Source organism: Zootoca vivipara, chromosome 6, assembly GCF_963506605.1.
Source record: "Zootoca vivipara chromosome 6, rZooViv1.1, whole genome shotgun sequence".
NCBI lineage: Eukaryota > Metazoa > Chordata > Lepidosauria > Squamata > Lacertidae > Zootoca > Zootoca vivipara.
Genome location: NC_083281.1, coordinates 17217571 through 17505928, shown reverse-complemented (window position 1 = coordinate 17505928; position 288358 = coordinate 17217571). Strand labels below are relative to the sequence as shown.

The window sequence follows — 288358 nt, the reverse complement described above, 5'->3', positions numbered from 1 at the left end:
TTCAACTGCTTGGTCTTCAGCATGCTACGTGCTGAAAGAAACACAGGAACAGGATGGCGGGCAGCAGGGGGGAGAGATGGCAACCCCTAGATGCAAGGAGCAGCCGCACAGAGACTCTGAGGTCTCTTCTTCTCTGTGCGGTCTCTGCTTGCCACACACATAAATGCACTTCCACTATCACTCCCCCCACCCCAAGCCTCTTGTCAGGCCACTGGGCTCCACAAAGGCTGTTCCTGTATTCCTGGCAAGCCTCCGCTGCAGTCTTTGATATTCTCTTCACACGGCACTGTGGGCTCTTTCCATTCCTGGCCTCCAGACCCCAGAGAGGGTTTTTCCTTGACTCAGCTGCTCTGCCAGCATCAAGGAAATAAGCCCTGCCTGAGAGAATTACATCTTTCTCCAGCTCTATTGGCTGCAGGACTTTCCAGCTGCTGGGTTTCTTTCCTTTTTTTGGAATGCAATAAGGACTTGTCCGCATGTACCTTTGCTCTGCATTTCTAGGCAGAGGTCTGGGCGCTCTCTCTTGCGCACGCGCTCTCTCTCTCTCTGCCTCGGTGCTTTCCCTGCACAAAAAAAGTTATTTGCTGCTGAATCGGAGCAAAGGCTATCTGCGGTAAACCCAAAACACCATTTGTTTTGACTCAGGGCTTATCCACCTCTCCTCTTGGGGGAAACTGCTCTTTAGAGCTCAATCGGAGCAAACAGCCATTCGGGTTTCCTCTGGATCGCTACCATTTAGAGGTAAAGAGCAGGTTTTCCCTGGGGAAAGAGTGAGGCAAGGGGGGGGGAACCACTCGGACCTGAGCCTAGAAAGTGCGGATCAAGCAGGAAACAACTTGGACACTTGCTTTCTAGGGATAAGTGGAAGCGTGGGCAATTCCCAAGTGTTAAAGAGTGGGGTGTTAAAGAGTGGGCTTTCCTGGGGAACTCAGCTGGGGGAGAAGGAGATGGACACAGACCGGGAAAGTGCGGCCCTGTGCCTAGAAGATATGGGGCAAAAGGTACAATGAGCTCTTATTACAAGCAGCCTGCAGCATTTTCTGCCCTGCCTTTCTATGGGGCCTCTGTGGGCATCAGAGTCAAGAGGATCTGGTGCCCTCCAGAAGTTTATCTGATCCAGCTCCCAGCAGCCCCAGCGAATATGGCCAACACTCAGAGCTGGCAATAGGTGTGGTCCAGAAACATCTTGAAAATCCACAGTTTCCCTGCCTGAATCTGGGTGAACCTAGAAGCCCAGGTTTGATTTAGCAGTGCTGGTCGTCATCTTCAAATATCTGAAGGGCTGTCATATAGCATCATAGAATTGTAGAGTGGGAAGGGGCCAATCCTCTGCAATGCAGGAATCTTTTGGCCAACGTGGGGCTTGAACCCACAACCCTGAGATTAAGAGTCTCCTGCTCTGCCAACTGAGCTATCCCATCAGTCATGGAAGGTGGGGCAAGTTTGTTTTCTGATGCTCCAGAGAAGAGGACCCAAACAGAGGGATCCAAGTTATAAGGAAGGTGATTCCGACTAAAGAACAGGAAGAAGCTTCTGACAGCAAGAGCCTGTTTTTGCATGCAGGGCAGACGTTCCTAACTCACCGAAGGTTTGAGATCCATTGGCTACCCTCACCTGGTTTAGCCGGCTAGTCAAAGCCTTTCCCAGGCTGCTGTTGCTTGCTGGCACCTTCTAGGAGTCACAGCTGGGAACCAGCAGTGGTGGAGCAAGGGCTATCCATCAAATGAGCTGTGTTTTTAATATGCAATCTTTCTCCCACCCACACCTTCTCCAAATCCTTGCAGGCATCTTCCTGATACCTTGGAAGGGTGCACGTAAAGATTTCTGGCTGGGAAGACAGGATTTTCCTGTGATCCGATGAGTGAAAGCTCCAGGAGTTGGTGAAGCCAGGTCTTTGCCGGGACCCAGTGGCGTAGCAAGGGGGGCGATGGGGGCGGGTCACCCGGGTGCCACCCTGGAGGGCGGTGACACTCGGCGCCCCCCACTGGGGAACTTTTCTTTTCTTTTCTTTTCTTTTCTGTTGCATGAGATTTTTCAACTGTTCTTATATGTTCATTCAATGCTGATTTCATATCTGAAGTCAGTTTTGTTCTGTAAGCTCTAGGGTTTTTTTTGCAATTCATGTTTTTCACTTTTCGCCAGAGCCACGTGTGGGGGGATGACAAAAAAAATTCTGCACCGGGTACCACCTGGGCTTGCTACGCCTCTGCCGGGACCTCAAGACTGCCCACAACACGAATAGGACCCCCAACACCATTCTCACTTTGCACAGGGCCTTTCACCCTTTGTGAGGAGCTGTATCAGCACCTCCCCCCCCCCAAAAAAAACCCACACATTTTACTGCAATGTTGTTGACATCCATCTGTCTCAATAGACAATGGAGTGTGCCTCTGGGGGTGAAGTCAAACCACTGTGTTAGCAGCACCGAAGTGACCTCCCCAGGGTGAAAGCTTGGGCAGAGTGTATGGAGGTCCTCAGGTGCTGGTCTGGATTGGACAATTGGGGAATGCAATTGCAGGGAGAACAGCTCCTAACAGAAGATGAGGGGGAATATTCTCCCCTGCCCCCCAAATCCAGCATTTCCAGAAGCAGAGAGACAGGCAGACACAGAAGCTACACAGCTGAGAGAGGAGCTACCCAGCTATGAGATAGTAACAAAGCAACCAGAAGGGAGGGAGCAGCTGGTGATACATAAATCGAGAGTGGGGGGAACCCCCTCCCTCCTCACGAACTCGGAGGTCTGAGCATGTCAGAGAACAAAGGAGACACAGAGGGGAGGGACTTCCCGTTGGCGCGCTTCTTCCTGCGGAAGTGGGGAGGAGTTAGAGTCGGCAACTGATATCCTCGTGGAGGGTTGCCCGTTTGTGCTTGTAACATAATGCTGAAATAAAAGGACTATAAATCTACCAAATGCTTGTTAATTCTGATCGGTGAGCCACCAGAAGGGATAGGAGAACTCCCATACTTGACACCGTGTTAAGGAGATGACAACCTTTAGAAGAAGTTTTTAAATGTTTATAATGCATTTGTATGTGTCAGAAGCTGCCCAGTGTGGCTGGGGCAACCCAGTCAGATGGGCAGGGTATAAATGATAAAACTGTTGTTGTAGAATAGGATGTCCCGATTTTCATCGAAGAAATGGTGGAGGGTATGAGACTGAGACTGTTGGGGCTGTGCCCTATTTACACCTCTGGATGAAAGTCTCCTAGCAGGGCCATCTTACCCATAGGTGCTAGGGATGCGGGGCACCCAGGCGCCAGGCTCTCAGTGGCGCCAGGCTGAGAGTCCAGGGCCCAAGAGTTGAGTCTAGGGAAGAGCCCGCCCATTGGTCGGAGTGCCGCAGCGGGCTCTTCTGCTGCGGGGGGCTCTGTGCCGCGAGTTCGGGGGCAACTGAGCCAGTGAGATGCTGAGACGGCCAGCCAGCTCTGCCCTCCTGCACGTCTGGGACTGCGCAACCTGGGGGGGGGGAACGCCGGGCGGATCTTTGCACCCCGGCGCCGCATATGCTTAAGACAGCCCTGTCTCCTAGAAGCAACATCCAGGGCTGGTGTGGAGACAGCTGGCTTCACTTCCTAAGCAACATTTCCTTCCTTCCTTCTTTCTGTGACCTCGAGGGAATTGAGAGAGGGTTTTGGACCTCATCCAGGAACACACTTGGGTCAGATGGAGCAACCCTCAGCAGGCAAAGCACCCATGTTTGGAGAAGATCATTTTTCTGCTGACCCCCTATCTAAATGAACTACGGCGTTACCTAAAGAGGTTGTTGCAGCCACAGGGGAAAGTTCTTAAATAGTGAGAGCCAGGAAATCTTGCGGCTGGGTAAATGCAAACACGTACCATGCACTTTCGGCTGATGGGCAAGATGGGATTAGTGGTGAGGAGCTTTGGGTCTAGCCGGGGTGGCCGTCTGGAACAGGCTGAGAGGTGGGGCAGGGCAGTGGGAAGCAAAGACTCTTAACTGTGATTGTTGTCCTATATAATAGCCGGGATGTTAGCTAAGCTGCTTACACAGTGCCACCGGTGGAGCAATTAGAAAGGTTTCAATTTGTGGGAATGCTCTCATTAGGCTCCCCCAAGACAAAGCGAGTGACATGAGGATGGTTTGAAGGAGGGGGGCTCCCCCCTTCACATTCTCACGATGGGCTCTATCACACCAGGAAAATAACCAGGGCATGGAAGCATCCTTGGCTTCGAGTCCTGGAAGACCTGCTCCCTGCCTTGGAGGCCTTTTCCCACCCAGCCTGGGAGGGCGGGACCCGGACTGACTCCAGCTACAAAAGTTCTTCCTACGGTACTGTTTAATTGGAATGTCCTTTCTTGTCATTTAAATCCATTGGTTCAGGTCCTACCCTCCAGAGCAGCAGGAAACAAGCTTGCTCCATCTTCCATGTGACAGCCCTTGAGATATTTGAAGATGGCTCTCCTATCTCCTCTCAGTAACTCCTCTTCTCCAGGCTAAGCATACCCAACTCCTTCAACAGTTCCTCATATAGCTGATTTCCAGATCCTTGATCGTCTCGGTTCCCCTCCTCCGCAAACCTCCTTCCACCTTGTCAACATCCTTCTTAAACCAAAGTGCATAGGACTGGACACAGGACTCCAGGTGGGGCCTGGCCAAGGCAGAATAGAATAGGACCAAGATTTCCCTTGATATGAACACTATACTTCTGTTGATGCAGCCTAGAATTGCATTAGCATTTTTTGACGCTGCATCACACTGTTGCACGCTTAAATGCTGATGAGCACACACGCACCCCAAAGGAAAATCTCAAACCAACGGAGAAACTCGATGAACTGAACTTCAGGCTGGGAAAATGAAAAAACAGAGAGAAAGAAATGAAACGGAAAGTCGCGCCCATCCCTGCACCTCACCCAGCATCCTATTTTAACCAGATGCCACAAGCATGTGAGAGCCGAACAGCCCCCTCCTCAATTCTGCTCCCCAGCTTTCCCCATACATTCAGGTCTTTCATTCTGTTTTATGACATCGATTGATCACTGTGGTTTAATGTTGCCTGCCATGTTGCAAAGTCTAAGCAATCTGAACATCTCGAGAAATAAGACCACGGACAGTAGCTGAGTGGCAAAGCATTTTGCATGCAGAAGGTCCCAGCTTCAATACCGGGCATCTCCGGGTAGAGACTCCCTGCCAGTCAGTGTAGAGAAGGCTGAGCTGGACAGAATAACAACAACAACAACAACAACAACAACAACAACAACAACAATAATAATACTTTTATTTATACCCCTCCCTTCCCGGTTTAAAAACCAGGCTCAGGGCAGCTAACAGCAAATATAAAACATTGATTAAAATATGACTTTAAAACAGCATAAAGGTAAAGGGACCCCTGACCATTAGGTCCAGTCGTGACCGACTCTGGGGTTGCGGCGCTCATCTCGCTTTATTGGCCGAGGGAGCGGGCGTACAGCTTCCAGGTCATGTGGCCAACATGACTAAGCCGCTTCTGGCGAACCAGAGCAGCGCACGGAAATGCCGTTTACCTTCCCGCTGGAGTGGTATCTACCTATTTATCTACTTGCACTTTGATGTGCTTTTGAACTGCTAGGTTGGCAGGAGCAGGGACCTAGCAATGGGAGCTCATGCCATCGCGGGGATTCAAACCACCGACCTTCTGGTCAGCAAGCCCTAGGCTCTGTGGTTTAACTCACAGCGCCACCTGGGTCCCATCACAGCATAAAATACAATAAAATAAATAAATAAATAAAATACATAAAATAAAAACAGCATAGAATACAACATAAAATGCAGCATCAATATCAATAAAATCCAAAAATTCAGGGGTCATTTTTCGGAAGGGGGAAAAAAAAACCCAGTCAGTAGACATCGAATGATCACCAGGGCTAACTGGCCAAGTTGGTCCTACTAGGGTCAGCGAAGAATTGAAATGTGGGGTCCGGGAAAGGGGAAAGGGAATAGAGGATCAGGCTAATTCAAATTAAAGGCTAGGCAGAATAGCTCTGTCTTACAGGCCCTGTGGAAGGAGATCAAGTCCTGCAAGGCCCTAGTCTTGTGGGACAGAGTATTCAGAGGACATCTGAAGGCAGCCCTGTTTAGGGAAGCTTATAATGTTTAATAAATTATTGTATTTTAATACTTCTGTTGGAAGCCGCCCAGAGTGGCTGGGGAAACCCAGCCAGATGGGCGGGGTATAAATAATAAATTATTATTATTATTATTATTATTATTACTATTATTAATATCCCACCACCAGGTCACAGCCATCACTGAAAAAGTTCTGGCCCTGGTGGAGGATAGTCTGGCTTCCTTAGGGCCTGGGACCCCTAAGCTATTATTATTCACGGACCTTAGGGTCCTCTGCAGGACATACCAGGAGAGGCGGTGTCGTAAGTATGAGGCAGGGTCTGGTATGGTGTTAAGGCAGCTTCTGATGCTGCCTTCTAAACAGAATCTACCACCTGCACTTTGTCCAGCTGCCGCCACTGCCTCCCTGTTACCCTCCAGTCCTGAATCCCCCTTTCCTCTCCAGATTGGCGAGAAGTTTGCACTTAGCTCAGCATCTGCAGGCCTGGTGGTTTCCCCGCTGCTCGAAAGAGCTGACTAAGGGCCTCATTAAATCCGGAGGCCTCATTACTGCAGGCAGGAGGGGAAATCCCTCCGAAGGAAAAGAGGCAAAGCGGGTGGGAAAGAAGCAGGTTTCCTGGCTCTTCCTCGGGAGCCGGCTGAGATCAGCACCTCACTCAGCTGGGAAGCCAGTCTGGGTTTGCAGGAGGGCCCAGGGGACAGGCTGTCAACAAACACCAAAGTGAGCAAAGGAGGGTGCTGAGCGCAGGGGTTGAGCGCAAGTCTTGCATGCATCAGGTCCCCAAGATCAATCCGCCACTGAAGTCTCCAGTCCGAAGTGTCTCAACTCTCAAGTCAGCAGATGGAGGGACCCACTACCAGTCTAGGCTGGGGGGGAGGGCTTTTTCTGGGGGTATTCGGGGGTACGCAGTACCAGCACCTTTTTTCCCTGAAAGGAAAGCACTGGTTTAAAGTGTGGCACTTACGGTAACAGCTTTGTTGTTTAGTCGTTTAGTTCTGTCCTACTCTTCATGACCCCATGGACCAGAGCACGCCAGGCACTCCTGTCTTCCACTGCCTCCCGCAAACTATGACAAACTTAGTTGGTTTCTAAGGTGCTACTGGAAGGGATTTTTTATTTTTTTGTTTTGACTACATCAGACCAACACGATACCTACCTGCCTCCCGCAGTTTGGTCAAACTCATGTTGGTAGCTTCAAGAACACTGTCCAACCATCTCGTCCTCTGTCGTCCTTCTCTTTCCCAACATCAGGATCTTTTCCAGGGAGTCTTCACTTCTCATGAGGTGGCCAAAGTATTGGAGCCTCAGCTTCAGGATCTGTCTTTCCAGTGAGCACTCGGGGCTGATTTCCTTCAGAATGGATAGGTTTGAACTTCTTGCAGTCCATGGGACTCTCAAGAGTCTCCTCCAGCACCATAATTCAAAAGCATCCATTCTTCGGCGATCAGCCTTCTTCATGGTCCAGCTCTCACTTCCATACATCACTACTGGGAAAACCATAGCTTTAACTATTTGGACCTTTGTCGGCAATGTGATGTCTCTGCTTTTTAAGATGCTGTCTAGGTTTGTCAATGCTTTTCTCCCGAGAAGCAGGCGTCTTTTAATTTCGTGACTGCTGTCACCATCTGCAGTGATCATGGAGCCCAAGAAAGTAAAATCTCTCACTGCCTCCATTTCTTCCCCTTCTATTTGCCAGGAAGTGATGGGACCAGTGGCCATGATCTCAGTTTTTTTGATGTTGAGCTTCAGACCATATTTTACGCTCTCCTCTTTCACCCTCATTAAAAGGTTCTTTAATTCCTCCTCACTTTCTGCCATCAAGGTTGTGTCATCAGCATATCTGAGGTTGTTGCTATTTCTTCCGGCAATCTTAATTCCAGTTTGCGATTCATCCAGTCCAGCCTTTCGCATGATGAATTCTGCATATAAATTAAATAAGCAGGGAGACAATATACAGCCTTGTCGTACTTCTTTCCCAATTTTGAAGCAATCAGTTATTCCATGTCCAGTACTACCTGTAGCTTCTTGTCCCACATAGAGATTTCTCAGGAGACCGATGAGATGATCAGGCACTCCCATTTCTTTAAGAACTTGCCATAGTTTGCTGTGGTCAACACAGTCAAATGCTTTTGCGTAGTCAATGAAGCCGAAGTAGATGTTTTTCTGGCACTCCCTAGCTTTCTCCATATCCAGTGCATGTTTGCAATTTGGTCTCTGGTTCCTCTGCCCTTTCGAAATCCAGCTTGCACTTCTGGGAGTTCTCGGTCCACATACTGCCTAAGCCTGCCTTGTAGAATTTTAAGCATAACCGTACTAGCATGTGAAATGAGCGCAATTGTGCGGTAGTTGGAGCATTCTTTGGCACTGCCCTTCTTTGGGATTGGGATGTAGACTGCTCTTCCCCAATCCTCTGGCCATTGCTGAGTTTTCCAAACTTGCTGGCATATTGAGTGTAGCACCTTAACAGCATCATCTTTTAAAATTTTAAATAGTTCAGCTGGAATATCATCACTTCTACTGGCCTAGTTATTAGCAGTGCTTTCTAAGGCCTATTTGACTTCACTCTCCAGGATGTCTGGCTCAGCTTTATGGTGAAACAAAAAAAAATTCCTTCCAGTAGCACCTTAGAGACAGTCAACTAAGTTTGTCATTGGTATGAGCTTTCATGTGCATGCACACTTCTTCAGATACACTGAAACAGAAGTCAGCAGACCCTTATATAGAGTGAGAGGGTGGGGAGGGATGTTACTCAGAAGGGTGGTGGGAATGGGTGATTGGCTGATAGGTGTGGTAAACCTGTTGACTGTTAATGAGTGCAGGAAAAAGCAAGGGGTGAGATGATTATCATGTTTCCTGCTTTCCTTGCACATTGATATCTTCCGAAGAATCCCAGGAACTGTAGTTTCCCCTGTACCCACCCTTTCCAGTACCCTTAACAAACTACAGTTCCCAGGACGCTTTGCAGTCATGTGCTTTAAACGTGCACCGAATACGCTTTAAATGTATATTGCGGATCTGCCTGGAACAGACTTCCTGACAAGATAGTTGGTTACCCCTTTTAAACCATGGGTAGGCAAACTAAGGCCCGGGGGCCGGATCCAGCCCAATTGCCTTTTAAATCCAGCCCATGGACAATCCGGGAATCATTGTGTTTCTACATGAGTGGAATTTTGTTTAAAATGCATCTCTGGGTTATTTGTGGTGTTTTTACATTAGAATGTGTGCTTTTATTTAAAATGCATCTCTGGGTTATTTGTGGGGCACACGAATTCATTCATTATTTCCCCCCAAAATATAGTCCAGCCCACCACAAGATCTGAGGGACAGAGGACAGGCCCCCTGCTGAAAAAGTTTGCTGAGCCCTGTTTTAAACCATTCAATTTGGTGCCCATCGCTGTGTGGGAAAAGCAGAGAGTTCGGTCAAACAAGCAGAGATCTGAATGCCAGTTTCTCCCATCCAGCTGGCACTCTTTCCTCGAGTCAAACCACCACCACCACCAGCAGCAGCAGCACCCCCGCTTTGCTCCTGTGCCCTGACAACAGCCACCATTTCCCATGGCCCTGGTAATGTACGGCAGGGGGGCGGGAGGCACACCATCGAAGTGTCTGGCTGCCAATTGTGCAGCCATGAAGATGCCCCCAGCTCGGAGGCAGGCAAAGCAGCCGATCTCAGCAGCAACACCCCTTACCCACCCACTGCCCCCCCCCAAAGCCACCCGCTGAAAAAGCCATTGGACCAGAGAACCCAATTTTGTACGAAGTCGAAGTGGCAAAGCGCAGCCTATCAGCCACCTTCCAAGCACAGATGCTGTTTGGGAAACAATCTCAGGAGGTGGGCAGCTGATCTCCTTCCCCCTCTCTCTCCCCCCCACCCAACAATCCCTCCTGCTTCATTAGCAGCTGAGGCACCCGTTCAGCAAGAACAGATTTCCAAAGAGCAATTTCCACCTCTTCCAGCCAGAGAAGAGGCTGCTTGCCTTGCAGTAACAGAGAAGGCTGGCAGGACATTGCTCCCCTCTCTGCAGCAATTTCCCCCCCCCCCACAGGAGCCATGTTTGGGGAACACAGTGGAGGCCAGGGAGCCACTTTGCGCTTTGCACAATGAGGGGGCCCCAAAAGAGTAGTATGGGGCTATTTTTTCACGGAGGTCTTCTTCTTCATGGAGAGCCAGTGTGGTGTAGTGGTTAAGAGTGGTGGACTCGTAATCTGGTGAACCAGGTTCGATTCCCCGCTCCTCCACATGCAGCTGCTGGGTGACCTTGGGCTAGTCACACTTCTCTGAATTCTCTCAGCCCCACCCACCTCACAGAGTGTTTGTTGTGGGGGAGGAAGGGAAAAGAGAATGTTAGCTGCTTTGAGACTCCTTAGGGTAGTGATAAAGTGGGATATCAAATCCAAACTCTTCTTCTTCCATGAGCCGCTGATGCAATAATCGAGCATCTGGGGGGCATCTGCACATTAAATTTAAAAACAACTTCCACGGTGACCAAAACTAAAACAACCCACATACGAGGGCAGGGGGACTGCATTGAAGCAGCCCACCTGCTCTAAAAGGCCATACACATGGAGCAGAAAATGTATGCAACAACAGCCACACCGATGCTACTAGCGCAGAGATGGAAAGAAGATAAAGTCCCAACCAGAGACGAATGGCAAATTAAGCAGTTGGACTACGCCGAAATAGCAGAACTGACCAGAAAGAATGGGGGGGGGGTGAATTATTTAAGAGACCAGTGTAAGCAGATAAAAACATTAGCAGGATTTTAATAACACTTGTAATGTAACAAATACTACGGACAATATGGAGAGATACAAAATATGGATTATGAAATAATATGCAGTTGAAAATGTTGAAAATAGGGAAAGTCTGGAGATACAGAGAAATCTCAAAATATACGTATTTGTTATTTTTAACAAATAACAAACCCAGTCATATGAGTGGGGTAAAATAAAGTTGTTGTTGTTGTTGTTGTTGTTGTTGTTGTTGTTGTTGTTGTTATTAAGCAGATTCCATAATTTCACTGGGGGAAATCTTCCAACATTTGGCTTCAGTGAATGGCCTCATTGGGTTCTGGAATCATAGCAGGGAGAAGACAGTTCTCTAGATCCACTTTCTTTGTTTTTATTTATTTAAGGGGGGCAATTATATGCTGCTTACCAGTGCTATTTTTCTAGGAAAAAGAGGTGCCAGAACTCACGATGAACACTCCTCCCTTGTTCTCTTATAATGGCAATGCCGACCACCTGAGAGGTGCCAGAACTGAGTTTTGGTGAGTTCCAGCTGTGGGGAAAAGCTCTAAGCCATCTTCACAAACTTGGAGTGAGCGGCTTAGGTTAGTGGGTGGCTGGCACTGTGGGTTAAACCACTGAGCCTAGGGTTTGCAGATCAGGTCGGCAGTTCGAATCCCCACAATGGGGTGAGCTCCCGTTGCTCGGTCCCAGCTCCTGCCAACCTAGCAGTTCGAAAGCATGACAAATTGCAAGTAGATAAATAGGTACCGCTTCTGCGGGAAGGTAAACGGCGTTTCCGTGTGCTGCTCTGGTTCACCAGAAGCGGCTTAGTCATGCTGGCCACATGACCCAGAAGCTGTACGCCAGCTCCCTCGGCCAATAAAGTGAGATGAGCGCCGCAAAACCAGAGTCATCCGTGACTGGACCCTTTACCTTCACCTTTACTTCAGTATCATCCACACTGAATTTTCCAGGATTTTAGATCAGATCCCTCTCCTGAGACATCCTGCCTGCCAGGCAGGTGCTGTACTTGAGCTAAGCGAATGGCACTTGTAATGCCTTGTTGACAAATTTTCCAACATGGCAGTGTTTTCGTGCAATAAAATGCAACTCTGTTATGGGAGTCATGATGAATACACAGGAGGATGCTTTGGCAGCGGAGGGAGAGAGTGTCCCCTAGAGTCTCTCAGTCACACCATGGCTGAGTAGGGATTTGAACCTGCCTCTTTTAGGACCAAGTCCGACTCCAACCCCCTCGGATTGCCGAAGAAATCTTGCTCGCTCTTGCTTTCCAATTGCCACGTTTTCTTTCAAGATTTGCGCAACCATCTATGAATCGACCGTGGAATTAATTAACAAGGCGCTGATTGGTTGCGTGTATAAAAAGGAGAAGGGGGAGAAAGATTGATTCCAGCCACACACCCCTTCCACTGTTACCTGCTGCTTCGGTTGCTAGTCACGCAAAGCCTCTCAGTCTTTTGGAAGCTATTTTAATTTCATCTCCAATGCCCCCCACTCAAGGAGTCTTATTTCAGAGTTTAATGGGGGAGGGGGAGAGATCTCAGGGCGGAGGCTTGCAAGGTTGTTAAGCAAGGTTTAAACGCCTGTGGTTCGATTTATTTAAGAGTAAATCCCCAACACCATCACCGCCCAAAAGCAGCGTATTTTCAGAGTATTTGTTGTAGTTACTTTTTGTAGGCTTTGCAACAGCTGCGACGAGGCAGTCCACCTCGACAATCTGCCCATTGTTTGGAAGCAAAGAGACTCCAGCCTGTGGCACAGACAGCTTGACATATTCATTGATTGATTGATTGATTGATTGACAGGCCGCCTTCCTTCCACAATGGAGCGCAAGATGATCCGGGGCGCCTCCGGACCATCAGTATTTCACCGGAGGGAGCCAAGCACTTGCCAGAACTTTTGCTTTGTGCATGTCACAGATTGGCAGAGTCCGGAGGGACACCAGGGGCCATCTAGTCTAGCCCCATTGCATTGCGGGGTGGGGAGGTTTTAAAGTGGAATGAAGGGCTCTGTCAACCTCCTGCAGCAAAGGTAAAGATAAAGGGATCCCTGACCATTAGGTCCAGTCGCGGACGACTCTGGGGTTGCGGCGCTCATCTCGCGTTATTGGCTGAGGGAGCCGGCATACAGCTTCCGGGTCATGTGGCCAGCATGACAAAGCCGCTTCTGACGAACCAGAGCAGCACACAAAAATGCCGTTTACCTTCCTGCTGGAGCTATACCTATTTATGTACTTGCACTTTGACATGCTTTCAAGCTGCTAGGTTGGCAGGAGCTGGGATTCGAACCGCCGACCTTCTGATCGGCAAGCCCTAGCTAGGCTCAGTGGTTTAACCCGCAGTGCCACCCGCATCAAAGCCACTTGAAAAAGCCCCTTCTAGCCAGGCAGAAGTAGCCAAAAGGGGGTGGAGCAATGCCAGTAATGGGCGTCGCCTGCAGAGAATCCCAAGGGCCAGATAGGGAGCAATGGAGGGCCACCAATATTCTGACTCACTGTCAGGCAGCTCCCTATGTTCTACATTAAAAGGGAGGGAAGGGGGGGAGAACCAGGGTTGTCCTTGGCAACAGTTCTGATGGGGCAATTAACAATGATCCATTTGCTGATAAATTCAATGAGGAGGAAATTGAGCCACAAGAGGCAATTACGCCTGAAGAAGCTCTCTCTCTCTCTCTCTCCATGTCTGTGTGTGTGCCCGATCTATAAAGTTAGCACAGGGAGAGAGCGGGAGGGAGAGCTGGGAAGTGGAACTAGACACACACCTGCTTCCAAAGGCTGGCTCTTGCGAGTGTTGTTGCCACGCTCCTCCGCCCATAGCAACCTCACTGTTCCCGTAGCAACCGGGCTATAAAAAGGATGCTAAACTCGGGGATACAGAACGGAGAAGCTGCGGGGACTGTCTGGCTCTGGAGGATGAGATTGCTGGGAATGGTTTTAGAACTGAGCGGCCAGTCGCTGCTTCCAGGTGAAAGTTTTTGGCTGCTCCTGGTAGCTTTTCCCTTAGCACCATGTTTCCCAAACTTTCTCTCTCTGGGCCACAGTTTCAGAATAAAGATTTTTCTCGCACCGCACCAAAAAATGTTATCATATAGCATCTAGATCAAGGGAAGTAATAGTACCACTGTATTCTGCTCTGGTCAGACCTCACCTGGAGTACTGTGTCCAGTTCTGGGCACCACAGTTCAAGAAGGATACTGACAAGCTGGAACATGTCCAGAGGAGGGCAACCGAAATGGTCAAAGGCCTGGAAACAATGCCTTATGAGGAACGGCTTAGGGAGCTGGGCATGTTTAGCCTGGAGAAGAGAAGGTTAAGGGGTGATATGATAGCCATGTTCAAATATATTAAAGGATGCCATATAGAGGAGGGAGAAAGGTTGTTTTCTGCTGCTCCAGAGAAGCGGACACGGAGCAATGGATTCAAACTACAAGAAAGAAGATTCCACCTAAACATTAGGAAGAACTTCCTGACAGTAAGAGCTAAACAATTTGCTAAAAGGCAAAATGTAAAGGACCCCTGGACAGTTAAGTCCATTCAAAGGTGACTATGGGGTTGCGGCGCTCATCTCGCTTTCAGGCCGAGGGAGCCGATGTTTGTCCACCAACAGTTTTCTGGGTCATGTGGCTAGCAGGACTAAACCACTTTCGGTGGAACGGCACACCATAACGGAAACAAGAGTACACAGAAATGACGTTTACCTTCCCGCCGCAGCGGTACCTATTTATCTACTTGCACTGGTGTGCTTTCAAACTGCTAGGTTGGCAGGAGCTGGGACCAAGCAATGGGAGCTCACCCCGTCATGGGGATTCTAACCGCAGACCTTCTGATCAGCAAGCCCAAGAGGCTCAGTGGTTTAGACCACAGCGCCACCCAGGTCCAAGCACTTTAAAATGTATAAAAACTTCAAAAATGGACAGGAGGGTCGGGATATATGCAAACCAACATCACGCCATCTAGTTTTAAGTTGGTGGAGTTTTTCTTTCTTTTTCTTTCTCCTTTTTTCCCTGGAGTTTGGAATTTTGGGGAGGTAGAATTGAAGGCAAGAGGCAAGCCAGAGAGGACTGAGATGGCGTAGGAGCAGCTTGCAGACAGGAACTGCAGGAGGAAAGAGGCAGGTGACCTGTGTCATCCCCTGTACAAAAAAAAGCCTTTCTCAGCAGCAATAAGGACTAGAAGCTTGAAAAAGAAAATCTCACAATGAGCCCAGGAAACAAGCAGACAGGAAATAAGGGATTTGCCCTGCAAGGCAGGTTACAATAGATATTTTAAATTAACAGAAGTGAGATGGGCCTTCCCTACAAAGACTTTTTCTGAAAGTCTCCACAGTGAAATGTTGCTGGACCTGGATCTAATATCACCTGTTATTGCACCATGAGCATATGACTTACAACTAGAGCTGCGCATGGTGTTTTTTGCCACCTTGATATTCCACATAGACTTCCATTGAGAGATATGCTCTGGTATTCCCCGCCTGAGAATCTCTTCCCCTTTGTAATGTGGGCCCCACATTCGGCTGAAATATCCTGCCTCCACCTCCCTCATTGTTTTGCATCCAGGAAGAAGTTTTAAACAATCCTTTTTCCCAGGGCATTTAGTGGCTGGGAAAGGCTATCTGTGCCCAGCAACCCTGGCATTAGCTGCGGGGATATGCTTTTAAATATGCATTCATAGAATCATAGAATTGTAGGGTGGGGAGGGTTCCCCCAAGGGTCATCTAGTCCAACCCCCAGCAATGCAGGAATATTTTGCCCAACATGGGGCTCGAACCCACAGCCCTGAGATTAAGAGTCTCACGCTCTACCATCTGAGCTAACCCAGCTTAGTTTTATTTGTTAATTGTATCATCTTAATGCTTCGTTCTTTGCTGTCCTGGGCTCGTTTGCAAAGGTGGGATGAAGATTTAATTAATAAATCGGCAAAGTGGGCAAGGCAGACCTGAATGAGCTTCAGGATTCCTGCCTGATTCATAGCTACGAATCGCCCCAGAAATGACTTGCATTCTACAACTCCAGGAGGGCTTCTGGAGCTGTCCAGCCTTCCAGGACCAAGAAAGAAAAGCAAGCAGGCAGCTAGGATGGCTCAGTTGGCACAGCATGAGATTCTTAATCTCAAAATCATGGGTTACAAGCCCCACGTTGGGCAAAAGATTCCTGCCTTCCAGGGGGTTGGACTAGATGCCCCTTGTGGTCCTTTCCAAATCTACAATTCTGTGATTCTGTGATCTCCAGTGCTGACATGCTCCCAAGAAGAGGGAAACCAGGGCTCTACTTCCAAGGCAAACATTCCTGTAATTAACGTAATAGCCTCATTAACTGTATCTGGGCGAAACACCAATTATTGTATCCGGGAGGCTCATTCTAGCAGAGGACAACAATGGGGCTCTATTAACATCTCTCCCCCTTTTCCGATTGAGGGTTTGGTGCTCCTTAATAGCTGCTTTAAGCTGCCTTTGTGACTAACACACACACACACACACACACACACACACACACACACACATACACACAAAAGCATGGTTTGTTCAGCAGCAGGAGCCCAGATGGTTGCGTTGCGATGTTTTTGCTCCAGCAGAGGCCGACTTGGAGAAAGGGCTCGGGGAAGGTCCCTGGGCAACCCGCCAGACGCCTTTCCGTGCCACTAAAGTGGAAGCAGGACAATCGGATGTGGGAAGGGGAGAGCAGCCCGGCCTCCTGCTTCCTCTGAAGGAAAACAAATTGCTCACACTGAGCAGCTGTGCTAAAGTCGGAGGCTTTATAGAGACAGGCAGAATCCGATTGGCCCCCCTCTGTCACCTGACAGCTTTGCACTCAAAGGTGCAGTACCACCCACTGGCCAGCTCCACTGGTGGTGCTGTAGTTCAGCAGTGAGCAGGACAGCATCTGCTTCTTCTGGTGGGGGCAGGGAGGAGGGCCACTGCCCAACGACAGGACACCTGCTTGGCATGCAGAAGCTCCAATGTTACCTCTAGGCAGGGTTGGGAGAGCAACTCGCCTGGTGTTGATCCAGCGTGCAGCTGCTCTGGAAAAAAAGGCAAATTCCATCCTATGAATCATTGGGAAAGGAACTGGAAACAAAACGTCTGATACCATAATGCCATTATATAGACCTGTGGTGCGGCCACATTTGGAACACAGTTCTGGTTGCCTCGCCTCAAAAGGGGTACCGAAGAGTTGGAAAAGGGCAACAGAAATGATCAAAGGCAGGGGTCAGCAAACTTTTTCAGCAGGGGGGCGGTCCACTGTCCCTCAGACCTTGTGGGGGGGGGCAGACTATATTTTGAAAACAATAATGAACGAATTCCTATGCCCCACAAATAACCCAGAGATGCATTTTAAATAAAAGCACACATTCTACTCATGTAAAAACAAGCTGATTCCCAGACCGTCCGCGGGCTAGATTTAGAAGGCGATTGGGCCAGATCCAGAGCCTGGGCCTTAATTTGCCTACCCATGATCAAAGGGATGGAGAAACTCCCTTACAAGGAAAAGTTACAACATTTGGTCCTTTTTAGGTGCCTCGTTTGATACCTCTGGCCTGTACCTTCAAGCAGTTCTGGGGGACCAAGCACTCTCCACTTCCTGCCCTAAGCAAACTCCCCTGGCATGCATGAGATTCAGCATCTAGTCACTGTGGGAAATTCCCAAACAGTTCTAATATTATTATTTTTTAATGGGCTCCTCCTCTTGTCCATCTGCTGCAGCTACCACACACTACCTTTCTTCATTTTGGCTCTTGCGTTTCGCCGTGTGAGCGAAACAACTTCTGATTTCAGGGGGGGGGGAGCGAAACACGAGCGCACAGCAAGGCCATCTTTTAATATTTTTGATGCTCATTACAGTAACACACCAGAAGCGAAGTAGCGTTTTGTCCCCAGTGTGCCCTAGGTTTAAGTCCCACTTAAGGACAACTGGCCCTCACAAACTAATCCACAGTTACGAAACAGTCAGCTGGGAAATCTACTGCTGGAAGCTTTGTGTCTTTCCCCAAGTAAAGCCTGCAGATCTAAGGCGATATGCAGTGATACTCAGACCACTGAAGTAAGTCAAGTCTATTGGCCTCACTGGGTCTTCTCTGAGTATGGCTTAGCTGGATATCACACATTGTTTTAAGCCCAATGCTTTTAATGTATTATTCTGGGGCTTCACGGTTCAATCAATTAATCTGGGCAACTCAACTGCTTTATTCCAATGAACCTAAGGGATTCCAGCATTGCTGGATTAACATCCCAAACAGTTTTATAGTCTGCTGGTTTATGGCTGGATCTTATTTTCCATTTTTAACATTCATTTTACTTTTTTAACACGTTCGGTTATAAGATGCTTTGGGGGTGACTATATGCAAGAAAAAGGCACCGTATCGTTTTAAATGAATTAATAGGAAGTGTCCAGTTAGTTGTCCCTGGCAAAGCTGTAGCTCAGTGACAGAACACTGGCTTTACATGTAACAGGTCCCAGGTTCATGGGGATATTGGGGTGGGGGGGCGGGTGTTATGGCATCTTATCAACAGAGATACCAATGGTCTAATTTAGTATAAGGCAACTTCCCATGTACTTGTTGTTGTTGTTGTTTAGTCGTTTAGTTGTGTCCAACTCTTCGTGACCCCATGGACCAGAGCACGCCAGGCTCTCCTGTCTTCCACTGCCTCCCGCAGTTTGGCCAGACTCAAGTTGGTAGCTTCAAGAACACTGTCCAACCATCTCATCCTCTGTGGTCCCCTTCTCCTTGTGCCCTCCATCTTTCCCAACATCAGGGTCTTTTCCAGGGAGTCTTCTCTTCTCATGATGTGGCCAAAGTATTGGAGCCTCAGCTTCAAGATCTGTCCTTCCAGTGAGCACTCAGGGCTGATTACCTTCAGAATGGATAGGTTTGATTTTCTTGCAGTTCATGGGACTCTCAAGAGTCTCCTCCAGCACCAAAATTCAAAAGCATCCATTCTTCGGCGATCAGCCTTCTTTATGGTCCAGCCCTCACTTCCATACATCACTACTGGGAAAACCATAGCTTTAACTATATGGACCTTTGTTGGCAAGGTGTACACTTAAGGGGAAAAGAAAATATTTGTCCACACTTAGAAAATTCCAATTTCCCCAGCCCCTAGATGTTTTCAAGCCATCTAAAAAATACTTAATAGATGATATAGCCCTAAGACAAGCTCTTCGCCGTCCCCTCCAGGAGCTGCAAGGAGACATCTTCATTGATGTTTCCCATCATGGACACTTATTTAATTTTAATAATTGATCAATTAAAAGCCAGACAGTTAATCTATTAAGAGAAAACCCATGGTTGACAGCCCTAGTTAATTTGTTTTACGCATTGTTTCCCAGCGGAGGCCACCCATCACGCAGTCAGCTCTCAGCTAAGCAGACTCCTGCCTCAGGAAATATGGATTGCCTTAAAGGCGCCACTGAGCTAAACTGGCCCTAACAGGAGGCAGAATGAGGCAGCGGCCTCAGGCGGCAGATGCCGTTGGGTGGTGGTAGTGTGTTGCTGCATGGACAGAACTTGGAGTGCTGCATGGCCTGTCCTGAGCCCCCTAAATTAGCTTGCCGACCTCAGGTGTGGTACAGAATGAGGTCCCATCACCAGCACTCAAGAGAGATTCAGCTGCTACTCAGGTAAGATTCTGTAGGTGAAAATGGGATGCCATTTTGTCTTTCACCTCAGGCAGCAAAATATCTTGGGTCAGCCCTGTGCTAGAAAGTAAGAAGAGACCTGATAAGCTCAACAGCATTCTCACCACCTATGATACACAGGCATACACCGTCCAAAGGTGGAATAAGAATAATAATAATAATAATAATAATAATAATAATAATAATAATAATACCCCACTTATCTGACTGGGTTGCCCCAGCCATTCTGGGTGGCTTCCAACAAAAACAAGAATTTAAAAAAAAACAGTAAGAAATAGCCATCCTGATAGCTTCCTCCATGACTTTGTCTAATCCTCTTTTAAAACCATTCAAGTTGGCAGCCCTCATGAACTCTTGCAGGAGCAAAGTCCATAGAAAGCTGCCTTAGATGGAGTCAGGCCACTGGTTGATTGAGCTCAGTACTGTCTAGGCTGACTGGCCAGTGCACCCATACACTTTATGTGACCAATCTTGGGTATAAGCAACATTGCATGCCGACCCCCAAAGAATGCATGCTCTGGTTATCTCTCGCTTGGACTACTGCAATGCACTCTATGTGGGGCTACCTTTGAAGGTGACCGGGAAACTACAACTATTCCAGAATGAGGCAGCTAGATTGGAGCGGCCGCCGAGACCACATAACACCGGTCCTGAGAGATCTACATTGGCTCCCAGTACGTTTCTGAGCACAATTCAAAGTGTTGGTGCTGACCTTGAAAGCCCTAAACGGCCTCGGTCCAGTATACCTGAAGGAGTGTCTCCACCTCCATCGTTCTGTCCAGACACTGAGGTCCAGTGCCAAGGGCCTTCTGGTGGTTCCCTCGCTGCAAGAAGCCAAGTTACATGGAACCAGGCAGAGGGCCTTCTTGATAGTGGCACCCACCCTGTGGAACGTCCTCCCACCAGATGTCAAAGAGAACAACAACTACCAGTCTTTTAGAAGACATCTGAAGGCAGCCCTGTTTAGGGAAGCTTTTAATGTTTGATGGATTACTGTATTTTAATATTTTGCTGGAAGCTGCCCAGAGTGGCTGGGGAAGCCCAGCCAGATGGGCGGGGTATAAATAATAAATTACTACTGCTACTACTACTACTACTACTACTATTATTATTATTATTATTATTATTATTATTAAGTTTGTTAAAGGTGCTGAGAGTTACTGTATTAAGAGACCCTCTGCTTCACTCACAGAGCTATAGTTCCCAGAGTTCCCTGGGGAGAAGGATAGCTTGTTAAAAGCACCTGAGGAACTGTAGCTCTCTAAGGGGGTCTCCAAACAACCCTCAGCACCCTTAACCAACTTCAGTTCCCAGAATGTTTTGGGAGAAGCCGTGACTGTTTAAAGAGGCGTGATACTGCTTTAAATGCTTAGTGCATTATTCTGGGCAACAACCATACGAGAAATATGTAAAATAACCGAACAAGTAATGGAAATTACCCCAGAATTGGCCCTACTAAACATCTTCCAAGATAATAATGCCCATTTAGACCACAAAGACCTCATAACCCACCTACTTTCAGCAACCAGAAACGTCATAACCAGACATTGGAGAGACCTGTCAGGAGTAAGCATGGACCAATGGTACCAAATAGTATGGGAAACAGCCTTACTAGAAAAACTAACCAACAAGCTGAAACTGACACGGGGACAAATAGAAGAGGATGCCTTCACCCCGGTATGGTTCCCCTTTATCACACACACAGCCCAACAAAAATTTACCGCCAGCATACAAATCAGTATGGCTAACCTGACCCAAAAATACCCACCCACTCCACTCACACATGAAAACAAAGACCATCATAGCCAATCACAAGTGAACAACCACACCCTTGGCCAACCCCAATCTCTCTCACCATCAAAAGAACACAAGCGAATAAAGGAGTACCAACACAAACAAAGCTGACATCAAGCCCTATGTATATTAAGCAATACAGAAACATTGTCACTTACTCCCACCCCCATCCACCCTCCCACCCCCTGTCTACCTCGTTTTCCCTCTTTCTTCTTAGTGTCTTAACAAATGAAGCTGATTTGCAAAAATGATACAAAAATGAGAGACACTGCACACACCTTTGTAATTCAAGAAATCTTTAGTAAAAAATATTTAATTAAAAAATGCAGAGTGCAGTTCTCTGGTTTGCAAATGTACCCAAAGCATCCGCTGTACTGCATATTCTCCCTAGTACACAACAGATATATATATATATTGCCACCAGGTGCTCTCCAGCTAAGGGATTTTCATATTAGCACAAAGAAACGATGCAGAATCTTCTGAAGTCATGTTTTAATTTTCCACGAAGAGGGCTTTCCCAGGGGTATACTCTGCTGGTTCCTAAGAAGAGCACAGTTTCAGCCGCAGATGGCCAGATTCCCTCTTCAGTGAAGGGAGGAAGGAAACTCTACTCGCCTGCATCCACAATTTAAAAGTATACTGCCTCGGGACATGGAAGCTTCTCCTTTAGCTACCAAGGCTATTCTCCATCGATTTGCCTGTTGTTGTTTTACAAAAAAAACTTTAAGATAGATATACCTATACGTTTAATTCAATTTTTCTAAAAAGATGCTGATAGGGCTAAAATAAAAAGCGAGAATTTGCAAAGGGATTGTGCCAGGGCAAAGGAAAGATCCTGCCTTTATGGTACTAGTCATCTTTATTGGAGCTGTGCATTTTTCCATGGCAGAGTGGGATACGCTCCAACATTTCTCCGATGAAAATAGGGATATTCCATTCTACATCAGGAAGCTTCTCCACATCTGATCTTGTTGCACACATAGACATCATATACAAATATATACACCTGCCACCTTGAGCCAATCGCAACCTCTCTGCCAAACCTACCTCGCAGGGTTGTTGTAAAGGAAATGTGTGCGAGGGAAGGCATCATGTGCAACACCTTCAACAGATAAATGGAATGGCATAAGATTTTAGAGGTAAGCTGCCTTGAGTCCCTGTCAGGAGAAAAGGCAGGATGTAATAATAATAATAATAATAATAATAATAATAATAATAATAATAATAATGGAAACTGTGAGAATGATCAGGTACATACCAGAGAGTAAATCCTATTAAACTCAGTGGGACTCACTTCTGAGTAAAAATGCTTTGGATTGCAGTGTAAGGCTGCAAGTCTTTACCCAGTTACCTGGGAGTAAGCTCCACTGAATACACACACAGACACAGAAACCTCTTTTAATTGTTCTCCGAGACGAGGAAGGGACGGAAAGCAGGACATTCCAGGTTCAGTTCAGAGACCAGGATGGCTTCTGCAATTCTGGGACTGTCTCTGGAAAATAGGGACACTTGGAAGGTATTAAGTGGTCCTGTGGTTTACTAGAACAAGATGTCAAATTTGTCCCTCTAAGTCAGGGGTTCCCAACAAAATTTTCTCGAGGACCCCTCATCGAGCCGCTATTGTGACAAGGACCCCCATTAATTCCTAATCCTAAAATTAAAAAGTGAGAGCCAAATTAAGAGTCTTTTTATATTTTATATTTATACGTTTTTTACAGTTACAACAGAGTACTCCATCAGTATACAGTAAGTTTTAATTTTCAGTTCTTAATGAGATGAGTTAAATCTGTCCTTTGAGTCCATTATTTCTGAAATATTAGGTTCCAAACTTGAAACTTTCACTCTGAAATCCGACCGCATGTCGAGCCGATTCCTATATTTGTTTTTCATGAAACACATGGAAGAAAATGCTTGCTTTGTTTACAAACACTACTGTTTTGCAAAGAGGCAGCGCGCGCCAGGGAGGAGGGAGGGGAATGGAGAAGACGGGGTACCTGCGCAGTAGCGCACAAATGAAGCCGACAGGTGCAAAGCATCTTGGGGAGGTGAGCGTTAGTAGAATGCTACTGCTCTTTGCAAAACAGTAGTGTTTGTAAAGCGCCACCTAACGGCATACAGGAGAACTACTGCCTCTATCTAATTCTAGTTTTGCGCTAGACTCTGCTCATGCAGGAAGCGGCCAAAACAAAAATATGTTATCATACGAAATATATTTAATATATTTTTTATTCTAATAGCATCTTGCGGACCCCTCTGGCATAGCTCGCAGACCCCTGGGGGTCCCCGGACCACCTGTTGGGAACCACTACTCTAAGTCTAAGTCATGGGTAGGCTGGATCCGGCCCAATTGCCTTCTCGATTCAGCCCACAGACGGTCCGGGAATCAGCATGTGTTTACATGAGTACAATGTGTCCTTTTATTTAAAATGTATCTCTGGGTTGTTTGTGGGGCATAGGAATTCATTCATCACCCCTCCAAAAAATATACCGTAGTCCAGCCCCCCACAAGGTCTGAGGGACAGTGGACCAGCCCCCTGCTGAAAAAGTTTGCTGACCCCTGCTCTAAGTCCTTGCCAGTTCATAGCACTGTGTGTGTGTGTGTGTGTGTGTGTGTGTGCGCGCGCGCGTTGGTAGCAAATGCAACATATCTAAAAGTCTTACATAAATAAACAGTAAGTTCTTTAGGGAAATACTCCTTGCAGAGCAAGTTTGTGCCAAGCACCATGTGGAGAGTATGTGATCTGCATGCAGAAGGTCCCATGTTTGATCCCCGGCAGGTAAGACTGGGAGACAACCCTCTCTTTTTTTAAAAAAAAAGATTTTTATTGATTTTCAAACAAGACAGACACAAACAAAACATATAATATAACACTGTCCCTTCTTTTTCCCTCCACACACCGGTCCCCTTCTGCCACCAGTGGGACCCATGTGCTTTAAGAATCAAAGGGGTCCAATTATGAATTGAGTTCTGCTTCCCCCCTCCCTCCTCCCTCCATATCCCCCCCCCCTGCCACTGAGAGAACAGGGAGGAAGGAGTTATGGGGATTTGCATCCCCCAACTCTTTCATAATCATACTTACAAACCTACAACACATAGAAAAAAAAGGAAAAAAAAAACAAAAAGAAAATTGGGGAAAGTTAAAACTTCCCAGTTCTTATTATTTTAACATCTTAATTGTGACTCCCTCGATAGTCTTCCTCATGGTTTTCCTAACATGTTCTAATTACTTGTGGCGAATTTTCCAACTCAGTTTCGAATCTTAATCTTATAATATTAACTCAATCCTCCTCCTTTTTCATGCTGCCCTCCCACAGGTCCCCTCCTGCCACAAGAGGAACCTGCAGGGCACAGCACTTCCAAGGTTCCATTTCCTCCTCACCCATCTGGGCACCCCCTGCCACTGAGTGCCTCAGAGTAAGGAGAGGGGGGTAGGCAGCTTTCTGCCTAAAACATCTCACTTAACTTACAAACATTTACAGTAACTTAAAAATTCTTTCCCAAACCGTTCTTAAACTCCCTTAAGGAAACATAACTTTTTTTCCCCTTTCTTTTTTACATTCCATCTCCTCTCCCTAAGTCTTTTTCCCCCAATTGGTTCAGCATTTCCATTGTCATGCCAAGATTTCGAAAACCGTCTTTCAGAAACCAAAACAATACCTTTTAACTAGAGTTTTTACCCCACACCCATTCTTTCCCAAATCCATCTCCAGACCTTTGCCCCCCCCCTGCCCCTGTCCTTCCCATCCCTCAAAAACACCACTCCACATTTTAACCCCTCCAGGATCTTCAATTCCTATAGTCTTTAAGTCCCTTTGTCTCTCATCTTCTTGTTCTGCTTGTTTTTCTTCCTTTTGGAAACCATATTTTGCTTCATCCCAAACAAGTTTGTCATAGTCCAAGTCCTCTTCAGTACTTTCATCCAGTTGTTTCTCCTCACACGCAGTCTCAGAATCTGCAGTCTCCAAATTTAAGTTATCCTCTAAGTCCTGGACTTGGACTTCAATCTCGACTGGTGGTAAGTTGGGATGTTGCCGTTCCTTGTAAAAGTCTTCCCATGACAGCAAGTAGTTCAGCACAGTCTCCTGGAAGGCTCGAGAAAGCTTTGTTTTCATACTTCTCGTAACCGCAGATAAACAGGGGGTAGGGAACAATGGGTACTGGAAAATTCCTTTCTCAGACGATCGACTCCATTTTGGCTGTTCTTTTCCTTAGTTCTTAACTCAGTCCCAAATCCATTCTTACTTCCAATTTAAATAGTTCTATCACGTTTTCAAACAATTTTTACTGTTCACAGCAATGCAATCGATCCACCCGGTCTTTTGACAGTTTGACAGCTTTTGACAGCTGTCAAAGCGCTCTTCCCCTTAATGCCGCTGTACCTCAAGGGGTGCCGGACTCAGGGGCTGAGATGGTTCCAAACAAGTCTTTTTTCCCTCTCGGGTCCACAATTTCAAATTCTTTCGTTGTTCGGCTTGGGTTTTTTTTTTTTTCAAATGCCTCCCAGTTTCCCATTAGGAAGAGACCGACTCCCGTTTCTTTAAAGTCTCTCCTATTTTCCAATCGGCAAATTTAGAGTCCAGATCAAAATTCCACTTACTTCTTTAGAAATCTTTAGTTCAAATCGGAAGAATCCGCCGCTTGCCGGGTCAGGACTCGGAGCTTCGCTTCCCGGAGGTAAGATGTGGCCCAAAATGGCTCCCGCGGTTCAACCCCGCCGGCTCACGATCGCTCTATTGAGCTCTCGGGCGGCGGGGGATCCGCCAAACGGAGCAGCCGCTGGACGCCTGAGTCATCGGAACTCTCGATCCGATGCTTTTACGGGGAGTCCGCTCGCTCTGCGGACTTCCCCCCCCTCCGAGAAGCCAGGGACTTCGGCACGCGAAGTCCCTGCGTCCTTCTCACCGCCGCGACGAACCGGAAGTCCCTCTCTGCGATCTCTCTGAAGATCCACTGCCAGCCAGTGTGGCAAATACTGGAGCTATTTTCTATTCTAAATGGGATCCACTATCAGGGCAGCCACATCCCCCTCTTCTTCTACTTCCAGCTCCCTATGTTCCTCTCTCGCCACTTGCTTTCGTCTTCCTAATACATAAACCCACCCCCGCAACATTTCTCCAATGAAAATAGAGATGTCCTATTCCATATTGATAATGGTGTCACTGTTTATACCCCGCCCATCTGGGCAGTTCCCAACATATATAAAAATATAATAATAAAACATTTGAAAAAAATACTTCCCTGGACAGGGTTGCCTTCAGATGGCTTGGGGGTCAGAAAACTCCATACCCTCCAATGTCCTGCCATATACCCTCCAATATTTCTGCGATGAAATAGGGAATGTCCTAAGGAAAAGCGGGACATTCCGGGATCGGATCAGAAACCAGGATGCCTTCTGTAAATCTGGAGCTGTCCCTGGAAGAAAGGGACACTTGGGAGGGTCTGCTAATGCTCCAAATATATGCTAGGCAGTATTATTATTATTATTATTATTATTATTATTATAGTGGCAGTGATAGTACTAGAAGCAGAGTGCCCAATTTGCAATTCAGTCCGAAGTGCTCTGCTCTCGCCACCACAAGCTTGTCGCCTGGTGGGCTCCCTTGTTTGCAGACAGGCGGCTCTCCCAAACCCCTGCCTTTGATAGTGGGATTCCCTGCATCTTCTATTTCTTCTCCATCTTCTGCTGCTGCATGGCCAGCAGGGTGAATCCTCCCCTAATGAACCTGCTCGTCACGTATGTAGAAAGAAGCATCGATCTGACAAGAGAATCGCCGCTGGCACTGCCAAAGGAGAAGAGCGAGGAACCTGGAAAATCCATCACGATTAGCATCTGAAGGGGAGAAACAGCTCCACGGCGGCCAAGCCCTGCCTGACCAAGGAATCCTGGCTCAGTTAGGGGGACCCGTTCTGGGGGACTCCACAGCAGCCTCTGCTTTTCTTTCTCTCTTTCTCTCTGCGGCTGCATATATGCCAAGCATTTAAAGCACGCCTTTCCCCCCCATCCCAAAGGAATCCTGGGAACTGTAGTTTGTTGAGGGTGCTGGGAATCATAGCTCTGTGTAAGATAAACTACGGTTCCCAGGATTATTTGTATGTGCTTTAAATGTGTAGATGACAGGCTCCCTTCCATCCGTACAATTCTATGATTCTATGCAGCCTTTCTTTCATTTCTAAACACAGAAGGATCAGGGTGGCCTTTTGGACAGGATATATCCAGGGGAAGCGAGATCCATCGAGCACCTGCGCCAGCCGTGAAATTTTTATATATTTCCTTGCTACTCCCATTTTATTAGTCACCCAATAAATAAATAAAAGATATATATTCTAGGCGACAGGCAATGATAGCGTGGAACAAAATTAAACACACAATGAAGTCGGCAACTCAAACAAGAAAACCAATAAAATCCAACCCAGCAAGAATTCAGCAATAAAATATCTAGCCCAACATGCAACAAACGCCTGGGACTCTCAGCCCATCAGCAACCGATTCTGCGAACCCATCAACAGAGCACAGCCCGCACACACCCCAGAGTAGCTGAAAACCGACCGATCGCCATCAATGTGCAGAGAACAAAACAACACCATGCTAAATAAATAACTAAACCGGGTGTTCAAAGATGTTAAAAGGCCTGGGCTAATTTATTTCACCATGTATTCGCTTGGCACTGAAAATGTGTTAAAATAGGCACCAGGAAAGCCTTTCTGGGCAGAGCATTTGTCAGGTGGTGGTGGCAATACTCAGAAGAGGGCCTCTGTAGATTATGGGGTGGGGAACCTGTGGCCAACCAGATGCTGTTAGACTACAACTCCCATCATTCCTCTCTCCAACAGCCATGCTGGTGTTCTTTAAGTCAGCCTTTCGCCACTTGAGCCCAGTTCTGGACTACAGTTCCCATGAGGCCCCAGCCAGCAGCACGGCTGTAGACCAACAGGGACGGTAACCCTTTTCAACAGGGGGCCACATTCTATTCTGGGGAAAATTCCAGGGGCCACGTGCCAGGTCAGAGGTCAAAGTGGGTGGAGAAAACTGATGCAAAGTTTACCTAGTTTGCACACAGTGAGAAACACTTAACTGTGAAAAAAAAAATATGAAGAGGCATTCTCAGAGGTCATGGACAAATTCCAGCCAGGCAAAACCAATCAAGGTGGGTGCAGAGCAGGGCTGGTGGGGCTGTGGTTAGGGAAGGGGCCAGATAAGAGTTTGCAGCCACAATCAGCCTACAGTTCTAAAGCTCCTCACCCCTGCCACACACTTTTCTTCTTGATGTTTTGGGGAGTGGTTGCAAGTTGCCAGGGCGGCAGCTTCTATCGAGATTTGCTCCTGCAGCCCAGAAGATCCAGCTCCAGGGGCTTTTGGATAAAGGAGAATTACCAAGCCCTACAGCGTTGTCCAGTGGAAAGAGGATGGCTTACCCAGCGAACCACGTTCAATTTCAGAAAAGGAGGCCGGGAGAGATTAACGCACATTTGACTCACAACAAAGGGGTGGGGAGGCGAGGGAGGGGATAAATTAGGCAAAATTAAATGGATCTTTTTCTCGCTAATTCGCAGACTGGCGTCCAAAGGGGATTGCGAATCAGCAAAGCCTCATTAGAGAGGTGCGCAGTGTAATACCTTCTAACTCAGCAGGGTGTTGTTCCGCGTTGGGAGAAACAGGCGCATTTTCACGGCCAAGGACAGACCCAGGTGCTTTGCCACACTGTGCCCGCCCTGCAAACCCCGGAGGTGTGTCCCAGGATCGCTTTCAAAATGGCACAGAGGATGTCAGATTCCAAGGCGCAGGACATTAGGCTGCTGGAGTCAGCCTCCCTGCAATCCCAAGCAGCTCCCAGCAAAGGCAGGTGGCTTGGGGTCAATTGCTTCGATTTTTGCACTCTTGTATGCAAGCCCACATTCAAAGTTTATCTGCATTCACTCAAGGCTGGCTTTTCATAGAGTCGTGGAATTGTGGGGTTGGGACAACCCAACCTCTGTTTAGCAACCTCCAATGAAGGAGAGTCCACCACCTTCTGAAAAGTAATCTGATCCACTCTCAAAACAGCTCTTATGCTCAAAAGGTTCTTCCCAAAGTTTAGTCGGAATCTATTTTCTTGTCCTTTGAAGCCATTGGTTCGGGTATACTACTGTTATGTACTGAGCTGAATCCTAGAACAATAGGATTCAGAATCAGCGGGAGCTACCCAATCCAACTCCAGGTGGAAGTGAATCCTCAACCTGATTGGCCTGCTGGAGCAGCCAATCAGGCGGCTGGCAGAAGTGAATCTGCTACCTGATTGGCCTGTAGGAGCAGCCAATCAGGCTGCAGGCAGAAGTCAATCCACAATATAATTGGCCCACAGGTGTAGCCCTGAAGTAGCCAATCACGCAAGGCCCATTGTGTAAATAATGTATATAAGCAGATGGTTTGGGGAAAAGAGCCATTCGTCTTCTCTTCTCCTCCTTGATGACTATGAGCTGAATAAAGAGCATGAAATTCACTCTTGACTCCGAGTATATTTCACTGGCGACGAAGGTGGGATCCTGCTGAGCTGACCGCCACCACGCACTGCACCGCAGCACCGCCACCTGCTGCACCGCTGCATCGCACCGTGCATCCAGGCTTCAGCTCCAGGACCCAAGGAACCCAGAATGGCAACCGACAGCAGCTTCTCGCCATTCAAACCAGCATCAGGAGACTGGGAAGGGTACGCCGCCCGTTTCAACTTCCTCCTGCAAGCGAAAGAAGTCACCAACGATGCCATGAAGAGGGCAACATTCTTCAGCGTCTGTGGAGAGGAGACGTTTGAAATCGCCCGGGCTCTCCTTGCACCTAGAGATGTTGCTACCGTCTCTTACAAAACAATAATGGAACGGCTGAAGGAGCACTTCTCACCACAGCCCTCGGTGGTAGCTTGCCGAAATGCCTTCTACGCAAAGCGGCAAGCCCCGGGGGAAACCATAACTGGGTTTGTGACCTCCCTCCGCCAAGCCGCCCGGTTATGCAACTTCTCAGAATTGGAGAACATGCTTCGTGACCGCCTCGTCGGTGGCCTGAGGGACGAGATGTTGCAACGACGCCTCTACGCCAAAAAAGACCTCACGTTCCAGATTGCTCTGGAGGAAGCCCTGGCAACCGAAGCCGCCGAGAGGTCAACGCAAGAGGCACGACCGGCCCCGCCATCCCAACCGAGGGTCTACCACGAAGACCTCACCGACGAATCCGAATCTGACAGGGAGGAAGTACACCGAGTACAGCGGCGCACTCAAGCAGCACACACATCACAGCAGCCTCGACGAGAAGGAGGGAACTGTGCAAGCTGCGGGGAGAACCACGAGAGGAGGACCTGTCGTTTCCGCAACGCAGAGTGCAGGCAGTGCAGAAAATTGGGACACATCGCCCGGGTGTGTCGGGCTCGACTCACCCGTCGACAAGCATCAGATGACCGACCCAGGAGCCCCAGGTCACACGGCACCATGCACCAAGGCAACTCGACGGAGATCACGGACTACCAGGTATTCCAGTTGCCCCATCCCAGCACAGAGAAAATTTATATAGAGGTACAGATAGAGGGAGCCCCATGCCGCATGGAGCTGGACACGGGTTCAACTCTATCCATAATCTCGGCCCGAACATTAAGGGAACTGTGCCCTAATGGGGGTCCCAAACTAAGGCCGGCCCCATTCACCCTCCGGGACTTCCAGAAACGTAAGGTCCCTACTATGGGGGTGGGGACCTTCAGGGTGCAATATCGAGGGCGAAAGCAACAATTGGACTTGCTGGTAGTTAAGGGCCCCTACGTTAGCTTACTGGGACTGGCATGGTTTGGACCTCTGGGGCTAGCCGTTACCGGGGTGAACCGCACTAGCTTACAAGTGGACGTGGACGCCATATGCAAAGAGTTTCCAGGGGTTTTCGATGGGGCATTGGGACGATATACAGGACCCCCCATTGCCCTACAGCTAGACCCCGCTGTACGACCCATCAGGCACAAGGCCCGCCGGGTCCCGTTCGCCCTGAAACCCCGCATAGACGAGGAATTGGACCGGCTCGTGGAGCAAGGAGTGCTGGAGCCGGTGCCCAACGCCCCCTGGGAAACTCCAATTGTCACACCCGTCAAGCCTAACGGTTCGGTCCGCATCTGTGCAGACTACAAATGCACCATAAACAAGGCTCTCACGGCCCATGCATACCCAGTGCCAGTGGTCAGCCATGTCCTCGCCACCCTGGCTGGGTCAAAAATCTTTGGCAAACTGGACTTGGCCCAAGCGTATCAACAGTTGCCTGTGGACGAAGCCACAGCAGAGGCTCAGACGATTGTGACGCACAGAGGGGCATTCAGAGTTAAGCGGCTGCAATTTGGCGTTAGCGTGGCACCAGGCATATTCCAGAATCTAATGGACTCTCTCCTTAAAGGGATTCCTGGCGTCACCCCCTTCTTCGATGATGTACTGATCGCCGGGCCCACACCAGAGGAATTTGAGGACCGCCTCCGCTCCGTCCTGCACCGTTTCCAGACGGCGGGCCTCAAGGTGAAGCGGGAAAAGTGTTTACTGGGAGTGCCGCAGGTGGACTTTCTGGGATTTAAGGTGGACGCAGAAGGGGTCCATCCAACCGGTGACAAGGTACGGGCCATTTGTGAGGCCCCAGCGCCCAAGAGCAAGCCCGAACTTCAGTCATTCTTGGGACTATTGAACTTTTACCATGCCTTCCTTCCCCATAAGGCAGCGGTAGCGGAGCCCCTACACAGACTCCTAGATAAAAGGGCCCCTTGGGTGTGGGGCCAGCGACAAAGGGCCGCATTCCAGGCAGTCAAGGACTTGCTCGTCTCGAACTCGGTCTTAGCACACTTCGACGAGAGGCTGCCAGTGGTGCTGGCATGCGACGCCTCTCCCTATGGCATCGGCGCTGTCCTGGGACACCAACTCCCGGATGGAAGAGAGGTGCCGGTGGCATACTTCTCCCAGACGCTTGCTGCAGCCGAACGAAACTACTCACAGATTGACAAGGAGGGTCTGGCAATCGTGAAGGGCGTAAAAAAATTCCATGATTTCTTGTACGGGCGGCCCTTTACCATAGTGACTGACCACAAGCCGTTGCTTGGCCTGTTTGCCCCTGAGAAGCAGACCCCCCAAGTGTTGTCTCCACGTGTCCTCAGGTGGTCAATTTTCCTTGCCGGCTACCAGTATGCACTAATCCACCGCCCTGGGAAGGCGATGGGCCACGCAGACGCCCTCAGCAGGCTACCACTACCAGAAACAGGCCCCGACCCAGCGCCTGCGCAAGAGGTTATGACCCTGGAGCTGCTTCCCGACCGACCCATTCAGGCACAAGAAGTTGCGCACCATTCCACAAAAGATAGGGTCATCTCCCGGGTCCTGGACTGGGTGTGGCGAGGATGGCCCAGCAGCAGCCCCGGGCCAGAATTCGCTGGCTACACAAACCGCAAACATGAACTGTCGGCCCACAAGGGGTGCCTGTTATGGGGAAGCAGGGTTGTTGTTCCCCAGCCCCTCCGCAAAAGGGTCCTCACAGCCCTACACGAGACACACCCAGGGGTAGTGAGGATGAAGGCCCTTGCCAGGAGTTATGTGTGGTGGCCGGGGATTGACAGAGAGATAGAGGCCTGGGTCCAACACTGCCAGACCTGCCAAGAATCCCGCCCGGATCCCCCAAGGGCCCCAGTCCAGCCCTGGGAGTCCGCCCGACATCCATGGTCACGCTTGCACGTGGACTTCGCTGGCCCCTTCCAGGGAAAAACATTCTTCATAGTGGTGGATTCCTACACCAAATGGCTGGAGGTCGCACTGGTACCATCCACTTCTACGGCGGCAGCCATCCGGGTACTACGTAAGCTGTTTGCGACCCACGGGCTCCCTGACACCCTCGTCTCGGACAATGGAACCGCATTCACGTCAGAGGAGTTCCAGACCTTCACAGCGCAGAACGCCATCCGCCACATCCGCTCAGCACCATTCCACCCTGCCACCAATGGCCAAGCGGAGCGCATGGTGCGGACCACCAAGGACAGCCTCCGCCGCATGACACAAGGGGACTGGGAATACCGCCTTGCCGCATTTCTTCTAGCACAGCACAGCACCCCAAGCACAATGACGGGCCGGAGCCCAGCTGAATTACTAATGGGCCGGCGCCTTGCAACTAGACTGGACCGACTTCACCCCGACAGAGCTCAGGATGAGGTAGTGGTGGGGAAAGGCAGGAACCCCCGGACATTTGTGGCCCAGGACCCAGTGTATGCAAAGAATTTTGGGGCAGGCCCAGCATGGGTACCCGCCACAGTCACCAAGGTGACCGGTCCCGTGTCGTACGAGGTACTAACGGAAGGGGGGCAATGTTGGCGCCGCCACTGCGACCAGCTACGGCGACGATTCCCAGGAGGAACCCGGGAGGAGAGCGGGACAGAGGGGTCCCAAGGGGACAGCAGGGCAGTGAGGCCTGTAGAGCGAGAGGGGTGGGCAGGGGAAGCAGAAGCAGTAGGCACAGAGGGGCGCCCCGAGGCTGGAAGGACACCGGAACCAGAGCTACAACCTAGTGGTTCAGTGGCGCCAGACCAGACAGCCCTGGCACAGCCAGCAGCCTCGGAACACGAGCCAGAACCAGAACCCCTGACCAAGGAACACCCCAGGCCACAACGCACACGGAGGCGACCAGCAGACCTTGGGGACTACGAATGCAACTTCCCGGGCAGGACTGGAACTTAGAGGGGAGGGGTGTTATGTACTGAGCTGAATCCTAGAACAATAGGATTCAGAATCAGCGGGAGCTACCCAATCCAACTCCAGGTGGAAGTGAATCCTGGAGCAGCCAATCAGGCGGCTGGCAGAAGTGAATCTGCTACCTGATTGGCCTGTAGGAGCAGCCAATCAGGCTGCAGGCAGAAGTCAATCCACAATATAATTGGCCCACAGGTGTAGCCCTGAAGTAGCCAATCACGCAAGGCCCATTGTGTAAATAATGTATATAAGCAGATGGTTTGGGGAAAAGAGCCATTCGTCTTCTCTTCTCCTCCTTGATGACTATGAGCTGAATAAAGAGCATGAAATTCACTCTTGACTCCGAGTATATTTCAACTACCTTCTAGATACCTTCCACCTTCAGGTACAAGTTTGCCCCATCTTCCATGTGGCTGGGGAGCCACAGCATCACTGTCATAGCTTACCCTTCATGAATTTGCTGAATCCAAGTTGGTGGCCATCACTAATGACTCGGCGTAAGGCAGATTCTTGTGTTCATGAGAACCCACTGTTCTGCCTGCTTTTATGCCCTCCCTCTACCTTTGCCTTCACTTGTCTCCTCCTCTTTTGAACTTTGGATTGCAAGTTCCTCGGGGCAGGGAGCTGCTCTGCTTCTCTTCCACTTACAATCTTACATCCTGCTTTTTTTATTGTCATGGAGCTCAAGGTGGCATAGATGTGGCTCCCAGGCTCATCTAGGCACTGACCAGACCCCAACCTGCAGGGCTCCAACCAGGTGGGGAGTCTTCCCAGTAAGGAAGAGAGATTCAATTCAGTTCACATTTTCAGGCACGTTTCCTAAGCAGCACCTTCCGTAAACAAGATGCAAACTGAAACACAGTTGTCCTTTGAAATTTACATGCCTCCGATTTTTGCGGCGCCGCTCTCCATCCAAGTAACAGCTACAGAAATGTGTGGACAAGTTGTGTGTGTGTGCAAAATGCCTTGCAAAAATATGTGCGTTAGGAGAAATTCACACTAGAATGCCGATGACATTTCACAAGGACTTTTTTTTTTTAAGTCATGAAAATGGAGACAATGGGAGAAACCAAAACTAAATGATCCACCCACCCATAACCTACAGACCACACCCTTTCGGTCCATGCAAGTTTCAAAGAGGCACATCCATTGATGATGGCTCATAAACAAACATACTTGGGGTGGGGTGTCAGTTTGGAAGACACTCGTAGGTCTCTTCCAAACCTGGGATCCTATGTAAGCAACTGTAGAATCAGTAAGAGGATACCAACTCAACCAGTTTCTTTGTTAAGGTAGTGGACTTAGCTAGCCAAGTACACCCTTTTACATATCCAAAGAGGTTGCCCTGTTGCCATAGACAAGCAAGGGAAACTTCCCTTATCCACTTGGAAGCGACATCACCTTGTAAAGTAGAAGAACCATAGCCAGAGCTTTATGTTTTAGTTTTGGCGGTGGCTGGAAGCTGAGGGCACAGAGTTGTGTTTTGCTGGACCCAAAGTGGTAGCTTGGGACTTCCCTGGCAACTGAGTAGGGAGGCAAGATCTGTTGGGGTGTAAATGCTGTGAGCCCCTCCCAACCTATGCTCAGGTTGTATACCTGTGTAAGTAAAACCCTATATCCTAAAGAGACCACAGTGTCCATTGACCTTCGTTCCAAGTTAGCTGAACCCTAGGTAAGTGCAGGCAATTCTAGAGTCTCTCACCACTCTGAGATTAGGGTGCACACAACATTGGTGTCAGAAGTGGGAGGTTGCATTTCCTGGAGGAGGAACTGGCAGTAAGGTGTGCCTGAGTTAAGACGGAGAGACAGAGATATGTGCTGCTCTCTGCCAGACTCAAAGCTGCAGCTTGGGACTAGAAATAATAATAATATTTATTTATTTATTTATTTATTTATTTATTTATTTATTTATATATACATACCCCATCCATCTGGCTGGGTTTCCCCAGCCACTCTGAGTGGCTTCCACCAGAAAAATGAAATAAAATAATCTATTAAACATTAAAAGCCTCCCTAAACAGGGCTGCCTTCAGGTGTCTTCTAAAAATCTGGTAGCTGTTTTTCTCTTTGACATCTGATGGGAGGGCGTTCCACAGGGCGGGCGCCACCCCCGAGAAGGCCCTCTGCCTGGTTCCCTGCAACTTGGCTTCTTGCAACGAGGGAACCACCAGAAGGCCCTCGGTACTGGACCTCAGTGTCCGGGCAGAACGATGGGGGTGGAGACACTCCTTCAGGTATACTGGACCGAGGACATTTAGGGCTTTAAAGGTCAGCACCAACACTTTGAACTGTGCTCGGAAACATACTGGGAGCCAATGTAGATCTTTCAAGACCGGTTTTATGTGGTCTCGGCAGCATACTTAATGGGGAAGCAAGAACTGTTGGAAGGTTGATGCTGTGATCCTCTTCATCCTATGTAAGCGCTGGAACCCCCGGAATCTCTCAACGCTCAGAAACTGGGGTTCACACAACAATATAAAATGAGGGGACTTCAGAGCCAAGGAACAAGAAGCGTTCCATATTCCACTTCTCTAGCATTGCCAGAGGGAGGGAGGGAGTCCAGATTTCCAAGAGGGAAACTTCCCTTCTTTTTCGCCTGAGCGTCCTATTGTGTTTCCACTGAGGAAGGTGGCAAATTGGATCAGAGACTGCAAGGCAACGGTGGCCATAAACCTTTCTCAGGTTGCGACTGACCCTGCCAGTTCCAAGGTACAGTACTTCATTAGCAGCAGCAGGAAAGAAACTGGGGGGGGATCGCAAAATCATGATTAAGGAAGCCTCAGGCATTGACGCAGGAGGGGAGATTAAGAGAGCGCAGTATTTATAGCTTAGGGGAGTGGGTGAGAGCCAGATGGGCCTTGGTGTGGCAGCACAAAATATTGCACGGGTGCAAGGTGGATAGAGGATCACCTCTCTCTCTCTCCCTCTCCCCCCCCCCCTTTCTGGGCTGCAGGAGAGGGAGGCATGAAAGAGATTTATTTCACACTGCCTCTGAGGCAACTCTCACACATACGCATCTGCTGTTCAGTAGCAGATTGCGACTTGTTACTAGGACATGCGGTGTATCAGATTTGGGTTTTGGCAGAAAAAATCTCACACGCAGCCTGGGTCTCTCTTCGGCGTTTGGCATGTGCCTGCCATGCAGAGCCAAATGTGCTAGGTGCCTGCCTGCATGTGCATTAGCAACTGCTCTTATCTCTGAGCATGGACAGAGATGCACACAATTCCCATTAGAATTCCCACCCCCCCAAATCCCAAACCCAATTCATTGCACACTTATTCCAAGAGTCTCCTGGGAACATTTAAGAAAAGCCATGTGCTGGGATCCAGCCCGTTTGCAGCAGCCATCCATCGAGGTGCTCACAACCTGGTCAACCTGGTATACTGCTCTTGAATGTGGAGGGTCCATTTCTCTTCCATAGCTGGCAGCTGCTTAAACAAATTTGTCCTATTGTTTTTCAGAGTCACTGCAGCCGATGGTCATAAACATGCCTTGTGAAGTGTGCTCCATAAACTGACAAGGCATTTTCCTGCTGATATGACTGGTACTCTTGTCAAAGCCCTTGCTGATCTCTGGACCATCTCATTGGCTAGAGCCGTTGCCCCTGAGTGCCCTCTCCTTCGTGGTGCCAGTTTGGCTTCTGATATACTAGAACTTACGGTCAGGAAACAAGCTGGGAGAGGGAAGCTCTGGTGAAATGCAATTGCACAGTGTTGAGGCCTCATCATCGAGCCTACCTAGTGGCAGTGAAGGCAGCAAAGAAGGCAAAGAGTGTGTCCTCGATGCGCTGTCCGGCAGAGCTTTTCCGGGTAGTGGTGTCTCTTACAGTCTGGCCCAAAGGAGGTGGCAGAACCAAGAGCAGTTCACTGTGACTCGTTTGCAAAGCATTTTGAGGACAAAATCTTCAACATTTTGCAAGAGGGGGTGGTTCCTGCCTGCTTGAAGGAGGCCATGGCAGAATCACTCCTCAAGAAACCCTCCCTGGATTTGGAAAATCAAAGTTGACAATCCTCCCTCCTTGGGCAAGGTTCTTGACCAGATCCAGGCACTCTTGGAGGAAACGGATTTTCTAGGTGCATTTCAATCGGGGGTACAGGCCCGGTTTGGGCATGGAAACTGCTTTGTTATGATGATCTCTGTCAGGAGAGAGAGAAGTGGAGTGTGTTGCTGTTAATTCTCCCTGACCTCTCAGCGGCTTTCAATACCATCGACCATGGTCTCCTTCTGGAGTGGCTGTCCGAGTTGGGGGTGGCAGCGCTTTGCAGTGGTTCTGGTCCTATTTGGATGGTCGTTTCCAGAGGGCGATGCTTTGGCTCCATGGATCCTTCAATGTGGGGCTCCTCATGGTTCAATTTTATCTCCTACGCTGTTTAACATCTACATGAAACCACTGAGTGGGGTTATCTAGAGGTCTGGAGTCCGTTGTCGGTAATAAGCTGATGACACACAGCTCTAGTTTTTCTTTACATCTGCAGGTTTGGCAGTGGATATGCTGGACCATTGTCTTGCCTTGATAATGGCCTGGATAAGAGCCAAAAAATTGAAGCTCAATCTAGATACGGCTGAGGCTCTGTTAGTGGGCAGTTCCATAGAGCGGATTGCTGGGAGGTTGCCTGCTCTTGAAGGCCCTGGTAGCTTGAAGGACCTGGTAGCTTGGGGGATACTTCTGAATTTTTCGCTGTCGCTTGAGTCTGAAGTGGTCTCAGTGGCACAGAGTACCATCCATCAGCTTCGGCTGGTGGCCCAACTGTGCCCCTATCTGGACAGGGATAGTTTCCCTTCTGCCATCTATGCTCTGGTAACTTCTAGGTTATATTACTGCAACACGTTATACATGGGGCTGCCTCTGAAGACAGTTCCAAAACTTTGTTGTTTAGTCGTGTCCGACTCTTCGTGACCCCATGGACCATAGCACGCCAGGCACTCCTGTCTTGCACTGCCTCCCGCAGTTTGGTCAAACTCATGTTCGTAGCTTCGAGAACACTGTCCAACCATCTCGTCCTCTGTCGTCCCCTTCTCCTTGTGCCCTCAATCTTTCCCAACATCAGGGTCTTTCCCAAGGATTCTTCTCTTCTCATGATGTGGCCAAAGTATTGGAGCCTCAGCTTCACGACCTGTCCTTCCAGTGAGCACTCAGGGCTGATTTCCTTCAGAATGGATAGGTTTGATCTTCTTGCAGTCCATGGGACTGTGGGACTATGAAGTATAATTTTAATTTTATTTCTTGGGGGGGCACTTTAAAAAAAGGGATCTAGTGCACATGGTTGCATTGTTTTGTGCTATATGGTTTCATGACAGCCATATTTTCATAGAGGGGATGGAGAGAGCAAAATGATTTGGTGAAGTCAACATTTTACTCTAGAGCTTACTGAACTTTTTGCCCCATCAATTATTTCGAATAGTGGAACACAAGTCTGGCTCATGCAGAATTAGAATTACAGAGATTGTCCAGAAGCCCATGTCCCCTGCACTTCAAATCTGCACAGTTGCTAGCCCCGTTTGTTTGCCCTCCCCATCATTGCTGCTGCCTCGAAGGTAGTTTGGTTTTCTCCCAGTTGTGGAATAAAAATGGCACTGCAAGGAACGATGGCAGTTTGACACCTGTCATGGCTGCAAGAGTGAATTGCAGCCCAAATGAATGTTTGCACGGATGATTGGCAGCTAGAATTAGCAGTGGCCCTCTGATTCATAGTCTATTTCTGACATGGCCCTCAGTGATGAATAAGAGTCATTCCTCTCTCCCCCACCCCAATAAAACATACACCCTGTCACACGTATGCACCCACAAATGTCTCCTAGGCTTTGAGCAGCATCCCAAGACCCAATGCTCCCACCAGTACAGTGATGTGTTTTAGTTTAGAAAGACAAGCAACAAGTAACTGCCTGCTGTTTAAGAGGGGTGTGGAATGTTGAACAGAAATCCCAGTTAAAGCAGATGCTTCTCCTCCCTGCGGCTGCCGCTGCCACCAAAATTATTCCTTTGCCTCCACCAGCAGCGTTATGGGTGCAAATTCAACAGGTGTAGCTTTCCCCCCTCGGCTGATGAAATGCAGGAGCTCTACCTGGTGGATTTTTTGTTCATGCGCTGCTATAACCTGCCTGGTATGTGCAACACACATACACACATATCTCCAGTCAATGCACAGGTTTGAATAAAATATTAACAGATACCTTAAAAGATGAAAAGCAGGCTGACATGTTCTGCCTGCCATCAACGGCTTCTTAGGGAGAGAGATAAAATAGCCTCGCTGCACCTCCAGGAGATGTTTTAATAAATTATTTTCACTGATATCCTGTCCTTCCTCAAGACATACCTTCACAGCAACCCTGTGAGGGAGCTCTGTACCATCACCCACATATTAGATCTTGCAAGCTGATCTGACTCCTGGTGAGTTTCACAGCAGAGCTAAGATTTGAACTGGGATCAGATGCCCACAGCTCTCATCATTCTCTTGCGTTTAACCTGGAGGAGGGAACTTACACCCAAGCTTTTCTGAACCAGCCGTCTCAACATCTAGATTCTAGACACAGAGCAAGAAACAAGCAGGATCGACCAAAAGAGGGGGGGGGGATCCTCTCCCTATTGTGCCCATTGTGCAGATGGGGAAACTGAGCAAGGCAAGCAGCAGAACATCATGGGGCTGGGCATAACAACACACACACACACACACACACACACACACACACACACACACACACAACTGCACGGAGCCCCTCAGAAGGCTAGAGGCCGTGGGAATGAGTCATCCAGCCAGCCACCTTCTCTGACTCTCTCAGATTAGTGCAAGCCCCTCACTCAGCCATCCCAGATCTTACATCCGGCAACTGAAACCGTGGCACCACCAGACACAATTGTTGCAAGCACTATAATAAGAACAAGTTTGCCTCCAGTTCCTTTCAGCCACCACCCTCTCCCCCAGTGCTCAGTGTATCCTACAAAACAACTCATGAGGCTGGCAAAATGGGTGTGGGGCTGGAATTGGGATGCCATGAGACAAGCCAAGAGATGTGCATTTTTATTATCATTTTATATCATCCTCTCCATCTCAAACAAATATCTCCTAGGGAAACAGTCCTTGCTAGGAGGCATCCCAGGGTGATGGACTCTGCCTCCAACAAGTTGCCTCCAAGTTGGGGATGGGGAAAGGTGGGGAATGGAGCAGGCAAAAAACTATGTTACATCGGGAGGTGCACAGCACAGGAGAGCATCAAATCCATACCCGCTTTAAGGCACCTACACATCCCACTTCCATCATTAACATCCCCTTAATGACCTAATGGTCAGGGGTCCCTTTACCTTTAATGTGGGGAGGGAGTTGAGGAGGAAAAGTCCCCCTGATTTTGGGGTGCAGTGGGCAGATGCTTATTTGATGTGAATTGTTTTCTGGGGAGGCGAAATCTCCTCTCGTCTCCCAGGTTTGGAAGCTGAAACATAGAAACATCTGATGGTTTAGGGTGTGTTGAGACACTTATGGCTCAATATGGTTGCTGAACCAGGGAGGGGGGGAAGGGGCTTGCTCCCCTCGGACCTGTGGGGCTTCAGGTCCCATGAACTACTTTTAGCCAGGCGAAAATTCAGTTTGTTTATGTGCAGGATCCAGCCTCCTGTCCCAACCCGGCGCTGGTTTCTCTTAGTGCAGGATGTGGCCATTTCACTGGAAAGAGAGGAGTGGACCCCAGATCACTCAGCCTGAACTAGACTGAACCGCGGAGTGGGGACTCACACGCGCCTGTTCCTCTCTGTCAGAGTATATTGAAGGGCAACCAGAAATAATTCTTATTTATCATAATTAATAAAATGAAATTAAATAAAAATGTTTGGGGTGGAGGAGCGGGTAAAGCATGCATGTCTCTGCAAAAGCGAGGTGGTGGCGGCGGCGAATTATCTTCTGAGATCCTTCAAAACTGAAGGTGGTGTCTATAGCAACTGTCCTAGCTAGAAATATATGTGAGACGGGGGACGTAAAGAAGGATGACGGGGGAAAGTGTGGGATGGATTTAAAAAACTAAAATTAAAAAATCTTAATATTATTGAGAATTCAATTGCAGAAAGGAATCTTGGGACAAGATTTTTATTTTATTTTTTTAAGGTGGGTCGGGATCTTGGCACCATGGTACCAGATTTTTATTTTTAAAAGTGAGTAGGAATTTTGGGGCTGGATTTCTATTTCTTTCCATATATATTTTTCATAGCGACTGCGAGTGGAGGAATTAATCACACCTAGACGCCGTATTTTAGCTAAGCACGGCTGAAACGGCACACATTTCCTAGGCGAGGCAAAGAGGTCTCTCGCTCCATCTCTCTTTTACCCCAATGGTGTCAACACAACACATTACAACCGGATCTACAATCGGTAGGTGGTGGGGGATGCCCTCAGGAGGACAGAGCCTCGCGGCCCCCACCCGCCCCCGAGGGTGCTATCGTGTGGCGTCGCTCCGCTGGAGTGATCGCTGACCGACACCAGGTTGTGGCTCAAATTGGCAGGTGTCTGGCGCGCGGTGCCCGGAAAGGAGGGAACGGGAACGGATCCGAGAGTCAGCGGCGACGAAGAACGACAGAGAGAGTAAGAAGTAAACGGGAGCAGGGAGGGAGGGAGGGAGGGACGGCTCAAGACAGCCCGTGGTCCCGATCCTGGTCGACAGCGGATCACCCAGAGACCCAGAAGCTCCCCAACACACACTTCTCCCCCGCCATCGGATCAATCCAAGCAGGAAAAGGGGATTTGGGTTGGTGGGTGGCGGGGAGGAGATGAAGGAACAGGCAGCCCACTCTCTGTTACCCCGACACACGCACACGCACACACGATCCTCTGCCCCGCGAGCGGAAAAGGACCCCCCACGTCGCCCCAGCACCTACCTTCCTCTGCGCCTCCTCTCAGAGAGACCCTTTCCCACAGCTGTGGCTGAGCCAAGCCGGTCAGTTCCTCGCCATGGTCTCTTTCTCTCTCTCTCTGCCCGCCCCCTCCTCTCCACGTTGTTCTTCAGCAGGGCTGGGCGCCGTGTGCGAGCGGTGCCTAACACGAGGGGGTGGCGGTGAAAGCCCGAGAGCCCCCAGATCCTGGCCGTGTCTGAAGGGAAGCTGCCCCCACCAGCCAGAGAGTGTCCCTTCCTCGGAGCCAGAGAGAGAGAGAGATGGAGAGCGAGCCCGCCTCTGGTGAAAGGAGGAGGAGAGAAGAGGAGGGGCAGCGGTGGTGCGGGGTGGGGGGAGGTTGTGGGAAGAGAGAAATGAGCTCTCAGGACCCACAGAAAGTAGCTATGGGGCGGGAGGGGGGTGCAAGGAAACCCCCGCCACCACCGGGAAAGGGAAGCAGAGATGCAACTCTACTCAAGCTGGGTGGTGGTTAGCAGAGCCCACATTGCCAGTGGGTCCACGTTTCTGCTCAAGGCAGCCCCAGCCACCCACTCAAGCAGCCGGACAGCTCCCTTCGCCCCGAGCAAATCAGTACCACGGTGAGTCTGGACAGAGAATAGGCATTTCAGCACCAGGAAACGGTGGACAGCTCCCGCAGACCGGACAGCGCATCCAATGTACTGTATTTGGGGAGGCGGGTGAGGGGCGTTGGAGAGAGAGCACGATTGGCATCTTACAGTGCAAAATGTAGAGTGTTGGTATCTCCACAATATTGCTTCTAAAGTTGTGTTTAGAAATGAAGGAACACCGAGAGTCGCATACACTTAAAAATAAAAATAAAAAGATGGTTTGACCGTTGTGGGAAGCTGGATATGAAGGCTGAAAACCTTTGGTGTAAGCCCCAGCTCAGGCCCATGAACTAGCTAGCCTTGGGCACCTATCTGCACAGGCACAAATGCACACACTTCTTATTCAGCCTCAGTTCTTCTATCTGTAAAATGGGAATAAGGTTCATTGGCCAAGGCTTTTGCAAAGGCAAGAAAGAGGGTTGGGCAACAGAACAATCAGACAGAATTTGTTGGTCCCTGCAGAAAAGGTAAAGTAAGGACTGAGGATTACTCCTACTGTCTCATTGTTTCCAGCAGCACCTTAAAGACCAACTAAGTTTTTTATTTTGGTATGAGCTTTCCTGTGCATGCACACTTCTTCAGATACACTGAAATAGAAGTCCCCAGACGCTTATATGTAGAGAAAGGGTGGTGGAAATGGGTGATTGACTGACTGATAGCTGTGGCGCTGTGGGTTAAACCCATATAGTCTGGGGACTATTTCAGTGTATCTGAAGAAGTGTGCATGCACACGAAAGCTCATACCAAAATAAAAAACTTAGTAGGTCTTTAAGGTGCTGCTGGAAGGAATTTTTTTTATTTTGTTTCGACTACATCAGACCAACACGGCTACCTACCTGTAACTATCTCATTGTTTGTAAATGCGCAGTACCTTTCTTATAAACTAGCTGCAATGTAAGACTTAAAGCCTTGCAAAGGCAGTGCCTGTTTTATTTTGCAGTTCATGTTAATGCACAGTGGGTTTTTTTAATTGACTCGAGACATCTCGTACTGAAAATCTGAAATCAATAAAAAATATTCAAAAATGGGGAGGGCATGCAACTGGAGAAAATAATAATAATAATTTATTATTTATACCTTGCCCATCTGGCTGGGTTTCCCCAGCCACTCTGGGCGGCTTCCTACAAAATATTAAAATACAGTAGTGCGTCAAAAATTAAAAGCTTCCCTAAACAGGGCTGTCTTCAAATGTTTCTAAAAGTCTGGTAGCTATTGTTCTCCTTGACATATGGTCGGATGCCACTACTGAGAAGTCCCTCTGCCTGGTTCCCTGTAACTTTGCTTCTTGCAGCGAGGGAACCGCCAGAAGGCCCTCGGCACTGGACCTCAGTGTCCGGGAAGAACGATGGGGGTGGAGACGCTCCTTCATGCATACTGAACTGAGGCCATCCCCAAACTGCGGCCCTCCAGATGTTTGGGCCTACAACTCCCATGATCCCTAGCTAACAGGAGCAGTGGTCGGGGAAGATGGGAATTGTAGTCCAAAACATCTGGAGGGGCGAAGTTTGGGGGTGCCTGATTTAGGGCTTCAATGGTCAGCACGAACATTTGGAATTGTGCTCGGAAACATGCTGGGAGCTAATGTAGGTCTTTCAAGACCGGTGTTATGTGGTCTCGGCAACCGCGCCCAGTCACCAGTCTAGCTGCTGAAATCAAATGCAAGGCCATTTCCACAGATAGCGTTGCTTCTTCACTTCAAATATGCCCATTCATCCTGTAAGATCACAAGAAGGAGGCATTGCTCAGAGCCCCACATCTGTGCAGCTAGGGCCTATTCTAGGTCCACCAAACACCTTAATCAGCTCTAGTCTCTGGCTTCTGGCTTGGGAGCAGGGGGCAGGTGGACAGCAAAAACGAAGGAGGAGAGGAGTTGTCCCCATTTATTTCATTTGGGTGTTCCTGATGCTCAGAATCCACATCCAAAGAACTGGTTTAACATATTTATGCCTCCTCCCCAACAAGAAAACTGTGCAAACTGGCTAAGACTGTTGAGAACTGCTGTCCAAAACATCTGGAGGTTGCCTTGTTAGGGAACGGCTGGCACATCTGAAAGTTACTTAAAAGACATTCCTAAAGATCTGCACCATTTCTTGGGTTGGAGAAAAAAGCATTTCATGCGTACCTTGTGCATGATATTTAATTGTCTTTAATCAAGATTGTGAGCACTCTCTGCTATATATATCAATAATGGTACTGTATATATGTTCACACGCAAACACACGCTACATATATAGATATAGAACAGGTAAATTGTCCATGGCAATCACAATACGGTGCCCTGAAAAATAAGTTTTTGTTACCTGGTATAGTTTATGCACATCGGAGCAAGTTTGCATAATTCATCTGCTTGCTCTCTTGAGATTTTATTCAGCCATGCTCCCGGGCTTCTGAGCTGTCAGCCAGCTGTGTCCGCATACATTCAGGCACAACTTCATTGGCATGTGGACTAGAAACTTTGTTTTTTTTAAAAGAAAGAAAGAAAAGAAACAAGACAAAAAACAAAACAAAATGCATACACCTGCTTTTATTTATTTTACCAAAACATTAATATTCTGCCATTTCCTCAAGCCATCTCTCCTCCTCAAGAGGGCTTACAATACAATTTTTGAAAACAATAGTGTTAAAAAACTAAAAATGGCCACAAAAGGGGGGGGGGTTTAAGCAGCCAAAAGAAAATTCACAACAGCAACAAATAAAATTTAGTTGTGGGCCAAAAGATATATTAGAAAGCTATGTCTTAGCAGCCATTTGTTGGATTTTAGTTTAAATATTTAAATATACTTTTGTATTGCTTCAGTAATTTAAAATTCTCATACTCTTACCTGTAAGTTTGAAACTGATACCTTGTTGGTCAGATGTAGAGGAGTATTTAACAGAACGCAAAAGGCATTATGTATGATGACCCTATAGTATATATCTCGTATCATACAGTGGTTGACATTTAATTACTTTTCATAAAATGTTTTCAGGGTTTATTGTACTGCTACTCTCCCAACAGGAAGAAAAATCCCATCATAAAATGAGGGGTCTTTAGTGCCCATTTATATATAGTCTTTATTGGTTGAAAAAGTATGAAAATATATTTATCTTGGAAATTTCATTCCAGAAGGCCTAGAGTATTTTTTGGTTCTCTGTGGTGCAAATAAAGAACCAGCCAATAGGGTTACCAAAAGAACCCCCACACACAACCCAGTCAAAACTGCAAGATCAAACTTTTATTAAAATGCCTGGATTTTTTTTTTAAAAAAATGTATTCAGAGTAGTGTAACCCACTTAACAGGTTTAGTCTTAAGCAGCATATAAATAGAATACCTAAATAAGAAAACTTAACAAGGCTATAGCTGCACTGACAGAAAATGTTTCTAACATTGGTTGTTCAGAGGTATGCACTGTGGTATGACTTGACAGAAGGTTCTCCACAGCCATAGGGTGGGATAACCAGCCTCATATAGCCAACATGCTTACAGTACAGTAAGTCTAATTAAAGCATGAAGGGGTTAAAACCATAAAGTAAGCTGTCCTGCCTCGATTTGCTCAGCTTGGGAGGGACTAGGTAATCAGTCCTATTGTTCTCCATCAGTCTATCTGAGAAGCCTTTCTTCCATAGAACCTCCCATCCAGAAATGGATGGGAGGAGGTCTGAGCTGATTGCTGCAGCTCCGACCTCATGGATCTTACAAGCCTTTCTTGAGTTTCTGTACCAAAAAAATTTGGGAACTTTCACCACTGCAACTAAGCCAAGTTTTCTGTCTGTGCAACTTTTTCTGAATGCTGTATGGAAAAGTACATGAATCTGACCTTTGGATAGTTTGTAAGTACAGTGGTTGCCTTGGTTTACGAGCTTAATTTGTTCCGGAAGTCCGTTCTTAAACCAAAGTGTTCTTAAACCAAGGCATGCTTTCCCATAACAGTGGGGGACTCAGTTCACACTCAACAGGAAGTGGAACATGTTCTGCTTCCAAGGCAAAGTTCACAAACCAAAACACCTACTTCCGGGTTTGCAGCGTTCTTAATCCAAGTTGTTCATAAACTAAGCTGTTCTTAAACCAAGGTTCCACTGTAAACTATTTTTAACTTACCAAACGTGTGGTCTTTTTCTACGCTGGGGAAACTTTGGGAGGAACTTGGAAGGGCACATTCCTTCCAAACATCCTGTATTTCCCCGCTTTACTGCTGCACATTCTCTGATTTTAAATCTCTATTGGGGTTCTCTCACCTGCCCCAAACTTGGATCTTGGCTTCCAAGAATTCTTCTTTCCATATTATTATTATTTTCTTCTCCTGCATCAACACACAGATCACCTGATTCTCCCATATGCATGCAAAGAATTGGTCAGAAGGCACATTGATTGATTGATTGATTGAATGCATTTACATTCTGCCCTTTTCTCCAAGGAACTCATGGTTCTTCCCCCTCCTCATTTAATCTCCACACAACAACCCTGTGAGGTAGGTTAGGCTGAGAGAAAGAGTGACTGGCTCAGGGTCAAGGCTTCATGGCCTAGTGGGGATTCGAACCCTGGTCTCCCAGGTCCCCGTCCAACGTTCTAACCCAGGCATCCCCAAACTGCAGCCCTCCAGATGTTTTGGCCTACAGCTCCCATGATCCCTAGCTAACAGGAGCAGTGGTCGGGGAAGATGGGAATTGTAGTCCAAAACATCTGGAGGGCCGAAGTTTGGGGATGCCTGTTCTAACCATGATGCCACACTGGCTCTCACCATGGCTCAGCAGCCTTGCTGAAGCTAAGCAAGTGTGGGTCTGATCCATTTCTGGATGGGAGGTACTATGGAAGAAAGGCGGTGCATTTTTTATTTTATTTTAATTTTTTTCAGCAGCAGAAGGGAAAAGGGAAGCCATGCAAGGTAAATGGCTGGCTGAAGTAGGAACTCGTGGATTAAAAGGTTTCCCGTCCTGTTGAAACCATCAACACTTTAATAATTCTTTCAGTCCTCAGTCAGGGGTATAGTCAGGCTGTCTGCTGGTTATCCTTAACTGCTTATTTTAAAGCAAAAAAAAATTCCAGCCATGCTGCAACCAAAGACAGCACAGGGATAAATCCTTAAAATGGCTACTAAGGCAGAAAAGGCAAAAAAAGACTGGGGGGGGGGGGACCTGGTGTCCCATATTCAAGAAAGCAAGCCATACACAACTTCTGGAAGAGAGGGGACTTGTCTGAGGGATGAGCACAGGGCCTGAGAAATAGACTTGTGTAAAACTACCGTATTGGAAAGGGACCCAGGTGGCGCTGTGGGTTAAACCCCAGAGTCTAGGGCTTGCTGATCAGAAGGTTGGCGGTTCGAATCCCTGCAATGGGGTGAGCTCCCGTTGCTCGGTCCCAGCTCCTGCCCACCTAGCAGTTCGAAAGCACGTCCAAGTGCAAGGAGATAAATAGGGACCGCTCCGGCGGGAAGGTAAACGGCGTTTCCGTGCGCTGCTCTGGTTCGCCAGAAGCAGCTTTGTCAATGCTGGCCACATGACCCGGAAGCTGTCTGCGGACAAACGCCGGCTCCCTCGGCCTATAGAGCGATGTGAGCGCCGCAACCCCAGAGTCGGACCCTTACCGTATTGGAAGCACTAGACTTAGGGATCCAGCAACCACTGTTGAAAATGCCCACCCTTGATTTGCAAGACAAATGAATGGACATGGAAGAAAGACCATGTCAGAGGAATCTCCACTTATGAGGGATCCTTGAACAATCAGAGAGGGGCAGCGCTTCCGTGGTGCTCTGATCACACACACACACACACACACACACACACACACCCGGCCAAAAACAATTGCTATAGTTGTATTGTTTCCAATGCCCCAAGTAGACCCTGTGAAGTTCGTAGACACACCTAATCGGGGCTCATGAATTTCAGTGGACTGCATCCAATGTTTGCAATTCACCTAGCAAGGGCTCTTGCATTAAAGGAAGGGCGAACGTTAATGTTGCGCTTGTGAGAATCTGTTGGACCATGGATGGAGCAATCTATTGCACAATGAAGTTACCAGCAGTCTGCTTACCTGTACTCTTGCACAATTCTGCTTGTGCAAAATATTTTACAGGGGGCTAAGTAATTTTAACTTAGCACTATACTGGCTACAACACAGCGGGTCTACTCTGAATGAAACCATTATGTCCATGTATACAACGCACTTACCTCTTATATAGGTACTTACCATATATATATATGTTCATAGGGATGAAAGTTTTTTTAAAAGGTTATCGGAAGGATGCAGGAGAGAAGAAAACAGGGGCTTGGTCTACACAAGCCCTGAAGGCAGTCCCAGCTGAGAACAGATGGAACAAGCCCTCCCTCTTCCCTACAAGAGGAACTTCAAAGAGAAACCTTTCTTTCCTCACAACAGAAAACCCAGCAAATATCTGTTCCTCTTCTGGGAAATGAACAAAAAAAACCCAGTTCTTCTCTGAGCAATATGGCGTCCTCTTGATTCCTGAATTCCGGCTTCCAAACATAAAATGCCGGGTTTGGAAACACCTGAGAAAGCATAATCTGAATGTCAGTTTATTTTTAAGCATGTACTTCTCACTCAGCCGTAGACCTTGGGAGAGTCAGAAAAAGAACTTAAAAGGAAATGGGAAATTAACCTGCTTTGGACAATGAAGCGGGATATGCTTTTCTCTTCCCTCCTTCTGATTACTGAGCAGAACAGTCAGCGAGAGAACAAGTACCAACGAAATGATGAGCACCGTCTACAAAAGAATCTTCTGAGCACATTTCAGAGGCTATATATATATATCTGCACAAAAGCAGTGCCGAAGAACCTCCTGTTGGTTTGAGGAAATGGTGCCCAGAGCCTCTCTGCTTCGAGCTAGAAGGCTTTGTATTTTATTAAACCTCAGTTAGCAGGAAAATTGGGGGAGGGGGAGGCAGATCAAAGGCCCACACTCCACACCCTTCGAAACAGCCTACCACCAAGCCCACCCACCCCTGTTGTCCTGGAGTGAACATCCCGCTTGGATGGCCAGAAGATCATTCCTGGCGGGGAGTGTGGTGTTGTTGTTTACCGTGTCTGAATCTGTTTTTATTTTGTTTTCTTCCACTGGAGGGAATTGTGTTTCTTTCTTTTACTTTATTCTACCAGCAGGAATCTCCTTCTGTTTCCCAACCACTTCCGCCTTTGAGCTCCCACCCACATTGGAATGTGGTTGGAGGAAGGTTGGCCATCTTTGAATTGGACCATTGGACCAACAAGAGGTTGCCCGTCCCTGTCGGAGAAAACCCCACAGGGAACGGCATGCCACATCGCTTCCCGAACCGAGAGAGAGGCTGCTGCTGCTGCTTCGCCAGCTGTGCTAAGATGCTGCAAAACACTTCCTAATTATTGCAATTCAAGCTTAATCCGTGCCCTCTCTCCTGGGCCATCTGTTCGTGCTCACTAACAGAACCTAGTCCCAGGAAAGATACAACACCCGACGTTTTTCTACATGCCGAGAAGCACATTTCTCTGCTCAAGATGATGAGAAATTTGCCGGAATGTATAGGAAGCTTCTGTATACAGAACAGGGCTGGAGGGTTAAGACATTTTAGAGGCCCCAAGCACTGAGAAAATGGTTGTGCCTCCGTAAGCGATTCAAAGTTTTTAAAAAATACTAACCTGCAAAATAATTTTTTTAAAATAAATTTAAAAAACACCCTAGATTTATAGCAACAAATGACAGGATCCTATTTCCTCGAGTTATTTTGATACATGTTAGCAGGGCGCCCCCCTTGGTTTCGGTAGGGGATTAAGTAATAAAGAGAGAACAGGAAAATGGGTTGTGCGTAGTAGCGTGTAACAATCATCTGATTTTTCCCATGATAACTGATTTTTCCCAGAGAACCATAGAAGGAACGAGAGCCTTGTCCAAACTCCTGCAATGCAGGAATCTTTTTGCTCAACACAGGACTTGAACCCACAACCCGGAGATGTAGAGTCTCATGCTGTACCAGCTTAGCTCTCTCTCAATGACGACTTACTTTTTGAAATATTAACAAAACCTCGATTCACTTGGGCTTTTGTTTAAGTCTGTCTACTGGGTAATCTGGCACTAATACGGAGTCAGACCACTGGGTCCACCTCGTTCAGTCTTGTCAGCATTGACTGCCAGCAGCTTGCCAGGATTTTAAGAAGAGCTTTTTTTCTAACCATAACTGGAAATGCCAGAGGTGGAGACTGGAAACTTCTGCATGCAAAGCAGATGCTCTACCCCTTCACGTCCACCTCGCCTGGAGGAAGGGCAAGAGGCACAGCTTTCTTCTCCTCCAGCTGACTGCTTAAGGCAGAACTCTTCAGGCAGTGTGGGCTAGTGGTTGGAATTCATAAGCTGTGCGGCTTCTGGGATTCCAGCCCCAGCTCTAGGCTGCATGGCCAAGTCACAACCCAGAGATATTGCGTTGCCCTTCAGGAGTGCCGAAGACACAGGGCCCAAGCCAAATTACAAGAAAGGAGATTCCGACCGAACTTTAGGAGGAACTTTCTGACAGTAAGAGCCGTTCAGCAGTGGGACAATTCTATTCTTCTTTGAATTAGAAACCTTCACCACAAACACAGAGAGCATGTCCTGCTTAAGTGTACAAAATTTATTTCCTATTTATAGAGTTCTTGGTCAGGCCAGCCTCTTTGGGGAGTGGCAGGGAAGAGATGGAATGGCAACAGTTCACAAGGAGCCTCGTGCAAGAGGTTTCTTTCCTGAGGCCAAGAGGCCAAGACACATCCAAGAAACGTTGCTTGGGGGGGTCCTGGGCGGACCCAGCATCTCCTTACTCCCTCACCATAACCAGTGATTTGGTCCTCATTTCCTTCTGCAGTGGCATGGCAGAGCCTGGCAGGTCCTGTCCCTCCCTGGTTTCTGGGCAAAGCGAACAGGCAAGAGGGCGCAGCTGCTCCCATCACTCCTTTGGTCCTCTCCCATCACCATCCTCAGGCTTGGCATCTTGGTGCTGTGCAGGAAGTGCCACCTGGGCCGCCTGGCCAGCCACTTTCAACCGGAGCCGCTCTAAGAGGCACTCGGCCGTCTGCATCAGGCTATGCTATTGGAGGCAAGGAATATGGGGGTGGGGGAAGAAGCAAGAAGACAGGTTTTATTCTGAAGGAATTTGCTCTGTGCTCATCCCTAAGTTCATCAGGCGCCTCAATAATGGTCCCTCGCAGCGAAGGCTCAGGACTTCAATACCTCAAGGACCGCCTCTTCCCATATGAACCTACCCAGACCCCGAGATCATCTTCTGAGGCCCTCCTTCGTGTGCCCCCTCCTTGAGAGGTCCGGAGGGTGGCAACATGAGAACGGGGCCTTCTCTGCAGTGGCTCCCTGTCTGTGGAATGCTCTCCCCAGGGAAGTTTGCCTGGTGCCTTCATTATACACCTTTAGGCGTCAGGCAAAAACGTTCCTTTTTAACCAGGCGTTTGGTTGATCCGATTTACATCCTATGCCCTGTTAAAATGTATTTTGTGGTTTTATATCTTGATTTTATTCTGTGAACCGCCCTGAGACTGCCAGGTATAGGGCAGTATATAAATTCAATCAATTATTATTATTATTTCATAACGTTTCAGGGGACACCAAAGGCAATAAATATGAATAGAGAAGGGAATCGTCATTGCACAATGCAATATGTGGGAAGGAGGTGAGGAAAGCTTGAAAGGGCTCCCTGCAATTTGCCAGCCACTCAGCAACAAAAAGGAGAAAGCTCCCAGAAGGAATCAGTGTGGTATAGTGCTTAGAGTGCTGGACTAGGAGCTGGGTTCGAATCTACACTCCAGCCATGAAGCTCACTGGCTGGCCTTGGAGTCAGTCACTGCTTCTGAGCCAAACTTTCCACACAGGGGTGTTGTAAGGATAAAATGGGGAGCAGGAGAAGAACCGTCTATATCACCTTGAGCTCCTTGGAGAAGTGGGATATAAATGTAAAAAATGAACAAACAGGAATGATGGGCTGTGACACTTTGAGTCAGACAGTCCTACCCAGTATTCTAGAACTGGGAATAAAAAAAAGTTTTGTAATGTTAAGCTTTGCTGAATTAGGGGGGGGAGAATATGTCAGCACACGAAGCTAAATTTTAAAATGGAAGGTTGAGGGGGGTGATTCCCCACCCAAAAAATGTGTCAGAAGCAAAAGTTGGCAGCTCTAAGCAGATTTGACACCTGTGGATCTGGGCTTTCTGCCAACTCATTGCAGTTAAAGAATGCAAATCTGGCTGGAAGTTATTTGGGATAACTTGTCTTTAATTTATTAGGCACTCTCAGATGGTATTAATTCTCTCTGCTTAGTGGGCAAGGCAGAAGTCATTGCCAGTCCTCAGCGATATTGCAGGCCTCTTCACTGAACGTTGCCCTTTAAAATATTTGAAGTACCTAACCCTCTTGCTTCCAGGAATACAAAGAAGGGGGAAACTGTGCAGTCCTTATTCTGCCACAGGGGTAGTGAAAACCAGCCCTGGGTGCTTCTTGCAGCAATATGTGAAAGCAGCAAAGTGTTTTGGAGAAAAAGGAAATGAAATAAAGCTGAAAACCTGAAATGGATGCGCTACGGCAGCCTCTCTTAAACTTGGGTCACCATGCGCTGTTGGGACTACAACTCCCATCATTCCTAGGTAGCAGGACCCATGGTCAGGGATTGTGGGAGCTGCAGTTCAAGAACATCTGGGGACCCAAGATTGAGAAAGGCAGTGCTAGGGCCTCTCGGGCTTGGGCTTGGTGAAAGTGCCTTGCAACAACCCCTACCCCACCTGCAATACACACACCTGAAGGATATGCAGCCCTTTCAGACACACCACAGCCAGTTCACAGAGGCCGTCACAGGTGAGGTCGACATACTCCATGGACAGGAGGGGGCTGGGGAAAGTGCGCTGCCAGAGCAGGTAGAACTCGCCATCAGACGGGCTGGAGGGCTGGACTCCTGCTGTAGCATTCGGGGCCTGGTACTTGTAGCACAAAAGCTCCTAGAAGAAGAAGAGGAAGAGTTTGGATTTGATATCCTGCTTTATCACTACACGAAGGAGTCTGGCTAACATTCTCCTTTCCCTTCCTCCCCCACAACAAACACTCTGTAAGGTGAGTGGGGCTGAGAGACTTCAAGGAAGTATGACTAGCCCAAGGTCACCCAGCAACTGCATGTGGAGGAACGGAGACATGAACCCGGTTCCCCAGATTACGAGTCTACCGCTCTTAACCACTACACCACACTGGCTCTAGAAGACCAGAGAATTCTAGTTATGTTGCCTGAGATCAACCAATGAGCATTGAAGGATACTGACAAACTGCTGTGTCCAGTTCTGGGCACCACAATTTTAAGGAGGATGTTGACAAGCTGGAGTGTGTGCAGAGGAAGGTGACCAAGATGATCAAGGGTCTGGAAACCAAGTCTGATGAGGAACAGTTAAAAGAGCTGGGTATGTTTAGCCTGGAAAAGAGGAGACTGAGAGGAGATAGGAGAGCCATCTTCAAATATCTGAAGGGCTGTCACATGGAAGACAGAGCAAGCTTGATTTCTCCAGCTCTGGAGGGTAGGACTCGAATCAATGGCTTCAAGTTACAAGAAAGGAGATTCCGACTAAACGCCCGGAATAATTTTCTGCTGTTTGACAGTGAAACAGACTCCTTCAGAAGGTGGTGGAATCTCCTTCACTAGAGGCTTTTTAACTGAGGCTGGAAGGCCATCAGTCGGGGATTCTTTAGTGGAGATTCCTGCACTGCCCGGGGTTGGACTAGATGACACTTGGGGTCCCTTCCAACTTTACATTTTTATGATTCTATGTACAGGGTTTTTAAGGCTGTTAAAGTCTGGCCTGCAGGAGGCAGCCTTAGCTATCATTTGCTAGTTTCATTTTTATTTTGTTTCGTGGGTTGCTTTGTTATAACAGCCCCTGGCGAGGAACACTGGGGCACAGTTTAGGTTTAAAATACATAAATAAATATAAACAGAAACTTATGGAGCATGCCAGACCGGAGAAGGCTGCCCAGTAAGAGCACCCTACGACCCTAAACCCATCCAAGCCAACATGGTGGGTGAAGGCAGATCTCTCACTCCCTGCTGACCTGCCCATAGGTGCCAAGCAGGATCTCTGGTTCACGGTCAAAGTTGACATCGGTCACAAGGGCACACAGGACACTGTCGTACTGGTCACTCAAGGGAAGGACCAGCTGGTCGTCCAGGCCTCTCTGCAGCACATTCCTGGAAGGGGGGAAGGAATAAACAACAACACTGGGTGGTATTCAACCAAGTTCTACTTAGAGCAGCCATGCTGAAATTCAAGTCCATTAACTTCAATATGCCTATGCTGAGTAAAACATAGCTGAATACCAGACACTGCCATATAAGAATAAGGAGGCAGCAGATGCCGATGACGCGATCAAGAGTGGTAAGAGTACCACTCTATTCTGCCTCGGTCAGCCTACTTCTGGAGTACCGCTTCCAGTTCTGGGTACCAGAGTTTAAGAAGGATATTGACAAGCAGGAACGTGTGCAGAGGAGAGTGACCGAGATGATCGAGGCTCTGGAGACCAGGCCTTATGAGGAACGGTTGAGGGAGTTGGAAAAGAAAAGACTGAGAGGAGATAGGGTAGCCATCTTCAAAGATCTAATAATAATAATAATAATAATAAACAACTTTTATTTATATCCCGCACTCCCCTGCCAAAGTCGGACTCAGGGCGGCTAACATCAAATATATAACATTAGTATAAAATCAAACAATAATTAAATTACCTCCTAAAAACAGGTCAAAATAAATGGCTTTCTGCAGGGTTAGGGTTGGGAACAGTAAGTGCTCAGGGTTAGAGGGTTAGGAACAGTACTTGGAACAAGCTTGTTTTCTCCTGCTCTGGAGGGTAGGAACTGAAACAATGGCTTCAAGTTACAAGAAAGGAGATACCAGCTAAACATGAGGAAGAACTTTCTGACGGCAATAGCTGTTAGTAGAATGGACTCCTTCGTTGGGAGGTTTTTAAGCAGAGGCTGGATGGCCGTCTATCATGGATGATTAGCTGAGATTCCTGTGTTTCGGGGGGTTGGACTGGATGACCCTCAGGGTCCCTTCCTACTCTACGATTATATTATTCTATGCATGTCAGAAGAGCCTGCTAGATCAGGCCAATGGCCCGTCTAATCCAGCATCCAATTGTCACAGTGGGCAACCGGATCCCTGTGGGAAGCCCAAAGGCAGGGGCCGGGCACAACTGCAGTTTCCAGCAAGTGGCATTTAGTTCCGATCACGGAAGCAGAGTACAGCCATCGTGCCTAGTATTTCATTTGGTTTTTGTTTATTTATCAAGTTTGTACACCGCCATTCATTCGAAGATCTCGGGGCAGTTCACAACATAAAAATACAGAAGAAAAACACGAAAGCACCAAAAGCCTTATCCTCCATGGGGCAAAGGGTGGACCGTGTGACTTGATAAGCCGCCTGCTCTCCCGTCTCCACTCACCTGTAGACAACAGACAGTTCAAGAGTGCTGGTGACTAGAACACTGTAGCTCTGAGTCTGGGAGCCAGCATTACCTGCAAGAGAAGATACAAAGGTTTTTATAAAAAAAACACGGAAGAAACCCACACCAGAGAAAGAGCGGAACTGCCTGCACGGTTCCCAAATGCTGTTGAGCCTCAAGCGAAACAGCCTCTCATCCTACACATCAGCCATGTCATGGGCTGGCTACATGCGGAAGAATGCTGGGAGTTACCAGCTGGGGAACCCCCAGGGGAAGAAGACTCAGAGCCTGGGGAGCATTGGTGGGACGGCAACGAGTGGTCAGAGGGAGAAGACTGGGAGGAGGTGGTGGTGTCGGAAGCTGAAGAGGTAACAGGGTTTAGTGAGCAGGAAGAGGCTGTGGCAGACAGCAGTTCAGAGGCGGGAGAGAAGGAGGGCCGGGAGACAGAGATGAGGCAGGCTGTCGAAGAAACCAGGGGGCCTCCCGCTGTGACCAGATCCCCTCTCTGCAGGGCTCCCAGAACCAGAAGAGGTATGAAGAGGGCGAAACAGAGACAGCCACACCGACAGAGTCTCAGGTTGCTTGGGAAGAACCCGAGCAAGGAAGAAGCCTAGGCAACTGTGGGAAGACAGGGAACTTCATGTCGAAAAGGCTCCCGGGGCTAACGCCAGACTGCCCCAGACTCCAAGAGCCTTCCTGTGGCCAGTCCCTGGCTGCCGCTACCGAAGCAGTCCAGAGGGCCAACAAATATGCGATCCTCCTCCTCTGAGAAGAACACACACGATCCATGCATATTCCAGCAGGAATGAAGAAGACAAAAGTAGTACTAAAGCTACTTTATTGTAAGCCCATTCTCTGTTTCTCTGCTCGTAAAACTCCAACAGAACAGAGCTAGGCATCTTGCTTCTTACTCCACTGAGAAGCAGAAACAAAAGGTACAGAAAGAAAACATCACATGGTCAGGAAGAGATAACACAAGACTTCCTCTCTCATGCTGTAACTCAGACTCACTGTGTGAAAACCAACAGACACATATGCTGCTGGAGCAGCAGAGGTTATATAAAAATCATAACACTTCAGTTCTCCCAACTGCCTCAATTGGACAAGATCTGATGGGAAGAGTTGCTGTGCTCCCTAGGCCTGGCTTCCTGAGCTGCTTGTTTGTTTAAATAGAGTTAACTTCACCTGCTCCTGGCACCCGCTCCTGACAGCCATCCACAAGCTGGTGCCCTCCAGATGTTGGCAGACTTCAACTCCGATCCAGCAGAGGAAATGATCAGGGTGATGGGAGTTGGGACTCCACCATTTGCCCAGAGGGCACCAGCTTGGGAAAGGCTTCCTTCTCTCCACCTGAGGTTGCAGAGAGGCCCATGGCCCCCTCTTGTTTCTTACCATTTGAAGCCACGGTTCCTGAGGGGTCGCCTGGACAGCAGGACGTTGGCAGAGCAAACACCAGGACTTTGGAGATGGGACCGTCTTGCTGGATGTTCCAGCTCTGCAGCACCACTTGGGCAGAGGGGAAGAAGGGGCAGAGGGGACAGTCAGCCAACACCACAATGGCTGAGGCTTCAAGAAAGGTGCTGCTAGGAAGATTTATATACCACTTATTTACCCCCCAAGATGGTGACTAAGCAGTTTACAAGTATAAAATCAATTATAAGATATATACATTTTATTTTTAAAGTTCCATATAAACAGCTATAATTTAAATTTGCAATAAAAAACCAGTGACAAAGCACAGCAATTGCCATATATATTTGAGTATAAGCCGAACCGAGGCACCTAATTTTACCACAAAAAACTGGAGAAACTTATTGACTCGAGTATAAGCCTAGGGTGGGAAACACTGGGTCCAGATAGGGGTTAATAAGAAAATAAAAAATAAAAGGATCCTCTGCTCATGGCTACACCCCCCGCTGCCGCCTCTTCACCCCCACAGCAAGGACGGAGGGGCGGCAGGAGGAGCAGCAGCAGCTGCAAAAGCCACCACCTCCCCGAGGCACACCATCCCTGCCCGCGTCTGCTCTAACCGCCACCGCCTCAGAGTCACCGCCGCTGTCTCAGGCAGAGTGGGGTGGGCTGGGGGAGGCGCGTGTGGTAAAGAGAAAGAGACCTGCCTGGCTCTCCCTCTCTCGCACACCCGATGCCTGTCTCTTCGGATGGAGCGGGGCAAAGGGCTGGGCGCGTGAGGCAGAGGGAGCGAGCAGAGCCAAGCAGATGTTTGCAGCGCCGTCAGCAAACCGCCCGTACGGGCGGTGGCGGCTGCAGCCACGAGCAGGCGATCCTGCCGCCGTACGGACGGTGCACGCATGCATCGTACCTAGCGGCGCTGTGCATGCACCGTATGGTCGGTTTGCCCCACCTCCCACCCCGGGTACCGTTCATGCTTCGTTCGCCCCTGCCTCACTCGAGTATAAGCCGAGGGGGGCTTTTTCAGCATTAAAAATGTGCTGAAAACCTCGGCTTATACATGAGTATATACGGTAAATAGATCAGGAAAGTTCACATTCAAGGGAATGCCTGCTTAAACAGAGCCGGTGGAATGCCAATAGTGATAGGGGCTTCTCATACAGGGCCTTTTGATTTCACCCTTTGCCAACCTGGAGCCCTCCAGCTGTTTCGGTCTACAACTCCCATCAGTTCCTGCATGCTGGCTGTCAAAGGCTGGTGTACCAAGTGCTGAAGCCTGGGACATTTGCACAGCCAGATCCCTCCCTCCAAAAAGATTCCACAATGAGCAGAGAAACTTGTCAACCTCCTTTTAAAACATCACAAATAAAGAAAACTTACCTCGACTGGCTGGTTCAACCTGGGCAACTCGGATGTAGCCGCTCTGGCAACCAAAGGCCGTGATCCGTTGCCCTGAGTTTGGAATGTTGTACACATCTAGCCAGAGGACGCTGCAAGGGAGAGAGGAGGGCAATGATCAATGAAGTGGGTGGTTTCCTGGGCCAAACAGAGGTCAGAGAGAATGAATGAGGGATGCAGAGTCCGCCCCTTGAGGCAAGGAGTGCAACTGATCTCTACTCACGAGTAGCCCCACTGAAACTTATGTGCTTAAGTTAGTCGTGCCCATTAATTTCAAAGTGTCTTCTCCAAGTATGACCAAGGTTGGATGCAAGCCTTGGCACCTAAAGCCTAGAACACGGTTTTGCTTTTCCCCTCCTCCCTCCCCATCCCTTCTCCTTTTGTGCTGTGTTTTTTAGGTTACAAGGAGAGGCTGGGCCTTACGTCTCAGAGCTTCTGTAAGCCTCCTTCCTGCGCGCGCACACACACACAGTAGTACCAAAACTTCCTCTCCCCCTCTTGTTTTTAATAGCAAACCAGTCTTCCTACTTGCTTGGCAGCTCCTTGAGTTCAGGAAAGAGGTTCTCCACCGGCTGCTCCTCAAACTGGTGCAGCTCTTCATTCTACAGAGGAGAGGAGCAATGCTGTCACATCAGGGCGCCTCCAGCACAACGGGGAAACCAAATCTTGCCTTCATCTGGTGGCCTCACCTCTTTGTATAAGTGGATAGCAGGGTCATTGCCACTCAGAAGGAAGACCGTCTCCGGCTGGTCAGCAACCTGGACCCTGCAACGAGAGAAGTAGCATTTTCTTTTCTTTTTTAAAGAGCTTTGTATGAATGTCCCCGAAATATTTTTTACAATTTTAATTTATTTAGAGTATTTGTATCCAGCTCTTCAGCCAAAAGGGCTCCCAGAGTGATTTGCACACAAACAAAAAGGGACAAGCAGGGAAGTGGGTTTTTGTTTTACCAGGCCTTTACAGAGAGATGAGAAAGGGCGAGTGGCATACTTACTCTGCATGGTACAGTTGGAATGGAGTAAACTGCAGTTCCAGGTTCAAGCAGCTCTCTGGATAGAAAGAAAAATACTCCCTGAAAACAAGAAAATAAGCCCAGTTTCCATAGCTGAGGGGGGGGGGGAGATAATATAAATCAACCTTCTCTGGATCATGAACATGCCCCAGGGGAAGTGCAGTCGTACCTTGGAAGCCGAACGCCTTGGCTCCCAAACAAATCGGCTCCCAAACGATCAAAATCCGGAAGTGAGTGTTCTGGTTTTCAAATGATTTTCAGAAGCCAAACGTCTGCCGCAGCTTCCAATTGGCTGCAGGACACTCCTGCAGCCAATCGGAAGCCGTGCTTTGGTTTTCAAACAGTTCCGGGAGTCAAATGGACTCCCAGAACACATTCTGTTTGAAAACCAAGGTACCACCGTATCATCACCAAAATCAAAAGGAAGTTGTAGCTCTCAAAGGTCTGGTATTACCCAATTTGGAATTCTGAGCAATTGCGTTTTTAAGAGCTTAAGGTGCTAGTCCACTGGGAGGTGGCTTCAGAAGTCTTCTCTGTTGAAAATGCAAACATGCCATGTATGCTGGGCTTCATATCTTGGCATAACTAACTAGAATACCTAATGGCTTTTAACTTCCAACTCCCACCCCTTGCTTTGCTAGAAAATCCATGTTTCGCGCCAAATTCTGCACTTTGACTCCTACATCTGTGAAGGTCTTCTAAGCAGTTTTGATATATTTTGCTTCCAGGACATGGGTTTTCAAAGACTAACAGGGAGATAACAGAAGAGATTGGAGGGAACTTGGGGCACCGATTTCAGGGTTAGGTGGCAAAAACAGATACTGAAGGCTCACGTGCGATAGAATCTAAGTTGTATTCAGATCCTGGTTCATAGTCGCAGTAAATGTTAAGGAAGGGGCTGGCTTTGTCGCCGGAATCCTGTGGAGATGGGAAGAGAAACAGGCAAAGCTGCAAGTTCATTTCACATCAAGAAGACTTTGCAGTACACATAATCACTTAAAGATGAGTTCTACTGCATCAAACCAAAGTTCTATCTAGTCTTCCTTTTCCAAGCCAAGGAAGGCTGTCATGGGGCTTAATCCAGTAATAATCTATGTTATGTTCTCATTTACCTACATACTGCTTTTTGGCCCAGATGCCCCAAATGCAGTAAGCAAATGTTTATACAAATATATATATATATAAAATGAAAGTACAACAAATACAGCTATTCAAAACAATATGAATTAGCAAAATCACTAATTACACACCAATCACACCAGTAGTGCTGTAAAGTGGTTGTCCCGAGGACAAGAATTCTAAACCATTGTGTTAATTTAAGTTACAACCTGACCCAAGGCATGTTTTCTCCGAAGCAGGAGCAGCCAAAATGGAATGGCACATCCTCTGAGGCCCCAATACCTAAAGGATTACCTTTACTTGTGAGGACCTACCCTGTATACCTGAAGGAGTGTCTCCATCCCCATAGCTCAGCCCAGACACTGAGGTCCAGCTCCAAGGGCCTTCTGGCATTTCTCTCATTGAGAGAAGTGAAGCTACAGGGAACCAGGCAGAGGACCTTCTCAGCAGTGGCGCCTTCCATGTGGAACGCGCTCCCATCAAATACCAAAGAAATAATCAATTTTATGACTTTCCATAGACATCTGTTTCAGGAAGCTTTTAATGTCTGATGCTTCGTTGTTTTCCTTTATATTTTGTTGGAAGCAGCCCAGAGTGGCTGGGGCAACCCATTCAGATGAGTAGCTTACTAGAAATTTATTATTATTATTATTATTATTATTATTATTATTATTATTATTATTCCCTGATGTCAACGTCTAAGGTCTCTTCCCTGCATGCCACCTCCGTATACAGTATTAGGTTTCCACCTTTCAAAAGCACTGCTTGTGAAGAACATGCAAGCGACGCATCATTTCACAAAGGGATGAAAGCCACACATACCTTAATGAAGGTGATCCCCACCACCAAACCCCTTTTAGGAGGTGATTTGTTGAAAGTGTCAATGGAGACGATCTCGGCATCAACTGAGAAGCAAAGAGACACACAAGGAGACCATGGGCTAAGGGAGATCAGCTGCCAGCAGTCAGCGTCCAACAAAGATCACGCAAGGAGAGAGGGAAATGAATGAAAGGCTGAACTGAGAGATTTCCTCGGGTACGTAGGTGGGTGAGTGTTTTTTTTGGGTGGGGGGCAGAGAAAGAGCAGGAACCTGGGTCACCCGGTCCCTCATTCCAACCCACAGACTGCCCCCCCCCACTGAGCACACCTGCCCCATTACCTGGGATATAGGTGAACTGCAGCTCCCTGGCCACGGGGCGCAGCTTCTGCCTCAGGTCTTGATAGCGGAAATAAATCACTTTCCCCTTCAGGGTGGCGGCCAGGAGCCCCCCGGGGCCGTCCCCGCACCCCCCGGGGGCAGTGGGCACGGAGACCCCCAGACCCGCCCCAGGCCCAGTTTCGGAGCGCCAATGAGCTTTGGATGCCCCCAGGGTCTGCCCTGGACCCTCGGAGACCCCCACCTCCTCCTGCCCCAGCCCCGCCCCCGAGAAATCCTCCTGCCCCTGGCCCCGCCCGCCTCCGCGGGCCGCCCCGGGCAGCGCGGCCAGCCCGTAGATGTTGCTCTGGGAGGAGAAGCGACTGAAGCTGTCCTCCGAAAACGGGCATTCCCGGGAAGGATCCATTCCGGTTCAGGCACCGCTACGGGCAGCCCGGTCCTCCCTTCCCCACCATTATTTGAGAGCTAGGGGTAGGGGGCCTTCCGAAGGTGACGTCGCCGGGCCGGGAGGCGTCGCGGGCCTGTGACGCTCGCCCGATTCCAAGATGGCCTCTTTAGGCTCCTTCCCGTTGCTCGGCGCCATCATCATCATCATTATTATTATTATCACCATCACAGGGCAGTTTGCAACATAAAAACACAAACGTCGCAGTCTGCAACTTGCGCGGACGACGTTTAAGGGTGGCATTTTAAAATAATAATATACAACTTTTAAAAATTAAATCAAAAGCAACGAAGAGGAACCTGTCGAAGAGAGTCACCAAGACTCCACCAAGCATAGCTTTAACAGGTTAAAAAGAATTTGAGGAACCTGTCTAAGAGAGTCACCACGCCCCATGTGAGAGAAGAAAAAAATATGTGATAACCAATAAATATATTTAAAATAAAATGGGTTGCAGATGGTTAGATTAGATGACCCTGCCATAAGAATAAAAAAAATATTCATTTCAACCCTTTGGGAATTTACACAGACTGACATCTTCATGGGGTTATTGCTAGGGCTGTAATCTGCAAATGTTTAATTAGCATAATCGCTTCATGCTTTTATTGAAGATTAAATTATTATTTATTGAATTTATGTACCTGGAGGTCTCAGGGCGGTTCACACAACAAAAGGTGCCCTCTAATAGTTAAATAGTGGGGCCAAAGTGGGAATGCCCAGGTCCAGAGGGCACCAGAAAACACCAGAGATTGGAAATTACATCTCTCTTAATGATTCGCTCCAAATGCTGATCTATGGTAGTTTTTGAACAGGTGACAAAGACACAGCAGGAAAGTAATGCACTTCAATGTGCACCAGGCCTTGACTGTAAGCACTAGGAAAAGGAGACCCTTTTTATGAGCAAATGCAAAGCCATCACCAATTGTATATTGATCCATACCAGGCATCCCCAAACTCGCCCCTAGATGTTTTGAGACTACAACTCCCATCATCCCTAGCTAACAGGACCAGTCGTCAGGGATGATGGGAATTGTAGTCCCAAAACATCTGGAGAGCCTAGTTTGGGGGTGCCTGATCCATACTCTTAACACAATATCCTCTTCGTTTTTCTTCTCATTGTCCATTAGAAGGCAGTTTTCTTCCTCTGAAGCACCACCTCCACTATACATTTAAAGCAGTATTGTGCCACTGTCACCACTTCCTGGAAACTGTCGTGGGGGAATAGGGTTGCCAGACTCAATAGAGGACAGGACTTCTGTGCCTTTAATTGCCAGACTCAAAAGAGAGCAGGGCAATTAAAGGCACAGAAGTCCTGTCCTCTTTTGAGTCTGGCAACCCTATTGGTGAAGCGTGCTGAGAGTTGGCATGAGACCGCTATTGCCTTCCCAGAGCTACAATTCCCTGAGAGATTGTTAAACCACTCTTGGAATTGTAGGCGCCTGAGAGGAATAGGAGGCTCATAGCCACTCTAGGCACAAACAACAGTGCCTAGGATCCTTTTGGAGGAAAGCCACAACTGTTTATGATACTGCTTTAAATGTATAGAGATGGGGTTCAATATTTTTGTAGCTTTTCTTCCAAAATATAAAATCCACAGACAATGCAAGTCAGCTGAAATGCATGTCCTTTAAACCTACAGCACTGCCAGGTCTGGGGCTTGTTTCTTTCTTTCTTTCTTTCCTCTCCCCACCCCCATGCTTTTATATTGTGATGTGTTTCAAGTGCTCCTTGTTGCAATATTCCCCATTCCCAGAAATATCCCCAATATTTAAAGAGATAGTCCATTACTTCTAATAATTAGTCAAATTTATTAAAGACTGAACACTGAAGAACTGCATTCTTTCGTCAGGCTACTGAAAACGGCACCTTGGATATTTACAATGCATTATGTTTGCATTGTTTCCCCCTCAAAAGCCAGTTAAGCAAGTCGTACTATGTATAGTTTAAGCCAGGCAGACAAACTCGGCCCTCCAGATGTTTTGGTACTACAACTCCCATGATCCCTAGCTAACAGGACCAGTGGTCAGGGATGATGGGAATTGTACTCCCAAAACATCTGGAGGGCCGAGTACTTAGCTATGAGTGATCGCCAAAGAAGAAAGAAATGCCTGGTTTAAGCTCATTGACACAGCCCTAGAAAATATGGGGCTTTATCAAATTTTACACACACACACACACACACACACACAGGCTTCCAGTCACGTGTTACCCAGCTGGTATTGTACTCAAGTGGGAGGGCAGCATAACAGCAGTAACATGAAAATATAACTTGGCTCCAGCCCAAGTGATCATGGAGAGATTGAGATGATCATTTGCTGCAATCTACAGCACAAGTAGAGGCTTCACCATCTCCAGTGGAAAGCAGATCACATCAACTCCCTAAGCGAGGGCTTGGGTACCTGTGCTTGCACTCCAGGTCTTACTACAGTAAGTTCCAACTCCCCTAAGTCCCAGCCAGCATGGTCAATGATCAGGGATGTTGGTGAGGGTTCGTTCGCAGCCAAATCACAAATGCATGTTTTGCTAAACAAGCACAGGGCTGGCACACAAGAGTTCTTAAACTTCCTAGTAACTTTGCTGTATTTGCTGTCAGCGCTGAAATGTAAGTAAACCTTTTTGTTTGTTTCTCTAACTAAAAAAAGGGTGGTTCATTCTCTGCAACGGGGGTGAAGAGGCGGAGGTCAGCAGGCCATAAATAAAAAGCACAACTGCCTAATTCCTAAGCTTTCGTAAACTGCAGGTAAAGCATTTAAGTTACCTTAGTTACTGTACATGGGATAGGTGGTTAAAATTTAATCTACAGATTTAATACTCAATCCCATCTCCCACATAGTCCAGTATCATCTGGAGGGCCAATGTTCCCCAACCCTGCCATAAGCAAATGTGCTTCATGTGCAGCTGTCTACCAGCTCTATCTGGTACATTGGCTAAGACCCTACCTGCCTGCGCACTGTCTTGCCAGTGATACATGCACTGGTTATCTCCCGCTTCGACTATTGCAATGCGCTCTACGTGGGGCTACCTTTGAATGTGACTCGAAAACTACAATTAATCGAGAATGTGGCAGCTAGACTGGTGCCTGGAAGCAGCCGCCGAGACCATAGAACACCAGTCCTGAAAGACCTACACTGGCTCCTGGTACATTTCCAAGCACCATTCAAATTGATGGTGCTGACCTTTAAAACCCAAAACGGCCTCAGCCCTGTATACCTGAAGGAGCATCTCCACTCCCCATCGTTCAGCCCAGATACTGAGGTCCAGCACCGAGGCCTTCTGGTGGTTCCCACACCGTGAGAAGTGAAGCTACAGAGAACCAGACAGAAGGCCCCCCCATCAGATGTTAAGGAGATGAGTAATTATGTAACATTTGGGAAACATCCAAAGGCAGCCCTGTATAGGCAAGCTTTTTAAGGTTTTACTGTGTTTTTATATATGCTGGAGGGATGCAGGTGGCGCTGTGGGTTAAACCACAGAGCCTAGGGTTAAAGTCGGCGGTTCAAATCCCTGCGACGGGGATGAGCTCCCGTTGCACAGTCCCAGCTCCTGCCAACCTAGCAGTTCGAAAGCACGTCAAAGTGCAAGTAGATAAATAGGTACCGCTACAGCAGAAAGGTAAATGGTGTTTCCGTGTGCTGCTCTGGTTCGCCAGAAGCGGCTTTGTCATGCTGGCCACATAACCTGGAAGCTGTACACCAGCTCCCTCAGTCAATAGCGTGAGATGAGCGCCGCAACCCCAGAGTAGGTCACAACTGGACCTAATGGTCAGTGGTCCCTTTACCTTTACCTATATATGCTGGAAACCACCTGGAGTGGCTGGGGCATCCCAGATGGGCAGGATATTAATAATAATAATAATAATAATAATAATAATAATAATAATAATAATAATAATAATAAATTAATTAATTATAAAACTATGTTTTGTGTTTTTGTACAGCTATATCAAATGGCATGGGCAAAGGTAGCTGAATTTTCAAAGCACACCTGGTGCTCTAAGTAACAGTTTAGGCTGAGCACAGGAATGCTGAACTCACAAAAAGTTGGATGAAGCCCAGCCAAATCTAGGTCTGATTTCTGCTCTGGACGAATGAAGAATACGCTTTTGCTTTGGCACAAGAGACAAGACCCACCCTAGGAAACTCTGCCTCTATAAACTGCCACTGACAAAATGAGGTAGGCCAGAACCTAGATGATGAAACCTCCAAATTAAGCTGAGGTTAGGTATATTCTGCCCATGCTGTCGGGGGGGGGTACTTGCAGCATTCAGAATGGGATTTGCTTTTTAAAAACAAGTTCTGATCAAAGATAAACTTTGATGCATCTTGACAAGTCTAATGAATTTTTAGGGACAGTGCAGGGGAAATAGTAGTTAGTAAGGTTCACTGTACTTCATTTAAAAAAACAGAATTATGCAAGATAGCACAACTCTGCTTTTACGGGCACTATGTCTCTCCCTCCCCCATCTTTTAAAAGTGCAGAATACACACCACACTCAAACCTGCAAAGCAGCACCGCTCAAAACACGGTGAGAAGCTGCAGGTCAAGTTCACCCAAACATAGCTGCTCCGGTTCCAAATCCATCACAGGAAAACGTCTGAAGACTGAACACACATATGCACAGCCAGATTCAAGCATGTAATTGTGTTTTTTATAGACAGAATCACAGCCAGTGCTCAGAAATAGAAATCACAACTTAGAAGGGTTGACGGGAAGGTGGCAGAATTAGTCCTGGAACACTGATGGGAACAAACAGCATGGAGAGCCTAGGCCTGAAGACATGCACGTCACTTAAGAGAAGAAGCAGGAACTTTATCTAGAGAGGCTATTGTTAGACAAAGATTACTATAGTTTGGTTTTCCACCCATGCAGATTTTATTACTCGTTGCTGTGTGCAAGTTGTTTTTCTATAATCAAGAGTTACTTGCTGGTGGACATTGTAAAACATGCAGCAGCACTTAATTTCACCCCCCACCCCACCCCTTTGAATAATAAAAAGTTCAACATGAGAATCCCTCATGAAGATATCCACCCTTTTGTCTCAACTACATGATAAAGTTAGGTGTTTTTTGTTTTTTGTTTAAGCCAACACAAGAGGAAATCCAGAGGTGGGGGGGCAGGGGGAAGCTTTAGGACAACAAATACAGAACACAGAATACTTGGCAGAAGAATTGCTCCCTTCAAACTAAGCCTGAAGGAAAACCATGCAAGAGATGGTAGCTATCAAGACAGCCTGCACACACAGAATTACTAGCATTAAATAGGTTTTTGGCTACCTGCAGCATGGCTCAGGATTTGTCTGCCTCTTGCTATGCAGGCAACAGGAGAACAAACACCCTATATCCCCTAGTGACCGGCAAATGGATATGCATTACGACCCCATACTCGTGTAATATTGTATGGGTGACTGGCACCAACTTCTAAGGACAAGGGAAAGAGCAAGGGTAACTCTTTCCTACCTGAATTCAAAATGGTAAACTGGGCTGGAAGAAATGCTTCTTGCAGCCTGGAAAAGAAGAGTCAGCATATACACCATGTAAAGTATCTAGAATTTCTAGTTCTCATATGTCTGGCAGGACTTGAAATGGGGGTATGTGTGCCAGCCTCCACTTAAGACCCAGCTCAGGCAGCTTCATGTCAATCATTAGAATTAGAAAGCAATGCTACCCTTTTTGATGGGACAAGCATTTGATACAAGGAAAGTGGGGAAAGGAGCTGCCATTCAATTGCTGCCTGAGGGAGGGAGGGAGGCTGGAACTGCTCTGGAAGATGTGGTTTGAGGTGTGTAATGGGATGAGGCCACGAGGATGGGGACATCTCCTCTACTGTACAGAAGAGGCTCCTTTCCACCCCAGGGCGAGCTTCCAACACGCTCTCTTCTGGGAGAGAGGAAGGAAGCTGGTGCCATCATCTGAACCCACTAGAGAGACTTTTCAAACGTTAAGCCATACAAATTATTTTAAAGCCGTCAGAAGAAGCTAAAATGCTGGCTCAGAAAGCAACGTGCTCAGATCTGGGGAGGAGCAGCGAGGCAATGGAAATGAGAACTTCATGTTACAGCCTTCATGTCTCTCTCCAGCTGGAGTCAGTCCACGGGCGACACACTCCCTGGTCCTGTTTTCTGCAGTACTAAGAGGCGGCGGCAAGGAGAGAGGTGATGAGAAAGGGAGCAGTAATAAACCATTTGCCATTCAAGTCCAGTTCCTTTGGGCCAAAACCCCTCTCCTCCCCCAGAGCCGATCCACACAGAGTTCTGCAGATGAGCGGCTGAGGGTTGTGGGATAGTAGTGGCTTAGCGTAGGTCCTCCTCTTCGCCCTGTATGGTTTTCTTGATGCGCAGGAGCATGGTGGTGAGCCACTGGTCCAAGCGAGAGATGGAGTCATACTCCTTCACCTGATGGGGGGCAGGAAAGAACAGAGATGCAATAAATTGTGCCTGTATTAACCAATTGCCATGGTCCTGAGGCGGGTTAGTTTTAACCATTTTAAAACTTTTTGGCATTGTATTTTTTGTACGCTGCTTAGAGACAATTGTAGTTAGGCAGCATATACATTGTAAGTTGTTTTTAATTGTTTTTAATATTGTTTTTAATGCTGTAACACGCCCTAGGAAATAATAAAAATAGTTGTTGCTGAAATATAATTAATAAATATATTTAAAATACAATACTAAAATCAGATTAAAACATTAGCCAACCGATGGGGGGGGGTTGTCCTAAAAATATGTATCTCAGGCATCAGCGAAGTCAAAGTAAAGAGGTGTTGTCTTCAGCATATGACAGAAATTATATAATGGAAGGTACCAGGCACACTTCTGGGGGGAGGGAGGACCACAACCTAGGGGCTGCCACAAAGAATGCCCTTTCCAGGGCTTTTACTACCAAAACCTTTGAGGATGGTAGAACCACCAAGAGGGCCTTCAGGGGTGGGGAACCTACAGCCCTCTGGAGGCTGAACTACAACTCCCATCATACCCGGCCATGCTCGCTGGGGCTGATGGAAGTTGTAGTTCTCCCTGACTGAAAGGCCAAGTGTTCCCCATCCTTAGATTCTAGGTTAGTGGACACTAGATGTCACACCTCCCCACCCTCTGACTATACATCAGGGTCTGGTGACTTCTGTTTCAGTGTATCTGAAGAAGTGTGCATGCACACGAAAGCTCATACCAATGACAAACTTAGTTGGTCTCTAAGGTGCTACTGGAAGGAATTTTATTTTATTTTTTGTTTTGACTAGATGTCACAGCAACCCTCTATGTTCACACTAGGCCCTTGAGGAAAACACAGCCTTACCGATTCAGTGTAGCTGTCAATGTTCTGTTCTTCATGGGCATCCAGCAATTTCTGTGAGGGAGACAGAATATTGGTGAACTTATGGATCAGTTCCCAATTACAACAAGATGGCGAATCAGTGTCCCATTGCACCCTAACAACTAACAGAACATGATTTTTTAAAAAGATGCTTTGGGTATGGATTCTTGACTGGCTGAATGTTATTCTGATAACAAGAGTGTATGTAATCATGCAATCTCGAACAGATCCTATTTTAAACGAATGATGGGATGGGACGAAAAAGCATGTTGCAAGATTTGAATGGCTTTGCATCTCCAGTCTTTTCGGTTTGTTTGATCTTCATGCTAAGAAGCTCCTGTGTGCCTCCTCGACATCCCCCCATCCCAACCACCAACCTTTTGTTTGTCCATTCTTGCTGACCACAAACAGAACCTCTCATTTCTTGCTCACTGGCATCTTATCCTTTGTACAAGAACACTGAAGAGCTTCACAAATTCAATCATAAAGTTTAAGTAAGCTGGAGTTCCCAAACTGTGATCCACAGACTGCCAGGGACTGCAAGCTCAAAGAACAGCAGGTGCAGCATAGTGTATATTCATATTTATTTTTTATTATATTTCCATTGCTTCTTTTAGTTCTCATTGTATTTTATTATTAGTAGACATTATTTTATATTATATGGAATTCAAATTGGTATGCCATAAAATACACTATAAGAAATAAAAGAGGCAATGAAAATACAATTTAAAATCATTTAGCATCTAGCACAATTGCTAGAACAGGGTGAAAAATCATTAAGTGGTCTGGCAATTTTCTCGGCAATTTTTCTGGAGGGCGGGTTATGGGTACCACTGAGCTAATCCACGGTTTCCTTTTGTAGTTCAAGACTCACAAAACTTATTTTAACCACCAAATGGATGAATTCTGACAGTGACCAGGACAGTAGCTCCTACAGATGTCTACATCAGCCTTTGAAGGCTAGATAAAAACTACTCACTTTAACCAGTTTGCACTCTCTGGAGTCCGAGAAAGCTGGGAACATTTCTTCATATTTCTGTACAGCCAACTGATTTTTTAAAAAGACAAGAAGATGAGAAATGCAAGCAGTTAGCTGTTGGTCATTCAAAGGCCTGTTAGTAGAGCTACTAAAATTTTAGAGCACTTGTTACAGGTAGGTAGTCGTGTTGGTCTGATGTGGTCAAAATAAAAATTCCTTCCAGTAGCACCTTAAAGACCAACTAAGATTGTCATAGGTATGAGCTTTCGTGCGCATGCACACTGTGCATGCACATCTGAAGAAGTGTGCATGCACACGAAAGCTCATACCTATGACAAACTTAGTTGCTCTCTAAGGTGCTACTGGAATTTTTTTAATTTTTTGTTTCAAATTTTAGAGACTAACACACTACAGAAGCCCCAGCTCCTTCCTCCAACATGCTGCAAAGCCCCCCATGACAGCGCTATTACTCAAAGCCATTATCAACCCAGATCCTTGCGCCTATATGGCTTCAGTGACACATAAGTTAAACACTGGTATTGCAAGCTGTCAACGTGCACACCAGCCTTACAAACTACTCCCTCTCCTCTAAGAACAAGCTAAAAGAAATCCTGTTTGTAGACTTTTGACTCAGGTTTGTGGTGGAAGAAAGCTAGAGAGCTAGACTTGCCCCCGTGCGCCACTGCCCATGTTCTGCCTTTGCCCATTCTGAACACATCCAGAGGAAACCAGACACATTAAACAAAGCAAGGGTTCCCAAACTGTGGTTCTTAGACCACCAGTAAACTACCGGCTCTACCAAGGTAGCCCATGGCATGTCTGAATTTATGGTTGCAAACAGGAGCCAGCACATCCATTGCATTAAAAATATTGATTTAGAATTGCACTTTTATTGCTTCTTTTATTTCTTATATTGCATGTCATTGCATTACAATTCAAATTATATTGAACTCAAATAGCAATACAATAAAATATATGTAAGAAATAAAAGCAGCAGTAAAAATGTGAGTAAAAATCTCACAGCATCTAGCACAGCACATTATGATTGCTATAATAGTCAGAAAATTAATTAAGTGGCCCCACCAAGACCCTCATAAATTTTCAAGTGGTCTGGGGGGGGCAAGTTTGGAAACAGCCCAGACAGTCACTTAGGATGCTGGATCTTGTCAACACCAGACTCAAAGCTTAGGAATCTCTCTAGGAAGACAAAAAACAGTTGCCCAGACCTTGGCATTGAGCATGTCAATGCAGAAGTGGCAGAGCGCTGCCTTGAAGAAGTACTCCTTGGCGCTGTACTTCAGCAGAGGGCTGTCCATGGCGCTGGTGCCCACCTGGAGATGCCAAAGAAGAGCAATTCAAGCAAAGCTGCAATTTTAACTTGGGGCCCCTGGAGACTCTGGCATTTGGTTCCCTGGACAGCAACAAGAGAGCAGGTCTTTTCTGTGGTGGCTCCCCATCTGTGGAATGCTCTCCCCAGAGAAGCTTGCCTGGTGCCACCACTACATGCCTTTAGGCGCCAGACAAAAGCATTCCTCTTTACCCAGGCCTATGGCTATTAACTAATCTATGGCCTATGAAAGTATGGGTGAGTGGAACTGTTATTATGATGGCTATTTCACTATTAGGCTGTCTGTCATTATGTTTTTAAGTATGTTTTATCATTGATGTTCTGTACTGTGTTTTTAATGTTGTACACCACCCTGGGATCTTGTGATAAAGGGTGGTATATAAATGAACAGGGGCAGGTTTCAAAAAGGGAGCCTTTCCTTCATGTTCTTTTTTTTAATGGAAGCATGCTATAAATTAGTGGCTGGATTCTTTTTTCTCACTTGAGGAATTTTGAAGATGCCACAGAATTTGCGTGAGAATTGCAGGTTTTCTTCAAGGAAAATTGCTTCATCTTATAGCTATGAAGTGGGGATGTCCAAGTACAGAAAGAGGTGCAGGTGGGAGAAGAGGCAGGCTAAGAAAATAGCCCTGATTCCATTGGACAACCACTGTTAGCAATCTCCGTGCAAATGATCAACAGCGAAGTGTTCAAATAGTCTACACCTGGCTACACAAGATGCTAACTGTGCTGAACATGATCTCCAGGAGACGTTGCTTGTCTGATTGGCTTGAAAAATTGTTCTGGAAGTTGCAAACTTTTTGTGGGGGCTGCAGGAGGGAACAATAGTATGTACAGAACAAGCAGTGATAAGTCTTTCAGCCAAGGTTAAGTCTCAGGAGAAGGTGGTATTTTATAGTTGTAAAGAATCATTTCAGCTTAAAAAATGCTATTCACTAGAACCACTATTTATTTTTCCTAGTTCCTGGTTTTCCTCCAGGTATCAGTATCCTGGGAGGTTTAGCTTTCATTTATGAGAAAAACCAAGCTTCTAGCCCTAATGCCACAACATGCTTGGAAGGGTGAGAGATATCCCTGTAACCTCAATAATCAAGAGTTGAGTAAGCTTTCTAAAGTTTGGAAGGCTTCAGTACCTGCACATCTTACACATACCTGCCCTACAGTTAGCAAAACAATGTTTATTCAGTTGACGGTATGCAGAAAGTATGGACACATCAATATTCAACTTTCCTCATGTCAGAATTTGTATTGTCTAGATGTGTTATTTTAACTAAAACATGTGGTACACCGTCCTGGCAATGGTTTCATTTTCATATGTTGTACATCTTTTATCTTAAGAATTTGATTTAAGCAAAGATCTGCGCTTGGGGGGAGGGGGGAGAAGACGAGTCATAAACATACCTGCTCATAGATCTCAATAGCTTTCTGGTACTGCTCCAGCTGAGCTGCATAGGTAGCCACTTTCAGCAAACACTTGTTCGCTGAGCTGCAAGAAGATAAAAAAAAAGGAGCTACAGGCACCTGGACAGGAGTAGCAACCCACCCATCTATCTGCCCTCCAGGCTGTATGACCCCAGGAAGGACCAGATGAGAACAACCAGACCAAATCACAAAGGTCTCCAAGGTCAAGGGTGGTGGTGTTTTTTAAAATAAAAAGGCTATTTCCGCAGGGGAGAAATCAAACCCTGGCCCTTTACCAAGCTCCTCTTGCTTGGCAAGGTATACATTCAAGGACAACACATTTCTTGACTACTGTGTTGACCTCTTAGTGCTAACATGATGGAGGGAGGTGGTTTAAGCCTCCACTAGGTGATAGGTTCTGCTTGCAAATGACTCTCCTGCCTTCCGCCCCCTCAATACAAGAAAAAATTGGGGGACATTTACATAGGTTAAGTGGTGGGCATGTTTATTTAGGGAACTTATACGTTGCCCTCCATCAAGAAACATCCTAGGCTGGTTTACATAGAATTAAATGCTAAATTAAAAACCCAAACCTAAAAACAGAAGCTGTTCCAAAGCACCTACCCAACACAACCCCAGGGCAGAGAAGGGTACAAGAATTCCAGAATTCAATTACCTATTAGATTCTTCACCTTTGTAGTAATCTGCAGCTTGCTCATAATGGGCTATGGCCTTGAAAGGAAGAAAATACAAAGAGAAACTGAATAAGAAATTAGACTGGACACATGAATTTGGGTTCAGACCAAAGGTGTAAATAGCCAAATATTCGGCGTCCAGTAGGCAGACAGATACTCCACAGGGAGCTCACAAGCAGGACAGAATGGCAATTATCCATCCCATGTGTTAGGGGAGTTTGTTGAAATCTGGATGTTAGAAGCAGCAAAATCAAGGGACACTCTTCAAAATGTACCACGGTTCCTACGTCTACATTGCTCAGGGAAGGCAATACTAAGGGAACAGAACAAGGCATGCCAGAGCAAGATGTACCTCTCTAGCAATTTGTTAGGGCAAGGGGAAGTCCCCCTTCTCATCATACCTTTTCAATGTCCACCAGCTCAGTCTCGTAGATCTCTGCTATCGTTATGTGGTGCTTGGCTGCAATGGTGAAACGGCCCTACAGGACAAAAAGACAGGTGAAAAATGAACTGCCATTTCAGGACACCTGGGTACTTGCACGCATCCCAATTTCAGGTGGTGAATAGTCCTCAACCATGTTAAAAATTGGCAATTCTTTTGAGACACCAGACTTCCTGCATTCTTGTGCTACATTTGCAAAACACACATTCATAGCCTTTAGGTACATGTTGGGTATATCAAAACACAATCCCCACCTCACAAGTGTACAATTGTGAGGGATAGGCAGGTGTCATACACACATACTTTGTGAAGGTTTATACACTAATTAACTTCTTTTAAGGATGTCTGTGCTAGAGATTATGCTTGCCGGCTTCAATGCATTTCTTGGTTTTGTTTGGCAGAGCAATCTGCTTTGTACTCTAAGTACTGTCCATTCTAGGTTATTTTATCAGTTGAAGGACATGCCTCCACCTCTTAGAACAATCCTACAAAAGACGTGCTGCAAATCCCCTGACAAACAGCACAAGCATCTGGTTCAGCCAGCCAATGCTAGCTCAAGATACCTTTCAACACAAATCAGCATCCAAGATGCTAATGTTTACTTGCACCGTGGGAGGGCAATTCCCATACACAGAGAAAGTTTGCTGGACATCATGCCCCACACTTTGCAGTTTTAATATTGCCTCTTTAAATCAGGCATACAAATATACATACACAAAACATTCCATTTTTTTAAAACAAACTTATTTTTGAATTGCACAATACGTATATCAAAACAGGCTTACCATGTCTGTGTAGATCTCAATAGATCTGAGGAGACAGTTAATGGCCTCTGCAAAAACAGAGAAAGAGGTAGCAATTTTAAACATAGCAAACTAAGGAAATAAAACCATCTGGCAATGCTGCTCCTCTATCCTCCATGAAAGGGACAATGCTGTGAGTATATTTATAGCACACTTCCCACCCTGGGGATCAACAGCCACTCAAGGAAAGCTGCTGAAGCCCATAGATTTTATGGGAATTGAAAGACAGTAGCAAGCTGATTTGGAGAATTGATGGGTGTTTATAATCACTGCTTGGGGTTCTGTTCTGCATTCTTCCTTCGGGTAGGAATGGATACAATTAGAATGTCACACCCTACTCAGAAGGAAGATGCTACAATTGGTCATTCTGCAAAACACATGCATAGCCAGTGTCCCAGAATTAACAGGGTGGATTCCAGTGCTGACCTTGTCCCTCCCCCCCCCAAAAAAAAGAATAAATTGTTTACTGCTTTTCCAGAAACATTACAAACCAACAGCAAAACATCAAAGTTATCACAGCTATGCTGCCCTTGTGTAGCCAGCTGAAGAACTTCAGTATCAAATATATTTAAACTAATATGTGTCCTGATCACACACAGAATTGGATACTGTGAACTCCAGCCATTTGCTAAACGGCAGCTTCTAATTTCATTGTTTTAAATTGGCAGTTGTTTCAAGCATAGCAACAAGCCACTCTTGAAAGCTCAGATACAAGAAGGATTTGGATGGAAATTTAAATGGTGAGCACAGGATTACTACAGAATTCCCTCCTGCCCCCTCAACACATTTTATTATGTTTGGTTTAACTTTGTGTTTGTATTTTGGACATTTGTGTATACTACCCTAGCCGCCAGATCTGGATAAAAGCACTATTTTAATGTTTCCAAAATAAAATAAATGGACAGTCCTTTCTACAATCCAGTCTTTGGTGGCTGACAAATGAGAATGAGAAGAAATTAAAAAATCACAATCAGGCATAAATGGGATATTAAAAAGCAGCAAAGAATTTATAGAAATGCAACAAAGTAAGACTTCTGGGAAAAGGAAATGTGTTTATGCAGTGTTAATATTTATTGAGTGTTAAAATGACATCGAAGTAGTTGCCAGGAATGTCTGGGGAGTGTGTGTCAGGGTGCCAACCTTGAAAAAGTATTTTTCAGTCAACTGCCGCACCTTATTGCATGGGGCCACCCATGTAGGCCCTCAGAAGACATTAAGGTCCAAGCAAGAGTGTGTGGAGACAGGCAATCCCTCGGGATGGATTTAAATGGTCAAAACCAGCCCTTGTAAGCAGAATCAGGCTGGTGAAGACAAGAGGTGCAAATCTGCACAAGTTAAGTTGGCAAATTTTGGAAGGGTGGGTGAGGACTACATTGTGTGTACAGAGCTCTCATCTAGACTGCATGTTATACCAGGAGCGCATGCAATGCCTCTCTTTAGCAACTTCTCCCCTGATAAATCAACTGTTCACGGAAAGCAGAAGATCCAAAGCAAGAGGATGTAGGTGCCAAGATGGGATCCCTTTTCATCATATTAACCACCCCACAGACCTGGTGCATCAGCTCAGGCATCCCATGCCCCCAGGCTGCTCCGCCTCCGCCAGGCGCAATGACAAGGACGAGGGTGGCTCTTTAGCTCTGCTACTGCAGCCGATAATCAGAATGCAAATCTCCAAAAGATTAAGCAAATCCCTGGGGAGGATTAAATTTGTTTTCTCCTTAAGTTACTTTATCATCTTTTATCCTGAAATTGCTGCCTGAGTCTAGGCAGCTGCAGAAGAGAGCTCTCCCCTCCTCATTTGTCTGTCTTTTCTGCTAATTGTTGCCAGCAGACATGCACATGAAATCCCAGAAGGGGGGATCCTCTTCCCAAACAGCCCTTTGGCCTCAAGACTACAATGGAGCAAAGGCGTCATATAACCCAGTTACTGTGCAGAGAAAGAAAAAATTAGTGAGAAGAACATGAAAACGCCCCTCCTCATAACTGCTGCTTGATTCTACCTTGGACTTGATTCTACCTTGAAGTCATATACTAATGACAAACACACAGGTGGGTAATTTGAGGAAAAGGCATTCTATGCAAGGCTCACAGGCACCTTTATACCAAAAGGGTTGTGCATATATGCAGGTGAAGGGAGACAAAAGATCTCCTGCAAAGGTGGAACCTGAACATTTAAGGCAGAATGTACTCATGGACTGATATGGCATGTTTAGTATCTGTGAGGCTTGCACAAGCCTGGCCAGGGGGAGGCTTGTCAACTTGAAGCTCTTACGCAATGCTGCAGGCGACCAAGGATTCAAGCTAAAGCAGGACACCTCAGTGTATAATGCAAGGAAGCCAGCTGGCACAGTAGCTTTTGCCCTTCAGCAACCTACGTGACTTGCAGCTTTAGAGAGAATGTACATATTAGCATTTGGCAGTTAAGCACCACAAGTCCAGAAGTCCAATACAATGTCTGTGTTCAGATTATTGTAGCTTGGCTTAATGAAAAGAGACACGTACAAAGAAAGCAATTTTAACTCCTTCATTGAAATGTAGTGACTCTAATTGGCCACAGTTTCCCATTTCATTTGAACTGGTAAACTATGGTTACGAGATTCAGAACAAACCAGGATCTTAAACCAACTCCAAACCTTCACTGAGATTCTCTACAAAGGAGAAGAGGGCTGCATGGGCGGGCAAGAGACTTGTGTGTATCTCATCTTATTAAACTGAGATATTAACACCTGAATGCAGCAGTTGTCTTCCCTTCTTATCAACCAGAGATATGTGCACATAAATATGAATAAGTATATGGCTACACAGACTGTGCAATGCATCCAGTTCCACCCAAGGCTTGGTGTACTCTGCATGATAGTGACCCAAATTCTGCAATTTAAGCACATTTCGCAATCACGCAAACACAGTGCTTTCTGCATAAAATACACAAGTGTGTCGAATATTTCAGGAGGCATGAGTAAGTCTTGTCTCACAGACTACCCTCCCAGCTCCAGCCCAAGGAGCATATCTCACTACAGCTTTGAAGCTGTATAACTTGCCTAATCCACTTTTTTCTTACCTTGAGGATCAGCTTTCTTGAAGGCATTGCCAGCATCCACAAAGCTCATGGCCGCATCATGCTTGTTCTGCAGCTGGAGATGCAACTGAGCAGCCTGGCAAAAAGCATTCCCTGCAGCTAGGTGGAGAGAGAAAGGGCCTGTGAGTATGCAAGGCATGGAATCTGTCCATGCACATAACATCAAAATTCTAAAACCAGAACTGTGAAGCTGCGGAAGAGGTCTCAAGTTAAAAGCAAGAGGAAGATGGCAGAAGGAGTCAAGGCTTACTCCTGCAACCCTTGTGTTGCCTAATGTCCATACAGGTAAAACAAAGAGGACCTGATACATACCTACAGAGCTCTAATTTAATATTACAGCACCCATTCAACCACGACCTTTTCAAACAGTGATGGTCTCGTGTCAATTCCAGGAAAAGAGGCAGAGATAATTTGCCTTTTACCTTACATAGGCAGTCCAACCCATCAGCTCAAGACCAGTGGTCCATACTGACTGACTGGCTGCTGTTGCTCTCTAGTGCTTCAGAGAGAAGTCTTTTCTCAAGTCTTACCTGGAGATGCCAAGGATTGAACCTAGGATGCTTAAAATGCCAAGCATGTCCTTTACCACTGAGCTATGGCCCTCCCTACTAAGAGAATCCATAAATCTTAGTCTAGGATTTCACAAGAAACTGGGCCAAGACAGCAGGCTCTTCTCCCACACTTGCTGGGGGATATTATAGGTATATTGTATTATAGGTCCATATTATTTTGAAGACAATATGTTTCCTGCTTTTTAGCCCAGGGACTAAGCATCTCTATTACAATGGGAGAGGGAGAGGGAGTTCATAAGCAAATAAGCAGTTGGGGTATGCAGTTCTGAGGAATGCAAGGCAACATTAATAAAAAGCAAAGGGTGAGAGATAATGTTACGTACCACTCCAGTTCTTGGCCATTTTAAACATATTGGCTGCTCTTGCATAGATATCACATGCTTCCTCAACCCTGGAGGAGCCACCCCTAGAGAGGAAAGAAAAGATACCACTGAATCAGCTTGCTGCACTGGCACAAACCATCTGCTTGGAAAGGAACATGCTCTCCCTTGAGGGGGGGGTGCCTTACCCACATTAGAATGCTACACAGCTTTAGACTGGGTCTGCACCCACAAATGTAAGGACACAGAACAAGAGATATTGAGAGATGCATAATTCACTTCTCCCTTTTTTATGATTTTTATCATAGAGAAGCGCCGTAAAGCATACCATTCAAAGAAATAAAAACTACTGACTTCCCAATACAACACGGGAATATCAATAACAGACCAGGTAAACACCTTGCGTGCTAAAGAACCTATCTAAACAAGAAGGTCTTCACTGAGCACTTGAATGGCCCAAATACAAGGTTCCTCAGTCTTATGTGCTGTATCATGATGATTAAGGAAAGAAAGAATCCACACCCTTAAAGCCCATTTGAGCCCTACGATTTACACTGCACTTTCTTCTGATCCTAGGAATAGATGCTCCGTGGGGTATATTCCACAAAGGCGTAAGAGGCAAACAAAAATTTCCATACATAAAAATGCCAGCTTTGCCCTAAACCCCCAACATTCTTCAAAACAAGATTCCCTGCCCACCACACCACATTCTTCTATTGAACAGACATATCCATGTCTTCACTGAATGCCAAGGATTTGGTTCTTCTGAAAATTTATTGCAGATGGCAAGTAGCTAAACCTTCCCAGAAGTTTCAGCTTTGGCAAAATGAGTCCTGTGGTAAGAAAGAGAAGCACCATCAGGCCAATAGAAGAGGCCCAGAGTAAAGGGCAAGAGAGCACAGAAGAACAACGTAATATACATCTTAATAGATGTTCCAAATACACAAAACAATTAAAAACTGTCAGACACCTACAAAACAATGTACAGAATCTGGTCTAGGTGATTTTCACACTATAGGGACTGGAAAGATCTACATTGGCAACCAGGACGTTTCCAAGCACAATTCAAAGTGTTGGTGCTGACCTTTAAAGCCCTAAATGGCCTCGGTCCAGTATACCTGAAGGAGCGTATCCACCCCCATCGTTCTGCCCGGACACTGAGGTACAGTACCAAGGGCCTTCTGAAGGTTCCCTTGTTGCGAGGGAACCAGGGAAGTTGCAGGGAACCAGGCAGAGGGCCTTCTCGGTAGATGGGCGCCCTCCCATCAGATGTCAAAGAGAAAAACAGCTACCAGATTTTTAAAAGACATCTGAAGGCAGCACTATTTAGGTATGCTTTTAATGTTTAATCGATTATTTTATTTTATTTTTCTGTTGGAAGCCGCCCAGAGTGGCTGGTTCCCGGAAACCCAGCCAGATGGGCGGTGTATAAATTATTATTATTATTATTATTATTATTATTATTATTATTATTATTATTATTAAAGCAGCCTTTGCTTACAGTCTCCAAGCAAAGGCAAGATGTCAATTATGGTTTAGTTCACTGGGACTGTGAGATAGATTCCTGGTCTCTGAGGCATCTGGCCAATTCACAAGAAACAGTGGAACAGTATAGTCCTCTGGTCATCTCTCCCAGAAGTGGCTCCTAGAAGTCCAGCCATCACCAGAGCTACAGGATCCCACCCAGGAAAACTTGGGTTCAAAAACCAGAAAGCTTATTTGTACTAAGACACTGGCAACAATGAGACTAGATTACTATGATGCACTCTATGTGGGGCTAATCTTCATCCAAAAGCTCCAGCGGCTAGATTTTTGTGTTTGTAAGCTGTTTTAAATTGTTTTTAATGTTGTTGCCAACCCTGGGACTTTAAGAGTGAAGGGCAGGTATCTAATCACAATTGTAACTGGGGTAGATGGCATGTGATACCGCTGCTAAAACATCTGTACTAGCTGCACATATGTTACTTGGTCAGGTTCATGGTTACTGTATTAACATACAGAGCCCTAAACAACTTGGGTCCAGAGTACCTTAAGGACCACCTGCGCCCTTATATTCCAGCTTGAACACCAAGATCATTTGGAAAAACAGTGTTAGTTGTCCCCTCCCCTGTGGTTCAGAAGCCCAACTGGCTCCAATGTGAAGTTGAGCATTTAATGTCACTGGTTGCACGCTGTGTAATACTAATCCAGCAGATGTTCAGCAGGCATCCTTGCAGCTAATTTTCAGGTAACTCTTGAAGGCTTTCATGACAGGAAGCCTATCTTTTTCTACATGGCAGCCATTTTTTATGATTCTGTATTGTTTTTTATGGTATTTTATGTTTTATTGACCCCTTCATGGATCAATGCCTTGTCGTGGCGAAGGGGCTTGAATAACTCAGAGAAGCTATGAGCTATGCCATGCAGGGCCACCCAAGATGGACAGGTCATAGTGGAGAGTTTTGACTAAACGTGATCCACCTGGAGAAGGAACTGGCAAGCCACTCCAGTATCCCTGCCAAGAAAACTCCATGGACAAAGACAACAGGCATATAAAAGTTATGACGCTGGAAGATGAGCCCCTCAGGTCGGAAGGCGTCCAACATGCTACTGAGGAAGAGCGGAGGACAAGTACAAGTAGATTCAGAGCTGATGAAGCGGCTGGGCCAAAGCCGAAAGGACGCTCAGTTGCGGATATGCCTGGAAGCGAAAGGAAAGTCCGATGCTGTAAAGAAAAATATTGCATAGGAACCTGGAATGTAAGAACCATGAATGGAGGTAAGCTGGATGTGGTCAAAAATGAGATGACAAGAATAAATATCGACATCCTGGGCATCAGTGAACTAAAATGGAAGGGAATGGGCGAATTCAGTTCGGGTGACTATCATATCTACTACTGTGGGCAAGAATCCTGTAGTAGAAATGGAGTGGCCCTCATAGTCAACAAAAGAGTGGCAAAAGCTGTAATGGGATGCAATCTCAAAAATGACAGAATGATCTCGATACGAATCCAAGGCAGACCTTTTAACATCACAGTAATCCAAGTTTATGCACCAACTACCGGAGCTGAAGAAAGTGAAATTGACCAATTCTATGAAGACCTACAACACCTTCTAGAAATGACACCAAAGAAGGATGTTCTTCTCATTACAGGGGATTGGAATGCTAAAGTAGGGAATCAAGAGATAAAAGGAACAACTGGCAAGTTTGGCCTTGGAGTTCAAAATGAAGCAGGGCAAAGGCTAATAGAGTTCTGTCAAGAGAACAAGCTGGTCATCACAAACACTCTCTTCCAACAACACAAGAGACGACTCTACACATGGATATCACCAAATGGGCAGCATCGAAATCAGATTGATTATATTCTCTGCAGCCAAAGATGGAGAAGCTCTATACAATCAGCAAAAACAAGACCTGGAGCTGACTGTAACTCAGATCATCAGCTTCTTATAGCAAAATTCCAGCTTAAACTGAAGAAAGTAAGAAAAACCACTGGGCCAGTAAGATACAATCTGAATCAAATCCCTTATGAATACACAGTGGAAGTGAGGAACAGGTTTAAGGATTTAGATTTGGTGGACAGAGTGCCTGAAGAACTATGGATGGAGGCTCGTAACATTATACAGGAGGCAGCAACGAAAACCATCCCAAGGAAAAGGAAATGCAAGAAAGCAAAATGGCTGTCCAACGAGGCCTTACAAATAGCGGAGGAGAGGAGGCAAGCAAAATGCAAGGGAGATAGGGAAAGATACAGGAAACTGAATGCAGATTTCCAAAAAACAGCAAGGAGAGACAAGAGGGTCTTCTTAAATGAGCAATGCAAAGAAATAGAGGAAAACAATAGAATGGGGAAAACCAGAGATCTGTTCAAGAAAATTGGAGATATGAAAGGAACATTTCGTACAAAGATTACCATAATCAAGGACAAAAGTGGTAAGGACCTAACAGAAGCAGAAGACATCAAGAAGAGGTGGCAAGAATACACAGAGGAATTATACCAGAAAGACATGGAGGTTTCGTACACCCCAGGTAGTGTGGTTGCTGACCTTGAGCCAGACATCTTGGAGAGTGAAGTCAAATGGGCCTTAGAAAGCACTGCTAATAACAAGGCCAGTGGAAGTGATGATATTCCAGCTGAACTATTTAAAATTTTAAAAGATGATGCTGTTAAGGTGCTACACCCAATATGCCAGCAAGTTTGGAAAACTCAGCATTGGCCAAAGGATTGGAGAAGATCAGTCTACATCCCAATTCCAAAGAAGGGCAGTGCCAAAGAATGCTCCAACTACCGCACAATTGCGCTCATTTCACACGCTAGCAAGGTTATGCTTAAAATTCTACAAGGCAGGCTTAGGCAGCATGTGGACCGAGAACTCCCAGAAGTGCAAGCTGGATTTCGAAAGGGCAGAGGAACCAGAGACCAAATAGCAAACATGCGCTGGATTATGGAGAAAGTTAGAGAGTTCCAGAAAAACGTCTACTTCTGCTTCATTGACTATGCAAAAGCCTTTGACTGTGTCGACCACAGCAAACTATGGCAAGTTCTTAAAGAAATGGGAGTGCCTGATCACCTCATCTGTCTCCTGAGAAATCTCTACGTGGGACAAGAAGCTACAGTTAGAACTGGATATGGAACAACTGATTGGTTCAAAATTGGGAAAGGAGTACGACAAGGTTGTATATTGTCTCCCTGCTTATTTAACTTATATGCAGAATTCATCATGCGAAAGGCTGGACTAGATGAATCCCAAAACGGAATTAAGATTGCCGGAAGAAATATCAACAACCTCAGATATGCAGATGACACAACCTTGATGGCAGAAAGCGAGGAGGAATTAAAGAACCTTTTAATGAGGGTGAAAGAGGAGAGCGCAAAATATGGTCTGAAGCTCAACATCAAAAAAACCAAGATCATGGCCACTGGTCCCATCACCTCCTGGCAAATAGAAGGGGAAGAAATGGAGGCAGTGAGAGATTTTACCTTCTTGGGCTCCTTGATCACTGCAGATGGTGACAGCAGTCACGAAATTAAAAGACGCCTGCTTCTTGGGAGAAAAGCAATGACAAACCTAGACAGCATCTTAAAAAGCAGAGACATCACCTTGCCGACAAAGGTCCGTATAGTTAAAGCTATGGTTTTCCCAGTAGTGATGTATGGAAGTGAGAGCTGGACCATCAAGAAGGCTGATCGCCGAAGAATTGATGCTTTTGAATTATGGTGCTGGAGGAGACTCTTGAGAGTCCCATGGACTGCAAGAAGATCAAACCTATCCATTCTTAAGGAAATCAGCCCTGAGTGCTCCCTGGAAGGACAGATCGTGAAGCTGAGGCTCCAATACTTTGGCCACCTCATGAGAAGAGAAGAATCCTTGGAAAAGACCCTGATGTTGGGAAAGATTGAGGGCACTAGGAGAAGGGGACGTCAGAGGACAAGATGGTTGGACAGTGTTCTCGAAGCTACGAACATGAGTTTGACCAAACTGCGGGAGGCAGTGCAAGACAGGAGTGCCTGGCGTGCTATGGTCCATGGGGTCACGAAGAGTCGGACACGACTAAACGACTAAACAACAACATGTTTTATTGAACTTGCATTATTTTGTTGTACACCTCCTTGATATTTTATACAAGGTTTCATAAGTAAAAGTATTTTGGATTCCTAGTGCCAAGCTCATTTCCTCAGTCTTGTGCAGCATAGTATTTTATTAAGTGCCTAACAATTTAATTTCCTAGATTAGGGGTCTCAATTCTAGCCAGGTATTATTTGCAGTCAATGTCATTCCTCTCTCTCCAAAGACTTGTGGATCATCCAAACAGGATCTTCCCAGCATAAAGTGAGATGAGACACTTCTGTTTGCCCTTTCCAAAGCTCAGTACAAACTCCACTACAAAGAAAATCGACCCCTTATGTTCTTTCAGGTTCTCTTTTAACTCTTTAACTTTAAGGGAGGGATTTGTGTGTCAGGTACTGGAGGGGGGACAATCATCACTGGCAACCCAGTTTATAAAAATTCATCCTAAATGTGCACTCTCTTTGACACACACAAAATATACAAAGAGAGAACACTACAGTATTGAAAAGAATTTTTAAAAAGCATCACCAGTGAACACTTTAATCCACAGAATGCCCTGGCTGAAATCTCCTCTGCTCAAAAGCATTTAATGAGGTATGTATTCTTAAATCCTTTAAAAGCCAACACAAACATTTTCATGTATTTGAGCTCATTCTCAGCCTCTGGGGAAAAGCACACCCATAACTCGAGATCCATATACAACAGGGCTCCTTACACTTCACAAACCTCAAGCAGTAAGGTTTGTCAAGACATTGACTAATATCTCTTTCCTCTTGCTGAGCATTGCAATCCCCAGAACTTGAAAGACATATAAATGGCTTCTATGACACTTGCAGATTGACCAAGGCATGTTCTTTCAGAAGCGAAGCCCTTCTGAGTTCAATGAAGTTTAATTCTTGTCGCTGAGCCCTAATCTGACCTAGGAATCTATTCCATAACAGGGAGACTACTGGTATTGATCCCCCAACACAAGCACACAAATACTCCCAAGTTTTTACCTCTGAATGTTAAATATTCATCAATAAGCTTGGCACCTTTGTGGCTTGCAAAGGAAGAATTCCAGGTGCAGAAACAAATTGCCTTTTCATTTTAGCACCCTGTTTTGTCATCTCCCCTCCACCTTCCTACTTCATTTCACCAGCCTTCCTAGAAGTGACTGTTTTCCTCCCACGGAAAATCACCAGTCCCTGATACACCAGGCTCTTTTTTTTCATAGTCTGTGAGAATTCATTATCTACTTCAGCTCCTTGCATCTCAAGGCCCAGATGTGTATTATGTGCAAGAGGAAGCTGCCCTTGAGTCACCAGCTCTGTCATGTGCCCTCCATTCCCTTGCCTGCCCCCAACTAGGCAGCGGTGGCGATGGCTGCTTCAATAACAGATATTGCCAGCAGCGAAAAAACAGATGCACAGCCGGAAGAACTGCAAGCGCAGACCAGTTCTCCTCCTTCTTAGCCCACAGGTTATAATGCAACAGCCACCAGCTACGTCAGCCTCCATCAAAGCATTATTTTCAAGAGGGAAGGAGCAAAAACATTTCCCACAAACACCATTATTTTTACCACAAATAACTGAAGGGCAACTAACCCTTCCATTACACACATCCATATCAAAGCAAAATGCAATCTTATTTGCCAGCTAGAAAATACAGAAGGTTCTACCCCAGACATTTAAGTAAACTTCCAATTTCTAAGAAAAAGCTGAATCTCTTGCTGCTGTGCTTTTCCACTTCAAATAATCATTTAATTCATCCCAAACTACATATTATGCAATAAGAAAGCAGAAGGGTCCTCTTGAATTTGACAGTTAAAGAAAACAGATCCTTTTCTCTGAGGGAAGGCATATTCTATCAGGGACATGATACAGTCTGTTTTAAAGTAATGCTGGTTTTGGTATGTTTTTTAAGTATTACCAAATGTTACTGACCTTTTAATCTTAATTGGAATGCTGTTTTAATAACGTTTTAGTTAACTGCAATATATCAGTATTTTAAATAAATAAAACAAAGCAAGGATTTACTTCACAAAATTCAGAACTGTAAGGCTTAGCAAAGTTTTTTTTTTAAGGCAAATACAAGATTCCTCAAGGTAGGTCTGTGCATCAGAAGCCAGCCTGTTTGACTCCTACTGCCTTATCATTTATGGGCCTCACCATTCCTGAGGGTTCATTCTGCCCCAGGACATCCAATCCCTCTTGTGAAATTCTGCTGTCCTTCAGCTTTTTGGAGCATTCAAGTTTGGGGAGAGGAGGAGGTTATTAGCAGTTTCTACCATTTCACTCCAATAAATATGGGGCTGCAGAGAGTGACGGACACATAAAAAAGGGCAGATTTTGTATCCTGTTGTGCCCCTAACTGCTAGCCTGCTGCCACGTATAGCTTATCCAAGATCTCCCTTTACTACCATTCCCCCTTTTTCTCAAGGCTTGACACTGTTATTAAAATTGTAGGTGTGTGACTAATGGGTACACCTAACCCAGACAATGCTACTAGTCTGTGGGTGGTGGAAGACATCCATCATGTCACACACTTCAGTCTCCCCACTCAGCCTGGAACCAAGTCCCAGCTCCTAAAGCCTTTTACCCTTTTACCCTTTCAAACAGCACAGTCTCCGAAATGCTACTAGCAAAATAGATGTAGACTGGTCTTACTGCGGGCTCATTCAGAAGAGTCTCCATTTTGTTAAATAAGCACTGGTGTGTGCAAGAATATAACCTCAGCTACTTAGCAGCACTAGCACACATTCAGAAAAAGCACAGATAGAATCAGGGTGATTAGTCTCAGGGAAACTAGCAAAGCTTCCCAGGATGACAAAAGCTCTGACAGACTTGCCAGTCACTATTCATTACCTGTACAGATCCTTAATCCCTGGCACAACACTGTATTAGTCTTGCACAACCCCTCCTCTTAAGCATAAGGCAGCTTGCTGTCTTTGAGAAATATACTTGCACCTTAACCACTCGTCTGTCTTGCAGCCTGGAAAACTACAACAGTAACAGAAACTAAGCCAAATCACAGGGGCTCAGGAGCTTCAATAAACTCATCTGCCTCCTGCCAAGGTAGCAGCTCTCACCAGCAGTGTTATCCCAAAACCCAGTTATCTCACCTGGGCTCAATAAAAGAAGCTGTGAAGGGGGAAATTTTGGAGAAATAAAAAAGGCTTGGGATTGTTATTCCATATTCAAACTCACAGCAGTGGGGAGTGGGGGAAGCAGAAGAAAAGAAAAAGTATTAGGACCTTTATTTTTATGGTGCAGCAGCATTTAGGCTACATTGCATCACACATTAGACCAGCGTTTCTCAACTGCTGTTCCGCGGCACACTAGTGTGCCGCGAGACGCTGGCTGGTGTGCCGCGACATGCGGCGACGAGAAGGGCGATTTGCATTGTCACGTGCCTGGCGGCCGCCAATACACAACACTAACCCGCCGGAAAGCAATATTTCTCCTCCTCTTTCCCAAAGCTCAGTGCAAACGAGCCTGGCGGCCGCCAATATACATCACTGACCCGCCGGTAAGCAATATTTGGCAAGTGTTTCTTACAGTCATAATTATAATATAGGGCGGCACAGTTAAATTTTTTAACCTTTTTAATGGTGGTGTGCCTCGTGATTTTTTTCACGGAACAAGTGTGCCGTGGCCCAAAAAAGGTTGAGAAACACTGCATTAGACAACGGTTTAGGCAGTATCTTCTAAGTTTCTATGCCAGTGGTTCCCAACAGGTGGTCCGGGGACCCCCAGGGGTCCGCGAGCTATGCCAGAGGGGTCCGCAAGATTCTATTAGAATAAAAAATATATTAAATATATTTCGTATGATAACAGATTTTTTGTTTTGGCCGCTTCCTGCATGAGCAGAGTCTAGCGAAAAACTAGAATTAGATAGAGGCAGTAGTTCTGCTGTATGCTGTTAGGTGGCGCTTTACAAACACTACTGTTTTGCAAAGAGGCAGTGCGCGCATTCTACTAACGCTCACCTCCCCAAGATGCTTTGCGCGCGTCGGCTTCATTTGTGCGCTACTGCGCAGGTACCCTGTCTTTTAGGATTAGGAATTAATGGGGGTCCTTGTCACAATAGCGGCTCGATGAGGGGTCCTCGAGAAAATTTTGTTGGGAACCCCTGTTCTATGCAGGTTATGCATACAAGCATCTTCTGTCATCAGTCAGGTCTCTAGTTACCAAAGTACTGGGGGAAAACAACCACTATTCTAATGAAATTAAAAGTGGGAAGTATACAGGATTAATGTCTACCGCACAGAAAGGAAGCAAGGCCCACATGATGAAAATCAGGTGAATGGAGTTGCCTTAATTCATGTGCTTTGTAATGGGTGCTTTGTTTTACATCGTCTATTTTATTGTTCTTATTGTGGTTTGCACTCATCTACTAAGGGAGGGAGGACAGAATATGAATGACTTCAAATATAAAAGTTTACAACTGTTTCAAATTCATAAGCAACACATGTGCAGCACTGACAGGAACCCTGCAAGGCACACACTGGTCTGGATCTTGAAACTATTCTTTATAACTGAGGGGGCTTCGACAGATACAGTCAGTGGAGTTGGTCACAGCCTTAATTCAGAGCACTTTGACTCGCAAGACCGTCACTTTTTGACTACTATTAGAATTTTGCCTGTCTCACCCAACCTGTTCCCAAATAAAGCTGCACCTACAGCCTCTTCCATCACCACAATACCCTTCACTCAAGGAACAAACTATAGAGGATTCCCACAGTTTCAACAGCATTCACATAAGCTCACTGCAATGAGGTTACCCCTCCATAATATTAGAAAATCGCCTCCCAATCAACTCAGCCAATTCCTCTTGCCCCCACTTCACCTAACAGCTCCTTCCTTAAAGCTCCCATGGCATTGCCCTGAAACAGCTACTGGACCTAGTCCACTTGCCTGCAATGCATCTCAACCAATCCTCAACACATTACTCCAATTACCAGGATCTCCTGTCACCAGATTGTCCTACAGTGCTCTGGTCCATGGGGTCACGAAGAGTCGGACACGACTAAACGACTAAACAACAACAAACATTTTCTTCTCTTCACCAACTTTCTGATCTTTCAACTTACACAGATGTCAGCAGTCCTTCCCCTATGCATTACTACCGTAGCACCTTCTCCCAATTTAACTTTCCCTGACCATTTCAACTTGACAGCCATTCAGTTTCTCTCACCCAATCCCTTTTTTTAAATATGCCCCTTCCACCAGCTGAGTTTCTACATTTCCAGCTACCTCTGGGTCATGCTCATTTTAGTCTCCTTTAGCCAATGTTATTTTTCTGTAAATAAAACTATAGACAGTTTCAGAACTCCTCAGATTTTCTGCTGAATGTTGGCTCACCTCTTCCCCTGGATATATAACCCTGAACAATGGCTTGTGAGGAGCCACAGACTTGTGTGGTTTAAGGTCTACCTTCTTGAGTCAGAACTCCAGCAGTTATCTGCTTCCAGACCAGCCACAGAGCTAGATCCACTGCTAACATCCATCCCAACCTACCTTCCAATATAAACTTTCCCAACTCACTATTATCCATCCTTAGTGCCACCCTCCCAGATTCCTATTTGTTTATAGAGACTCCACCATGGAACTCTTATTTCCTTCTCACCTTCTACAAAGGGTGCCCCCCTCATTACCAGTGGGAGCTAGTCCCTTTTGGGCAAATGACAACCTAAGCCAACCAGCTCCCACCTGGCTGCCTTCTTTCTTTGAGTTAGGGGATGACACTGCCTTCCGCTGGCTGCAATTACTGTTGGTTCTTCTTTCTCCTGCCTACCAATCTCAATGCACTAGTATATTATCTCCTGCTCACCCACACTAGCAATTCATCACTCCCACCAAAGAGCTAGGATCGCTCAGTCAGTAGAACATGTGGGTTCGAGCCCCAAGTTGGGGAAATAACAAAAATATTATTATTTATATGCCACCCATCTGACTGGGTTGCCCCAGCCACTTGGGGCAGCTTCCAGCCAAACATAAAAATGCAATAAAACATCAAACATTTAAAAACTCCCTTATATAACGCTGCCTTTAGAAGTCTTCTAAGGGCTAGATGACCCTTGGTGTCCCTCCCAATTTTACGATTCTATCATTTGTCAAGCCTGTCACTCATTCCCCCCCACTGTCTTCACACTTCATTGCCACTTTCCCACAGTAACACAACCATGCATGCACTTCCTGCATTTCCACATGACCCAATGCCCCACAGTCTCATTACTAGAGGTGGCTGGTTTTAGGGAGAGCAAAACACTGCCCCACCAACCCTGCCCAGCTGGTGTTTGCCCACTTTGCAAACTGACCACTTGCAACCAAGTGAAGATGCCCATCTGGAGGTGCATGTCTGGGGATGTTTGGCTCTTTACTGCTTTCGAACAGTAGCAACACATCCTGTATAATTTTATCTGCACAATCAAAATGAGTATGAGGAACCAAAAAGCCATATTGAAAAACATTACTTTCAAGCCACCTTGATGGCAGTTAAGCATTCTGTTTTGGTGACGGTAACCCTAGTTTAAGGAGCCATTTGGTGCCTAGTTTATATGAGTTTTTAACACTGGTCCAAATCAGCCCCTACCCGGCTGCCTTCTTTCTTACAGTACTGTACATGGTGGCGGTTCTGCCTGCCATTGGCTCTGGCTCCACCTTCTGATGGTCCTCCTGCCTTCCACCCTACCAGCCCCAAAGGGCACCAGCCACCAGAGTTTATTACCACAACTCCAATCCCCATAAACACAAGCACGTACACACCAGAGATTTATCAACCCCACCAGAAATCCATTAACCCATCAAGAGAAGTTTTTTTAGTGTGCGATGTTGTACTGTGCTATTGCTACTTTTTGTTGGGGAACCGCCCAGAGTGGCTGGGACCAACCCAGTCAGATAAATAGGGCTGCCATATTCTGAGGACGTTCTGACGGCTCTCACTTTAGATACCCCCCTACTATATGTAAGCTATAGAATAGCTGCAATAGATTGCTGGGGGCTGGAGAAGAGAAAGGGGGAAACAAGTCTTCAGCCACCACTTATGTCATATCCAGAAAGTAAAGACAGAGACATTTTGGGCAGTTAAATTAAAAAAAACCAACCGACCGAGACAGAAATTTTACCCCTGAAAGAAAGAGGACACATGTCATCCCTTATTAATTATTACAATTATTAAGACCCCGCCGCTCGCTCCCTTCCCTCCCCGTCCCCTCCCCCGCAGGGACACCCTTCAGAAATGACACCCCCCAACCGCGCGCGCGCACTTCCCGCATTCCCACATGACCTAACGCCCCGCAGTTTCTCTTTCCCCACACCCTCTCCCTCGCCGCCTCATCCTGCTCGAGGGCCTCACCCGAACAGCCCCGAGAAGAAGCCTTGGGAGCCGCGCACTTTCTTGTCCGCTTCGGCGAGCAGCTGCAGCGCCTCCTTCTCTTTGCCGCTCGTATCCATCGCCATGGCCGCCTGAGAGAGCGAGACGACGACGACAGCGGAGGTTGGAGTGAGGGGGGGTGTCCCTGACTCGCCTTCAGCCGACTTCTCCTCACACTGACGGAGAGACCAGACGCCGCCGGGCAGGAGGAGGAGCTGGCGCGAGAAGAGCGTGCGCGCCTACGTCACCGCGCACGGCCCAACCGCCGGCGTCGCCCCGTCTCCCTTCCGCCGCCACGTGACCAGGTGAGCTAATGTTGTTGTTGTTGGTAGCTGAAGCAGCTCGGCTACGCCTGTAAACGCTCCGATGCACGCACGCGCATTGCGCCTGCGCGCGTCGCAGCTGCTTGCTCGCACCACCGCGCGCCCTCCCTCCCTTGATCACGTGGCCAAGGCTATGCTGACTCACTCGGAGTCATGTGACGACAGCAGCCGCAAGGTTGCTTGTCGCCCGGCCCGTTGCGTTACAGGCGATGAGAACGGAGGTGGTAGAGTCCACTAAGTTGAGAGGAGGAGGGGGATGTTGAGGATGGCTCGGCTGTACCACTTCAGAGGAAGGGGGGTATAGCTTTATTTACGTGTTTGGTTTATTTAAAAAATTGACTCCTTTTTTTTAAAAAGACAATTCTTAGTTAAATAGAAAACTAGCGGAGCGGGGATTTGTATGTATAAAATGCTGTTTGTTTTGGTTTTGCAAACAGCCTTAATAATTATACATTTAATACTACTACTTCTGCTAAAAATAATAGAAGCTGCCCCGAATATTTAAAGTTTTACATAAGGAATCTTTAAATTACTACTAAGAAAAGCATGGACCTGATAGTGGAAAAATCCCCACCCTCAGAATTGATGTAAAAATATTTATTCTGTGTTTGAGACCTTAGAATTCTTACAGCAGTATGCGGAAAGGATCTTAAAATAGGGATTTGTCAGGGAAAAGATAACGGATACATTTAATTTAAAGAAACTAAATTAAAAAACTAAAATAAAAACTTTGCACCGACACATATACTGTACTGTAAATTAAAATATGCATTTTCCCCTTTTAGATTATGCCTTTCCTCATTTCCCCCCCCCCCCACCCTCTTATTTAGTCATGAAATAGAGAATTTTGTTCCCTGCTTCTGTGTCCCATGGAGACCTAAAGAGCCCTGAGGAGAGAGAAAACCTTCCATCTTACATGTAGATGGAAATACTTTAAATGCTTAGATACTGAATTCAGCAGGACTTGTTCAGGATTGCACTGTTAATGCTTCAACTCAACAAGGATCCTTTGGAAATGAGCTCAGAATGTGGTACCCTTTAACTCACACGGACAGTGTTCAGCTGCTGCCACTCTTGCCCTAGAACAGCGGGCACCTTGCTAGCACCATAACAGCATGAAAACAGAAAGCAGAGGTCAAGGAAACCTTGCCAGAGGAAGCCAGTGTCTAGGAGGATATAATTTGTGACCAGGGAATCTAGAGAAAAAACTGAAAAAATTAACAGCTGCTCTGCATGCCCACGCAATAGTACAGTATGTTGCAGACATGGGAGTGGATGCAAAATGATACAACGGGTAGAGCATAAAACACACAATTGCTGCATATTCTCCATTTCATCTCGCCTTCTCCCAAAAGTCAGCATTCTATCACTACTGGGTATTGCTATAAATTTTTATATATTGGTAATTTGTGCTAATGTAACATTTTTATTGCCGACAAAGGTCCATATAGTTAAAGCTATGGTTTTCCCAGTAGTGATGTATGGAAGTGAGAGCTGGACCATAAAGAAGGCTGATCGCCAAAGGATTGATGCTTTTGAATTATGGTGCTGGAGGAGACTCTTGAGAGTCCCATGGACTGCAAGAAGATCAAACCTATCCATTCTGGAGGAAACCAGCCCTGAGTGCTCCCTGGAAGGACAGATCCTGAAGCGGAGGCTCCAATACTTTGGCCACCTCATGAGAAGAGAAGACTCCCTGGAAAAGACCCTGATGCTGGGAAAGATTGAGGGCACAAGGAGAAGGGGACGACAGAGGACAAGATGGTTGGACAATGTTCTCAAAGCTACCAACATGAGTTTGACCAAGCTGCGGGAGGCAGTGGAAGACAGGAGTGCCTGGCATGCTCTGGTCCATGGGGTCACGAAGAGTCGGACACAATTAAACAACAACAAACATTTTTATATGTAACTCGTGAGTTTCTGTGACATTTTGATTGCCAGTTGTTGCTTCGGTTTGTTGCACACCGCTTAAAGATACTTTTAATACACTAAGACAAGCATAGGCAAACTCGCCCCTCCAGATGTTTTGGGACTACAACTCCCATCATCCCTAGCTAACAGGACCAGTGGTCAGGGATGATGGGAATTGTAGTCTCAAAACATCTGGAGGGCCAACTTTGCCTATTCCTGTGCTAAGAGGTATAGAAATTAAGTAATCAATTCTCACTGCGCTGGTTTTACCTTCACCTTTGTGAATTTATTTATTTATTTTATAGCCTTCCTTTCTCCCAGTGCAGAATCCAAGACAGTTCGCAACTTGGATTTAAAAACGTGTGTTACAAAGAGCCACTGATATTTACAATCATTTTATATGTAACTGCATCTCTGTAATTTTATATATATATACACATACTGAATATGCTCCACGTATATTGTCTGTATGCTCCATTATTGTCTGTATTGTTATGTGTTTGTACATATGGTTATAAATAATAAACATAATTAAAATAATGATAACAATGCTGTGTGGGAGTATTAATGTTTTTTGTTTCTTACTATGGCATATATTTTTGTGTTTACAGTATAAAACCACCCCGTGATCCTTGGATGAAGGGATGCTATAGAAATTTAATAAATAATAATAAATCAACAAACATTGGCTTTTTAAAAAAGAGAAAGAAACCCAATAATAATTAAGCAGCTAATTAAGCACCTATAAGACCCCAGGCAGGGAGGTGTGGCAAGGCAGGTGTGATGGCTTATCCTTGATGGTTCCAGTATTCCAGCCCCATCCATTGGCCAGAAAAGGAGCAGTTGTATATAGCAGCCTGCCCCCACCAAAAAGTAGAATTTCTAGTTTCCCCTAGGTTCTCATCCCATCAGCCAGAAGACTAAGGGCTGCAGGTTTGTGTGTACTGTGTACTTAGCAAGAGGCTCAGGTGAGTTGATACTGGTGGCAAAAATAGCAATTTCATAAAACTGCATCATTTCGATGATTCCGTTTCCCTCTGAGCCTACGGCCTAGGTGAAAAGGCCTGTGCTGGCCTACCTTTTTAGTACAAAACAAGTTTTAGATATTGTATATAGCAAGAATATAGTCAGAATTCTCGGTGACCACTGTATACATGAAAAGAGAATTGGCTAGGTGTGGCAATTTTGCTTAATCTTTAATTGTTTTGTAGACGAATGAAAGATGATGATATTATTATTAATAATAATAATAATTTATACCCTGCCCATCTGGCTGGGTTTCCCCAGCCACTCTGGGCAGCTTTCAACAAAATATTAAAATACAGTGGTCTGTTAAACATTAAAAGCTTCTCTAAACAGGGGTGCCTTCAGATGTCTTCTGAAAGAGGATATTGAGAGATATTAAATGAATAAATAATTTCAAACCCTTAAGAAAGGAAGATACTGGAAAATGAGTACCGTATATGTAATCACATGATGTTATTACGAGGACTGAGCTAAATGATTTTGATTGGTTTAGTTTGGGTTGCAACAACTAAGATTGCTGCGATGCTTTGAGTGATTAATAGAAATCACATGTGTCATCTGGGAATGTATACGAAGCTTTGCATTAGATATGGTTCTCCACAGCCATCTGCTAACTTTTGAGGCTGCCCCATGTGCATTTGTATTTTGATAAAGGCCTATTTTTTCACTTGGAGCCTGCATCCTTTTCTTTGGGGTTTCTGTGAGAGACACCTTCCATCTAGGAACTCCTTTTAACTTTCTCCAACAATAGTACTGAATTTTTGCAACTTAAAGAATTGACACCTGAAGTCTTGCTTGCTTTCCTCTTCCCTCCCCATCCCCGATTCCTTTAGTGAGGTTGCGGACAATGGCTGCATTGTCCTTTAGCCTCTCTGCAGTACAGAGCAAATGTTAGGTACTCTATTAATAATAATAAAACAGGTGTAATAATAATAATTTATACCCCAGCCACTCTGGGTGGCTTCCAACAAAATTATAATAATAATCGATTAAACATTAAAAGCATCCCCAAACAGCGCTGCCTTCAGATGTTTTCTAAAAATCTGGTAGCTGTTTTTCTCTTTGACATCTGATGGGAGGGCATTCCACAGGGCAGGCAGCGGCGCCACTACCGAGAAGGCCCTCTGCCTGGTTCCCTGCAATTTGGCTTCTTGCAAGGAGGGAACCGCCAGAAGGCCCTCGGTACTAGACCTCAGTGTCCGGGCAGAACGATGGGGGTGGAGACTCTCCTTCAGGTAAACTGGACCGAGGCCGTTTCGGGCTTTAAAGGTCAGCGCCAACACTTTGAATTGTGCTCGGAAACGTACTGGGAGCCAATCACGTGCTTCTGTCCAATTCCCTAAATAAATTTGTCATGTGGTATTTTTTTCCTGGTTACAGACTTCCTAAAAATGCAACATTTTGAAAGGCGTCGGTGGTGGTGCGCCCTTTTGCCTTTTGGGAATAAGGTTGCACCGACTAGGGACGCTTTTCGCCCCGCTGTGAACTTTTCAGATGAGCCCTAAAGGGATCGCTTCCAGATGAAAGGTTAGGCTGTAATCCCATTTTGCTGCACCAGGAGCGGTGAGGCTGCAAACAGCCGAAGCTGCGCTATGCTCATGGTAACAAAGGGGTAAGTACAGTACGCTTCTCCATACATCTCTACACCCACGCGTGCATGCATGCAGAGAAGAGTGGAAATTCATTGCGTGCCTCCTCGCTCTTTTCCTCCTTTCCTTTATGCCTTCAGCTTCTAAAAAACTTTCCTTCCACCTGTGCGCTCAAAGCAGACGTGCTTGCTCTTTAATGTGGGGTTTTAAAGGGAAAGGAGGAAGCGGTTCTAAAGGGGAGAAATCCACCTGCAAAAAGAGGAACGCGCCCTTCCCGGTCCCATCGGTTCTCCTGCGCAATGGGTGTCTGTCTGGGTGGCTGGGCTGGGTTGCAGCACGGACGGAGCTTAAAAAGCATTTCATTTCCAGGAGTAGCACGCATTGCGCCTCTTTGCTTCCCACCCACGTTAAGCGTGTTACAGTATTTTACGTGAGGGTGGGGTGGGGCGCGGGCGCTTGGTCTTCTGGATGTCTGCTTGGAAAATTTAGCCAATTGAAATATTTGATGCAGTTGTGTAGAGATCAAGAAACGGAATGGATGAATCGTGAGCTCCCGAGTTTTAAGCTACAGCATTTGTGTGTATTTATGATTTTCTTCTCGCGTGGCTGCCTTGGGGGCTCCGATGTGTCTGGATTTAAATTGTGTGGGAGCCAGTGTGGTGTGGTGGTTAAGAGCGTAGACTCGTGATCTGCGGAACCGGGTTTGCGTCTCCGCTCCTCCACATGCAGCTGCTGGGTGACCTTGGGCTAGTCACACTTCTCTGAAGTCTCTCAGCCCCACTCACCTCACAGAGTGTTTGTTGTGGGGGAGGAAGGGAAAGGAGAATGTTAGCGCTTTGAGACTCCTTCGGTAGTGATAAAGCGGGATATCAAATCTAAACTCTTCTTCAATTGCGAAGGGGGAGAGCTCCTGTCCTTGGTATATCTAAGGTAGATGATGGGAACTGCCTGTTACATTTCATGCAGACCTATTAAATATTAAATCTAAGGCTGCAAGCTTTAAGCTGTGTGATTTAATGGGTTAAATCTTCAAATTCATTTAAAGGGGGAAAGCGGCTATGTCAGTTTAATTATAAATGTCACTAAGGGTGTGAAACAGCCTTTCAGTATGTGTTGCTTTTTAATGAGAACAGGGAATGTGGAGTACTGAGACAAATAAAAATCAATATTTCAAGCCACACCGCCTCCTTGTTGCAAAAGGGTGTTTGGAGCTGCTGATTTTGCAAAAAAAGGGGCTGGAGCTGCTGATTTTGCAAAAGGGGGAATGCACACTCCCCACCCCCACCCCCAGCTTCACCTGGATTTAAAAGCTGGTGTGTTTAATCAGGAATACTGCCTGGCTTCCAAAACAAGTACCACATAATACTGCTAGTTCCTGTTCTCTCAGCTGGTTAAAGTTGCAAAGATTAAGAGGATCTGAGGATCGGCAGAAGGCTCGATTTCGTGAATAGTGGGTATAGGCAGAATTACCTTCTTCTGTACCTAGGGGGTGGCAAGAGTCTCCTTCGTTCTAGGATTCTAAACAAACACCTTGCAATATGAACATGTATTCATTGGTTAAACCAAGAACTAAATGCTATTCAGGTTATCTGCAAAAACATCTGTGCTTCATTGGCAGACCTTGTTTAGTAATAGGAAGATCTTGTTACTTAGAAGCAACCAGATAGGTAGGCCAGGTAAAATGGGTACCAGCTTCATCCTGCAGGATGATAGCTCAGTTGGCTAGAGCATAGTGCTAATATCGCCAAGGTTGCAAGCTCGATTCCCGTATGGAACAGCTGCTTATTCCTGCTTGCAGGGGGTTGGACTGGATGACCCTCCGGGTCCCTTCCAACTCCGCAGTTCTAAAACCCTGCAGGTGCAACAATGCACAGGCACAGCCTCCGGCCAGTGCAGACTCGTTGCAATGTTGGCAGCAGCTGTAGCTGTCCATCAGTCGAGCCAGAATGCTTTCTGGTAAAGGGAGCCTTGGACATGTGCCGAAACTCTCTGTTTGCATCTGGTCTCCCATAGGGCCTCTGGATCTGCTGTTCTGTGCACATATTGTGGAAATGACCTTCCTTTTCAGTTAGTGAAGCGCAGCAGCTCAGCCAGGGTCAAAATAGGAGCTTACATTGCAAGAGACAGACATTGCATGAAATCTCATGGGCAGGGAGAAGGTCTACAGTTAAGGTTTTAGATGTACACAGAGCAAACCCTCCTATGCATTTTTCTTCAAAAGCCCAGGGTGTTTAATCAGGCTTGCAGCCTAGCTAAGTGTGTCTAGAATCACATCCTTAATTTATTTGCCATTCTACCCTCATCCCCCAAAATGAGTTGGTTTCTAATCCATTTGAAAATGCAAAGGCAAGGGTGCTGGAGAATGACTCTTCTGCTGGGTACCATGCAAAAACAATATAATGCAAACGTAATTATCTTTTGTCATATCCAGACCATATACAGGTGAAACTCGGAAAATTAGAATATCGTCGAAAAGTGCATTTATTTCAGTAATGCAACTTTTTATTTTATTTTTTTCTTTTAATTTTTACAAATGCTTTCTTTTGGAAATTCCACAGTAATAAAACAAATACCAGGTAGCTACAATAATACATCGCTATTACATTTAATTAATTACATTCCATTTATAATTGACCCGCCTAACGACAAATACCGTACCCTGTTTCTCCGAAAATAAGACGTAGCCATAAAGGTAATTACAATTACAACAAATAAAGGCTCGCCATATCTTGCTTTGCATGTCATGCATCTATCTCATATATTGGTTTCACCTTTTAAGTTGCATTACTGAAATAAATGCACTTTTCGACGATATTCTAATTTTCCGAGTTTCACCTGTATTTTCAAAGTGCTCTTGTACCCATTGAACAGTCTGGATGGTCTCTTCCTCCAGAGAATCCTGGGAACCTTGGTTTGTTAAGGGCACTAAGAGTTGTTTGACCGCTCAACTACAATTCCCAGAACCCTTAACAAAGGATACCTGGGCAGGGGGGTAGAGCCAGGACTGTTAAAGTGGCATAAGAGTTGTTTTAAATGCACGATGTGGGTGTTTGATGATGACGCGCTTCCTTACACAGAGACTGGCTCGGGGCAGTGGCGTAGCATGGTTTGCCGGTGCCCGGGACGCACACGCCGGGCAAGGTACAGAGGGTGAACGGAGCCCACAGCGCCACCACAGTCCTCACCTCTGATGCTGTTGGAGTGATCGCCCACAAGAGCCGAGCAAGGCTGCTCTGCAAATCCCACTACCAGCCAGGTGGTCATTAAGCGAGGAGGCTGGGGACACAGCAGCAAGTCCAGGCTGGGCTTCAGGGCCCGGGACCTCCAGAGGCAAACAGGGAAGGACAGGGAGGCAGAGATGGAACCTGGCTGGACAAGGCTTCCCGCCGAAACCAGCACTTGCCTGGGGGGCATGGTTTGTGCTGCTCAAAATTGTGTGCCTGGGGCTGCGACCTGGGTGGGCAGCATCCAAGGTACCAACCCCCTAAGTGAATCCATCCCTTCACCAAATGGTACTTTGGGATTCAAGCACTGTTGTTGACATCCGTCTGCCTCAAGAGGCAATGGAGTGCACCTCTGGGGGTGAAGTCAAACCACTGTGTTAGCAGCAGCGAAGTGACCTCCCTGGGGCGCAAGCCTGGGCAGTGTGTGTGGAGGTCCTGGGCTGCCCAGATAACAGGATCCCTTTCTAGGCCTCGCTGATGTGGTCTGAAGGAAAGCAGAGCAATAAAATCTGGGACATTTGAAAGACATGGGAACTATGCTTCCTTTAAGACCAGCCAAGCACTTCAGGATGACATGCTGTTTAGCTGAGTCATAAGCTGCTGAAAGATGCTTGCAAGGCAAGTAAAAAAAAATAGTGGGCAGATGGCATTTATATGATTTCCTGCACCACCAATATCTAGTGAATGTTTCTGTAAAACACCTCCAGTTTATATAGGAGTATGTCATGGGACAGGTGACCTTCAGGGACTCTCACCCCCTCCAATAAATTCTAGTCACTCTGCTCCTTGTGAGAACAGAAATACAACAGCGTAACCGGCCATATTCTCAGTCACCAATTTATAGACATATATATAACACCAAATGACAAAATCATACACACAAGAATATGTAACATTCAAACATCATAGAAAAACGTATGACAAGATTCAGTCCAAATATCAGTCCAAAAAGTCTTGAATACAGCTCATATAGGGCATCCATATGGCATATGAAAAGGTTCCAAGATGTTTTCAATTAGATGAATGAGGATATTGCATTCATAGATAAGATACTAACTGGACCTCCAAGTGTTGACTCCCAAGTGTTGGTCAACACTTTATCTATGAATTTATCAACAATTTATCTAACAATTGCTTCATACAGTGATCTTTTCCAGGCTTACCTGGCAGTACCAGGGGCTGGGGTATATGAGGTGTTAGGGGAGGGATAGTACCTCTACTGGGGGACACGTCATGCTCCTACTGGGGCAGTTCGTCCACCTTTGGTCCCCACCCTGCACTCAGCTCTCAACTGGGGCTCCTAGAAGCTGCCGGCATACAGCAACAGCCACATCCTGGGAACAGCTTTGACTGGCCGGCTGAACCAGGTGAGGGTATTTGATGGGTCTCAAACTCTCAGTGAGTTAGGGACTTCCCCTGCATGCAAAGAGAGGCTCTGGCAGATTGAGCAGACAAGGCCAAGAGGGGGTCCAATGGTCAAGAAGGCGGTTTCTGCACGTGCTGCAAAGGGAAGCGAGGGGCAGGTGGGGCTCGTCCACCTGGCAAGGTAGCCCATCGAGGAGAAGGGAAACTCTGATCCTCAACCTCTGCTGCCTTCTGGGATATCTTTGGGAGAATAAAAGGCTAAAGGAGTAAACCCTACACCAATGCGGAGTTGCTAAGATGGTTGGGTGGCGCCTTGTATACCTCCTTCCGGCAACTCCTGCAACCAAGCTAGAGCCAAATGTCTTGCTCTGCTTTCCTTTGGACCACATCAGCCAGGCTGAGAAGAGGGGTCTTGTTGTCTGGGCAGCCCAGGACCTCCATCTACACTGACTAGACTTGCACCCCGGGGAGTTCACTTTCGCGGTTTGATTTCACCCCCGGAGGCGCACTCCATTCCCTCTCGAGAAAGACAGGTGCCAACAACCAGGGACTAAACCTGGCGCCTTTTGGAGACAAAGCATATCCTCCACCTCTGAGCTCCAGCTATGCGATATCCTGGGTGCTTTGTGGCATAAATGTCTCTCCACAAGCCATGTTGTCGCATTAGGAGCACAGGAAGTTGCCTTGCACAGCGTCAGACAGCTGGCTCAGTATTGTTTCATGTGATTGGCAGTGGCTTTCCAAGGTTTCAGGCAGGGGGTCTCTCCAAGCCCTACCTGGAGATGCTGCCAGGGACTGAGCGTGGGACATTCTGCATGCCAAGCATGTGTTCTGCCACTGAGCTATGGCCCTTGCCATAGCTATCCATTAAATCTTTTAATATTCTGCATAGGCTCTGGGCTGCTGAGAAACTCCTTTAGCCAGCTTGCTTTGGGTTTTGCTTCTTCATCTGCTTATACAGAGGAGCCAGCCCCTGGGGGCTGTGGGGGCTTCAGCCCTACAATAAAATATTTGAGGGGGCTGGTTCCCCACAAAGTTGATGGGCATTCCCATTCAAATTGTGCTTGTGCAATGCATCATGTGATCGATAATGCAGGGCAGGGCTTACCTGGGCCCCCACAATATTTTATTTGACACGCCTGTGAAGCTAATATATAGGTCATGCAATTCATAGATTTTTAAAAAAATCTAGATTGGATTTCACGCAGAACCTTTCTAGAACCGATGTAAGCTAAGATGTGCGCTGCCTTGCTCTTGACTCCTTATTTGTCACCTTGCAAAGACTTAAGTTTCCTGCGAGGAAGCGGTTCCAATGGAAGTAGGTGTCAAAGTGAAGGTAAATTACCCATGCAGAAGCTGCTTTTGCGTGTGTGGATCTACACTCTTGCTCTGCTTTTTCTCCCAGTGATTCTCGCTCTGTTTCTCTCCCCTCCTCTTCGATTCCCCACAAGACCGAAATGGAAGATGTGAGCTCCAAAAGGGTCAGCGAATTCTTGCAGAAATGCGTCAAGCTAGAGGATAGCGAAGGGGACGCCCAACCCAAGGAGGAGATCATAGAAGTGCAAACACTCCCTATCCTTGCACCATCCTACCCTCAGACAGTACAAGGTATGGAAGTTCCCTTCCTCGCATCCTCCGTTGCGATCATTTTTATCTGTTTATTTATATGCCACTTTCCCCACAAAATTGTGCCCAGAGGTATGAAGAACCCCCCCTCCTTTTAAATAGAATCATAGCAATAAATACCAAAAAACTATCCATATTGGCCTAACGAGGCTAAAAATCAACTAACCTCATTTAAACTGAACATTGCATTGTTACAATTTACAATATTAAAGCCGGGATAGCTCAGTCAGTAGAGCATGAGACTCGTAATCTCAGGGTTGTGGGTTCGAGCCCTGTGTTGGGCAAAAGGTTCCTGACCTCTCTCCTCTTATTCCCATAGAGGAAATATCCATGGTCTTCAATACCTGCGCGATGCCAGCCAGCCTGGGTCCATGCACCAGGCGGAGGCGCGAGAAAGGCAGTAGCCACGACGGGACGAGCGCCTCCCTCTACGTCGACCGCCGCAAATCCAAGGTGTGGAACTACTACACAAAGCTGGGGGATGCCTATGTGGAGTGCAACGTCTGCAAGAAGCAGCTCTCCTTCCACAACAGCACCACAACCATGAGGGAGCACCTCGTGAGGAAGCACAGCATCCGCGACACCCTGCTTTCTCAGCTGAAGGACGACCAGGTGTCCGACCCCGACTACGTGGCCCAGGAGACGGCGATAAAAAGGGCCCGGCAGCTGACGCCCGAAAACAGCAACCAATACCACGCCGTCTCCTGCGCAGAACCCAGGACGGACGTGATTCTGGAGCTAGTGCTGGAAATGATCTTCCGGGACCTGCACCCTCTCTCGGTGGTGAAGGACAAAGGCTTTGGCCTTCTGATTGGCTACCTAGAACCTAGCTTTATTCTCCCGTCCCCGATGCAGCTCTCTAGCATGTTGTGGCACCGGTACAATGTGGTCAAGCAACACCTAGAACACTACCTGCAAACGGCCCAGTCGATTGTGATCTGTGCTGAGTTCTGGCTGTCCCAGCCCAACCAGACCTACTTGACCATCATGACTAACTTTATCGATGGGGAGTGGAGGCGGGCGAGGTGCATCTTGGAGACCCAGCAGGTGCACGAGGACAAAGGAGAGAGTAACTTGGGAGACCGGCTGTACTCAGTCCTGACGGACTTCGGGCTGTCCAACAAGTCTGTCTTCTGTGTGATGCACGACAGCCTGCAGGATTTGGGGGCCAACTCCTCGCAACTCAAGTGCATCTACGGCTGGACCAGCCTGTGCTGTGCTGCCCACCTGCTGCACCTGTGCGTCAAGGCGGGTCTCGAAGTGGAGCAGGTGCAAGAGGCCCTGAGCGCTGCGCGCAGCATCGTCTGCTACTTCCAGCAGGACGCGAAGGCCACCTGCTCACTCAACAGCAAGCTGGAAGCCATCAACAAGACGAAGCTGAAGTTGGTGATGGACACTGGGGCTCGGTGGATAACCACCATTGAGATGTGCGAGTGCCTGCTGGACCTCAAGTGGGCTATCATGTCCGTGTTGGAGGAGCACCCCAAGGGAACGACGGTGGTCCAGAACTTGGCCGACCACCAGTGGAAGCTCTTGCAGGACCTGGTGCCCGTTATGAGAACACTCAAGATCGCCACGTCCTTCTTGCGGGAGGAGCAGAACTTCTCCATCTCCTCCTTGATGCCGTGCATCCACGGCATTGTCACAGCCATCGGGCAGCAATCGGAAGAAGCAAGCGGCGTCATCAAGACCGTGGTGAGCAACATCAGGTCGGAGCTCACCCAGCGCTGGGGCATCTTGGATGACGAGAAGTTGCTGGAGAGCCCAGCAGTGGTGGCATCATTCCTGGACCCACGTTTCAAGGAAATGAGGTTCCTGAGCCCCAGCCTGAGGAGCGAGCTGCACAAAAAGATCAAGAGCATGCTCTCCCAGTTCTTCAACCACCAGTCCCCGCTGTCCAACCAGTTCTGGGTGCCGAACGCTGACTACAAAGCAGAGGTTGGCGAAACGGCCTGCCAGATCTCTGCCCATAAGGAGAGAGGCCCGAGCGGGCAGTCTCAGAGTATGTACGACATCCTTTTGGGGAAGGACCCCACGGAGAGTATGCCTGAGATCCATCAGCAGCTGGAGAACTACATTGTGGAGCCTCTCTGCAAGCGCAGCACGAACCCCTTGGACTGGTGGAAGAACAATGAACACCGCTTCCCCTCCGTAGCCAGGTTAGCCCGGCAATACCTGGCCATCCCAGCGACGGTCGTGCCACCGGAACAGGCCTTTGCTGCCAGCGAAAGCGCTCTGGAGCACCGGAGAGGTGTGCTTGCTCCTGAGAACCTGGACCAAATCCTCTTCTTGCATCAGAATTTCGATTTTTTAGAATCGATGAGAAATGGCAATGAGAATCTGAGTAAGGCAGTTCACAACCAGTACTGAAAGTCAGGTGTGGCGAGACCTGTGTATTATGGTGTGGCCACTACACTGGGAGATGAGGAGGGATGCAAAGTCTTGAAAGGGGGACACCTTGGCCCTCAGCTTACTTTAGAGGAGGCACAGGTCTGGGTCTGATCTTGCCTGCTTAATTTAAAGATGAAAGTTTGCCTGCTGTCTAAACTCACCCTTGTTCTTCACCAGGCATCCCCAAACTTTGGCCCTCCAGATGTTTTGGACTACAATTCCCACCTTCCCTGATCACTGGTCCTGTTAGCTAGGGATCATGGGAGTTGTCGGCCAAAACATCTGGAGGGCCGCAGTTTGGGTGTGCCTGTTCTTCACTGTAGTGGTATCCCAGCCCACAACTCAAGAGTAGTGTTTTTTCTTGAAAGGGTGTGCTGGACTTGGAGCAGTAAACAGACCATAGAAGGGCCATATCCAACAATAATCTCAAAAGATACAGGTGTGTTTCTGGAAGGCCAACCCTAGCCTGGAGGTCTGTAATCAACCTAACCATTTACCTATCTTATCCTGGAAAAGAAGGTAAATAGGGAGAGAATGTAGAAATCGCTCCAGAGCTCGTGGGGCTCACTTAGTTTAGTGCATTATAATGCTGTAGTGTGTGTCTTCATTTTCATTTGCCTTTAAGGTTCCTATGAGGCCCTTCCATTGAGGGAGACATAGGTGTTTTGAGCCTCCACCACCCCTTTCCCTGTGCTGGAATCCTGTAAAACAGAGGTGGCTAACCTACCACCCGCCAGATGTTGTTGGGATGCAATTTCCATTGGCCTTGCCGGCTAGGACTTGATGGGAGCTGGAGCTCAACATTTGGAGGTCTGCAGGTGAGCCACACCCTGCCTTAGGAGAAAGTTGTGGCTCTTTCTGCACATCGGTTTACCATGTGCTAGTCCCCACGTAATGCAGGAGGCGGCCACCACTCACACCTCTTCACCCTCAGAGTAAACTAGGTGCTTCTGTTTTTAAAAACGAAATAATGCTGGGCTGTGGCAACTCCCCATAACAACCCTTCCGCATCAAGACGCCAGGACCAAGTCGGCTGCAGGAAGCCTACACTTCCACCCAGAACGAAGACGTCTGTGCAGTATAGCTGTACCTTGAGGGTGAGCGCTAATCCTGTCCTACAGACTTTCCCAGTTCCCTTGCCTTGTACTAATCGGTGGTGATGGGATTCCAGAGGCTCAAAATGCGCATGTTTCCACCTGCAGAGGGGAACATGCAACTTAGTCTGTGAGTGGGTGGTGCGTTTGTTATGTAGACCCTTCCAGGAAATCCATTCAGATACTCGTAAAGCCAGCCCTCTCTGGGCAGGTCAAAACCTTGTGATATTCACACAAAGTGACCCCTTGATCTGAAGGTGAGATGAACCTCTTAAGGCTCGTCCACACTCCCGCTTGTCTCGTGCTTACTAGGCGTGGGTCCAGGTGGTTTTGCCTTTGCCCCGCTGCTTTCTCCTGGAAAATCTGCTCTGCAGCACTGATTTGGAACAAATGACATGGAATCGTAGAGTTGGAAGGGGCCAATCCTCTGCATTCTGGGAATATTTTGCCCAACGGAAAGCCCAATTGTTCCAGTTTAGCAGCAAACTAAAGGTTTTCCTGGAGGAAAGTGGCAAGGCGAACAAAAGTGTGGATGAACCCCCTAGGCTGAACTGCTAGCAATGTTTTGTTTTTCAGATAATGCTTCAAAGCTGCACCTGAATTTGGACCATTGCAAGGGTAGGGAACGGAAAGGACTAGGGCGAGGGTTAAGAATGACGAAGTATGCCTTGAAAAGAACTTGCACTGTAGTGCCCTTTTATAACAAAGCAGACAGCACTGTAGGTATATCTCTCTAAGGCTATTTTCGAAGTGACCCCTGCTGCGCGTAACTGAAGACTGAGCCTTTCTCCTTCGGAAGGAAACCTTTGATGTCGTTGATCACAGTTGCACTAAATGTTTAAATGCTTTCCCTTGAGGCCGCTTTCTTTTGAGTCGATTAGCAACGGCAAGAGAGAGTGGATATCGCGGAGTCGGATTCCTTTTTTAAAACGCATTCGCCGATTTTAAGTGAGATGCGAGACTCGGAGTTATGCTCGCAGGTCGCGTTTTGCAAGTAGCCACACAAGCTAGCATTTTCACATGGGGAAAACACCCTCTGGCTGGGGTCTGTGTTCGTAACCCAACCTCTGCAGCATCCTGGAAGCGTCAAGGAAGAACAGCAACGGGTTAAAAAGAAAGTGTGCCCCTCGACTCAAGATGTAGCATACATGAGCATGAACCTGTGAGAAGTACTTGCCAGTTCTGGAGTAGCAATCTCCCACCGAGGGTGACTGAGGGTAGGAGCGTGAACAATAAAACCATTATAATCGACACAAAAATACAGATGCTGAAGATATTATTGACATAGCCGCCAGAGGCTTGGGAAAAACAGGAACGTCTTTATGCTGCAGTGAAATTCCGTAAGTGTCAAGGCCTTCAGTGTCCCTAAGGAGAGGGAGTTACACAGCTGGGGAGCAACTCCAGTTCAACGAAACGCTCCTAGGTGGCTTCCAATTTTGAGCCCTATCATAAAAACGCTTCTCTCCCCCCCACCCCCAAACATCTTTCATCTTTCATTGGTTCAATGACTAATGAGGTTTCCTCAGCAATTAGCAAGCTCTTCTGACTTGCAAAATTTTGACTTTTCCTCCTTCAGCTCTTCCAGGTTCTGTAACTCTTATTTGTTCATCTTTATGGCTTCAGACTCTTTGTGACCCCCCTGGACCATAGCACGCCAGGCACTCCTGTCTTGCACTGCCTCCCGCAGTTTGGTCAAACTCATGTTTGTAGCTTTGAGAACACTGTCCAACCATCTCGTCCTCTGTCGTCCCCTTCTCCTAGTGCCCTCAATCTTTCCCAACATCAGGGTCTTTTCCAAGGATTCTTCTCTTCTCATGGGGTCATGAAGAGTTGGACACGACTAAACAACAACAACATGGTTTCAGAGGTTTGCCTGTCATCCTTGTAAGCTGCTCCTGTTTCTTTTGTGGCCATTTCAGTCTGTCCTGCAAAAGTGGCAGCTCTTTTGCCAAAATCATCCTTGCTGTCAGTTAAGGTATTTCTTGACTGGAGAATTGGAGATTCCTCAATGAACTCCTTTCAAAGGCATAGACATTCTTCATCATCACTCAGTCTACCATTTACCAACATCCCATCTGGTATATGTCGAGTTTATTACACCATCTCATTTTCGCAAATACTCTCCCAGTCTTTCCTCCTTCACTTCCTTCCTTTCTAAAAAAAATTATCAATTTTTTGCATAAAATTTGTACATCCTTTAAAATTCATATCTTATACAATATTTTTTGGACTTCCATCAATTTGGACTTTCCAATTTTCCTAACATCTTCTTGTATTCCATAATTCACTATTACTTTTAAAAAACAATAACCATTTTTTTACTATCTTAACTTTTTCCTGTAAATATTTCATATCGTTCTCCTCACAAAACTTTTTGCAAACCTACAAGCGTAATTTGTTGTTTACAATTGTCTTTCAAATATTTCTCAAATTTAGTCCAATCCTTCAAGAACCTCTGGTCCCAATTCTGCGTAGTCCATTAACTTCATCTGCCATTCTTCTATCGTTGGTAATTCTTGTTTCCATTTCTGTGCCAATAGTACTCTTACTCCTTCACTTTCAATTCTTCCAACGCAGAGCAAATTGTAAAACTGTCGGTATATAGGATAGCGTAATGCAAAGCTCTGTACAGCACATAGTGTCTGGTTATCTTGCTGCAGCTGTTTTAGCAACTTGTTTTTAATACTGTTTTTAATGCTGTAATCTACCCTGGGACTATAGAGCAGGCATCCCCAAACTGCGGCCCTCCAGATGTTTTGGCCTACAACTGCCATGGTCCCTAGCTAAGAGGGCCCAGTGGTCAGGGATGATGGGAATTGTAGTCCAAAACATCTGGAGGGCCACAGTTTGGGGATGCCTGTTAATAGAGTAAAAGGTGGGTAATAAATTTATAATTATTATTAATTTTTTCGGTCTCTTTTTCTTTAAAGCACTTTTTCTTTTTAAAGACAAACTCTTTAACTGAAGGATGGATAAACTATAAGCAACCTGTTTGGGGGGGCAGGTTCTTTATGCCTTGCTGGCTTCCAAAAGGTGAACCAATTGTGTATACAGCATGACCATGTCCTGGCATTCCCAATCTGGGGTAGATCCTCTCGCAACATCCATGATTTTTTAAAGTTTCTTCAGGAACGGATAAATAAATGGCTTGGAGCCAGCACCTTCAAGAGAACAAGTGGCCTCTCTTGAGTAGTGTTTTTTCTTGCCTGGGTGAGGATCTGATCTATAAACATTTCCTCAAGGCAATTGTGCAGTCCTACATCCCGGTCACAGATTCCTTTCTTGGGACTTAAATTGGGTTCTCACAATCCATAGCTACCTTGTGACCTGAAGCTTTTACAGAGTTGGTTTCAAAGTCAGAGGGACAGCTTGAGTTTATGAATGAAAAACTTTATTTGTGTCAGCTGTCGGCCACAGCAACAACAAAAAGTGCAATATACACAGAACAAAATAAAAGGCAATGATATAAAACACAGTTTAGGGTCCACAGCTTGAGTTCCTATCTGACCATATTCAACAGAGTCTTCTGCACTCCAGTGCCATTTTCATTTTCTTTTACTTTCAAATTATTTTCTTCATCATTTCATTCAACAGTCTATGTGTGTGCACTTTTGCTGGCTGCAGCCAGCTGCAGTTCTTTCTGATATGGAATGAAATGGGCAAGTCCCGTAAATCCCAGTAGCTTTCCAAGAACCTGGATCGCACTATTCACTAGTGAGGCCGAAAACTCGCTTTCCCTCACCGCCTTCGCAATCTTAAATAATGAAATCCGCCACTGACACCACTGCCAAGTTAAACAAGTTTGTGTTTGTGATTTTTCTTTTCATCGCTGTGCTGCTTATGCAAAATAATGGTGCAATAACCTGCTTCAAGGTGCGGTACTTTATAAGGGTAACACTGGGACTAACTGGAAAGATGAGCATTTTGAATAGACAAAATAAAAATTTTAAAAAATAGTTTTGTTATTCATGGGCTCTGCTGATATTTATATAAATGCAAAGTTTTGTTCTGAAATACACAAACTGATAAGCCTGTCCAGTAGTAGCCAGTGGGAGCCAAATTTTGGCTGCCCTAGGGGCTAGCCACAAAAGGGCAAGCAAGGTGGCTAGTTGCCCAAGCTGTGGGGCAAATTGTTCTAGCAGTATGTATAAAGCCTGAATCATGGGGTTGGCGAAGGAGCTAGGATTCATGCAAAAGCTTTAAAATATGCAATAGGTTATGCTCAAATAATAGGGGGAAATATATTATTCCATTTCACCAGCTGTCCTGGGCTTGAAGGACACATTAGGCTACAGAGGGTTTAGGAACTTTCATCGAAAGCTGAAGACCCTGGAAACTTCAGGGCTCATCCACATGGGAGTTTGATGATGACTTGAAGCTGCTTCTCTGCTTTTGTTGTGTCTGCTTGACAGCCACCTCTTTCAAGTGGAGTCCTGACAGCCTGCACTTTCTCGCCACTAAATTCAGATCTCTCTGAGCTGCAGATAATCCAATAAGGGAAGAAAATCCAATATAAAAAGGCACATTACCTGACTGAGGATGCACTGAACATCATTGCATAGGTGGGTTGTTGTTGTTTTTTAGAACATGTGTGGTGAAATTTCACTGGGTGCTCTCTGTTGCGCCACCCCCTTCTTCCATGAGCCCAAAGCAGGGCTGCCCTTTTCCACAGGTTACCATTGTGCTTATTTTTCAAAATGACTCTTTTGCACAGACCTGCTCTTCCATGAATCGGCAGCATTAAAAATAAGTTTGCCCTTGCAGGTACAGAAAGGTCTTTCATACTTTAGTTTGAGATTCCTGCATTGCAGGGGGTTGGACTAGATCAGTGTTTCTCAACCTTTTTTGGGCCACGGCACACTTGTTCTATGAAAAAAAATCCCGCGGCACACCAACTCTGTGCCGCCCTATATTTAGTTTAGTTTGGAGGGGAGACGTAAAGCATGCCACTGAAGAACTGCTGCGCGGTAGCCAGGCGGACCCACCAGGCGCAGAGCCTGTGGAGCGAGCGGGGACACGTTAGACGGCACGGACAGACCCCAGGCGGGCAGACACGGGCGTGCAGCTGCCGCCGCCTCCCTCCCAGCCGCCCCAGGCAGCCACCGCCGCTCTGGCCCGGCGAAGGGAAGCCCTGCGCAGCCTTCCCCGCCTGCCTCCTCCTCCCCAGGCGGCGGCGCCCTCTGGCCTCCGGCTGGATGCCGACTCTAAATTTTGCCGCAACGTGCGGCGACGAGAAGGGCGATTTGCATTGTCACGTGCCTGGCAGCCGCCAATAGGCAGAGCTGACCCGGCCGGCTTCCTTTCCGGCAGGTCAGTGACGTGACAATGCAAATCACCCTTCTCGTCGCGGCACACCAGCCAGCGTCTTGCGGCACAGTAGTGTGATGCGGAACACCGGTTGAGAAACGCTGGACTAGATGACTCTTGTGCTCCCTTCCAACTCTACAATTCTATGTGACCAAAATCCTTAGAACAAGCACATATAAATATTGATTTGTTTTGAACTGTTCTTTTGTGAAAATCTGGTATCTCAGAAAACTTTTATTTCAAAAAGAAATTTTTTTTAAGTGTATGTGCTACAGGTAAAAATGCATATACATATGCCACAACGGACCTCAGATTTCCAAATCTTAGGGTGGGTGGGTAAGTCATAATTGTGGGGAGGGGACAATGCACAGTGAAACTATATCACAGGAAACATTTAGATTCAGAGGTATACAATTGGGAAAGTGCTCATGTGTAGATTCACACCCACATATCCATGAATACACTAGTACGGACATATGCACACTAAACCACTTTCTGGTTTCTTTCTACAATCAAGTGGTATATAAAATAAATTTTGAGTGTGGGGAACCTTTGACCCTCCAGCTGCTGTCGAACTATAGCTCATCAGTCCCAGAAAGCGCAGCCAATGGCCAGGCATGAGGGGAACTGTAGTTCCAACATCATTTGGATGTTTCCCACACCTGGCCCTAAGTGACTACAATTTTGACATGTTATCTTCTAGCTGCTAAGTTTTAACACTTTTTACACAAGTATGTCAAGTACTTGATAACTGCAGCATCAAGTTAGAATATGCAGTTGCAGAAGAGACTATCACCACTGAAACCCTATGGGTGAGTTTGCAGCAGCTGATGCAAAACTCCTCCTTGCATGTTTAACTATAACTTCTATTGAACCCAGATCTGGATTCACCTCTGCCCAGCTCATTTCCTACCACAGCACAGGATATGTGTGAGGGGAACTAGCAGGGAAACATCCTCCCTCTCCTATAGTGGTTTGGATTTTTTGAGGGAAACTCATGGAGGAATTTTACTGCAGTACACCCTCTCTTTCTAATTTGGGCTGGGTAGCTGGGGTGTGTGTGTGATGGATGTACTGCCCCATTGTGCAGTCTGAGGTTAAACTCGATGGCAATTTAGTCTCATCAGATTCCATAAAAGGCAAGTTGTATCTTCGTCTTGCACCTTCTATAGGGAAGAAGCAACACCCATGTTGGCCCTGCATGGATCCCCCATCGCAAGAAAGTGCTTTTCATGTAACACGAATCAGGCCCAATAGGCAGTGATTAGTTACACAGGTCTTTGCCAATACTGACTGCTGCTCACTGAAGGGTTAGTGTGTCTTCCTGCAGAGACTAGCTGAAGCATGAAATTGGAGGGCTGGGCAAAATGCTTCTGGACTACAACTCCCATTATCCCTAGCTAGCAGGACCAGTGGTCAGGGATGATGGGAATTGTAGTTCAAAAACAGCTGGAGACCCACATTTGGGAAACACTGAGCTAGATGCACAAATTCTTTCCTGAACACATTGCTACTTACTGACAAAAGGGAAATATACACAGAAACCCTAACCCAGTTTTCCCACAGTTGAATAAGGGAAAGTGCTATTCCAATTACTTGTGCCCAAGCAAGTCTATGGTTTCCAAAGAGCTAGAGTGGTTCAGTGTACCACAGTCCAGCACAGCTCCTAGAAGGCCTATAGTTTAAGTCCCACCAGCGACTGTGGTGGCTGTTGCCCCCTTCCCTCCACACGTCTGGATGTTTATCCTCTGGTGTAAGAATCCAGGACAACTTTACAACTTCAGTTGTGGAACCCAATTTAATTAAGCAACGCTGTGAGTGCATACAAAATAACAATAACGCAGATCAATGTGGTACTACAGAGTGAATCAAAAAGCAGTTGTGTGAACATCAATCACAAAAAAGATACTAAATACAATGGTGATTTCTCATTGATTGGCCTACTCCGTCCGTCCTCCAAAAAAATAACAGAACCCTGGAAGAGATGGAGCAGGAGAACGGGGGTTACTCATAACATTTCAGCAGTACCACGAGGGCTTTCATTCTGTAATTGAACAAAAGCACAAACAAGCATCCCTGTAATTGAGCAAAAGCTATTTTACAGTTATTGGCAACTGTATAGGATCCTTACAACTGTGGATAATTGGAATTTAATGCAGACTCAATTAACTCACACACCTCCTTTTCTATGGTAAATTTAAGCATAAACCAACTGAATGCCATAATCCTGCTTTTTATTTTCGTCAAACCCAATCCCAGCCGAAATTTTAATGGTGCTTAAATCAACACCTAGCGCACCCTGCCTTTCACTAGATGTCATGGCTGGCACAGGGCTGCTCCCGAAAATGGAATCACGGGTGGTATCCTACGAGCCCATCCTACACAAGGATTACCATTGCCGCAAGAAGGCTTCCCCCATGTGGTCTCACCCTCTGCCCCATCTTGTGAAATGCATCACGTGATGTGATACCAACACTCAGGATTTCCTTGCTCCCTCTCTCTCGTCACTGGCTGCCTCCACAGGCGTTGAGGAGACACACAGTGCAATGTCCAATCACATGCTGAATTTTGCTACCAGACTTTATGAAAGGTCAGAAAAGCAGGTGGGCTGTTTTTGGATAGCAGCCCTGTGCCATCCATACAGTGGTGCCTCGCTTAACGAATGCCCTGCTTAACAAAATTTTCACTTAACGAAAGGATTTTTCAAGCGGAGGTTGCCTCGCTAGACGAATTCGTTTTATGAAAAATTCGTAAAGCGAATCGCGGTTTCCCATAGGAATGCATTGAAATTCAATTAATGCGTTCCTATGGGCAAAAAAAATAATACAAAATATTCAATGCATTCCTATGGGATTCGCTAGACTAATTTTTCGTTCAAAGACCCGTGGAATTAAATTCATCTAGCGAGGCACCACTGTACTATCAAATTCTGCCCCGCAATAATCACAAATGGATGCCCATTTGAAAGTACAACGCAGAACTTATTTCAAGTTCAGCTAGAAGCTATTTATGAGTATTTTGTTTTTAAAAAATCAGTTCCTATGCTCCCAGTAGCTTAAAGAGGCTATTGTGTACAGTGCATGAACCTAATTTCAACCCGCTCAAGCGAATGAGAAGTGCTATAGGGTTAAAACACACACTAAAAACTCAAATCCTGGCTGGTTTCACTGGCACTTTCTAGTTGACCAGCATTCTCACCCTGAAACTGCGCCTTCCCAGTTACCACTGGAGGAAATCAACATCCGAGTTCCTTTCTTGCTTCTCTGGCTCATTTTTCAGATGCTTCATGGGCCACTTAATCTTTATCATCGGTTCCATCTGGTCCTGCAGCCGATGGCGCTTCATGTGAGCATTCCGGCTTTTTATCTTGTCAAACACTCTAGATGTAAACGGGAGATAAAGGCCAGGATTTTTTCAGTACTCGGGTGAGATTGCTACAGCAATGTGAGAGTGACACACGCATAATCCCAGTTTCTGTGCAATAGGAAGAATATGATCTCCCCCCAGCAAAGGGTAGGGTTTTCTTTCTCACTTAGTGATGGGCACAAAGGGTGGCAATCAGCATGAACCCTTCCCAAAGTGCCATAGTGAATCAACTATAAAAGGGGGGTGGGGTCTGGGGACAAATTTATGGCTAAGCACCAAGTGGATTTATTTTTTTTAAATGGCACAAGAAACCAAAACGTTGAATTGTTACCTTGTACATTCTTTACACGGGAACACACCCTGACTGCCTGCGCTTCTGGGCCTATCTAAAGTTTCTTTCTGGCTGCTGGTTGGACTGAAAGTGCTGTGTGCTGATTTTTTGTAATTCCTTGGTTTTAGCTTATTCTCCTGTTTAGGCAGGTGGCAGTGCCGTTTCTTTGGGCTGCATGCTATCTGCAAGTCATGAAACATTTGTGTTTTACACAGAAGTAATTTTCCTTCTCACACTATTATTAAGTTTCGGGCAAAGCCCAATAAAGAATTTGAAGATAAATTCATTCTCTTTCCAATGTAGCTGGAGACGCTGGTGGCACCTTAGCATTTTGAGATGGTATCAGATCTGAACCACACTGAAAGGAATGTAGTATTCAGGAGATGCAGAACATTCAGAGTCAAGATGTGGACCAGAACTCCATTCATTCCCATCCTTGCTCCCAAAGCAAGCTAGACAAAGGGTTAAAGGGAGGGGCATGAAGTTAATCACATAATGGCTGCCAAGTGCTTGTTTTTATTGAAACAAATAGCAGCAGCATGGTGGTGATCTTTGACTCTTTGCCCTGGTTAAGGTCCTCATCTGAATCCAGCTCAGACATGGACCACAGCCAAGGGCATGTTAAAGGCCACACTCCCTCAACAATGCTGATATTTACTAAAGAAAATGAATGATGTAAGTAACATTAATGTGGTTGACATCATGTCTGCTTTGCCCCTTCATCCAGTTTATTTTGGGGCGAGGATTCAAATGTGCTTCGTTTCTTTATCGAAAGTTGTTAAGAATCATTTTTTACATATCCAGTGGTACAATGAATTCTCACCAGGGCTTGAAGTAGGCACCTTTCATGATTTCGCCTACGCCCAAATCTATATGGAATGTGGAACTGGCACAGGATTCGGATTCCTGAGAACCTCAGCTGTTTTAAGGATAAAATCAAATTCTCAGCCCTTCTGAGAAAATGCACAAGCTGCATCTACAAAGAGGCTGCAGCTTCCAGTTTAAACCAAAACACAGCAGTTCTTACACTCCTTCTGGAATGGATGGGCCAGCCTGGAGCAGCCTCCAGGTGGGTGGCTCCTAGTGATATCCAATCGCTGCTTTTCCGATGAAAGACACAAGTAGACTTGCAATGCACCTCCCACACTATTGGGGATACTATGCCGCCTTCTGTATGTACATCCCATTTTGTTCTGTCCACAACAGGGGGCAGGACATAAATGCAATGGGCAGGGAATGAGAAGGTGCAATTTAACCCAGCAGTCGCTTGAAGCTCAGTGCACCTTCACCGTTAATTAACCTTTACAATAGGTGCCATTTTTAATAGTCTTTTCCAGCAATATTTTGAAATATATATATTTTAGTGAAATACCACTTAAATGAAAGAGCGTTGTTTATTTTCAGGTATTTCTAACTTGCCTTTCTTCACAAAGGGATCCCAGGGCAGGACACAAAAATAAGAAACTGAAATGAAAGTGGGGGAATGAATTCTAACTCCCCTATAGGGTACTGGTCTTTCCAAGTTAGAAGTAACCTGATTTAAACATCACAGAGAAGGACACTATCAATATGGACTTCATAGTATTTGAAAAACTTAACGTCAAGGAAGTAATATTTTAAAAGCAGTATCAAAAATATCAGATATTGCTCTCTAAAGAAGGTAGCAAAGGTAATGAATTTAAAATGAAATGTCAAAATGATCCTTCAAGTAGGGATTACAGACGTCCTAACTTATCTGTATCTCCATCAATAAGTATAAATGAAAAATTACTGCAAGATGGTTTACTACTGATACCCAACTCCAAAGTACTTTGCTAAAATATTGCCTAATCTGGCAGAGATTGTGTTAATTTTATTGATTTGTAAACCGTTCTGGGGGCTTTTCCACCTGAAGAGCAAGGTATAAATGCTTGAATGAATGCACAACAATGGATTTTTTTTAATGGGGAAAGAAAAAGAACCCTTTCTAGTCATTGCCATGTTAACAAGGTAGTTAAAGTTAGCTGGAAAAGTTTCAGTTTTTCATTTTGTTGAAGTGTTTTCTTTAAAAAAAAGGTTATTTGTGCTGTAACGCAAAGCTGCTAATAAAATAGCGATTCAAAACAAAACACCTTTCTGGTCGCTCCTGTGGCAATGGCAGTGACCGGAAAAGAGATTTTGGTTTTTCAGCACTGTTTTAAACATAGCGTTACAATGCTAAAATGCTATTTCATTTAAGATGTATTTCACTTCTTTTTTTAATTTTAGCAAAAAGTGTGCGATGTTGCTGATCAAAAGACTGATTTTAAAAGAGACACAAGACGATCAAATGGCAGCCATTGCAAAGGGCGCAGCAATTCTGTGCTGAGCTGTGATAGGTTCACCTGCCCAATATATGTCACTGCCCCCATCAGAACTCCACCCCCACCATTTAAAAAAAGAAAAGGGCACATGAACGATACTGAGGGCATCTACAGCTATGGAAACCAAGCTTCTCCTCCGTGCCCTAAAAAAAGAGCCAGACACGTTAGTCTTTCGTAGTAAAAACAACAGAGTCCCAGGACACCTTAAATACCAATACATTTATTGCTGCATGAGCTTTCGTAGACAAGCATCTATTTTTTCAACAGATGCGTGAGGAAGCTGGTAAGGAAAAGCCGTTGTCCCCAGGAGAGTTTGCTGCGGTGAATGTTACCTTTCCTAAAGCAGGGAGGGAAAGGTAAAGGGCACAGCTTTAAATCAGTCAGTTAAACCTCTGCCAGATCCCCATCAATCTCTTATATACCTTTTCTTCATCCATTTCTACCTCATCCTGCTCTCTCTTGGGCCTCTTTTCTACTAATTGTGCTCGATTGCAGTCAAATTTTAGTATTTTTTTCCAGCTATAGTAGTATTCAACACACTGGGAAACAGTCTTAGTTTGTATCTATTAAAAAGGAGGGGGGGCAGGGAGGAAAGAGGGAGAAAAATTCAAAGTGAACAAAGGAGCAACTAGTGCAATTATTAAATATACAGCATATATGTTGTCTTTATTTTCTCTTCATGCTGTTCCTGTGGATCTGGGATTAGATTCAGCCTCAGGAAATTTGTGAGTAGGGAACTTCTTTGCGCGAAATAATCCCAAGATGCTATAATACACATGACCACATAATCATGGGCTTTAAATGCCAACAAAAGATTATAAAATAGGGTTTTAAAAAACCCAATCACTATTGGATAACCTTCAGATTAAATATTGGAGGGGAGACACTTTGTTTTGTGAGATGAAGCCGCCTGCAAGATGGCCCCACTGCCAACTGAAGGCCCTACCTTCTTCTGTATGAGGTAAAAATCCTTTTTGTGCAAGCCAAAAGCCTTCTTGAACAACTGCTTCTCTGCAGGAGTCCACAGATGTGAACCTGGAGGTGCAACAAGAAACAGGAGACAGGCAATCTGCTTAATGGTCCATTGCTCTCACAAAATTAAAATCTTTATTGCCCCCAAGGGCGTACCCACCATGCGGCAAGTTAGGGCAGCTGCCCTACTCTAGAAGCAGGGCTGGTGGGCAGAGGCGGAGCACAGCCCGGCGGAGCGCGAGTTCGCCATTCCCGCCGCACCGCGCCGCACCCTCCCTCCAGCTCCCCGGCGCGCCCTCAGGCAAGGCCAAGCGCGGCGGGGAACCAGAGAGCGCGGCGCGGTGGGCGGGAACGCCAACTCGCGCTCCGCTGGGCTGGGCTCCGCCTCCGCCCACCAGCCCTGCTGCTAGGGAGGGGCACAGCCCGGTGGAGCGCGAGTTCGCTGTTCCCGCCCACTTTGTGGCCCCTCCCCTTCCGTGCCTTGGCCCCTCCCCTTGCCCCCCCCCTAGTTTTGATCCTGGGTACGCCCATGATTGCCCCTCTTCTGCCTACTCTCCCTGCACTGGGAAACCTGCATGATAATGAGTTTATCGATGTGTTTGGAAAAGTCTTCAGGACCTCTGGTTTGTTTATAATTAGTATTTAAAATTCATTGCAGAGGTTAATACAGCTCACATTATTTTCATAATATTAAAAACCAAGGGTGAGAGCATGTTAACGATATTTCTCATCCAGCATTTGACAAATAATGCTTAATTCTCTCATTCTGATGTTAGCTTCAACATTGCTGCTATTTTTCGAACCTAAACTATGAAATCATGAAGTTTTGGAGGGGATGTATTTGGCTATACTTAATTTTGCTGCATGCTTACAGTTAATGTTAAGATCACAACCTTCAATTTTCCTCCTTCATTAAAAAAAAAAAATACTAGAAATTTTGGAAGTCCAGAGCCTCCGATGTCCTTAATTAACATCTTTGTTTTCTACGAAGTTTCAATATGAGGCCCATCACCACCACACAAAAGCAAATTCAATAATGCACTGACATAATGTGAACGGCACAGAGAGAACTACTCCCAACACTGGGAGGCACAATGCACACAGTAGTGAGCATTATTTTCTTCCACATGCTAGACTATGCTTCTCCCACTGCATGCCGCTATGTGGCCCCACATGCTAAGTCACTGTGAGGAGAGGTCAGCCGATAGCACTTGAATGATGTTCTGCACCATTTCGGGGGCAATGAACATGCATTTGCATTTCATTAGACACTTGTATTCTTCTTTCCCAAAGGACAAATGGAGCAGTACTCTGCTTGAGAACTACAAGGTTCAGAATTGCATTAAATGCAACCCACGCGTTTTAAAATCCTCGGTGCAGAATTGTGAGGCAATGCTAAGCCAGGGATCGTGGTTTGTTTCCCCCAGGTGCTACTGGAGACGAGCAAAGTGGGCGCTATCAACTCGTGCATGGTAAGCCACAAACCGTGCCGCGTGAACGTAGCTGCTATGGCAACTTGCTAAATACTTATGGGTTTCATGGAAGCAACGGCTATATCCTAATGTAGGCAATTTGCTTTTTACCTGAGTAATGATAGTTAGCAAGAGGATGTAAGGGAGGCTTCTGTGGTCCTTGGAGTAACAGCATCTCCAGTGCGTCCTGTAATTGTTTTGGAGAAAGCTGTCACAACTCCCGCCAAGTAGAAACAAGTAAGGGAACTGGTGGAAGTCCACGAGGGAGAGAGAGACCGACTCCTATTAACTGCAATTAGTGAGTCCAGTCTCCCTATCAGTTGATATCTGGCAGCTGCCCAAGGCGGTGCTGTTTCTGCACAAACACTTGGAAAATATTTTTTTCCTAGTGTTGCCTGAGTGCATCTGATTCCACTGCTACAAGGCTGCACAATATGGAGGGGGCGAGCCATCCTGTGCCAATTTTCTCCACCCCACCCCCCATGTCAATGAGTCTGCAGTATGAATTCTGCAGTTTGTTCATCAATATACAGTGGATGTGTGTTGGCCAGTAGTATGCTGCACATGGCATCTGTCAGTATTCCTTAACATAGGAAGCTGCTTTTACCAGGTCCAGCTATTTGTTTATCCATCCAGGTTAAGAGTCTTGCCTATGTTGATTAGCACTGGCTCTCTGAGGTCTTTCACGCCACCAGCTACTTGAAACTTTTAACTGGAGACACTAGGCATTGAGCGTGGAACCTTCCACACACAAAACATGCATCGTGCCATTCAGCTATGGGCGCTCCCAATATAAATTAAACCACTCACTTGGCTAAAGCCTACCCCGAAATTACGAAAGCCTTCAAAACAACGAACCTGATATTCTCAACGGTCCGATAAAGCAGCTCTCACAAGATGTAGTGGCAGCCACATGCTTAGATTGCTTTAAGAGATTAGACCAAGTCACAGAGGATAAGGCTATCAATGGCCATGTTCTACCTCCGTTGCTGGAGGTAGTATGGCAATGATTTTATGAATAAACGTTGGCTGCTGGGAATCAGATGCAGGCAGAGTGCTGCTGTACTCAAGTCCTTCTTGTGGGCTTTCCATAGGGGCACCTGGTTGGTCACTGTGAGAACAGGATGCTGGACTAGATGAGCCACTGGCGTGAACCAGCAGGGTAATTTATGCTTATGTTCTTAAGACCTGGTGTGTTTTGCCTAGTGTGAATTTATTGCATCTTACCAGAATGTTTCCTTGGGCTTCATGCAGGCAATGCACAGCTAGTTCTAGGTTGGTCCCTCCGCCTGGCATCGCACTGGAGCAGGCCAATTTTAACAGATCTGTTACTGCAAGTGAGATTTTTTTAAAAAGCATGAACAAATGTCTGCACAAGAGTAATTAAAATGCAATGGAGAAACGAAAAATGAAGTATAATTGGGGAGGGTTAGCCTCGGGTGGGAAAACTCCCCCCTTCATTTCTACACACCTCTTTTCTGTGTTTCTTTGTTGGTTGTGATATCTCCCCACGGCTTCCACACTAGTGAGGCTGGATGTTCGTAATTTTCTAAGGATGATCTGTCTTGAAGATCAGGTATGTCTGCCTGGAAACGACTTCCAATGTTAATGTGCCTAAAATGACGGATGAGGTAAAGAAAAAAAAGGGGGGGGGAGAATGTGAAGGCTTATGAGGGAAGAGAAACAATAAACAAGCAAGAGATGGCAAAATTAAAATTAGGCCAAACATGGAAGATAAAAAGAGGAAGTTTCCAAGTTGTTATTTCCACATGAATAGATGGTCTATGAGACTTAAAAGTACACAATCTCTCGGGAACAGTAACAGAAACAAAAGCACTTCTGCACTTACCCCAAGTTTGTTGGGACAATTTTGTTACTGTTATTCAACACTTTACAAGTGATGGACAGAAGGGACAAAGTCCATGTCCAAATGTCTTACAGTTTAGACCCTCGGAGGACAAGGCAAAGGTGAAGAGTGGGTGATAAAAGAGAGAGAGTGATAGTGGAACCTTACCTGGACACATAAATATTTTTTTAGGGAGGAGTTGGTTGAATGGAGGGGAAAGAAGGGAAGGGTGGCAGTAGGAATCTAGAACAGCCAGCACAAGAACTGGAAGGGAACAAAGGAATGAATTTGCAGGAGTGAAAAGTGTAAGGGAAGAAATAACAAGAAACACAAATGATGAGGCAGTGCTTTTCGAAAATGTAGTTTGTTAAAAGGGAAGATACCCCATTATCTACTTGAGCATTCGTTGAGACAGCTGCCTCTGATGCCAGGCAGAGGGAACCTGCCATTTTCCATACTTGCTCCAGTAAGACCTACACAAAACTCACTTTGACTAACCAGAGGCTAATCCTGTTACAGATTTATCTTGTTACTGGGTACATTTAACCCATCTGCACGTTAAGCCAATCTTGTTAACAGTACTCCAGCATGGCAAGCTACTTGGCATTCACTCATCTACTGCTGAGCTTTCCTTTGCTCCCCTTCCTCCGCAAAGCTTCTTGCACCAGAAACTGCCTCCCTGTTCTACCACCCCATTCATCTCCTCCACCTCTAATCCAAAAACCTGCTTCTATTTCTGACAAAGCCACTCTTGCTACATAAGCCTTACCTCTTCTGTGCTATCAGCTTACCAATTAACCTCATTCAATCCCACCCTAGGTTCTCTGAGAGGAATCCTGTCTCATGACCATATTCTATACAGCATTTTGCACAGTGAATGTGGCAACAAAAACACAAAAACAAACATGAACCAGTAAACCTTGCTATGCTGTAGTAAGACAACCCTTTGGTGTAATGAGAGTCAAGTGTTGTTGGGGCCAGGGTGCAGCAGAAATCCTCCACCTGGTGTAGGTGCTTTGAGACATGATTTTTATGGGGGGGGGGAATCATATAATAAACCTGCTAAAGGACTCAAAAGAACATCAGGATGAAAGTTAAGACAAAGGTAAACAGAAGAACTAATGTTGAAAAGGCCAAAACCCATTTTAAAAAACCAGAATTAATGAATAGGGCTTTAGATTCAGGTAGATACTTGAAGAAGTGTGCATGCACACGAAAGCTTATACCAAGAACAAACTTAGTTGGTCTCTAAGGTGCTACTGGACAATTTTTTAATATATTTTGATTAGGGCTTTGTTAAGTTTCAATCTTTACAGGCATGAAGAGGCAGGCATAATAAAGTCTACCTTCCAGCAGAGACAGTGTTGAAACAAAAACCTACAGCCTTTCTACCCTGTTGTTACAAGTTACAAGCAGTTGTTTAAAGTATTTTTATTTGCTCAAGACCTTTGTTTGAGAAACTTCTCTAGGTTCATAAAACTGAACCTTGGTCTTAGGGCACTAGCAAAACATGAACCATTTGGATTACTTTGGGGGGGGGGTGCTTGGGTTTTGCTGCTTCTTCTTCTTTTTTGCTGCATGGCTGAAAGGTCATTCCAACTGCCTTTAGTCAGAAGTTGTTCCATGTTCAAAAGTTATTATACTTCAGTTATATATTTAAACCACACCTCTCACCACTGTCAGTTTATTGCAAAGCAACAAACTCAAGGGGAACCCCTAGCCAATCTTAACAGAATTACCTCTTTGCCCTTGGACCTGCAAATAAATTGTTATGTCTCAAGAGCTAAAACCGCTGATGTTTCCCCTTTCTAAAGCATTTCAAATAAAGGAGCGGTCTTTTAAAAAGTTTACAGAACACATCTGTGTGGGACATCAAATGCACACATAGCTGGAAAGAGAGAAGAGTTGTTTACAAGTCTGGCCTTGTACAGAACAAAGCCAGCAAAAAGGTTTCTGCACTTAGCCTACATCAGCCATTATCCGGCAAAATCATGATACGCATCCAAACAGTAATGCAAAATGACTAAAATGCTTAATCTCCTACAGGTTGAGCCTAAAAATACGAACAGAAAATAAACAATTATCATATTGGATTTCACCAAGGGCCAAGCTAGCTGAGTCATTAAGTACATGCATGCATTCATATTTACTTTAGAAAAAAATACAGAGGTAGGGCCTGATCAGAATTGGGATCATAGCATACAGGGAGGGTTAAACCCTTTCATCTGTGTCATGATCCTGGTAAAAATCTGCACTCCCACTTCCACCAAGTTGTTATCCCACCACCAGATACTGCCACTCTGAGCCCAAGAGCCTCCTCCACATGGCTCTTTTAAAAGTAAAAACAAGACACTTTATACACAGACACAAATTTAACATATTGTCTAGTTTGGTCCTGAACAGAGAGGGGAGGTAAAGTTTAAAGAAAACAGTGAATATCCTGATTTCAATCTGTTCTGATTCTAATTTTGTCAAAGACGTTGGCAGTGTTCTTCCTATCCGGTCTATTTAATTATAAGGAAAGGATTTAGTTCATGTGAGCTTTATAAGACATCAGCGGATGAAATAATTGTTTTGTCCTATAGATGAAGTAGCATTGAACTACTACAGAAAAACCTGAAAGCACCACAATTTTAAGGGCCTGCTTAGCTTTTAAATGAAGAGGAAGTCTTCCTATATTTAAAATGGATCTGAAGGATGTTCTCATGACTTAGTGCCTGTACTGCGAAACAACCTGGCCTAGCATTAAAGGGTAAAGGGAACCCTGACCGTTAGGTCCAGTCGCGGATGACTCTGGGGTTGCGGCGCTCATCTCGCTTTATTGGCCGAGGGAGCTGGCGTACAGCTTCCGGGTCATGTGGCCAGCATGACTAAGCCACTTCTGGCAAACCAGAGCAGCGCACGGAAACGCTGTTTACCTTCCCCCCGGAGCAGTACCTATTTTTCTACTTGCACTTCAACGTGCTCTTGAACTGCTAGGTTGGCATTTCATTAAAGGTAAAGGGACCCCTGACCATTAGGTCCAGTTGTGACCGACTCTGGGGTTGCGGCGCTCATCTCGCGTTATTGGCCGAGGGAGCCGGCGTACAGCTTCCGGGTCATGTGGCCAGCATGACAAAGCCGCTTCTGGCGAACCAGAGCAGCACACGGAAACGCCGTTTACCTTCCTGCTGTAGCGGTACCTATTTCTCTACTTGCACTTTGACATTCTTTCGAACTGCTAGGTTGGCAGGAGCTGGAACCAAGCAACAGGAGCTCACCCCGTCACAGGGATTCGAACCGCCGACCTTCTGATCGGCAATCCCTAGGCTCAGTGGTTTAACCCACTGCGCCACCTGGGTCCCTGGCATTTCATTACTCTGCTCCAAAGGTCAGTTCACATCTTAAGATTTTAAAGATTTGGAATGGCTTCTGTGAGGGATCCCTGTACTTGGGTTCTCCTGGAACTGGAGCTGTTTATAGATTGCTTTTTTTGGCAAATTTAACACTCCTCTTAATATCCATGTGTTTTACAGGCTGCAGTGACTTAATTCTGGACATTATCTGCTGGAAGTTTTTGTGGTTTTCTCCTAAGGGTATTAATTGCTTGTTTAGAACAGGCCAAGAGATAACCAGAGTGCTGATTACTTTAATGACACAAGAATACCCTCCTCCATACTGTAAGGGAGTAATTGCTTTTCAGTGTCAAAATGTAAACAAAGCACAAGTAATGCAAGCAGATGGTAATCACCTAACAGGGCACAGAAAGCAGTCTGGGATGCAGGGATTGGTGTGTTTGTGTTCTTAAATTAAAGCGAATGAGATCTGAAATGGCCAAGCAGCGATGATGTGGGTAGAAAACATAGGGTATAAGAATCTTGGAATGACTCACTACATTCTTACATGTGCCCAGCTACAAATCTATGAGAAAGAACATAGTACAAGATATTACTGGAATTGTTTACCATTGTCATCATTCCCTCACTTACGGTTCTATGCTGATTTTGGTGGTATCTTTCACAAGAGAGAACAAAAGGGCTCCATCCATTCCATCTAAAATTGCAAAATAGTAATAATGATAAGGATAATGTTAACAAACATAGTGAAGATTACAGGAAGCTGCTGCCAGTCAGATTAGACAGCATTAGGCCAGATGAATAAGCGGCCTCACTCAGTATAATACTGCTTTGTATATTCAGTCATAGAAAGATGGTTGTTTTAAATACCTAGAACAGAGGTGTACATCTTGGTAGAAGCAGCATTTGTAGAGGAAGAACAGAGTGTGTTGAAATACAGCCCTGACCCCTCACGAATGGGAGACAGCATCGGAGGTGGCGTATAAGGGGAGCACTGGACTAAGCCTTGGATGAGGTGATCCATGAGGAAGACAGGCGAACGAAGGTTACTCTGAAAGCATCCTCCAGTGCCAGGCTGTATCCCAATGAGGACAGGTGGAGGAGGTGGGATGAAAAGAGATTTCGGACGAGATCGCCTCTTCCTCTTCTTTTGCATGCCTTCTTGGAAATCCTTATCATCCTGGCTTTCCTTCTCCTCAACCTAAGACGAAATATACAGCCCATGTGATTTGATATTACTACCTGGAAAAAAACTCATGCCCTGCATGGCCCTGGATCCTTAAGTGTGCAGCACTGGGTGTTTCCCACAAGAACCCTATCCTACCTAATAAGCTGCCTCCTCCCCTATGGCCCACCAATTTGAGACCACCCGCTTGAGGTTATCCTACCAAGTAAAGTATCTACACTACAGACTCATATTAGCTTTTATAACATTGTTATGATGTCCTCCAGAGAATCCTGGGAATTGTAGTTTGTAGTGGGCATTTAAAAAATCTGTAGCCCCACCACCATCGCCACATTGGGGATTTCCCCAAAATGTCACATATCTGCATGTGTGTTATTTGGTTGATAGCTATACAGAAAAGAACCACTGCTATAGCTGTTAATAGTTCCCATTACTTTTAAGTATTTTTGAGGCAGTGCAAAACTGCAATCCTGGAGCCTGAAAATGCACCCTTGTTGGCAGATAATAAGGATTATGACATCACTGTTGCTCCTCCAGTTTCTGATTATGAGTCTTTAGCTAGTAAGCTGGGTTTTCATTCTCATTCCAGGTGATAAAGGCAAGTCCCAAGATCTTGTCAGGCCTAGGAAACTGCAGTCTTTACATGGATGGAAGATGAGGGGCTCATCCTTTTGAGTGTACCTGTGTGGGAGAGAAAATAACAAACCACCTTCTTCCCCTACCTCCATTCATCAGGACTTCTTGGGTTGGAGGTAAACTGGACAGCAGGATTGTGGAATCTGAGAGACCATTTAATGTGTGCAGCCTTTGGGGTCTTAATGGTCTCTTGTTGCAGCTGGAGAGGGATCAGGAGTGTTGTTTCTGAACGGTGGGATGGAGGGTGGTGGTAAGTGAACTAAACCTCCTTTTACTTGTTGGCTCAATCCCGACATTTCATGTTCATGTTCATCCTAGGGTGCTTCAGTTAGGCACAAGAGGCAAGAAACAGACTTGGGTGGTGCCTGAATTTTGGAGGAGGGCCATTTCTGTGTTGGGAGTATACATTAAAAGTCCCAAATTCAATCCCTGGCATTTCCAGGTAGAGCTCAGAATGTTCTAAGTCTGAAACCCTGCCAGATGGCCCAATGGCCCGACTCTGTATGAGGCGGACTCCCATGGTCGTAGATAGTAATTTCTCCCGCTCTTCCACTTTTGTATAGGAGGCATCATCTGCCTTGGAATCCTTGCCCATTAATGCTAAGGTATGTGGAGACAGGTTGCAGTTGTCTGGAGATGACCTCCCATCTGTGCGCAACTAGGTGAGCTGCCTGACTTCCTCTTCCTTTCCCACCTCCACGCTTCTCCACCTTCTTCCTTTCCTTCCAGTTGGGCTGGAAGCAGAGGAAGAGGTAGACCATGCTCTGGTGGCACACACAGTTGATAGCTCGCATCTGCTGGCCTTGGGAGACAATGGAAGCATGCCTGACAAGCTTTTGGGGTCTGCCAGGATTCAAGACGTGAGAACCCAGCTCGGGATGAATAAGTAATTGCTGAGGGAACAGTGATGTCACAATCATGTTGGCCCATGGCAGCATTTTCAGCCTAAGCTGTTGCCAGGAAAACTTTCAAGTACATTTTCTCGAACAGTCACAGCAACCAATTCTTCCCCCTACCTATTGTGTAATTGCTGCCAATTACAGGGCTAATATTGACAATGGAGCATTAGGAGAGATCTCAATTTTCAGTCCCGATGTGGTACAGGAGCAAAGAGATTGAACTATGAATCAGCATGTTGCTGGTAACTCTGTTTTTGGGGCAAGCCACACTCTTTCAGCCTCAGCCCCAACACCCAAAATCTGCAAATACAGGGATGGTAATAATACTGACCTGCCTTGCAGGTGGCTTTAAGGGCTTGTACCAAGGTACTTTCCAGTTACGCGATAGAAACAACCAAGTCTTGTGGCACCTTAAAGACTATGTACTGTATTATTTCACACACTTTTGTGAACTACTTTCTACTTCACAGAGTATTATCCCGAGTTCAAAATTGGGGCAAAGTATCTCTTTTTGTATTGCAACATGTTTTTAATGCCAGGATGTATGCATTATCAACATTTTTTTTGTGTGAATGGCCACTGTTCATCATGTAATATTCTCTGTACTTTTCTGCATTTCATTTCATTGTGGCCTCACTGTTTATCATTCTCCCCTCAAGCCATGTGTATATGAAACACTTCATGTATCTGATGAAATGGACTATGATCCATGAAAGCATATGCCTTAATAAACGAGTTAAGTCTTTATGGTGCCATAACTCTTCATTGTTTTAACAAAGTAATGTTAGGAAAGAGCTTTAAACACTCTAAAAGCACTATATAAATGGTTCCAGGGCTATGGTCTAAAGGTGCATGGGTACCATGACCGAGTGAAGAGATGTCTAGAAACACTACTGGTGCTGTCTTGAGTTTCCTCATGGAAGAAATATGGAATATAAACAAAATAAGTATTAGAAGGAAATGGCTATTAAGATAGTTTAAGATATGCTCAAAGATGGATGCCTGTGATGCTAAAACTATGGAGCTCTGCAGGGGTGCGGGAAACTGGTGCCTTCAAGTTCTAGTGGACTCCAACACCCATGAGCCCCAGCCACCAACTGTCAAGGATGATGTGAGCTATAATCTAACAGTATCTAGAGGGCAACAGATTCCCCATCCCTTCCCTGAAGAGTCACGGAGTCCAAACGTCCATCGCAAACACTGAAAAACATTTTAAATGATTTTGGCTAGCTATGAAATAAAACAATATTTTAAATTTCTTGTTCTAGGTTTCCAGCAGGGCAGATCCTTTTCCTGTCACCCTGCATAGGGTGGATCTTTGCACAAACTGCTGCACCAAGTATGAAAACCCCACTGGAACTCTCTATCAGTTAGATCCCAAACAGTTGGCATGTCTTCTCTGTATTGATCTGAAGTTAACACTGCAAATCACCACCCACTTTGCTCTCCTGCTGAAGGTTTGCAGCCGTTACAGGTACCGATACAGGGATTACAAGAGGTGCTACTGCTACATCTTCCGAAGGCCTTTTGGTTTCAGGAGGAGTATCTCCATCCCCTGATGCCTTGAAGGACAGTTTCTGAGGTTGTAAATGCTCTGCCTCATATGCCTTAAGGGAAAGGAAATATAAAAAGAAATGTGCATTCTAGCAACAAGTATACAGAAGACAATACTGTGGCTAGCTTTTGGTTTTGTTTTATTTCAGTTTCTACCCTTTCCAAAGCCCTTGCAGCAGACACTTTCAGGTTTGTTTGTTTTTCAAAAATGATATAGAAACAAGAGTACCTAATGAAATATATAATTATTATTTTTTGCATTCCTTTTTTAAGCTTCTAAAGCTGCAAACCTTTACCTATTACTAGGTAGTGATATTCTGTGAAGGTCAGGGAGACTTACTTCTTTTCTGAGCAAACATGTACAGGATTGCAGTAAAATGATATGATCCTATCCACACTTTCCTGAGTAAACATGCACAGAATTGTGCTGTGTATTAACAAGAATGGTTGCAAGCATTTATGTAGTGCTTTTCAGCATTCAAAACATTACACATACATTATTTTGGTAATCCTTATAACTGCCCTTTAAGGTAAGTCAGCATTATTATCACAACTAGCAAAATCCCCATCATTATTGTTATGGATTGCCTTTTTCATTTATATTGTTAAGCACCTGGGACACCCAGAGGTGGAAAGGTGGGGTACACATTTTCTAAATAAATGCAAACTTATGATGGACAGACGATTCCAGGGATCAGGGGCACAGATGTGTATGCAGACACACTTTGCATCCCTTCAGGACATCTGACGAGACACACAAACCCCAAAGTGGAGCTGAGAATTATCTTATTACCAAATGGAAAAATGAAAAACAGAAACCAAATAACATCAACACAGAGAGCAGAAGACCACTGCATATATATACAGCTGGTTAAATGAACAAAAAGCACATATTTGAAGGTGAGAAAGGAATTCAAATGCACCTACAGGTGAAACTCGGAAAATGAGAATATCATCGAAAAGTGCATTTATTTCAGTAATGCAACTTATTATTTTTTATTTTTATTTTTACAAATGCTTTGTTTTGGAAATTCCACAGTAAGAAAACAAATAGTTGCAATAATACAAAAATAAACATCGCTATTACTTTTCATTAATTACATTCCATTTATAATTTGGACAGGTATCAGTGCGATCTATAAAAATCAAAAAGCAAATATAATTATTAATGGTGGAATTGGTGAAAAAATCAGTATAAATAAAGAAACAAGGCAAGGCTGCCCATTATCCCCATTATTTATAATTGTAATAGAAGTGCTATTGGAAAAAATCAGACAGGATAATTCAATAAAAGGTGTAATATTAGGAGAGAAGAATTATAAGATTAGAGCGTTTCCTGACGATGTAATGGTAACAATACAAGATCCCCTGGAAAACATACCAAATTTATTGAGATGCATAAATGAATTCAGAAAATTAGCAGGATTTAAATTAAATTACAAAAAAAACCGAAAATATTAGTAAAAAATCTCAACGAGGAAAGTATGATCAGGCTGCAAGAAATTACGGGATTGGAAATCAAAAAGAAAATAAAGTATCTTTGAGTAAATTTGACAACAAATAATATAGATCTGGTTGAAGGAAATTACAACAGATTATGTAAAGAAATTAAAAAAGATCTAGAGACATGGGGAAAATTAAATCTACCTCTATTAGGGAAAATCTCGCTTATAAAAATGAACATATTACCGAGAATGATGTTCCTTTTTCAAGGGATACCGATATTAGGTGGGAGTAAATGCTTTTACAGTTGGAGAAAAGATCTAGCAAACTTCATATGGTCCGGGGAAAAACCTAGGATTACGCATAAAATTCTGATTGATAAAAAAGAGGTGGATTTGGGCTCCCTGATCTGGAACTATATCATAATGCTGCAGGATTACTATATTTAAAAGAATGGGTCAAGCTGGAGGATACAGATGTGATGGATCTTGAAGGAGTGGGAACGAGGTTTGGATGGCATGCATATTTGATCAAGGAAAGAGTAAAAGTACATACAGGTTTTCTGGAACATATAATTAGGAGGTCATTATATAAAATTTGGGAAAAGTATAAACGAATACTAGAGCCAAAAGTACCGTGGTGGGCTTCACAACTGGAGATGGTAACGGTAAAGAAATTGAATATGAAAGAAAATTGGGCAACATATAAAATTTTATTAAAGAAAAAAATGGGGAATTAAAAATAAAAGAATGCTCGGAAATTTAAATACAGTATACGTAAATGATTGGTTCCAGTTTATTTGAATAAATCATAAATTGGCAAAAGATAAAAAAATAGGTTTTGAAAAAGAATATTCCAAATTCGACAAATATCTGATACAAGAAGGCTCCAAAAATATATCCAAATTATATGATCTGATCTTATCGAGTGGGAAACAAAAGATGAATTAGTAAAAGCCTCAATGATCAAATGGGCACAAGATTTCAGTAAAAATATGATGTTTGAACAATGGGGAAAGCTTTGGCAGAAAGGTATTAAATTCACTCCTTGTTATGCTCTAAAAGAAAACTTTTTCAAAATGCAGCACAGGTGGTAAATACAGCACAGGTGGTATTTAACGCCCGACAGGATGGCAAAAATGAATAAAAACTGTAGTAATATATGTTGGCGGTGCAACCTAGCGGTAGGCTCCATCTTTCATATCTGGTGGGAATGTCCCAATATCAAGCAATTTGGGGATGTGGTCTATAACGAAATGAAAAGGATATTTAAATATTCTGTTAAGAAAACACCAGAAGAATTCTTACTGGGAATAGTCCCAGAAAATTTGAAAAAAGAAGACAAAGTATTATATCTGTATATAGCTGCACGGCTATTAATAGCAAAAAATTGGAAGAGTGTCAAAGTACCAAGAAAATTGGAATGGTTAGCAAAATTAATAGAATACTACAATACGATAAGATTAATGGGAAACATTGGAAGGGTCTCGAAGGAAAAAATAGAAAAAGAATGGGAAAAATTAAGGAATATCTTTAAAATTATAATGAAAAAATAGATTTGATAACAGATTAAGATGAGTCCTGAAATCAGAAATTAGGAGGATAAGAAATTAGAGGATGAAAATAAAATAACACTGTATAATAACTGAAGTAAGATGTAACGAAATGTTGATCAAAAAGAATATAAGATGTATAAAGGATAGAATGTGCAAGAGGTACATAGGGAAGAAATGTACATTATAGATTGGATGATTGGAAGTCAAGCACAAATGGTGGGTGGTGGGTGATGAAGCTGATTGGGATTTCTTGATTATAATTTTGAGTATGTAAGATGATATTTGTAGGGTGAAAGAGGCATGCATGTTAATTGTATGTATGTATGTCAAGATGTATGGATGTCAACTGTTTTTAACCAATTTTCTTTATTTCTAATAAAAAATTTTTTAAAAAAAATTACATTCCATTTATTATTGACCCATCTAACGACAAATAATTACAATTACAACAAATAAAGGCTTGACATACCTTGCTTTGCATGTCATGCACCTTTCTCATATATTGGTTTCACCTTTTAGGTTGCCTTCTCGGTAGTGGCACCCACCCTGTGGAATGCCCTCCCACCAGAGGTCAAAGAGAACAACAATTACCAGACCTTTAGAAGGCATCTTAAGGCAGCCCTGTTTAGGGAAGCTTTTAATGTTTGATAGATTTCTGTATTTTAATGTTTTGTTGGAAGCCGCCCAGAGTGGCTGGGGGAACCCGGCCAGATGGGCGGGGTATAAATAAATTATTATTATTATTATTATTGAAATAAATGCACTTTTTGACGATATTCTAATTTTCTGAGTTTCACCTGTAGATGCTGCCAACTGGACCGTCTATCATATCACAACAACCTGTTGTTGTGAGAACATTCTCATTCATCAGGCCTACATTAAACCATGATTTCTAATCCTAATGAAACAAAAACCTTATTGGTTATCACAGTTAAAGTTGGTGCCAATGACCATCATCTAAGCTTAGAAATTAGCATATGAACAGTCTCTGTGCACCAGCACATAACCTGTTACTGTTACTCCAGAGTTTCCAGTTCACACCTTGTTAGGGAGCTATGGATAGCTGCAGCTTCGTGGTTTGCTTTCCCAGTCACAAAAATTGGGTGTGTGTGCATGAGCACACATAAAGGTCATGAATATTCTGGCTTATTAAGTCAACATTCAACATACAAAGTGGTCCACTATGTCCCTTAACCGCAGTAAAGCCAGGGGCACACTATTTATTAACTTGAAACCCCCACTATTGTTTTGCAATTTTTTAAAAAAATAAAAGCCATTAAAAATGGGTGGGGGGGTGGGGGTGAAGATGCAATGTGCAACAATCTCCTAGTCATACAGCTATGCTATTCCTCCCCGCACAGCTACTAGTAAGCTAGGATTACATTTACAATGGCCCCTTGTAAAGTGGGTTAGGCTTAAAGATGAGAAAATGCCCAAGGCCACCTCATGAGCTTTATGGCTACTGCCAAGAATTCAAACAATTCATCCACAGTATTAAACTTGTGCTTGTTTTACAAGTGACTAATATTAGTAGTGACAAATATTCATTTTCCAGAGTTCAATTTCTCTTTTACCTGTTGTTTTTCCTTCCCTGGAGACTGCCATTGTTCACTATAGAAACACATATGGCTGTTCAGGCCCCTCTCAGTATAAAACAGCTGACTGCAGGTTGTACAAACAAAGCCATTTCCATGCTCACTCCTGTCTCCAGGAGCTCCCCCAGTCTTACTACTGATAGCAGAAATTGAAGCAAAAAGGGATGAAAAAACGTAGTATTATGAAGCCTGAATTTCCAGATTGTAATTTACCCCCATAACTGTATTACATTCACATTTACATTTCCTGCTTCAGAACCTGTTTTATGTCTTTCTGGGAAAAGTGTTTCTACAGTTCATTTAGCAGCAAACTGTGCTAACTAGTGAAATAAACTCCACTGGGATATCATACATAAGGAACAATTTCTAGTGCCACCGCAGAGATAATGGCTGCGATCCAGAGCTGCTTAGGGACTTACAGCAGCCCAGCCGAATTTTGAACCACCGGAGCCTTGGGACATTATCACAAACTGATTTTGAAACATCCCTCCGAGGAAGTGTTTGGTTAATGTGGAATTTGCCAACCTGGTGCCCTCCATATGTTTTGGACAACCTCCAAAACTTCCAGAGGTAAAAAGGTTGGCAAAGGCTGATTTAATGACTTTCAGCTCGCCTCTAGGTCGGGGGGGGGGTTCATCCTGAGGGCCATGTTCCCTCGTTAACAACCAATCAAAAGGCCAGTCCTGTGGTAAGCAGGTGCAGAGGGAAAAGCGTGCAGGGCACAGAATGTAAATTTTACCTTTATACACTTTCCACACACTCTCATACACCTCCCTTTCCTCCATGGAGGCAAACAAATAGCATTATCAAAGTTAAAAGGCACATTCAAGCCAGGCAAAAACACTGAACGAGGGTTCAGAGCTGGGTCAGTGAGCCGTGTCCTGGGGAGAGCATAAGCTTCCCCAAAATCAAACCCATTTCTGGATACTCCTCTACGTTAAGTTTATTTTTTCCATTTGTTGCTCACCTTTCCTCAAAGAAGCTCAAGGTGACGTACAGTTCTCCACCTCCTCATTTTATCCTCACAATCCTATCATGTAGGTCAGACTGAGAAACTGCAACTCACCCCATGAGCTTCATGACTAAGGGCTCGTCCCAACTTCCGCTTGTACCGCTGCTTTCCCCCAGAGCAAACCGCTCTTTGTTGCTGAACAGGAGCAAACGTCCATCGGGTTTTCTGCAGATTGACGTTTGTTCTGATTCAGCAGTAAAGAGTGGGTTTTCCTGGGGAAAGCAGAGGACCAAATAGAAAATGTCTTGGACCCATTCTTCCTAGGCATGAGAAAAGTGGAAATGTGGAAAAGCCCTGAGTGGGGATTTGAACTCTGGTCTCTAGTACTATATGTAGCAAACGTTTGTTCCAGAACACTGAAAAGAATAAACTGTTAGAATGCATGGCTGCCATTGCATGCATTAAAAGAGAATCAGCTAGGCATGGCAATTGTGATCAATATTGAATTATTTTGTAGACAGATGAAAGAGGGTATCGGGATACATTTAATGAATAGGAAAAGTAGTCAAAGTCTTGATAAATAAAGATGTTGAAAAATGATTACATTTAACCAACATGATATTATGATGAGGGCCGATCTGACAAGCTAAAAGATTTTGATTGGTTCAGGATGATGACATTGGGCTGCAACTACTAAGACTCCTGTGATCCTTTTAGTAGTGAACAGAAATCATGTGGAAGTGTATAAGAAACATTACTTTGGATGTGTTTCTTTGCAGCCTCCTTATTTTTGAGGCTTGTCCCTATGTACATTAGAACTTCAATAAAGGTCTCTTTTTACTTTTAGCCTGCATCCTCCTCTTTTGGGTTTCTGGGAGGGATACTGCCTATCTGGGAACCCCTTTGAAATTTCTCCAACATCACCATGCCCTACTTACCAACCAAAGGGAAATTGTTCTTCCCTCACTGCATTAGTAAAGCTGTAGATATTTCCACCCTGTGTTAAAAAAAGTTAAATACATTTATGTATATTTAAAGATAAAACTTCTTCAGATCATAGAGTGTTCTACATTACCCAGATGCCCTCAGGCTTCTGGAATCATAAACCTTTCTTGTCTACTTTTTCTCTCATCTTCTTTACTAAGGGCATAACTGCAAGTTTGCATAAAATGCACCACTGCCAATTGCATCAGGGTTTTAAAATTTGTTAGCATCCCACACCCCTCATTTTGATCAGAACTACAGTACTAGGGGAAGTTTTACCCCTCTCTTTGAAAATAGCCCCACTGCACTACAATTAACAATTGGGAAGGGGGGATGATCACGCCAGCCTCAATGAGAACTTCTTCCTCTTGCTAACATGTCATGCAGGGAGAGTGGGCAATTTTCAGAGATCACAGTTGGGGAGAAATGGGGTAACACAGACATGGGGAGCTAGCAGTCTGAGAGCCCAACAGTGCCCAGAGGCATCAATTTTTCCTAAATTTTAGAACAATCTCTCACCCCCATGCACATTTTCATTATGCACCTTGGCCATTTCCTCCCAAATTGGCCATAGGAAAAGGGCTGTTTAACCCACTTCTTGCCAGGAAGAACAGCAGCTTTGGCAGAATTTTCCACTTATGTACTCACCAACTCACTCCCATGCACACATCAACTCAAGGCCAGTGGGAATGAGCAGATGAGACATATACAGGGACAAGTCTGCTTCTGCTTGTCACTCTTGCTGGAGAAAGGGGGATCAAAGGCATCTTTGCCAGTGCCTTGGTACTTATACAGGGTTCACTCTGTGAGCAAAGCCAATCACCTATTAGACCTTGCTTAATTCCAACAATGGCTTCTGCTAAAATAAATAAAATCAGTTACTGGCTAACAGCTCACACTATCTGAAGAGTTCTGTTAAGTTCCTTCCAAGTTTGTAGAAGTTAGAGACCAGTATTTCCCAAACTTGGGTCTGCAGCTGTTTTTTGGACTACAATTCCCATCATCCCTGTCATGCTAGCTAGGGATGATGGGAGTTGTATTCCAAAAACAGCTGGAGGCCCAAGTTTGGGAAACACTGCTATAGGCACACTAACAGCTGCCTTGACATAAACTTTAGAGAAAGGTGCTATCTTCCCCCACCCTGACCCCACCAATACTGAAAACACTTAAAGAAATAAAACATGAACATGTTACGGTTTGAACATGCCTGAATCCTGTTGAAAATGGTCAGCTTTGGTTTCACTCTGGCCCCACTATCAAATGAGGTGCTAGGCAAAGAAAAGGAAGCCATGGCCACTTGGCTGGGTGAAGCCATGGGAGCTGTGTCAAACTTCAGTTTCTCCTTCCGGCGAGGTCTGCCACTGCGAGAATGCCCTTTGCAGCCTGGTTCTTTGACGCAAGTCTTACTCTTCTCTTTCTTTCTCAATACGGGAGAGCCATTATCCAGCTGCCTCGGCTTCCCGTATGTGTGGTTTCCTGGGGTGTTTTCGTACGTAACAGACTGGCTAGGGCTAGAGAAGTCTTTGAGCTCCAGGCATCCTTTCAAGGTCCTGGTGTGCTTGGGCTGAGAAATGCTGCCTGTGCTTGCAGAAGGCACAGCAAGTAGCTGAAAGGACTGTGGTGGAGAAGCTGGCTGTTGCCCTTCTTTCTCACTGCCCAACGAGAAGTCCTTCTGAAACTGGGACAATGCCTTTTTTACGCGCAAGGGGGACCCTTCGCTTTCAGTGGGCTCAGGAACTGGATGAACCAAACCTGCTTGCTGCGGAAACACACTCTGAAGTGGTTTTGCTACCACCTGCTCAGTCTCTGCAGCTGCCAGTTGCAACGGAGCCAACAGCTGTGTGTGGGACACAATGTGCTGAGATTTGGTGATCCTTTGGAACAGGCGACCCTGGACTTGAAGCTGATCCTGATTCACAGAGGATTCCTGGGATTTCATTAAGAGCTGCCTAAAGAGCGGTGTGGCCTCCCCTTTCTGCAGCACACCATGCTTCAGAGGATCTGGAAGCCTTGTTGCTGGCCTGAAAGACTCTTCAAAGCCACTGAGATTCGGCTCTCCAGGGATCTCCCCCTGTGACTTTAAGAGGGCGGGAGTGAACGATAAAACATCTGGGCGCTCAAAATTCTGCGCCAGAGAGTCAAAAGCATGGGAGGGCCCCACGAGGCCTTGTGAAGCATCCTGACCTGCAGCAGGTGGCATCTGAGCAAGATAAACACCATTTCCTTTGCTTTGGGTGCAGGTTGGTGGCACATTTCTGACCCACTGGAAGTTGCCACTTGACTGGTGAGAGGTGGCAGGAATTTTCTGGCCTCTGAATAACGGAAAACGAGGCACACCACTGTTTGACCAATACTCCAGGGCTGTGGTTTCTAATGGAAACTGAGATTCTGAATGTGGCTGCCTGTCTGGCAAGTTTGCAATGCTTTCTGCTGGTCCAAGTACAGATAAACTCCCAGGGTTTATGATAGTGTACACACTGGAAGAGGTGGCGTTCTTTTGACAAGGGTAAAGCTCCTTCGTCACTTTATCACCGGTGGCTTCTGTGAGCACTGCAGTACTTGTCGGCGCACAAGAAATCTGACCGCAGACAGAGGCGCAAGGCTGCTGGGATCCCCTAGACTCAGATTCGGGCTGTCCCACAGAGGCTGAAGAAGCAGACGGGAGTTTCTGGCTGACTAAGCTACTTACAAGACACCTCAACAGGTCTCTATGGGGCAGGAGGGAATTATTAGGGGCCTGGGATTCAGGGTGAACAGCCAGCCTCTCTGCAGTTCTCATGCCACTAGATCCCACCTGGACACGTGAATCGTGGAGGGGTGGGGAGGCCTCACAAGCTTCTTCGTCCTTTAACAACCTCAAACCGTGGTGCATTTCATAATGCCGGCGCAGCGACCGATGGTCTGAGTAACTCTTATTGCAACCTTGCTCTATGCAAATAAACGGCTTCGTTTTTTGGTGTGTCAGCATGTGGCCACTCCTGAGATTTTTTAAAAAGAAATTTAAAACAAGATCAGAACATAGAAGAGTAAGCTAATCTTATTATCACAATCAACCACTAAAATGACTTCCCATCTTGGCAAATTCAACATTTTCCCCTCAGCTTTTGTCAAGGGCAGATATTTTGTACAACCAGCTGTGCAAACGTGTGCTATCCCCTTTTCTGGGTAGTCTAACAGTGCAGCAAAATGAAAATATCTGACATTAACCCAGAAGTAACTGCAAGGGTGGCTGAGTTATTATCAAGAGTATCTCTTAAGAGTGTGGAATGGCACTATTTAGTGGGAAGAAACTCCAATGAAAATCCTCATTATTACATATTTTTACATGGCTGTTTATTTGTATATATGTTAAAATTTTATACATGGATGTTTTATGATGGCCTATATTTGTAACGCCTAATAAAGGTTTGGGGAAGTAAGTAAGGCAAATTAAATCCTCACTTTTATCAACTATATATTAGGGTAAAGCAGGGGTTCGCAAACTGTGGTTAATGACCAGTGGTGCATGAGCTTCATTCAGGTGGTCAGTGGCATACCTGCAATAAATATCCATATTAAATTTTAACTGTATAATTGTTAGTAATTTTGTCTTTTATATTGTGTTTTTTTATGTTAAAATCTGAATTCTATGAAATGCAAATTACAATACAGGTAACTCCCATTTTGCATGCATTCGAGGTACAGTGGTGCCTCGCTAGACGAATTTAATTCGTTCCACGGGTCTTTTCTTATAACGAAAAATTTGTCTAGCGAATCCCATAGGAATGCATTGAATTTTATTTTATTTTGCCCATAGGAATGCATTAGTTGAATTTCAATGCATTCCTATGGGAAACCGCGATTCGCTAGATGAATTTTTCGTAAAACGAATTCGTCTAGTGAGGCAACCTCCGCTAGAAAAAACCTTTCGTTAAGCGGAAATTTCGTTAAGCAGGGCATTTGTTAAGCGAGGCACCACTGTACATGTGATCGCTGATGCACACGCCATTTTCGGCCCTGGAAGGGGGCGGGGCGCGGCAGGCTTACATGCATCTTGTCGACATTTGCGATGACCCAAAATGCAACCCCTGTGCAAATGGGGAGTTGCCTGTACTATAAAATACAATATAGGAAATAACACAAGCAATAAAAATACAGTTAAAAATCACACATTATCTAACACAGTGCATTACACATTTTTTTACAACAGGCAGAAAAATCATTAAATGGGTCCACCAAGACAATCATTAATTTCCAAGTGATCTGTCAAGGAAGAAAAGGGAACCACTACACTGAATGATTTTCAGTGGTGGTGGTAAAGCCTCTGCTAGTGATTACTTCAGCTGCCTTTCCTATCAGATGGACTCGGCAGTTAGGAGTACCTCTCTGGCCACCACTGGCTGAGCTGCTCTGCTCCTTGAGAAGGGCAGAGCAGGCAACATCTCAAGGAAACAAGAGTTTGAAGAAGCATGGACCTAGGTATGCAGTTAGAAAAGAGAGGGGTACAAAAGAAAGCGGGTGAGAGAAAGAGAGTGAGCAAACCAACAGAAGTGTATATGACCAAGAGCTGCAGAAGCAAGGGAGGCTGAACCTCGCATAGGGATTGGAAGCCCAGAATAGCTAGAGGCGATAAACCTTTACTTGGGCTGTGCGTCAGGAGCTACCATGGCTACCCATGACTCTGTGCACAGTTACCTTGGATGGTGTCACCAGAGCTGTAAGTAATAGCACTTCCCCTAAGCAGTAAAGGCTCCTATGTACTACAGGGTCTCCACCCACCCAAGTGGTCCATTTGGCTAGGGAAGGCTATAAGGACTTCCTTAGTCACACTAGAACTTTGCCAGGAAGTAATAATCTTTAATTGGTTTTGATTCCTACAGCTGAACTCCCAACACTATCACTTCAGACTGCAGGGGGCTCACATGACGGAGTGCTCCTACACACACACACACACACACACACACACACACACACACACACACACCAACCACCTTCCATATATAAAACTAGATGTCATAGGAAAGGATTCTAGCCTAGCCTTCTCCTTGATATTCTATATTTCTAACTGCAGTTTTCTGGTACTGTACTGAGAAATATTCCATCATAAAAGTTTCCATGTCTAGTCTGAAATGCTAACAGTCCAGCTGCTAGTGAGAACTAGCCGGACTTCTGGCTACAGGTTTCTAGTTTTCACACAAATTTCTATTACAATTTCTCTGCTCCAGAGCATAGGACTGTGCTTAAAGTAAAGGGAGGCATACTTTTGTCCTGTGCTCAAAGGAAAAGGGGGCTCAAATATCTCTCACAATTCCACTTCTTTTTGCTTAAGATACTTTCCCTGTGGTATCACTGCAACCACATCCCACCAAGTAAGTGCTCACACCCAAGTAGTCTGATTTTCTGAAGGCTAAATTATTTCACAGTGTAAATTCTAATTTCACAGTATAAATTAGAAAGATTTTCTCTCCTCAATACTAGGAACCTCTTCCATCACTGGAATCCTGCCTGAATGATGGAACTTGAAAACTTCACTGTATTACAGTGCTGTCTGCTCACATAGTAGATCCAAAGCAACTCCCTGGGTAGTTTCACCAGTTTCTTAAGTGGAGACAGATTATGTCTTGCATTACTAAGGAATACAAGCTCTATGTGCATTTGTACCAGGCCCTAGCCAAACTAGATCAAGCCAAATTTCTACAGTAGCAGAAACTGTCTATACATTTAAATCAGTTTTACTGGCAAACAAATACATACAGGTGGTCCTGGCGCTTAAATGCTTTGCTGCAGATCTTACAGACATGTTTCCGTTCCTGGCTGTGGGTCACGTAGTGTTTGCTGAGAGAGCTGGTGCTACTGAAAACCTTTCCACAGAGGCTGCAATCCAGGAAAGGAGCTTGAGGGGAGTTCTGCTGGTGCTTTCCTCTCCTCCCACTGCCAGAACTGGATCTGCCGCCTTGCTCCACTTCTTTAGGTGCTGAAGGGGCAGGAAGTCCCAATTCTATGAGCAAAGACAACTTTTAGTTCATAGCATCTGGCTTTGTACAATCAAGTGTGAGCAATTAAGTATCTGGTTCAAATCTGACAGTCACAAACCCACTAGGCACTATTTGGCAAGCTGCTATCTCTCAATCTCCACATCTTACCCCATCTGCACTATGGGATAATAATATTGACCTATAAGGTTGCTTTAAAAAAATAAAAAAATTCATTCCAGCAGCACCTTAAAGACCAACTAAGTTTTTACTTTGGTATAAGCTTTCGTGTGCATGCACACTATTTTTTAAAAAATAGTGAGATAATGAACATGACACTCACGAAAAGTGCCATATAAACGCCAAGTATGACTCCTTGCATTTTCAAGGTAAGAAAAACATCAAAGGGACATCGAGGGGCTTAAATAACAGAGGTTCAGAATTCAGGTAGGTAGCTGTGTTGGTCTGACGCAGTCATAATATATATATATTTAAAAAAATTGTCCAGTAGCACCTTAGAGACCAACTAAGTTTGTTCTTGGTATAAGAACAAACTTAGTTGGTCTCTAAGGAGCTACTGGACTATTTTTAAAATATTTTTATGTACTGTATTTTGAGAGGTTCTCAAGAATCTCCCCTCCCCAAATAATTTCTGGGGGCTTCACACGTATAGCTCCCTCAGTTACTGGTGAATGTTCCTGGCAGCAGAAAACAGGGTGCACATACTGTACTGTACTAACATTGGGACTTGTATTCTCTGCGGAAGTAGACACAGTAAACAAATCCTGTTCTCTTCTCAGTCAGCACAAAAAAACCCAGGTGCAATAACTATGGATTCTCCTGCCTGCTGGTTCTTCGTAAAAAGGATCCTTTTAAAAGCAATAGGGATGAGCTCATTCAACATTGGCACTAAATTGAGTGCATAGTTTAAAAATTCATTCAGGTAATTAAATTAAATTTATGAAGGTAGCGTAGCATTCCCTTCCTCTAGAACAGAGGCCTTGCACTTGTTCAGCATTACTGCACCTGATCAACAATTAAAACAACATTTTAATTATGGAACAAATCACATTCACATATCCCTATTACTGCCGATCTCTTTTAAGAACTGATTTCCACTTCAAATATTACCAAAATCTACCAGAAACCAACACAGCTATGGTATGATATGTGCATATTTAATTGCACATAAGATGGAGCTTAAATAAAAGCATTTCAACCCAAGCCTGGCAGCATATAACGTTCAGCCAACTTCATCTAATGCAGGTATAATTCAAAGGAGAAAGAATCTTCTGAAGTGCTGTGCTGTCAACTAAATGCTTCAAATGATGGAAGCACCTAATACCAATAATGATCACAGTGGACTGTTGTTTTGCCCAGCCAACTTAGACCTAAAAATTTCATGTCTTAACTTTTCACAGCAGATTTTAAAATAAACCGATTCAACTGAAAACTTAATTGTGGAGAAAATATCAAAAGCTACAAAGGTTCAACAGGAAATTAATTATTTGGTTAAAAGGAAGCTAAGATGTTCAGTCCTAACAGTTACAGGTGAAACTCGGTAATATCGTCGAAAAGTGCATTTATTTAAGTGACACAATTTAAAAGGTGAAACCAATATATGAGATAGATGCATGACATGCAAAGCAAGATATGTCAAGCCTTTATTTGTTGTAATTGTAATTATTTGTTGTTAGGCGGGTCAATTATAAATGGAATGTGATCAATGAAATGTAATAACAATGTTTATTTTTATATTATTGTAGCTATTTGTTTTATTAGTGTGGAATTTCCAAAAGAAAGCATTTGTAAAAATTAAAAGAAAAATAAAAAATAATAAGTTGCATTACTGAAATAAATGCACCTTTCGACAGTATTCTAATTTTCTGAGTTTCACCTGTAGAATTGCCATGTTTCTTCAGTGTAGCTTGTTCCCCAGCTGCAGCTGGAGCAGGCGTTGCAAAGACTCCACAGAGACCATTTCCTTTATCCTGGATGCAATTGAAAAGATACTAGACAGAAGGGGAACATATTCATATCATATTGTAGTGTAGTCATCTTTATCTATTATTTTTTCCAAGGAGCAATAAATGTCTCGTGGCATTTTACAGAAAAATTAAGTCTATATCATTATCCCAAGAAAGTGATCCAAGAGATGAGTTTTGTTTCTCAGTTGCTCCACTGAAAAATTAGGCTGGTATTTATATTGATTTTGGCAATTTTGTACATTTTTTACCTTGCCAAAAGTGCTATTTTCGCCTACCCTTAAGAAAAATACCCTCATTTCAAAATCTCAAAGTCTACACACACTGTGATTATGCAATGATGCCACATCGCCATACTGAAAGAAACAGGCAATACTCATGAAGGCAGCATCGCGTTGTATCAAATCTGAATTGTTAAAATAGCATATGTGATTTTCCAGTGCAAATGACCCTAATATATTAATATATTCATTTATTTAATATACCTCCACATCATAAAACATCAGGGCAGTGTAAAGCAATATAAAATGATTTAAAAATATTAAAAGCATATAGAATAGTAATTAAATTGACAGGCTATTCAACAAAACTTTAAACAACTGCATAGACCTGTTGGCATTAAAAAGAGATGCCTGAACAGTCACGTGAGGATGCATAAGATTCCCCTCCCCAGAAAAAGGGGACAATAAATGCAAATTTCTCCTTACAAACCTGCATACCTATGATCATTATCAAAATATTGTAGAACTTAATTATTTCTGCTTACAAAATGCTTTGGGATCCATAACTTCCACAAAACAAGCAATGGTCTGCAGGTCCCTAGCACATGCCCATTGTGCATCTAAAGACATACTTCATAATCCTTGTTGTGCAGAAACACCAGGGTACACATAGCACTGAAGTGTGAAATGTAACAATTACTACGTACTGTATTCCCATTTCAGAAAGGAGTGCCATGACCAGAAAAGGAACCCATAGCTGAATGGAAAAAAGTGAAGCTTTTTTCACTGTATCTGAAGAAGTGTGCATGCACACGAAAGCTCATACCAAAATAAAAACTTAGTTGGTCTTTAAGGTGCTACTGAAGGAATTTTTTTATTTTACTTGGAAAAAAGAAAGCTTTCCAGGTTCTATTTAGGCAGGCTTCCTCACTCAGCCCTCCAGATGTTTTTGGCCTACAACTCCCATGATCCCTAGCTAGCAGGACTAGCGGTCAGGGATGGTGGGAATTGTAGTCTCAAAACATCTGGAGGGCAGTTTGAGGAAGCCTGTATTTAGGCAAAGATGGGGAACCTGGGACTCTTCAGATATGGTTGGATAACTGTTCTCATAACCTCAGACGACTGGCCATCCTGGCTGAGTCTGATAGGAGTTGTAGTCCAACATCTGGAAAGCCAGTTTTCGCATTCCTGCCTTACACATTTTGACACATTGGTTATTTACCATTGTAACCAGGGTTACTAACCATGCAAGAGTGGCCGTGAGTCTGGGTCACAATCATCAAGGAGTTTGGTAGAATCACAGTCCTTCACCGAGTACAAAGATAAGGTATCAAGATTGTCCTCCAAGGAGTCATTATTCATATCTGTGGCTGAAAGGCTGGGGTCCACATCCAAGTTGTTCAATCCTGAATAAATCATGTCTCTCATATCTGGACACAGATCGTGGCCGAAATTATCACTGCAGTCCAAAGCCTGATTCCCTGAAAACTCATGAAGCTGCATCTCAGAGTGGAGTGAACTTTCATCACTGAGGTGGTACTGGTCCATATTCAACCACCTTGTGTGTTTGTAATTTGGGTCAAGGTTCCTAAACAAAAGATCAAAATGGAAATGGGAACAAGCAAAGGGGCTTTGAGTCAGAGACACAAGTGTTGAACAGTTTTGAATTATCATAGGCACGCACAAGTCAGAGCAATACCAAGACTCGTGCCAATTTTACATCTAAAGAAATATTCCGTATACTGTATCATCTTCCTCTTGTGAAATGTTCTCATAGAACGTAATTAACACTTTCCAGGTTAATTGTCAGGCCTCAGCTCAAACTCCCACAAACCACTTTAATAGAAATCTGAACCAAGGAACGAATTGAAAGGTCACATAATCTGAAAAGGATGGTAGCAAACTATATACTATGTTTCTCCGAGAATAAGACACCATCTTATATTTATTTTTCCTTAAAAAAACACACACTATGGCTTATTTTCAAGGGATGTCTTATTTTTTCCCTCCTCCTCCTGCCGCGGCCGGCATTGCTGCTGCACCTATCACCATGTCTTATTTTTGGGGTATGGCTTATATTCCTTGAATGCTTAAAAATCCTGCTACGGCTTATTTTATGGCTACGTCTTATTTTCGGAGAAACAGGGTACATAAAAGAGCAAACACATTACAGTACTGTAGATTCTAAAGCAATTTGTCATTGTTTAGTTGTATAGTACACTATTAATTCTGTTCTATTCCTCTCTAACTTGCTGATCGTCTATTTTACGATCTTCCAATAATAATAAATAATAATAATAATTTATTATTTCTATGTTGCCCATCTGAATGGGTTGTTCTAGCCGCACTGGAGCTCAAACAAATTATAAAAACACAGTAAAACATCAAGCATTAAAAACCTCCATATATGAATTATAAAAACTAGTAACTGGTTTTATATTTTGCAACCAAACAATTATTCCATCCAGCAGTTTAGGCAATGATAAAGCACTCAAAGTTGATGGACCATAAATAGACACCAAAGTGTGCTGTTACTGAAAATATTATTTAATATTATAATTTTTTTCCTAAAAAGCATACATCACTTGAGTGTAAAAAATATTCAAAGTGGTTTACAAAAAGCTAAGATAATAATATCAAGAAAAATTTACAACCCTATTTTAAAACATACAAAAGTTAAAATACTGAAACAGATTAAAATTACCATTTAATGCTCATTGGTAAATAGTATCTAACCCTCAATGAAGAATCATTGTAAAAATTTGCCATCTATTCTTATCATCTGATCTATTGTATTAATCCCACACTCTACCCCAGGCTTCCCCAAACTAAGGCCCAGGGGCCGGATGTGGCCCGTGAGGCTCTTTTATGCGGCCCCCGCCGCCCCCTGCTCTTAACGGCGCAGCTGCCCACTTCCGGGTCGCTGGAGTGTCGGAAATAGCTTGTGCACATGCACAAGCGTCATTTCCGGCGTGCTTCTGGGTTGGAGGAGGCCCATGTGCATGCACACAAGCTATTTCTGGTGTTCCAGTGACCCAGAAGTGCGCTGGAAATCACATGTGCACACACGTATCGGTGCACACTCCTGCGTGCTCCGGCCCACAGCACAATTGGCGCTGGCGGCACCGGCCCTCGGCAATGTAAGTTTGGGGACCCCTGCTCTACCCATTCCAAAGAAAGGGTTGCCTCCATATCTTCAAATGAGGGTTACCCCATGATTAAATTAAACATGATCATATGGATCAAACTGACATTTGTGGTCTCATTACAACCAAGCGGTATACATATTGTGAAATAAATTTTGGTTCCTACGGTTATTTCTCAAGTGATCAAATTTAATTTAAATAGGTTAATAACAAAAATCTCTACTGAAATTTAGTGTTTAGGATGAGTGTTTAGGATGAGGTTCACATATAAGAAGAATGTACTGCCACAAATAATAGATGTACTGCAATATATATATATAGGTCTGCAAATTCCCCATGAGCATTTTCAAAAGATTAATGTATTATTTTGGCTTAGTGTTACATGTGAAGATGTCCATAATAACTCACTGCCCCAAGAGATTAGATTGCGTACCTCATTATTTATGTTCCACCAATGGCTAAATACTTATCACCACTACCCAGAAAAAAGGTTGTTATTTTACGTGTCTCTCTGGATTCTTTTTGCAGTTTTGTTGTTTGAATACAGAACTGTTTATTATTCTAGGTTTCTACAGGATTTTTATTCTTTTTAATGCATTGTGTTGTCTTGCTGAATTGCAAGCCTAGGCCTTAAAAGGTGGGCCATAAACATCTCCTTATATAAATAAAAAGTGGCAAATTCTTTTTAAAAAATGTACATACATGTTTAGAACACTACCATATGTGACTACTATCTCTGGGCTTAACAGAAATATAAACATGATAAATTTTGCAAAAAGGGGCAACAGTTTACATATACAAAACTATGCATGGAGACTCCTATTTTGCAAATACTTCTATTCAAAAATAGCTTACAGGTATTGTTCACCACGGATTAAGCAAAGTTCATCAGTACTTCTTTTTGTCTTCACAATGATGGGTATTAGCAGCTGCCATTCAAAATCCTACAGTATTAATAGGCCATAGCAGATTTTGGGAGAACTCTTGGAAAGATATACTCTAAGGATAGAATGAGTAGAGAATAGTTTAAATTCATATCCAGTAAGAATGATATTCAATATTCAAGGCTCCTCCTTTCTATCAACAGAATTAACTCAACCTCTCTTTGTAAGACAGGGTGTGTATACAAATATATTTAAAATCTTTCTTCCCACTAGATCTAACAGACAAGAGTACACAATTTTTAACTGCACGTTGGGAGGAAATATTTGTTGCTATAAAACTGAGGGGCACACACTCTCTTAATTTAGGATGGAGAGAAAAAAGGGAAAGATTGTTTGCTGGGTGTGGGCATATTATTAAATGGAATTTTATGAATATATAATGTTCTGTATCCAGGCACTGTAGACATAATGCCACTTACAACCTATCCATATCATAGCAACCTATCCATATCATTCCAGAGCAAAGGACCAAGGTACACAAACCACTGATGCCTGTAGTGCAAGCTTACAAAAGCAAAAAAGCTGTTAGGGAGGTATATTAATTTCACAGGACAAAAATAAGGGGGGGGGAATTAAGCCTGCTGATAGCAGTTGGGAATAAAAACTTTACATACAAATATGACCATCAGTGCTATGGTGGCGTGCTATGGTCCATGGGGTCACGAAGAGTCGGACACGACTAAACGACTAAACAACAACAAATGACCATCAGAATTTTATCATGCAGATATTTTTAGGTCATGCTTTCAAATGATAAGGTGTGATTAATGATAAAAAGATTTATTTCCTAGCTACACCTAAGTGGGTTGGGATTCCTTATCCCATTCTTGTACCAAGAGCAAATACCAAATAAATTTACTTCTCTTGTTAGCTGTTACACGATTATGAAGTGCTCCCCTCAAAAAAATTCCAAGCTTCAGCATCTTTTGGAAGTTTTGCAGTATTTTTATGTTTGGGTTTCCTTTTGAGAACAAGAGAAACCCAGGACAATTTTTAACAAAGTATTGGCATAGGCTGAAAATATTACAAATTGATTATCCCCCATAGCAGCTTTTCTTGAACTATACATTATTTTGCACTGCCTTCAATACATAAAGTGGGGGCCTATGTTTAAGTTTTAGCATAGGCAAACTTATTTACCAGATTGCTTAAGTGGTAGCTTAACTGAAATCTTTCCATCGGTTGACACCCATGGTTTTTAGCTGTTCTCTTGCATTTCACTGCTTTTCCATCACAAAATTCTACTGAAAAGCAATAAAACGTAATACAGGGTTTCAGTTTCCCTTCTCAAGAGTGCAATCCTTTGCACGACTACTCCAAAGCAAGCCCTGTTGAATCGAATTCATCCCATCCGGATCCTTCATTTTTTAAAAAAAAAAAAGGTGCAGAGAAAACCCTAAAAACCTGCTCTAGCACTTGAAAAGCTGTTATGCATTTTTAGCCCTGGCGAAGGGCAGGATCCGAATTAAGATTCTTTCCCAACGGTGCCAGGGCTCCATATTCTTCTGGCTGCCCCAGTTCTGAGCAGTTAAAAGTGGAGTGGGGAGCCCCCTTCGCCAGCTGCCCCCTTCCCCCAACAAAACGGAGGGTTGCAGCGACCCCCATGTAAGTGTTTGCAACCGACCCCATCCCGCCCCGCCCCGCCCCGCCGAGATACGCTGGGCCTCCCTTGTCCCCCCACAAGGGAGCAACTGCCACAGGGTGTGAATACGGGGGGGTAGGGGGCGCCCATTTGCACAAGTCCTCCTTAGCTGGGGTGAGGAGGGAGAGCCCCTTACCACAGATGGGAAAGCTCTCTTTGTTGCTCATGACACAAATGGTGACCTGGTGTGGCGAGATGGACCTAAAGTGGGGCGTTTTGGGTCGGGTAGCCTTAGCCTTGCTCCTTCCCCCCACTGCGTGGCTTTGCAGAGTGGAGCGGGTCCCTCGTGAATGGGGCCGGGCGGTGGTGGTGGTGGAGGAGCGGCCTCGGGGCGAGGGACGGTTGCAACCTGCACCTGACGGGGCGAGGGACAGAAGGAAGAAGGGGAGAGAGGACGCGGGCGCGCACGCGCGCACGCAGAAACAGGCCGCTGCTTTACCCGTCGTCTCGCGCCCCGCTCTCCTCCTTCTCTCTCCCTCCCTCTCTATTTATTTAGTCCCCCTCCCCCCTCTTCTTCGTCTTCTTCTGCACGCGCCAGCCACGCCCAACCCGCCGACTGAGGCCCGCCCACGCGCGGCCGGCGCCCGAACGGGCTCGAGGCTGGAAGGGCCGGGGGACAATAACGCGGCGCTTCGCTCGCTCGCTCTGCGTGGGGAGGGTGTAAGCGAGAGGGGGGGGAGAGTGAGTACGTCCGTGCGTTTTGGCGGGAAGGAAAGGGGAGTAGCCGGTGGTCCGGCGCCGCCATTTTGTGAGGAGGTTGAGCAAGGCGCGAACAACCTCCCCGACTTACCTATTAGCTACGTGAGGGGAGGATAAGGAGGGGATGGAGTCGTGGAGGGGAAGCTGTGAGGGAAAGAGGTAGGGGGGGGGGACGCCGCCGGCGGTATGGTGTAGCATCTCGTCGCGCACCGTTTGTGTGAGGGGATATTTTGCGTTTGGGGGTCCCCCCCCCACACATTTGTATACAGCCCTCTACGCGCCACAGGTCTCGGGGCGGTTGCCACATAAAAATGATAAGATGGAAAAGCACGTAATAAAATACATAATAAAAAAACCCCAATTGTTTATATGGGCACTTACCCCATAAAATGACACCATCAAAATGCATAATAAAAACAAAAACCCTGGTTATTTATATGGGCGGTTACCACAAAATCACATGATCAAAATACATTTTAAAAACAAGCCAGTTATATATATATTTTTTATTCCTTCATCGGAGGATCACACGGATATATATGTGTGAGAGACTAGAGTGTGTGGTATTTACACATGCATATGTATACAGTATGGCTCCTGCCAACCTAGCAGTTCGAAAGCACGTCAAAATGCAAGTAGATAAATAGGAACCGCTACAGCGGGAAGGTAAACGGTGTTTCCGTGTGCTGCTCTGGTTCGCCAGAAGCAGCTTTGTCATGCTGGCCACATGACCTGGAAGCTGTACGCCAGCTCCCTCGGCCAATAATGCGAGATGAGCGCGCAACCCCAGAGTCGGTCACGACTGGACCTAATGGTCAGGGGTCCCTTTACCTTTATGTATACAGTAGTACCTCGGTTTATGAACACAATTGGTTCCAGAAGCCTGTTCATAAATTGAAGCGTTCATAAACTGAAGCAAACTTTCCCATTGAAAGTAATGGAAAGTGAATTAATCCGTTCCAGGTGGGTCCGCGGCGTTCGTAAACCGAAAATTCATAAACCGGGGTGCTCATAAACCAAGGTTACACTAGTGCATAACTGCAGGGATAGGAAGTGTCAGTCTTTTATTGCTGCTTATCTGGCAGATTTGTACCCTGCTCTTCAGCCAAAAGGGACGCAGGTCGCGCTGTGGGTTAAACCACAAAGCCTCTTGGGCTTGCCGATCAGAAGGTCGGCGGTTCAAATCCCTGCGACGGGGTGAGCTCCTGTTGCTCGGTCCCAGCTCCTGCCAACCTAGCAGTTCGAAAGCACATCAAATTGCAAGTAGATAAATAGGTACCGCTACAGCGGGAAGGTAAACGCCGTTTCCATGTGCTGCTCTGCTTCGCCAGAAGGAGCTTTGTCATGCTGGCCACATGACCTGGAAGCTGTACGCCGGCTCCCTCGGCTGATAACGCAAGATGAGCGCCGCAACCCCAGAGTTGGTCACGACCATAGCTGCCAAGTTTTCCCTTTTCTCGCGAGGAAGCCTATTCAGCATAAGGGAAAATCCCTTTAAAAAAGGGATAACTTGGCAGCTATGGTCACGACTGGACCTAATGGTCAGGGGTCCCTTTACCTTTACCTTCAGCCAAAAATGGCTCCCAGTGCACCATAGGTGAAATCAAAACAAGATACTCCTTGCAGGCTTACCTATAAATAAATGAAAGATACAGCACACAAGGGGAAAGGGCCAAGGAGGGAAAATAAAACTCCAAACTCAGGCACCAATTTCTAGATCAATTCTATAAAATAGTCAGTGCTGGGATCCGTCTGTCTCAAGAGACGGTGGAGAGTATAAACATACAAAGGTGGTGGGATAGGAAAAATAGGCCTTGATAATATAGATTAAAATTATATATTTATTTAGTGATATACATTATGTAGCTATATAGGCATTTTCTGGCCTGCTTATAAAGTAAAAATAAATATTAAAAGTGGGGGGGGATTGGGGCGAGGGGGGACTTAAGACAAAACAAAGTAAGAAAAGCGACAGGAGGCCTTAAGAGTTTAATGTCAACTGAGAGGAAGATGAAGTGAAGAAGTGAGATCTTATTCAGATATTTACATATGCCAATACAGTATTGGGAATGAAATCGATGCCAGGAAGTAAAGCATTCCATTAGTAGAAAGCAAGGAAAAAAACATTGCTAAAATACTGTTTTAAAATGCTCCCACACACTTAAGTCTCACATTAGTGCAGGCTTCCCCAAACTAAGGCCCGGGGGCCGGATGTGGCCCGTGAGGCTCTTTTGTGCGGCCCCCGCCGCCCCCTGCTCTTAACGGCGCACCTGCCCACTTCCGGGTTGCTGGAGTGTCGGAAATAGCTTGTGCACATGCACAAGCGTCATTTCCGGCGTGCTTCTGGGTTGGAGGAGGCCCATGTGCATGCACACAAGCTATTTCTGGTGTTCCGGTGACCCGGAAGTGTGCTGGAAATCACATGTGCACACACGTATTGGTGCACACTCCTGCGTGCTCCGGCCCACAGCACAATTGGCGCTGGCGGCACCGGCCCTCGGCAATGTAAGTTTGGGGACCCCTGCATTAGTGCTTCAATCCAAATTGGTTTTGTTGTATGTATTAAGTTTCATTTAAGTCATTGGAGCAAGTAACCTCCCAGTCTTTTAGATGCATCTAATTCCAATGGCATCAGTGGGTTTAGAGTCCTCCTATGTGTAGGATCAGGCTCTTATTCTACAGCAGGCATCCTCAAACTTCGGCCCTCCAGATGACCACTGGTCCTGTTAGCTAGGGATCATGGGAGTTGTAGGCGAAAACATCTGGAGGGCCGCAGTTTGGGGGTGCCTGTTCTACAGGATAAAACACACTGAACCTGGGAATAAACCCCATAGTTTAACAGGGCTTACTATTTGGAATATATGTATGCACAGTCAATTACAACTAAATTAAGCCCATTGATTTCAATGGCACTTTAGCACAACTGGCTTTATTTGGACTATACCAGGGGTCCCCAGACTTACCGCGCGGCGGGCCGGAGGGCAGGGGAGTGAGCGCGCAGCGGGCCGGAGGGCGGGGGAGTGCGCGCCCGTGCGCATGCGCACACGCACACGGGCGGGGGGGAAATCGCCGAAAATCGCTTGTGCGCATGCGTATGGGCCTCCCCCGACCCGGAAGTGCACCAGAAATGACCTCTTCCGGGTCGGGAGAGGCCCATACGCATGCGCACAAAGGATTTTCGGTGATTTTTTGCCGATTTTTAATATCGTCGCTGCGCCGCGCGCCTTGAGAGCGGGCGGCGGCAGCGGGCGGCGGGGGTCGTCGCGGGCCGGATTGGAAGGCCGATTGGGCCGCATCTGGCCCGGGGGCCGTAGTTTGGGGACCCCTGGACTATACTGTATACGGTTTGCCAACTCCTTTTTCTGGTAATGCTTCTAAATAGCAAATAGAAACTCAGAAAGCGACTTTTGCTGGAATGGAGATGCAGCGATGGGGAAAGCTTTAAGTTCTGGATATCTGCTTATCAAGAAACGATCAAAATAAATTGCCAGAAAAGTAAGCTGACAGCTGCAATATTTGGCATCCTCAGTGAAGCTGTAGGTGATGGTAGGAATTAAAACAAGGGTCTGTCCACATCCCGTATACAGCAGGGGATGAGGACCCAATTTTTAGTGCAAAAGGTGTGCATGGCTGTGGAAAATATACTCTGTCCCAAGGGTGAAACTAGGCTTTATTTGACCCGGGTCAAAGACCCAATTTGGCACCCCTAGAAACATGCAGCCTGACCATTGTATACAGGCAAAGCATTGCTATTGAATCCTTTCAGGGTTTTGTACCTTTAATCGAAAGCTTCCTGGTTGCAGGTTTTAGCCATTTTAGTTGTTAATTGTTAATTGTGCCTGGTGTATTAGTGATGAAAACCCTTGTAATTCCTCCAGTGTAATTTTTTGTTTTCATTGAAATCAATTTAATTCCTGGTTTTTCTCTCATGTTTTTGATGTGAAATAGTGGTATTTTACTCTATTTATATATTTTCTTACTTTCTTTAAGAAATACGGTAGTATAAATTTTGAGTGGTAGCTAGTAATTAAAAACCTCCCTTTCTGCTGGACAGAAATTGACATTGCTGCACTTAACAGAGGGTGTCCAAATGGCAATTAAGTATGTGTTCTCAAGAGTGGCTTACAACAACAACAGCAACAACAACAACAACAACAGGTACAAAATAGGATGCAGCATAAGAACTAACAGCAAAGTGTAAGCAGTAAAACAAAAATATTCTGCATAAGCATTATTATTGATAACAATTATATTTTGATTTCAAGTCCTGCTTTATTATTATTTATCATTATTATACCTTCCTACAATTTAGTAAACAACAACAACTAAACAACAACAACAATTTAGTAAATTAATATGATTACCCTATAAACAGCTGATCTGATTTTAATTAAGAAGACATATTGTTCTGTTTCAGAATATTTATTTATTGTTAGACATCTCATAAAGCAAGTTCTCTGGCATTACAGTATTATTGTTGTTTAGTCGTGTCCAACTCTTCGTGACCCCATGGACCAGAGCACACCAGGCACTCCTGTCTTCCACTGTCTCCTGCAGTTTGGTCAAACTCATGTTGGTAGCTTCAAGAACACTGTCCAACCATCTCGTCCTCTGCCGTCCCCTTCTCCTAGTGCCCTCAATCTTTCCCAACATCAGCATCTTTTCCAGGGAGTCTTCTCTTCTCATGAGGTGGCCAAAGTATTGGAGCCTCAGCTTCAGGATCTGTCCTTCCAGTGAGCACTCAGGGCTGATTTCCTGAATAATGGACAGGTTTCATATTCTTGCAGTCCATGGAACTCTCAAGAGTCTCCTCCAGCACCATAATTCAAAAGCTTCAATTCTTCAGCGATCAGCTTTCTTTATGGTCCAGCTCTCACTTCCATACATCACTACTGGGAATACCATATGGTAGCTTTAACTATACGGACATTGTATAAAACCAATTAAAAACATCACAATGAGGCCCCACGATAAATCTTTAAGAAATCATCCACTGCAAAAATTACAGTACAAAAAGTCCAAATCAATAAAATACAATGCAGGTCACAGGTGCTAAAAAGAGCCAGCAACATGGGAGCTAAAACCACCATCCATACCACAGGGACTAAAATAGCAAGAACGTAAGCAGTCTGGGAGAATAAAATGTCATAAAAAGGTAAAGTCCAGTCGCGGCGCTCATCTCACCAGACAGCTTCCGGGTCATGTGGCTAGCATGACTAAGCTACTTCTGGTGAACCAGAGCAGCGCACAGAAACGCCTTTTACCTTCCCGCTGAAGCGGTACCTATTTATCTACTTGCACTTGACATGCTTTCGAACTGCTATTGGCAGGAGCAGGGACCAAGCAACAGGAGTCGCCCTGTCGCAGGGATTTGAACCACTGACCTTCTGATCGGCAAGCCCTAGGCTCTGTGTTTTAGACCACAGCGCACCCCACGTCCCTTAAAATGCCTTAGTCTGGCCTTAAAGGATAATAGGGGTGTTGGGTGAATTTCTCTACAAAAGAGTGTTTCATAGCGAGGGAGGCACCACCAACAAGGCCCTTTCAATTCAAATTGCAGGGACACATGATATATATTCTAATGCAAATGGCAATTGCTCCCCTGCCAATAATAATGGTCTAACCCAGGCACCCCCAAACTTCAGCCCTCCAGATGTTTTGGACTACAATTCCCATCTTCCCCAATCACTGGTCCTGTTAGCTAGGGATCATGGGAGTTGTAAGCCAAAACATCTGGAGGGCTGCAGTTTGGGGGTGCCTGGTCTAACCCATACCAATGGGGGAAGGGCGGGCAGGATTGCATTACAGTGGTACCTCGGTTTACGAACACAATTGGTTCCGGAAGTCTGTACTTAACCTGAAGCGTACTTAACCTGAAGTGAACTTTCCCATTGAAAGTAATCGAAAGTGGATTAATCCATTCCAGATGGTCCGTGGAGTACTTAAACTGAAGCGTACTTAACCTGAAGTGAACTTTCCCATTGAAAGAAATGGAAAGTGGATTAATCCGTTCCAGACGGGTGCGCGGAGTACTTAAACTGAAAATACTCAAACCGAGGCGTACTTAAACCAAGGTATGACTGTACAGTGCTGTTACTCTATTCCTACTGGGAAAACAAAAATCTGGAATCAGCTATATCAGGCATCCCCAAACTGCGGCCCTCCAGATGTTTTGGCCTACAACTCCCATGATCCCTAGCTAACAGGACCAGTGGTCAGGGATGATGGGAATTGTAGTCCAAAACATCTGGAGGGCCGAAGTTTGGGGATGCCTGAGCTATATCATCTTTTAAAAAAATCAGAGAAAGGAAGAGGATAAAAAAGGGATCACCAATACAACAAAGTATGTTTCCAATTCTAGTTGTAAATTTATTATCTTCTGCCTATCTGCTCCTTTTTACTGTATAATAGCTGTTAGAGGACTACAGACATTCCTGGACAAGGGATAGCCCAACCACTGCAGTCCATGCATTGGTGATCTCGAGGCTGGAATACAGTATTTCAATGTGCTCTATGTGGGGCTGCCCTTGGGTTTGGTTTGGAAGCTCCAGCTGATGCAGACTGCTGATGGGAGCTTTTGGCCAAGGACACATGGCACTATTGTTAAAGCAGCTACACTGGCTGCTTATCTACTTCTGAGCAAAGTTCATTGTATAAATTTACAAAGCCCCAAACAACTTATGTCGAGGGTACCTCCATGATCGCCTATATTCCAGCTTGATTACTGGAATCATCTGCAGGAGCATCGTTAATTGGCAAGGCTCCTTTGACAAACCAAGCCTTTAGTGTCATTGGCCCAGTCCTGTGGAATACTCTGCCAATAGAGATTCAGTGGGTTCCTTTTGTCCCAACTTTTAAATGCATGCCAAAAAATATTTTATTCCACCAGGCCTGCACAGGCAATTCAGAACACATATGCCACAATGGTTTATTAATGCTTGCTTTAAACTTTTGCTTTTTAATTGCTTTTAGTTTTTATGATTTTAATCTTTTTAAAGCATGTTTTGACATGCTTTGTGATTCAGCAGTAAATGAATACATCTATAAATAAAAATAGTAAGTAAACAAGTGTGCAATGGGACTATTGCCAGTTTAGCGTTTTTCAAATTTTGAAGCACCAAATTCTTGAGTAAATAGGACAGACTTCCCTGGCTGATATTATATGGAAGAGAGCTTTAACCTTTATTGCACAACCAACAGAAAAAGGGTCCTCTCTGAAGGCAGAAGTACTTCCTACAAGCTTAGCTGCTGCATAGGTTCCTATGAGAAAATGCAGTCTCTCAGGTACACGTGTCCCAGATCACTTAGCTTTATAACTCAAAACCAGCTTTAAGTGGTCATAATTATGACTGTGTCCAGAAACAAACTGGGATGCGCAATCAAGATTACATGTGGGGTTCATAATTTGCCCAGGTAAGCATGTGGCAACTGAAACTGGAGCAATCTCAACGGACTGTTTTCAGAAGAGATGTCAGTATAGGTGTAATAAGCTTGTTATGCTGTGTCCCAGAAGAATCTAGCCTCTTTGTTCTAAACTGAAGTTTTCAAAGGCTTTAAAAACTGCCCCACATATACATTGTACTAGTCTAGGCTAGATGTTACTTACAGCATAACAGTTGCAGTACTACAAACGTACAACTGTTGCTCATGTGTTGTATAGAATCCATCCAGATGTCTTTCAAGGTAGTGCCTCTGTTGAGAATAGATCTCATCCAAATCACTTGTATCTATGGGGTGTGATTTTCCTTGTTTTCCCTATCAGTAAGTGTGGTGTGGAACAAGGCTTGACAAGCCTATGCCTATGGCATATCTAAAGATAAGCAGCCCTACTCCCCTCCCCACCTACCCAGCATGCCCTGGGAGCATAGGAAGTTGCTTTACACAAAGTCAAGCCATTGACCTCCCTGGCACGTTTTTTGCACTTTTGGCAACAAGTCTCGTTTCAGATAAGGGGCATTTGGAGATAAAGAGAACTGGAACTGGAACCTATGCTCCACCACTGAGCTTCAGGTACTCCCCAATCCATACAGATTCGTTGTTTTTACAAGTTTAATTTTCGAAACGTGGTCAGAATGAATGCCTTCCCACTGTCTTGCTCAGGCGCGAGTGTATCTGTGCACATTTGTAAAATAATAATAATAATGCTTAAAAACTAACATTAGCAAAATATCTCCCACTGTAAAACCCTGTCATATTGTGAACTGCATAGGAGTAGACTGTCCGGCTGCAATAATCGGAGTATTATTATCCCAAGTTACAGTCCGTGATCGAGTCCAAAGTTAAAACGATTTCTGATTCGTTATTAATGTATTACATTTAAGTTCACTGGCAGTAGTGGTCCGGCACGTTTGTTTTGTTTTATGAAACTGCAAATGGCCATGTAAAGCAGAAAACCTTCTTCAATCTCTTCCATTCTTAGCTTTACAAAACAAAACAAAACAAAACCTCCCAATCGGATACGTTACAAAAACGCTGTGGAAAACGCGGTTTTTCTGCTCCATTGAAAGTTCCGGGAGAGCAAAGTTGCTTAAATCCTGCCTTCTTTTAAAACTCTCCCCGTACTCGTTTGCCTCCACGCTCGCAGCTCTGCCTTTTATAGAGCACCAAAGCGAGTCCCACCCAAGTTTAAATAGAATGTAGAGATAATTCAAATCCAGCCAATCACAAGGTATAAACATAGCAGAAAGCCCTACCCCCTAATTAATTACCCACGCTAGTCAATCATATTTAACCTGTCTAATCAGGGTGACGGGTGCTGCCTTTAGCCCATCCCATTACTTTCTGATCTGCTCCACTTTTGACCAATCAGGAGAACTCTCTCTCCGGCAAAACCAGTTTTTAATTAGTACGCCGAGGACCCTTTCCTGAGCTGTGCTTTCAGCTGCCTGATCTCACAGCCCGTTCAAGACGGTGCCTGCCTGGCTGTTAGTTTGGAATTGGGAACATCTGCATATAGTACTGTACTCAGAAAGCCTTGGCTTGTTTCAATGTATGTGTTGGCCGCGTGTCTTGCTGGATAAACCATCCAAAACAGTAATTAAGAGTTGTCCCAATTACATTTACTTATGTGGCTGGCTTTAGAAAAGTAATATTGAGGGAATGAAGCACTGCACAGTAATGATTTGGGTTTGTTTTTGTTTTGCTTTGGTACTAACAAAATCTAGCAGGAAGTTGCTTGATAGAGGAACAGCTAAATACTATCTAGAAGTGCATGAGTTGTGAACTATGTGAATGTATCTATGTATAGCCCAATTATTTTTTACTATATGTTTACTTTACTACAAACACCACAAAATTCAGCCTCCTGTCTCTTTTGGTACTGTTTTGTAGCCACTGAATATAGGGCATTAACAATATTTTTTTCTATAACAGGCTCAGTTAGTATTTATGTGATAAGGTACATTTATTTTGATTAGTAAACCATAACCAGAAAGTATGCATCGAATACTCCATTCTAGAGCAGCTAAGCAAAATCTCCAGAAGTAATTATAAACATGCTTATCTTTAAGTTCTACTGAACTAACTAAACTTTTTTATTATTCAGTTTCTTAGCTGGAATCCTGTGCACACTTACTAAAGAATAAATCCTCGTGGATACAGTAGGATACATACAAAGATAGCCCATATGATGCCATTCAGATGTCGAATTACAGCTCCCACAATCCCCAAGTACTGTTCATACAGGCTGAGGCTTATGGGAATTGTAGTCCAACAAAATCTGGAGGGCACCACATTGGCTATTCTTGCAGTACTGTATAACAGTATAATTACTTTTCTGTGTGCAAAAGGTATTAGAAGTGGTTGATTTGAATATCTCTTGTTTAATATCAAACTTACCCCTCTGTGTTTTATGCATTATAGCTAGAATGTTGTACATTAAAAATTGCTTTATTGTTATTAACACATACTTATTTCTTTATTAGTTGTTTTGTTTCTGTGGTGTTTTGACTGTGCAGTGCAGTCTTGTGTCTTCTGAGTTCAAGCCTCACTGAGTTCAAAAGACTTATTCACGTGTACATAATTGCACCTTAAATTCCCAGATACCAAAAAGAAAGGCTGGGTGTAGCCAGTAGATCAAATATGGGGCAGGTATGCAGGTGGCACTGTGGGTTAAACCACAGAGCCTAGGGCTTGCTGATCAGAAGGTCGGTGGTTCAAATCCGCGACGGGGTGAGCTCCCGTTGCTCGGTCCCTGCTCCTGCCAACCTAACAGTTTGAAAGCACGTCAAAGTGCAAGTAGATAAATAGGTACCGCTACAGCAGGAAGGTAAACGGCGTTTCCGTGTGCTGCTCTGGTTCGCCAGAAGCAGCTTTGTCATGCTGGCCACATGACCTGGAAGCTGTACGCCGGCTCCCTCAGCCAATAACGCGAGATGAGCGCTGCAACCCCAGAGTCGGTCACGACTGGACCTAATAGTCAGGGGTCCCTTTACCTTTAACATCCAGTACAAGTACTCATTCAAACAAATGAACACATATGCCCATTCAAACAAAGTAAGACATGTAATCACTATACATTTCTAAACATTTTATCTACTGTTTAGCAGAATGAAAGAAAGAACATGGCCACAACAGTTCATGAACTATTTACAGAGAGAGAAACTTTCTAGGTCATCTTTTTTGCATGTAGAAGGTCCCAGATTCAATTTGGGGGGTGGGGGGAAAGAGCCATCTGAAAATCCTGGTCAGTGCTGACAATACTGAGCTAGGTGAATCTGGTATCAGGCAGCTTCCTATGTTCCTGTGCTAATGTCATGATTACCGTAGAACTTCAGAAGTTGCAGGGTTTCCTCCAGTCCTCAAGATGCATTAGTTGTAGTATGGCAGGAATGGAGAACCTGTGCTCTCCCCCACTCGCATTGTGCCTAAAGAAGCAGTGGTACCAATATGGTTTGCTCTACATTCTACAAAAAAAAAAAAATCCATGAGCACCTGCCAGTCTAATCTGCTCCCACCAAATCCCATATGTGCCTGCATGGAACAGTTTTACATGTTCCCAGAATGCTGCACTTAGCATTTGACAGATAATGCTAAACATAAATGCACACCCTGGCAAAAGTTGCTTGTGGCTTCATCTCAATAGCTGACAGAAGCAGGCTAGGTTAAGAGTAGTGAAAAGAGGAATAAGGGAGAATGAATAGCTGGTAGGGTAAACTCGGCCTGCCACGGATGGCAGAGTAGGTGATGTGATGGTGATTTTGAAGAGACGTGCAGATGAAAGGGATTTGAAGATGATGGCCTTTTCGGCAGGGAAGCTTTTACAAGAGTTGCGAGTAGTAGTAGAAGGCAGAAGAATTGGTGGGGGGGGGGACGGGGACGCACACAACTATATTTGCACAGGATTGCACCCATAGAATCCAATATGGTCTGGTATAAGTAGGAAGAATAATTTAATTAGTACACTCCAAGTCCTGTAGTTTAGGGGTGAAGAGAAGACAGATCATACTCCAACAGTGCCCAACTACAACTCCCATCAGGCATGTCCATGACCTGGGATGATAGGAGTTGTAGTTAAGCAATGTCCGGAGGACCAAAGGTTTCCCACACCTGGATTAGTAGTGTTCTGGCTTCTGTAAAGTGTGTGTTACAATTACCTTTGCAGGAAGTATGACTCGCAAACACTTGGCCTTTTCTAATAGACTTGGTTCCCTTGCCTAGCTTTGTGATGTGCTCAGTGACTTTAAGTGTGCTTATTGAGATTCAAGTCCTACAGAGTTCAGCAGGGCTTACTCCCTTGTATGCTTGAGAATACAGTTGCTGGAATTAGTGAAAGCTCATACCAATGACAAACTTAGTTGGTCTCTAAGGTGCTACTGGAAGGAATTTTTTTATTTTGTTTCGACTACGGCAGACCAACATACCTACTTACCTGTAACTAGAACTTGGGGCTGTAGTTGCTTAAATGAGTGGATGGCTTCCTCTCATATAAAAGTGTCATTTTAAACGTTTGGTGGGGATGTTAACAGTTTCAGCCAGAAGCCCTCTGATGCGAGTCTGCTCTCAAACATTCACATTTCATAGAAATGACAAGTGCTCCTTCTTTCTTTGTTCAATACAAGTTGAGCTTTTTCTTCTTAAGTTGAAATTGGTTGTTATTAAGAAGCTCGCTTCGAATTAAGATCCCACCCATTATTTCCACCCGCGTAAGGTCTGAAAACGCTCCCACCCACCCCCTCGGTCTGCTTGCGCCGAGCTCTTCCCTCCTGAGGATGCGAAGCTTAGCTTGAAACGCACGTCACTCATGAAGGTCGCTTAGTGTGCCTGTACCTTTAATTCACCCCGCGCTTGACAGCCCCGTGGTAATAATGTCTTCGTCGGAGGCTCTCCTTTGAGCGTGCGCGCGTGTGTGGCTATTTTGAAAGAGAGGGGGGTGGGGCAACGCAAATGCAAATTAAGTGAAAGGGGTGGAGGGAAGTGGCTTTTCCCCCCCATCGTTTCTCTTAAAATGTAAAATAAAAAATTAGCTGTATGTTATCTTCCCCCCTCCCTAAACCCCTGCCTTCCGTCCTTTTATTTTTTATCTTTTGCCTACCCCTCCTTTTTTTTAGACGCCTTGCTCCATTGCAATCAGGCATTTGGCTGACCCTCTATGAGTCTGTGCCTGCTGGGGTCCTGCCTCCGGAGCCCGTGCGGGGATGTCTCGGAGACCCCGCGCTGACTGCTGCTCAAACATCACGGTGAGTTTGTTACAATGTAGCAATTTCTCTTTAAATCTCTTAACTCTCTCTACCTGCAACTCAGGGCTGTGACAGGGCGAAAAAAACCTGGGGGGAAAGGGAACCGTGTCCCCCCCTCCTTGGGTAGCAGCCCTGATCTCTTTCCATTGCTCCCCCAATCCAGTTCTCCCCCCAAACAGCCTCATATTACTGCGTCTGCAGGGCACGTCTACAGAATACAATGTAGCTTTATAAAATGATACACAACGTTCTAATCGTTGTGGCCGATGAGGGGACGCTGGGAGGTTCTCTCCCCACCCCCATCTCTTATTTCGCATATCCCCACAGCCTTCTAGAATAGGTTTTCCTTCTCCACCAGATTTGGGGGGGGGCGCTTTGGGGGAAAGGGGAAAAAGAGAAGAGATGATAATTCGCAGTGTCGGATTGTTATGTGTCGGGTTTTGATTTCCCGGTTGCAAAGGCATCGTCTATTTCGCTTTCCCCACCCCCACTCCACCTCCAAAATAAAAGCAAAGGATGCCCCCAGCAGATGGGTCTTTTCGCTTGGTTTTTGATTGCTTGGATGGTGGGATATAAAGCAAAAAAAATGATTATTTTCCTTGATGTCAAATTTGAAAAGGGAAATCCAGTGTTATAGGCATTTGCTTTTTAAAAATCCAAACACTATAGTAAAAATTAATTCTTGAGCTCTGTAAAACAAGGAAGACCTGCCAAATACGGGTTATCCTCTATTAACCTTCTCTCCACCTCTTTATGAAATCTCAAACTTGAGCCTCTGGCCTTGTCTTTTAAACCGCTGCTTGTTTGTTTTGTGCTGATTTGGTTCAAAAAAAGCAACAATACAACTAAGTGATAATACATTGGATAGAAATTTTCAATGGCTTGTTTTTTGTTTGTTTTTTGTTTGGTAGCCAAAGGTATGTTGTGCTCCTGTGATCCATTCTTGTGTTGTCCTGAGCATATATATTTATGGGAAATAAAAACAAATATTTTGCTTTTCAGATGTGCATTTTGTTTGTGAATCATGGCTGCCCCCCTTTTAGCACAGTTATGTTTGGGTTTGGGTTCTTTCTATATGCTTGTGTACACATTTGCAATACATTTCAAACTTTGGTTCTCTGGCCTGTCCTGTTGTTCTATGTGTCCCAGTTAGTTGTCCAATCCCTTCTGGAGTTTATCCAAAGAATTGCATACCTCGGAGTTCAGAATAATAAACAAACCGAAAAGCATAAGAGGTGATTCTGTATATGTTTTGGAAAGCCAGTGTTTTTCAAAAGTGTTTTCTAAAACAGCTCCTCTTCACCATGATCAAATTCATATTCTATTGACATCTCTTTAATGACTGTTTCAGGAGTATTGATACTATATACTGTACGTATATCAAAACGTCATACAGTAAAGCTGAGTGTTCACTGAAAGGAGTTGAAGTATTGTAGTGGGTTTGCCCAAAATCATATACTTGATTGTTTGGGGTATCTGAATATAAGGAGAGGTTTTTCTTTTTATTTGGTTGTTTATACAAGTAACTTTCTTGTTGTTTAGTCGTTTAGTCGTGTCCAACTCTTCGTGACCCCATGGACCATAGCACGCCAGGCACTCCTGTCTTGCACTGCCTCCCGCAGTTTGGTCAAACTCATGTTCGTAGCTTCGAGAACATTGTCCAACCATCTCGTCCTCTGTCGTCCCCTTCTCCTAGTGCCCTCAATCTTTCCCAACATCAGGGTCTTTTCCAAGGATTCTTCTCTTCTCATGAGGTGGCCAAAGTATTGGAGCCTCAGCTTCACGATCTGTCCTTCCAGTGAGCATAAGAGTAACTACACTGATCTAAAATGAAACGTCATGGTGATATGAGTTGGGGTTTATTTTGCTTGTAATTCAGGTTCACCTACTTGCTAGATTCCTGAGTTTTTACTTAAGTGCTCAACCAGTCAACTGTTTCACTGAAATTACCTGACTAAAAATGTGTACAGATGACATTACTTACACTATGATCCTAAACACATTTGTTTAAAGAATGTCCCATAGAAATCACCCAGATAGCCAAGTAAATGTGGATAAGATCAAAGTCTTAGAATCAGAATTCTAGGACAAGATTTGAATACTATATTGTTTGTGCTTGCTGAAAAAATAATCCAATTATTGCCATGTCTTTTTTAAAAAGATCAACTGGAACAATTCTGAATAACTTCCCACCTCTGCTTTTCAAAATAAGGAGAACTAAGGGTTGTTTTTTTGTTTGCTTGTTTTTAAAGAACATATGGTATGTTTTCCACAACTGTGCCTTAGAAGTTGTTCTGCCTTTTCGTTGTGCCAAATTACCATGTGCCCGTTGATGCTGATATTAAATCAAGTATGAGCTGAACTTTTATTATTTATATTTCTCTCCCACCAAATAGTAAATGTATTTCTAATACTTGACAAGTAGAAAATAATGGTAGCCGCGTGGGTCCATAAGAAAATTCCAAAATCCTTATTATGGCAATACCTGTATTAGGCCAACCAAAATATCAGAAAATAGTTTGCAAGCTTTCAAGTTCTCTAGAACTGTTCATCACTTAAAAGCACTAATAGGTTCAATCCTTGCTGTTTTGTTTGGAACACTTATTATTGTTGTTGTTTAGTCGTTTAGTCGTGTCCGACTCTTCGTGACCCCATGGACCATAGCACGCCAGGCACTCCTGTCTTGCACTGCCTCCCGCAGTTTGGTCAAACTCATGTTCGTAGCTTCGAGAACACTGTCCAACCATCTTGTCCTCTGTCGTCCCCTTCTCCTAGTGCCCTCAATCTTTCCCAACATCAGGGTCTTTTCCAAGGATTCTTCTCTTCTCATGAGGTGGCCAAAGTATTGGAGCCTCAGCTTCACGATCCGTCCTTCCAGGGAGCACTCAGGGCTGATTTCCTTAAGAATGGATAGGTTTGATCTTCTTGCAGTCCATGGGACTCTCAAGAGTCTCCTCCAGCACCATAATTCAAAAGCATCAATTCTTCGGCGATCAGCCTTCTTTATGGTCCAACTCTCACTTCCATACATCACTACTGGGAAAACCATAGCTTTAACTATACGGACCTTTGTCGGCAAGGTGATGTCTCTGCTTTTTAAGATGCCTCTGCTTTTTAAGATGTCTCTGCTTTTTAAGATAGTGTCCCTTTAATGCCAAATATTTCAGGATATTAATACAGTACATGTACTAAATTTCTTAATTACAAAATGCAAAAAACCTGGAATGCATCTTTTATTTGTATGGCAGGATGCTTGAGAGGTTTAAGAATGTTATTGACACCCTCTCTCTCCAGGTTTTTAAAAAACTAACTGATCTTCCACTAGGCGCTCCCCCACCCTGTTATATACATAAAGAGATCAATAGAAGGTTTTCAGATAATGCTCGTTTGTAACTGCAATTTTGGTGATGATCTGAAGAAGTTCACAATTTGGGAGTACTCCTAGACCTGGCTTTGCCCCTAGATGCAAGGGTAGCAGCTGGGGTTTGGAGTGATTTGCCCAGATTAGGCTGGTGTTTTAGATGCATCCATCCGTGGGAAGTTCTATCCTAGCTTTGGTGACACATGCTTTAGTTACTTCCAGACTTGATGACTGCAGTACACTCTACATGGGGCTGCCTTTGAAGAATTTTCAGTTGGTCCAGAATGTAACCACAAGTGTCTTGATGGGTACTCAGCCTTTGGAGCACATTCTGTTGATATTCTGCACTGGCTTCCAGTTTGTTTCTTAGCATAGTTCAGAGTCCTGGTTATGACCTTTAAAGCCCTCAGTGATTTAGTCTAGATATCTTTCTCTTCTCATACATCTTTTCCTGTTAGTTAAGATCTGCAAGGGAGGCTCTTTTCAATATCCCAATGATGTTAGAGCAGGCATAGGCAAACTCAGCCCTCCAGTTGTTTGGGACTACAATTCCCATCATCCCTGACCACTGGTCCTGTTAGCTAGGGATCATGGGAGTTGTAGTCCCAAAACATCTGGGAGGCCGAGTTTGCCTATGCCTGTGTTAGAGATATGGTTGGTTGAGGTTTAGGAGAGAAACATTTCTGCGGCTATGCCCAACTGTGAAATTGCTGTCTTGAGGTTTGGTCCACTCTCTTTTGATCTCTCTCGGTATATATTGAAGGCATTTTTATTCTATTGGGTGTCAGCCTACTGAGTTGAGATACTTTAAGGCTGTTTTAGTGGACAAATCTATGGGACCACGCATTGGTTTTTAATGCTATGTTTTACTGTTTTGTTAATTAATGTTTGTAAACTACCTTGATTGCAATAGGAGGAAGGAGTATAACCTTAATAAACAAAATAGGGGAAAAAATTATGCCACAATCCAGAAACTAGCTCTGTACTAGCTACAGAGAGAGAGATTTGTTGACCATGCAGGCGATTCATATATCTGCAGTAAGGGTACCACCCTGCTTGGGTTTGCAGAACTGCTGTATCTCAGCATCATTTTCTGTGTCAGAAAACATACTGTTTTCAAAATAATTTCTTAGACCAGGACCCAGGATTAGGAGGGTCTTGAAAAGACAGACACAACAGCAACTTCTTTTTAGGAGAATTCACAGGATGCTTGTGCATGTACTATCAGACAAGGGTGTTTAAATTTGGGTAGAGCAGGGGTAGGGGCCGGATGCGGCCCAATCGCCTTCTCAATCTGGCTCGCAGACGGTCCGGGGAATCAGCATGTTTTTACATGAGTAGAATGTGTCCTTTTATTTAAAATGCACCTCTGGGTTATTTGTGGGGCATAGGAATTCATTCATTTTTTCCCTTCAAAATATAGTCCAGCCCACCGCATGGTCTGCGGGATGGTGGAATGGCCCACGGCTGAAAAAGGTTGCTGACCCCTGGGGTAGAGGCATGGTTACGCTGTTGCTCCAAGAGTCCAGCTTGGAGCACAAGCCTGAGGAGGGGATGCCAGCTACTTAGTCACCAGAAGTTTGTGTGCACGTTCTGTGCACCTTAGGAGCTACCATGTGTGCTTTGTCAATAAAGAATTAAACTATCAACCATTTGTCCTCTTTGGGCTCGGTGGGCTCGGGACAATAGTGCCAATAGAAATCCATTAATTTCACATTCCCCCCTACCTCCTTTCTTATTTTTTTAATTTATTAATTGCTATACTGTTTACTTGCCCAGATAGCTTCTGAGTGGCTTGGCATATATAATTTTGTAGTTCAAAGGCTGTTTTGGCTTGGAAGGTTTTGGATTATGCAATAACATACTAGAGTCAAAATGGCTCCAACACATGAACAAGTGTGCCTTCGACTTTTAACCCTACCAAATATATACTTTTATCCCAAACTCACAACCTTAGTTTTAAAGACTAAGCTATTGTTTTGAAAGAAGTTCATAAATGAAAGTAATAAATTACATGAGGGAGAATAGGGTGAAAGAAAAACAAGGTTTGTTAAATTGTCATGTGACTATTTAGATCTCTTAGTCAAACTTCCTGATTGCAAGTGTATGTGTGTAAATATTCAGGCACAAATACCGGTATGTATGCATTGTTTTATCTCAAGGGTATCCAGTTTTTGTCAGAGTGAGTCTTTTAAAAATAAAATGGAAATATGGCAGAAGGTGATTGCTTATGGCCACAAACTATTGGCAACTGGATTTGCAAAATGTATTTATTTATTCTTTAAAACAGTCACACCTTTCTTCCTGCAGTGTAGGGGAAGTCAAAAGAAGCGAACAACATATAAATGGGGGGGGGGGAATCCAGCCAATATTAAAGCATAAAGAAACACTTTGGTAATCAAATCTGTAATTACAACAGATTATTGGTTCAGCCTGTCCCAAAGTTGTCCCTGAAGAGCCAGGTCTTTACCGGACACAAGAGGGCATTCCATTGTGTCAGTGCTACAACTGAATAAGTTGAGGGAGCAAATCCACTTTAGCTCTTCTGCATGCATTAAGGTGGAGGTAGCAAAAAGATAACCAACATATGATTGTCACAAGGATTGAAACATGTACGCTCTTTGTATCACTCAGACTGAGAAGGGTCATGTGAAGTCCAATCTGTTTTTTGTTTACCTTGTCAAATAAACACTTTGGTTGGGAAGGAGATTTACGTAGTCTTCCAAGGATGTCTTGCTTCACACTTTGAAAATGTTGACTTGGCTGAAATCATAGTTAGTGTACTTTTTGTGATTGAAACTCTAAATGATGGTCAACAGTCAGCAGCCACTGGGCCATATCTGGCTTCCTGTGCTATTAAGCTCTCAGTAACTTGTAATTCAGAAACAAAGAGAAATGTGAAGGGAGCAGAAAATGTGGCAATGGGACTTCATGACATACCTATGGGAAATGAGTTTTTCAATTACTATTTAGGTTTTTATATTTATTTTATATTTAGCTCTCATTGCTCGGTCCCAGCTCCTGCCAACCTAGCAGGTCGAAAGCATGTCAAAGTGCAAGTAGATAAACAGGGGGAAGGTAAACGGCGTTTCCGTGTGCTGCTCTGGTTCGCCAGAAGTGTCTTTGTCATGCTGGCCACATGATCTGGAAGCTGTACGCCGGCTCCCTCGGCCAATAACGCGAGATGAGCGCCGCAACCCCAGAGTCGGTCACGACTGGACCTAATGGTCAGGGGTCCCTTTACCTTTACTTACAATATCCTATATATAAGCGTATTTCATACATAACATCTGCAGAGTCACCAGTTCATCTGTTCTATACTGATTCCAATTACAAAATAAATGGTGGCCAGTTTTGTTGAAAAGTGTAACTTAGACTGAGTGGGAAAAGTTTTATTCAGGATCTTTGGAAGACGTTGATTCAGGTCACATTTAACACTGAGCCAAACCATGACTTAGCACAAACATGGGCTCTTAGAAAGGAGATTGTGGCCACTGCTCCTCCAGTCCTGCTGTTGTGAGCTAAGCCATGGTTTGACTTAGTGTGTTGTCTCCTCGGGGATCATCCTTCAGATAAACCACAAGCCATAAGCCCAAGAAGAAATTTGCTTATACTGTAGTTTGTGGCTTTGTTTGGAGCAGGACAAACTATGAGCCCAGGTCAGACGATGCACTAAGCTAAACCGTGGCTTGGCTCACAGGAACACCCGGGGGGGGGGGAGGAAAGCTACCAATGCAAGCACATGTCTACAGTTGCAGTTATAAGAGCCATTGTTGGGAATCCTCGCGTTTATCTACTTCTATTAAGTCCCCCTTTCTATTTCCTTAGTTAATAATGTTTGCTTCCTGTTCCCATCTTATACCTATTTGTTCTCTCCAGTTACTATTTTGTTTAAGGGGGGGGGGGAGCCAGTTGATTTCAATTGATTTCAAACTAATCAGCATGTTATTCTTGTTTCACTTGCTTCTTCTTCTTTTTTCTTTGCCATGCTGCAGAGGTAAAAGTTACAGCTTGAGAACATTGCACTTCATTATGATTGTAGTGGGATGGATTCTAAGGCCTCCACAGAGTAAACCAATTATTTTCATGGGTCTCCTCTAACTTGGACTCAGTTTGATGCAACGTGTTTATGTGCAAAGAAGTTCTCCATTGGTTTTTCAAATCTCTGAACTAGCCAAGTGTAGATTTTCTGTATCCAATTTGGGGAACTCATTCCATTTATTTATTCATAACACTTGAGAGGCTAGTTGAGACTAGCCAGCACCCTGCACCAAGCTCAAAGAGCATCCTTGCACATCCCCAATACTCCCCTGCAGCTATGCATTGAGTTCTTTGTGACACTCCTGCTAGTACTGGTTTTAAATGCAAAACCACTCACCAAATTTTCTTTCCTTAAAAGTAGTAGGCTTTTAAACTAAATAAATCCTTATGAATTCATTTGCACACAAAAGTGACTTGAAATGTGCAAAAAAGTTTCAGTTTGTGGTTTAGTAGGACTTTCATCTTGGTCCAAACTTAAGTTAAACTGTAGTACTTAAATTTTATTCTATTTCATCCTGTTCAGACAAAACTGGTTTTAGGGGGAAATACAGTGGTACCTCAGGTTAAGAACTTGATTAGTTCTGGAGGTCCGTTCTTAACCTGAAACTGTTCTTAACCTGAGGTACCACTTTAGCTAATGGGGCTTCCCGCTGCTGCTGCTGCGCGATTTCTGTTCTCATCCTGAAGCAAAGTTCTTAACCTGAGGTACTATTTCTGGGTTAGTGGAGTCTGTAACCTGAAGCATCTGTAACCAGAGGTACCACTGTAGAGCTAGGAGGAAGTGAGTATTATTTGACTGAGGCTCAGTTGCCCAAACACTCAACCCAGTATCTGTAGTTCAAACAGGCAGTGGTGTGGCTTGTATCACCTAATCACTAGCAAGGAAGCAATGACCCACACTCAATAAATATAGTCTGATTCTCTACGTTTTCTGGGTTGAGGAAAAGGTGGCTTCCCCTGGCCCTCACCCAAGGAATGTGGCAGAATAGAAGTACACCTGATGTGTTTCTACACTCTAGAGTCAGCAAGAAAAAAAACACCTTTCCCTCATTAGATTTCAGGACACTGAGGAATAAGACTGCATAAGAAGTCCTTCGTCTTCTGTGATCCTTTGCAACTTTAACAAGGGAGAAGAGGCCCCAACTCCCAAAGCAGGATTCCCTGTACATTGTGGAGAATGAAGAAATAGTGAGGTGAAATAATGAGAAGAATCAATTCACTTTCTTCATACTACTGTACTTTATAGATTTGGAGTTGTATTTCTCCCTGCACCCCTCCATTTAATTCAATTGTGAATCAAGCTGTTTGACCTCTAGGGCTTCCATTCCATTGTTGTGTTCAAATGCAGGAATGCCACAAAAGCATTAGTAATAGTAATTATTATTAATAATAATAACAAAATTGCTGCCTTTGACTACCGCACCCCTCAAAAAATCCACATCTTCAGGTTTACAGTTTTTGAATCTGATAATTTTGTGTATGCACATCCACAAATGAATTACTGTGGGATAATTTACTCCTGGGCATTATGATAATTGGGGAGGGTAACTACATACTTCTAAATGCAATTAAACAGGAAACTTAATAAACTAGTTACATTTGGGACTTTCCTCTCTCAGGGATTCTCTTAACTGTGTATCATTTAATCTTCTGGAAACACTTTGTAATCATCACACTGGAAGGTAGAATTCATTCCACCAAGGTAGAATTCAGTGCACAAAAATTCATAATAATTACTGGTAATAATTTCTCAGATTAAGGTGTATTGCTGAAAAACAAGAGGAACAGACAGATTGTTCAGTAGACGTCACTGGTTTAGGTCATCAGTAGCCAGACAGCAGATTTCTTTACACCCTCTGCTTCTTGCTCCTTTATTCTTCAGGCAGCATTTTATGTTGCCTACCTCATCTGTTAGCCATCTAGTTCAGTTAGCGTTTAAGCTGCGCTGCATTTTACCTCCCCCCCTTTCTTTTTGCAATTGGATCCCACAAGCTATTGCTTTCTTGAAATTTATTTGAGAAGCTGGGGACTGCACATCCATTTAACACCTTGTGTCTTTTGATAGTCAAACACAGCTGCCTTCTGTACATATCACAGCAGGTAATATACCTTCTTTGCAGTCTTTCCCTTAAAGACCTTTGTACCTTGACCTACTGCTTATAATAGTTTCTGTATCTACAGGGCAACACTGCTGATCCTTCCAGTGGGCAGCAATGATCACTATACTTCCCCATCCCTGAATACATCTTGGTGGTTCTATTTCTGTGAGTGTTTTCTCCTGGTTGGTAGCTGCTCTCTGCTTGTCTTACCATGGTTGTGTAATTGTAGAATGTTTGTAAGGAATGCAAACACAGGATGGTGAGTATATTGCATCATCCCAATCTTACTGCTTTTCATAAAAAGTTCTACACCACCACAATTTGCAACCTGCACTTCCTCCAGTGAGTTCAGGATTCTATTACTTGCCACATTCTGGCTTTAAAACTACCCTGTACCGTATGGAAAGAGAATCCGGTGAGCTTAATGGATGTGCAAGAATTTAAACCTCAGATCTCCCCAGGCCACAACGAGCGCTTCTTCAGTGCAGCCCAGTGAATTTATAACTGTTTATGCTCACATCTTTCCACTGCTCTGGCAGTGTTTGCCTATTTGTTTCATTCTGTTTCAGTTGCCCAACATCAAAAGTAATTACAATATTTCAGCCAATGAAAACATTATTTATTGGAAGCCTTTATACCCTGCCTTTCCATTTTTAAAATTCTCAAGGTAGCTTACAACATCTAAATTTAGAACAACGAAATTTTAATTAACCTGTAAGCTGCTCTGGGAGCCTTTTCAGGGGAAGCACCAAGAAGAAAAAGTTTTATTAACAACAACAATAAATATACTACAAATTTAGCAGTTAAGAGAAAGGGATAGCAGAACTCTAAAATCACAAGATTTAAGGGAGCATTAAAACAATTAGCAGTTTGACAGGTTAAAATTAATAGGTATGAGACAGTAAGAAACCACCAGGGAAGGAGTGAGGAACTCGTTATTGGGGGGCGGGGCAGTTCACGATGATAGGCCTGCCTTATTGCAACCTGAGGGCCTCTGGATGTTTTGAATTACAGCTTCCAGCAGTGCAGTCAGCATGGCCAATGGTCAAGAATGACTAGGAATTATAGTCCAAAACATCTGGAAGGGACCAGGTGAGGGAAGGCTGGGCTAAGCTCAGCCAAGAGAAAGCCCTTTCCTGCGTCCCAGCCATTTCCATATATTAAAAAGATGTGGAGGAGAACCTCTCTGGAGCATCTTAATGAGGAGGCAAGCTTCTGTAGGAAGAGGTGGTCCTTTTGATGTCCTGGTATTAACTGTTAGGCTTCAAAGGTAATGATCAACACTTGGAATTACTCTCAGAAACAGATAGGGAGCCAGCACAGGTTTTGCAAAAGGGGATTCACATGCTTCTGGTAATCAGCTCTGATCAGAATTTTAGCTACTGCAATCTGGACAAGCTGAAGTTTACAGGCACCCTTCAAAGAGATCTTCACATAGAGTACCCATCCAATCCCAGTGTAACTAAGTGGTATATACAAATCTTATCAAATAAATAAATGGGAGGCTATTGCTTGGTGCCATGCAAGTTGTCTGGCGTCCCACAATATTTTGTTTTCTCTCTCTCTCCTGTGCTATTTAGCATCTATTTCTAGGCGGCCCAACTTTTCATACCGACTAGGCTGCAAGGGTACTTCACTATGGAACCTGTGGGCTGCACACTCCCTGATTTGGGAAGAAGGTGGGAGGTCTCCATGACCCTGCCAGAGCCTTGCATCTCTTTCCCAAAGCCTGGTGCCTCACTTACCTGGCTTTGGGAAAGCAGTGCGAGGGCTAGAAGGGGGCATCAAATGTTGCAGAGAGCCACCAAAGAAGGCATTGCAAGCCACATGTTGGACCACCCTGATCTATTTAACACTACTAGGAGCTGGTTTAGTGTGAGGTGTCACAAATATGCAGATGATGTCCAGACCAGTTCTATCTCTCCATTTCATCTGAAGCAAGAGGTGATTCAGGTACTACAGCTGTGCTTGGGAGATGTGATGACTGGAGGTGGTATATAAATCTTCTCAAATAAGCCAGTAAATTGAGATGAATCCTGACAAGACAGAGGTATCATGTGTTCAGAGTTCTTGGGTCCAATATGTGGGGAGATAGCCTGTTTTAATTGTGACTGTAGCCTCCCATAAGGAGCAAATCCATAGCTTGAGGATACTCCTGGATCCAGTATTGTCACAAGCTTCAGGTGGCCTCAGTGGCTAGGAGTACATATTTCCAGCTCCAGCTAGTTAAGCTATGGCCCCTTTTGATGACTTGGGCACTGTACTTCATGCTCTGGTAACCTCCAGATTGGATTTTTACAATGCATTCTGTGCAGGGCTGCCCTTGAAGACAACTTCACCTGATTCAAAATGCAGCAGCCAGATTACTGTCTGGAGTTCCACACAGAACTCATATAAATTCTGTTGTAAAGCTGCTGTATGAGTTGCCAGTTCATTTCTGGGAGTTGCCAGTTCATTTCTGGGCTTAATTCAAGGAGTTCAAATTCCTATATGACTTAGGTGCCAAATATCTGAAAGGCCACTTGCTTCCCTACAGACCCTCTTAAGGATTTAGTTTGGCAGAAGGGGGCCCTCTTGGTATTTCCACAGTGCTCAGAAGTTTGAGGATGATGGCCAGGGAGAGAATACCCCCCCCCCTTATTGAATTCCCTTCTCGTGGAGGTGTGTTTAAAGTTCTTGTAGAATGTAGAGCTTTCATTGTACGCTGAATACATGTGTCTGGCATTTGGAAACTGAGATGTGTTCATGACCTACCTATCTGTTTTAAATTCAGTTTTTGGTTTTGTAGTAAGTCTTGTTTGTATTTTATCTTTTAAGTTGTCTCATGGTTTTGTTGTAATGTGCCCTAGAACTTTATGGTAATGGGTGGGTAAATAAAATCATATAAATAAATAAAATAGACTGGATAAGGCCACTCCTGAATTCGGCAGCCGGTATTAAAGCCAACTCCAGGAATGTACCCAGACTGCAGACCTGGGACTTCAAGGGAACTGCAGTCCCATCCAAAACAGGTCAAACTCCCACTCCCAGATTATCTGACAGTTCTACTAACTTAGGGCTGTTTTTGTATTTTCTGGATTAAGCTTCACTTTGTTTGCTACCAATATATTAATGACTTCAAGTAACTATTTAGGACCTCGACAACCTCCCTGGCATGTGATGGAGAGGAAAGATAGATTGGGTGTCATCATCTGTACTTGTCATTCCTTATTAGCAGCATTTGTCTGTGATGGAGCATCCTACAGTTGGAGGCTGTAATATACCCTCTATTGCGGGAGTGGAGAGCCTCAGGCCGGGGTTGGGTGGGGTGGTCAAATGCAGCCCTCCAGCCTTCTCTTTTTGGCCCTCAGAACTCTTTTAAACCTGCGTTCCTCACTGACCTTCCTGTTTTTGTCTTTCTGGAATGTTTCCTTGAACTCTTATTTTCTGGATGCAGGATATTTTTGTGTGTGTGTGTGTGTGTGTGTGTGTGTGTGTGTGGCAGCCTACTGAACAAAAGTAAAATTAAGATTTATTGCTAAGCCCACTTCTGCCTCTGACATGTGGCTCTCTGAAGATTGCCCAGAAGGGAATGTGGCCTTTGGGCTGAAAATAGCTCCCCATTGCCAGTCAGACACCATCCATACCACATTGTGATATCAGGATTAGGGTATTACACATCATTGGAGGGGCTTGTCATCCTAGTAGGTGGGGCTGTGTATAGATATTAATTTCAGCTGCAAAGCTGTTCAGTAGATCAATATATTTATACTGTATTGGCTAAATATATATATACCCCAAGCTTAGTTACATGTCTACGGCCCAGTGCCAGCTTTGGCCTTTATTCTTCTTCTGTCCCCACACCATTGACCACTTTGAGCCAATCAAGGATTCTTGTAACATCTTTAAGCACAACTTTGCCAGTGTTTGCAGACCTGGTTCACACATAACTCTTAAGCCACAGTGCAAATTATACCCAGCAGTTTGCTTTCCACCCCAGATACATGCCAAGCAAAACGAAAACAAAAACATGAGGCAGAGTGGATGTAAAACAAAACAAACTTCAGGAGAACAAACTAATGAGGTCTTTTTGCTTGTATTTGGGACAATTTGTGGTTTGTTAAACAAACTGACTTCAGATTATGTGTGAACCAAGCTATAATGTTTTCTGATAAGTGTAAAAATTCTCCATTGTATTTAAGGCGCAGACAAAGCAAGCCAAACTATAGGAAGCTAGCATAATTTATGCCAGGGTGAATAGTGCTAGTGTGACATTCCCCTGTTCAGAACTCCAATCAGGAGCGAGACTGAGATGAGCTGAGGGGAAACCAGGCTTTAAAATAGAGTTTGACTTGTGCCTCCCTTTTTGCCAATGTAACTTTTTCTGAGTTGCTAGGTCATGTGACCAAGCTGAACAGAATCTGAGATATGGGTAAGACCCCCTCCCTGCCCCCATAATCCACCTTTGTCAGGACTTTCCCCAAGTGAGCCAGGATGGAGGACTTGCACCAGTGTATCTCCATCTGAGCAGGGATGGAGCATTTCAGCTGGCCTAGTCAGCTGAGCTGGAGAGCTCCTCCTCCCAGCGATCTTGGGTTTGGATTCCTCCGTAAACAATTGTTGTTATTGTAATATGTATACCACCCTTACCACCTGAAGATCACAGAGCAGTTCACAACATAAAAATACAAAATGAGAACCCAAAACACATAATAAAACAAGAACAAAAACAAACCAATAACCTCCCTCCCACAAATTCATTTAAAAGGACATAGAATGTTAATCAGCCAAAGGCCTGGTTATAGAGAAACGTTTTCACCTGGTGCCTAAAGATATGTAAGGAAGGATCCACAAAAACACAAACATACCTAACATAGTAACCATACACAGTTTAAAAGGTCATAGATGGTTTAATTAGCCAGTTTTAGTGTCTGCCTCAAATACTAGTTAGGAGCCACCAGATTTTGCTGCAGATTTCTGTTGTGATTTTGGACATGATAATTGTGTTCTTTTAAGTATTCCTTAGTTCTCCATCTATAGCACAAGAATAACATTTCCTTTTTTCAAAATGAATAAATATGTGCTAGAACTTAATGTGTGAAGTAAGTGCAGTAATGAATCTAATGTAAGTTACTTTCAATGTTTGTAGTAAAATAATTTGAAAGGCTGAAACTAGTGGCCAGATATTTCTTACCAGGCCTGGATAGCTAAGTTGGATGGAGCATGGTGCTGCCAAGGCTACAGGTTTGATCCCCGTGTGGGACAGCTGCATATTCCTGCGTTGCAGGGGGTTGGACTAGATGATCCTCAGGATCCCTCCCAACTCTACAATTCTATGATTCTATTAATTGAGAAAGTAGGTGAAACAGAAGGGGACCCAGGTGGCGCTGTGGTTAAACCACTGAGCCTAGGGCTTGCTGATCAGAAGGTCAGCAGTTCGAATCCCTGTGACGGGGTGAGCTCCCGTTGCTTGGTCCCAGCTCCTGCCAACCTAGCAGTTCGAAAGCACGTCAAAATGCAAGTAGATAAATAGGAACCGCTACAGCGGGAAGGTAAACGGCGTTTCCATGTGCTGCTCTGGTTTGCCAGAAGCGGCTTTGTCATGCTGGCCACATGACCCGGAAGCTATACGCCGGCTCCCTCGGCCAATAATGCGAGATGAGCGCGCAACCCCAGAGTCGGTCACGACTGGACCTAATGGTCAGGGGTCCCTTTACCTTTACCTTTAGGTGAAACAGAATCATGACCCCTGACCCTGGGTATTCCTACCAATACGTTTCCCAATGTGTTTCATGCTGGTGCTTTTCCTTAGGCAAAATAACAGCCAAAAGCTGTAATCCAAAATTCTGTAATAACCAAAGGAAATTATTTAACAGGTCTAGTCAATGTGATCCACAAAAGAATGTGTTCTCATAAACCTTTAAATGAAGATGCTTGTACGACTTTAAATCCCTGGATGCTTTTCAGTTTTCAATACAAAGTTTAATACAGATACAAAAACAATACAAAAACTAAACGCCCCCAAGGAGGTACGCCCAAAAAAATTACAGTGGTACCTCCGGTTGCAGACGGGATCCATTCCAGAGGTTTGGCTGGATCCCAAGGTTTTTGCAACCGGAAAGACTGCTTTTGCGCATGCGCGCGTGGTGTTAGAGCGCTTCTGCGTATGCGCACGCGGCAAAAACCCAGAAATATACTTCTGGGTTTGCCGCTTATGTATCCCAAATTTTACGTAACCGGAGGGATACGTAAGCGGAGGTACGACTCTACTGCACAGTACAGCAGAAGCTTCAGAGAATACTTCCTCAGTCCAGTCTGTACTCCATTTCACTTGGGTCAAGCTACCTTTTAAAGGCATGATGATCCCCCACACTGAGCTCCAGGAGACTAAGATTATATTATAAACAAAACATACAGAGACCAAGAACATGGAAGTATTGCAGTACTTCACAAACCGCAAACACTTGCATTTAAACTACTGGTCTTCTAAGTTTATCACACTGGATTGGGAGAGTACACACGTGCACACAAACATATACACACACTGCACAAGTTAGCTTTTACCAAATAATGAGTTCCACTGTGCTGTGCTACCTGAAGTACTGATAGATTCATCTTGTAACATGCCATCCAGTGTTTTCCTCTTGTTTTATAGTTTGTTTTGTGTTATGCTATAACATAAGATTGTTTTATGTTATGCTAATTATGTTAATAACACAAATTAACAGTATGTGCTGAACGGAGATGAAATTACCGCACTAGATTTTCACTAGACTTTTGAAGGCTTGACTCCTACTCCGTGATCTTGTACCAGATGGCTATTCCTAGTCTACCCATTAACGGTGGACACTTTTGAGTGTTGCTTGTGCAAGCCAAAAACAATCAGATGTAGATCTGACATCTTCATTCCCTTGTGTCCTGTTGGCACACCTTGAACCAAACCAGTCAGATGAGCTCAGGATGACATGACAGTTGCCAAATAGTACATGCCCATCTGCTCAAATGGTGTAGTGTCATTAGAATGCCAGGTGAAGACTAATTTAAGCAGTCAACACTGGCAAAATTCTCTAAATAGCTCTTTGCCAATCCCATTCAGCAGCCACACTTATGGCAATTCTCTGGCCGCTATTGCCATTTTCTTGTCTTCAGGCTATGCATGCTTTTTAGCAGCAGATTGCGGAGCATCTCTTTCCAAAATAATTTTATATCCCTTTTCACTTCCTCCAATCTTTAGTTCGTTCTTCTGAATATTTTACACTGGGTCTCATCGTATTTTTATGTCTTTCCTCCACCCACCTATTCAACAACACATTTCTCTTAATTAGCTGTTCCCTGTGTTTGATACCAGTAAAAAATAAATAAATCTGGCATGCACCTAAATGTACCATACACTCTTCCTTCTCTGGCTTTACTTTACTGTTTTTTGCACATGGTAAAATCTACGCTTCCTGTTATAGAGTAACTTTTACTTCTGTGCAAGCCTATAGATGCCTTAAACCACACTTTAATTTTCTTTGTGTTTCTTAAACATTTGTACAAGCCCTTACAAGGCCCAGTCACTTCAGCTTTGGGCTTGGTGCCTTATTGGTCACATTAACTGCTCTCTAGTTTGTTGATTTCAGTTCAGTACTTTGGCTATACAGTATACTCTTCCTCTGTGACTAGATTTAGCAGCTTCCACCAGAGAGCCACTGTTATGATCTGGATTGATACTTGCTAACACCATAGTGTGGTGCCTATGTCTTTTTAAAGGCGGCTGTGTGCAACATTAGCCAGCTGGCCAATATGTGCTCCAAACTACCCTCAGGAGGGTGCATTTTATAGTGGAGAAGCAGCAGGGCTTCCCCCCTGCTGAGGTTTCAAACTTAGGCTTGCCTTGCAAACAAGACTACGAAACCCCAAGAGAAACAAAGTGGCTGAGCAAAGGGTACGGTATATTTCAATTTAGTTTAGTTTATTAAATTTGATGATTGCTTCACATAACCAAAAGGAGTCCCAAAGCAATTTGCAAGAAAAGTAAAATACACAATTATTTTTTAAAATGTCCAGAAAAAGCAACAGAGAACTAATAAGAGGTCATCCAAAATCATCTGAAACAAATATGTGTTTATACACTGTCAATCAATAAAACTTCTTACAGCAAAATGAAACAAAAAAATTGAAATAAACTTACTTGAATAACATAGATATCTCAGCAGAGGCTTTCCGTGTTGCTAAGTTAGTTGATATTTTATTATGTCTTGCTTGCTTTTGTTTCTTTTTGTTTTGCTATTGCTTGTAAGGGGGAAAAAGTGATAATTGTTCACATGCAAAACTCAATTTAAAAAGGAAAGGAGAAATATTCACCCCCACCCAACACAAGGTCAAGCAGGCAAAACAGCCACTAAAAGTCAGACTTTTTAATACTGTCCAAATACCAGGGAAATTATTTTTTACGTAATTGCTTGGTGGTGAAGAAGGTCGGAGCTAGGCCAGCTTCCCTAGGTGCAGTGTTTGCTAACCTAACATCAAACAGGGCCTTCTTGGGGGTTGCTCTGCAGTAATGGGCCAGTTATTGGCTCATTCTGGTATTCAAGAAGGCCTTTGAAATATCCACTTTTGCCTTTTCTTAAGATAATTTTGGGGATCAAATTCCATACCATACATTTTTTAGTTTGTATACGGTAAGTGATTTGTATTCTGCTTGTGGTTCTGTTGTTTTTATTGATTTCTGTACACCACTTTGTGAGGGCTTGGCCTTTGAAAGCAGCTAATACATAAGTGGAATAAATAAATAAACTGTCTTGCTGCTGACAACAAAAGCATGATGGGCAGCAAAACTGCTTCCATCAGCTACCCAAACCAGCCACTTGTGGCTGCGTATTTGCAAGGCTGTCCTTCCTTATGATCCTAGCAGTTCCTATTTCGTATCTAGCTGTTTGTTCCTATTGACATAGATTTGTGTTCCTCAAGTGCAGGATACCATTTGAGGGCACAAACAATGTTCGGTGCTTTATTAATAATAGGTCCACTATTAAGCAAAGCCCAAGGCTTCCCAAATGTGAAATGTGACCTTGCTGAGTTTAGAGATCCTGACAGCTGCAAAGCCATTTAAGTCAGAATGGAGCAGTGGTGTGGAGATATTGTTCAGGTGTGTGAGTAGCAAGCACAGTGGGGTTGCCAGATCTCTGACAGTTTTAGTCTCTAGCGTCTGATGGGGTAGAACTTGTGGAGATGAAACCTACAGAGGCCTAGTGGATGAAGTGATGAATTTAATGGTGTAGAAAACAGTAAATAATAAAGGGGCTGTTTCATTGCTGAGAGTGAAAGAGAAAAACGAGGGCTGATCCTTAGAAAAATATTATGTCATTCTTCACCCTAAGATCAAACTCAGTACCCTGAGAAGTAGACAGAGACCCTAAGACCTGGCAGCCTTATATAGGAATAGGGGGAGCATTCTGCAGGGGGCATAGAAGCTGGATAGGAGGAGTGAAGAATCACTATAGGGAGGGAATAGCAGCTGAGCCAATACCGTGGGGTTGACTCTTGCATATACTCTGGGCAAACCTGATAATGCAATTGGCTACTAGTGCCCTCTCTGCCCAGGTTTCAGCAAATGAATATGAGAGGCTGTTTGAAAAGACCTTGTTGCCTCTTGTCATTCATAGGGGTCCAAGGTCTTTGGTCTTCCTGAAACAATCAACCTGACAGATTTTTACAAGCTTAGAATTCACATAAAATAATTTGCAGCTAAAACATTTTTAAGGTTTTTTGCAAGGATTGGTTTCCTTAAAAACTTTCTTTTTAAGAGCCATTTCTGAATACTGTACCTTGTTGTTTAGGCAAGCCTGGTTTACAGAGATTGAGATTGTTGTTGTTTAGTCGTTTAGTCGTGTCCGACTCTTCGTGACCCCATTGAGGTAATACTCATCTGCAATATAGCAAGAGGCAAAGAACGCAGCATGCTCCGTCTCTCCCCCCACCCCTACAAAAGAGAACACTTTGCATCCTATTGTACTCCTGCTGTGGTTCACGGAATGCAAGTCTGGAAATAATTTCAAGCAAAATGCTAGAAATAAATACAGTATGTTGGGGTGGGGGAAAGGAAGAGGAGAGAAGAGGGCAGAGGGCAACCAGGCATGGAGTTCTGTTGCAAAAAGGAAGGTCCCTTGACCTGGAGATGAAACATTTCAGCCATCACCTATGATCACAGCAGCACCAGCTTGACTAGAACTGGAAATCTTCCAAACATTGTTGCTCAGCCACCATTTCCTTTTTAAAGTTTAGACTGCAAGCTCCCTTTTTTAAAAATTCTGTTCTGCTCTTTTATGATATGCAAAAGCCTCTTCAAAATAGATTTTCATTTTTTATATTTTTTCTGTATTTTCTTTCATCTGCTACCTCAATTTTAATAACTATGAATGGTTTACTTAGAGAAGATAAATTTGCTACATCTTTCCCTACTCTTTATTTTAGCCAGTTCACAATGAGTGAATATTATTTTCTGTCGATAAACCTCTTTGAAATAAACAGAAGCATTGCATGGCATATTGTCCTCTGAGTCTGAAGATTAGGTTTTGACCTGGTTTCTGTTTATGGATTGCTAAGAGAATTTGAGAATATTGGTTGGTTTTATTTTCACTATATCCGTTTTCACCTTTCATAACCTGCGTGGGATAATATTTTTAAAAGTTAAATCATACTGTTGGTCTTACAAGGATAATTGCTCAAGAATAGGGCTTGTTTGTTATTATTTATTGTTGTTGTTGTTTATTAAATTTGTATACCACCATTCATCCAAATATCACAGGTTGGTTCACAACATAATAATATAAAATGAGAACCCAAAGTACATAATAAAAACAAAAACAAACTAAGTCCCCTTCCCACAAACACATTTAAAAGAACATAGATCATTAATGTTTTTACCTGGCACCTAAAGATATGTAATGAAGGTGCCAGGTGAGCCTACTTGGGGAGAGCATTCCACAAATGGGGAGCCACCGCAAAAAAAGCCTGCTCTTGTGTTGCCACCCTTTGGACCTCACATGGAGGAGGCACATGAAGAAGGGCCTCAAATGTTGGTTGCAGGGTCTATGTTGGTTCATATGAGGAGAGGCGGCCCTTGAGATATTGCGGTTCTGAGCTGTTAAGGCTTTACAGTGGTACCTCTGGATACGAACCGCCCCCTTTGCGAATGCTTCGGGCTATGCACACGGCAAACCCGGAAAGGTTTCTTCCAGCTGCACAGAAGTGGGCTACCGCGCCTGCCACAGAACAAAATAAAAAAAATTCCTTCAGTAGCACCTTAAAGACCAACTAAGTTTTTATTTTGGTATGAGCTTTCGTGTGCATGCACACTTCTTCAGATGCACACGAAAGCTCATACCAAAATAAAAACTTAGTTGGTCTTTAAGGTGCTACTGAAGGAATTTTTTTTATTTTACTTCGATCCAGACCAACACGGCTACCTACCTGCCACAGAACAGCGCACCTCTGGATACGAATGTTTCGGGGTACGAACAGACCCCTGCAACAAATTAAGTTTGTATCCAGAGGTACCACTGTACAGTATAGGTCAAAGTCAGCACTTTGAATTGGGCTTGGAAACTAATCGGCAGCCAGTGCAGTCAGGCCAGAATCAGTGTAATATGCTCAAACCGTCTTGCTCTGGTTAGGAGCTGGCCACTGAATTCTGCACCAGCTGAAGTTTCTGAACAGTCTTCAGAGGCAGTTGTATGTATAATGTTTTGCAGTAATCTAACCTAGAGGTTAGTCAGGAAGAGCGGGGCTCAGGGGTGATTTCACATCCTAAAATCATGTACTGTATACAATTTATTCCTGCTCATATTAACTATGTAACATTTTTTATCATACTCAAATCCTGTGTGTACCCTCACTATTAACTCAGCAAACAGTTTTCAAGAGTTAAAAGTGGTATGAGGTTTGGCTTCCATGGTGTTCACACTCACTCACTTTGTCCGCTAACACCTGTGGTCATACAGGTTTCAAAACAATACAAACCTGCCAAACCTGTTTATCAGAGGGGTAAACTGGAATAAGTATGCTATTAGCTGTGATTTCTCCCTTAAGCTACCTTTCTCCAGCCATAGAGAATACCTTGTACATACAAAAAGTAAGCAAATGACAGTATCTTAATGTATAGAATTTAGAATATGGGACAGCATAGTGACAGAGATGAGGAACAGGGCTGGGTGATAAATCAATATATCATCCAAAACCGATTTGAAGTCCATATCGTGATATTGGTTTCATAATTTTTAACCTGGCGATATTCTGCAAATAATGCTGTGTATGTGTGTGTGCTATGCAAACATCCCAATGTGGAAAAAACCGTGAAGCCAGCAAATGCCCCTACACATTTCCATCCTTATTTCAGACATTGTGATCTATCGTAGATTGCGATGTTTAGCTGGTGATATTGTGATGTTGGAAACCACATACCACCCAGCCCTAATCAGGAATTGAATACCTGTGCTGGCGCTAATGGTGTCTCCCTCCAGGCTTTTTACGCAGCACCATCAAGTTACATGGCGCTTTACTGTACAGTGGTACCTCTGGTTGTGAATGGGATCCGTTCCGGAGGCCCGTTCGCAACAGGAAAAGGCCGCATCCTGAAGCGCCAAATCTGCGCACACGCATGATGCAATTCAGCACATCTGCGCATGCGCAAAGCGTGATTTAGCGCTCATGTGCACGCGCACACTGAACCCAAAAGTAACCCGTTCTGGGACTTCCGAGTTCAGCGTGTCTGTAACCTGAAAAGACGTAACCCGCAGCGGACATAACATGAGGTATGACTGTAGAGCTAGGTTCCTGCCCCAAGGAGTTTACAATCTACAGCTTGGTCATCCTCAAGAACAGAGAGACAGAAGGAATGACACTGCAGTCTTGCATAATTTTATTATTATTATTATTATTATTATTATTATTATTATTATTATTATAACAGATGTATACTAGATTGCATGACATGTTTTATTGGTGTGGCTTATTCTGACAGGGTATACAAGCTTCAGAATTATACACAGCTTCTAATCAGCTTCCTTAATGATGCAGCTTATACTGTATACTTTGCTCTCCACAAAATCATTTTCCATTGCCCCATATCTGTTTAAAACTTGGGAAATGTTCAAATGCAGGGTTTGAGAAATTTCAGCCTCCCCCCATCCCCCGATAACTCAGATGTCTAGGTAATTTTGCTAGTTATATTGAATTTTGACATGTTTATTTAGTTCTGTGCAGAAGAGTGTTCACTCCTAGTAGAATCTGATGCTGAGAACGAGGAATCTTTTCCTTACTTTAGTTTACACAATAAACAGAAGCAAGACAATTGAAGAGTCATAATGTGTTGTGTGTTTCTTTACCAGCAGAAATGAATCCTCGTGTGTGGATACATATATGCTTGAACATCACAAGAATTAAGAACTTAACTCTTGTAATAACCCTAACAAGTGCTTGTCACAGTTTGCTTGTGCAAGCATGATTGCGCATTTATGAGTTTTGTAGTGGATAAGTGCTTGAAAAACACAAAGGGAACACGAGCACCCCCAAAACTGCATGGCAGATTCATAGTGCACATTTGCTGCAATTTTCAGATAGAATGGGCAGATAGAGTCTGAATTGGTCCATGAAATCAAAGTTCCCTACCTTTTGCTTAAGCATCCTAATATTCTTTATGAATCTCTATCTGACAGTCCCTAATGGTTTGTGACTTAATTCTTACCCATTTCATAGACGAAATCAGTTGTATGCACCTGATACGCATTTTATCATCCTGTGGGCACGAGGAATGTTTGTGTGGCGCACAACCACCTCTAACGTGGTTAAGTAGTTTTGTTAGAATGCAAATGCCTGCAGCATGGAGCTATTAGGAGACAACAGTGTTAAAGGAAGTGGTAGTAAAGACCTTTGTTTAAATAACCTCCTTGGTTCCTAACAGTTTTCCCATAGCCTGTTATCCTCAGGTCTTCCAAAGGGGGAAATAAGTGCAATGGCTGGGGAAAAGAAGGTCCAAGTCTTTTTCATGCTTGAGGCGGATAATCAAACGGTGCCCCATTCCCAATTTTTTTTTTATGTGAGACAACTTGCCACCCCATCCAGACTAATGGTCGGGCTTTCTCCACCTAAGCAGCTGTGGGAAGGTTCCATAGTAATATTATTAATTTGGCTTGCTTATCTCCTCCTCCCAAATTAAGTTGCACCTCTTGTGGCTCAAGGTGTGACAGTTTTTGTTGTTTGGGGGAGAGATTTGCCTTTTGTAGCCTGAATCCCTCTTTCTTGTTACTAGCTGCAATAAACATGGGAAGGCCATTTACTAAACAGCACACTATCTGGGTCTGGGATTTAAGCATATTTTAAAATTTAGATCAGCTTTTATGTGTACAAGAATGCAAAAGTGGAAAACAAATGATGATGATGATGATGTTGATAAATTATTCCAATATTAATCATTCACACAGAAGAAGAAGAGCTTGGATTTGATATCCTGCTTTATCACTACCCGAAGGAGTCTCAAAGCAGCTAACATTCTCCTTTCCCTTCCTCTCCCACAACAAACACTCTGTGAGGTGAGTGGGGCTGAGAGACCCCAAAGAAGTGTGACTAGCCCAAGGTCACCCAGCAGCTGCATGTGGAGGAGTGGAGACAGAACCTGGTTCCAGATTACGAGTCTACGGGTCTTAACCGCTACACCACACAGAATAAAATAGACATTCCCCTGCTGGATCATTTATGTGAAGTAAGTACAAGGTGAGTCTTTTAAAAGAGGCCCCGTTGAACATGTGTACTCTGTATCCACGGGGCCTCTTTTAAAGGACTCACCCTGTATAAAGACTCCTATTAAATTAAGTATGGGGTAGGCCAGAATTATCAGATCCAACACTTCATTCTCCCATGTTTAACCCTTTTTTGGTAGACATTGTAACAGAAGCATCATTAATTAATGTTGGGAAAATAATTGGTTTCATATGATAGGTGGAATATAAGTGGTGAGACTTGATACTTCATGTAGGATGAAGTTATAATCCCTTAGTGTAACTCCTTTGAACAGGAGGGACGTAAAGACAAGTAAGGAGAAATAGGGCAAGTAAGGGGAAGCACAGTGCACATTCTCTATCCTCCATGAGTTAGAGAGCCATCGGAATTTGATTTCATTAGGGCTTGTGCATGTGTGTTCTGGGTATGCTGGCAACGGATTTGCAAAAGCATCTTGCCCTCTCTACTTGGTGGTTCCCTATTACAATTTTGTTGTGCTTTATTTTAGAATACGTATATCAATGTTCATTAGAAGAAAATTTCTGAATACAGAATTATTTTAAGGTATTTTTAATTGCATTAACAAAGAGAAAACATCATAGGATTGTTTTTTGGATGGTTTAGTCTTTCTTTGCAATATTAATTCTTTTTTAAGCATCTTTTTCTGCATTTTGGATGTTATTTAGAAATATGGCTACATAGGCATATTTCTACAGGAATCCCTTTTCATAACTCCTGTCCATTGCTATCCTTCCACCCCCAAACACACACACACACACACACACACACACACACACACACACACACTATCTCTGCTGGTCATGTATTGAAACAGAGATTTCCTGTATTCCCAGTAGAACTCTTGCAGCCTTCACAAATGCATTCTTGGAGGAAACTGTGAGTTTCAGTTATCTGTACAACAGTATCTTTTCTTGGTGGTAGTGGTGTTCTTCACATACGTACAGTTTATATATATATTTTTTGCTTAAGAGAATCTGCGTATTGTGTGGTATGTAGAAGACACTTCAAATAGAAGGGGGCTGTTTCTTTTCAGAGGCGCATGTGTGTGATAACTGCCTGTTGTGGCTTTATACATGTGCCTTGTAGAAAGCTAAGCTTTGTAAAGAACTCTGGCATTCCCTCCCCAAGCGTTCTGCAGTAATCTCCTACTTCACAGACCTGCTTTTGCTCTCACTGGGGTTACATGTTCACTAGAATTGCCAAAACTGGTAAAGAAAGCAAGATGTCTAAACAGAAACCATTCCTAAAAAAAAAAATCTTAATAGTTTAAAATATCTTTAAATAATTCTCTTCTCTCCTGCATATACCCTCAGACGCACACCCCAGCCACAAGTATTGCTGTTGATCGGCATTTCTACCCAATATTCTCATGTAAACCAACTTTTCTCCTTGTCTCAGCACAGCTCTCTGTAAATCAGACCTTGGCAGAAGTTGCCTTGTATCACCAAGCTCAAAACCATGGAGGGACCTGGTTTGAACAGAGATATCGGGTTCTTATCTCATTATACATGATAAGCGATCTTCAGCCATCTCAACCCTTGCTTTTTCATGCAAAACCATTTGCAGTTGTTTGCGGTCATCAACAGCTATCAGTCAGTCAATCACCCATTTCCACCACCCTTCTGAGTGATCCCCCCTCCCCATCCCCACCCCTCCCCACCCCTTCTCTACATAAGTGCCTGGAAACTTCCATTTCACTGTATCTGAAGAAGTGTGCATGCACACGAAAGCTCATACCAAAATAAAAACTTAGTTGGTCTTTAAGGTGCTACTGAAGGAATTTTTTTTATTTTACTTCGATCCAGACCAACACGGCTACCTACCTGTAACCTTTCAAATTAGGTGGTGATTCTGGAAGGTTCAGACAAACTCAGGTTTGAGAAGGACAGAAGAAATGGTTCATATTCCTAAAATCATAGTCCCTTTTCATTCGCAAAAAGCCCATCATTGTAATGGTTTGTGAACTGAGGAAAACTGGGTATGGGGGGCATTACAATGGGAGGGCAGGTTTTACTTCCACTTAAGGAGTAAACTACAAGGGTACAGAACCTCTTTCAGCCCGCTTTCCGGAGGCCACATGCCAATGGTGGACCGGGCCATGGGCTAAAAATAGGCATGGCCCAGGGCAAAAACTTGGCACTATAGGCTACATTTCAGCTGCACAAGAGTCAGAGGTTGCTACACATATACACAGCTCTCCATCCAGGCAAGCAAATGGTGTTTTTGCAGCTCAGGGACACATTCCATGCAGGCAGAAGTGCTTGAATAATGCATGGAGCAGGGCTGGGGAGCAGTTGGGCCCAGAGAACAGTCATGAGGGCTGACAGAGATGCTTTGAAGGCTGCAGTCAGTCAGGAGTGGCTTGCCCCTCTTTTGCTTTCTCCCATATTGCTACTGTCATTCACCTCTGTGAGAAGGAGTGTGCTACAAAGGAGGTGAGGGATCTCAAGGCCAGGGATAAAATGCTGTAGTAGCTCACCTGGTGGGACGGAGGTGCTACAAAATCCTCCCAGGTACAGCATTGCTACTGCATACTGGGAAGGGCGAGGTTGGGGCTGTGTGGCTACACTGGCTGGATCACTGGACTAACTCCATCCGTTTGTCAGCCCAGCCCTGGCCTTGTCACTACCCGTCGTAGCCCATGCCAGTACTTGGTATTGCCAACAACACTGCTGCCAAGAGGTTATTGTTACACCTCTGTCCCATCAAGAGAGCTGCTTCAGCATCCAATTATTGGGCTTAGCTGAATCGTGTGTGTGTGTGTGTGTGTGTGTGTGTGTTTTCTAGCCCAAGGTTCAGTTTCTTGAAGCAGAGAAAAGGCTTGAACTGTAAGCTTAAGATGCAATCTAAAGCGCAGCAAGCATGCAGAAGACCTGAGCCTTCAAATTTATAGCACTCCTGGTCAATGCAGGGGCTTCACACTGCTTGCCAATTTTATGTTGTACACATCTGTTCCCTTCTGTGGCTCAAAATTGCTCTGGGAATTGAGTTCATGCAGAACCGGGTAGATCCCAGCCTTGGGCTGTAAGGTACGTACTAGAATTCGAGCTCCATATCCTGTAATGTCAACTTTACTTGTGAATCCTTAATTATTCTGTTTGTTGCTGTTCCTCTTCCAACACAGTTTCTGCAGGAGTTGTCATTTGTGTGGCCTGATCTCATACCCTCCAACAGGCTGTGTGGGGAAATTGCAATGTGTGTCTTTTGGGGCCATGGCTGCTCTCGTGGAAGCCAAAAACAGGACGTCCCGGGATCCAATCAGAAGCCGAGGTGGCTTCTGTAATTCCAGGATGTCCTGCTTCAATTGGGGCAGTTGAGGGGTATGTGATCTCCTTGCAGAAACAGAGAATGGTGTCCTCAGTCAACTGTTGTATATAAATTGGTTTGTTGTCTAAAACAGCAGACTGACATGTTGCTACAAAGTTCCCACATGAAAGGCTTGCCTTGGCAAATTAATACGGGATCCAGGTGTTTGGCTAGGAAGCTAAACAGTCTAGATTCAGAAGTAGGTTTGTAATAATACTGAGTCATCTGTTGGTGTGTATGTGTGTGCGGTTTTGAATGGTATTTAAGTAGCCGCCAGTAAAGTTGTTGTTTCATTCTGATACTAACATTACTAAATAAATGTTGTACTTTATTCACTGAGCAAAGCTGTATTTTAACACATGTTGCAGAAAGCCTCATATTGCCCTAGCACTTTATTTCTTAGAAGAGATTTAAGGGTTTAGAGGGTTGTAAGAGCAACCACACATACCAAGAGACACACTTGTTATTTCTGGTACTTAAAAATAATTGCATCGTGTAGTAAAAAGTCTATTTGTATAGGGTTGAGACAGATTGTCAAAACCAAAGATACCTGGAGTTTCCCAGATACAATTAACTGGAGGCTGTGAGAGAGCCTCTTCTTTTGCTGTCAGTTTTGTATGATTTTTGAGACATAAAGCGTGCTCTCAAGTATGTTTACATGTTCTCACTTATTTTAGTGGAGCTTAAGTTGCATTTTCATCTTTGTAAAAATGCTTAGGAGTGCAGTCTAAGTTGGTAATTGGCTGTAATATTTTTGCCTGAACATCAGTTGTTGCAGGAATGTGTTATTGGTAAATTGTTGAGTTTTCATTTGTTTCCAAAGCTCATTGTTCAGAATTCACAATTTTATTTCCTTATATGCATTGCCTGACAGTCTCCTTTATAAATCATTACAATGTGCTCTTCATCAAATTCCTCTTAAAAACCGTATGGCTGGGGTAGAATGTGGCAGCTTAGCTTTTGAGCAGAGTGACCAGAGGAGAACATATCACTCCAAGATTGCTCTTGGAGCATTGCTCTGACTGCTTTGGAGCTTCCAGGCCCAATTCAAGGTACTAGTATACTAGCACTAGTATACAAGCCCTAAAATGATTTGAGACCTAAGTGCCTGAAAGAGGACCTTCCTCCTTGTCTCCCAAAACACAGTTTACAATCGGAGGTAAAAGCTCTTCTTGCAGTACTACTACTGTACTCCAGATGGCCAGGTGGGTGCAGATGCAAGAGGGGGCTTGTATCTGTGGCAGCACTCTCCCTCTGGAACTCCCTTCCTGGGGAGATTAGGCAATCCCTTCCATCTTCAGGTGGCATTCAAATACATTTTTATTTGTCCTGGTCTTTAGAAGGGGATAAGAACATTTAGGCACTGTAGGTTTTAAGTGATTTTATTTTATATGTTCTTACCAGTTTTTAGGTTGTTAACCACCCTGCGCATGCTTTAATAAATTGTTCCCAGTATCTCTGGAGTCCCACCCACAATGATTCTCCAGCTTGCTCCCTCTGAATTGGTTTAGGACTATTCACAGCCCTATAGTGGAATTTTGTAATTGTACAGTGGTACCTCAACTTACGAAGACGATCCGTTCCGCGGCCGTCTTCGTAAGTCGAGGTTTTCGGTTGTCGAAGCGCACCGCCGGCGCATGCAGAAGCATGTTTTTGCGCTTCTGCGCATGCGGCAACTGCGTGCGCTGCTCTGCGCAGGTGCAGAACGGGTGCACCAGGTGCACGGGCGGCGAAAAGACTTCCGGGGTTGTCGACTTCCAGATGTTTAAATAATCCAGATGTTTAAAGAATGGTGAACAGGGCAATAATAGACCATATTGCTTAGCATTGTTCTTTTGAGTTTCCAGAAAGTCTCCTAGTGCAATGGGCTTCAGGAGGCTATCTGCAAAGGAGGAAAGGTTTTTTTATCACCTTGTACTAACATGTCTCTTCTGCTCTAAAATATTTTTGGAAGACAATGTCTTGCATGAACTAATACTAAGTTCTCCAGTCCATCTCTTTAATTTACAAAGTAGAATAACTTTCATCAACCATTGCTGTTAGTTCTGCCATTTAAAAACACCACTGCACAAAGCATTAACTTTTAGGGGGAATCATAAAGTGAAATCCTTTGTTGTTGTTGGTTTGTCGACTGTCATGTTTCACATTAAATATGGTAGGAAAGTGTTGAAAGATCATAAAGGTGCCAGAGCGAGGCCCATATATATAATCTTTATAAAAAGAGAGCTGCACTAAACATTGTGTTCAGGGCAAATGAACTTGTTCATGCTTTTGAATACCTTGGTCCATGGTTAAAACAGTTCAGATTGATGGGTTTTATAGTTGTCAGTATCCTGATTTTTATTGGCAAATCAAGCAGGTTGGTTGCCATTAGAGTTTCCTTGCTTTATTACTGTGCAATGTATTAAGTTGAGAAACCAAAAAAACAATATGCAACTTTTCAAATGAATTTTATAAAAGTACTGAGGAAATCAGATACTTACTACGAAAAATTTGTCATCACAAATGGGCTTTATACTATATATATTTTATTGGGGTGTTCCGCTGTTTGTTGACTGTCTTTTTATCTGCTCCCCTTTCTTGGAATATTTCCTTTTCTCTTTTCATAGAATCACAGAGTCTTAAAGTTGAAAGGGACCACAAGGGTCATCTAGTCCAACCCTCTGCAATCCAGGAATCTCAGCTAAAACATCCATGACAGATGGCTATCCAAACTCTATAAGATGATAATTAGAATAGGCATTTCCATTGCTAAATTGTTGTGCTGTGCCAAATCAACAAATATAAGACACGTTGACCCGGGGGGGGGGGGAGAGATACATTGCTAAGGTTTCATTCTTTTCAGGGAACCCCTCTTAAGATTGACATCAGCATCTACCGCTGTGTGTGCTGATATTTTTAAAACTTTCTTTTGACTCCTTGGCACCAAGAAACCCTGTGTTTGGAGACTAGCTAGTTTTGTAATGCATGAATCTAGTAATCAAGGAAATAGCAGATGCTCCTATTGCTTAAATTGTGGAGCTTTAAATGGGCTCCCTAGCTTGACTTAATAAAATAACAGATGTATGCAGTATCTGGTGAGTTTTTTTTATTATTGCTTTCCGAAAAGCAATGGCACAGCAGCAAAAGAAAAAAGAAAGAAAAAAAGTGAACACTTGCAGAAAGAGAAAAGTGGGGAATCAGCTTCACTTGCACCACCTTCATAGAATACAAGTTATATTTACCACAACACAGCACAGTTCCTTGAACCAACTTAACATAAATGAAATATTCTAGGCAAGCCTTTCATAACCCTGCAAATGAACTGCTGTATAACCCAGTTAATAAACTTTTATTTCTCTTTAAGTACTTACACTGGGATACTTCATCAACTAAGATTGGTTTGTTCATTACATCAGAAACAGAGAGACAGTAATTTCCAAACATAAAAGCAATTCTGCTTTCACATTTACACCATGATGTAAATAGCAAGCATTTGGGGGGGGGGAGTGGGACGGGGGATCTCTTTTATGAATCAGATGGTACAGTAGCTCTCAAATTACACAGTAATTTAGTCTGGCAATTGAGATGCAACTTTTGTTTTCATATTTTTGCTGCTATGCTGCAAATGTGAGTTTCCCACATAGCCTGAGGTCTCCACTTGTGTAACTTGCTATACAGTATATCCATTCCTTCCAATTCCTACCCCATCTTCATCATACTAGTGCTACCACTCCAGCCTTTGTCCTGCTCCTTTGCCTTTTAACACAACCTTGTAAATATAAATTACTACTGTGCAATTTTATTTAATTTTTACTAGCTTCCTGGGGGTTGGCAGAGGAGGGATGGAGAATTCCATATCATTTCTATGCTGGATGCTGGGTGCAGTGGCGAGCAGGAATACCTCTGTCCTTCCTTCATCTCTCCCCAGCTGTCTATGTGGAATTTCATGTGCTCCCCTGCATGTAGTTCCTGGTCACCAGTGACTTCCAGGCTAGTGCTTCAATACAAGGCTTCTTTAGGAGCAGCCTAACACGAAAAATGTGGCAGGTAAACATAGAGGTTACAAGTGGGAAAAGCATTGCTGGCTGAATTTCTACATGCCAAGCTGCTAGTAAAAGCAGCAATAGCAAGTAACCTAAATTAGAAGCATTCTGTTCTGCTAATTGCATAAGGCTATCTTACTAACATAGTAAAAGGAAAATTGCATCTAAAATAAACCACTGAGCCTCTTGGGCTTGCCGATCAGAAGGTCGGTGATTCGAGTCCCCGCGACAGGGTGATCTCCCGTTGCTCTGTCTCAGCTCCTGCCAACCTAGCAGTTCGAAAGCATGCCAGTGCAAGTAGATAAATAGGTACTGCTCTGGTGGGAAGGTAAACGGCATTCCCGTGTGCTGCTCTGGTTTCGGTGTTCCATTGCGCCAGAAGTGGCTTAGTCATGCTGGCCACATGATCCAGAAAAACTGTCTGCGGACAAACGCTGGCTCCCTCAGACTGTAAAGCGAGATGAGTGCGTCTGCAACTGGACTTAATTGTCAGGGATCCTTTACCTTTACCTTTTTACCCACCAAGCAAACATTAGATCAGGGCTGGGAAACCTTTAGCCCTCCAGATATTACTGGACAGCAGCTCCTATCATCCTCAACCACTGGCCCCACTAACTGGAACAGATTGCTGGAACTGATAGGTTCCCTATGTTGAGTTACATTTGTTTGTTTTATTAATTTCCATTTTGCAGAGAAAGTCAAGCCATATTGTTGTTGTTGTTTAGTCGTTTAGTCGTGTCCGACTCTTCGTGACCCCATGGACCATAGCACGCCAGGCACTCCTGTCTTGCACTGCCTCCCGCAATTTGGTCAAACTCATGTTCATAGCTTCGAGAACACTGTCCAACCATCTTGTCCTCTGTCGTCCCCAGCCATATTAGAAAGGGTAAAAAGCAAAAAAATGACACCGACCATCAAAACAGCAACACCAGCAGCAGCACTTTTGTTGCTGTCTACTGTCCTTGCAGGGACGTGGGTGGTGCTGTGGTCTAAACCACCAAACCTCCTGGGCTTGCGGATTGGAAGGTCAGCAGTTTGAATCCATTGCTCTGTCCCAGCTCCTGCCAACCTGGCAGTTTGAAAGCACGCCTGTGCAAGTAGATAAATAGGTACCGCTGCAGCAGAAGGGTAAACGGCATTTCCGTGTGCTCTGGTTTCCGTCACGGTGTTCCGTTGTGCCACAAGCAGATTAGTCATGCTGGTCACATGACCCAGAAAAGCTGCCTGTGGACAAACGCCAGCTCCCTTGGCCTGAAGCGAGATGATTGCTACACCCCATGGTCACCTTTGACTGGACTTAACCATCCAGGGGTCCTTTACCATACCTTACTGTCCCTGTGGGGTGGGAGCTAAAATATTATTAAGGGGAACTACTTTTTATAGCTGCACCTGGTAAAGAGGGGAGCAGGTCCTCCCCAACTTTTTCTTGACTAGTCTTCTGGCTTTGTCACTGAGGCCTTGAAAGATTGGGTAGCTTGAGGGTCTAGGAAATGTTTGGGCTTTGAAGCTTACATGATGTATGTATAAAAGAGAGAGAGAGAGAGAAATTCCTGTGGTACACCAGTGTGTTTTAAAAATTACAACGTGTACATACACTGAATCTCTGAGGCATAACTAATATATGTCCATTGTTCCTAGCTTAGGAACACAAGAAATAACTCAGAGGAAGGTCTGTCTAGCCTAGCATTATTAATAAGAATATCATCAATTTGAGGAGATCATTCGAGATCTTTTAACCCTATGCTGTGCTCTGTGATGTACCTTGGGCCAATAATAGTAGTAGTACTTCAGACATAATAGATGAAGACTCTGGGTTGCTTGTCACCTCTGTCTCGGTCTCACACAAAGCCTCACACTTGTAAGTATTGGTTGGTCAAAGTGATTGTGTGTGAGCATTTGAGGGATGGCTGCTACCACCATAGGATCCACAACTGAAGTGGCAAAACCACTACTCTCAACCGTGTATATAATTTGGTGTCAACCAATAGGGTGATGCCAATAAGATGGCTTTAAGGGGGATTAGACAAACTCATAGTCTGTTAATGGCTATGTTGTGGCACCTCCTTGCTTACCACTTCTAAAAGGTGCAACAGAACAGTCACCTTTTCTTGCTTGTATGTTTTCCAGAAGGTACAGATAGCCTCTGTGGGGAAACAGGTTGCTAGACTAGGCATACTTTTTGGTCTGATCCAGCAGGGCGCTTCTTTTATTTTCTCCTTTCCTGTTGTCACCTTCCCCAGTGGCTGCTGATCTTCCTTGAACGATAACCAGCTGCTCCTGTTTCCATGTTGGACAGATTCAGAAAGGGCAACTTTGTGATGTGTACAAATGCCCATTATGTGCTCGTGTATAAGACCAAGATCAGCTTTACCCCTGGATAACCATTAGAGGGGTAATATTCCACAGCATTGGACTACTAGGTGTGATTCTGTTCAGAAAGAAAAGGAAGCCAAGCAAAGGCAGCAGACTGACTGCTCTATGGAGGAAAGAAAGGTCAGGCTACAACCAAGAGATTCGTGAGGAAACATGACATTGAGGTTTTCAGTGAAGTTTGAATGGGAGAGCAGCAACAACATTCAGGACGCAGGGTTGTAGCTCTTGTGCTAGCTGACAGGTGAGTTTTAATGTATAACAGAAGAATCCGGTATGACAGTAGCACTGGTGGGAACTCATGCAACAGGTTGTGTAGTCTATTGCAGAACAGAATTGCCAGCAACCTGCTTATGCATTCTCTTGCGCAACAGTGTTTGCTGGTGCAAAACATTTTACCAGCAGAACAAGTACACTGCTAAGTGACTGTAACTTATTATTGCATTGGCTGCAACCCACAACAACCAAGTTCCAAAGAACTGCTTTGGGCACAACAAAAGGGGTGTGGGTGTACGCCCGCCAGGACCGTCTTACCCATAGGTGCAAGGGGTGCGGGGCACCCGGGTGCCAGGCTCTCAGGGGCACCTGGCCAAGAGTCCGGGGCCTGAGAGTTGAGTCCGGAGAAGAGCCTGCCCGTTGGTCAGAGCACCACAGTGGGCTCTTCTTCTGAGGGTGGCTCTGCTCCGCAAGTTCGGGGGCAACTGAGCCAGCGGAATGCTGAGGCAGCCGGCCGGCTCTGCCCTTCTGCGCGCCTGGGACTAGGCAACCTTGGGGGGGGGGGCAGGCAGATTTTTGCACCCCGGTGCAGCATATGCTTAAGATAGCCCTGACGCTTGCGCAGTGGGGTTTTTGTCTTTCCCCTGCCCTTCCCACCTTTCAACTGCAGATCCACATGCCACATCACAAGCTGTTTTTGAAACTGTCCTCCATTTCAGATATTGCCTATCATGTTCTATGTGAGACTGGTGTTTTCAGAAATAGAATTCAAAAACATACAGTATTTAGTGGGTAGATCTAGCTGTATAATTCTTATGGATACTTGTTGAAACTCATACAGGGTCTTGGAGGGAAGTGCAGAGAGGGCCGTAGAAAAGAGTGGTGAATTGAATGTCTCAGTTTGGGAGTAGGTTTGTGTGTAGGTAAGGCTGGCTCACATATATTCTTCTGAGAAGTGTGTTGATGGGAGGGGCAACAGTGCCGCCAGGAATAGCAAAGCTATAGGGCCAGATTGGAGGCACAAAGTGTCCTCACCACATCAAAAGTTTGCAACTTGAATAAAGTAATACATCCTTTGGGTTGACATAGTAAGCTCCTGGTAATGATACTGAAGGGTTAATACCTGCAGGAAGTGCTGCATTCCTGTTACACACACTGCTCTTGATCTGATTTTCTGCTATCCAGGAGCCATAAACATAAGCCAGCTTTTCCCCATTTGGAGCCAGTGGGGCTAAGCCTTCTCAAGTACAGTATGTCAGGCTGCAAATTCTGTAGATTTCAGCTTCTGTCTTCCTCCTGGCTTCCAAAGTTGCCTCACAGTTCTATGCTAATTACACTGCCTCCTGTTGGCAATCGTAGGTGACATTTACCTACCTAACAAGCTGTTAGCTTTCAAGAGATGACACTCCTGGGCTTACTATCTGCATGAAAAGCCATGCCTGAGAAGTATTCTTATGTGCCTAAGTAGCCAATAGATTGTATGTTAGCACAGAATTCCCCCGCCCCCGTAAGACGGTGTACTCTAATTGCAACCTCTAATTATGTTGATATGGAATACTCAAAGGATTAACTTCCTCTATTCTTCAAAATAAGGAAGAACAAAAAGTGACTTGCATGCTTTCTAAGATGTATGGAAACATTAATTCTGAAGTGAAATTTGCCAACACACTTTAATGGGGTATGGCAGCCACTAGGACCCACAGGTGCAGGTTGTACAGTCTGCTTGCTCTCTTTTGCGAAGCACCATAGCTCAGTAGTAGCACATGTTTTACATGCAGAAAGTCCTACGTTCAGTCCTTGGTATCTCCACTTGAGAGGATCAGGTAGCAGATGATGGGGAAGACAGGAGATTCACTGCCAGTCAGGGGTAGGCAATACTTGGCAATACTTGGCTACTTGGACAAATCATTTGGCCTCGTACAAACCTTTGTTCCTCTAGGCTGCTATGATAAAGTATGATGTAAAATAAGAACCTGAGAGATGGCCCTAGCCAGAGGGGCCAACTTGAATAAGATATTGGGGGGGGTTGCAGGTAAGCCCTGCCCACAAAATTGTTCACACGACATGGTACATGCACACCATTTGAATGGTAATGCCCATAAACTTGGGGGGGACACACCAGTCCCTTCAAATATTTTATTGGGGGAGCCAAAGGGACCTCGGCCCCTAATAATTGGCTCCTATGGCCCTGGCCAGAGCCTTGGGGCTTCTCCTGACTTTCCATGTTGTTGATAATGCTGCTTCACTTACCACTTTTACTTACTCTAAGTTCGGAATCTTCAAAATGTGTTAGAAAGGCCTGGCATACATGCTTTAAATAATGATGATGATGATGATGATGATGATGTCGTCTCCCAGGGAGCTTACAGTAAAGCTGCACCATGTCCCTCACACCATTCTCTGCACCACGGTTTAGCTATTGCTGTTGTTTAGCAGTGAAAGCGTAGTAAGCGAGAGAGTTTCGAACATCTGGGAGTACTTGTGGGGTTTTTTTGTCACTGTGTTGCAGTTGGAGGCTTCAGTATCACCTCCACTGCAGATTGTGTCACTGGAAGGTTTTTTCCTTTTTTTCTTGCTTTGTTGCCTCTTCCTGGTTTCACAAGTGTGTGGCGCATGCGCATATGAGTTCTAAAAATAGACTTAACATCAAGTGTTATCGCATAATAAATCGAGTTGGAACTACTGTTGGCAGTAAGCTCCTCCCTGCTTTGAACAGAATGAGAAGCTGCAAAAGAAACTGTAGCTGGGCTCCTAATATTATTACAGTCAATTCAGTATGCATTTGCACAGCTGTTACCGAAACATTTAAACATTCCTGTTGCCAAAAATATGTTCTGCTCTGTTCTGATAAATAAAAACGAGAAATAACATTTGATGCAGAAAGAAAATAAGGGCATAGGAACATTTTTCTTTCTTAGAATCTGGGCTACACTACAATAAACATACTTTTGTCTTTTCTTTTCTTTCTTTTTTAAATCTAATTCCTTCCAAATTTAGCAAACCATCATCCTATATAATAATGTCCAAGTTGTCCCTGCGTCCAGTTGTCCCGTGTGTCCCTGGGGTACTGCGCATGGGCCCCAGGGACACAGGGATTGGACAGCAGAGACGACGTACACACACGCGCGCGCGCTCTCCCCCCCCACCTACCGTTTCCCTGCGGCCGCTCCCAACAATCATTTAACGGGTGCTAAATTTAATGGGCGGCCTCTTGGTGGTGGTGGCGGCGGGGCAGGCCCAAGGTGGAGGTGCTACTCTTGCCGCCTCCTCCGCCGCCCGAAGAGCAGCCAGCGCAGCAGGCCGAGGGAAGCAGCCCCGGCAGCAGCTACACTCTGCAGGCCACGCTGCTGGCACTATTGTAGTGAGAGAGAGAGAGAGGCTGAGCGGGGGAGGAGCGGAAACAGGCAGAGACCACCCCCGGTGCCCATCTCCGAGCCCAACGGCCCCACTCGCAAACACAGGGGCTACTGGAGACAAAGGCGACCTAACCGAAGCCCCCCCCCCCCATCCAAATAAACCCCCGACTGCCGCGCTTCCCATACGCAGCGCACTTTCAACCGACACACACACAAAGCGGGGTGGGGGTGGGGGAAGGAATTATTTGTTATAGAAGCCGGAACTGGCAGTTTTCAATGCGGTGTGAGGAAGGCCAAGTGACGGGCAAAGAGCAGAGCTGGGTGGGGGGCGAATGTGTGGGGTTGGAGGCGGTGGACTGGCAAGCGAGGAAGTTCCTTCCAAGGGGCGCCTTGAAGGAGCGGGCGGGAGAGAAGAAGCACGTCTTTTGCCAGCAGTACAATTCTCTGTCCGCTTACACAGCAGTAAACCCCGCTGTCCCTATAGGATTGCTTCTCCCTCCCCCCACCCGACAGAGCCGGCAACCCCGGGATGTTCTAGCGCCGGCATCCTCAGTCTGCCGATGTGAACAAGAGGGGAAGAGTGAGAGCTGTGGAATGCCATCCTGCAATGTTGAAATTGCCATTGTAATTTCCACTCCCTTCTCCGTTGCCTCGCTCGCTTTCTCACCTCCTTGAACCTCCCCCGCCCTGTCCTTCTTTCTTCCTCCCCCCCCTTTTCAGCGATCCTATTTTCCTCTCCCCCCCCCCCTGCACTCTGGGGTCTGATTAAACGAGAAGGAAGTTTGGGAGTGGAGGCTGCGAAGCTCTCCCCACGTTGGCCAAAAAGAATCCTGCATTGCAGGGGGTTGGACTAGATGACCCTGGGAGTCCCTCCCAGCTCTATGATTCTATCCATGTATTCTGAATTAAGTGATCAGGCATTGCTAATGTAATCGTCTAACTGCGGTCACTGAACCCTCCTGTCCAAACTGTTCTAAGGCTGCACCTCCGCTGCCCTTAGTACACAAGTTAAACATTATGTCTTATCATTAAAAGCATTTCTTTCTTTCTAGAGAGAGAGGGAAAGCCGCAGCCCCGCTGCTCCTCTCACATATCTTCTAGCGCCCGTTATTGAACGGGCTGAAATACACTAGTTTGGAAAATAAGAGCCCCATTCTTGGCTCTGATCTTTTTCTGTTCTTCAAGAGTTTGGCTGCTCTCCTGAAACCACTTACTCACAAGTAGTCCCAGGATTGTGGTGTCTCATTATGGTTTTTTAGACATCACAATATTTTAAAATAAAAAATAGTTAATCTGAACATTGAGAAATATAATGGATGCAACTCCCCTTCACTCCCCCCTTCTATTTAATAACCCTTTAATTGAAAAAGTGTTTTGATGGATTTCATTTTCCCCTCTGCATGCCTTGCGTGCTTGTAGAAGTGCTTTGTGAAAGTGTCTCCCAGCTCTCCCAGATGCTTATATTCAAGAATATTTACAAAGCATGAGTAAGCACAGTTGTACTTTTGCTCTGTGTGAGTAATGCAACAAATCCTCCAGGGGAGATATCAGAAATATTTGCTTGTGACAGCAAGACGGGATCAGATGTATGAAACCTCAAAGTGGTGGCAGGGGTGTATGTGGATGGACTGCAACCAGACTAGTGTCAGTAAAACATGTGTTCCAGATGTGGGCAAAGGGGAGCAAAATGAAAATAATTAACTATATAAATAATACAAATCCTTCCTTCAGTTCTTTAATCCATTAACAGAAAGTAGTTTGTCACAATTAAAATGAGATTTAAGCATTGCATAAGCACCTTATCAGAACGCAACAGAATGGAGGGAGAAAAATATGCTTCTTGCCTGCTCAGCTCAGTACAGCTGAGCTGATTTAACTTGTATGCTCTTCTGTACAGTGGAACCTCGGGATACGTACCGTCCTCCTTACAAACGCTTCGGGTAACGAGCTCTGCTAACCCGGAAGTAGATGCTCCCAGTAGCGAACTTTGCCCCGGGATGTGAGCGGATGTTGCGCGGCAGCAGCGGGAGGCCCAATTAGCAAAAGCACACTTCATGTTAAGAAGGGTTTTGGGTTAAGAACGGACCTCCGGAACGAATTAAGTTCAAAACCGGAGGTACCACTGTAAATATATTTGCCTTGAGGTGTGTGTGTAAGCGGTTTGGTCATTTTCTGATTGCTGCCCTATTTAAAAGCCACTTCACTACTTTCTTCAGAGGGGAGAGCCTTGTATGTCTAGGCAAGGAACACCAAGAAAAGGTGAGCTCCCAGATTCAGGGTTTAGATGAATCTTAGCCTCTAAGAAGGGGTCATTTGCACCTGTAAGAATAGATAAAACCTGGGAGAACTCTTGCCTCTCTGACATTGGTACTAGTTGCATTTGCACATTTCAACCTTAGTTTAGCATTACATGTATAAGCCTCCAGCTCCTGCTAATATTTCTTTAAGTCCATAGGAGAAAATCAGAAGCTTTTACTCCTATTTTCAACTAATGTCAGTCACTTGTTATGCCTGAACAAGGGAAAGCTTGCTAGTGTAAGTCATCTAGGGCAGAAACATTATAAGTTTTTTCCCCCACAGAAAATATTCTGTCTCATAAATTTATGAACCGACTCAGACTCTGCGCTTGTCATCCAAGGCCCTTCTTTATGTCCCCTCTCCCCGAGGGATTTGGAGGGTGGCAACACAACAAGAGGCCTTTTTGGTGGTGGTACCCTGTCAGTGGAATGCTCTCGTCAGCATCATTACATGTCTTTAGATGCTAGGCAAAACATCCCTCTTTACTCAGGCCTTTGGCCATTAAATAGTTTGTGTTAGCGCTGATCGGGGGGGGGGGGGACTGTTGCTATGATTATTATGTTATTATACTGTCTATTATTATTATTATTATTATTATTATATTTTATTTTTATGCTCCATACAATGTGTTCTTAATGTTGTACACTGCCCTAGGATCTTTTGATAAATGGTGGTATATAAATTGAATAAATAATAATAACAACAACAATGAATGAATGAATACCAATTGCAAATACAATTTTAGTCAAACTTGGCAGTGTCAACATTTTTAGTTTTGTTTACTAAATGCAAGTAAAATATGCCAAATTAAATCACTCTCTAAGAAAATTTTGCTAGTAAAATTGTCCTATGCAAATTAGCTTAATTGCCCTATGCAAATTACATGATGTAAATTAGTAAAAGAGTCAGAAATTGGTTGGTGGGTGTCACAGGGAGTGGAAGAAACAGCTTGTTTTGTAAGATTACACTAAGTATAGAAATTATGGCATAACTTCTGAGGAGAAATAGAATTTGGGCATAAAATAATCTCTGCCTATTTACACCAAAATAACAAAAGGAAAGCATATGTAGAGTACATAAAGAATAATAGCTAACTTAATAGGATTCAAGTTGCATGTGAGCAGATTTCGGGCAACATATATTATTCACCCAACTTTAAAAATGTGGTGTTACTTTTAAAATAAAATGTTTAGCTCAGACATCTTTTTCTGGCTACCAGAGAATACAGGAAATAAAAATTGTGAAGGGCTGAGAAGCAGATCAGGCTTGGTGGTGGATTCATTAGTGTTTATAAGCCTCAAATATAAAGAATACTAGCTGGCCCGGCCACGCGTTGCTCTGGCTCATCCCTGTGACTCCCCCCACTCTGGCCCGACCAATGACCTATTCTGCCCCCTCCCTCCACCCCCCAGTTCATCCCTGTGTCTGTCCCCACCCTGTCCCGACCCATGAGGCATCACTCCCCCTCCCCCATCACATCCCTGTGACTGGTCCCAGTCCCCTCCCTGTACCCCCTCCTCCCCCCACCCCTCAACTCATCCATGTGACTCCCCCCACCCCCCTGCCCGCCCCCCAGCACATCCCTGTGATTTCCCCGGTGGCGGTGTATCCCGGCTTGTATGTCAGGTATTCGTTGCTGTGGCTTAGTCTGATAAATGGGCCCTCAGAGTCCCCCTTCAGACTCCTCCCCCCACCCCTGGCTCATCCCTGTTATTGGCCCCACCCTGTCCTGACGCATGACCTTTCCCTCCCCCTCCTCCCCCCATCCCCCACCCAGGGGACCCCTACCTCTATTCGGCCTAGTCTGCAAACCTCTACTCGGCCTAGTCTGCAAAGCCAAGCCTTCCTACCTGCAGTACTAGTGTAGCCGCCGCTAGAGGCCGCTGTTGTGCAAGGTCTCCTGATTCTGGCTTCTATTTCCCAGCATGCACTTTAGGGTGAGTTGTATGTTCTGGAACAGGGGGATTGGGGGGGGCTTACGTGGCCCAGGTGTGACATTTGTATTTGCAAACTTTCTAAGATCCTTCAGACATTCGCATGGGACGATGTGTCCGAATTTGAACACAGTCGGTCAAGTGGTTTCAGAGAACATGCCCCTTTTACATTTATATATATATAGATTAAGCCAAGAGATGGTTAAACAGCGAAGTAATTGAAGATGATATATGAAGTTACAGTGGTACCTCGGAAGCTATGAAGGTGATATATGAAGTTACAGCGGTACCTCGGGTTAAGAACTTAATTTGTTCTGGAGGTCTGTTCTTAACCTGAAATTGTTCTTAACCTGAGGTACCACTTTAGCTAATGTGGCCTCCTGCTGCCACCGCCACACGATTTCTGTTCTCACCCTGAAGTAAAGTTCTTAACCCGAGGTACTATTTCTGGGTTAGCATGGTCTGTAACCTGAAGCGTCTATAACCTGAAGCGTTTTTAACCCAAGGTACCACTATATATGTTCTTGCTCTATTGAGAGCTTTTGCACTCTGCAAAGAGAACTCTGAAACATGCAAACAACAGTTGGTTTGTACAATATTGTTGATAAAGTACTTGGAAGCTGGTCATTTCTGAAAAATCTGCTGACATGAAACAGGAAGTACAGTAGCATGAGTCAGTTGTTTCTCATGCTGTGTCTCTTTCTCTTCACTCATTTGAGTTCTGAAAGAATGAAACTGTAATCGGGAATCTTGTAATTAATTGTCAGTGGTAAGGTAAGGTAAGGGTGTTGGGAAAACAAAAGGACCTCTGGACGGTTAAGTCCAGTCAAAGGCGACTATGGGGCGCGGCCCTCATCTTGCTTCAGGCCAAGGGAACTGGCGTTTGTCCACAAACAACTTTCCGGGTCATGTGACCAGCGTGACTAACCTGTTTCTGGTGCAATGGAACACCGTGACAGAAACCAGAGTGCAGAGAAACGCCATTTACCTTCCCGTCATAGCAGTACCGGTACCTATTCATCTACTTGTGCTCGCATACTTTTGAACTGCTCGGTTGGTAGAAGCTGGGACAGTAACAGGAGCTCACCACACCAGGCGGATTCAAACTGCCAACCTTCTGATCGGCAAGCCCAAGAGGCTCAGCAGTTTAGACCACAGCACCATTTACGTCCGTTTCTCCTAAAAGTTGGCACATCCATGATATAACTTGACTGTTGGTTAAATGGTAAAGTTACCAGGGGAACCACATCCCACAATAGTATTTACTCTTGCCCAGGACTTACTGGTAACTATCCCTTTGATTTCCATGGCATAGCAAATACAAGGCATACTTCATCTCACTGAATTCATTGGTTTCATGTACAGTGGTACCTCGGTTTACGACGATGATCCGTTCCGGGGAGCCGGTTGCTCCCTGAGTTCGTCGCTCGTTGAAGGCATGCTTCTGCACGTGGCGAAGCACCGATAGAGCGCTTCTGCGCACGCGTGTGCTGCACAGATCGCTTCTGCACATCTGCGCGCATGAAACCCGGATGTAAATACTTCCGGGTCCGCAGCAGTTGCTCTCCGAGTTCGTCGTAAGCAGAGGCGGTCGCAAACTGAGATTCCACTGTAATTCCTTGCTGGTTCCCAGCCTTAGTTAAGCAACATATTCCTCAAGTGCTAGTTTTTATCTTATTCCTCACCTACAGAGGCCAGGTAGTTGTTCTTCCTTATGCAGGTTTTTGCTCTAAACTATAAAAGAGCACAGAGCTGATCTGCTTCTGCTGCATGGTTTCGGAAATGCTTTCAGAATTTGGAATATATGTCAAATGGCTGCAATTATTTAAATCTAAGGTTATTACATTTTTCTTGTGTTGTAGAATTTTAAAATGGAAACTATCATGCTAAAAATACCTGATTTCTACATAAAAGATTTACTCCCAAGAGGCTTCTAGGTTCCCTTTTAGTCATTAATTAGTCAGGCTTCGCAGCTCTCCTGGGAGGCTGTCAGATATATTCTGATTGGTAAACAGAGTCATGGAGAGGTGAAGTGGCTTCTCTAAGGACACAAAAGCTTAACAGAAGAGCCAAGAGTATAACTCAAGAGTGTTTGTACCCCATCATCCTATCCTGGTAGGACATATTTTCCCCAGATCTGGAATCTGAGCTCAAAGCTCCTCCTGCTCCTCCACGGGTTTGGCACTAATCTCTCTGTTGCCTGTATGGCCCCCATGGCAGCCTAAACTCTAATCCAGCATTTCCTAAACTTCTGAATTCATTGACCCCTTGAATATAGCTTATAAGGTTGTTATCAACTCCAACCAGGTTAAGAAAAAAGTTAAGAAATATCAGTCTATAATCAGCATTCATTGATCGATAGTCACCATTACTAGGAGTCAGAAAACATAAAAAATAAGGGAGCAAAACAATAAAGCAGCATGTTCTGAGAATACTGTTGTATTATAGAACCATCTTACAAAATAAGTGCTTCCTCAAGGGAGGTACACTCTGCATATGCCAATGCCCGTTATTTCTGGGGCTCATAGTTCCTTTTTTTTCTTTTTTGCACAATACCTTGTAAACTTCTTTTCCATTTGAGACCCTTTTCAACCCCATGATCTTTAATCCCCATCTCCCTGCACAGTCCAATCAAGGGATAAATCTGAACCACCCTGGGAAACCATGCTGAAGTCCTGGCATAACACAGCAAAACTGCTGTGCTGATTTTTTTTTCTCACGCAAAATTTGTATACTGCTTGATTGTAAGAAAACCTTGAAGAAAATTACAAAAATAATAAAAATATTTTCCTTTTTTTATTAGACTTTTTAGTTGTTTGTCTCACAAAGGTCTTCAAGCAACTTACACACACAAAAAGATATACAATGCATATTACATGGGGGGAGTGGAGGGAATCATATAAACTTTAACATTTCATATAACACCCATTAAAAACACATACTCAAATAATAAAGCATTCTCAGACCCACTAATTAACAAATAAACAAAAATGAACAAAACCTTAACCTCTCCCTAGTCCAAAAATCCCATGAAACCAACAACAATAATTTATTATTTATACCCCACTCATCTGTCTGGGTTTCCCCAGCCACTCTGGGTGCCTCCCAACAGAATATTAAAAATAGAATCAAACATTAAAAACTTCCCCAAACAGGGCTGCCTTCAGATGTCTTCTAAAAGTCAGATAGTTGTTTATTTCCTTGACATCTGAAGGGGGGTGCATTCCACAGGGTGGACACCACTACCAAGAAGGCCCTCTGCCTGGTTGCCTGTAACTTTGCTTCTCACAGTGAGGGAACCGCTAGAAGGCCTTCGGCACTGGGCCTCAGTGTCTGGGCTGAACAATGGGGGTGGAGATGCTCCTTCAGGTATACTGGGCCGAGGCTGTTTAGGGCTTTAAAGGTCAGCACCAACACTTTGAATTGTGCTCAGAAACATAATGGGAGCCAATGTAGGTCTTTCAGGACCGGTGTTATAGGGTCTCGGCAGCCACTCCCAGTCACCAGTCTAGCTGCCCCATTATGGATTAGTTGTACTTTCCAGGTCACCTTCAAAGGGAGCCCCACGTAGAGGGCATTGCAGTAGTCCAAGTGGGAAATAACTAGACCACGCACCACTCTGGCAAGACAGTCCGCGGGCAGATAGGGTCTCAGCCTGTGTACCAGATGGAGCTGGCAGACAGCTGCCCTGGACACAGAATTGACCTGTGCCTCCATGGACAGTTGTGAGTCCAAAATGACTCCCAGGCTGCGCACCTGGTCTTTCAGGGGTACAGTTACCCCATTCAGGACCAGGGAGTCCTCCACACCTGCCTGCCTCCTGTCCCCCGCAAACAGTACTTCTGTCTTGTCATGATTCAGCCTCAGTCTGTTAGCCGCCTTCCTTTATTTTTCTTTTAAGTTATTTGTAGTGAGTGACAGGTTTATAATAGGTGTCATAATAGGGACTGGTGCTGTGATGTTGCAGCAAAACCACAAAGCCTAACCAATGCTAGCTGGTCCACATGGGTTTTAATCCAGAACCAGGACTATTAATAATAACATTAGCAAGTGCTGGTAGGGTTGAAAAGAAAAGGGACAAGTCAAGGATACATGTTGGTTCACTCTTTTGTTGGTAAAGAAGACACTATAATAGTAACAGGTATTGGCACTACAGTACTGTACTTAGTATGAGATCTTGCCAAAGTAACACTGCTGTCATCAGGAGAGAGAGACCTTATTGCATGTTCCCTCCACCAGTGAGGTGGCAATATCCTAACAGGAGAACTAGAAGAAACCTTTCCAAGCTATAGGATTAAGTGCTCTCACCAATCCTACATTCCATGCAGTTAGGGGCTAGAAACTTGAACAATGAGAAACAAACAGACAAACAAACCTTATCCCAAGTAGAAGAAGGGTGCTCTCACCAGCCGCTCACCATTCTACCTATTCAGGGGTATATCAGGACAGTTATATCATTTTATAATATTGGTTGGATACTGCATTGTCTATTTCGTTGAAAAGTATAGATGGTAAATATTTTTTTTAATAAAGCCTGACCTTATGCATACCTGATTCAATAGGGGCAGTTGTTACTGTGTTCTGTGTTGGTCTGAGAGAATAAGAGATGGAGAAACATCATTATAAGGAGCCACCCCTTTGCATTATTGAATCTGGCCCATAATTGAAATCTGTGTAGGCAACTTTAAAAGATGTTATATATATTAAAAATCCATGCCACTCTTGCACACGGATTTTTGATGCACTAAACATTTTGTGATGGGTCCAGTTTCTGAAAGGAATAAAATGTTTGCTTTCTATTTATACCTAAGATCTAGCCTCCATTTCATCCTGCCCCTGATGAAAGTGTAACTTGAAAACCTTAATATTCTAGCACCAAGAAACTGGTCAAATAAAAACAATCACCTCTCAAGTTTAATGTCTCTTCTTTACATGATTTGAGGCAATCTGCCTAAATTTTACACTTGAACATGCACTGATTTTCCTTCTATAAACAGCTGGGCACTCCCTTGATGCGGTCCAGTATAAATACATTTTTCTTTCTCGGAATGGCCATCAATAGCCTGTTGTATCCATCCCTTCTGTAGCCAAAGACCCCCCTCTGCAACAATCCTTTGTGGTTATAGTGGCATTTCAGGCCCTCCCTCACCCCCTGCTGCAGCTCGGCAGGCAGTCTTGCTGCTTTAGAGGTCTGCGGTGATTCAAGCCTAGTGCCATTGGTCAGGACATGAATCCCAGCCAAGCTGGGGAGGGCGGAGAAGGGGGAACAAGAGCGACACACACCATGTGTTGGCACACAATACCAGATGCTGGTTTTCATAATGGGGAAGCCTTTTTTGCCTCAGGCACCATTCATTGTTCAGCAGCCCCTGCAGAAGAGCTGTAAGAATAAAATCCTTGGTAGGTGGATGAAAGTGTAAACTGGGTGGTGGTCTGAATATTTTTTTGCTGGACTGCACTTCTGTAAATGAGAAGGCAATACTCCAGGAAGATATCATCACATCATTGCTGGTTCTTTTGCCTCTTTGTAGATATTTCCTGCAATTTTGCTGTTGTAATAAATGGGTTGCCATCTGTAAAGCTTTATTGCTTTTCCCCAGTTTTACATTTGTGTTTGGTTTTGTGTGATCATTGAAGATGAGAGCTTGAAAAAAGCCTGTGCTGCTGCTCTCTCCACCCCTACAGCTGTAAAGAAATACTGTAGCCTTCCTCCGTGCTTTCAACTTGTTCTCTTTTTTTCAGTACCTGTATTTGTGTAAGTGTTGGACAGACAGAACTGAGATTTTTACTCATGGAGAGAATGCATGCTCAGTCTGAAAAACCACTTAGCAGGGATAAGGCTTATAGAAATGAATCTCAATTGCAGAATGTAAGAAGGATCAAAGGGTTTTCAAATGCTGCATGTACCGACACAAGTATGCATGCACGCAGCTCCCACAGTATTTACAAGGTTGCATAGTTACGTGTTTGTCTGAAATAATTCTTCTTGCATAACACAGATGGCTTACTGGAGTCAAGGGTCTTCAAATTTGGCTAGTTTACTAACTAGCCTTAATATGTGGTTGCCCCCATTTCTCTTCCACGTAATTTCTTGAGCATGGGGAGAGGGCTCTGGAGGGGAAAAAAGGAGTTGTTCTCTTCCTTTTTACTGGTAGCGGCTTCTGCATCTCCAGAGTGCCAGTATGAAGTATGAGCTTGATTTCAGCCCCTCAACGGAGTTCCCTGGATCAGAAGCCTTGGGGAAGAGGAACACCTTCCACCTGACACAGTGAAAAACAGCCACAAAGTAAAACAAGAATAAAACCAATCACTAGAGGACAAAAACAGTGCAAAGAGCACTAACACGTTTTTTCAAAATTTAAAGGCCTTGAAGAATAAAATGGTCCTCACTTGGCACCAAAAAATCCATAATATAGGATGTTGCATTTGATTAGGGGTACATGTCAGTAGACTCCATTCCAAACAAGTGTTATTCTATGCCTGGAGGCAGAAACAGACTGCATGAGGGAGACGACCCTTCCTGTTAACCCACCAACAGGTTAGCACATTGGAAGGTAGTATGGGATACAACATTCTTCATGGTGGCACCCCAGCTATGGAATGACCTCTCCCTACAAGTATCGTCTTCTTCCTTTGGTGATCACTTGGGAAATATAGTATCACACTTAATAAATATAATCTAACATATTGGCTTTACGGCAGGAAAATGCAATCCTGATTTCCTACCAAACATTTCTGCTTTGCAATAATTCTTTCCGCATCAGCTTGTCGGAATTCATGCTGGTCTGCCCAATGTCATAGAATGTGCCTGTGTTGCAGGGAATTCTGGGTGGTTTTTCTGGGGTGCATGTTTTAATTAACAATGGAGCACTGGTCACGGCCACTGGACTTCACTATCCTTCTCCATGACCTGAGAATGCACCCTGGGACATAGAAATGAATGGGCAAACTGGTGTGTTTGAAACTCGGGCTTGGTTAATACAGCAATAGCAGCCATTATTTCTATGTCTTTCACACAGTCTCATGCAGGGCCGGCCCACTTATGAGGCAAGCGCCTCAGGCAGCAGGATCCACAGGGGCAGCAGATCTGGCCTCCAAGGAAGGCATCGCCTCCCCAGCAGCCGCACCAAATGCCACCTCTATAGTGGCCTCTCAAGAGAATAGGAGGCACTGCTGCTCTTCTTCCACCCTTGTCCCCAATGTAGAACTTTATTCCCCACTAGTTCCTGATGTGGATCTTCAGTTGCCCCATCCCTGGTTGGCAGGGGGGGGCCATCATTTTGTGGTTTGCCTCAGGTGCCAAAATGTCTCAGTTTGACTCTGGTCTTACATTTGCAAATAATTTTAAGTGAGAATGGAATTTGGATAGTGTCTCCATATGGTCACTTTTCTGTCTAGAAATCTGTTCCTGGACATGGAAACATCTTTCCAGCCTTGAACATTATATGAATAATTTCCTGGCCTGCAGTGCCATAGTCACTGGTGTGAATGGCATTTCCTCAGTAAGAAAACAATGTTTCTGTCTCCACCTCTGCCCCCCCCCCATTTCCCTGAGGAATTAATGTGAAGTGGACTATATCACAGTAACACAAGGAGGCATCTGCTATTACTAGGGCCCTATTATAAAATTCACTTTCCGGTTCTTCAGGAAAATTGTACCTTTTTAAAGAATTCCAATTCTATCTTATTCAGTGCAAGAAATATGAGCACACTGCCTCTTCAATTTCCAGTGATCAAAGCTCCCCACCCCAGTTACTCGGGAGTAGAGAAAGGAGGTATTGCAAATGATGCAAAAATTGCAGTAAAGTTAGTTTGTAATAAGCAAAATCAGTATGCTTTTGTAAGGATGAGAGAAAGTAAGCAACAGTGGACAAAGAAACATAATTCTGAATGGAAAAGGTAGATTATGCCATGTCTCACCTGAAAATAACCTAACTTACTCAAATAAGGCAGGGGATGTGCTGCCAATTAAACCACAGACTCTCTGCTCCCAGAGCTTTCTGTGGGAACTGGGTTTGAAAGGAACTATTTGGCAGATAGCAGCTAAGCCAGCAAGAGCCAACTTCCTTTCTCTGGTAGTAATTATTAATGCTTTCCCCACTCTTGAGTTATTGAAGGCTTAAACATTTTGGCCTAATGTAATCTGGCTCTGATATAGCCGCAGGTACAGTTGGCTTGTTTCAGGAATGTAGAAGCTGTTGCTAAAAGTACATGGGACAGCATTGAAGAAGTGTTGGCACACAATATTGCAGAAGAGTTTCAATATAAAGCAGTGAAGGATAGTTCAGCATGGAATATTGAGTGTGCTGTCATCTAGCCTTGTTAGGAACACTTCAAATAAGCGAGGGACTATCTTCTGCTGAACCTCCCAGATGTCAGTCCCAAGCTGCTACAGTCTTTCTAAAACAGTTCCCTGTTGTGATTGCTTTTCATATTACATTTTAAGGCAGCAGTTGACTCTGCATGTATTTTGACAGGAAAATGAGCACAAACATACTTTTAAAATTACAGTGCACAAAACTAGCTCTGAGAGAAGACCCAGGAGCTACAGATCTGCTCCTTGAGTCTTGTTGTGAAGAGGTCTTTGTTATGAGCTAGTTTCATGCATAACATGATGATTCTTTCAAACAGAGCAAGAGAAGAGCAACCTGCCAGTTCCCATGAAACAGTGTCCTGGATTATAGCAACAGTTCAGTCAGCAGCTCCATAATGAACATTGGCACTAACTGATTAAAAGGTTTTTCAAGAAAGTCCATTATATTGTCTCAAAGGCCAGCCCACAAGCATCATCATGCTGTTTGCTTTGACAATTACTGGGTTTAGGTGATAAGCAACTAATTTATATGTGCTTGTTCATCATTTGATAACTGCTGCAGCATGGTGCTTGCCTGCATGAATGGGCCATCACTGTTCTAATACCACAGGCAAAGCTCTCTAGTAGCCATCTCATTTTACCAAGCAACAACCGCCAAAAAAAACCCCATCAACTCCCTCCCCTACAATACCCCAGCCAAAGATTCTGTTCAGTAGACTCAGCTTTTGTAGTTGCTGTCATTCCGGGTCCCATCCTCCCAGGCCAGGTGGGAAAAGGCCTGCAAGGCAGGGAACAGGTCTTTCAGAACTCATAGCTAAGAAGTATTAACATATGGCTCTGTATACATGGATAGTTATCTCTGTAATACAAATATGACATCCAGGTCCCATCTCTTACAGACAGCTAGTCTTGCTTTTGTAGGTGAGCATGACACAGAAACTGCATTTTTTGAACTGCCACTGCAGAGTTGTCCGAGGTTTGGCTCAACGAGAGCGTTTTGACATAAATATGGTTTCCATTAGTTAACATACAAGAGCGTAGTATACAAACCTCCAATGATTCATGCATCAGTATGGAAGGGGCACTTGCCTCCCCCCGATGGGTTCTCCTGGCCTAGCCTAGACATGTTTCGTGGGCCAGATGTGGCCCAATCGCCTTCTCAATCCGGCCCGCGGACAGTCCGGGAATCAGCGTGTTTTTACATGAGTAGAATGTGTGCTTTTATTTAAAATGCATCTCTGGGTTATTTGTGGGGCATAGGAATTTGTTCATTACTCTCCCCCCCAAAAAAAATATAGTCTGGCCCCCCACAAGGTCCCTGCTGAAAACGTTTGCAGACTCCTGTTTCAGACTGTCCCCTTCCCTAACCAATTGATGATTCTTTTTTATGGCTTTCTATTCACTTCATTTTGATGTAAATTCTGACCCATTGCTCTGTATTTATTTTTTAATATTGAATATGAACATGATGTAAATAACTTCTGTGCTTCACTCCGTCACAGTTATCCTTTTTATTTTCCTTTTATTGATTTGTACGTTCTATTGACTTTGTGCAGTGGTAGTCATAAAAATTAGTAAAGATATATTTAACAAGAGAGAGAAGTTTCTGCTCCCATTACCCACTTCTTTTAATGGTTGTACCCGCTTCTCTGTATGTAAACACTGCCGATTGAGATAGCTGTGCACCAGCAGTATCTTCTGCCGAAGTACCTCACACAGCTTGCCTTTGTTCCTGTGAACATGAGACATATAAGTGACCATTATGTAGTGGAATGGCTTTGTGAAGAAGAAAGAGGATGTGGCAGCTGATTTGACTGCTGTTTGGAATTGCTAGCTCTATAAGATATAGGTCTGTGTGAACCAAGATGGGTTTTACTGCCAAAGTTTTGATTGGCTTGGAGTGAATCCATGAGAAATCTGTTAGGGTGGGGGAAGGCAGTGGTGGAGGGCCAACCACTGCCTTGCAAAGGGCTGTCTCACAAGGGAGCTTTAACAAGTATAAGAAAAGCCAGAGCTCTGCCTTGGCAAACAGAGAGAATTAGCGGGGGCAGGGATGTCTTGCATTTCCAGTAATGGGTATACAGCCTCGATCTTCCTCTTTATCTTCCTCAACTCATTTATTTCAAAATGCTGTATGATTATTATGCCAACTCTACTCACTTTTTTGAAAATCTAGGCATCTCAAAAGTGTTATTTCGTATTAAGGGAAAGGCAATTCCTCTGGGGATTCTTGGAGGCCTTCCTGTGCTTGTTTGAATTATACCTCAGATACAATCTGGGCCATTCCTGAACTCTGAAGCAGGATGTCCTATGTCTAAGTCATAGAATCATAGAGTTGGAAGGGACCCCAAAGATCATCTTGTCCAACCTCCTGCAATGCAAGAATCTCAACTGAAGCCATCCAACCTCTGCTGGATGATTCCTGACAAACTGAAAACCTCTAGTGGGGTGGGGGGGGCAGCCTTTTATGGCAAGTGTGTCACAAAATCCAAGTTGGTGCCATACACTATAACTTAGATGCAGCCCCAATGGGATACACAGGGTTTTGCTTGTGAGTCAAGCAGTGAGGTGGGTAGTGGCGGAGGAAGCCTATTGGGCACCTGGGGTAGCAAGCCGCCTATAGGGGCAGGACACGGTGCCCATAGGTGCTAGGGATGGGCCACAGTGTGAGGTGCCCATAGGGATGGGACGGGGCATGCAGCAGCGCTGCATGCGGCACTCATAGGGACGGGCAGAAGTGGAGCTAACAGCGGTGTGCACCCCAGGGGGGGTGCGTCAGCTTCAGTACACGTCCCAGGGGGTGCACTGGCGGTGGGGAGCATCTGGGGGTGCCCCCCATGGTGATGTCACCCCCCCTCAGGGATGACACCCGGGGCGGGCACCCCCACCTTGCTCTGCTTCTGGAGGTGGGCCCTTGTGGAAGGAGATGCAAAAAATCCAAGTAGGTGGGACTTGCTTCTCCTCACCAGCCTAGACATGAGTAACTTGAATATTCTCTTGCAAAGTAGTTTCTGATTCACATTAGATTTCTGTGATGATAGCCCTTCCGCAACTTGCCCCTATGACCCTGCCTGATTTAGGAAGACTTGCTGCTTTGTCTCATTTCCCTATATGTAGTTTTAGGAGGAGTCACAGATATATTCTCTGACATCCCTTTCTCATGCCAGTGTTGTATTAGTCCCTCTGTCCATATGTAATTGCACACTGCAGCGGAGCTGCTTGCACATAAATGTGTGCAATGATCTCTGGACGCTTGGCTGGGTTCCAGGAAGCAAGAAGGCAAAATAAGTTTTAAAGGGGTTCAAGCTGAAAAGGTTAGAGAAGCATTGCTCTCAGCCTGCAGTGTCAAGAATCAAGCTGCCTTGCAATGTCCACAGGGCAACCAGGAGTGGCTACAACAGGAATGAAGAGCTGTAGCCCTCTGAGTGTTGTTGGACTACAATGCCCATCAGCCTCAGCCGGCATGACCATTGGTAAGATACAGTATTTGCAGGACCACAGGTCCTACCTAGATGGTGCCACATATCTCAAGTTTCTGTGGCGCATATGACTCAAGGTGGCCAGTCATATTTGTGGATAAGGGTACTTGCTCACTTGTGGAGTACATGCTTTATATGCAGAAGACCTCAGGTTCAGTCTTTGCTATCTGCAGTTAGAAAGGATCTTTGGTAGCAGGACTGAAGAAATGCCTTTGCTAGAGATCTTAGAGAGCAGAGCTTCTTCCAGTCAGAGTAGACAGACTTCACTGGCCTAGATGGGATGAGTGATCTGATTCAGTATAAAACAACTTCATGTTACGTGGAAAGGAGATTTTGAAGTCTTGGAGGTAGCCTAAAGTGTCCCGATCTACCCTGTTTCCCCTTTTTTAATACGTAGTCAGAAAGTAAGCCATGGCAGGGTTTTTAAGCATTTGAGAAATATAAGACATACCCCCAAAATAAGCCATACTTCCGCTCCGCGGAAACCAACCCCCACAGGCACCTCCACTCACAGAGTCACTCCATGCAGCTGGCACTGCAGGAGCGCGATCAGCTCTGAAGTGGCGCTCCAAGAGCTCCGCTTAACAGCTGATCGCGCTCCCGCCTTGCTGGCTGCATCCCCGCGCTCCGCCTTCTCGTCCATCGCCGCCCTGCCGCTTCTGTGCTTGTCGCCACCGCTGGGCTCACTGCTTCTTCCTTGCCTGGCCTGGCCAAGGAGCTTGGAGCGCCCTGCAGCGGCAGGCGGAGCGCCTGAGCCAGCGGCCTCTGCCTGGCCCGGCCTAGGATGCCTGCTGCCCTGCCACCCGGAACCAGTGGCTGCCGCAGCGCCGAGCACTCAAGAGAACCGAGCAGCGCCCTGAGCCAGCGCCCTGAGCTGTAAAAACTGTACCGGTAATAAAAAAAATAAGACATCCCACCGAAAGTAAGCCACCCTGTGTTTTTTTGAGGAAAAAAAGTTATAAGACGGTGTCTTAAAAAAGGGGAAAGACGGTACCTCAGCAGGTTTAAAAACCCATTGTGGTACCTTCTTCAATGAATATGATAGTGAGTGTTTTCTTTCTTCTTTTTGACATCCTTTTAAATATTTAAAAGCTTTTTGAAAGATTCCTTCTAATCTTTTTCTTTTGGTTAAACAATGTCCATTCTTTCTCCTTGTGTCATGTTGCCATGTACAGCACTAATTTAAAATCCCTTACCATTTTGTTCTGTTTCATGAACAGCCAAAAGAAAAATGTTTGAGGAACTTTATGCTCCCACCAAGGTCTCTATCCCTGAGTGCTTTACTTCATACCCTGCATGATAACTACTTACTTCATTACCTGAATGCGGAGCAATGTAGGCCTTTGCTTTCTTGGATTAAATCAGTGTTAAGGGTTCTCAAGCACAGTGGAGTAATATTCTTTCCTCTAGGTATTTCTCTCATTCCCTGGCTACAGCTGGAACTGCTACATGTCACAGTGCCTATATACTATCCAGCACTTTGAGGGGCCTTGGGTGTTTGGGCAACCACAAAATTTATACTGTGGGTGCCCAGCTGTCATGTCATGCATATGCTGCTCAGCCTCCACCTACCGCCACCGCCTGGCTTTGCTGCCCAACCCCTGGTGCCTGCTCTTCTCTGTCCTCCCCCTTTCTCTCCTATGGTGCTGGGGCAGGGGCATGGAGGAAGGGAGAGGAGGCAGGGTTTTTTTGCCTCAAGCAGCAAAACATCCGGGGGCAGCGCTGATACCACATCTATGAGTACCATGCTGCCTCTGAACAGCATCAGCGCACAAGCATCAAGAGGGCACAAACACCAGAAGTTACAAGAAAGGAGATTCCAACTAAGCTTTCAGAAAAACTTGCAAAAGCAGTTTGACAGTAGAATGGTCTCCCTTGAGAGGTTATGGACTCTCATTTCTTATAGGTCTTTAACCAGAGGCTGGATGGCCACCTGTCATGGATGCTTTAGCTGCGATTCCTGCATTGCAGGGCATTGGACTAGAGGGCCTTGGGGTCCCTTCCAATTCTACAGTTCTATGATTCTATGGGTACACTTTACTGTGGCACAGGTATCTGGGGGTGGGGGACCAGCTAAGAAGACAACCCCATTACCATGAGGCGAAACGCTGCAGCTAAATTGTAAGTCATGCCTGAGGATATTTATATAAACTTATTTTCCTATGGATCTGTTTTCCAAGCAGTGTTAGAGCAGAGCAAGACACCTTCTAAACAGTGTGTGCTTGTGTAGTTAAACTAGAACTTTTAGTATGAGGGACAAATAAGGATGGATCTCTCTCTGTGACATGCTCTTTCAAAATTTACATGTGCCCTGCCTCCGAATATCAGTTTCTGGGAAGCAACAACAGGAGAGGACTATTGCTTTCACGTCTTGGAGACATTTGGCTGTTCACTGTGGGAAATGGGATGCTGGACTAGATACGTAGGTTTTTTGTCTGATCCAGCAGAACTCTTTCTATGTTGCTACTGTTGCTTTAAGGTAGGGGCTGAAATGCTTCCACTTTCATTGCATTTAAACTTCAAAATAACATTTCCTAGCAATCTATTCCCTTACCACTCCCCCATGTGAACTATCTTGTTTGTTTCATGTATCTCATCATTTCTCCAAGGAGCTCAGGGCAGCATATATGGAATTTTCTTACTTTTTATCTTTGCAACTTCCCCGTGAGGTTGGCTGAACTGAGAGAGAGTGATTTGCCCAAGGCTATCCATTGAGATGTTCTACGGCAGGGGTCCCCAAACTTACCCAGCTTCGTCTGCAGCGGGCCGGAGGGCAGGGGAGCGCGTGCCCATGCGCATGTGCACACACTATTTCTGGCACACTTCCGGGTCAGAAAAGCATTGTGTGCATGCGCACGGGCCTCCTCTGACCCGGAAGTGTGCCGGAAATGATGCTTGCACACGCGTGCAAGCTATTTCCGGCGCTTTTCCGACCCGAAAGTGGGCAGCCGCGCCGGTAAGAGCAGGCGGCAGGGGTTGTCGCGGGCCGCATAAATGAGCCTTGTGGCTCATTTATCCAGCCCCCAGGCCGTAGTTTGGGGAAGCCTATTCTACGGTATAAACTGATCATAGAGCTTGTTCTATTTTTAGCAGGAGTGACTAATCTATGCCCTTCTCCCAGATGTTGTTGGACCAACTCCCATAATCCCTGATTTATTGGCCATGCTGGCTTGGGCTGATGGGAGTTGGAGTCCAACAATATCTGGTGGAACCACAAGCTAGCCACCCCAATTTGCATACAGTGGTACCTCGGGTTACAGACGCTTCAGGTTATAGACGCTTCAGGTTACAGACTCTGCTAACCCAGAAATAGTACCTCGGGTTAAGAACTTTGCTTCAGTATGAGAACAGAAATTGTGCGGTGGCAGCGTGAGGCCCCATGAGCTAAAGTGGTACCTCAGGTTAAAAATAGTTTCAGGTTAAGAACGGACCTCCAGAACGAATTAAGTTCCTAACCCAAGGTACCACTGTAATGTTTTTGCTCTTTTATGTACAGTATATAGTTTGCTACCGTCATTTTCAGATTACAGTATGTGACCTTTCGATTCGTTCCTTGGTTCAGATTTCTATTAAAGTGGTTTGTGGGAGTTTGAGCTGAGGCCTGACAATTAACCTGGAAAGTGTTCATGATGTTCTATGAGAACATTTCACAAGAGAAAGATGATAATACTAGATTAATGACTTTTGGGCCTTGCAATTCTTTTATGTTATCAGAATGGTGCAGCACAAGCCAACAATAGCACTGACTTAGTTTCAATGCTCCATTAACATGAAATCTCTGCTTAGGTGGGATTCCCCACTTGATGGGAGAAGGGAGCTTGGCTTCAGTAGACCCTGTAGGTCATGGATTGCTCAGCAAAATATCTCTTAATGTGGTGTACCGTAGTGGTTAAGAGCGGTAGACTCGTAATCTGGTGAACCAGGTTCGAGTCTCCGCTCCTCCACATGCAGCTGCTGGGTGACCTTGGGCTAGTCACATTTCTTTGAAGTCTCTGAGCCCCACTCACCTCACAGAATGTTTGTTGTGGGGGAGGAAGGGAAAGGAGAATGTTAGTGGCTTTGAGACTCCGGGTAGTGATAAACCAGGATATCAAATCCAAACTCCTCCTCCTCCTCCTCCTCCTCCTCCTCCTCCTCCTCCTCCTCCTCCTCCTCCTCCTCCTCCTCCTCTTCTCCCCCTTTTACATAGCAGCTCCACCAGTCACCTTGTTTTATTTTGACTGCTTGCCCGCTGTGGGTTGTAGTGGCCAGAAGCAGCAGCATTTCGGAGGTGAGAGAGAACCTTCCAAAAGGCTATGCAGGACGGAGATGGAACTCAACAGGCTAGCAGTGTAGTAGGAAGCCTGAGGCAAATTAGTTGTGGCAGCAGGAGCAAAGGTGCTATTTCAATATGTTACTTGGAGAAGAGGGGTAAAGAGAGGACAGTATGTGGATCTGTTTGGTGCAGCCTGGAAGGATAACAGGAAAGCTTCCCTGTGCATTGTGGGGACCAGTATGCAGTGTGGCTGTTTGCTGCATGGATTTTTATGCAAAACAGCTCTGGTGATGCACTTTTATGCTGATTTTTACAACTTCTGTATTTTACCACAGGTAAAAGCTTGTAAAAGCTTGTACCACTGGTAAAAGCTTGTAAAAGTTCTTGTCTGTTGTAAGAAGGTGTGTGGTGTATGTGATACGCTAGCGCTGTCGGAGTACTTTAGGATTTGAAAGAGCTTTTTGCAGTCTTCCAGTTAGTGAAACACAGAATCCACAAATTTGGGTTACTTTAATAGCCAGCCAGAAAGTGTTGTCACCCTAACCCTGTCATTCTCCCAGCTTGAGGAGGGACTGGATCTTTACTCTGATGTTGCACTGAGCTTTGCAGTTCAGCACAAGTCATGAAGGATTCTCTCTGAGCTCAGAGGGAAAGTGGGAGTTTGTCCCTGTTACGCTGCACTTCACAGGTTCTCATGCTGCAGTGACAATCCTGTGCTCTCCTCACTAACTCCTAGCTTAGAAGGGCAGGGCTTTTCATGCTCACCATGGGGTGGAGAGACACTTTCTCCATGGTAAGCAAATATGTGGACTCCAGAGTGAAGCCGTTTTTTTAGGTTTCTTTCTACAGCATCCAGGGGAAAGAAAAGGAGCTGTGATCAGTTGATTTACTAAGTGGGCATCTCTCTCCATGCCTTTTGAAAAGCTCATGAATAAATGCAACCTATCAAGCTGTCACACACACACACACACACACACACACACACATATACATACATAGCAAATAAGTCTTTTTCAGAAACAAGAAAGTTAATATTCCTCCTTGCAAAGCTTTGAAAATCCAAGCTACAGAATTTAGAAGAATTTTTCTCTCCGTCTTCCAACTATGAAATACCTGTGGCCTTCTGATAATGTTACATTCACTAGAGATTGCAGGGAGGGAAGGTATAGCTAGCTTCCTGTCGTATTTCTCGATAATAATACCTGGGATTTTCAAAATCTTTGTCAAATGGATCCTTGTAACAAAGGGTTGTATATAGTTTACAGGAAGTATTGGGCTTGCTGGTTGTGAAAATAGGAAAGAGTTTGATTGCTGTGACAGTTTCCCACCCCGAAAAGCCAATTATTCCCTATTTATACTCACTTTGCAGCGCGTTCTGTTTCTGGTGATCCCTTCTTGATTGGTTGTTTTAAGGCCGGCCTGATAAAACTTTGCTTCCTCTGGTTAGCCCCGCCAGAACTCCAGTTATTTCCAGACCCTGGGATCGCTGCAGGACTGCTGCTCCTCCTGGCAAAATGCCTGGTGCGCGCTGGAGCATCATTCCCTCCTCGCCCCCAGAATCCGGGTAACCGAAAAGTCCCTTCGTGGTCGCCATCTGTTTTAAGCAAAATCTGCTCTTATTCCCTTATGGGGTACACAAGAGCCTTATTGGGTTCTCCATCGGTCGGAGAATATATAACAGAGGCCAACCAGAGAAGTTTGAGAAGCAAAGCCTTTATTTGCTGTTGCAACAGGGTCCTTCCCCTCACGCAGGAGAACAAGGAAGGAACACAGAACAAAAGAGAACCTCCACTTTTATCAGTTTCCCCATCACCAAGAAACGCCCCCAATACATCATTCCTACATCACAGCTATGTAATCAATACCTCACAAAAAAAGGAGGGTTCAAGGTAGAAATCTGAGCACTTTTGACACCTCTCCTAGTCCTCCTATCACCCCTCCCAGGTGTGAATTCCTAAACACAAAGAGAAATTAACATTTTCATAAGAGTTGATCACTGTCTTTTGTTCAGAGGAGTCTTCCATTGTGAATGAGATACCATTGACAGGGAATTATGGCTCCCAAGTTGCTAGTCATGTGGAAATGTGTGCATATGCTGATCCTTAAGCCTTCCTTAAGGCAGGGTTGAGTCCAAGCGGGAGGGGTGCGGGTCTCTGGAGTGGAGCAGAGGTCTCTGGAGTGGAGCAGAGGCGAAGAAGGTGGTGTTGAGAGGGATTCTGGGTAACTGCAGCTGTCAGGTTCGGTCACCCCTCTCTGTTCATTAGTAATGGTGTCCTGCAACACCCCCCCCCAATATGATTTTATAACAGGTATGGAACATATTTGCTGTTTGTGTGTGTCAGGGGGACTCCCTACAGGGACCCTCCCCCAGTCATCCTGACCAGCACTTCGCCCAGTGACAGCGTGAGCAGCGAGTCAGGAGGAGGAAATGAGGAATGGAGCAGAGTAGAGAGGGGGCTCTCGGAGTGGAGAGGGGGCTCTCAGACGTATCAGAGCCTCGACACCGACCCAGCTGGCCAGAGGAGGAAGGACAGCGCAGGATGGTGTTGGAGCCTCTGCAACGCTGCAGCCAAGGGACAGGAGAAGGAACGCAGCCCCTTCCGGCGCCCAGTTCCAGACGCAGGGCAAGGGGGCAGCGTTTTGGGGTTCCCACACTCTTATGCTGGCGCAAAAGCAGACAAGCGCCATTACCGGGTTCTGAATCAGACTAGGCAGTCATGTTTTCTGATGTCTGCACTGTAAATAGTATGCACAATAAAGCTCTTAAAGACAGAGCAGACTGGAGCGTCTTTACTCGAGAGTAGCCGCAACAATCCCCTGACAGCGTGCTTATAAAGTAGAGCAAAAATCTATGCTATGAGGCAGGCGCCCTTGGCTAGCTTAGCCCACCAAGGCCCATAGCAAATGTACCCATCTGCTCCCCTCCCTGCATGAGCCTGCCCAAGGGCCACACCCCTCCCCAGCCATAAACCCTCATCAGTGTTTTTGCCTGGCTGGAATGTGTCCTTAAGGCTCTGATAATGACTTTTGGTTTCCTGGATAGAGAGGTGTGTGTGTAGAAACTAGTCTATGGTAAAAATTTACACTAATTACTGCACCCACTTTTGCCTCTAGCCACACCCACCACTGGCATGTGGCTCCCAGAAGGTTGCCCAGAGGGGAATGTGGCCCTTGAGCTGAAAAATATTTCTGACCTCACTCCAACATCCCAGAAAACCTCAACTGCCCATGACGCCCCATGGCACATGTCCTGCAAGCCCAGAATGTCTTGCCTGCACACTGTTAAATGTGTTCCAGTAGACATCGCTGCCAAATGAAGTGTGAACCAACTCTTGATTAGATTACCAGACAGGTCCTGCTGGTAAGATTTTGACTTAAAACAAACACTCCAAGGCACAGAGCTGTCAATAAAATGTGAATGTTTCATTTAGAACATGCACATAGCATTGATGGTCATCTGTTTATATCTCTGTGTCCATATGCAGGCAGTGGGAAAGGCTTCACGAATGAGATTTGCTTTACTTTTTGAATTTGGGTCCATTTCCATGGGAGCATCCCACTGCTGCCTGCCTTTGTTTGTCACTTGCAAAACAGCCTATATGGCAAAGCCTGGCTTTGGTTGTACAGTCTTGAGTAGCTCAAGCTAACATGTTGTAGCACTCACAACAGTTTGCTGCTAGGAAACCTGAGGTCCCAGAACCTGAAGAATCACTGAGAGAGTTGAGCAGTTCTTCCTGTATGTATATGGTCAGACAGTAATTTATGGGGAGTAATTAAGCACATTCAATAGACGTGTGTTTAACTGAATGCTCTAGGTTTTTTTTCCTCTTGCACTTTCACCGAACGAAAAATCCGTCTTTCAGCTCTGCTGAAACGCAGGGATTTGTTTTCTGTTGCTTTCCTGGCCTGCATCCAGCCAGTGTTGTTCAAATTCAGAGACGTCCCAGTAATGCTGTTATGTGTTTACAGCCGTCTCCATCGGGGAACTACCATGTGGTCACCATGCATGCTGGAGAGCATGTTTGCTATGCTATATGCTTGGATATCTGCCGCTCTTGTGCTCTGCTAGTCAGCTCACTCAGTGCTAAAAGGATATTGGATCCAGTGATCAGACTTGGATGGGCCTGTTGCATAGTTGCATTGATTCTCTGCAGAGCTCTGAGTGACTGGGAATTCACAAGGAAACCCGGGAGGTCCTTTCTGGAATTGACAGAAAGGATGCTCACCAAACAGTAAAACCCACTCACTCAATCAATCTGTGACTCTTCTCTCTCTCTCTCTCTCTCTCTCTCTCTCTCTCTCTCTCTCTCTCTCTCTCTCACACACACACACACACACACACACACACACACACTTCTTTTACTCTTTAAATGCAGAGGTTGTCTTTCTGCTTACAATAAGAGAGTTGTATGCAAGGCGTTTCTTTTTCCCTGTCCCCAGTTCTGTTTAACGTGGATGGGCAAAGCTGGCAAAGCAAATGATTCAGGCTTCTCATATTCTTGATACCTGCAGCAGAAATACCCCCACCCCCAGGAAAGAATCAAAAGGAATCATTTGCACTTCTTCAGTTTCCTTCTGCAAATCCAGGAAATATCCAAATGAATTTTGCACAAAATGTCTCTTGAGCCCTAAGCCTCTTGACAACCAAAGCTGTTAACCTGCAGGTTATTCAAAATTGTACAGATTTCTAAATTTTCTAGTCAAATTTTCAGTGTGAGAGTTGAATTCACATTTTAATGCAAAATTGGGCATCTCTATGTTAGTAAATAAATACAAATTATCTTCAGTGGCCAAATGTTAACTGTTAAACACTTAGTATCATTGCAAGTTAACTATCAAATGTCGCCAGATACTAAATACTAGAAAACCACTGTCAAATATGGAAATTAAATTTTATCCCTCATCATATATACATTTTTGTTGTTATTGTTGTTGTTGTTTAGTTATTTAGTCTTGTCCGACTCTTCGTGACCTCGTGGACTGGAGCACGCCAGGCACTCCTGTCTTTCACTGCCTCTCACAGTTTGGTCAGACTCATGTTGGTAGCTTCGAGAACACTGTCCAACCATCTCATCCTCTGTCGTCCCCTTCTCCTTGTGCCCTCCATCTTTCCCAACATCAGGGTCTTTTCCAGGAAGTCTTCTCTTCTCATGAGGTGGCCAAAGTATTGGAGCCTAAGCTTCAGGATCTGTCCTTCCAGTGAGCACTCAGGGCTGATTTCCTTCAGTATGGATAGGTTTGATCTTCTTGCAGTCCATGGGACTCTCAAGAGTCTCCTCCAGCACCATAATTCAAAAGCATCAATTCTTCGGCGATCAGACTTCTTTATGGTCCAGCTCTCACTTCCATACATCACTACTGGGAAAACCATAGCTTTAACTATTAAAAATATACATTTTTAATACTCCACAAATAGTGTTAGAAACTGAGATATGAAAGCTAGGAGCTAAATGGCACCTTAAACCTAGGTTATGGGCGCAACAACGGAATGTCTAGGTGTGCTTTTTTAATAACAAGAATCCAAAGCTGAAAATGAAGGAACTGCACCTAAAATATTATGTTCATTTTTCATATGGTCTAGTCCTTCCCCTGCTCACCCCCTAATATTCTTTATATTCTCCAGTCTTCAGAGATTAGCTGAAAGTGGGGAGGCAGTTGCAGATTAAAACTCTGCAGTTTTAATCTGAAATCTTAGGTGCAGTACTGCACCCAGAGCGCAGAAACTGCTTGCTCCAATGAAATTCTCTGTCGCAAAATGCCCCTAGAACAATGGGAGTTTCAAACACTGTTCACAAATATTTGAGCATTTAGAGAATATTTGCTGTTGTCAACATTTACAAAGAAGGATTGTGAGAAACAAGGGTGGTTTTTTTAAAAAATAAAAAGCTCTGTTCAAAACCATGCTTGTCAGTTGTGCTAAAACAAGAGTGCCTTGAGAGTAGTTCAGCTGGGAGATCAAAGCTTGACCAGCAGAATTAGCTGATAAATTCTTCCTATTTTATTCTATAACTCAAGTAAATTGAGAAAAGAATATATCTATGACTTCTTAATATGTGTCAGGGGTGTTAATGGAGTGTGATGGATTGTTTTCTTTGCTTGGTATGTGTCAGGGAGTTGTTGCGGCTGCTCCCGAGTAAAGACGCTCCAGTCCATTGTGTCTTTAAAGGTTTTATTGTGCATACTATTTACAGTGCAGAGATAGCAGAAAACATGACCTCCTAGTCACTCTCAGAACCCGGCAATGGCACCCGTCTGCTTCGGGGCTAGCATAATAACATGGGCACCCTGAAACCCCGCCCCCTAGCCCTGTGCTTGGGTGCGCGCCTCAATTCGGGTGCCAGAAGGAGCAGTGCCCCTTCTTCCCCTTGCTGGCTTTGGCAGTGCCTGGGCTCTGATGCCTCCCTGAGCCGTCCCTCCTCCACTTGTTGGTCAAAGTGGTGCAGGGGCTCTGATGCCTCACTGAGCCCTTCCTCCACTGTCCCCCAGAGCGTTGCCAGGGTTCTGGATGCCTCGCTGAGCCTTCCCTCCTCTATTCCGCTTCCCCCTGACCCGCTGCTAGCGCTGTCGCTGGGAGAAGTGCTGGTCTGGATGGTGGGGGGAGGCTCCCTGTAGGGAGTCCCCCTGACAGTATGCTAACATCCTAACATGCTAACATTGGTATCCAAAACACATTGCATTGGTTCTGTAGCGAAGACCAGCAATAGGCTTGGGACTAGACTTTCCATAGAGATGTTGGGTGCTAATGCACTTAACAAAATATGGGGATACAGTTAATGCTTGGATATAGTTTCAGCTCCAGAGAGTGGTGAGTTCTGGTATTTGCGGGGCGCTAAGATCACCAAAGGGTCAGCACTCTAGCAACACTGCCATTTTTATTTTTCGGAGAACACTAAAAAAAAATGTCAGAAGCAGGATTAGAAAATTCTCAGTTTGCAGTTCAAGGTTAAGGCCAAGTGCCCCAAGCGCTTCCAAAATCTTGGACCCAGCATTACATGGACTGGGAAGGAAATGTTTGCAGAGTTGCAGAACTGAGGGCTTGGTGTTGAAAGGAGCACTTCACTAGCATGTCACGTGTCGTTACATAATTGTAACACATTCTCTAACCTTTCCTTTCAGTTGACATGGATGATGAAGATGGCCGGTGCTTGCTAGATGTAATTTGGTAAGTATTTTCCCTTTGCCCTTGAAAAGCGTGTTCTCTCTTGTGGCAAAAGGGTTTCAGAAATGGAACATTCCATTACAGATATTTTTGTTCTCAAGCTTAGCAAATGCTATACCTTTCAACCACGCTTGGTTCAAAATCTTGGAGCCCCTCTATGTGACTGCTGCCTTGACAACTGTTACTGCCTATCTTTGGTGGAACACATGCCGCTTGGCCTGTTCTTGAACTTTAGAGAGGATGTGCAGCTAGAACCAGAAGGTTTCTCATTAAATCTGACAGTCAGAGCTACATGAGGCTTCTCCAGAAAGAGAAAGTTGCTGTTACAGAACAATTGACAAAATAAATGATGTTTTAGACCACGAATGGGGAGCTTCCACCCCATGAGCCAAATTAGGCTGATGAGGCCATTTTCCCCCAGCTGCATCAACTTATGGAATGGGAGCCACTCCCTCCTGAAAGCAGGCAGAAATCTTAGTAGCTGTGGCTTGAATGCAAGCTGACGCTAGAAAGGAAAGGTTTAAACTACATTTATTGAGCATGGTCCTGCCTTTTCCCCTTTAAAGTTCTCACCTATTGTTATATTGGAAGGTGGGCTGACCTGTTCATGGAGGGTGGGCCAGTTTTCTGGATCTTGCCCACCAATCAGATCTGGTTCCTCACCCCTGTTTTGGATAGTAGATAGGTTTATTACAGCCACAGACCAATGTAATTTTATAAATAACATAATAAGGAAATCCAAGATTCATGGGGGAGCCAAGAGAAAAATTAATCTAAAATCTGCTTGAGACCAGGAAAAAAAATGGCTACCACTTCAGTAACGTAAGAAGAATAATTACTTAAAAAGTAAGAATTTCAGTGGGTCTTCCACTGGGTCTTGCAAGTTTCAGACAGCCTTGTGCCAATAATATTTAGCACTAACATATTATAACCATTAAATTCTGTTTTATAAGCAACATGTAAATAAATTTTAGACATGGCTTGGTAATTAAGATCCTGAATAGAAAGGTAATACAAATGTGTTTGAGGACAGAAGTGGAACCCAAAACCAAGAAACCATTGGAATCCCCCACCCACACCCACCAACATATTGATAGGGATAGGTGTAGGCTCATTTGTCTGTTTTGGTACATAAATAACAGCATCGTCCTTTACATGTTTACTTGTAAGTAAATTTACTATGTCATTTCCCCCCCAGTGATCCTCAGGCATTGAATGATTTTTTACATGGATCTGAAAAGGTGAGGACTTGCTCTTCTGAATGTTTCTTTAAATGCTTATGTTGATGCATGACTAATTAACAAATCAAAAAGCCTACTTAAGTTACCTTTGGCTTGTATGTCTACAATGAAAGAAATGACACAGAGAACAGAGGTGGTGCCAGTCCTAGAAATGAAATACAGAGGACACTGTCCTGCCAGTTGTTTTCTCTGAGACCTTTGAGGAATGAAGAATAAGTTAGAAAAATACTTAGTAGTTACCTATGACAATTTACTTAATTTCTAATTCAAAGCAAAACAATTCCACCAGCACAACTGAGAACTTGTTTACAGTTCCTAGGAAGAAACCTAGCCACTGAAAGGAAGTTACCTAGGGCCTTGGTCTGTGAATGAAGTGGTGCCCCTTTGTTTTTCCATTTCGTGTCAGTCTGACTCCTTGAACACTGTCAAGCTTAAATTTACATTCACATACAGTAATTTAAATCTTTTAAATTACAGATTGACAGTGATGATCTCTTGGACAACACAGGAGATGCAGCCAGTGCCTTCTTTGAGGGTGCTGGGGTATGTATTTTTCACCTCATTTTTACAGCACAGTTTATATCACTTTTAGAAACATCATGTCCTTTCTTTTACACATTTATCATTTTCATAATGCTCAATGCATGATGAAGCTATACAAGTTGTAATGTTACATTTCCACCATGGTGAGCACACACAATAGCAAAAAAGGCAAACTGAACATACAGGTGCATAGGAAGACGTACAGGCTCTGTTAATGTCTTAGACACCTGATAGAATTGTTAAAATGCCACAGAAAGGCAATAAATGTGACATCCTGGTTGTGTTCCCTTTATTGTTAAACAGAAGTGTATATGGGTGTTTGTACAAGGAGGCAGAGTAAGAGCAAAACTGATAGGAGTGGAAACCTCATTTCTCTCATGTCATCAGAAAAAATTCTGCATGTTCTACATTTGATTCCGAGCCTGGCATTTATACATGTGTTATAATGAAACAGACAAAACAATTGAAAAGTATATTTTACTTTAGCCAGTTCTACAGAAAATGCAGAGGCTGAGGTATCAAAGAAAGAGGGATCAATGTAAGGAAAATTGTCCTAGAGACTCTTCATAGCCCTAATCAGTCTCCTGTGTGATATTCCTTATGTAACTTCAAGAGTGATTTGATTTCACCCACACAGTTATTGGCACTGGGCACAATGGATGGTAGCAGCACAGTGCTAGGATTTGTGTCATCAGCCCACATTTATTTTGAACCATTTGCTTGGAATGGTGGTTGTCTGTGGGTTTCACATTTGCTGTTCTCTTGCTGTCCTCTTCTGTCCTGATGCTTTGTTCTGCTCTGTGGGGAGGGCCTGATCACGGTGATCAGCTTAGTAAAGGTTGGAGGGTTGCAAAAGCTTGGGAAAGATTTCTTTCAGAATGAGGTCAAGAACTTCCATTTGTATGCCTTGGGAACCTGGATACTGAAGTGCCTTTGTCTTATACCAGATGTTTTGTTGCAAGGTCTGATATAAGACAGAAAATGAAGTGCCTTTGTCTTATACCAGATGTTTTGTTGCAAGGTCTGATATAAGACAGAAAATGCTTGCCACCCTTTGCCCAGCATAAGCAGCAGTCAATAGGGTGTGCACTGTAATAATGTATATTAAGGGCTGATCTAGGGAAATCTATGGTTGCATCTTCTAACCCCCCCCCCCCCACTTTTTGCTTAAAAGCCCCTTGGCAAGGAAGGCTAATTTGGATTAGTGTCACTGAGGAGGGTTTTTTGTTTTTTTAAATCTACTCCTGCACTATTTTCCAGCTTAAATCGCCTTCCTCAAAGTGGTCAAGCTTTAGGGTGGGTGTGGAGGGACAGGTACTTGCATGTGTGTACTTTTTCACTTCTGTGGCTAACAGCAATTGGGAGGGCAGTTTAAATTTGAGAAGTAGCATGGAGGAAGGGCTTAAACCACATCTAATTTGGCCCAAATAAAATTAAAACCCAGAAAATGGTGCTGTTCCATAGCACTTAGAAAAAAGGCATAAATTGTTGAGCACAGAAAAATATAAAAATTCTGTTTCATTTATATCATTGAAAGCTTACTTATTTCTCTGTGTGCTTAATCTTTACTCTTTTTTTAGCTGCACGTACAAGAAACCTCTGGCAATCATCTGAGCACTGAACAGAGCCAGCCCACAACAAGTGTTGACTTAGACTTCCTGGAAGATGACATCCTGGGGTCACCTTCAGGGGGAGGGGCCAACCTACAGAATTCGGACCAGCCCTGTGACATTCTCCAGCAGAGCCTGCAGGAGGCAAACATCACTGAGCAGACTCTGGAGGCAGAGGCAGAACTGGATCTGGGGTCTTTTCAGCTCCCTACGCTTCAGCCAGTTGTCCACACTGCCTCTGATGTCACACCACAGATTTTCTCTGGTGGAGCTGACCTTATTGGACTGCAGCAGCCTGCAGTCTTGACTCACCAAGCATTGGTGCAGCAGTCAGTTGGAGCCGATGTCGTCAACAAGGCAATCAGCGTGCAACCTTTTCTCCAGCAAGTTGGCTTGGGAAACGTCACCATACAGCCCATTTCCAACCTTCAAGGGTTGCCAAATGGGAGTCCCAGTGGAGCACTGGGCATTGGGCAGATTCAAGTGGTTGGCCAGCAAGTGATGGCAATTAACCAGTCTGCTCAGCAGATAATTGCTAAGCAAGTTCAATCTTCCCAAGTGGCCACCATGCCAGTTGGAAGTTACATCACTCAGACAGCAGCAGAACAGCAACAGGTCACCCTTACTTCGGCTGGGGTGTCTCCCCAGAATGCAGGCCTTGTCATCCAGAAGAACCTCCCAGCAGTAGCCACAACAACACTGAATGGAAGCTCCATGTTTGGGAGTGTATCTGCTACACAGGGCTCCCAGCCTCTGACTGTCACATCAAGCTTGAGCAGCCCGCTGGTACAGACCCAAAACGTGATCATTCACCGGACACCCACACCAATTCAGCCCAAACCCCCAGGAGTCCTCCAGCAGAAGTTGTATCAGATCACCCCTAAAACATTTTGCCCCAACAATGCTACCCTTACCATCCAGAACGAAGCTGCCCTCCAACAACAGAAGGCCCAGCAGAACCTAACATTTATGGCAGGCAAGGCTGGGCAAAATGTGGTGCTCTCTGGATTCCCCCCGGGTCTGCCTGCCAACATGTTCAAGCAGCCCCCGCCACAGCAGCAGGCCCTTAGCAAACCCATGAGTGTCCACTTGCTGAATCAAGGCAGCAGTATTGTTATCCCAGCGCAGCATGTCCCCCAGGCAATGCTACAGGGTCAAAACCAGTTCCTTCTCCCGGGACAGCTCACCGGTACTTCGGCAGTCCAGATTCCCCAACAGCTGTCAGCCTTGCAGGCTAATATGGGTGGCCAGATCTTAACCACGTCGCACCCTAGTGGGCAAACTCACATCATCACCAGCCAAGGGCCTGGCGGGCAGCTAATAACGAATCAAGCACTGCCTGCCCAAATCCTCACCAATCAAAACCTGACAAGCCAACTAAACCTGGGGCAGGTACTGACGTCGCAGAATGCACATGGCACTGCCCACATTCTCTCTGCTCCTATCCAGTTGCAACCGGGACAGGTTGGCCAGCCAACTCTCTTCCAGATGCCTGTCTCTCTAGCCGGTAGCCTGACAACTCAGAGTCAGCCCACCATCACAGCCTCCCTGGCCAGTGGTGCCATTAATCAGACTGGTCAGACTGTTATCCAAGGAGTCACCCTGCCTAACCAAGTGGCTATGTTGAATGCCACCGAGAACCTCAACCAAACTGTGACCATCCAAGCACCCCCTAGTGCCAGCAGCCAGAGCCCAGGTCTCATTCAGCCACAGCCGACCTCCAGCACCAACCTGCTGCCAAGCAGCGACCAAGCCAACATATTAACCGTCCAGTCCACTTCCCAGTCCTCAGCTCCTTCCCAGCTTCAGCTGAATGTACAGCAGCAAACTCCACCACCTCAGCAGCCAGCACAGCTACCCGTGACTTCGCAGCCCAGTCCCAGCTTGGTGGCATCTAGTCCTGAAAAAATTATCTTGGGCCAGGCAGCTGCTGGAACCATCATCTCCCAGGATTCTATGCAGATGTTCCTGCAGCAGGCAAGTGAAAGGTTTCCTAGAATTACAGCTAGCCCAGCTAGTTTGGTTAGTTTGTTCTCTCTGTCCGTGCATGTTCCAGCTTCTTAAGGAAATATTAACTGATAACGTCAAGGAAGTTGTGTGGCCATGACATGAAACCATCAAAGCTTTAAAAAACCAAAACCAGACAGGCTTCTTGACCTCATGATAGCTAAGCAGTCAAGAAGATGACCTCTTTAAGATGTCTGCTAAAAGCTGGGGGTGAGATAGAAGGTTGGGATGATCTTCCAGTCATTAAAGAGCGGAGTTTTCAATGTCCTGCACTGCTCTGTAGTCCTTAGCCCTTGCTCTCTTCCAATACTTCTCTCCTTGCACCCCCCCACCCAATCCCCCAATTCAGCAACCTCTGCAAAACAGAGTTTGTCTGAATAGGTGATGCAGCTTAAGTAGGTTTATGTCAGTTTCCTAATATTCACATATGATGAATTGTTATGATAAAATTCAAATTTCCAAGCTGTAGATCTGAGATGGAGTCATCACTGTGGTCATCTAGCCCCATTCCACCCCAAAGAATAACAATATGGGTGTTTGTTTGTTTGTTTGTTTGTTTGTTTGTTTTCACCTGAATCAAATCTCCACAGTTTGGCTGCTCACAGGAAGGCAGGAGAACAGTTTGTGTGTTTTTGCTGTTCATGTGGCACAGTTGTGATGTAGTAGTGAAGATAATTCTGTGATTAGAAATAGCATTCTGCAAATGGGCCCAAACCCCTGTTTGAATGTGACGTATAGGTTATATGGCTTCCATTGACTGTGAGCCTCATATATCACAAAAGAGCTTGCTTGCTTGCTTCTTTGCCCTAAAAGCAATTTTTTTGAAACTCAGCGTCAGGCATGACCTTCTGCATATTCTTTATTTTTGTGTCTTTCACATTACTATTTGCCGAGAGGGGAAGTGGGGGCTCTGAAACCAGAATTTAGGATGCAATTCTAAGGCCGTGTCTGCTTGGGGGAGCGGGGCTTAGAGCATGTGCAGACGCAGTAATCGGCATTGACAAAAAGTGGGTGGTAGAAGCAGGTAGTTGTTGTAAATGTGGTCCATGCTAAATCTCTTGGAAATTTCAGAAGGATCGGAGCCAGCAGCAGCAGCAACAGCAGCATCAGCAGCAATTTTATTCATCAGCCCTGAAAATGCAGCAGGAGAACAGTATGAACGAATCCACAGTACCTCCCCACCTGCCAATGCCTCTGCCCATCTACAGCATAGCCACCACCGCCCTCAGCACCACAAGCAGTGTCCCAGCCTCAGTGATAGTCAGCAGCAGTGTAGGCGCATCCCTGCAGCCGCCTGCCAGCCGAGAGCTGAGCCAGAACCACAACCTGCCGCCGGTGGAGTCCAAAGTACCTCACTTCTCAGCAGGCCCTCCCCAGCAGGCAATGGCTTGCCAGGTAGCCCCTTACCTGTTTCCAAATCCACAAAGTCGCCTTGCTTTGGCCTGTCCTCCTGCCTTGAGCCCTTCTGTCTAACATGTCTGGCCATTCTTCTTAGTCTTCCCTTCAGCTTCTTGCTTTCTCCTGCACATTCTCTGTGCAGAATGCACACACACACACACACACACACACAGAGAGAGAGAGAGAGAGAGAGAGAGAGAGAGAGAGAGAGAGAGAGAGAGAGGGAAATATTAGCATCTCATTTCGGTTCGCACTTGCATTCTCCCACACTTCAAAACAAAGGCAAGGCTTGGGTGTTGGTGGTGACACAATTTTAAAAATAGCAATGAAGTCTCCCCCTTGTGGAAGTTGGTGAACAATACAGGGGGGGTGAATATTTTCATTAGTGTAGTTACCTCCTGCCTAGCAACTACAGTAGGCTGACCGCTAGATGTAAGGTTACCGTGTGTGTGTGTGTGCATTTTTACTGTGCCTTTAGCAATACCCTGACATGCAGAAATGAGACCTATGAAAGAAAGTGACAGAAAAAGCTTTGCTTAGTTCATTTCTTCAGGCCAGACTTGGGGGCAGGGAGCACTACCTACCTGTTAGTGCACTAATTAATCTCTTTAATACTGGTGTACTTCCATGGAATAGTCAGTTTGATCCTGAACTCAGACATACAAATACTAGGGAGAGAGACACTGATGGCACACTGAGATGTAGACATAGCGCCCCCCTTTAGGTTACCACAGAAACACTAAAAAGAAAGAAAATGGTTATTCATTTAAAAATTAAACAACTGAAACATTATTTGGAACTTTTCCTAAGCACAATCATAAATTATAATCTCTATATTTTATATTTTCCAAAACTTGTTTTTGTCTCCTATAAATAGATACAGTATTGTGAACCGTGCAAATATTGCTATGGTGCCACCTGTATCTGCAGAGAATGGATCTAAGTTTTAAAACATGCACCTTCCTTGCCTCTGTGGTAAATATTTTGAAGGTTTATATACAGTTCTGGATTCCTCTCTTCTGACCAGTAAAGCTCAGTAAAACTGGCATGGAATCTAGCTTTCTTATAACAAAAAGCAATCACATCCTCTTTAATGCTCCACCCTTGCTCCTTTAAATAAAATAATAATTTGTTCTGCTTTGGAAAAAAGCAACAGATAGAGGGAAAACAATATGCATGTACTGATGGTGGATGGTTTAGTTCACAAAGAGCTTTACTTACCTCTTTCATTATGTCCAAATTAAGAACAAGAAAAAAGGAAAGATGGAAATGGCATATGGCCTTTCTGTAGCATAAAGAAAGACCATTGGTTCTTTGCCTGAAGGACTTTACAATCCAAGGGATGGGCACATCTGATATCCGGCAGATTATGTTTTTATTTTTTTAGCACATGGGTGAACACACGACAATCCAGAAATAGGCAAACACCTTTAGGATCAGCCAAAGTCTTTTCCCCTCTTACTGATTCTGTTTCCAGACTGTGGCCATCGCCTGTTTGTCTCTTTTCCCTGTTGCTGCTCTTGCTTGCTTCCCTTTCGATCCTAACTAACCCTGAGAGGTGGTGGTTCTGCTGCTGCTGCTGCCTTTTCTTGCTTTTCTTCCCGTCTTCTCCTCTGTCCCTCCAGAGCTGTGCACTGCACTCGTGGTATGTTGCCATCTCCTACCAGAATGTGTATATCTTTCCTTCCTATATATATTGTTCTTTAAGCAGAGAAGTATTACTTGCAAATTGAGTGTCATAAATTCCACTTGCGTGTTTGTAATGTTGAAAATACTGTAGTGCAAGCTGTACAGGAGTTAGCAGAGGACTTGCTACTCGGTAGGGATGCCCTAGGCAGGCTGGAGAAGTGGCGTTTAATACAACAGAGCCCAGGGAGATTTTGTTGCCCAAGAGAGGGTGACTGGGAAGATTGAAAGGGTGGGGTGTGTATTTGTCTAATGGGAATTAGAAGACATGAACACCCTTCTCCCTGTTCCCCAAAATATTGAAAGAAGCCAGCTTCTTCCTGCATTCTGTAGGATAAGATTTTCGAGAGAAGCTTTTTGTTTAGCCATTTGACGTTTTAAGAGACACTTTTTGGTAGACCAGGTACCTTCCTTGTATTTATTTCTTCGTTACCTTGGTCACTAGGGTTTAAAAGGCAAAATCTTTTACAGCCAAGCTTTGCAAACAAGCAGAGGCAGTGAAATAAATTTGGCAGGTACCCACCAGTATTCTCAGTGGGACAGAATGAGAATCTGACACCCTGGCCAGAAAGCTTCCCCTCCTGTTTCAGGGTCTCTCACAGTGTGAACTGATGATGAAGGGAAGGAGGGAATAAGCAGCCTCATTGACTCACGAAGCTTTGAACTTAATAATTCTTGGCTGCTTCTGCTGGATTGTGGTGCCTAGGCACCTCAGAGTATCTTCACAAGAGACTTCTAACCCAGTTTACTCTTTCCTTTCTTTCCCCCCCCACCCCAACTCCTTTTTTCAGTTGCCTTCAGGGCAGCAGAAACTTCCTGGAGCCTCCCCATCCCATTCACTACCTCATCCTTCAGTGGGGGAGAGCCCCCAGCTCCAGCCCACACACCTTTCACAGATGCAATCTCCACACCAGTCCCGCCCTCCATCTCAGCCTCAGCCACTGTCCCGGCCACCGTCCCGGCCTCACTCGAGGCCTCCTTCCCAACCCCAGACTTTGTCCAGGCCTCCTTCCGAGCCCCTGCCACGGTCCTGCACCCCCCAGACACAGATGCAGAATCTGTATGTGATTCAGAATCAGATTGCTTCTTCTCCTCATGGTTCCAACCAGCATCCTCTGCGGCCCCCCTCGCAGCCTCAGGTATCATTCCAAGCACCACAGGCCCAGCCAGAGGGGCAGCCTCAGCTGGCAACCCCTCCACATCTGCAGCTACAGGTTCAGCTTGCTCCTCAGCTCCAGCCACAGGCCGAATCCCAGGTGCAGGCCCGGCTACAACCCCAGATTCAGGCTGCACCTGAGGTGCAGCATACCCATTCCCCCCATTTCCAGCTTCAGTTCTCTGCCCAGGGCCCTATCAAGCCCCCCACCCCAACCCAGGCGCTTCATCTAACACCGGAGCAGCAGAGGAGTTTTCAGATGGTTCCGAATCAGTTCCAGGCTCTTTCTGCAATTCCAGCACCCATACCTCAGCAGAAGCAGTTAATGGATCGGTTTCAGCAGGTAAAGCAACCACATTCCTTGGAAATTGGTGGAAAAGGGAATCGGGTTAATTGTGAAGCCCTCTCACTGCAACAAAATGATCCATCTGTACAAAATAGGGTGGTATGGCCTCATCTTATTCATTACATTTATGGGCAATCTGCTGTACCAAGGAGACCCCAGGCACCAGGGCTGCCCCAAAGACTCTTTGCGCATGCCCCTGCCAAATACCCATTCCATTTCAAATATGGGCAGCCCCTCAGCCAATATTGTCTTGTTTTTCCATTCAGAATTTTTTTTCTTAACAACTGGATGCCTACCCACCAAAATGCTCTTTGAAAACGTTACAGGAACTCATCCTTGAGCATGGCCTACTTTGCCATGGGTACACAAGATGAACTAACTATTTAAATGCCACTACCAGATGTCAGAGCTCTAAGCCTATGCTCTTACTGCTTGTGGGTACTTCTAGCCACTAGGAGGCCAGGCAGTTCCCTGTGCTGATAAAAAGCCAGCTCTTGCCTTTGATTTCTCCACCAGTTAAAAACAGACATCAGTGTCTCTTAAGTGCGGGATCCTTATATTGAGCACCTTAAGCAAGGATGATGGAAAGGAACTTACAGTTGAAAAGAGCTTTTTCCTTTTTTGTATTGGTGAAAGTACTTCCATTATTTGCAGATAAGGATGGAATTTGTTTTAGAAATCAAACAGGAGAATGCGTTCAGTGTTTATCTAAATAGTAGGAAAGTTTTGCATCCTCTTGACCTATGCCATCTTACCCATACTCCCAGATGTGTGGTTCTGCACTGATTTGATTGTTTGGGAAACACATACCATAATTTGGCATGCTCACAGCATTGCCAGTGGCTTTCGTGGGTTATTCTCTGGCTTTTTATTCCATGCAGATGCCCCAGGGGATTATTCTACAAACGAAGCAGCCAACTTCCACTAGCCAAGCATCACCCGTGTTGAGCCAGTTCAGCAGCCAGCCCTCCTCAGTCTTGGTTAGCAGCCAAGGACAGCAGGTCACAGTATCAACAAGCCAGGCACCACCAGTTCACAGCCATGCTCCTGTGCCTGCCACCGTTCAACCTTCCAATGCAGTTTTGAGCAAGGCGGCTCCAGTGCTTGAAAAGGGGCAGGTCCAGAGAGGAGGAGGGCAGCCTGCGCAACCTACATCACTCCTCCAGCAACAAACACCTGTGTTGGTCAAATCAGCATCAATATGTACGTTGATAAAACACTGTTTTTTGTATGCTTGTGGGGCTGAATTTGGGGGAAAGGAAGACTGCATTGTTTTATCAATCTTTCCGAGTGTTGCTGCTTGTCTTTTGCTTCATATATTTGTGTATATCTGCCTGTTGGTAAATAGTTTCTTTCCCCTGTGCCGTTCACTCTTCCAGCCATGTGCGTGCATGCACCTGTCTGTATGTGCAGTCCAGTGTAGAAAGCAAAGGAAATACGTGCAAGCTTTGCAGAAGATAATGGTTTTTTGAGACAACAGACTAGTGTAAGAAACTGCGGAGTAAAAGTTGCAGTGTTCAGCTTCATGCAAAATGGTGTGCTTTTTCATCCCCGGTTGTTAGGACTGGCCTTGCTACAAGGCAAGTAGAGGTGACCACTGCAGCCCACCTTCCTGTCCCTTGTGGTTGCTGAGAGTTCTTCCTAGGTTCTGAGAAGAGGGTTTATGCCGCAACGAAACAGGAAATGACTTGTTGATGGCAGGTGACACTGTCAATAATGATTCCCAACGCCAATAATAGGCAATCTATATAAATAAATGAATAATGTATGTGTGCACCCTACAAAAAAGATTTAAGCCACCCCAAATCAGATATCCCTACCTCCAGGAAAGTGTCCTCTATGACATGGCATAGAATGGAGCGCAGATCAATTCTTAGCTTTGAAATCAAGGATCTGTCAAACATTTGGAGTGGCTCAAAGCTTATTGTGGGGAGCACACAACCAGTTTCCTCCCACCTTGGCTATTGCAGGTGTCACCTCACCTGCAAATGTAGCAGGAGTTACATTTCGGAACTGTATATGTTGTCCTATGCTTTTTGCATATGCATTGTTTTTTTTTTAAACATACTTTTTATTAATTTTACAGAATACAAAAAAAACAAAAAAAAACGGTACATACATAAACACCTTTTCCACCTCCTTCCTACCCACCCACATGGGTCCTCCCCTGCCACAGAAGTATCCCATGTATGTGAACAGTCAGAGATGTTCCATTTTATGCTTGGATTTCTGTCCTCCTCCCCCTCCCCTGACCCCAAAGCCCCCCCCTGCCACCAGGGAGCTCCAGCAAACCAGGGCAGTACGCAGGAGGCCATCCATCCAACCATCTATTGTCATACCAAAAAAAAAAGAGAAAAATAGAAATAGGAAAAAAGAAAAAAAAGAAAGGGCAAAAAAAGAGAAAAAACAATACAAAACAGAAATTTTTTTCTTACATTCATGATTGTAAAACCATATTTTGTGGGCTTCCCCTCCCCCCCCCTTCCCCGGTTTTCATCCCTTTTTTATCATCTGCAACAGTTTCTTACTTTATAGAAATACACCTTTGTATCTTATACAACTTCAAATCACTGAAAAATCAAACTCCCATTTTATCTTCCCGTGCCTAATTTTTTCTCCCTCTATAAGCCTCCATATTTTCACATTTTCCAAAATCCATTCACTTTTAAAACTATAACTATTCTCAATTTAACCTTACATCCCCGATTACCGGCTCCACCCCCCCAATCCAGCAAATTCCATAATCAGCAGACCAGTTATAAACCTGTTAATCCATCCATGTAATCACAACATCACTTTCCCTTCACCCCACCCCCTGTTTACAGTCTTTTGCCATCCAGGCCACCATACAGGGCCCCTGAATTTCTTCTCTTCTCTGCATATTTTTTCCTTCTTCCCTGTGGGCGTTCTGGAGTTCCAATAATACCAATCGTGCCCCCCTCAAAAGCGGGGCACTCCATCCAACTTTTTGTAGAGTAAAGTCATCATTTTTTTCGTGGTGTGCTTCATTTTGTGTTAAATCATCACAGTCCTCATCTTCATCTTTTCCTTCCAAATCACAGTCATCATCATTGTCATTCTCACATTCATCTTTTTCAGTGTCAAAAGCTTCATCTCCTAAAAAATCATATTCTGCCATCACCATCTGAAATTTTTTCTGTAACTCTTGCCGTCGTGTCTCCTCTTGACATAGCTCTATTCTTGTTTCCCACATTAAGGTCAAAACAGACCGCTGGAACTCAGGGGAACACTTTTTTGTTGACATAATTCAATCCTGCCAAGGTCAAAACTTGTCACGTGGGGTGGAATATGATCACAGTTTATTTTCTCGACTCCATTTTAACAAGCTGGCTGCATTCTTCAAGTCTTATTAACAATAAAGTTCGAACTCACATTTCACAAACATTTAAACCAGAAAAGAAATTCCACAAAGTCCAGAAATACAAAATGAAATAAAAATTGACTCATAAATCCTGATCGACTCACTGGGTTGCCTGGGCTGCCGGCTCCCGAGGAAAAGAAAGATTTTTCTCAGTCTTTACCTCTTGCTGCAGGGCAGTCATAAACCACAGTCTCTCTCCCCTTCTCACCCTGCATCAAAGGGGAGATTCTCTTTGATGCCTTTGAGGGATCCTTTGAATTGCAAATCTTCTGTTTATGGCTTCGGGTTTCTATTTACTGTCTCTTTTGTTGCTGTGGGGGGGTGTGGCTTCCTCTTTTCTCCCCTCTCTCCCAGATCCAAATTGTTTTATAATCCAAATCGTGAGGTTACTTACAATCTTTTCCAATCGTTTTATTTTCGGAAGAATCCAGCGCTCTCCGCCTTCGGCTTGAAGCTTTTCCCTGCTAGAATAACGTTGCCGCTCAAAATGGCCCCCGCGACTTCTACCCTCCTCGCTCCGGAGCTCTTATTAGAGCTAACCGAAGAGTTGGGGAGTCCGGATTTGGGCTGTGCCGAGCAAATTGCCCCCGGGACGCCCTTCCCGAGGTTCTAAGGGGCGCAGCGTCGCTCTCGCTGCCCTCCCCACTCCTAGCAGGGACGGGCCGTCTCGGAGACGAGACGAGACCCCGCCGATCGGCGCTGGCGCTGAACCCGGAAGCCTTGCATATGCATTGTTATCTGCTCAGAGATCACCTTATAAAGGGCAAGATATAACTCTCATAAACCCTTTCTATTACCCAGAAACTGGAATAAACTACTACTGACACTTTATATTTTTTCCCTCTCCAAAATTAAAATTTCAATCAATTCCTCATGCAAGTTTGCTCCAACTTGGATGGGTTTTTAAGACACATATTTGAATTTTTGTGGGCTTTTAAGGTTTTGATGCCTTATCTCCAAAATCATGAGAGATAGAAACTTGTTTTCCCACACACACACACTTTTTAAAAGCAAAAATCCTCCCCTTCCACACATGAAAGTCCAGATTCCATGTGGAATTCTGTCTGCCTGCCATGACCAGGGGAAAGAAGGCTCCCATTGTTTTTCCCCAGATTGATTGAAAAACTAAACAAGATCTGACTTAGCAACATTATTCCCCCCATTCCCCATTGCTCTCAACTTTCCCTGCAGTATTCTTCCCCCTGTTCTTCCACATAAGATTCAAACATCTAGCCCTTTTTCTCTTATTGTGCTCATTAAAGATTCCTTGGCACTTTTCCTGAGAGCAGGAATGTTAGCCCTGCTGGCCTGGCCAACCTCCAATATGAATAATGGCCTTCTCCCAAGCCCTTGCAGTGGAAGGGCATAGACTCTTTGCTTTCTTCACTGAACTGGTGGAGCAATCACAGGGTTGGCTTTAGATGCAAGAGCTAGGATGGCCAGCTACAGAATGCCAGGGACTGCTGTAATCTCCAGACATCCTTCAGGATGGTCTGTATCCATTTTTTTAAATGCTGCCTTTTAGGGGTAAGCTTTACGCTTATGTACTTGGGAGTAGACTGGTCATAATCAAGGGGGAGGGGGAGAAAAGAACATTAGAAGTCAGGCAGACTCTTTCAGAAGCCAGCTTGGATGGAAAAAGAAGTTGAAAGTGCCAGCAAGGGGAGATAGCCTGTTCTTGCTGATATGCTCTGGTATCTTATCTTCTCCCTTCCGTTTCCTCCAGGCAGTGGTTAAATGAGAGGAGCCAGGCCTTAAGTCACCCTGGAAATCAAACCTTGTTTCTATGTTTGGCTTCTGGTTGTAATGGTAGGGAGAAGGTGGCTACCAAGTTCCGCCCATGACTGCAAACATTGTGTTTCTGAGGAGAGGGAGAAAAGCTTGCTCCCACAATCTTCATTCCATCCACTCCCTAGCTGCAGGTTTTTTAGGGACCAGTGATGCTCGAGCATCTGTAAAAAAACGAAATTGTACCACCGGGCACTATATAAGAAATCCAAAAGAGAGATGTAGGACTCAAACTAAGATTCCAGACACTATTTTTACAACTTGAAAATGTTCCATATATCATTTTGAAATCTGACCTGCTTGCATTTTCTTCCCCATTTCTCTAGCTACTGCTGCTGCAGCTCCTTCAGAGAATAAAACATTTTCTAGCATCACCACAACCATTTCTGGAGGGAAAGCAACCACCGGGCAAGCAAAACCTGCAGGTCCTCTTGCCATTCAGCAGCCAGTTCAGGTGGGATTGTTAAAGCAAGCTAATAATTCTTTGCAACAAAACATACCCATGCTAATAATTGCCTAGTGTTTATTTTTAGCACCAACAGTATGAGTCTTGCTTAAGCATTGTATTGATTATAGAATCACCACTGTCTCACATAGAAGGTTTATTAGCAGTAGATGACAATGAGCTATCACTCTTGGGGCCAGAACATCCATATGTACATCCATATATACATATTTATTTTTCAGTATGATATATAGTGAATTATTTATAGTTTTTGCCTAATTGACTAAGTAGTTAGTCATGATTATTGTTAGTAGTTAAACTTAAATAATTCCAACAGCGTAGTTTGAACTACTATCTACTTGCAATAGTATACATGTTGCTCTTTTGTGCTCTGCCATCTTTTTTTGTGATTTAGGAAAATAACCTAAAATATGTGTTTCCATACTCAGGGCTTTGCATCTTTAAATCTGCTTTAAATTTACATGGCTCTTTTAAAAATGCTGTAGTTATCCACATACCTAAGGGTTTGCAACTACAGCACTGAAGAATTCTGATACCTATCTCCACAAGCGTTGGCAATACTGTAACTGTTTGTGTTGCTACTAATTTCCTTTGTGTATCTGGTTCCAATTCATTACAATCCATCTGGTGTAAAGCTACCTTCTTGTTTCTTTGGCAGACCAAACCTGGAGTCATTAGCTCTATGTCAGGCCTGAATCTGGGGAAAGGTCCATTGCAGCTCCAGGTAGTTGGAAAGGGCTTGCCTCAACTCATGCCTTCAGCCCCTACCCAAATCCAGCAGCAGGTGAGCCTATGCACTAGCATGCTGCTTTTATTCATTCATTTAAATATTTTCGGCAAGCTGCTTCAGCCAAATCATATCCATTGAATCATTTCAGCCAAAATAAAAACCCCAGCAGCTCAAACCCATTGGATCTGGTGCTGTCCTCTGGGACAGTAGCCCTTGTCCTCTTTTGTGCAACATTCTGCAGAAATTTGGAGTGTGCTGTCATCCCTCCCTTCAGTCTCCTCAAAGCTAAACAGTCCTTCAGCCTTCCCTCCTATGACTTAGTATTCCATACTTCTAACCATCTTTTTAGTCCTTCTTTTGAACCTGTTCCAATTTGTCTAATGGCTCTAAGGATTTGCGAAATCTCCCATCACTTTCTATGAAGGTGATGCCTGATTAGCATTACCATATTATGAGCAGTATCTTTTCTTTTTTAAAATTATATTTATTTAAAAAAAATCGTTCGGCCGCCGAGGAGTAGCCATGGCGGAGCCAAAGGTGTTGGTGATTGATGGACGTGGCCACCTGCTGGGTCGTTTGGCTGCCATTGTGGCTAAGCAAGTCTTGCTGGGGCGCAAAGTGGTAGTCGTGCGATGCGAAGGGATCAACATATCTGGCAACTTCTACCGTAACAAACTGAAGTACCTTGCTTTCCTGCATAAGCGTATGAACACCAACCCGTCCCGTGGTCCTTACCACTTCCGTGCCCCTAGCCGGATCTTCTGGAGGGCAGTGCGAGGAATGCTCCCACACAAGACCAAACGGGGTCAGGCTGCCTTGGAGAGGCTGAAGGTCTTTGATGGCATCCCCCCTCCTTACGATAAGCGCAAGAGGATGGTGGTCCCTGCAGCGCTGAAAGTGGTCCGCCTCAAGCCCACACGCAAGTTTGCCTATTTGGGTCGCCTTGCCCAATGAGGTTGGGTGGAAGTACCAAGCCATCACAGCTACCCTGGAGGAGAAGCGCAAGGCAAAGGCCAAGATTCATTACACAAAGAAGAAGCAACTGAAGAAACTTCAAAAGCAGGCAGAGAAAAATGTGGAGGGCATGATAGCAAAATATACAGACATCTTGAAACATTACGGCATTCTGGTTTAAATAAAACTATTCACAATAAATGATATAGCTTACAAAAAAAAAATCAGCTCTGAGCAGCATTTTCACCAGAAGGCTGACCACCCTGGTCCCTTACAAGCAGGAGGTGCTTTTCTTTGTGGCATCAAATTCACCTGTTGCTCTTTGTTCTTATGTTGTTGTTTTTTCCTTACCAGTATGACGGCAAGCTTGGAAACCTGAAAAAGCCTCCTCCCATGCTACAGCCCAGCAAGGAAGCTTGGTGAGTCTCTACCAGAACCCCTCAACAAATATGCAGTCCTAAGAACAGAAGCAAAGCAGTGGAATGGTAGTGTTTATCAGGGAGGGGACCTGGATCTGGCCAGTGGGTTGAACCCAGAACTGGCCCACCCTCCACAAATCATATATATGGCTCTGCTCAGGAGCTCTAGCGTGGAACCAAATTTAAAAGACACTAAATGTAATCCCTGTGTGCGGAAGAACTTAGGTCGTTCCTCCGCACACGGGGATTACATTTAGTGTCTTTTAAATTTGGTTCCACGCTAGAGCTCCTGAGCCGAGCTAATATTTGCCCAAAGTGGGGTTTGCATTCAGTGTTGAATGCAAGTTTCGCTTTCGGCAGGAATTCTTGCAGCTTGAAAACTCAAGCTGGGATTGCAAAAGAATAAAGAAAGGATCCCTAGTGCACTTGCAGTGCAGTTTTAATTCTTCCTCTGAAGTTGAATCACCTGGTGTCATATGGCATCAGGTGATTTGACCGGTGGGTGACCCCACCGCCCTGTAAAAAGTGTTTTCGTACCCAGTCTTCACCTTGAGATCCCATGGCAGGTTATGACAGTGAAATCTACAATCATAGAACAAACATAACCATTACATATAAAAGCATTCCACATGGAGCAAAGTGGTACTGCTAGCTGGCATTTGATATCTGCTACGGGGCAGGTGAGCATGGGTGAGGGAGACAGACAACCTCATGGGCCAAATTAGCACCCCTGACCAGCTTAATCTTTTTTGCTGCTTCCTTTAGTTTTTTGGAACAGCTGCATAAACACCAAGGAGCAGTGCTGCATCCTGACTACAAAACCTCATTTCGGTCATTTGAAGACGCCTTACAGAGGCTCCTACCATACCACGTATATCAAGGAACATTGCCTTCTCCCCATGACTATCGGAAAGGTGAGTTTTGTCTGGGATTCTCCTGCATCAGATGCAAAGAGGTGGATTAACTTGTTTCCCATAGCTTGTCTGTTAATTGTCCAAGCATTAGCGCCCCCTTCTATTAAACCCCACTACTCTGTATCCTTACTGATGATCATAATCCTAAAAGTAAAAGCTAAGATAAAGTAAAAGCTAAGTTCCCAAAGTACTTCATGTGCATAAAGTCATAAAGTAATTGTTCTCCTGGAGGGCTCAGTACTGCCATACCTGCTATGCACACTGGATTGTGGGTGCTGTGAACTGGGTATCTTCTAGAGCAAGACCCATAGGGTTGCAGTGGGAATGAAGAAGAACATCTACTCCAGTTAAATCCAGAATCCTGAATTCCTAATAGGGTTAGTACACCTACCCTAAGCCACCCTTTTGCATTTTTATTTTTGTGTCTTTGATGCACGTTGCACATAGCTGTGCCATGTGGGTACCCATTTGTATATGCGGGTTTTAAACTTTCTAGATTGCTTCATGCATCTGATTAAAATAGGCCCTTGCCTGTGAAAATTCATTCCAAAATAAATTTGTCAGTCTTTCAGGTACTTTCTTTGCAGTTAAACAGAAATATGGCTACCATTTTAGAAATACTTACATTAGGGGAGGGGAGGAATGTTAGGGAGGAATGTGTGTATGTTGTCTGGAAGGAAGGAAGATCCCTTTTTCTCAGGCAAAGTGTTTCTCAAGAGGTATCAGAAGGAAATGTTTCAAAATTGATGAATGACTATCATAGATAGATAAAAGAGGATTTACTCTACTGGACTATTTTGAGGACAGGTTATAACAATGTATAAAAGTCATAGCAGAAATTGGTAATTGTGCAGGTGATGTGTAGGGAGAAGGGATGAATGTATTTTGAAATGATAGTTGGAAAAGTTATTTTATTGGGAGCAGCAGCAAAGAAAGGAGGAAAATAGAAGGGACATCTGGGGGGTGGGAAGTCAGCTTTCTAATTTGTATTCATTTGGTGACAATTTGTTAAAAATTATGGAAAATCAATAAAAATAATTGGCCGAAAAAGAGAGAAAGGCTTTTGCCAAACGTCCTAAGAGACAATCGTGGAGTATAAATGGACGGAAAATTGAGCAAGTCCATTGTATTAAATATCTAGGCATAGTATTCCACGATAAAGGGCTAAGGAAAGCCCACATAACACACACAGCGGCCGTAGCCCAAAAGTCCTCCTCAGCAATTTTAACTTTTTTAGGATCCAATGGTACACATTATATACCTGCAGCCCTAAAACTCTTTGAGGCAAAGGTGATGGCTCAATTACTCTACGTGGCTCAACTATGTGTTCCTCCACCAAATCTGACCCTACTTGAAAGGGTCCAGTCAAAGTTCATTAGAGCAGCTCTCCAAATGCCCACGTGCTTGTCAAATGCCAATCTGTGGCTAGAAACAGGTATAATCTGTGTGGAGGCCAGAGTCTGGATACAAGCTTATAACCTTTGGCTGAAAGTACATCTTAACCCACAGGGCCTGGCCCCGGTGGTACTGAGAGATAAACATCGATCCTCTTGGAGTAGGGCCATTGTAAACAAGATGTTGAGTATAGGTCTTCACCCAACCCATCTTATTTCTCGCGGTTACAATATAGCTAAGAATGTAATCAAGTAGAGGATAACAGACATTGAGAGACAAAACGACTTAAGTAATGTTCCTCTTTTTTTAACTTCGGAAGAACGGAGATACTTTCCACTCTCAGCTAGGTATCTAACTCAGCTCAAAGTACCATCTCTCAGAAGAGCATTCACCCTGGCTCGTTATCGCATTCTGCCATCCTCTGTACTGCATGGGAAGTTCAGACGGGTCCCTTTGGGTGAGAGACTATGCCCATGTAAATCCGGAGAAGTAGAGACTATTGAGCATGTGTTCTGCTGCTGCTGCTATTTTTATGAGGATTTACGGAATGAACTTATTTCTACGATACCGGTCGATTTTCCAGGATGCTCTGAAGAATTCTATATAAAATGGCTTCTCTCAGATACCAATACAACTGTCACAGCTGTGGTGGCAAAATTTTGTGCCAATGCTATTAAGATTCAGTCCACACAAATTGGTGGCACCCAAATCAATTCTTGATCTGAGCCAGAAAAGAACCTGATTTGCTGATGCATTAATTTACGTAGTGCAACAATTAACCAACCATATTGTACCTAATGGAATAATCATGACAAATCTCATCTAGTTTAAATTTTTAGAATATATTTTAAATTGTATTCTTGATTGATTTTATGTTTTTAATATGCTGTGGTGGTCATTGACCATAATAAATTATATCTAAAGAGAGAAAGAAATACTTACATTAGTGCATTACGAATATTCTCCAGTAGCAAGAAGAGTTTTCGTTACAGCTGGTCCCATTCACAGGAGGCAATCATATAACCACCCCCTCTCTCTCCCTCCCTCCCTCCATCCCTCCCCCCTCCCTTCCCTTCCTGTTCTGCTTCTTTCTAGTAGATGAAGAGTTTGAAATGGTGTCTACACAGTTGTTGAAACGCACACAAGCCATGTTGAACAAATACCGCCTGCTACTATTGGAGGAATCCCGGGTAAGAATTTTCTTCTCTAGCTTTCTCTTTCAATAGATAGTTTCCCAACAAGTATCCTGATCTAATCCTGGCCTTTGCCAGGAACACTCAGCCGGCTGATAACATGGTTGTGTTTGGGAAGAACTGTTGCAATCGTATGGTACACTCTGAGTTTGGTGTGCATTTTTTAAATTATTATTATAAATGAATATGTTGGGGAAGTGATCTTGTAGGAAAAGAAGAATAGGCAGGGATGTACATATGTGGCCAAAACCTCATTTTCTCCCAAAGAAACCAAGGTACTGTGCCTAGATGAGCTAATGCAAGTCAATACAAGACACCTGTATGGTTTATTTGCAAAGATTTGCCCAGTTTGTGTTATTTCTTCTGAACCAGATAGTTGAGACTTTGCAGAGTTTGGGTGGGAGATGCTTAGGAGAGGGGGGCACGTTGCAGGAGTAGACTGGTGGCAAAAAGAGGAGGTTGGGCAGGTCAAGGGGTTGTAAGGAAATGGGAGATTAAATGACTGATGGCAACAAGGAAGAGACTGGTGAAGGACACCTGGTCCTTGAATGCTGGAACATGAACAGAACTTGCATATTTTAAAATATGTATCTCCACTGCTATCTGGGCTAGAAGCCTCTTATGTGTCGGTTTACATGTGAATTTCCACTTGCACTCATCGGTGGAAAATGAGCAACTCTGTACAGTAGATTATACCAGTTCACCAGCTTGTTTAAATCCATATCAGTTCATTAAAAGACAAGTGGACAAGAGTGATTATTTTGCAGGTGGGAGATTGGAACCAGCCTCATCCTTGGAGCGTTGCATTAATCTGAATTTATTTTACGACACACATTAAACATAAAAATAATAATACATAATCAACACTAAAACTTACAAAAAAACAGAGAAATACAACTAAAACATTGTTACTTACAAAAATTTATACAAACAAATGAACATCAATATATATACCAGACTTCATTTCTTCTTTTCTTCCAATTGACTTCCTTCATCCTCAACATGATTCTCTTTTCATTTTTGGTAAACTATTTCCTTCTTAATTCCTTATTACCTCTTTTTCTTTCTATTTTTGACTTACATACCTGAATTTATTTTTCAGAGGTTAATCGAAACAAATCCAAGTATTAATTTGAGGGCACTGTTTTCTAAGATATTCTCTATATTTTCCCCAGTGTTTTTGAAATTTTTGTTTGGGCTGATCCCTGATAACTTCAGTCAATCTGGCCAATTCAATATAATCCAATAATTGATCTTGGCATTCTTTTTTTGTCTGTGTTCTTTCTTTTTTCCAATTTTTGGCAAATAATGTTCTCGCAGCCCCTGTTTTCTTTAGCTCCTCATACACTATATCCCAGAAGACCTTGATTTTATCACTGTCCACCACATATGTATGAGTGTCCCCCCCACCTGATTACACCTCCAACACAAATGTGATTGTTTCATCCTTGTCACAGCCTTATAAATGTACAGAAGCCAGTGCCCTGAGGAGCGTCAGTCTAAATGTCAACAGTGAGGGAGGCAGCAAAGGGAAGGAAGTTCCAAACAATATGTAGATTGGGAGGGGGGTTTCATGAGGCTCAGGTTGGCATTTCTTAAGTGCCTGCTTTGCCTTCCCCATGACACAATATTTTGTCCTCCATTGGCAGAGAGTCAGTCCTTCTGCAGAGATGGTGATGATCGATCGGATGTTCATACAGGAAGAAAAGACCACCTTATCTCTTGATAAACAGCTGGCAAAGGAGAAGCCAGGTGAGGAAAGATGCGTTTCATTTCTTTGTGTAGCTTGCTTATTCCAGTGTATGTGTTTCCTCCACTCCCTGCCCTCTGCTTTTGGGGAAATGCCAACTGTATTTCTCTTGTCAGTGACCTCCATGTCTGGCATTAAGGACTTCCAGGGCAGAGGACTGATTCCCAGGCAGACTTGACCTCCAATATTTCTCATCTCAGTTTGGATGATCATATCTCAGTTTAGTAAACCAACATATGAAAGTCTCTGGCACACATCCCCGTCTCTCCTCCCTTCACAGTGCATTTCTGCAAATGCAGAACCTGAAATGGGAGACTTTAGATATCAATGGTTTGAAGTTGGTTTAAGACTCAGAATTCCAAATGTAGTAACCAGAGTTTCCTGGTTCAGAAATAAAAAAATACGTGTGCTGCAAAGGTAAGAGAGAAGTGACTGGGTGCCCAGCCAAAAAGGCTTAAAGGTGTTATCCAAATGCATGATGTGTGGTCAGTGAGTATCCCACAGAGCAATTTTATCTGGCCCCCACTGATCCTACAAAGTTTTAATCACGGTATGGTAGAATGTTTTTTGAACCACCGTTTCCCTTGCACTCCATATCTGTGGGAATCTTACAAAAAACACATTTGTGGCCTCCTACCACCTGAGTGCATGCACTCCATATCTGCTCTGAGGCCAATATTATTTTAGAGAGTCGGCATTTGTGAGAAAGACTGGATTGGTCCAGCTTGTAATTGGAGAATACAGTGGCCCGTGACACTAAAGAAGTGGCCATCTCTAGGTTTACGTTGGCTGTTGTTAACTCAAGTCAGTGGTGGCGTGAGAAGACCTCAGTCTGTTTTTGTCTGAAATGGTGACACGTGTTGTTCTCTTGCAGATGAGTATGTTTCCTCATCTTCGCGGTCGCAGAGTTTTGCTTCTTCTCTGGCTCAGAGTGCTCTGCCCAGCAATGCCGCTCTGGCTTCTGAGAACCTGAAGGCACCTCCACTGCAGATGGCAACCCAGATCAACCCAACAAAACTGGTCATCAAGCACAGCGGAGGCTCTCCCTCTGTCACGTGGGCCAAGGCCTCTCCCTCATTAGATGGTGACGAGGATGCCATGCCCTCCAGGAGTAAGCCGCCCATCAAAACCTACGAAGCCCGGAGCCGGATTGGACTGAAACTGAAGATCAAACAGGAGGCGGGCCTTAGCAAAGTGGTTCACAACACTGCCTTGGACCCGGTTCACCAGACACCGCCGCCCATGTGCACAGTGATCAAAACAACTGACCAGCACTCGTCGGCTTCAGCCGTTGCCACCACCACTGCTGTCTCAACGGCGGGTCAAATGAATGGGACTGTTGATCATATCACAGCAGCTCCAGTGGAGAAAAAGCCCATTGTGACTTACTGCAGGCTTCCCCTCCGTAAGACATACAGGGAGAATGTGGACGCTTTTGTAGCGGATAAAGCCTCTGACACCTGCCTGAAAGAGAGCAGCCCAAAAGTTGATATGGTGCCAAGCACCCTCATCATCAAGCAGGACGGGGGCTCCAGGAGTGTCATTACTACCCGCAAAACTCACGAGAGCCCCTCCGTGGCTGGGGCAGAGAAGAGCCGGTCAGAGGAGGGTACCAAACATACCTTTTTCAACCGGAGTGATGCCCGTTCCCTCGTAATGCAAGAGAGCCCCACCCCTCCTAAGACCGACGATTCAACCAGTGGCCTTATGAAGGAATTGGCGGAGGTTGAGGATGAGTTTTATCACCGGATGATAAAAATCGAGCCACCTGACCATGGTTCTGCCTCTGAACTCACATGGGATGTGCCCCTGCCCCCAGCCAAACGTAGAAAGTCAGAGTCTTTTGATGTGGACAATGCCAGCTTCTCCAGCGACAGCCCCCCAGATGACTCACTCAATGAGCACCTACAGAGCGCCATTGATAGCATCCTGAATTTGCAGCAACCTCAAGCTGGGGGCCAGAACACCCGAGCACCCTCCTCTTCATACAACTCCTCCTCCTCCCCTTTCTCTTCCCCTGTCCACCGCACAGACACTTACCTTGCCCCCAATCACAATGGTGGCCTTGGAGCAAGGACGTTGAACAGATAACAGAAATCTATACCAAGCAGAGACTGTACAAAGAGAGCCAAGGACTGGAGCTGCTGCAGCTTCTGCTGGCTGGGAAACGGTTGGAAGCCAAGGTGCCACTTCCCAGAGACCTGATAGAATAGGGCTGATACCAGAAGGGAAGAGCGGGGATCTGGGGTGGGGCGGGCAGTGAGAATGTCCTACAGAGGCTTCGTCCATCCAAGTGTTTATATGATGGGTTTAGGTTGTTGTAAAGCTGCGGCTGGGTTTACAATATACTTGTCTCATCACATGCACCATTTTTAAAGAAGGAAGTTCAGCAAATGTGAGGCAGGCGGGTGGGGGTTGGATTGGGGGCCCATAGGTGGTAGTGTTGGCTGTGTGATATTTAGATTCTGTAACAAATTGCTAATTTGAATCTCTGATTATGATTGGGTTTTATTCCCCGCCCCAAATGCCACGCCTATATTTTGGACATTTTCACAAATCCCAAGCCAGAAGCCAGCGGGGAGGCCAAAGGAATGGGGCAGGGCAGGGGGACAGCTCCAGAGGAGTTGCCACAAGGGGCAATTTATGTAATTGATTTTGTGGGGTTTCTTAAGTTATTTTAAGTATAAACTGTCTGCTTTTTCTTTCCTTTTTTAACGTAAAAAATAGAATCTGAACAAAATGCAAAAAAAAGAAGAAAGGAGAAAAGATACAAACACTAATGGTTTAAACAAAGAAGTATGGATTGAGTTTACAAATAAGCCCTTATCAAAGAGGAAGCCAGTCCCTCCCCAGACATCCATGGGTCTGGTTAATGCAGTCAGGATGAGTGAAACTAGGAAAGTTCTGGCAAGAGGGTATACATTTCTCTCTAATGTCTTCCCCTCTCCCCCTTTTTAAAAAATAAACCAACCTGTCAACCTTTTGTCAAAAGAAATCTATTCAAGATGCCAGAGGTGTACAGTTGGTTGGGCATTCCCAAGATACGGGGGCATGGAACCCCAGCCAGGCATGGGCAGGAAGCCAAGCAAGTTTTCTCTTTGTCTTCTTTCCTCCTTTGCAGCAGCTGCCAAGTTTTCCTCTCTAGTTGCATCCTGTGGCTTCAGTTTCCTACCTTGGTTTCTCCCATTTCTAAAACCACAGCATTGCACCTCTCATCTATGCTCCTGCTACCTGCATGTAGACAAAAGTCATGTGATAGGATGAGAATCCTTTAGTGAAAACTGTCAGCATCTTCCTCTTGCTAGCTGCGGGATAAGATAGCAGTGTCTGGGGGCTTGTTAACGTAGCTCTGCTCAGTTCTCTCAGCTGTTGCATTTGTTGCGACTTTTGACTTGAGATCTCCCATTTTATTTTCTTGCCAGTGATTCTCATCTTGTCTGCTCTTTATTTCTACACCCCCAAAACAAAAATAATTATGTGTGCAGGATTTATGCAAGTGTTTGCAAGAAAGTCACATGCTGGTAGGGCAACCTTGCTTTCAGATCCTTAGATTACCCCTGGCTTTATTCACAGAAGAACAAAGAGCTAAGCATTCCCCACGTTACAGCATTGAGTTGTGTGGGAACAGAACAGCTAAGGTAGGACACGGTCCTTGGTTAGCCGCAGCTTGGCAAAGCTTAGACTTGATCACATGAGAGATTGATATGTGGAGAGTGGCATACAAAATAAGCAGTATGAGATCTGCCACCCCAAGTCTTCCAATCAAGACTCTCCCCTTTTCCTTGACAGGTGGCAAGTGTCCTGATAGTACGCCCTGTTAGTATTCTTTAAAACTTGCACTGGACCTGAAAATACTGGATTTCTTGTCAGTGTGTCATCAGCATGATGGAATCTGCAGCTGCAACCTTCACGCACGGCCTACTTCACTTTGGGCTCCTTCTTCCACAACTAGATTCCTTGTCCCTGCAGGACATTTTGCCACTTTGCTTAGGTGCCATCTCAGGCCTTTGGAAGTGCCATCTCTCTCGTTTCTCTCCTCTGGTGTATTGATGTTCTTTAGTGCTCTATAGAGATGAATGCTATTCCACCTGGAAGTGGTGCTGAATTGGCAAGTGCGTGGCCTGCTTGTTTAGGGGGTATCTCTTAGCCTGCTTCAGAGAGAGAACCAGGGACGTCTTCACTTCCTCCACTGCTGGATTGTGTGAGGAGAAAACTGCAAAACAGGCTTGGAGGTGGGTTGTCAGCAGACAGTCTGAGTTAGCACAGAACCATTTGGCAGACAAGTTAGAAAGGGAGACTTGGCTTTTTAAAGAGCAAGGGTGATTGTTCATCAAATATTTTTGTGACTTGGTGTAGAAGCTTGTTGTAAACATTGTTAGGACTTGGCCCAGGTGGAAAACAGGGCATTGATGAGTAGAATTTGGTTATATATTAGAGGTGTTGCTAACTCCAAAAAACTGGACCACTTCTCCCTTATTTGCAATCACACAACTTTATCCTTGCTGTGGCTTAAACTGTGAAATAATGCTGCTTCTCCTTGTTGATGAGTTTTTCATAACTTGTGGGTTTATATACCCTTCCACTAAGGAAAGGTGATGAAAGCTTACTACATTTTTCCTGTTTTGAAGCTCTCCTTGATCCCAGCACAGGAACATGAGCCTGTACCAAAAGGTCAAAAATTTGTATTGTTTTGCATATGGGCCTCAAGAGTAAACATGAGCTAGAGTTGCTGTCCTTTGGGTTTTCAGATGGAACTGTCAGGGTACTCCATGGTATGTTGCAGATTACTCTGGTGTAATGATTCTTCCTAAATCCTGTTACAACACAGTGTTGCAGTGCAGCTCCAGAAGGGCAGTGCTTGGTTTGATTCTCAAGGTCTTCAACCTTATGGGGTTTCCCCCCCATTTAATTTGCACTCTTCCAGACTAATCTGCAAGTGACAGACTGGATGCAAAAACAAATGCAGACCATACTTTCCTGCTTACAGGTGCCAAAACTCCCCTCTGGTTATGCCTGTGTCCTCACCACCATGCGTTAGAGACAGGTTCCTTCTGCCTTGAGCCTTCTGTATTATATCCAAGAGAGCATAAAAGTGATAATGTGGTGTGCGCACTTTTGCTCAGTCCACTGTGTGCAAACACAACGCATGTGAAGATAAGTTCTCCTAGAGTTCATAGCCTGCAGAGCCATACTATATCATTAGTATGTGTGTGTAGAAATCATCATGATTTTGCAAACAGGATAATTTTCTACATAATTGAGGGAGTGAGAGAGCACCCCCCCCAAAAAAAAAATCACTATCCAGATTCAGAGCCTGCTTCATTATACAAGTACTCTACTGACTAAGGGAGTATAGCTGGTGAAGAAAGAAAGGGGTAAAATTGTCTGTGTTCCTTCCTTTCCTGGCCCCCATTTCCTAAAGTTATGGTTTGGTTTTGTACTCTTCGCAGTCTTGAAAGTTTACTTTCCTCACTCTCATCCTGTCAGGGAGAAGGACTCTCCATTGTTGTTTCAGAGTTGAGTCGGAAACGCAACATATACTGTTGTGCTTTTAGCTCACCAGACTGTTGAGGGCATGTTTGGATTCCTGTTGAGTACAATTCAGTCATGAGAATCCAGTGCACACCGTAATTTTGCTTGTGTGTGCCCCTTTTGGCTACTGTAGGTCTCTCTTCTTCCCAGACTAGTTATGCTACCTAAAATTAAAGCAGACACACATACCCTAGCTTACAGCTTGCGAAGCAATGGGTGTGCTGCCAAAGAATTCTGCTTTCTTTATTCTTAAGCAGGGCCTGTATGCTCATTATTTTCAGAGTTGCCTATTAGCAAACAGCCAGCTTTATCAAACTACCAAAATTGGATTTCTTGCTCTGTGCCACTGCATCCCACATTCCCTGCTTGTAAAAAGAAATAAAAGAAAAGTCATATTAAATGCCTACTCTTTTGGCGGCTGTCCCACAGAGAAAACCAAGAGTCGGAAATAAGGCCCAGCAAGTCTGACGGGAGATAAGCTGTTTGTCCTTTTGTAATAGTGCCAAGTGATCTCCACTAAGCCATTGGCTATAAATCTTTAATTTTCCCTCTTCTCTCCTGAGACTTCTTTATTTCTTTCCAAGAAAAAAAAAAGCTATGGTTCTGGTTTCCAGGAGTCGGGAATTTGCTGCAGCTGCCTTCCGAATTCCTTCACGCGCTCCTTTTCTACATTCCCCCATCTGCAAGCGGTCCTGAAACAAAGTCTCTTTGATAGTTTCCTCCCTGGTGTCTACCATCACCGCCACCACCCTGTCCCTGACCAAACTCTGATGATAAATTGTCATGAAAAGTATTGAAAGGGTTTAAAAAGCAATTCTTGGGCAAGGGGGAGGGGCTGCAGACACCAAAACTGTATGGATGCAGCAACTTTTCTAGTTTTTATCTTTAAAATGACAGGAAAATAAACACTTCTTTTGAGAATTTTTAGCTGCCATTCTGTTGCGTTGGAAATGCCGCTTTTAAAAAGGTGAAACTCTCCCCCAAACAGCTAAATGTGTATTCTTAAATCAGGGCCTTCAGAAGGATTTGGAACTCAGAACAGTGAAAACATCCTGGCTAGCTGTGTCTTTTGGCTACAGAAAAACTGGTGTTCTCAACTCTTTCTTTTGCTGATTCCCCCCCCCCACTCCCCCGCAAAAACCAAACACAGTTAAGTGAGGCCTTAACATTATCAGTGTGCTTCTTTGATATATTCATTCTAAAAACGAGTGTATATGTGAGAAAGAGAGAGTTTGTCAGTGCTTGCAGAAACAACCTGGGCAATTTAGAGAAGTCAGTACGTCTGAGATAACTTCTTTCATAAGTAAATATGAGGGAATAATTAGGATCTTGTCAGCAGCTGAATGGTCCAGCTCCCATGCAAGCTTTCTTAAAAGTATTACCGTATTTTTCCATCTATAAGACGCCCCCATGTATAAGACGACCCCTATTTTTGGGGACTCCGATTGAAGAAAATGGGGGGGAGATGGCCCCTGTATATAATATGCCCCCAAATTTTGGACATTATTTTTTAGGGGGGGGGGACCTAGTCTTATACACGGGAAAATGTGGTAGTTAGTTGGGGTTTCTGAGCGGTTTTGCCCCATCTCTCACTCTTTGCATTGTCTGTGCACTTGTGTGACTTGCTTTACTATTTCTTTTGCCTTTGCCTCATTCTCCCTTGGCTACTTGCTCCGATGAAGCTACTTGAGCATACAAATAATTTAATGTTTACCAGTTGCAAGGCATGCTTGGCAGCTATCTGTCAAAGTCTGTTATAGGATGTGTGGGTAGAGAGCTAGCTAGTATCTCTAGTATAACTATGGATAAAGAGACTGAATTCAGGCCTTTAAAATATAAATATATATATTATTTTCATTATTATCTTGCCTTACCATCACTCACACTTTTTGTCCAAGGGCAGAGAACATGTGTAAACCCATCTGTAGATTTCTGTGTTGCATTTCTTCCCCCAGGCCTCTCTGTGCACACAGTACCGAATGTACCTGCAGACATTTTTTTCTTTCCTCTGGCTGGTTGTCCTTGTTAGCTGCATTTCAGCACCCCACTGCCCCCCCCCAAAAAAAAACAATAAGAGAGGGGAATACCAATAGTCCTACCCTAAAATGTTGTTACAGGGGAAGGCAGAAAATTCTAGAGAATGTCACTATTGGTCCAAGCCTATTCTTTAGCATCAGTTCCTCTTCCTTTAAACTTTACTGTGTCTTGTGAAGTAGAGAAAAAAGTTTGTGTCTTAAAAATGCAGTTTACTGGAGAACTTTTTAGGGATATAATTGAACCAAAAAGGGGATTTGAAGGTCTAAATTTCTCTCTCTCTTTTTTGTCTTTGACAAAGTGTGTTTCAAAACTCACCCCATCTTACCAATGGTGCAAACTGCTTAAGAAAACAGAATACCAGAGCCCCACTTCAGAGTGTTGTGTGTTCCACTGCACACAAGTGAATAGTGCCTCGTGCAGGAACTATTGTGTCCACACCAGAGTTTCCGCAAGGGGTTTCTGGATCAGGCTCCAGATTTTCTTTTAAGAGGATGCAGTTCCACTCAGAAAATAACCTGCACAGCTCCCATTCATATCAGTGGGGTATATGAGACTGTCTACGAAAACCGCATCAGAAGAAAGGCACTGTTCCTGTCTTATGCTTTGTAGCAGCCTGCCATCTAATTTCATTGCTCTTTCATTTAATTTTGGTTCTGTGTAAGGTGGCATTTTAAAACTTGCTTCTTGCAAGGAGAGAAAGCTTTGGGGGATATTCCAAAGCACGTGTCCACCCTCCTGCTCCACCCACCCCACCCCCCACTTAAAAGGGGTGCTCCATCGCAGAACATTAGCTACAGCCCTTTTAAGGGGAGGGCCAGGAGCAACCAGAACATGTTCACACTTTGTCACCCTGATCCAGATCCCTGTACATACTCTGATGCACGCACAGCAGTCCTGCACACATGGGCTTTCCCAGCCAGAGTGCCATGGAATGCTCACTAACTTGCCTCCACTGAAGTAATAAAAAAAAGAGTTTCATCAGCTGCAAGAAGCTGCTGATTTGGGGGCAAACAAGTTCCTCCTCCATCATGTAGAGATGCTGGAGGAGTATCCCAAGCAGAAACAAAAACCAGGTTTGGTTCTGAAACACTACTTGCTGAAGCTTACAGTGCTCCCCACCTATAACCCCCTTGTTACCATAATGTGGGGAGGGGGAAAACATATATGGTTAGGAAGCAATAAGGGATGTTCTAACTCCCAGGCTGGTGGGGTTTTTCTTCTTTTTTATATATAAATATATATATAAAAATGTATATGAAATTGTTTGGCTTTTCGTTTAGTGTCCTTTTTTTCCTTCTTCTAAAAAGTGTGGATTTGGGATTGTTAGCTCATTTGGTCACCGCCTCTTCTCACTACAAAATAGTTAAGCAGGGAAATTCTTCCCTTCAGATTAAAGGTTGATAATACACACCGGCACCCTCATTATTATCGGGAAGTATATATTACGACATCTTTTCCAGTATTTTTTTAAGCCAAGAGACCGTGCATTCTTGTTTCATAGCTGCAAAAGCGGAAGGGAAGTCCTGCGTCTCTTTCTGCGTGTTTAGATTTTCATGGAGGTATTTTTGGTTTTTAAGAGAGGGGTATTGGAGAAGAGAAGGAGAGATACAGATCGCTACTCTTAAGAACGTTCCAACTGCCCACTTCAAATCATTGCCAATTTAGGATTTAAATGGGCTTGAGAGGGTAATTCTGAAAGGTCATTTTCAAAATTGATGTAATTTCATTTAGGCCCATCCGAGTCCTTCAGCGTTTTCGATCCAAGACCAAATAACAGGAAGGCTTTCCAAATATGAGGAAGCAAAAAGTAATACCCCATTCATTTTTAGTATTAAAAAAAAAATAACCAGTTTTTCTTTCCTCCCCCCTGCTGGTACCAGTTTGAACTTCATCACAGTTCAAAAACGAAATATAGTACTATAAAATAATTTTGTACTGTATTTATTGTGTATAACAATTTTTTAAAAGAATTATGTACATTTAGTACTTCTGTGTAAATTAAATTGCTCTTCTTTTTAAAAATGGTATAGGAATTGCTTTGGTTTTTCTTGAAAGACAGAGAAAAAAACCAGACTGGTGGGCTTTTGGGTTTTGTCTCCTGCTTGAGAATTACAAAAAGGGTCCAGAACCAGCCGTTTTGTGAGCCAATGTGAGATGAGAACCTCAGTTGGTCATGCTTGAGATAATGTGGGACACAGGAACATGTGTTGGGCATGGTGATCTGCTGGGATGGGAGGGGCAACAGCAGGGCAGAGCAAAATCTTCAATCAAGTGGAATATATTGTAGAAATTATTGCATCCAATAGTGAAAAGCTACATCGGAAATCCTAATATGGACTCAAGCTTTAGAAAGTCATGACAGAATCACAATGGACAGCTGTTTTTCTAAGATACTGCATTTATTTGGATTGCAGAATTCAAACTTTTCTGATGCAGAATCCGAGAAGCTTAATTAATATGGAAATATCTGTTGTGATTGTCCTGGCTATAATGATGTACAATTACCCCCGCCGATTATTATAGTAGTAGGCACATGAAAAAGCTTTTCAAAACCATACATTGCTTGACAGAATAACAACCGGCAGCTGTTTTTCTGAGGTGCTGTATTTATTTTGATTGCAGAATTCAAACTGAGAGGCTTAATTAACATGGAAATAAGTATTAATAGCCCTCTTTATAATGAAGCACAATCACCCCACTGATTAGGAGACCTACGGTAGTAGGAAACAGCTGAGTCCATTCTTCTGAATTAACAGGAGTTGATGAGTTCCATCCACTGAAAGGCAGGTGAGCTTTTATTTCACATTTGGATTGTGCTTTTAGTTTCACACAGCAGATAGTTGCAAAGGTTACAACAGAGCAGGGGCATGGAGGAAGGATGGAGGAAAAAGGCAATCTCAAATCTGTACTCCTGGTTTTTTTTCCTCCTTCTGACACAACGACACTAACACTTCTTGTTTCCCTCATTGCCGGGCCCCTGAGATACGCAATGTCTCTCCACTAGATCTGTCAAAGGCCAGGCATTCCATTTGGGTACATTTTGTTTCTGGTTCAAAAGCAGCCGTGCCAACCACCAATATGCTGTTCAGAGGCCCAGCAAAGAGAGTGGTAAGGGGTGGCACAGCTGGGTTGGGCCAGGGAGGGGTCCTTCTCAATTCCTGGTGCCTTTGCCCAGTGCCTGGACTGTTTGGCTTGATGGAGGCACTAATACTGCAGTGGCCTATTTTACAGAGCAGAATGAAGATAGGACACTTCCACCTGCCAAATTTCTGCAAATGGAGTTGTCCTTTTGAGGAGCAGATGTGTTTTAATAAATTATTATTTTACTAGAACATTATTGCACTCTTTTTCTTGTGCTCCTACTGTTTGTACCGGACTACTAACGGAGAAGAAACTCTATGGGCCAAGGCATCGTCATCTAGTGAGATAACAACCCTATCTATTTGTTCTCAAATCATTTTGCAATGTAATGAAATAGAGCAATAGCTGAAACGGCTGCATTCTAAAGTTTCCACTTCACTTTTATCTGATAACTTCTTTGGGTCTTGTAGGCCTCGAGGGGCAGATGTGAATTCTTTGGGTTGGAGCTTGTTGGGGAGGCACAGGGGAAAGCAGACTATAAAAAGTCCACTCCCCAGCCAGCCTGCTGCTGGTGCTGCCTCCCTGCAGTCGCCCCAGAAGAATAGCTCCTCTGATCCAAAGGTGTATTGCCAACTCTAGTAACATCAGGTGAGACAATCCTAATTGGACAGGGGGTCCAGTGTCACCTGTGGGCTTACCCTTCCAAACCCACATGAGGACAGGTATGACGTTGGTCCTTGTGGCTGGTGGGCAACCCAAAGACTGAAGGTCAGCAGGACCCAGTATAAATAGAAGGAATCTTACTTTGGCCAGTCGAGAGAGCAGTGCCTTCCTATTAGCAAGCTTAGGGGCCCTTGGTTAAAACCACAACAACCACAACACATGGTTTTATCCGCCCCTGAACAAGACCTGGTCTTAACTGCAGCAGGAAAACTACAGGAGCCAAGATGATAGGAATGGATTAAAGCAGGCATCCCCAAACTGCGGCCCTCCAGATGTTTTGGCCTACAACTCCCATGATCCCTAGCTAACAGGACTAGTGGTCAGGGATGATGGGAATTGTAGTCCAAAACATCTGGAGGGCCGAAGTTTGGGGATGCCTGGATTAAAGGAACATAAAAGGATCTCAGACTTCTTGGTTCTGTTTGAAATTCTCCATAATGACGACCATAGTGATTTAAGCGAGAGCCTGGTATTAAAAGTGCCATCCTTCCCCGCCTCCAGAAGTGCTTTTATGTGGGAGAGGGGTCACTTGAGTTCAATGACTACCTTATTCATTTAATGGGAGACATCTCTGCCTGAAACCTAGAGAGCTGTGGCCTGCCTGTAAATTTTCCGAGCTAGATGAATCCATTGTCTTGAAACAAAATTTAAAAATTCCTTCCAGTAATACCTTAGAGACAGTCAACTAAGTTTGTCATTGGTATGAGCTTTCGTGTGCATGCACACTTCTTCAGATACACTGAAACAGAAGTCACCAGACCCTTATATATAGTGAGAGGGTGGGGAGGGGTATTACTCAGAAGGGTGGTGGGAATGGGTGATTGGCTGATAGGTGTGGTAAACCTGTTGATGACTGTTAACAACTGCAATTGCTCTTACAGGAAAAAGCAAGGGGTGAGATGGCTAAAAATAGCTTTATCATGTATAATGAGATAAGAATCCAATGTCTCTATTCAGACCAGGTCTCTCCATGGTTTTATGTTTGGTCATAAGTTGCAATTCAGCAACTTCTCTTTGCTGTCTCTCTTCTCTGTCTTGACTCATTCCTATACAGCTTTGTAGGTTATACAAAAGTAGGATGACACAGGGATCCTCCTGCTGCCTCGCCCCCTCTGCCCACCCCTCAGACTCCTGCCTTCCCTGAAACTACTAAGCTCAGGTGAAACAGCAGTTAAAAGTGCAAAGTGCTGGTGCACAATTACTGATTACTCAAAATCCGCTACACCCTTTGCTTATTGAAATCCAGCAGGAATTGCTCACAAACTCATCTGCATCTGCAGCCATGAGGCCTTCGGCTACATGACTGGACCCATCAAGGCAGCCGACAGTCTCTTAGTTGCAGTCGCACAGCTTCCACTGCCACCAAACAGCCTCCCCAGCTGCTGCTGATTTTAGCCACCCACATCCAGGGCAAGAGTCCAGCTGCCACTAGGGTGATCTGAGGCCACTTCCTTCCTCATCCACCAGGCCTAAAGCAGCATGGGACTTGTTTTACTATATGGACATCAGTTTCTATTCTGGGTGCCTGCAGGATGCAGTTTCTATTCTGCAGGTGCCTGCCTTCTCTGTGTTGGTCAGCCACCCAGGCTAGAAAGAAGTAAAGCAGATCAAAAGGGATCCATGCCAATCAGCACAATATGGTGGCTCCCTTTAACCCAACCTATATCTTTCACATGACTTCATTCCTGGTTCTGCAGTGGAGGAAAACTTTCTACCTTCACACAACTTTTCTACAGGAAGCTAAGAACATAAAAGCCTGCTGGATCAGGCCCAAAGCTGATGTTGTCCAGTATCCTATTCTCACAGTGGCCAACCAGGTCCCTATAAGAGAAGCCCACAAGCAGGGCCTGAATGCCATAGTTCTCTCCTCGCTTGTGATTCCCAGAAACAGGATTCGGAGGCCTAGTGTCTCCATCAATCCTTGGCTAGTAGCCATAGATAGTCTTATCCCCCCCCCCCACCAGTGCCTCTTCTAGCCGTGAACACAATGATTTAACTATGTACTGTATGAAGAAACATTATCTTGTCTACCAAGGAACTCTGTGTGTGGCTGCAGAAGATGATGGGGAATCAAGGGATCTCAGGGCACATGCTCAGTTACCACTGGGTATTGTGACCAGAGCTGTTGGGTCTTACTGCTGTCTTGCTTTAACGGAGAGTGAGACTTGCATCGCACTCAATACTCACCTCCAGCTGCCCATTGCCAGGAATGATGAGTATTCATAGGCAAGAAGATTTCGAAAGAAAAGTTTTAGTTACAGGTAGGTAGCCGTGTTGGTCTGACGTAGTCAAAACAAAATTTAAAAAATCCTTCCAGTAACACCTTAGAGACCAACTAAGTTTGTCATAGGTATGAGCTTTCGTGTGCATGCACACTTCTTCAGATACAAGATACACTGAAACAGAAGTCACATAGGGTCTGGTGACTTCTGTTTCAGTGTATCTGAAGAAGTGTGCATGCACACGAAAGCTCATACCTATGACAAACTTAGTTGGTCTTTAAGGTGCTACTGAAAGAAAAGTTTGTGAGCCAGCTGTATTAGTCACAATACTATACTCAAGAAATCTCTCAAAGGCTTAAAAAATATATATGGAGGAGATACCAATAAGTTACATTTGGCTTACGCAATGTTTATTAAGTAGATTTTACTGTGTAGACTTGTAATTGCCTGGTATATTAGTAGAGACATTTTGAATTTATAGTTTGCCAATGAAAAAATCATTTACCTCGTTAAAGGTTAAAAGTTAGGCGTTGTCTTTTGAAGGCAGTGTTTCAACCTGACAGTAGCTTAAATGTATCTGTAGAGACAACCTGATGTTACTCTAACCCTTACCAAACAAATGTTGCTAACTCTTTGGAGTTTCCTGCATATTTTGGAACTTCCTTTGAAGTGGATATAGATCAGGGGTCAGCAAACTTTTTCAGCAGGGGGCCGGTCCACTGTCCCTCAGACCTTGTGAGAGGCCGGACTATATTTTGAAAAAATAATAATGAATTCCTATGCCCCACAAATAACCCAGAGATGCATTTTAAATAAAAGGACACATTCTACTCGTGTAAAAACACCAGGTAGCCCCCACAAATAACCCAGAGATGCATTTTAAATAAAAGGACACATTCTACTCATGTAAAAACACACTGATTCCCGGACTGTCCGCGGGCCGGATTTAGAAGGTGATTGGGCCAGATCTGGCCCCTGGGCCTTTGTTTGCCTACCCATAATATAGATAGTGGGCAGAAAAATGTTCCTAATTTTCACTTTAAGTTATCTATATACAGCTTTCCAGTCAGATCAGAGAAAAGCAGCTTATATAAAATTATTCCAACAATGAGCATCAGTAAACATGTTACAATAAAACAGGTAAATCTCTGAACTTCATCACAAATCAAAACCAAAATATTGTAATATAAAATAATTTTGTACCTTATTGGCAGTTGTGATAAGAATGTACATTTCATAGAATTGTAGAGTTGGAAGGGACCACGAGGGTCATCTACTCCAACCCCCTGCAATGCAGGCATCTTTAGCACAACATGGGGCTCGAACCCACAACCCTGGGATTAACTGTCTCATGCTCATTTTATACTTAAATGCAAATTAAAATTGTATTCTTTTCAGCTATAAATAAGGTGTAGACCAAAAGTTTCATTTTAATTACATACATTATAGAATTAAAATGGCTAAATATTTCACTGCAGTGCTTGATTTATTTTGATTGCGGAACTTGAAACGTTCAATGAATGTCAAAGTATCTTTTGATGCCTCTGGGCTTAATGAATCGCGATCATCCATGGATGGAGAGTGAGAGATGGCTGAATCAGGTGGACATGACAAGATCCATCCACTGAAAGGCAGAAATGAAATCAGGTGAGTTTTAATTCCCCACTTGGTTTGGTCTACAATATAGTAGACAGTTGCAGATGTTATAAGGACGACAGAGGGCTTGGACAAGCCACAGAGTTAATTTTAAAACTGGGTAGCGTAGTGAGCTACATCAAAAGCTCATGTGAAAACTACCCATGTTGCTCAGGGCTCTCATTATTACTTACACTGCTTGGGAGAGATTATCTTCATAGATAAGAGAGAGGGAAATATTTATTCCTACACAGCCTGTACTCATTTTGAGCTGTCATTGACTATGATACTCTATGGCAGGGATGGGGAACCTGTAGCCCCACAGATGCTTTTGGACTACAAATCTGTCAGGCTCCATGGACTCAGCTCCCTCCCCCTCTTTGGCAGTATATATAAGCAGAACAAAGTGAAATGAGTCGCTTGCCATTTATAGTTACAGGCAGGTAGAAGTGTTGGTCTGCTGTAGTCGAAACAAAATAAAAGAATTCCTTCCAGTAGCACCTTAGAGACCAACTAAGTTTGTTATTTGGTATGAGCTTTCATGTGCATCTGAATAAGTGTGCATGCACACGAAAACTCATACCAATAACAAACTTAGTTGTTCTCTAAGGTGCTACTGGAAGGAATTCTTTTATTTTGTTTCTTACCATTTATAGTTTTTAATGATCACAGGGAGAGAACAAAGAATCCATTCCTCGGAATGAAGGTGCTCCCAATTAAGGGTTCCACCCACGTCCCCTCTAGTCACCCACGTCACTTCCGAGTCTTGCAACCTGATCTGGCAACCACTGCTGTGCTTCCTGTGCTGCCACCTTATCTGCTCTCCTTTACCTTGGGCTGATTGGATGGATGCTTTCCAGCAATATTGAGTCTGTTAACTCTCCCCCAGTTCTTCTTCCCCTAGCTGTTCACCACCCAGTTCTTCCCAGCTTCTGTCTTCCAAACTATGTCCCTCTGCAAACCACTGTTCCAAATCTAGACTGTCCTCCTGTTCCTAGGAAGATTCATGATCCTGATCAGGAGCAGGGGGAGGGGGAGGGGGAGGCTCCCACCATTCCTGCTCAGAGCAGCCCTCCTCAGCACAGTCCCTGTCAAAATCTCATCACCCCTGATCAGTGGCTATGATGGGAGTTCAACAACATCTGGAAAGTCACTGGTGAGCCAAATCCTGCCTTAAAAACTCCTAAGATACTGACTGGAGGGTTTAGTGACAGGAGATGCTTTTCCTAACTATAATCCACCCACTTCAAAATACTGCAACCTGTTAGTGGCTTGAGCAGTTTAACATCCATTTCTACCCTCTGTTTTCAGCCCTTGAACCCCTACACTACATTAGCTCGATTAGACTTTGTTTGCTTCTTCTGCAACTCTAGAGGGGCTGGGAGCTGGGGGCACTGTTATACAGTGGTTCCACTCCTTCCTCCTGGGCCATGTTCAGAAAATGGTGGAAGGGGGGGGTGAGTGTTCAGACCCCTGGGCTCTCACTTGTGGGGTGCCTCAGGGTCTGTCCTCTCCCCCATACTATTCAACATCTACATGCAGCTGCTGGGAGAGATCATCAGGGGGTTTGGGCTGGGTGTTCATCAGTATGCGGATGATACCCAGCTCTACCTCTCTTTTAAATCAGAACCAGTGAAGGCGGTGAAGGTCCTGTGTGAGTGCCTGGAGGCGGTTGGAGGATGGATGGCGGCTAACAGATTGAGGTTGAATCCTGACAAGACAGAAGTACTGTTTGTGGGGGACAGGAGGCAGGCAGGTGTGGAGGACTCCCTGGTCTTGAATAGGGTAACTGTGCCCCTGAAGGACCAGGTGCGCAGCCTAGGAGTCATTTTGGACTCACAGCTGTCCATGGAGCCACAGGTTAATTCTGTGTCCAGGGCGGCTGTCTACCAGCTCCATCTGGTACGCAGGCTGAGACCCTACCTGCCCGCAGAGTGGTGCATGCTCTAGTTATCTCCCGTCTGGACTACTGCAATGCGCTCTACGTGGGGCTACCTTTGAAGGTGACCCGGAAACTGCAATTAATCCAGAATGCGGCAGCTAGACTAGTGACTGGGAGTGGCCGCCGGGACCACATAACACCGGTCCTGAGAGATCATCACTGGCTCCCAGTACGTTTCCGAGCACAATTCAAAGTGTTGGTACTGACCTTTAAAGCCCTAAATGGCCTCGGTCCTGTATACCTGAAGGAGCGTCTCCACCCCCACCATTCAGCCCGGACACTGAGATCCAGCACCGAGGGCCTTCTGGCGGTTCCCTCATTGCGAGAAGTGAGGTTACAGGGAACCAGACAGAGGGCCTTCTCGGTAGTGGCACCCGTCCTGTGGAATGCCCTCCCAGCAGATGTCAAGGCAATAAGTAACTATTTTCCTTTTAGAAGACAACTGAAGGCGGCCCTGTTTAGGGAAGTTTTTAATGTTTAATGCTGTACTGTTTTAATATTCAGTTGGAAGCTGGGGAAACCCAGCCAGATGGGCGGGGTATAAATAAATTATTATTATTATTATTATTATTATTATTATTATTATTATTATTATTATTATTATTATTATATGTGCAGAGGAATAAGATGCCCCAAACTACTTGCTGGGTGTCCCCACCCTGAACTTTTTAGGCAGCCAAGAGCAGGACTTTCCTTCTCTTTAAACTCGGCGCCACCTTGGAGTTCAACCAATCACTGCTCCTCTGCATCCTGTCTCCCTCCTTCCCCCAACCCATCGCTATTACGCATGCTCTGTGTCGCCAATAGACAATATTAAAATACCCTAAAAGGTCCAGTCTTCATAAATCTGTAAAAAGTTCGGTTCCCATTCGCCATCGATGTTCTCCGCCATGTGCGGGGAAAAACTGGTAGAAATAGCTATAGTGGAGTAAGGTTTAAGAGGTAGGGGAGAGAGAAATCAGCAGGCAGAAGTGCAGTGCTTTCAAATAATCACTATGCGCCGAGGACCATTTTTTTGTTGTTGTTCGATTTAAAAATAAAATAAAATACTATTCCCACATTGGCCCGCACGCTGAAAAAGCCGACTGAGAGCAGGAAGTGAGGGCCGCCCAGACGGAGGAAACTCGTGGGCTTTCCTCTTGGACGGGACACCTTTGCCGCATGCGCCGTGCAGTCGGGCGGCTTGCTCTTTCCCGTCAGCCAGAAGTTCAACAGGTACAGCAGCCGGCATGGGTGGCAATTTGTTTTTGAGGCCTGGGAAGAATGGTGCGCTACAGCAACCCTTCCTCTGCTTGCAGTGCACTTCACTGGTTTCCATCTGGGATTCCTCTTGGCTTGTCTGCGCTCGGGAAAAAAGCTATGAGTAGCCTCATTCGTACCCGTTTGCATGGATGTCTTCTTTGTGAAGTTCTGTTAAACTCGCGAGGCAAATTGGATCTTTCTTACCCCTCTAAAAAGCTTTATTGTTTAATTAGTTTCTCTCCTTTCCTTAAAAGAGCTCAGGGTGGTGTACGTGGTTCTCTCCTCTTCTCATTTCATCCGCACTAGCACGATCCTAGGTTTGATTGCTAGTGACCTCTTAACAGTGTACACATGTGCATATCGCGGTGCTGATGGGTGGGGAGAAACCTTTCAACTTTGATCATTTCAAGCAAGATTGTATTTAAAAACTATATGAGGTTCTGAAGCATCAATTTTTAAACTGCAAAACTACAGATTTTCCTAACAGCAGTTGCTCTAATCCAGGCATCCCCAACCTGCGCCCTCCAGATGTTTTGGCCTACAATTCCCATGATCCCTAGCTAACAGGACCAGTGGTTAGGGATGGTGGGAATTGTAGTCTAAAACATCTGGAGGGCTGAAGGTTGGGGGTGCCTGCTCTAATCTTTGTGAGGCTTTATAGCTTTCCTGAAACCAAGCATTTATAAACAAAGACAAGTTTGGTCAAAAATGTTTATGCAGTGTATTCTTGGATGCTAGGCTGTACATTGCTTGGTGCCAATGGTACTTGTACAAAGCTGTATTTCATGCAGTTGTAATACACTAAAGTGCACTTTTGTTTTGTGGTCAGAAAGCCTTGAGAACCTCATCGGGTGCTGCTGAGGAGTACATTTGATCCACAGGTGAACATGTCTAATTTGGAAATGCAAGGTACTGGAGAATTTTTTTTCTGTTTGATCTTAAGAGTACTACCTGGACTAGCCTCCATCAACCAGGTGCACTCCAGATGTTTAGAACTACAGCTTTTATTGGCCCCAGTCAGCATGGCCAATAGCCAAGAGTGATTGGGAACCTGGTTGGGAACACTTTCAATAGGGTTGCCAGACTCAATAGTGGACAGGACTTCTGTGCCTTTAATTGCCCTGCTTTCTTTTGAGTCTGGAAACCTTAAAGAGAAACCAGCAGACCCTTTGTTTAATTTCCAAGCAAAGGGTCTGCTGGTTTCTCTTTAAGGTTTCCAGACTCAAAAGAGAGCAGGGCAATTAAAGGCACAGAAGTCCTGTCCACTATTGAGTCTGGCAACCCTAACTTTCAAAGATAGGAACAGCATAAATTTATACAAATGGAATATCTGCAGATGTTATTCTTGGACTGTAGTTACCAGTGACAGCTAAACTACAGTGCTACATCATCATCATCATCATCATTTTTTATTTGTATGCCGCCTTTCCACAGTTAAAAACAATGCTCAAGGCTGCTTACAACATGACAAGATTTACATAATTGCAAAAGTCATAAACAATAAAAAAACCACATAAAAAAATTCACAACCAAATGGAAAACAATTTCCATATAAATCAAAATCTAAAACTAAGAATACAGCATTAATATCACGGATTAAAATGACATAGGTAAAAAATAGCAGCAATTTAAACCAAAAACAAAACAAAAGAGAGCCCATCAGGCCCCGCCCTGGGCCAGGTGCTGAGTGGCAGGACTGGGGCCCTCAGGAAAGCATATGTTTCATGCTTCAAATGTGTTTTTAAGTTATGTAAAGCACATTTGAAGCACATGCTTTCCTGTAGCACTGTAGTTTAGTGGTTACTGGTAGCTACGGTTGTTGTTGTTGTTGTTTAGTCGTTTAGTCGTGTCCGACTCTTCGTGACCCCATGGACCATAGCACGCCAGGCACTCCTGTCTTGCACTGCCTCCCGCAGTTTGGTCAAACTCATGTTCGTAGCTTCGAGAACACTGTCCAACCATCTCATCCTCTGTCGTCCCCTTCTCCTAGTGCCCTCAATCTTTCCCAACATCAGGGTCTTTTCCAAGGATTCTTCTCTTCTCATGAGGTGGCCAAAGTATTGGAGCCTCAGCTTCACGATCTGTCCTTCCAGGGAGCACTCAGGGCTGATTTCCTTAAGAATGGATAGGTTTGATCTTCTTGCAGTCCATGGGACTCTCAAGAGTCTCCTCCAGCACCATAATTCAAAAGCATCAATTCTTCGGCGATCAGCCTTCTTTATGGTCCAGCTCTCACTTCCATACATCACTACTGGGAAAACCATAGCTTTAACTATACGGACCTTTGTCGGCAAGGTGATGTCTCTGCTTTTTAAGATGCTGTCTAGGTTTGTCATTGCTTTTCTCCCAAGAAGCAGGCGTCTTTTAATTTCGTGACTGCTGTCACCATCTGCAGTGATCAAGGAGCCCAAGAAAGTAAAATCTCTCACTGCCTCCATTTCTTCCCCTTCTATTTGCCAGGAGGTGATGGGACCAGTGGCCATGATCTTGGTTTTTTTGATGTTGAGCTTCAGACCATATTTTGCGCTCTCCTCTTTCACCCTCATTAAAAGGTTCTTTAATTCCTCCTCGCTTTCTGCCATCAAGGTTGTGTCATCTGCATATCTGAGGTTGTTGATATTTCTTCCGGCAATCTTAATTCCGGCTTGGGATTCATCTAGTCCAGCCTTTCGCATGATGAATTCTGCATATAAGTTAAATAAGCAGGGAGACAATATGCAACCTTGTCGTACTCCTTTCCCAATTTTGAACCAATCAGTTGTTCCATATCCAGTTCTAACTGTAGCTTCTTGTCCCACATAGAGATTTCTCAGGAGACAGATGAACTTCTGGGAGTTCTCGGTCCACATACTGCCTAAGCCTGCCTTGTAGAATTTTAAGCATAACCTTGCTAGCGTGTGAAATGAGCGCAATTGTGCGGTAGTTGGAGCATTCTTTGGCACTGCCATTCTTTGGAATTGGAATGTAGACTGATCTTCTCCAATCCTCTGGCCATTGCTGAGTTTTCCAAACTTGCTGGCATATTGGGTGTAGCACCTTAACAGCATCATCTTTTAAAATTTTAAATAGTTCAGCTGGAATATCATCACTTCCACTGGCCTTGTTATTAGCAGTGCTTTCTAAGGCCCATTTGACTTCACTCTCCAAGATGTCTGGCTCAAGGTCAGCAACCACACTACCTGGGGTGTACGAGACCTCCATATCTTTCTGGTATAATTCCTCTGTGTATTCCTGCCACCTCTTCTTGATGTCTTCTGCTTCTGTTAGGTCCTTACCACTTTTGTCCTTGATTATGGTAATCTTTGTACGAAATGTTCCTTTCATATCTCCAATTTTCTTGAACAGATCTCTGGTTTTCCCCATTCTATTGTTTTCCTCTATTTCTTTGCATTGCTCATTTAAGAAGACCCTCTTGTCTCTCCTTGCTGTTTTTTGGAAATCTGCATTCAGTTTCCTGTATCTTTCTCTATCTCCCTTGCATTTTGCTTGCCTCCTCTCCTCCGCTATTTGTAAGGCCTCGTTGGACAGCCATTTTGCTTTCTTGCATTTCCTTTTCCTTGGGATGGTTTTCGTTGCTGCCTCCTGTATAATGTTACGAGCCTCCATCCATAGTTCTTCAGGCACTCTGTCCACCAAATCTAAATCCTTAAACCTGTTCCTCACTTCCACTGTGTATTCATAAGGGATTTGATTCAGATTGTATCTTACTGGCCCAGTGGTTTTTCCTACTTTCTTCAGTTTAAGCTGGAATTTTGCTATAAGAAGCTGATGATCTGAGTTACAGTCAGCTCCAGGTCTTGTTTTTGCTGACTGTATAGAGCTTCTCCATCTTTGGCTGCAGAGAATATAATCAATCTGATTTCGATGCTGCCCATTTGGTGATATCCATGTGTAGAGTCGTCTCTTGTGTTGTTGGAAGAGAGTGTTTGTGATGACCAGCTTGTTCTCTTGACAGAACTCTATTAGCCTTTGCCCTGCTTCATTTTGAACTCCAAGGCCAAACTTGCCAGTTGTTCCTTTTATCTCTTGTTTTCCTACTTTAGCATTCCAATCCCCTGTAATGAGAAGAACATCCTTCTTTGGTGTCATTTCTAGAAGGTGTTGTAGGTCTTCATAGAATTGGTCAATTTCACTTTCTTCAGCACCGGTAGTTGGTGCATAAACTTGGATTACCGTGATGTTAAAAGGTCTGCCTTGGATTCGTATCGAGATCATTCTGTCATTTTTGAGATTGCATCCCATTACAGCTTTTGCCACTCTTTTGTTGACTATGAGGGCCACTCCATTTCTACTACAGAATTCTTGCCCATAGTAGTAGATATGATAGTCACCCGAACTGAATTCGCCCATTCCCTTCCATTTTAGTTCACTGATGCCCAGGATGTCAATATTTATTCTTGTCATCTCATTTTTGACCACATCCAGCTTACCTCCATTCATGGTTCTTACATTCCAGGTTCCTATGCAATATTTTTCTTTACAGCATCGGACTTTCCTTTCGCTTCCAGGCATATCCGCAACTGAGCATCCTTTCGGCTTTGGCCCAGCCGCTTCATCAGCTCTGAATCTACTTGTACTTGTCCTCCGCTCTTCCTCAGTAGCATGTTGGACGCCTTCTGACCTGAGGGGCTCATCTTCCAGCGTCATAACTTTTATATGCCTGTTGTCTTTGTCCATGGAGTTTTCTTGGCAGGGATACTGGAGTGGCTTGCCAGTTCCTTCTCCAGGTGGATCACGTTTAGTCAAAACTCTCCACTATGACCTGTCCATCTTGGGTGGCCCTGCATGGCATAGCTCATAGCTTCTCTGAGTTATTCAAGCCCCTTCGCCACGACAAGGCATTGATCCATGAAGGGGGGTAGCTACGGTATGAGGGGTGAACTACAGTGCCCATAATTCTTTGAGCGTGTGTGTGTGTGTTTAGAACAGGCATCCCCAAACTTCGGCCCTCCAGATGTTTTGGACTACAATTCCCATCTTCCCCAACCACTGGTCCGGCCCCCCACAAGGTTTGAGGCACAGTGGACCGCCCCCCTGCTGAAAAAGTTTGCTGACCCCTGGTTTACACAGCCTCCTTTCCAGTTATGTCCAAGGGAGAAGGTTTTTCTTTAGTCTATTGAAACCTTTCTCTGTTATGGTAAGGTTACCAGACGTCCCCGTTTCCCAGGGACAGCCCCCAGATTTACAAATCAGTCCCCTGACAAAATCCGTCCCTGGAATGTCCCTGGGTTTAATTTAATGTCCCCGAATTTATATTTTGAGTGTTCTAGATTTATAAGATACAGTAACTGTAAATTACTCCTACATGGCATTCTCTTTGGAAGGAAACAACTCATTCTTGAGTTTCCTTCTCTTTGGAATTAGTACGGAATGAATGTTGTGTGATTGCTTCAACAGCACAAGACATATCAATATGTATATCAAAGTGTGATTGGCTAGCTGCTATCACATGGTTTTCTCTCGAAATGTGATTGGCTCTCTGCCAACTCGCACATGTTTTCACATCTCACTTCCGTTTTCCTCTTCCTCTTTCATTCTGTTGCTTTTTCCAGTGTTGAGTGTTCGTTTTTAGCAGTATCGGCAGTCTTTTAACATCCACGTGTACTTTTTGTAATTTATATTGTAGTTATTGAAGCTAATAAGACGTCGAAGAAACGAAAATGTGTGGTTACTGATTTGATACTAAAGGATTTTCCATTTATCAGAAGAGGCGTGAAGGAACATTCTGCATTTTGTTCACTATGTGAAGTAACTTTTACTGTTGGAAGTGGCGGGCGGACCTCAGTCGTTGAACATGTTGCAACTAAAAGACACAAAAGCTCCTTGATTCGGGAAAGTAGAAACACAAAGAAGGTATCAGCATACTTGAAGACAATTGTGCCGTATCAAAGTGAAATAAACATTGCCCTTCAAGAAGGAACTTTCGCATTTCATACCGTGAGGCATAACCACAGTTTCAAGTCTATGGACTGCCCTTCCAGCTTGATTAAGAAATTCATGTGTTCCAGAACAAAAGTTGAAGCCATTGTCAAACACGTGATTGCTCCCTGGGCGATTGCTGAAGCTGTAGAAGAAAGCAGTCGTGCTTCTTTTGTAACTATACTTCTAGATGCTTCAAATCATTGTAATACAAAATTACTACCAATTATTGTTCGCTACGTACATGTGAATGCTGAGAAAGCTGTATCCATCCGTAATAAAGTTGTGGACTTTGTTCAAATTGCAGGGGAAACAGCTGAAATAATATACACAGCTTCATTTCAAACAATCAAGGATCTTGGTTTGGAGCGTAAAGTGGTAGCGGTTTCAGCAGACAATACAAACACTAACTTTGGTGGTCTGAAGAGGAAAGGATCAAACGATGTCCTCACCAAAATGAAGGAAGGTTTGGGAAAGAATATCCTCGGCTTGGGATGTAATGCTCATATGATACATAACAGTGCGCATTCTGCAATAAATTCAATCCCTGTTGATGTTGAAGGGCTTGTAGTAAAGATTTTTGGTTATTTTCACATATTTGCAGTGAGAGTAGAACCTCTAAAAGAGTTTTGCGAGTTTGTAGGACAGGAATACAAGAATATTCTTAGCTATAGTAATGTCAGATGGCTTTCGCTGCTACCAGCCATCAGAAGGATCTGTGAAATATATGCTGCCTTGAAATCCTTCTTTCTGTCTGAGGAGAAATGTCCAGCCATGCTGAAAAAGTGGTTCAGTGATCCTTGCACCTATTTATGGATGAATTTTGTTGCCTCAACTCTGCCACTTTTCCGTGATTCTATACTCCAAGCCGAAGGAGAGGCAGTAACAGCAGTGGAATCTTGCATGATTCTCAACAGTTTGATTCAGAAACTTCAGGCTAGGAATGATGACAAGTTTATTCCCCTCTCAGTGAGGAAACTTTTGCCATCTCTTGAAGAAGAAGGTTCCTGCACGCAGGAAGAATTTCTCACCATATCAAGAGACTTCTACACTACTGCTATTGAATACCTAAATGCTTGGAGCTCCCACTCGGAAGATATTAGGTGTATGGAGTGTATTTTGCTTAGGACTTCTCCACAGAGAGAAAACTTTGAAGAGTGTCTCCAATATTTTTCATCAAGAGTCGAAGGAGTTGATCTAAGTGAAGATCATTTATTTGATGAAATTTCTTCTTTGAAAGAATATGTATCAAAAGAAAAGATAACTAAATGGAATGAAGATGGGGCTGATGTGTGTTCAAGATGGAGCGACATTTTCTCATTCTTCTGTCAGAAGATGATGCCCTTTCCACAGCTGCAAAGGTTGGTTCAACTCTGTCTCTGTCTACCAGGAAGCAATGCTGCAGTGGAGAGAGTGTTTTCTTCCATGAACATGATGTGGACATCTCAGAGATCAAGACTTGATATTGACACTATCAAAGCTATGTTAGTGGTCCAGAGTAACTTTGCCATGGATTGCCAAGAATTTGCAACAAAACTGGAGTCAAGACGAGATCTTCTCAGCAAGGTGCACTCTTCGGAACAATACAACTAGTTAAGAACAAAGGTAACTCTTCAATTTCATTAATGTGGTTGTTTTAATGTATTACCTTAGTAATAAAGGCAAACTTCCTATCAAGCTATCATTCCGGCTGAAGTTGAAAAGTGCCCCCGGATTCATTGAAAAAAAATCTGGTAATCTTATGTTAAGGAGCACATCAATTGTCTCCACTTATAAACATAATTTACTTAGGAACAGGGGAAGCTGCCTTATACTGAGTTAAGACCGTTGGTCCATCGAGCTCAGTGTTGTCTACACAGACTGGCAGTGGCTCCCCATGGATTCAGGCAGTGGACATTACCAGCCCTACCTGGAGATGCTGAGGCTTGAACCTGGAACCTTCTGCGTGCAAAACAGATAATCTACCACTGAGCTGAGCCCCTTCTATTATTAGTTATTGAACTTATAAGTAGCCTGTTACACACAGGTTTCCAGGCCGCCTAGCAATATCTTAAAGAGCTTAAGTAAAAAAATGTTATTCTAAAAAGACATGCAATTCATAGAAATCAACATCTCCCCCCCCCCCACAATAACAGCAGCAAAAAACTCTGGCGGCACAAGCAGCTAAGCTTTCTAATGCTACCTCCTCTCGCTGCAAAATAAAATAAAAGCTCTTGCGTTCAAATTTAGAATATCGTGCCTGTATATATATTGCTTATATAAATAGAATTTAATAGGCGGGGGTCAGTAACCAAGTCGTTCCAAGAGGATCGACGACAAAAGTGCTGTGGGCCAATCATGAATTTTCTTTAAACTCCCTAGAAATTGGGGGGGGGGGGAGAGGGAAGAAATGACACAGACACACACTCAATGTGTGACCAGCCCAGGAATACATTGTCTTAACTATTGTACAATTTTGTTCTTCCCATTGTAGTATGCTTGAAAGTCCATTGCATGCTGTTGGAATGGCCATATAATCCTGAAATGGGTATGTACAGCAGTTTTGAATCTCAAGGTATTCATGAGAATAATTACTTTTTCCTATTTGCCTTTTGCGGGCCGGGGTGTATGTGTGTGTCATTAAGACCACTGTTCATAGCTGCCAAGTTTTCCCTTTTCTCGCGAGGAAGCCTATTCAGCATAAGGGAAAATCCCTTAAAAAAAGGGATAACTTGGCAGCTATGCTACTGTTGTCTTTATAAACTCCACTGTGAAAATAATGCTGTACTCTTAAGTTTAGACTAAAAGTTCATTGAAATATAAAATGCTGTCTGGGTATAAGCAGTTCTGAAAGGGCATCAGCCATGTTGGACTACAGTGCCCATAATTCCAGGCCATTGGTCATGCTGGCCTAGAGATTAGGCAGCTTTCTACAAATGCACTTGCCGTTCATGCTGCTGTCAACCCAACGGGGATATCTGTTGAGGTTGCGTGTATAGTCCTCTTCCACGCCGATGGTCTGCAACCGGCATATTCCTACTGCTACTCTGAGTCTTCGGGCAGTGACTGAGGAGATAAACCATGCAGGAGGCATGTGCTTGTTTGCTGCTTCGTTCATAAACCCTTATTATATCTTGTAGGCTTCCTATTGGAGGGTCTGGCTGGCCACTTGGAGAACAGGATGCTGGATTGGCAGGGCTCTTTTTTTTCAATTTTTGCCTTGCTCTTTTTTGAGTTTTCTGATACTATGGCATGAGGGGGTGTGAAAAATTGAGGCACTTAATGGCTTTGTAAGAGGCATACGCACCAGAGTTTTATGTCATAATTGTGTTAATAAGCCTAAGCGTATGGTTCCTGGTTGGAAGAACCTATGGGAGCCACAGGTATTCTGAGTCTTACTGTTAATATTACGTTTTCATCCTTACTTATGCAAGTGTTATAAACAGCACACTTGGGCTTGTTCAAGTTGGTACTTGCATATTCTCATAATTTCAATGTTTGTGCAGTGACTAGTTTGAAGTCTTTTCATAGGGGTCTCATTTATTTATTTTTACCACTGGAATGATTGAGGTCCTGCTTTTTATTGTTTTCCCTCCCTCAATTATTTTTCCATTACTTTCTCCACAAAGTCTCAAAGTGACTTACAAGGTCTGTACAATACAAAAAAAACCTTTTTTATATATAAAAAAAAAGTGTTGATTTAATCTTCAGGAAGCTGAGAACCAAAAACAGCCTGTTGTATGTTTTTGTTTTTATTTATTAGGCCGTTGTAAATGGAAGAAGAATAACCTGGGGTGGGGAAAGCTGGAGGAGATGCTGAGAATGTGGTCTTGTGAAAGCGTCAGCTATTTAAGTGTAGGTCAGACGAGAACAAAGTCCTACAGATCAACAGAACAATCCTGGAGAAATGGCTACCTTTGGTCTCCACCTTCAGTATGCCTTCAAGACTACAATTCCCATCATCCCTGGTTGCCGACCGTGTGTTAGGATCGTCCTCTCGTGTAGGACCCTGGTAGAGACACATGCCCCGACTGGCATGTTCTCTCCCTCCTGGTTGATCGTTGGGGAGCTTCAAGAGCTTTTTTCAACATCACAGTGACTGATACCTGCAGAGTATTTGCCGTTTGCGTAACAGAACTCATTAGCACGGCATTTTGGCTAATCTGTATTTACATATAATACACTCGGAGCATTCTGACTTAGCTCCTTCCTCTTTCTCATCAGACAGCAAAGAGAAAGAACAAAACATCCTGTCTCCGTCACTTCCCACACTGTGAAATGAAAACATACACCATCATATGATAGACAATCTCATGACCTGCAAACACGGAGCAGGAATTCTAACATCCTCCCCCGATTCATGTACTGTGTTGTAGTCATCAGTGTAACTGCAACAACCATACAGGTGTCATACCCACAGTATACCCCTGTATCACCCGTTCCACCCTTGGAACTACCTGCAACTGGATTAGCCTTGGGCTTTACCATCTTGCACTACCGACTAGTCTTGGCGTCATAGCTCTCCTGACTATCAGTTTCACACCTGGCTTCGTTGGGACTCGACCCCTAGCCTCATTCCTCTCTGAGGAAACAGTGTTGGCACACATGGCCTTTGGACGTGGTTCTCCAAGGAAACAGTGTCTACCCTTACATCCTTTGGACGTGGTTTTCCGTCCTTTGAGGACAAACCCTGTACCCCTTTCAAGACTGGATTCCAAGACCTGTGTCGAGCCACTAGCCACAGCTAAATCTGCAACAGCTGTGTTAGCAAACTCCTGAGCATACGTGGTGGTAGCTGTCTCAGATCTGCACATCAGATGCATGTCCTTCACTGAGATATCTGAGACACTGCTTGTGTGCTCTGAGCAAAGGTGGTTGAGGGAAATACTTGAATGGGGACAAAAGAGATGGCTTGTTGAACACCAATAAAACATTTTATTCTGTAAGTTTTTTTATTCATGCATTAGGACGTGATCTGCAGTTGGTATTGACATAGAGCAGGCATCCCCAAACTGCGGCCCTCCAGATGTTTTGGCCTACAACTCCCATGATCCCTAGTTAACAGGACCAGTGGTCGGGGAAGATGGGAATTGTAGTCCAAAACATCTGGAGGGCGGAAGTTTGGGGATGCCTGAACTAATATGATTGCTTCCCTCAGGCTCACAAGTTTAAAATCAAAATGCTGAGAAAAGGAGGCAACACGTCGACCAGTTCTTGGGCAAAATATAACTGTTTTAATCTGTAGTTAACCATAAACCAGACTGTGATCCAGGGTAATCATCTGTTTCGGTTAATGCTTCTTCAGTTTTATAACTAGTACTTGCGTGTACTCTGCAGAACAGGGGTCATACTCATATGTAAGGTCCTGCGGAGATAAATAGGAACTGCTCTGGCGGGAAGGCAAACAGTGTTTCCGTGCGCTGCTCTGGTTCGCCAGAAGCAGCTTAGTCATGCTGGCCACATGACCCAGAAGCTGTCTGCAGACAAACGCCAGCTCCCTCGGCCAGTAAAGCGAGATGAGCGCTGCAACCCCAGAGTTGTCCCTGACTGGACTTAATGGTCAGGGGTCCTTTTACCTTTACCCTTTAACCACTTTTCAACCTGCTCTTCCTCTAAAGAGCTTAAAGTGATACAGTTTTCCCAGGTTATCTGTACAAGGGTCCCGTGACTAGGCATTTGGTTAGCCCAAGATCACCCAGTTTGCACGCTGAAACAAACCCAGGTCTCTTTGTCCAACATGCTAAGCAACTGCAAGTAGACTTTCGTGTTCAGCCAGTCCTAGTGCACTCTGGAATTTGGTTTTAGGGAAATTGCAGTTGATGGTTAGTCTCCAGTTGCGAAGAAACTAAAGCTTGAAAAATTTCCACCAGGTTCCAGGTAGCACTAAAAATGGTGCACAAAACTTAAAAACAGCCTCATGTGACCATTGAAGGTATATTTTTAGTGCCATGTTCTCAGTCTGACCTTCAACTGATCGAACAATCCATCTTGCTGCTGCCGTCCCAAATTACCTGCTCAAACAGCAACTGCAGCAGGCATGGGAAAAGCTGGAACTGTTTCAGCATCTACTTTGCATGCCAAAGGTCCTAGCTTCAATCACCCGCATCTCCAGGTAGTCGATATATATTGGTATACACCATACCAAAGACTGGCCAGGATTCACCCCATCAGTCGCACAATGGAGCTTTCCCCCTCTCATCCCCCTGTCATTGCCCCCCTGCGACCCTTGAAGTTGTCTATAGGGCATCAGGAGGGTCCTCCCCACCCGGCAAGAACAGCACACAGGGAAAGAAGAAAGGGATTCCTCCCATGTGGCAAATGGGAATGTGTCCATCATGAAATGTGCAGAAGAAGAATCCCATTAAAACATAACATCAAGTAAGAGGCAGAAGACAACAGAGCAAAGTGTAACAGTTCACCTTGATGTTGTCTGAGAGGACAACCTTTTTCTTTTTCTTTTAGGGTCCAGTGTGCTTTGAAGATGTAGCTGTGTATTTCACAGAAGAGGAGTGGGCGTTGCTGGATCCTGACCAGAGAGCTCTGCACAAGGAAGTCATGGAGGAGAATCATGGGATCTTGGGCTCTCTTGGTAATGCTTCCTCCTGGATCATCCTGATTTGAAATTCAAGACATCTCTCTATGGGAAGAAGCTCTGATATTTCGATGGGGCTCAACAGCAGCACCTGGGAAGCTAACACTCCCACAGCAAGCCTTGGATGGAAGATTGTTTACTGTTTTCCCTGTGAATATTCTTCCTCCAGTTCTGCCTTTTCAAAACATGAAACCCAGCCAGATGGGTGGGTTATCTATATATATATCAATGTTCCCACTGTGTGTGCGGAGGTCACAGCCTTGCTCCGTAACCGCTGAACCAAATTGCATCAGATTAGGACAAATTGTACCTTCCCCATCAGGGAGGAATCTGGCGTAAAGTTAAAAAAAACAAAAACACCTTTCGCACGTAAAATAATGATTAAACACAAAAAGGGGCGCCCAAATTAGACATCACCAGCAGAAGGTCTGGAGACTCCAGCAGCATCCAATAGAAAGACAGGTCGCACGCTGCTACCTCCAAAGCCGCACCACCAGATGACATCACAAAATTCCACAGCAACCAACTGAAAACAGGCCTTTGGCAGCAACAAGGCCAACATTGCCCAGCAGATTGAATAGGCCGCAGCAGACTAGGCCGCTTTCCAGACTAGGCCAAGTGCAGGTAGGGGCCTGCCTGGGGGTGGGGGTGGGGGGCGAATATGGGGCAGGAATAGGAAATGGGTCAGAACAGGGTGGGGGGAGACACAGGGATGAAACATGCCCTCTCCACAGTATCTCGCCTCGGCTTTGCAGACTAGGCCACTTACCATACTAGACCAAGTGGAGGTAGGGGCCTGCGTGGGTGGGGGAAGGGGGGCCGAATAGGTCACAGGGTGGGCCCAATCACAGGGGTGAACCGGGGGATGGGGGGAGGAGTGACAGAACAGGGTGGGTGGAGACACAGGGATGCGCCTATGTAAACATAACACATGAAAAACGGGGACTCTGAAGGTGAGGGGAGTCTGAAGTGGGACTCTGAGGCTCCCTTTAACAAACTGAGCCACCGCAACGCGTGGCAGGGCCAACTAGTATTACATAAAAGTGTATGCTTTAAATGGATAAGCAATCTTCTTCATTACTCGCTTTGCCAGATGGCCTCTTTGGAAAGTGTAGAAGATATCTTTAATTGAAGTTTCTTTCACATATGTTCAGCTGATGTTAAAACATTCAGGACAATCGCTAGCCAAATGTACTGGTTGTCATGGGCCAGGCTTTTGTTCACAGCCACAGGTAATTCAGTTTTTAATGGAACCCAAGAACTGGTGCTTTCCTGTTTCTGTCCTAGCCCATCATGCAGTCAGGGCCCCCCATTTCCCCCCTCCTTTTCTTTTTCTTTTTTAAATTCTTGTTTGATTCTTATTGTATCTCAAAAATTGTCAATAAAAATATTATTTTTTTAAAGGAACATAGATCCCTAGTTGTAAGGCTTGCCATACATTTTTTTTACTTAGGCAGAAGAGCAGAATTCCCCCGACAAAGTCCCTGTTTGTATTTTTCTCAGATCCATCTAAGGGGGAGGAGGTGTCTTCACCCTCTATTTTCAAGGGGACTCACCACTCATTCTTCAGGGGACTGGCAGCATCTGTTATTTTCAATAGTGATTTCCTAGTTGTTGACATCTACAGGGCACCTGCTTGGACCTCTCCTCTTACTTTTGTTAAGCATTAACCACAGAAAGAAGGCAAATCCTATATCTCTCTTTTTTAAACACTGTCCTTTGGTCCCACCCACCTGTTCTTTGGCCAGGTAAAGATCTGGCCCTCAGAATAAAGAAAAAGGGACCCACCCCAGGAGTCTTGAGAATGTGGGAGAATCCAAGTGCTGGAACATGAGGCAGAAACAGGAATGAAATGTACAAATGACTCACTCATCCATTCTGACTTCCTCCTTCTTCTTCCTTCCTTCGTTTTTTTAAAGAAAGCTCAGCCTGAGTTGTTGTGCAGTCCAGCCCTGGTTCCTAGCAAGACTCATCCATGCTTGCCCAGGGAACATTTATATTCACCTGATTGTGTATTAATTTTTATCAGAAAAGCGTGTTTGCTTTTTAGGATTTGCTAAAACCTCTCATTAGGACAGACAGAACTTGGCAGAAGACGTAGGGACTTCTTTTGATTTCTTGGAGGTTTCCTGAGAACAGAGATGGATGAGCAAGACTCAGCTGGCACTGAAGCAGGAAGAGGCCATTCCATCCTAACTCTTAGCCATGGAGGAATCTGGGGAAAGTCTGTCCAAAGGATCCTGAGTGAGGAGGACACTCTCCACTCAGATGTGCAGAGCCAGCAGCTTGGGCGGCTTTGCTACCAGGAGGCCAAAGGACCCCGAGAGGTTTGCAACCGACTCTACCACCTTTGCCGTCAGTGGCTGAAACCAGAAAGGCACACGAAAGCTGAGATGCTGGACCTGGTGATCTTGGAGCGGTTCCTGGCTGTCCTTCCAGCAGAGATGCAGTGCTGGGTGAGGGAATGTGGAGCACAGACCAGTTCCCAGGCAGTGGCCTTGGCTGAAGGTTTCCTCCTGAGTCAGGCAGAGGAGAGAAAGCAGGCAGAGCAGCAGGTGAGAGAGACTTTCCTCTGGATACTCCCAAGGGGCTCCGAACTTGAGGGAGAGTATCCCCCAATTCTCTTCTAATAGTCATCCTTTTTTTTGGTAAGATCTGAAGAATGATATCCGATACCCCTAAAGTGTTTGTGTCCTTTGCCATTTCAGTTCTAATCTAATTCTTTTGAATGCTTATTGCTCTTGCAGGGGAAGGATCAGTTTCCAGAAATGGGTCTGCATTCCTCTGAGGTAGAGAGAACGCCATTGGACTCCAGAGAGAAGCCACTGGGTAAGGAGGGAGGAGGTTTTTCCCCCCTGCATTTAATCATATTTTGTGGATTTTGAAACTAATACGTGAATTCTTTTCATTTGGGGGGGGGAGGTCACTGGGGGCCAAGAGCCCAGAGGAGGGGAGAAGTATTTTTGCACAACTAATATGTGAAATTGGTACAAACGTCCACATTTATGTGGCTACTCTTACTTTTTGGAAGGCCCACCTGTAGTTTTCCTTCTGAGTAAAGCATGCACTGGCCTTTTTCTCTCGTAGGAGGCAGAATGATGCCAGCAAAACCTGTTTGTCCATCTTTTCTTGGTGGCGAAGGGGAAGCTGCCACTGTGGAACCAGAGCAGGTAGGAGGAAGGACCCATGTGGGGAAAGAGCATGTCGTGGACGGGTTGGACACAGAGGAATGGTGGAAGGAACCGCCAAGGAAAGAAGGGTTGAATGCTAAAATAGGCTTCTAAGCAGTTTACACACCATACCAAACAGTGGCCAGGACTCACCCCTTCAGTCGCACAATGGGGCTTTCCCCCTCTCATCCCCTTGTCATGGCCCCCACGCACCTTGAAGTTGTCTATAGGGCATCAGGAGGGTCCTCCCCACCCGGCAAGAACAGCACACAGAGAAAGAAGAAAGGGATTCCTCCCATGTGGCAAATGGGAATGTGTCCATCATGGAATGTGCAGAAGAAGAATCCCATTAAAACATAACATCAATTAAGAGGCAGAAGACAACAGAGCAAAGTGTAACAGTTCACCTTGATGTTGTCTAAGAGGACAACCTTTTTCTTTTCCTTTTAGGGTCCAGTGTGCTTTGAAGATGTAGCTGTGTATTTCACAGAAGAGGAGTGGGCGTTGCTGGATCCTGACCAGAGAGCTCTGCACAAGGAAGTCATGGAGGAGAATCGTGGGATCTTGGACTCTCTCGGTAAGGCTGCCTCCCGGATCATCTTATCTGCTTTGAAATTCAAGACATCTCTCTATGGGAAGAAGCTCTGATATTTCCATAGGGCTCAACAGCAGCACCTGGGATGCTAACACTCCCAAAGCAAGCATTGGATGGAAGACTGTTTACTGTTTTCCCTGTGAATATTCTTCCTCCAGTTCTGCCTTTTCAAAACATGAAACCCAGCCAGATGGGTGGGTTATCTATATATATATCAATGTTCCCACTGCGTGTGCGGAGGTCACAGCCTTGCTCCGTAACCGCTGAACCAAATTGCATCAGATTAGGACAAATCGTACCTTCCCCATCAGGGAGGAATCTGGCGTAAAGTTTTTTTTTAACAAAACCACACCTTTCGCACGTAAAATAATGATTAAACCCAAAAAGTGGCCCCCAAATTAGACATCACCAGCAGAAGGTCTGGAGACTCCAGCAGCATCCAGTAGAAAGACAGATCGCACGCTGCTACCTCCAAAGCCGCACCACCAGATGACATCACAAAATTCCACAGCAACCAGCTGAAAACAGGCCTTTTGCAGCAACAGGGCCCAACATTGCCCAGCAGACTGAATAGGCTGCAGCAGACTAGGCCACTTTCCAGACTAGGCCAAGTGGAGGTAGGGGCCTGCTGGGGGGGATGGGGGGGCCGAATAGGGGGCAAGGATAGGTAATGGGTCAGATCAGAGTGTGGGGAGACACAGGGATGAAACCTGCTCTCTCCACAGTATCTCGCCTCGGCTTTGCAGACTAGGCCACTTTTCATACTAGGCCAAGTGGAGGTAGGGGCCTGCCTGGGAGGGGGATGGGGGGTGAATAGGTCATAGGTTGGGACAGGGTGGGCTCAATCACAGGGATGAACCAGAAGATGGGGGGAGGGACAGAACAGGGTGGGGGGAGACACAGGGATGCGCCTATGTAA

At 44.7% G+C, this 288358-nt stretch overlaps 7 protein-coding genes across 21 annotated transcripts in view; 4 read left to right on the top strand and 3 right to left on the bottom strand.

Annotated features, from left to right (window-relative positions):
* Positions 1–46633: 46633 nt before the first annotated feature.
* On the bottom strand, positions 46634–63458 carry KPTN (kaptin, actin binding protein). The gene is made up of 12 exons (XM_060275533.1): positions 62947–63458; positions 62610–62692; positions 61502–61586; positions 60651–60705; positions 60346–60421; positions 60185–60258; positions 59639–59748; positions 58241–58354; positions 56849–56921; positions 55460–55595; positions 54166–54363; positions 46634–52454 (listed from the first exon to the last, which is right to left on the bottom strand). Exons 1-12 carry the CDS (start codon positions 63347–63349, stop codon positions 52314–52316), a joined length of 1548 nt encoding a protein of 515 aa, XP_060131516.1. The 5' UTR covers positions 63350–63458; the 3' UTR covers positions 46634–52313.
* A 4561-nt stretch (positions 63459–68019) lies between these two features.
* Positions 68020–93461, bottom strand: NAPA (NSF attachment protein alpha). Its single transcript, XM_035117631.2, has 11 exons — positions 93216–93461; positions 80332–80414; positions 79419–79535; positions 76343–76389; positions 75517–75594; positions 75097–75152; positions 74421–74505; positions 72898–73002; positions 71672–71740; positions 70675–70725; positions 68020–69776 (listed from the first exon to the last, which is right to left on the bottom strand). The coding sequence occupies exons 1-11, from the start codon at positions 93317–93319 to the stop codon at positions 69675–69677; spliced, it is 897 nt and encodes a 298-aa protein (XP_034973522.1). The 5' UTR covers positions 93320–93461; the 3' UTR covers positions 68020–69674.
* A 15-nt stretch (positions 93462–93476) lies between these two features.
* LOC118086235 (E3 SUMO-protein ligase ZBED1-like) lies at positions 93477–111211 on the top strand. Its single transcript, XM_060275532.1, has 3 exons — positions 93477–93538; positions 104123–104279; positions 104617–111211. The coding sequence occupies exons 2-3, from the start codon at positions 104129–104131 to the stop codon at positions 106665–106667; spliced, it is 2202 nt and encodes a 733-aa protein (XP_060131515.1). The 5' UTR covers positions 93477–93538; positions 104123–104128; the 3' UTR covers positions 106668–111211.
* Positions 111212–114813: 3602 nt separating this feature from the next.
* ZNF541 (zinc finger protein 541) lies at positions 114814–151947 on the bottom strand. Of its 5 annotated transcripts, none has more exons than XM_035117623.2 (18): positions 151886–151947; positions 149716–149859; positions 146959–147302; positions 143291–143534; positions 138765–140535; positions 137512–137570; positions 135601–135757; positions 130914–131081; positions 127624–127954; positions 127387–127450; positions 123044–123186; positions 122800–122903; positions 121684–121759; positions 120075–120163; positions 119551–119691; positions 116787–116968; positions 116288–116468; positions 114814–115064 (listed from the first exon to the last, which is right to left on the bottom strand). In XM_035117623.2, the coding sequence occupies exons 3-17, from the start codon at positions 147260–147262 to the stop codon at positions 116309–116311; spliced, it is 3993 nt and encodes a 1330-aa protein (XP_034973514.1). In that variant the 5' UTR covers positions 147263–147302; positions 149716–149859; positions 151886–151947; the 3' UTR covers positions 114814–115064; positions 116288–116308. The 5 variants fall into 5 exon arrangements, with proteins under 5 accessions (XP_034973514.1, XP_034973512.1, XP_034973513.1 ...); XM_035117621.2 differs by lacking the exon at positions 151886–151947 and adding an exon at positions 151583–151879; XM_035117622.2 differs by lacking the exon at positions 151886–151947 and adding an exon at positions 150945–151157.
* Positions 151948–160049: 8102 nt separating this feature from the next.
* On the top strand, positions 160050–262364 carry BICRA (BRD4 interacting chromatin remodeling complex associated protein). 11 transcript variants are annotated; one of them, XM_060275529.1, is made up of 17 exons: positions 160056–160155; positions 164694–164822; positions 174406–174488; positions 229750–229795; positions 230991–231033; positions 231511–231576; positions 233157–235163; positions 236265–236588; positions 239069–239776; positions 240661–240982; positions 245276–245403; positions 246074–246199; positions 247454–247518; positions 248284–248432; positions 250923–251017; positions 252670–252772; positions 253645–262364. In XM_060275529.1, the coding sequence occupies exons 4-17, from the start codon at positions 229755–229757 to the stop codon at positions 254859–254861; spliced, it is 5394 nt and encodes a 1797-aa protein (XP_060131512.1). In that variant the 5' UTR covers positions 160056–160155; positions 164694–164822; positions 174406–174488; positions 229750–229754; the 3' UTR covers positions 254862–262364. The 11 variants fall into 11 exon arrangements, with proteins under 11 accessions (XP_060131508.1, XP_060131512.1, XP_060131506.1 ...); XM_060275530.1 differs by lacking the exon at positions 160056–160155 and adding an exon at positions 161057–161134; XM_060275525.1 differs by lacking the exon at positions 174406–174488 and having other exon boundaries at positions 160050–160155.
* LOC118085881 (large ribosomal subunit protein uL13-like) lies at positions 246627–247323 on the top strand. Its single transcript, XM_035116919.2, is given in 2 exon segments — positions 246627–247093; positions 247095–247323. Coding segments are annotated over 2 exon segments (612 nt in total). The 5' UTR covers positions 246627–246667; the 3' UTR covers positions 247281–247323.
* A 22711-nt stretch (positions 262365–285075) lies between the features above and the next one.
* LOC132592284 (gastrula zinc finger protein XlCGF57.1-like) overlaps positions 285076–288358 on the top strand; it is a 6495-nt gene continuing 3212 nt past the window's right edge. Inside the window, exons 1-4 of the mRNA XM_060275517.1 lie at positions 285076–286229; positions 286422–286503; positions 286762–286844; positions 287295–287421. Of these exons, the coding sequence (XP_060131500.1) occupies positions 285816–286229; positions 286422–286503; positions 286762–286844; positions 287295–287421 (706 nt within the window). The 5' untranslated portion in view covers positions 285076–285815. The remainder of the gene's footprint in view (positions 286230–286421; positions 286504–286761; positions 286845–287294; positions 287422–288358) is intronic.

What these genes read in the sequence shown, in the direction of transcription:
- NAPA (XM_035117631.2), bottom strand. Translation starts at nt 93,319, where the DNA reads ATGGCGATGGATACGAGCGGCAAAGAGAAGGAGGCGCTGCAGCTGCTC. An exon ending in TTCTTCTCGGGGCTGTTCGG is followed by an intron (nt 80,415 to 93,215) that starts GTGAGGCCCTCG and finishes TTTCCTCTCTAG; the next exon opens with GGGTGGCTCCTCCAGGGTTG. An exon ending in CAAGAAAGCTGATCCTCAAG is followed by an intron (nt 76,390 to 79,418) that starts GTAAGAAAAAAG and finishes CTGTTTTTGCAG; the next exon opens with AGGCCATTAACTGTCTCCTC.
- BICRA (XM_060275525.1), top strand. Translation starts at nt 229,755, where the DNA reads ATGGATGATGAAGATGGCCGGTGCTTGCTAGATGTAATTTG. An exon ending in TGCAGATGTTCCTGCAGCAG is followed by an intron (nt 235,164 to 236,264) that starts GCAAGTGAAAGG and finishes TGGAAATTTCAG; the next exon opens with AAGGATCGGAGCCAGCAGCA. An exon ending in TAATGGATCGGTTTCAGCAG is followed by an intron (nt 239,777 to 240,660) that starts GTAAAGCAACCA and finishes TATTCCATGCAG; the next exon opens with ATGCCCCAGGGGATTATTCT.
- KPTN (XM_060275533.1), bottom strand. Translation starts at nt 63,349, where the DNA reads ATGGATCCTTCCCGGGAATGCCCGTTTTCGGAGGACAGCTTCAGTCGC. An exon ending in GGTTGAACCAGCCAGTCGAG is followed by an intron (nt 58,355 to 59,638) that starts GTAAGTTTTCTT and finishes CCTCTGCCCAAG; the next exon opens with TGGTGCTGCAGAGCTGGAAC. An exon ending in AGGAACCGTGGCTTCAAATG is followed by an intron (nt 56,922 to 58,240) that starts GTAAGAAACAAG and finishes CTTCTCTTGCAG; the next exon opens with GTAATGCTGGCTCCCAGACT.
- LOC118086235 (XM_060275532.1), top strand. Translation starts at nt 104,129, where the DNA reads ATGGAAGATGTGAGCTCCAAAAGGGTCAGCGAATTCTTGCAGAAATGC. An exon ending in CTACCCTCAGACAGTACAAG is followed by an intron (nt 104,280 to 104,616) that starts GTATGGAAGTTC and finishes TTATTCCCATAG; the next exon opens with AGGAAATATCCATGGTCTTC.
- ZNF541 (XM_035117623.2), bottom strand. Translation starts at nt 147,262, where the DNA reads ATGGACCAGTACCACCTCAGTGATGAAAGTTCACTCCACTCTGAGATG. An exon ending in CTCACGGCCACTCTTGCATG is followed by an intron (nt 143,535 to 146,958) that starts GTTAGTAACCCT and finishes CTTTGCTCATAG; the next exon opens with AATTGGGACTTCCTGCCCCT. An exon ending in CCGTGTAAAGAATGTACAAG is followed by an intron (nt 116,469 to 116,786) that starts GTAACAATTCAA and finishes GTTTACATCTAG; the next exon opens with AGTGTTTGACAAGATAAAAA.